At 37.7% G+C, this 245,375-nt stretch overlaps 4 protein-coding genes across 6 annotated transcripts; 1 reads left to right on the forward strand and 3 right to left on the reverse strand.

The window, feature by feature from the left end:
• Window positions 1-9,100: 9,100 nt before the first annotated feature.
• ADGRG6 (adhesion G protein-coupled receptor G6) lies at window positions 9,101-114,179 on the reverse strand. Of its 3 annotated transcripts, XM_087940088.1 has the most exons (26): window positions 113,597-114,150; window positions 104,926-105,023; window positions 75,713-76,054; window positions 72,219-72,839; window positions 68,500-68,568; window positions 65,087-65,167; window positions 58,980-59,065; window positions 57,562-57,614; window positions 57,410-57,466; window positions 56,443-56,511; window positions 54,454-54,590; window positions 53,238-53,352; window positions 52,971-53,032; window positions 51,688-51,895; window positions 50,292-50,457; window positions 48,441-48,581; window positions 43,801-43,929; window positions 42,797-42,842; window positions 39,928-40,034; window positions 34,000-34,127; window positions 32,535-32,803; window positions 26,869-26,983; window positions 24,903-25,186; window positions 20,242-20,343; window positions 18,538-18,690; window positions 9,101-11,811 (listed from the first exon to the last, which is right to left on the reverse strand). In XM_087940088.1, exons 1-26 carry the CDS (start codon window positions 113,611-113,613, stop codon window positions 11,633-11,635), a joined length of 3,834 nt encoding a protein of 1,277 aa, XP_087796214.1. In that variant the 5' UTR covers window positions 113,614-114,150; the 3' UTR covers window positions 9,101-11,632. The 3 variants fall into 3 exon arrangements, with proteins under 3 accessions (XP_087796214.1, XP_087796226.1, XP_026561381.2); XM_087940100.1 differs by lacking the exons at window positions 56,443-56,511; window positions 65,087-65,167 and adding an exon at window positions 17,544-17,590 and having other exon boundaries at window positions 113,584-114,179; XM_026705596.2 differs by lacking the exon at window positions 56,443-56,511 and having other exon boundaries at window positions 113,597-114,149.
• LOC148127708 (uncharacterized) lies at window positions 60,514-64,608 on the reverse strand. The gene has a single exon (XM_087940112.1). It carries the CDS (start codon window positions 64,013-64,015, stop codon window positions 60,977-60,979), a length of 3,039 nt encoding a protein of 1,012 aa, XP_087796238.1. The 5' UTR covers window positions 64,016-64,608; the 3' UTR covers window positions 60,514-60,976.
• Window positions 114,180-156,303: 42,124 nt separating the features above from the next.
• On the reverse strand, window positions 156,304-182,781 carry VTA1 (vesicle trafficking 1). The gene is made up of 8 exons (XM_026705595.2): window positions 182,567-182,781; window positions 174,055-174,149; window positions 170,144-170,271; window positions 169,554-169,629; window positions 166,792-166,900; window positions 163,853-164,020; window positions 162,325-162,405; window positions 156,304-157,246 (listed from the first exon to the last, which is right to left on the reverse strand). Exons 1-8 carry the CDS (start codon window positions 182,673-182,675, stop codon window positions 157,101-157,103), a joined length of 912 nt encoding a protein of 303 aa, XP_026561380.1. The 5' UTR covers window positions 182,676-182,781; the 3' UTR covers window positions 156,304-157,100.
• Window positions 182,782-205,167: 22,386 nt separating this feature from the next.
• On the forward strand, window positions 205,168-211,430 carry NMBR (neuromedin B receptor). The gene is made up of 2 exons (XM_026705589.2): window positions 205,168-205,494; window positions 209,571-211,430. The coding sequence occupies exons 1-2, from the start codon at window positions 205,168-205,170 to the stop codon at window positions 209,970-209,972; spliced, it is 729 nt and encodes a 242-aa protein (XP_026561374.2). The 3' UTR covers window positions 209,973-211,430.
• Window positions 211,431-245,375: the final 33,945 nt, after the last annotated feature.

Below are 245,375 nucleotides of genomic sequence, written 5' to 3' on the forward strand. Positions count from 1 at the left end.
GATTTAACAGAATAACAGAGTTGGAATGGACCTTATAGGTCATCTAGTCCAACCCCCTGCCCAAGCAGAAGGATCCTACACCTTTTCTGACAGATGGCAGTCCAGTCTCTTCTTGAAAGCTTCCAGTGATGAAGCTGCCATAGCTTCTGAAGGCAAGCTGTTCCATTGGCTGAACAGAAAATTTCTCCTCATTTCTAGACTGAATCTCTCCTGGGTGGATCAGTTTCCATCCATTATTTCTTGTCTGGCCTTCAGGTGCTTTGAAAAGTAGGTTGACCCTCTCGTCTCTATGACAGCCTCTCAAATATTGGAAAATTTCTAAGGGTACTGATCTATAAGGAATCCCACTAAATACAGTGAAACTTATTTCTAGGCAATTGTGTGCTAAACTATACATAATTGTTTTTTAAAAAAATAACAATATCCAATGAATTCGAGTTGTTGCTGTACTGTCATAAAGATATTATATTTCAGGGTCCTAAGGGCTCTCTGAGCTTGGTAGTTTTCTTGCAGACATTTCTTTACCAAACTAGGTAACTTCAAAAAATAGTCTCAAAATATCAGAATAACAAGAGTTGGAAGGGACCTTAGAGGTATTCTAGCCCAATCTCCTGTGTCTCCTTTGAATTTACAATTGAATGAGACAAAACAAGTGGTAAAATTAATTAGAATAGAAGAAATATCAGACCAGGTGTTGGGTTTTTATTTATAGTGATTGTTTTTTTCATTCACACACATACATGTATGGACTACTGCTGCATGCATATGAATGGATAGAGAAAAACAGAGAGAACTTTTTGGGAGCATTAGCAGCTAATAAAATTAGTAGTTTTATGTACAATGTTTTAACAAGGAATATTTACTTCTATCTTTGACTGGTAGAATAAAGTTAACTATTCTTCAGGTATTTATACATAGGCAGAGGTGGGATTCAGCAAGTTCTGACCAGTTCTGAAGAACTGGTAGTGCAAATTTTGAGTAGTTCGGAGAACCGGCAAATCCCACCTCTGACTGGAGATCTTACAGTATCCTTCCGCTGCCACGCCCACCAAGCCACGCCCACAGACCCGTAGTAAAAAAAATGGAATCCCACCGCTGTACATAGGGCCAAGTCATCTAGGAGCAGCTGCTTTAAATCTAATAAATGAAAGAAGCTTCTTTTTCTAAACGATGGCTTTGTCATCCATGTGCAATTTTGAGTTTTACATTCTTGCTGTTATCAGTCCCTCAGCTTCCATTTCACTGTCTTTTCTGGAACCAATTGGCTCTTTGAGAAAATGCATCAAGAACATGGTCAGTAGAAAATACAAATTGGGTATGAATGAAGAGCCAAATATTCATATTCCTCTGAAGCAGGTTTCAGTGGAAATAGAAGGGAAGATATCAACTTTCCCTGCATTCTTGATAACAACTGTCATCCCATTGTTGGCTTATGTACTGTATTGAGAATATTTCTCCCCTGGCTCTTAAAAGCTGGAGGTTGTTGTATAAAACTTTTTGTAAGCATCTGACATGTTAGCTACTTTGATTTAGGAGTTTATAATTTAGAATTCAGTGTTCAAATATTAGCAATTTGATTCTGATTTGTCAATCATTTTATGCATGTGGTTTGATTTCATCACTTTTTTAGAGCATGATTTCCCCCCCTACTAGCAATGTTTAGCTAACAATATTTAGCTTGTGGGTGTTTTTTAGGGATGGGCTTGGGTATCAAAATTTGCAAGATTGCAAGCTCAGCATTACAATTCAAGCTTCACCTCTTTTCTACATGTGTGATGATGACACGTATACAAAAGAGGAAGAGCTGGATTTCTGTGCCCATCATCTTGCATACCTGGTTGCCTCTGCCTGTCAGCTCAAGAAAACAAATGAGGTTAAAAAAACCCAATGCCATGTGGATAAATAGTACTTTTATTGCAACAGCTATAGTAGCAGAATATTAAGCTTGGGACCAACTTCCAGCTGAGGTAGCAGGTCAGTCATCAATAACTGAATTTAAAGATGCTTGGGATAAACATATGTCCATTATCCAACCAAAATTAAAATATATACATAAAAAATATACATAAAAAAAGAAAACAAATAAACTCACAGGGCAGATTTGATGGGCCACTAGGCCTTGTTCTACTGTCAGTTTATGTTTATGTTTCTAAATGTAAGCCTGAAAGAAATAAGGTGTTCCATACCCGCTTTAACAGATTACCTCATGCCATTTTTTATGTTAGGGAAAATTCTTTTCCAACTCCAGATGTGCACAAAAAGATACAAAGCCTGCCAAGTCTTCCCACACATTAGTTCAAACTGTCTCAAATACCTTTTCCAGCTGAAGCCTTTTCCATTGCTTTGCAGAAAAGGGGGAAAACCTAACATCTCTGGTATCAAGTTCTGCACTTTATTTTTTGGGCTCGTCTTTTAGGCTAGTTGTTTTTGCTCCGATTCAGATTGAGTATAGTGTTTTATTCTTATTATTTCTTCTTTTGAAATGATCAGATAACTTTGAGAAAAGCACCTGATATATTCTAATCTAACCCATCTGTTTAGCCCAAGCTCTTTCATTAATATGTTAAGAGGTTCTTTAAATCTGCACTTGTCCTGTTTTGTGGATTTCCATGTGATATTTGGAGGTCCACTTGAGGAAATAGGATGCTGGGCTTAGAAATCTTTAGTCTTCTGCTACAGTAAAAATTGACCGAGGTGAGAATGTTTAGTTGTGCCATTGTACTTCAGAATGTTGTGAATACAAATACTAGTTTTAGTGATGTTTCATGTTTAATGCATGCCTTTAATTTCTTGCTCTCCCCATTTTTTCACATTCCCTGCACTCTACATAATGTTGAACACTACTAAAAGCATAGCTTGAACAGTATGTTTCCCTCTCTCTAAATATTCTATCATTTCTCTATCCCATGTCTCCTCATACTGCCTCACATAGCTGAATCTGCCTTTCAGGAAAAGAAGTGAGAAGACTTCAGTTATCCTGGTGTCCATTGGAAATCAAAGTTTGAAGAGCTGTTATAAATTAACAAAAATTTTACTTATTATTTGTTGGTTGATTGATTAGATTTATATCCTGTCTTTCGTCTAGAAGCTCTTTTGTTTCCTTGGACAGCAACTGTGTGAAGGGAGCTAGGCAGAAGGAGAGGAAGTAGCTCCAAGTCACTCCCTTGAGTTTATTTTATCAACTTTATTGGCTGTTCATCTTACCACAAAGTTACTTGGTGAGTTTCCATGGCTGAAGATGGACAGAACCTGAGCCTTCCAAATCCTTGGTTAATACTTTCACTGAGACAGTGAGAAATTCCACAGACTCCAATGGCTTCAGCAGAATGTAGGTGCATTGCAACATAATGCCACAATGTTGTAATGCTACCTGTGGCTCCTGTGTATGTAATATAACAATGAATGTAGAAAAGGGTCAGTGCAGTATTTATTTGATTATATGCTCTCCCTTAGCTCTGCTGAATGCCTCTATGTAAGCTACACTGCTTCTACTATTTTATAGTGTGTTTGTTATAACACACTAAAAGCAGCCTTTTGGGGTTCCTCGGAGCTCTAGGGTAAAAATTAGGAAGAAAATGCAATGTCATTAGAGTAAAAGGAATAGTCCTTTTAGCCCTCTATATGGAATAGTCAACAAATTGGATGATCTGTGATTGGTTATACCATAATAATTTGTTAAAGTAATAAATGCCACCCAACTCCTAGGGACTCTAGGGGCTCACAACAATCAAAAAAGTATCAATAAAACCAATAAGATAAAAGATGGTAAGTATGACAGACCATGGAACGAAGCAAGAGACTTCACTTTCCCATGCCAAACACCTGAGAGAAGAGCCCAAACTTCATAAATCTTCTGAACAACAGTGGAGTGGGAGCTATCCAGATCTCCAGCCTATGCCAAGATTTTGGAGGACAGGCATGTTTGTGGGGCCTTGATAGATCGTGTTGTTTAATCAAAGGACCACAGAATATACGAACCCTACAAGATCAGATACTATGAAAGAAAGGCAGCATCTCAAGAAACCAATATGATATGTCATCAAGTCATCCTGATTCTTCAGTGACCACAGAGATTTTTTATCTGGGACAACCTGTCTCCAAGCTAATCCGTGAAGTCTTCTAATCATATATCCACTGCAAACGTAGCTGCAATTCTCCTTGTCTTCTCTTTCTTTCCACCTTTCCCAAAGTTATATATTTCTCCAGAGAGCTGCATCTTTGGAAACAAATCAGGTTTCCAAAGTTATGACAATTTGAACCTGGTCATTTGTCTCTCAAGTGAGAACTCTGGGTTGTTTTGTTTAATAAGTTTGTTTGGCTTCTTGGCTATCCATGATATTCTCAGGAATTTTCAATACCAAAATTCACAGGTCTCTTAATGTGCTGTAGTGCTTTGTAAACCCACTCTTGGTAGATTATATACAGACATATAAATAAGTTCTGGAATATATATATATATTTAGAGGAATGAGAAAACTTCAAAAGGATCCTAACAACAGAGAATGCAAACTTTTCTTTCCATTTCAGAAGATATTAAAAAAGCTGATAGTGTATATTACAGTATCTTCTTTTTCTATGCCTCAAGTATTTTTTTTCAATAGTCATTTAAAAATGAATAAATATTGGATTATGGGATATGAATATTTATACAAACTTCAAAATTAATCAAAGAAAGCATGCCCTGTGACATGAAAATGGAACGTAACTTGAGAGCTGAGTCATTGTTCTGTTCACTAATAGGCTTATCTATCATTTAGTGATGAAGGGCCCTGTCTAAAAAAGGCATTATGATAGGCTTTTCTTTTTCTATCTCTTCTAGTGTTCACATTATCCATTACTGTTGAATCACCCATAAGTACGCAGAATTAAAATTTGCTTTATGTTGTGATATGCCTTCAGGATATGAGTTGAGACTCTGATCTGCATGTAGAGTTTCCTGCTTAACACAATTCTGTTGCATATAGAAATGGAATGTTTTTGAAAGTTTCAGTGCATAACCAATAGTGGTGCCATATTGCACTCTGCTGGCTCATTCTAGCTAATGCAGACAACCAATTTTCTGCATAATTTCTATTTTTATTTTGAGGCAAACATGCAGGGAACTACTGCAATGCAGGAATGCTAAGTCATTAAGATCACCACTCCATCATTCTCAACAGATTGGACAGAAGAAACAAATGGAGCTGTAAATAAGTATAAAGCATGGCAAGCTACTTTTATGAACTGTCCCTATCCAGTTTAATTTCAATCTGAAATAGTACCTACGAGCTTTGGAGGCAGAACGTGATCTCTGTCACAGAAACATGGAGAAATTGATATTTATCCATAATAGCTCCTAACAGTCTCAAAGTTCACCAACTCCATGATCTCCAACTGTATTCAACACCGACAACAATACTGCTACCCTTCAAAAAGAGCTTGGTCAAACAAATGGCAACTTCAAATCTCAACAAATAAATGCTCTGTCTTACATATTGGCAAAAAATAAAATACAAGCTGAATAGTCAAGACCTTGTTGATGATCCAAACTCTGTCAAGGACCTTGGATCTCTAATGATCTAAGTGCTAGAGCCCACTGTAACTACATAGCCAAAAAGGCATTAAGAGTTGTTAACCTAACCCTGTGTAGCTTTTTCTCCGGTAATATCACACTAACTAGAGCATACAAAACATTTGCTAGACCAATCCTTGAATACAGCTCATCAGTCTGGAACCTGCATTATGTATCTGATATTAATACAGTTGAGAAAATCCAGAAATATTTCACAAGAAGAGTTCTCCAGTCCTCTACTCGTTGCAGAATACGTTATGCTACCAGACTTTAAATTCTATACCTAGACAACCTAGAACTATGCCGCCTTCGGTCCGATCAAATATAGTACATAAAATTATACATTCCAATGTCCTACCACTCAATGTATACTTCAACCATAACAATACAAGAGCACACAAGATACAAACTCAAGGTAAACTGCACCAAACTTGATTGCAGGAAATAAGACTTCACCAACAGAGTGGTCAACGCCTGGAATACTCTGCGGTTTCTTCCCCAAACCCCAAAAACTTTAACCTTAAATTGTCTACTATTGACCTCACCCCTTTCCTAAGAGGTCTGTAGGGGGTGTGCATAAGCACACCAATGTGCCTACCATCCCTGTCCTATTGTTTCTTTTTTTTCTTATATGTATCCATTTCATGTATTCATAACCATGCTTATACTTATACCTGTTATCTTATAATCGCTTGACAAAATAAAATAAATAAAAAATAAAACAAATAAAAATATATAAGCTGGTGTACTTGGTAAGATTGTAGTTAAAATTATAACTATGTCTTATGATTTGCTTCTAGAAATTAGTATTTATCCATATATGCATCTGCTAATATTTATCAGCTAAATTTAAAGCTGCAACCTTTGCTGGATGCATACTTACTCAGAATTACATTACTTTCATATGTACTTGATATATATCTGTTCCCATTCCAGTCCAGTTTTATACCTGGTTTGGCAGCAAGAATATAGCTTTGAGAGACTTCTTCTTTGCCTCATGGATGCTAGGCTGTGAAGTTCCACAGGGAACCACTCTCACTCTTGTTGTTTTTAATATCTGTATGAAGCATCTGGGCAAGGTCATCATAATATTTGGAGTTGGATGTTTTCAGTAGGGGTCACTCAGTTCTTTTTCTCCCTTTCATAATGATCACAAAAGCATAAGAGCCATGGTGGTGCAGTGGTGAGAATGCAGTGTTGCAAACTAACTCTGCCAATGCCAGCAGTTCGATTCTGACCAGCTCAAGGCTGACTCAGGCTGACTCAGCCTTCCATCCTTCTGAAGCTGTATTGTTGGGGGCAATATGGTGACTCTGTGAACTGCTTAGAGAGGACTATAAAACACTGTGAAGCAGTATATATAAGACTAAGTGCTATTACTATTTGTTTCAGAAAGACTAAGAGCATTAGGGAAGGGGATGAGACTCTGAACACCAGATAAACTATTTCTGTTAGTATAAAGGAAGGATTTGGGGAGAAAAATAAAATGGAAGATATGATGGGAGAGATATGAAAGATGACAGAGTGAAAGTGGAACGACTGCAGGAAGAGAATGTACCAGACTAAACAAAATAGAATAAACAAAAACTGAATGTGAAGAAAGATGTTAAAGAGAGCTTAAAACAAAGTGAAAAGAATGAAGTTACAGAGTGCCATGTAAGTGTGTAGTTCTGCTAATGGTAAGCATGAAAAGGTACTTGGTAAAATGAAGAACTGAAGACAAATGGATACAAGAAAATGCTACAAAGAATGAGAGTGAGAATATGTAATGTATAGTGGTGAAAGAGGATTGTGTGAGAAGAGATGACAAGAAGCCTCCGGCAAGCAAATGGAATTAAAATGGATAAAATGATTTGGAATTAAACTGAAATGATGGTCTGCCGGAAGGAACATTTTAGAGATTTGAAAGAGTGGGATAGTAAGAAATACTATAAACGTTAATGTTCAAGGAAAAAGTGCTGAAAAGGATTTATTAAATGTGTGACTCTTGAATAATGGTAAAGCTGCAGAAGTAGATGGTATAACTGGGGAAAAGTTTAAATATGAATAAGATTTGGTTAAGAAGCAGCAATGTTACTTTGTGTGTGTAGTGTGAAGACTGCATCCTTAGTGGATGCAAAATCTTCATTTGCCCCTTGGAAAGTCTTGTCAGAATGAATGGAAAGTGCACATTTGCACTGGCAAAGTTCCAGAATTTGGCCTGGAAAGGTAGAAGCAGTTACAGGTAAAATGTTGCAAATGCAAGAAGACCTGGGCTGCTGTGTACACCCGGTCACTGAGAAAGATATGATTGTGAGAAAGATTTATTATATTTATTGGATAAAGTGAAGAGAGTTGAATCTTGGAATGCTTTGTTCAAGTATGGAGTTAAAGGGAAGGTTGGCTACTAAATTCAGAAACCATGACACATGATGAAAACTTCCATGTGAATAAATGACATACTTAAGAGGATGGTTCAAAACTGACAGTAGGGAATAAAGCTGTGCAATGTATGTTTATATATTCATGGATATGTAAGAAATGCCTGTGGTGATGCCAAGCATTGGCTGAGGAGATAAAAGGGAGTGCACTTTTGGGATTTTAATGTTACAATTTTAGTGTTCCAAACTATCTGAAAAAGATGAAATATTTGTCTAAAATTGCAATTTTGCATTCTTTTGGAGAATAATGATCAGATTGTTTGCTTCTCCCTGACAATACATAAAAATACCTGCCCTCTTATCTCATCCCTCCTCTTTTCAATCAGGTAGTTTCCTGTGACCCTACGATCATTAGGCAGAGTTTACAGTTCCCTGTCCTCTGTGTCTGTTCTGACACAGGCTTCATCAAAGTAATGAAACACAAACTTGTTTTAAAAGCAAAACCTATTTTAATGCAACGCTGGGAATTACTTTCATTCTCAGCCAGAACTAATCTTAAACAGTTCCCCAAGATAAGCACATGCCTGTCAGTGCTGTGGAAAGCTGCCAAAAACAGAAGTATCCAAATTAATTATAACAGAAACCAACTGAACTACCAGAAAAAACTGAGCAGAATACACAGAGCTTCAAGGACTTGGAATCTGTTGAACTACTCTGCTTCCTGCAAAGAGTTCATCATTGAGGTCTGACTTTTATCCCTTATGGTAGGGGCAATCATCTCCCAGCCTTACTTCCGAATTGCCCCTTCTGCTTCAGTTGCTCTCTCCTTCTATCAGCTCTGTGCACATACGCACTGAGAACAGGCTCCCCTGGGTCCTCTGCTTCGCTGCTGCCAGACTCCAAAGGCTCCAAAAGCAGCACCCCACTCCCAGGTGGCCCTGGCCCCATCCCTGCATTGGATGCAAGACCAGCGTCTAAGTCTTCTCCAGACTCCCTGACTGGTCCCCTTTCTTCCTCACTGTCCGACTCTACTGCCGTCTGCACAGGCTGCCAGCAAACCACAACAGTGTCTGGTTTAACTCTTCCATCTCCAAATTCTGATTAAGAACGGCTACTAGGAAGAAATAGGTTATTCTCCAGCATTTTACCAAAGAATTTTGTTGATCAGTTGCAAAGAATCAAGAGTCACTCACAATTTTGAAAAATTTAATGAGACTACTGATGTTACAATGTTTCTATAAATTGTACACTAGTCCTTAAAAACTAATGTTTGAAATTATATCAGTATTTCCGTGATAAACAAAAGCTTATCCAATAAATTGTACATGTAGCAAATCCAACATGCAGACATATTCACACACACACACCTATTTTTCTCCTTATCACTTAAAGTTTGTATACAAAGACAGCTAGTGTGCAGTTGAAACATGCTGACACATTTTAAACCTCAGAAATAAATAAATATATACAAAGAAAGTTAAGCTTTGCTGATAAGAAAACCAAAGATTTATACAAGAAAGATGATATGATGAAAGAAGAGCACTAGAAAAACTATTTATCTGAAATAAATTTTAAAGGATTACTACATGGTAGTAAATGCAAAGAATATTCTTATTTGGCTAAAATATAGGCACATTTCACATTAATCTGGTCAGATAAAACCATCTTAAGGGGAAACTAAAGTATTACAATTTTCCTAATGAAAGTAAAGCCATTTACCATTTTAATATTATTTACTTCCAATTACCATATACAGAAATAGAGTTTCCCTCCTTATTTTGAATATTTTATCCAGAATAAATGTTACATAAGTGACTTTCTGAAATTTATTGAGAGATATAAACTAATTTTTTTAGAAGGCACATATAAACAAAACATTCTCTTTAGTAATCCCATCAGACTCTGTTTGATCCCATCAGACTCTGGTATAACTTGATGTCACAAGGAATCATTCACTCATATTAAAATAAATCCTTAACCTGCAATAAATAATGCCTTATAAAACAAATTAAATCAAACAACTTTAGTCTAACAGGGCAACTTTAGTATAACAGGTAGTTGTTAAACAGCTATAATAACAGATGGAGTTGAAACTTTGAAAATAAGCTTGCAGAGATTATTGCCATAGAAAGAGGGAGAAATCCTATGACCACCTGTCAGTCACTGGTCAAATTTGCAATTCTGTACAAATTTTCCTTAAAATAAGCCTCCTTGTATTCAGTTGGAATTATTTCTAAGAAGACATACTGGAGATTATTCTATATATTATTGGGAGATTAAATAAAATGGCACACAGAAAGAGTTACTAAAGAATTGAGCAAGTGACAGATTGTTTTATATTTAGCATGTGTGTGTGTATGTTTGTGTGCAAATATATATATTTTGAGTATTTATTTTAGCTAATTTCACCCAAAGAAAATTTGTGTTACGGTTGTAAACAATGAATATAACAACCTTCTCCTTTAAAGATGAGGCATACTGACTTTAGTAAATCTAAGTATATTTGCTACAGAGTATATAATAATATAATCTGTAATTCAAAATACTATATGAAGGGAAGAATAGATGGCATGACCGCTATGCTTACGTGTGAAAATCTCAATTGTTTCAGCAGCTGTGTATATCTGAAATTATAAAGATTTCTTGTTAGGTAAGTGTCAATACATATCTTGGAAAAGGTCTATCTGGGTGAAAAGGTGTAGGGCAGTAACTTGATTTGACAGGTTAATAAACATTGCTCTTAAGGCATAAATCAATGGAAAACCATGTTCCATCCTGGAATTCCACATATATAAGGATGTGAAAATAAAGCAAATTAGGAAAAACTGATGTAAGTTCATATATAATATTGGACTGATTCAGAATTTCTATTCTTTGATCATGATGAAGATGCATAGCAACTGTGCTCAGTTTAACTGCTCAGTTTCTTTTGATCTATAACTAGGCAAACTTTCAAGTTATATAAAACACTTCATTAAGTTTTTCCAAAATCACAGAAGCAGACTTCAATACTTCTGCCATTAAAAAATAACAAAATAATAAATATGGCCCAGAGTTTGCAAGCAAGAGTTAAGATTGAGAGAAAGATAATCTTGGAAACACTTTTGATTTCTGTAATCAGGCACAAAAGAGTATAAATTCACAAAAAATAATTTTTCTTTGCCTTGTCTGTGGAAAAAAAACATCTATAAAATCTCAAATGACCTCTAGCATTACGCAAACAGACCTCTGCTGATGCTGCAAGCAGAATATGCTATTATCCCTCTTTTCAGAGTAGATTTGATTACATGATCCAAGGGAATACATTTATACCTACTGACATGCACAATTGGATAGCCCTCCCTGTGTAAGGCTACATATGCACACAGACATACATATATATCACAGAAGAAAATGTGGGTTGATGCAACATCTTAACAGCATGCTTTGAAAATGTCTTTGGAAGCTACAAGCTTTAGTTTTGGACTTTTCAAGATTCTTAACTTTGCAAGATTATAGATGGGATTAATAAACATGTCACTGTTAGATGCTTGAGAACTGTTGATAAGAGAGTGGAGAGAATTGATTAGATGTTCTGTTTCTCCAAGTCTAGGTAGCTGAAAAGCTTATATAACTGGATAAAGCACAACACTTTGGTAAAGTTTATATCTTTTGCCAGTCACCACAAGTTCAACACTTAATAATCTTTATTCTGCTTGTTGACTTGTCTTCTTCCAGATATTCAGAATTTTGTACTGTGGCTCAGGGAGTCTGACATGATCATATTTCTATAGAAATTGTCTGATTGAGTATTATAGTAACCTTTCACTTTGTCAATGACTTGGTGAACTGGGATGATTGACGTCTGTTCCATGTCCACTTGGATGTATTTTGTTGAAGGCTTGTCAAGAAAAACATTGTCTGATTAAAAACAAGACAAAACAAAACAAGTCAGTAATTTTGAAAACAAAATTTACTGCCAAGAGGATGACCTCAGACAACCCCTTAGTAAATACTATAAAGTATATGATATCCTTTTATTTTTGTTCTGAATTCTGATTTTCTTTTTACAATCCATACCATGAGTAAGCTGCCAGTCTGATAGTTACAACAAGCTTTATATTGCACATTAACAACCATACATTAAAAGCTTTTCCTTTATTATTTTCTTATAACATTTTATCCTTTTTCTGTTTTAGGGCAGCAATTACTAATAAGCCATTTGGGTGAGGTTCAGGGAAATGGAAGTAGCAAAATTGTGATTTATGCTTTCCTAAGAATTAAAGTCACCCAATTTACTCCTAAAAACTCTCAAAATGTTAACAATTAATTGAATAGTTCAATTAATTGTTATCATTTTGAGCAGTTTTAAGGAGTAAAATGTGTCTGTGTGTGTGTGTGTGTATGTGAGAGAGAGGTACAATGTGAAGTCTTAAAGTACACATTTCATATGTATCATCTGCCTGAAAAATCCAGCTCCGCCGGTGCTCTGGGAGCTGAAAATTAGTAGGGTTGGACTGTATGTACACCATACTTTGTACTCCTGATCTATCTAGAAGTATAGATCAAATTTTATTCCTTCAGTCTACATAATCTGAAATTTAGCTTTGGCTTTCAGTTATTGGATGACATTTTTTAAAATAACATTTTATTAATTTTCTTTTGTTTGCATTTTGTTAGTGCTTAATAAACATCCTGTGGTCTGGGTTATTTTATTTGCTTAGCAGTACAGATCACATTCTTCATCTCCAGCCCTTTTTTCCACCCACTGGTAGAATAAGTTCCATGTTTGATAATATTCTGTATCTTCTTTTTGTTTAATCTTCCATGTAAGTCTGTCCGAATTATCTCTCTGTCTCATATTTCTTCATTTTTCCAATATTGTGCAAATATAATCCTTGCTGCTGTTAATATATACAATATTAAATATATATTTTGTTTATCAAATTTTTCTGGTGCTATACCTAATAGAAAAAGTTCAGGTTGAAAATCTACATGTTTTCCTATCATCTTTTCTAATCATTAGGTATTTTTGACCAATGTTTTTTTTTTTTTGCTTTAACACAAGTTCACCAGTTATTGGATGACATTTCTATGCTGACCTACCTAGTTACTGAAATAATGGCATCAGCATTGTTGAAGCCATGATATCAAACTGCAGTAATCTGACTCACAATTAAATGCTGTTTGGTATAAGCATTTGGAGTCTGTTTTTGAATTGGGAATGTGGATGTTATCTGCTTCATTCTGAACAGGATTCAGGATAATTTCACGCAAACTATCCGCTTTGAATGTATGAACCAATTCAGAATAAGGACAAGAGAAAAAAACTATCTCATTAAGAGTCATGCCAGAAAGGGGAAAGAAAATCACTTTTTACTACTAAATTGCTGAAATGAGGACAGTTGCACTAAAATCAACAGTAATGGCTACAGGTTTCACCATTTTTGGACTCAGCTTATTATGTGCTGAGAACGGATTTTGACCGCGTTCCTCACTATCAATTTACAGTCATATTGCATTTCATTTATACACACAGACTGTGTTATCTACATTGAAATAAATGTCAAACCACCCCCAGAGATGCAGAATCTGTAGATTTAGGTTTTTGTTTATTTATCAAATTTAGGTACTGCTCATCTCACTTTCAGAGTGATTTTGCTGCATCCAAATGTGACATTACTTCAAATTGTAAAGAAGGTATAGAATTGATACTGGAAGTCACAGCTTCATATTTTTTAATAATATGCACTCTCACCCTCTATTATGTTATGATCATAATATGTGCTTCCATTTTTTAAATGACCCTGTAATCCCTTGTACAGGGTGGAGTTGGGATGCCTGAAAGGAGCACAAGCATTTACTTTCTGGATGCCCTCATGGAGTTCACAGCAGACAATAACTTATTGAATCCAGAGAGAGAAATATTTGCCGCTAACTAGGATCGAACTCATAGCCTCCTTATTATGGGTTGAGAGCACCATCTTTAGGCCACTATGCTGCTTGTATTGTATGTTTCTCTTATGCTGTACAAAATCAGCTGGTATAGCTATTGACAACAAAATATCATGATCACATCATTATCATGTCGCTAAAGATGCTTGGTAGAACTGAAATTTACAAATTCTGAACAAAATTAGGAGAGGCACAGTTTCCAGCATGCAATCGTTTACATAAAAGGTGCCAAAATGCATTTAATTAATACATTTTGAGAAAGAAGAATAATGTTTGAATGCATTTTGTGTGAACTGGATAGTTTTCGATGTAGAGATTAACCCAGAAAGAAGAACGTGTGGTTAAATATCTGTGAAAGTTATATTGACTCATCTCTCACAGAATAAATAGTATTATATATTACCTAAAAAGAGAAAGAACTTGATAATGTATTTTTTCTACTAAGGTATGTAATTTTGACCTGGGTGCAATGAATATCTATAACAATACTGATAGAGTTGACTGAATTCCTTTTCAATAATGCTTAGTGGGTAAAATATATTGTTTCAGACTTTGGCAGAGTTATACTATGACATAATCAGTACCAACTCAAGTATCAGCTGACACCAACTGAGTTCAGTCAGCTGTGTTCATACTGGTAACTTCAACCTCAAGCATACCTAGAACAAGCTTTTGTGTAAGATACTACTACCAGAAGACTAGAGAGTTCAAGACAGTGAGCAGCTTTGCTGATCTAAATGTGACCATTAGATGGTGCTCATATAATGTTTCTCTTAATATACAACTAAACACATTATTTTTATAGGCATCTAATGAATAAAATTTTACCTACTGAATTCTTACCACAATTGTTATGTGTTACTATCGAATATTATATTTATGCAAACGGGTAATATTCCTTAAAATATTTAGCATTCATTTACCCAAACTAGCAACTATATAAAACTTAAATTGATCACAAGTATAAACAAGAGGGAAAGGATTCCTCAATTTTTTTATAATAATGTATAGCTAAAATTAAGTAGATTTAAAATTAACCACAATTACTTATGAAATGCAATGAAGAAAATGCAAATTGCACAGGATTTTTTTTACATGGAAAATAAGTGTAGGTATGCTAAAATATAGCCAGAATGGTTTTTTTTGGCAAACATTCTCATATGGCTTACTTTGGTTTTGTTGTATTATTTTTGAAAAGGTGTTTTGAAAAGTTATGATTTCTTATGTTACATTTTATGTATTTATTCAATACAAATCTGTGATTTAAGCACTAGAGCACAGATTTCTACTGTGTTTAGGGGTTTAGAAGGAAGATCAATAAGAATTTTATAACAGATGTATATGAAATAAGCAATAGCATGAAAAATACAGAAAAGTTTTTCCCTTCACTCTATTGGAACTTGAAGTCAGCCATGGAGGTGAAACGTAGTGAACAAGACAGCAAAACAGCATCTGCCACCAAAATGTGCAAAAGCAAATTTAGAAGCTCATTAACAGCTCATTAACCTGAGGGGTGGATAATAAAATCTTTTTATTCATAAATACAAATAGTTACTTATTTAAACAAACACACTTTAATCCATAATCCACGTAGCTCTACAAATGTTGATAAATTGCAATTCCCAGCAGCCCTAGCCACTCTGGGTAATTGTAAGGGATGCTGGATTCTATACCTCAGCACCATTAGCAGACAATCTTTCCAAGGAAAGCTTCATTTTATCTAAGGAAGACCTATTAATTCCTGCCCCATCCCTCCATTGGGATATACTTTCAAGTCTCCATCAAAAGCCTGTGGAGGCAAAAGATGAACAAGAATAGAGAATTTCACAAATCCCTCATCAGTCCTTTTAAACAGGAGTCTCCAATCTTGGCAACGTTAAGACTTGTGGACTTCAACTCGCAGAATTCTGGGAGTTGAAGTCCACAAGTCTTAACATTGTCAAGGTTGGAGACCCCTGGTTTAAAACAGGGGTCCCCAAACAGCCGGTCCATGCCAGAAACGGTCTCCACAAACAAGCAAAGCCCCATTGGAGGGATGCAGGCAGCATGCAAAACCATGCCCCCTTGGGTCTGCGGAAAAACATCTCTCCACAGAACCAGTCCCTGGTGCCCAAAAGGTTGGGAGCCAATACTATAAAAGGTACCTCAGCCAGGTTTATTGCACATCCTTCCTTCTGATCATTTAGCCCTAATAATAATGGCCTCAAATGGGCTCTTTCCAGATCTCACCTTAAGGGAACTTCCAAGTCACCTATCTAGCCTTCCATGCTACATTTTGGTCATATTTACTTAAGATATGTTTGCTAGTTCATGATCTCCCCTATTGTGGCCTCAGGTTATTTGGGATGATGTAATAATTTTCTTCCTCCTCTCTTCCTTTATTCCTCAAAATCCATGTGTGAAATGGGGTGGGTGGGGAAATAGAGAACTGTAGTCTTTACTCTTCCTTCCAATTCTTCTTCCACAAGCAGGTGATAAAGAAGGAGCCAAAGGGAAATACTCAGACTTGCTCATTCATATCTGCCGTAGAAAAAAATGTACTGCAGCAACTCAGTGGTATGATGATATTCCAGCCCTCGGGCTTTTCATAGGTTTACTTCTCCCCCACCATGATAAGTGGAGAAGCTTTCACCATTATTTCAGGCTCTCCCAGCTCCTTCCTTCTTTCTTTCTCTCCCCTCAGTCGGCGAGATCTTCTCCATTCTGATGGCTGGAGACTGCTTCGGCAGCTGATGCAAAATAGCTTGACCCACTCCCAGATGCCATCCTCACGACCACTTCTCCTACCCAGATTGAGGAAGGTAAGCCCTGCAGGAAGGGGATGGCAGCTGCCTGTTTCCATGTTCATGATTTTTCCCTTTCTTGGGAGGCTAAAATTGAATGACTGGATTATGAACATGTATATGTTGGATCTTTAAAAAGGAGAGTACATGGGATTGAGAGCCCATGGACCATAGACAGTGACTTGGCAGGTGGCAAGTCTAAGCCCTCAGAGCTAGACATATTCACAGAGAGCAGGAGCAATAGCTTAATAGTTATATGTTATACTAAGGCTCAAAAGCAGCATGGCTTAAACCAACTGTCAGGGAGCAATATTTGAAGAAGACAATTTCCTCATTTTCTACCTATAAGCTTTTTGAGATTCTCTGTTGGTCACTGTATGATAGCTGAATCCAGCAAAATTCATTCTACTTTCATTAGGTTGGCTAAATATTACAATAAATGCTGAACCAGTATACCGTCTACATTCACTGCATATTTTAAAAAACTAAGTAGGCTGATAACTGAAAGCTTTTTCTAACATTTTGAAAAATGTTCAGCATCAGAGAATACAGTAATTTCTTGCAGACATTATTACAAATTAGGTGAATCACTTTAATGGTGTCTTTTTCATTTTCTTCTTGTCAGCTACTAGACAAAAATATATACCTAACAATATGCATTTTATGAAGTTGTTTCCCTTGGATGTTTACCTCAAACAATCCTGAATGTTTCATTTTCATGCTAACCATAATCGAAAGCACTCTTGTGTACCAAATTGTAGTCAGCCAGAATTAATGACAGAGAAAGATGCACAGTATAGAATGAAGCAATATGTATGATTAGTTAATCTTTTTGTGCTGATTCAAACTTCATGCAAGTGTCCTTATGCAAGCGCTTGGAAATCATGCATTCAGCAAATGTGATATACACTTTACCTTGAATGTTCGACCACTGGTGAGGATATGTTCTTAGAAGACATTATCTATACCATAAACATATGAGCAGCTGAATCAATTTTGGAGAATAGTGAAATAATTCAACAATTACTTGGAGATATCCACCACCATATACATTACTAAATTATGCTTAAACATGCTGTGCTTAAGCACAACATACCAGTTTGAATAACTGTATTTTACATAGGTGTACTCAAGCAGTTAACAGTTAATACAGAATGAAAGATTAACATAAACTGTATTTTACAAATTTTGCACATAACACTAACATATTATTGTTGTCATTTATATTAAAAAGAGATCAATAAGCTGTATCATGAGCAAGGACAAATAACCACCTTCAGATACTTCAAGAAAATCTATTATGTAATGTAGAACATCTGCGAATAAAGCTTTAATGCACAACAACTCATCAAATTACTCACTTATGTTGATTCAAATTTAATGAATCATTAAAAAGACTATTTGCAATTAATCCAATGGGGTATTACATGCCAATAATTGTAAACACTTTTAAACAGTTTCAGATAAAATTTTATTGCATTCAATACAATGGGTTTTTTTAAAAACTGTAAACCACCCAGTGACTTAAGTGAATATAGACATTTGATAAGTAAAATAAACACAATTTAAAAGAAATGTTACTTATATGAAAAAGGAATGTTAGCAGTATTTTGTTGAAAAGTGCCAACAATCTTACTCTGTTTTAGTTTTAGATAAGTTTTAGCTTTTGGTTATCTTAAAGATAACTCAATAGCATGTGAAGCTTGAGAGCCTTCTGCCAATATATGTTACTTGAATTGGCTGTTGGAAAAAAATACTATTAAAGCAGAGGAATCCCAGCCAAATTATGGTTAATTCCTATGGATGCATTTCTAGTGCATAACTTACCTAACGTTCTACATCAATCTAAAGCAAGCTATTCCAGGTAGATAGTTTAACAATTACACTTTTCATATTGAAAACTACTGACCAGAATGGCTGTTCCTTTTATGGTAGGTGTTTGATGTGGATTTGGATTTTGAAGTCAGGTATGTTGAATTAGAACCAATAGAACTGGAAGATAAGGATTTTCCCAGATTGTCTGAACTCTTCTTTATTATATTAGTTGCTGTTTTACTCCAGTCTGAAAATAAATGAAAGCAAAACTGGCTGTGATTGCATACCAGATTGAAATAATTATTCAGACCTTATAAGAAGTAAAGGAATGGAATTAAAGAAAGCACAAGTCGTTTTCATTTTTCCCTAGCGTGTTTATTACCCTTTATTATGCAAATCAGGCAGTCATGCATTTCCTCTATGCTGACAATATGGGAAATTCATATATGAAGTGACACAGCCATTTTAATGATATCATTCATATTTAAACATCTGAAATTATTCCCACCCGGTCACTTATATAAGATACAAGTAGTTCTTCTTTAGCAAGGCTTGGAGTGGTTGCTACTGCATGGGGGAGTGAGTGAGGGGATGTGTAACTGGTGAGAGATGCATGAGGCTCAGGGAGGTACTAGAGGCGTGTGAGAGTAATGCCACAAGGCTCCGGGAGGGTGTGGAAGGGAGGTGCAGCAAGAAGGCAGAGGTTGTGCAGTAGTTCCTGAATAGCCTCCCAAGTGCAAGTGCGGAGAAGTTGGGGAAGACGTGTGGGTGAGGGAGACTTACTCCAGTACTTGCAACCTTCCCTGCCAGATTCCCCACTGACTTATTGGGGAAGCCATTAGGGAAGGTAATGAATGGCAATCAGATGACCACAGGGTACAACAACTGGTCATAAGTGAAAGTGATTGTCAAGTGCCCAGATCATCATCACTTGATCATGGGAATCCTGGGATGGCCAGAAGACGATGATCAATTATAACCATCATTTGTTCAGCACCGTCGTAACTTTGAAAAGTTTCTGAATTTATATGTTATATGTTGAGGACTACCTGTATGAACAAAGTTGGAGAAATACTGAAATGTCCTCAATGGAAGAATGGATTGTGAAGATGGCCCAGTTAATAAAAATGACAAAAATGACCTATTTGTAGTGGAAGTATATTATTATGCAAAACTTCTTGGCAATATTACTACAGAAGATTCTTTTACATTCTGCTTACACACACACACACACACACACACTAACTAGGAAGTTAAGTAAGCAATCTGGAAAGTTGGGAAGAGCAAATAACTTCCATATAACTGCCAAAAAAATTACAAGGACATTTCAAAATAGAGTAGATTTTGCTTTAATAATGAGTAGAACTGACCTTAATTATAGTAAGAATCATAGAATAAAATGACAATTATTATACAGTATATGGATCTTGTCCATTTAACTGCTAAATGGAAATTCTGCAGGCTTATGAATACATATATTTAATTCAGTGAAAGCTAAGATAAAAGGATCAAAGCAACTGCTCTATTTATTTTTATTGTTTCAGGCTTTGGTTTCTAATATCTCCTCAAACATTTCCATAAACATTGCAAGGGAACACTCATTCTTTGAAATAACATCATTTGCAGAAGTGGCACATTCTCAATTTTCTAGTCAATAATTTCTATTAAATATCTCAGAAAGTTGTGCTTAGCAGGTCTTTGCAGGTCAGCACATGTATGAAAGATTACTTTATAATGTACATTTTAGCTTTATGGGCTCAATTAAGAGAGAAGAATTGCAAAGGGTAGTTCATATTACCTGAGTTATCTGCCAGCCTGAATCGTCCACAACAAAGATGCCTTCTCCATTGCTTTTGTACATTTTCTTTCATTGCACAGTGGAATATAAATATAAATAAACCTGAAAAGTAAAATAATAAAAAATCGAGGACTTTATTAAATAAGATTAAGAAATACACATAAAGGCACAAATACCTTTTGTTCATGAAATATTATATATGGTATTTAGATATACACCTTCACTAATTGTTACATATGTGCAAACCCAATCAGATATGAATTTAATTGATTCAGAGTAAGGTAGAAGTCCTAATAAATTAGATCAAGGGTCTCCAAACTGTTCAACTCATTAATTCCTGCATGAAGTTTCAGCTTGTTCATCAACTTCCAAACTTTGATTATATGAAAATAATTTAATAAATATTACTTTAACTAATGGCTCTATGAATAGTAACAAACAGTCCTATTGTCATTTGGGAATCAATACTGACCACAGTTAGAATGACCACCTCATTTTTAAGTCAAACTGGTTAATATATGAATGACCTCCAGTTGAGAAAACCTTGGGCACATGTCCTTTCTCCAATGATCTTCCAAAATTCTCCTCCCATTACTCCCCTACTCATGCTGATCCTGTATCCTTAATGGTGACATTAAACAGGAGAAACCAAAGCTTTATTGAGCATTAGTGTTATTTCCCTCATGCCTTTATACTTAGTCCTAATACTTTTGCACTCCACATTCCATCCGTTCCTCCTTTTATAGTGCCATTAGCAAGTGCCAGGAAGGGGGCATATTTGAATGCTGAAGTTGGATGGACCTGGACTCTGGGACAAGCATGTATAGATGTGGAGTGTAGTAAAGAACTTTAAATATTATTTTGCTTGGATTAAAATGTCCAATTTGTGTGTTATTTAAACAAGAGGAAGACTCAAGACTGTCCTAATCCATATATATATATATATATATATATATATATTAAGTTTATATATATATATATTTATATATATTTATATATATGTGTTTTATATATATATATATATATATATATATATATATATATATATATATATATATTTTCTTAAGTTTTACTTACATGTATGGCATTCAGCTTTGTTTGGGTATTTTCCCACGTCATTGTAGTTGTGCTTTTAAAGTTGTAGCAACGTTTTGGCAGAATCTCATCTGCCATCATCAGGCTTCTGTATAGTGTTCATCTGTGAGTCAGGCTTTTACAGTGGTTTCAGATTTAAATTTGGGGCAGCCTATTGCTGTGCCAGAATGTTTTTTTCTTCACCCTGATTGGTTGGGAGTCTTGGTCTGTGTTTATTGGTCTTGGAGTTTGCTGTGTTCTGCTTGATTGGTTTTTCTAATATCTTCTGTCTGTTTTTTGGCTCTTTTTGTATCTTGATTGGCTGGCAACATTGTGTTACTTTATTGGAGGCTTTTAGTGCAGCTTGGGTCCGGGTAAATGGACGGCTATTATTAGTTAGGAAGCTAGGGTTCATCTGGGTGCCTGGTTGGGGTGTGTTTGAGCTGGAGGTATCAGGGTGGTATCAGGGGGGATCTGTCTGTGCCCAGGTGTTTGCCTGGCTTTTGGTGTAGAGATTTTTTTGTTTGTGAGTGCAGGCTTCCAAATGATTGACAGTCTGGTGGAATCATCTCTTCTATTCATGCTTTCAGGTCTTTTTTCAATCTCTATGGCTTCTCTGATGATTCTGTGGCTGGGGTTTTCTATAGGGGCTAAGCACCAACAGTGTCTAGTTGTGCTTTTAAAGTTGTAGTGACGTTTCGGCAAATTTCATCTGCCATCTTCCAGCTGGTGTATTGGTTACGTCTGTGTGTCAGGCTTTCACAGCCATTTTTGTTTTAAATTTGGTGCTAGCCTCCTGCTGTGTTAGAATAGTTTTTTTCTTCATTCTGCTTGGTTGGGAGTTTTGGTCTGTGTTTATTGGTCTTGGAGTTTGCTGTGTTCTGCGTGATTGGTGTTTCTAATATCTTCTGTCTGTTTTGTAGCGTTTTTTGTCTTGATTGGCTGGAAGCTAGGTTTCATCTGGGTGCCTGGTTGGAGTATGTTTGGGCTGGAGGTATCATGGGGAGGGGTCTGTTTGTGCCCAGGTGTTTGCTTGGCTTGTGGTGTGGATATTTTTTTGTTTGTGAGTGCAGACTTCCAGATAATTGACAGTCTGGAGGAGTTATCTCTTCTATTCATGCTTTCAGGTCTTTTTTCAATCTCTATGGCTTCTCTGATAATTCTGTAGCTGTGGTTTTCTATAGTGGCTAGGGTTTTGGTGCCATTGAAGTCAATGCTATGACCTGTGGCTTTCATGTGTTGGACTAGTGAGGAAGTGTGTTCCAGCTTTTTGACTGAATTTTTGTGTTCATCCAGGCGGGTACTTATTCTTCTATTGGTCTGTCCGATGTATGTGGCAGGGCATGATGCGTAGGGGACTGTGAAAGCCTGACACACAGATGAACCCAATACAGAAGCCTGATGATGGCAGATGAGATTCTGCCGAAATGTCACTACAACTTTAAAAGCACAACTATAATGACGTGGGAAAATACCCGAACAAAGCTGAATACCATACATATAAATACCCGTGAAAACTTAAGAAAACGCACAGACACACACACACAAAATCATCTTGTCTGTTATTCCATCTATTTGGATGTAGAGGTAGAAGATAAACAACATACTGTAACATGTTCATTTTATTCTACCTTACTTGTTGGTCCAATGGAATTTTGCCATGGACATCCTATAAGCTGGCAATTGTTATTTTGCTATCCCATTTTTTAAGAAAAAGGATCTTATTTTATTCCAGTTAATTATATTAATGAAACAGAAAATGCCCTTTCTTTTTAATGACAAGGTACTCCAAATGTTAAATTAATTATTTTAACATATAGTATTCTAACAAATACTATTAATACTTTTCTATTTCTCTATTTAGTTTTAAAAATTCCATATCTATACTTCAAGATGTCTCTATGGCACACTGTATATGGAGATAAACATTCATTTTATGTGTTAAATATTTTTTCCCCCGTTAAATTCCTTCAACTAATTAATTCAGGCTGCTATTAGGGCTGTTTGCTAAACTGGAAACTTTCTCCTTCCTAAGAACAGTGGGATTCTTTGAAAAATGCATAAATGTGAATTTGTTTTGGAACTCTCATTGAATTTCTAAGAACAAATTTTAATAATTCATCTGGATTTTGGACAAGAACCCAGATTCCATGACCTTCCTGGTAAGAGTGCTCAATAAATTCCAATAAAATCAAGTATGGAGATAGCTCTGATGAATACCTTTTAGTTCACTTTTTTTTAAAAATGAAACCTTTGCAGTCTTTGTAAAACTGCACCAAGTCAAGCTTTCTATCACACATGATAGGTGTTGTCTGACAATACCCTTGGGAAAGCAATGGCATGAAATAAAATTGGGAGTATTTTCAATAAAAAGGGAAATGACTGAAAAAACAAATGGAGAGCAGTTGCCGTGAAAAAGATATCCCTTTTAATTTGGTACCAAATTTATTCCAACTCTGCTACAAAAATCAACTCCACCTCTGCTGAAGGGGAAGTGATATAGGCTGGATAAGCTGAACCTAAACCATAACTAAATTTAAATGTTATCAAAAAAAAAGCCACACTATATGATAAATATTTCAAAATCTGGATTTTTTTGAGATAATTTAATGTTTGCATCCTTCATCTGTTCTTATATAATAAACAAATGACAAAAATAATGAACTTCTTATAATGTAATAGTATCTTATAATATATTTCCCACCTTTTATTCTTTTCAAACTAGTGAAATAGTAGAAAGAAATTGTGTAAAATGGTTCAGGGCTCTGTTTGCCAGCAAGATATCGAATTTTGATATGGCAAGAGTAGATAGCAAAATAATAACAATAACAATAACAACAACAATAATAGTAACATTAATCATCAATCATCATCATCTAATAAAAATGAGAGAAAAATCAGAAAAAAATTCCTTAATCAACTCTATGGGTCATGGCTTAGAACAAGAACCACTAGTTCATGCTAAACTCCCCTCCCCTTCCTATTTCAATAATAAGGAACATTTTAGAATTAATTTTGGAATGCATTGTTAATTCTAAATTAGATATTTTGAATAAGTTTCTAGTTGGAAAGCAGAAATATGCCAAGTCCACATTTCTTACTTGAAAGACTTGGATGAATTAAACTTTCCTCAAACAATCAGAACAGGGTAAGTTGGAGACCATATCCAGTTCCAAAAAATTCTACTTACCATGATATGAAGTTTCTGAATTCTATTATCATCAATTACTGTCATGTGACTCATTACTATTTACGTGTGTGTGTGTGGGGGGGTGAAATTCAAAATTTTATCCTAGTGGATCTGTGGGCATGGCTGTGGGCGTGGCTTGGTATACTTGGTATAATAGTAATAGCAACCAGGGGCGATTTTTTACCGATTTAAATCGCCCCTACCACCTCTCCGGAGGTGGACTGAGGTGGTTGAATTTCACCCCTGGTGTGTGTGTGTGTGTGTGTGTTTGTATGGGCTTAAATCTACAAATCTTAAGTACAATGTATCTGTTAAGAGTGCTACATAATGCATATAATATACCTGTGCCAGAAGTTAAGTTATTTATATTGTTTTTCCAAAATGGTTCTCTACTTACCTTGCAGTGAGTTGGAAATACAGAAGAGATACACAAAAGGGAGATATAGTGGCCCCCAGGCAAAAAAAGCAAAACCCCATGTCATGCCTAGGAGGAAAGTCAGGCTAATAACACTACGCAGGTTCCTCAGGATCTCTTCCCGCATAGTCCTATTGGTCCGTTTTCCATTTCGTCCACAGATTTGCATCATCACCACAACAAACATGGCAATGTTCATGAGGAACATGATTCCAAAGTAGCCAACACAAGTCACGTAAAACACAACGGTGCTTTTAATCCAGCAGCTGTAAAAAAAATATTAATTCTACGTTATTTCTCATGTTATAAAATTGTTTTATTAATTCTGGTTGCTCTGGGTCACTTAAACAAAAGTAAAAGGCTTGTTTAACTATTACTTTCTTAAAGTTGTATATCAAGGTAATGCTGGATTAGTAAATGATCAGATTCAGAATCAGTTATTCTGTACTTCTAGATACTTCAAATATTGCCATAATTTCCTCAGTGAAGATTAAATGTTTTTCTGAACAAGCATGAGAACACTTAAAACCTGTTGCTTCTTTTGATCCATTAGATTAATATGCAAACAACACACTCTGGTTTCCTGAAATCTATCTGAAGAAGTTCAATATCCAGCCTGGTACTGTCCCAAATGTAAATATACCCAATTTTATAATAATCTCTGATTTACATTTAAAAAATCCTGAAACTGCAACTTCAATATTTATTGACATGGAATTTAGACACCATGAAAACAGCCTATGAACAATGAATATTCACAGAATGCATGGTTATTTCACCAGGAACATGTTTGTTTATATTGGAATGGAAAGCTCAAATAAATGTCACATAAAACATACATTTTATGCGTAAAGTTTTCAATCTAAAAGTATATAAATGAAAGTCAATCCCTTTGATTTCAGTGGAAGTTAACTCCAGAAGGAGCAGAATAAATGTTATGTCACAATGTTGGAAGTCCTCAACTTAAAACAGTTTGTTTAGTGACTCTTCAGAGTTGCAACAGGATTGAAAAAAGTGACCGGGGAGTGTTTTTCACACCTACAACCCTGACAAGCAAAGTCAAAGTTAAGCGAATAACCATGTTATTCGCTTAACAATGCAGTGATTCACTTAACAACTGTGGAAAGAAAGGTCATATCATGGGGCAAAAACTCAACAACTGTCTCAGCAAGAGACAAAATTTGGGGGTTAATTATAAGTTGAGGACTACCTGTACTAGTCTTTTCAGCAATAAACTCATAAACTGGAGATAAAAAAATACGACTACCTCTATTTTAAATAATTTATGCACATGTGTTTGGAAAGTTAAGCTTATCAAATATTGGAGCTATATGATGAGAGATATTTACATCCATAAGCAACATGAAGCAAAGTACATTCATGTGAACTCCTGAACTAACCTAAGTCAATGGTTTCTACTAAATATTTCTAGAAGAATCATCATGTAGTAAAAATTAGAATTCTAACCCAAAAATTTGTTAGCACTGACTTATTAAAATATTATTAATCATGTGCCACAGTTCAAACAGGACAGTAATGTTCATGAGAACATGCCCTTTCCCACTAAGTTCGAAAATCGCATAAGCACATCATGTCTCCCTAAATATTGCTTCTTCTTCAGCCAACATCTCAACACGGCTGTCAAACTTGATCGCATCATGGGCTGGATCGTTTTTTGCCTTTGTGGAGCTGTAGTGGGTGTGGCCTGAGGGCTGCCAGTTTGACAGGCCTGATGTAGAACTACTTGTATTACATTTTAACCAAAGTGGAAAGCTTACTTAACTGGCTACTTGGAAAGAAGAGGATCATGATAAATTTGTCTTTATCATATCTGCCTTTGCTACCATCATTTCAGATACATACTCTTATTGGATTCACACTGCTTTAAAAATGATTTAAAAGCATTTGCTAGGTTGTCTGCACCATCCTATTTTAACCAAGTACTTACAAATCATCTCCATCTTGTTCCTTATTATTTTTGTCATTTAAAATGTTGTTGTAAATATTATTTGTATTTGCATGGGTGCTTGATAAAATAATAATTACTACCAATGCTGGTAAACCTGCAATAAAACACAACAAAAGGAAGTTTTATAAACATATCATAATCCATCTGTTGTGAATGTAGGCTGCAGATTCATTCATACATGAGTACACATGGATCTTCATCATATAAATTTTTTAAAATTTCCTATGGGATTGGATTCACTTTTCATGGGGGAGGAAAGGCTGAACTCTCTAACTGCTGTACTTATATGTTACATGAATGACCAGAAAGTGATCCAGCATTTTGCCTATCTAATCAGAAAGAAAGGATAGAGTGTAAGAGTCCTATCTCTCTAAAAGCACTGGAATGAGGTATATATGCCAGGTGAGGCACCTTCATAAGATGGTGGTAGCAGGAAGTACCAAGATGCTACCTCACAGTAGAAGCTTCACAAGGATGTGAAGACGTGAGGCATCTGAAAAAAGAGATAAGAACTCCGGCTTTCCACCTTATGAATCTCAGCCATCTGCCACACCATCTAATAGAGCAAATTAATTCAATAGTGCCTTTAACATCAATTATCAACATTTCTAAAATACTGTGTGTGTGTGTGTGTGTGTGTGTGTGTATGTATGTATGTATGTATATATGGTATTCAGCTTTGTTCGGGTATTTTCCCACGTCATTATAGTTGTGCTTTTAAAGTTGTAGCAACGTTTCGGCAGAATCTCATCTGCCATCATCAGGCTTCTGTATTGTGTTCGTCTGTATTGTGTTCTCACAGACGAACACAATACAAAGCCTGATGATGGCAGGTGAGATTCTGTCAAACGCTGCTACAACTTTAAAAGCACAACTATAATGACGTGGAAAATACCTGAACAAAGCTGAATACCATACATGTAAGTACCCACGAAAACTTAAGAAAACAAATATGTGTATGTGTGTGTGTGTGTGTGTGTATGTGTTCTGTCTCGCCTTTCCTCTTTCCCAAAATATGAAAGAGTACAAACTCACACCAACACAGGCAGGCAAGCTGGCTTGGACTTCACAGAGTCAATTCTTTGGAACTGATAATATTCTTGGCATTCCCACATGTCCTGCCTGCCAAGTCCTAACTGATAAAGTTTTACTCACAGAAAATCACAAGGCCATCCACAAAAATAATCATTCACGAAGAAAATCTGAAGTAAGGTTAAACTTTGTCCCGTACAAAGTTTCAGGAGAAAACACATCCACTTTTATCCCCTGTGGGTGTGGCTCAATGACTCAGCTCACTCTCTGACCCTTATGAGTGCAGGCTTCCAAATAATTGACAGTCTGGTGGAGTTATCTCTTTTATTCATGCTTTCAGGTCTTTTTTCAATCTCTATGGCTTCTCTGATAATTCTGTAGCTGCGGTTTTCTATAGTGGCTAGGGTTTTGGTGCCATTGAAGTCGATGCTATGACCTGTGGCTTTTCATGTGTTGGACTAGTGAGGAAGTGTGTTCCAGCTTTTTGACTGAATTTTTGTGTTCATCCAGGCGGGTACTTAGTCTTCTATTGTCCAATGTATGTGGCAGGGCATGATGCACAGGGACTTCATATATGCCTTGGTTTTCCAGATCAATTTTATTTTTGGGTTTTTTTTAGGATGGCTGCTATTTTTCTGTCTGTTAATAAGGCAGTCTTGATGTGATGCCTGTGTAGTATGTTACTGATTTTGTCTGTAGTACCTCTTATGTAGGGCAGGACAGCTGTTCCATAGGTCTGTTCATCTTCTAGGTCTCCATTATGTCTCAGTGTGTTTTTGTGGATCAGGCCAGTGATTTTGCTTTTGTGGAAGCCGTTGGCTGTCAGTACTTTAGTCAGGGTGCATAGTTCACTCTTTATGTGTGTCTTGTCTGCCAGGGGTTTGGTTCTGGCAATTAGTGTTTTGGCCATGGAGTTTATCTGTGCTGGGTGGTGGTGGGATTGGGCATTGTGGTAGCAGTTGGTGTGTGTTTTCTTCTGGTATATGGTGTGTCCTAGTGTGCCATCTGTTTTTTTGTAGATTAGTACATCTAGGAATGGTAGTTGTTTGTTTCCGTTTCCATGGTAAATTTGATTTTGGGTTGTGTGCTGTTTAGGTGTATTAGGGAATTGTTTAGGTTTTCTTTTCCATGGGGCCAAATAACAAATGTGTCATTGATGTATCTTAACCATAGTTTGGGTTTGTGGGTGGCATTGGCTACGGCTCTGGATTCAAATTCTTTCATGAACAGGTTTGCAATGATGGGTGACAGTGGTGATCCCATAGGGGCTCCTTCAATTTGCTTGTATCTTTGTCCTTTGTATATGAAATATGTTTTGGTTAAGCAGTGGTCTGCTAGTTCCATGAGGTGTTTGGGTGGTTGGTATTTATTTTTGATGATTTCTAGAGTTTCTGTTATCAGGACTTGAGTGAATAGTGAAACCATGTCGAAACGTACAAGCAGATCTTTTTGTTCCACGTGTAGATCTTTGATCATTTCCAAGAGGTGGTATGAGTTTTGTACATGTGAAGCTGCTGCTTCTGCATGGGGCTATAGCTATTTTGCTAGGTATTTGGCTAGGTTTTGTAGTGGTGCTCCTCTGGAGCTGACTATGGGTCTGAGAGGTATGCCTTCTTTGTGTATTTTTGGGAGGCCATATAGTTTGGGGCATCTGGAAGATTTTTCTCTTTGGATGATTGTCTGTTGGATCTCTTTGCTCATGTTACTGGTTATGATTTTCTTCTTGGTTATTTTTTCCAGATACGTGGTTGGGTCCCTGTTTATGGGTTTGTATGTGGAGTCTTAGAGTAGGTCTGACAATTTTGTTTTGTAGTCTTTTCTATCCATTACTACTGTAGCATTACCTTTATCTGTTGGAAGTATGATTATGCTGCTGTCGTTCTTCAGGGCTTGCAGGACTTTTAGTTTCTCTTTATGTAAGTTGCTTTTGAGTGGTTTGCTTGTGCGTTGGATGTTAGTGACTTGGTGTCTTATTCTATCAGCTTCATCTGTATTTAATTTAACTCCAAAACCAATAAACACAGACCAAGACTACCAACCAATCAGGATGAAGAAAAAAAGCATTCTGGCACAGCAGTAGGCTAGCACCAAATTTAAAACAGAAACGGCTGTGTAAGTCTGACTCACAGATAAACACAATCAGAAGCCTGATGACAGCAGATGAGATTCTGCTGAAACGTTGCTACAACTTTAAAAGCACAACTATAATGACGTGGGAAAATACCCAAACAAAGCTGAACACCATACATATAAATACCTGCAAAAACTTAAGAAAACAAATATTTGTGTGTGTGTGTGTGTGTGTGTGTGTGTGTGTGTGTGTATAAATATTATTATGCCCTTGTGCATTTGAACTTTTTGATGTGAACAAAAGTGTTTAGCTTCATCTTTTTTTCTATTTCATCCATTTTCAAATACTCACTGTAATTGTAAACCTTAAGCTGCAGTGTATACACTAAAGATGACAACAAATCTCCCAGCTCGACTTGACTTGTGTTTATGTCTACTTTCAAATACCTTAAGAGAGGAATACCTGAACAAAATAATAATAAAGGGCTTTGCATATGATGCTGCATTGGTAAGGATATATCTTACACAGGACAAGCTGACTTTTTCTAGTATTTCTGTAATCCTCTCCAACTTTCGAGAGCAGATTCTGTGGATACATCATAACACTTCTGTGGTGAAAAATCTCTCTTTTTTCATCTTCAATATTTTGCTCTAAGTAGCTGCCATGGATAAGAGTAGTCATATATACCAGGGGCAAGCAAATGATTATCAAAAGTCTTATAAAGACTTATTAACCCAGTCTTTTAAAGAGAAAGAAGTGATCATATGTAAAGTATTCTAGATGCTAATTTCAATAAAAGATTCTTCATTGATGGACAGCATCATTTGTCTGTTAAACTGACAAATGCTAGACCATATGTTGCTTTTAAAATAATTTATAAGGCTTTAGGGGATATTTAATGAAGAAATATTATAGAAAATGATATTCCAATCCATCTAAGTTCTAAGGATTCAGCACAATGTCAGTAATATTTGGTTTAACGTTCTATTCTAGAATTTTTAAAAAATATAATGGTCTCTCTGTCCACTCATGTCTGATTCTATGGCATGGTGCTATCTCTGTTTCTTGGCCAAGAGAGCCAGTGTTGTCTGAAGACATTTCTGTAGTCACATGGTCACCTTGGCTATATGTCAAAGGTATATTGTGATCTTCCCATTGAAATGGTACCTATTCTTCTACTTCCAGTTGCGTGCTTTCTAATTGCTCGGCGGGCAGGAGCTGGGACAAGGAATGGGAGCTCACCTTGCTGTGCAGTGCTTGGGTCTCAAACTTGGATTGTTAGCTTTTCAGCTGACAAGCTCAGCGTCTTTAAATACTGAATTATCGTGCCCCATTCTATTCTAGATGAATAGTTAGTATTTTGTATGGTAACTCAAAATGGGTGTCAATAATGTAGTTAAAATTACAAGAAATCTACTCACAAATTAGTTTATTGCTGTTATTTCATGATTATGTCTTTCTTTCTATGAATCGTTGCATACTATAATTGTGTTCAAGCCCTACAAGCTTTTTTTCATAATTCAAAAATTACAAATGTAGGGGGGAGGCGAAGTGAACAGGAGTTACGTTTCATGAACTGTACATTTATCTGTTGGAATCACTGTTCACTGTTTTATAAATAAAAACTGTCCTTCCTTCCAATCTGAAAACAGCACTTAGTTAAAGGCTCAGAAAAACTATCTACAAATGATAGCATACTTCATAGAATGTATTAACCAACATAATCTTCACAATGCATTCTTGCAGTATATACAACATATTCCTTTATGAATTTCATACATTTCTTTAGTAATTTTTCTTTAGCTTTATAGAAGAATCAGTTACTACCATGCTGTGTTAGATTATAATGTATAAAGATTATGCTATGAAAATGCTCCTTGTAGCCATGAATATATATAACCCAGAATAAAAACAATTGATACATAAAATGAAGGAACCTATTGCTTGCTCTCAGCTTCAGTTCCTCTGCTACTTATATGAATATAACTTCATCAGGTACTTTTTTATTTGTAAAAGAAACCAAGCAAATGCTTCATTAAATAAAAATGACTCCAAGGCAGGAATTATAGACTCCATGGTTGGAAATTGGGCTAATAAAAACTCACATTATTTGGCCTAAAGATTCTAATTTTGTTGTTCAAAAACTGCCCATAACTATTTGTGAGATTATCAGTTGGTCAGGCTTTTTAAGCTATCAATATGTATGGCTACTCCTACTGACGCTTTATCAATTTCTGTAAATAAGTCAGATAAACTTATGAAATTACATTTAAAGGAAAGAGCTCACTTTTAGGAATAAAAATTAACTGGAAAAATCTTATATGAAATATTTAAAACTTTTCAAATTATATGTGTAGAATATTGGAACTTATCTGGGAACAATTCTGCAACTTATAATAAGTATTAATTTAGCCAAAAATGAAGAGGGAAAGGAGGAATATAAAACTAGAAAACCAAAAATAATTCTTATATATTTAATGTATTTCTGTTGTCACTTCAGGAGCTAAAATGAAACAAAAAAATGTAAAAGAGTCTTACTTACCCCAACCAATCACACAAAATTTTAATATGTATTGACGAATGTACGTATTGAACACTTTTACTAGAGCTATATACATATGAACAGCTTCAAGGCCCATCCAGGTGAAAGTTGCCAGAAGAAAGTAGTGCAGGAGAGCAGCAATAGCTATGCAGAGGCCTTCTATGTCAAATGATGCAATCCAACCATCCAGGAGAAAGACCAGATTCAGGCCCAGCAAAGCTGTGCTCAAATTCATTAGGATTTTGGACGGATAATCTCTTCGCAGTTTTCTGGTAATAAATGGATAGCAAATTACAATGTGATCAAGTAAGAATTCCATCCTATTCATTTTCTGACATTTTTTTCTTGAACCTCAGAATTATTTAGGCCATAACAGAACACGCAGATATACTTGTGTCAACTGATAAAAGGTAAGTCCGTTTATAAACTTGTCCACTGAGAAAGTAACGTATATGCATTTGCTTTTAAGTGATATATTTATTCTAGCAGATTGTTTTGTAATTTGGGCTTGATTTTAATTTTCCATAGAAACCAGGATATCATCAGGAAGACAAAACTCCACGCCTGAATCTTTAAAATAAATTCAGGTATCATATGGACTTATGTGTGTGTGATATATGGGTATTTATGTTAGATAGAATAAATAAGTAAGAGCTGCATTTTAATATGATATCCCAGATTCTTACCTAGTTTAGGAATTAGGAATTTAGCTATTTTATTTATAGGCATCTGGTTTGTTTGCAACACCAAAACCACATTCCTGCCACCTCTCAAAGGTCCAAGCTCTGGACCTAACCTACGACCAGGATGCTACTTGCTTTGAGTTCCCAGTGGTTTATTAACCCGGAACTCAGCACACAATAAATTCCCAAAAACATAGGACTAAAGTTCGTGCTGGGAGCCTCCACCTCCCAGAGTCTTTTGAATGCTGGAGCTGTGTCCTTCCACCTTTAGAAAAACTGGCAGGCTTGATCAGCTGATCGTCAGGCTGCCGGCAGAGTCAATGAACAGCCTGCTTGGTGTGATAACAAGATGAGCAACAAAGCCAGCTTGCAGGCAATTACGATCCAGGCGAATGCAAGCCGGCTGACAATAAGCTTTTAGTCGGTGTCATGTTGCTTGCCCTTGCCACTTGGGGGCCAGGATGCCGCTTGCAGCTTCGGTCTCCACACCATCCACCTCCTGTCCTGGGGTCCCTCCCTCAGGTATGGCAAACCCTGGATCAGTGGGGACTGGGGTTTGACACCACAAAGAAAACACATGTCTTACTTTATCTATCTGCTGGTACAGCAGACTAAGGATCAGATTTTACTTTTATGGCATTTTCCTGATTTCTCATATTCATAGTCAATAATTTGAATTTTAAATCTGATTTTGTAGCTCTCTCCACAGAATGATTTTGGGCAATACTGATTAGATTGAAATAAGGTGGTGTAATTAAAATTATTATTTAACGAATACTTACTCAAAAGCAATATATGTCAGAAGGGTTGCAGCAGAAAATATGGCTGATATTCCACAACCGATATATGTTATGAAAGTGAGGACTCTGGTATTTCCAGAATCTATTTGTGAAGCTGTTCTTGGCAAATCCTATACAGAAAAAGAAACAAGGTATATAAACTGTTAGAAAGACATTTTTGAAAACTGTTTTCTCCTGGGAGAACAACATAGATGAAAGTCAGAGGCAATCTGGCCAAAAGTACTGCCCACAATATATTTAATACTTTGCTGTCACACCTTTTGTTTCCTTCCTGTTGTTCCTGAAGTCATGAGGGTATGCTGTATATCAACTGAAATGAGCAGTAAATACAAAGCACTATAGTTTTATGTCATATCATCCTGCAGATTACAAAACAATCAGTAAGCAATCCTTTCATCTGCAGTTTTTACTTTCTCAACGTTCCTTAGAAATCAGGTTGATAAAAATAAATGGAACATTGGAAAAATGAGCGGAGATAAAACACTTTAAAATGTGGAATTGTTCCTAGGCACTGGGGTGGGTGGGTTAGGAAGCTAGTAGTAGTTCATGAGATGCTGCCATTAGTTACGATGTAGTTGTTGATTGGGTTTTTCTCTTGGCTATCATTATAGGCTTCTTACATTGCTGTTTATAGACGCTTCTCTTGTAATGTGCCCAGAATCACCACATCAAGATGAGTGGCCATATAAATTGATTAAATGAATGAGTAAAATGAGGATTGGTATCCAAATGTTTTTAAGAATATTTTCTTCCAACAGCTCACCCATTTCTCCCAGCCGGATCTCAAACATTAAACAGAACACAACTGGAAATAATACAAAGGCTAAAAGGAAGGTTATCTTATATGGAAAAATGGAATCAAACAGATTTCATTGCTATTTCTCAACTATAAAAGTTTCCCACCTCTAAGAATTGCTTAAACCTGCTGGCCAGATTTAAAGACATGTTGTTTGTATGGAATGTGATAATGTGATGTCACCTTCAGATTTTCTGCTCACACAGATCTGAATGAAGATTCGCTAAGGTACAGGGGTGGACAATCTGCAGTTTCTGTCTATAGGGTCATTTTCTAAGTGATTGATCTTTCTCAGAACAACAGCATGAACATGCTTGTAAAAGTGAACATATCAGAATGAGATTCTTACAGCACAATTACACTCATACCTATTTATACTGAAGCCCCACTTAGCTCCATAGACTTTCCCCCAGGTAAGTAAGAATAGTCTTTCAGCATTAAAAATTTCAGAAAAAGTACTGAACTATGATATTGACAGCCTCTGAAGCTGGTGCTGTTAATTTTCTTGAAAGAGACAAAAAGTGTTCCATATTAAAGCACTCAGGCATTAAAGAGGTATAAACATCATCTGGTAATGGGCACCACTGCCTCATCCTGTTTTAAATACAGCTGTCGATTGAGAAGTCTCATACGTTTCTGCACAGAAATAATCCTGGAAGTATTATTGGGATACGCAAATAAAAGAACTGCCCGCAAAACTAAAATTTTCAGGCTGGAATGCTACCAAGATTCTGTAGACTTTTCCCTATCTTTGTTTCTAAAACCCTTGCAAAAATACTCACAGCAAGAGAAAGGACCCACTGAATTTATTTATTTTATTTTTATTTTATTTTATTTATTTGTCAATTGTTTACGAGATAAGTAAAAGTGTATACATAATTATGAATACATGAAATGAGTACATATAAGAAAAATAAAAGAAAAATAAAAAAAACAATAGGACAGGGACGGTAGGCACGTTGGTGCGCTTATGCACGCCCCCTACAGACCTCTTAGGAAAGGGGTGAGGTCAATAGTAGACAGTCTAAGGTTAAAGTTTTTGGGGTTTGGGGAAGAAACTACAGAGTCGGGTAGAGTATTCCAGACATTGACCACTCTGTTGCTAAAGTCGTATTTCCTGCAGTCAAGCTTGGTGCGGTTAACCTTGAGTTTGTATCTGTTTGTGTGTTCTTGTGTTGTTATGGTTGAAGCTGAAGTATTCATTGACAGGTAGGACATTGCAATGTATGATTTTATATACCATGCTTAAATCAGACCGAAGGCAGGCGTAATTCAAGGTTTTCTAGTTCTAGAATTTCAAGTCTGGTGGCATAAGGTATTCTACAACGAGTAGAGGAGTGGAGAACTCTTCTTGTGAAATATTTCTGGACTTTCTCAATTGTGCTAATATCAGATACGTAATGTGGGTTCCAGACTGATGAGCTGTATTCGAGTATTGGTCTAGCAAATGTTTTGTATGCTCTAGTTAGTAGTGTGATATTACCAGAGAAAAAGCTACGTAAGATTAGGTTAACAACTCTTAATGCCTTTTTGGCTATGTAGTTGCAGTGGGCACTAGCACTTAGATCATTAGAGGTGAGTATTCCAAGGTCCTTTACAGAGCTTGGATCATCAACAAGATCTTGACTATTCAGCTTGTATTTTATTTTCGGATTTTTTTGCCAATATGTAAGACAGAGCATTTATTTGTTGAGATTTGAAGTTGCCATTTGTTTGACCATTCTGATACATAGTCAAGATCTTTTTGAAGGGTAGCAGTATTGTCTGTGGTATTGAACAGCTTTACATCATCAGCGAAAAGAACGCAGTTGCTCTTAATATGATCACAGAGGTCATTTATGTAGAGTATGAAGAGAGTTGGTCCTAGAACACTGCCTTGGGGGACACCACTATTGACAGGTACAGAATTTGATAGGACACTCCCAATTTTGACCATTTGTTGTCTGTTTGACAGGAATGCTTCTATCCAGTTATGCAGTTGTCCAGAGATACCATAGGATTTTATTTTTAGTAGTAGTTTGTCATGTACCACTGAATCAAAGGCTTTACAGAAGTCTATGTAGATTGCATCTATTGTTTTGCCCTGATCAAGTTGTGTAGTCCATATGTTTTTGCAGTGTAAGAGTTGCAGATTACAGGATAGCTTTTTCTGAAACCAAATTGTTTATTGGAGAGTAGGTTGTTTGTCTCTAAGTGGAGGATGATGGATTGGTTAATAATTGATTCCATGACTTTACAGGTGACGCAGCATAAGGAGATTGGTCTGTAATTTTCAACTAGGCAAGGGTCTCCCTTTTTGAAGATGGGGATGACTGTGGCTTGTGACCATAGGTTAGGCAAGGAACTGGTCCTGAAAGATTTTTCAAAGATTATGCTTAGAGGTTCGGCTATGGCAGTGGATAACTTTTTTAAGAGATAGGCACATATTCCATCCGGTCCAATAGATAGGGATGGTTTTAGATTGCGTAGTGCTTTTTCAACATTGTCTTCTGTAAAATCGATATGTATTAGATCACTGTAGTTATCTGTGGTTCGGCTAGGAAATGCTGGGCATGATCCATTGCTGTTTACAAATACTGAGCCAAAGAATGTGTTAAAGATGTTGGCTTTAATGGTGTCGTCATTGCAGTCTTTACCATTAGGTCCTATCAGGGTGGGATGGACCTTGAATCTTTTAGTTTGTTGTTTACAAAATTGTAAAAAGCATTGGTGGAATTGGTGCTTAGAAGGTTTTCCTCTTGTTTAATATGATAATTGGTGCATTCGGTCTTTATTTGGTGGCATAAATTTTTGTATCGGCTTTTGAAATTGGCAACGTGACCAGATTTGTTTTTCCGCCAGAGTGATCTCTTTTTGGATTGAAGTTTCCTTATTGTTATGGGCAATCTGTTTTTTGTTTTGTTTTGGGAGTAGTTGTTGGTACATATAGTTTGATGACTCTTTTGACTTCAAGTAAAAATATGTTGTAATGGTCTTCAACAGTATTGCATCCATTGAATAGAGATTGCCAATCAAGGGATGAGAGATCGTTGTTTATAAGATCATAGTTGCCTTTTTGAAATTATAATTGGGGATCACATCATTGTGGTGTTTTTGTGTGGACGTATGTTTAGACAAAAGTCAATCATATTGTGGTCACTGCTGGAAAAGGGTTCTTTAGTTTGTATTCCATAAATTAAATTCAAACTATTGCAGAAGATGAGATCGAGGCAGTTGTTTAGTCTAGTGTTGTTGGATACTAGCTGTTCCAGTCCCAGATTTGTAACAGCATTGTAAAGGTTGCATGTATGGTTTCAGTTGTACATTCATTTAGGGTCCAGTCAATATGAGGCAGATTGAAATCACCAAGAAAGATAAAGGGTATGGGCAGGATGCTGCCCATGTTAGTAGTGTATTTAGCTTGTTTACATGTTCAATGTCATAATCAGGTGCTCTGTAACATAGTAAGAATCGAATTGTGATATTTAAGGACAGTTCACAGATAATGGTCTCAGGAAGAGCAAGCTCCTGGGTAACTTGGATATTTTTAGATGTAAGGACTTTTTGTAGAAGATAGCAACACCACCTCCTCTACGAATTTCACGATCTGATCGGTAAACATGATAGTCTCTTACTGTGGTAATGGAGTCGGGAGAGATGCATTGAGCCATGTTTCACAGACAAATATAATGTCGAATTTAGCCATATTTAGTAGGAGGAAAAATTCAGGTATTTTATTTACAAGGCTTCTTGCATTGAGTAGCTTGCATTTAAGGCCAGCAGTAGTTGGAGTTGAGGTAGTTAGGGGCGTGCATGCCTAGTCTTGGGTGATGGTGGATTGGTTGAGGTAGGGTTGTGGTTGAAGGTTAAAGCTGAGTTGTGGGATGTGTGACTTACTTTTGATACAGTCAGCATGGTAGTCAATGTACAGGTCCTTCTCCCCATTGTCGAGACGTTTTTTGAGTTCAGTGCGGAGTACACGGGAGCGGGCACGTTGCTGTATGGTTAGGTCAGGGCGACAACGGAGGTTCTTATGGTTGGTGTTGGTTTTGGCGAGTGAATTTATAGTGTAAATGAATTTGCGTTTGCTTGATTCATTTTTGCAAATGACCCTGCAGAAGCGTGGGGTCACAGAGCCGTCACTGTTTTTGAGCTCTCGGCCAATGCGGGAAATGTCAAGTATTTCATCAGGGGAGATGGTTGATGCTTGATAATCACTGATGATGTTTCGGACAGTTGTGAAAGAATGCTCTCCTTTTTGAAAAATATATAGAAGTAGAACATAATAATATTGAGAAGGAATAGAAAACTAACCCTAACCTTAAACCTCACCCAATATCACTAGGCCTATGGGAGCCATATACAGTATTAACTTTGTGGGTATGATGTACTATGAATCATAGGAGGGAAGTAGAAAGGAAGAAGTAGAGAAAAACACAGTATTTGAACCTAGTTTGTTTAAAAAAAAAATTAAACCAGGAAGTTTTATGTACATACTTAACTTTTAGCATAAAAAGTATACCACCAAATATCTTAGAAGCTGTCAATATCACTACAAAAGTTGAAATGGTTACTGAAAAGAGCTCATTGTCAAAAAAGTTACAGATAGAATTTTATAGATTTTAAGAAGTTCAGTATTTAACATATATTTTCCTTGCCTGCAGAGGGTTCAAAAGGGCCAAAAATTTTTTTAAAAGGAAAATATTCTGAAATAACTTCCAGAAAAGTTATTTTCCTAAAACAGCAACAGAAATATAATTCTGATAGCAGATTCTCACTCTGGACTAGAATATGTAAGAAAAGAGAACTATATATAGTCTTCTATGTTGCATTATTAACTGTATGCATAGGGATCAAAGCAGAATAAAATCATATGATGTCTCTGTCAACATTGAACATTGCTGATGAGGATGTATTTCTCATGTTTTCCTATGTTGATAACATTCAATGACACATTCTCCTCTAATACTGTACCTAATATCATATTGTACGGTATCAAGAATACTACAATTCAGATTAAAAGAATAAAAAATGTATGGTATGTTCAAAAGTAGCTCATTTAAGTAAAATTGCTAAAGTATCTCCGGGAAGATAGCAATTTGTGAATGTTATGAAAGAATAAGACCGGTACTTACCATCAATATGCCAAAATGTGTAAGATGATTGCAGAGACAGATAGTCTCATTTTCATTTGACTCGGGAAGTGCATAGCAGCCTGTTTTATTCCACCCACCTTGGCCTCCTATAATAATTAATTATTATTGTTACTGATGATCATCCTTTTAAAATTGTTCATGTATGTTTCATATGTACAACATATGAAAATAACTTATGAGAATTATTTAAAAAATAGGATTTAAACATGCAGTAAAATTATATATATATATATACACAATATATATACACACACACAGAGACAAAATACACGCACATATATAATTATATATGTATGTATGTGTGTGTGTGTGTGTGTATACACACACACACACACACACACACACACACATACATACATACATACATACATACATACATACATATAAGTCTTGGCTTGTTCAGGTCTTTTCCCATGTAAGATTGGGAGCATCTTGGCAATGTTTCGATGAGGTCCCACTCGCCATCATCAAGCTGGTGCTTTTGGCTTCATGCTTATACATTGGAGCTGCCGTCTCCCTATATATATACTGGTGGGAAGGTTGGCTATGTTGTCATTTCTTGATTGGTTGATGGAGTTGATGTTTGCAGATTGGCTGGCTTTTTCGTAAGAACATGTGTGGCTGAGGTATTGGCTGTGTGTCTATCAGCCTTCTATGTTGTAATGACATGGGTAATGGGCTATGCAATGACCTTCTGAGTTCTATTGTTTTGACATCCTGGGTCTTGTGCTGTAATCTCTTGGGTTTTGTTGCAACAATAGATGTTGCAACATCCTGAGGTTTAGTGGTGTAACCTCCTGAGTTCTGTGATGTGATATCCTGAGCGCATGGCTGTGATGTGATGTTCTGGGTTTTGGTTTGGCTCCTAGTTTGAGGCCTGGATATGTGTTCATGGCATGTATCCGTTTGCTTGGTTTGGGGGTCAGGGTGTGTGGCAGCTGGTGATGCAGCTGTGGTCTGGTTTCTGGATGGTGGTTGTCTTTCGTCTATGGGATGGGTCTCAATCTTACACGGGAAAAGACCTGAACATGCCAAGACCTGCATACCTGTACCCGTGAAAATCTACAAAAATATCTATATCTATCTCTATCTCTATCTATCTATTTATCTATCTATCTATCTATCTATCTATCTATCTATCTATCTATCTATCTATTACAGACACACTCTCTCTCTCTCACACACACACACCATGATGAAAGCAAAAATGGACAAAGTGAAAGAGGCAGGCAACATATGAAAAAGATCAAACATTAAACTCCATAGAAATGGAAAGTTTATTAGCAATTACTTAAAGAGTTAAAAAGGTAGCCAGTAAATTTTTGTAAGTAAGATGCTGTATTGCTTTAAATGGTACCAAAGAAAAAGCTGTATCTCAAATACCAATTTTATCAGTCCTGTTTAAGGGAAGACCATGAACAGAGATGGACATTCTCATTTTGGCAGGGGGAAGAACTATTCTATGTTCAAATTTATGTTGAGGGTAATAAACCCTGCTTTCTCCTATAGTGGTTCGTCCCCTGCTTTTTCACAGTTTGGGCAATTTAAACAAGTATGATGGAATGATGAAACATACAGTAGCTTTAACAAACTGATTCTTCAGGGGCATCTACAGTACAGTCAATTATATCAAAATGGCAAGTGTGACAGAGCAACTGAAGCACTGCCAATTTTATATGTGATACTTGACATGGACATTAAAAATGAGAGTGTTCAATTGCCTGGTTGCACTTCCTGTTATGACATTGTTGATTGTCATTGAAGAGGTTCCTATAACTCTGTGACAATAAGATGAGCAACAAGCTAATTTAAAACATTGAGCAGTTTACCTCAATGGATGACAATATGCTTCTACCTGTTTTAATGGAAGGATTTAAGAACTGTTCACAACTGCTATAAATGATTACTAAATACTTTCAACAAAATCTTACTTTAATATTATCAATCCTTCTAGTTGGGCTACACAAAGGCAGACCAAAAAAGTTATGGATGAAGATTAAGATGAAGTTTAGTTGTAGCCAAATAAAGGTTATGGACAACTATGCCCCATCTCTTTGTCCTTCGTAATGCATTATTTGAAACAGATCCTCCAGCTGGTATGTGATAGAGGTTGAAACCCTAAAAAAAGTCTCTATTACCACCACTAGGGACTAATGTAAAATCTAACCTATGCTGACTTGGATGCATCTCAAGACTTCCAACAACTACCCTCCATCAACACATCTTTTCATTACTCTAGAACAGTGGTTCTCAACCTTTTTTTTTTTTTTTTTTTTTACCATGGACCTCCTTTAAATACCTTTTACGGCCAAAGACCATAGCCACAGACCACCAAGATTTAACTCAAGATTTAAATCACAAAATTTCTTCAAGCCTTCATGGAATCCTTGTGATGACATGTGGCCCTCCAGTGGTCCGTGGACCACAGGTTGAGAATCACTGATCTAGAAAATGAAGTATCTGGATAGACATAGTTGCTTGGTTATAATCACTTTCCAGTCTGGATAGGAGAAGTCGCTTAGTTGTAAATATTTTCCAGTCCATTTTCTGATTCCTGAGTGTGGTCTGAATTGTAACAAGATTACAGAAGTAGTAAATCCCAAAGAAATACATGGAAACTATACATCTATAATGGATGGTTGGATTATATTACATAATTGGATTATATTAAAGCGTTCACCACTAGAGGGAGGCTCAGTGCCACTGATAGACTAAACTTTTAGATTTTACATCTTGTATAAATGATTAGTAGGTTTGAATGTGAATTGTCTTACTGCTAAGTAAATAAAAAGTTTTCAGAAATGCCCCATATTTTCCATATCAAAGAAAAGGGAAAAAATAAACTTACTGTTCTTGTTCATGTCCCAAAAAACACAAGTAGCATTAGGAGCCTTCTAAAAATTAAACAAACACAACAAAAAAACACGTGTTCCCATTAGGTACATGAATTAAAAAGTAATATCTTCTAAAACATTATTTATTAAGCAAGGAAACTAATTCTCCATCTCCATTTCTTTCCATTTATTGTTCTAAATTTGTAAACACTAAAGAACAAATTAGAAACAATCTTAAATTACCATTTTCAATTAAAAATCCAAACTTCTAAACATGCACGCTTAATCAGTTGGATAACTACTGGAGAAAAGCAATCATTGTGGAATTTAACCCTTCAGCTCTGTTATGCTCTCCTGAAGAAAATCCATTTTCTAAGATGTTGTAATTTTGTGGCTGTCTCAAAACTGCAGGATTAGAAATTATTAAACTTAGTCCTCTAACAAAGAGCTAATGTGAATGAAAAAAATAGAAAGTGCTTGCAGGAGTTAACTGGATAATGTGGATTAAGGAATGCTAGAATCAGCACTGGTGCTATTTTGTTTTGTAGATTCACAGCAAGGAAAAGCAGTGAAAGCTGCTGTATTTGTTACTCTGCTCTTCCCTTTCTCCAGTTTCTCCCATTAACATTGTGAAAAAGTATAGACATAATGGGTCATGGATTCCTGTACATGAAACTGGAACCTACATGCAACCTGTCTCTTTAGTGAAGAAAAAGGAATGCTAACACATTTCTTTAAGGATATACTTGCTGCTTATATTGTTTTCAATTCACAAAGGAAAATAACATTTACCTTCAGTTTTTGTCTCCCAGCTTCCTGATTTCAGGGTTGAATTTGGAGAAAAAAACAACTGCGGGCCACAGAAAATAATTCAGAGGTTGCCAATACATGTGTACTATGGAGAGGTATTTCTGTTTCTAAAAACCATTTTGTTTTGCCCTCCTGTTCCGTACAAATGAATATTTTGTTGCTCTAACTTAATCAATTATATTTTAAACAAAAGCTGAAGAACTCTTACCTGGATGTTATCATGTTTGAATGTATGCTTGATTGTAATTTTCACAGACTCCTTGAGATCACGGATAGTAGTATTTCCCACACTGCAGGCTACCACGTAACTTGTTAAATTGGAAGGAGCTTCTGTATCCTTTAAGATATTAATTTAAAGATTTATAGGAAAATGTGATTTTTGTAAACCTCCATTTAGTAACAAGAGTTCATACATTTATTTCTCCACATTACCAGATTAAATATTGCCAGTACATAATTCTTAACATTACTTGATTGTAGAACATCCCGTTCATTAATTTTAAATGTTGTTTTTTCCTCACAGAAAGTCTGCTGTTTCGCTTACTACTGCAATGCATAATTTTGCAGTCATTCTGAGAAAATATTTTCCTTTTGATATTTGTTTGGAGACAATTCAAATACAATCCTGACCGATGTCTGATGATATAATTAGATTAATTCCCAATCTAAGAAGGAATAGCTTTTCTTATCATATTAACAAAACCTGTCTACAGAAAGGAGATCATACTTATTTTCAGCTTTACTATTACTTTATACATTACCCTATTATGAATATCTAAAAGGGACATACAGTTTTCAAGTCCTGTATCCCTCCACCTCAAAAATCCAAGCATGTTTTCACAGGCTGCCTATCTAAATTATGATTATCATCCAATTATTTCAGTACACTGCTTCACATAAACTATGGTTCAAACCTGATCTGCAATCTAAATTGGGACTGAGCAAGGACTACAGTTACCTTCCAGTCTTTATTCATTGTACATTATCTTTTGATAAAGAGATGGAAAAGAAAAAGACCTAGTGGTTTATTAACACCCATACATAAAATAATTAACGTTTAATGCATGAGCAGGGAAGCTGTTTCCAGTTTAATACAATACTCCTTTCAAAGACAGTAGGTTGAAGCTCTCTTTTGGTAGCTTATATGCTAAAAACTCTTACACCCAAGGTGGGTAAAGCCATCTGCTCCCTGTCGTATATGCACAACAAATACCAGTACATGATACTGTACTTTATAAATCTAATAAGATAGGGAAGCAAACATCTCTGGTCATATACTGGTATCTACTTTCTAGTTCTCCCCTAGGCCTGGTAGAGAGAAACTTTGAAGACAATTTAAGGTAAAGATAAAGGTTCCCCTCGCACATACATGCTAGCCGTTTCCCGCTTTAGGGGGTAGTGCTCATCTCTGTTACAAAGCTGAAGAGCCAGCATTCTCCGAAGATGTATCCATGGTCATGTGATCAGCATAACTAAACACCGAAGGCACACGGAACTCTGTTACCTTCCCACCAAAGTGGACCCTATTTTTCTACTTGCATTTTTACATGCTTTCAAACTGCTAGGTTGACAGAAGCGGGGACAAGAAACGGGAGCTCACTCCATTATGCGGTGCTAGGGATTCAAACTGTTGACCTTTCTGATTGACAAGCTCAGCATCTTAGCCACTGAGCCACTATGAAAATAATTTAGTTCATGTCAAACTAGGACAGTTCAAAAGACCAGAAAATCTTTACCTGCCTTTTCCCCTCTGGAAGCTGAATAACATTCCCTAATTATGTTTCATTAGGATGATGTCATAACGAAGTTCCAATTACTATATGCCTTTGATTTTCCTGCTCATTCCAAATGTCTTTGTTGTAAAGGCTTTTTAAAAAAAATGTAGAATATGAACTCTACATATTACTAAGTGTGTTTAAAAGACAATAACGATTGGTCATGGTTATTTGCCAAGCTATATAACCTTTAATATATTCTGATTAAAAAAAACCTGTGATATATTCCAGCACAATGCAGATAAATTTGTAGATTGTTATGAATTGTAGGAAACAAACTTTTGACAAACAAAGCTTCCTTCTGGAACTCTGCTTTAGTATAATATAAAAAATATTTTCCTGATAGTTTTCTAAAACACAGGACCTCTTAGAGTAGCAGACTGAAGATGGTTCTATGAAGAATGAAGATCTGGTGTGTAGACGAAGGAAGAGAACATCACCCACCAATGGTTCAGAGGGTTGCTCCTCACCAGGAGACCACAGAAAAGTTGTCCCTTGTAGGTTTAGACTAGCAAATAGCCATCTTGTTCAAACCACAGTCAATGGCTTTCAAAGGACATAAAGTACCCATATTTTATTTCCTAATCACATTTGGAAATTACTTATTAACTACTTTTCAGCTATTAGAAACCTTTGGAGTAACCAATCTGAAAACATCAGGTGAGTCTGCCTTCAATTCTTAACGAAATAAAGTTTAAGAACTTTTTTTAAAAAATGAAATAAACAGCAAAAAGCTAATTAAAACTTTGACTTTAGGAAATGCTCAACTGATAAAGAGTCTGAAAAGAACTATAAAGAAACTGATAAATTTGAACTGAGGTTCTGGGATTAATTATAAATAGAACTGTTTTGAATATTTGTAAAGCATATTAAGATTTTAAAAATTGGACACTAGAGGAAACTAAAGATTTATTTTAAAGGAGAACACATTAACAGTTACAGAATGGTGCAAAATATTCTAATGCTGAAAATACTGAAAGACACTTTTGAAAAATAGAGTCAACAGTTAATCTTAACAATGTATGTCTCTATACACTGTCTAAAAGTTGTTAGAGAAATTTTACTTGACAAGACAGCTTCTGTTAAAGGTTGATTTACAAATGACAGGCTACAAAAATTATATGAAAGATGATGTTACAGTGGACATATAGTAGAAAAGAAAAATATGTCTCAATAGTTTAAAAGAATATATAAACAATAAACCAAGATAATAACCTGGATTATTTTTTATACATTATCAATGGGACTCGTTAAAACTTTGAATAACTATGTGTGAAGGGATAAATAAATAAAATAAAATATATAATAAATAAATAATAATATAATTGAAAATATATCTACCACATTATATGAATGGACTAAAATTAAGATTTGTTAGAAGTAAAAGGAAGGAATATAAAGTTGCTCCATTTGATCAAAGTTAACTGAACTGTTGTTATTTCTGGCAATCCTTAATGGCTTTTGCAGATATCAGGATTGTAACGATGAAGTTTTGTTTATGGAAAGGGATGGATATGGGAAGAAGAGATCATTTGTTGTAATTTAAAGGAAGGTGAAAAGTTGCCAAAATTGTTTATACTTCTTGTGATGAAGGTTGGAAGTGACTGTTTTTTTTTTTTTTACTATATTCTTTCTTACTAAACTTTGTATCTTTTTTCTTTTTCTTTGCACCTTTTACTTTTTCTTTTTTTTAACTTTTCTTTTAGTTTGTGTTAGCTTTTCTATTGTAATTGTTATCTTTAATAAAAGTATTTTTAAAAAGAATTTATTTGAACAAGCAAAAAAACAGAAGAGATGTAATTATTGTACTTATGAACAAATACTCACATTTAAATTGAAATTATTAGCACAAAACTCTATTTTGAACAAAACGGATTATTGTATTCCAATCCCAGCTATCACTCAGGATTTATTTCTATTGGACTTAGAAGCTCTAGTGTATGAATATGCTACTGGTATTGACTTCATATGTTCTTCAGAAAATCTTGAGGCAGATTAATATTACTTATTATTTGAAAATTTTCCCCAAATTAAATGTAAATATTTATTGATGAAGACATTTCTATTTTGCCTTTCAGGGCATATTGCACCATAAAAGAGCATGCAAAAACAAAACAAAACAAAAACACCAGTAAAATTAATAAAAGAGAGTGGAATAATAATGTTTTCAAAATTCTTTTAAAAACCAGAAATAAAGAGATCCATATGTATTTCACTGAATAATACATTCCAAAGTTATGCGGCAATTGAGAAGAATTTCTACCCATCAATGCATTGTTCAGCATGACAGCAGGATCTCTTTAGCAGATCACAGAACTGAAGAAAGCTCATAAAGCAATACCTGCATATCAAAGAAATATTTACATTCTCTTTTCAAATCCTATAGTTCTGGTATTCTTTAGCCTCCCCTCCTATAACTATGCATTTTATAAATTTACCAAATAAATTATCAAGACTTGTTTTTTAAATACCAAAATTAAAAATAAGATTTTTTTTAATGACCAGTGTAATCCCTTGCTTTGGGATGGGGTCAAGATAACTGATTAGAGCTGAGTGTTTACTGGCCGGATGCCCTTCTTGTCCTTTATGCAGAGTTCACTGCAGACAATCATTCATTGCATACAGAGAGAGAAATATCTGCCGCTACCTAGGATTGAACTCAGAGCGTTCTGATTGTGAGGTGACAACTCCACTTTTAGGTCACCATGACTCTCAAGGTTAAAAAAAAGAATAAATCAACAAAAATTAAAGCAATAGAAAGAAAAAGAGCCACTATTGGTATTTTTAAAAAATGTACCCATTAATTTCACCATGCAATTCACTTTATATCTAAATTGGCCTTTACAATAAAAAAGGTCTTTTACTATATTTGCCAATCATAGAAACATTTTCAAAAGATTTTATCAGATAATGAACACATAGAGGTAAAATGAATGTCATCCTGCTATTCCTCTCTCTAAATTTATAGTGTCTGAATAGGGTCATAAAAACAGTACCATCTTACCAAAATTATAAAGATAAATTTCAATATTCTTACTTTCTTTACATAATCATTAAACATATTGATGCCTACCTGAAAGAGTCCATTTTTATTGAAAAAAGTGAATTGAGCCCTGGATATTGTTTCAAGATCTTCTTGATTTAAATTATTTAGCAAACTTGGAGGCAAATAAATAGTAGCAAGAGAATTGTCTTGGTTTTTATCAAAATCAATCTAAAACAGAAAAATGAAAAAAAAAATCTCTATCAAAATAAACATAGAAACAATTTACCATATTGAATGAGGGAATATATTGTTTGATTACTAATTATTTAGTATGATTCCTAATTATTTAGTTAATAACAAGTTTTAGTCCTTCCTCAGCATTATGAAAACCAATATTTATTTTGTTTCAGTTCATAAGATTATGCCCTTATAAAGAAAATTTAAAAAAAATTCTATTAAACATAAATATCAATTTAATATTGTTTATTTTTACAAATCAACATCAATGTTACTTTATTGAAAATATTTTCATTTAACAGTCTATATATAAATTCATGTTGTATAAAATCAACTTCTATTTTTTTTCAAAGCTATTGTTTACCTAATTTAAAGGTTTGGATTCATTTGGAAGTAAATAATTAAGTGAGTCTTTCTCACCAACCTCCCTCCCAGTGAAGCTACAACTAATAGTTGCAATCAGCCCTTGAGGCCACTTTCAAGAACTGCTCAACTCATAAATCCTAAATTAGACTACTTTCAGCATGGACCAGATTACAATGTTTATCACAGAATAACACTAGTTTTCAAATTCTAATATCTTGTGTCAGGCTTTTTATTTAACTTGCTGTTGAAAGTTCTTAGAACAGTACACAACAATACAATACAACTCAAACCCCTTATCAGGTAGGACACAGGCCCAAAACCTGAAACCAGAGATGGATCATATTCTTCAACCTAAAAACAGAACACTGCTTATGTGCCCTGCTGGGAACCACAAGGAATGTGGCCAAAAATGTTATAAGGTCTTCAGAGAGAGTAGGACTAAATTGCTCAGGCTGATGCCAAAAGAGTAGTAACCTCTCCATATCAGCTAACATTCACTAACAAACCTATGAGGTTCCCCTCCCATATCTACTTAAAAATGCCCTTGTCAGAAAACATTCACAGAAAGCTGAATTGACCCTGGGTGGTGGCAGGCAGAGGAATAAATCAGGAACCTGTGGCCCAGTAAACCAAATTGTTTCTATTCATTGACCGTATCTCAAAGATAGTGTGGCTAGCATGCTGACCTAGTAAGATGGGATAAATAATAATAAGGTCACATGGGTGGCTTTATCTAAAACATTCCACACTGTGTTTGCCTTTCTCTTTGTCTTGTCCTTGCTATGTAATAGGCCAAAGGTATACAAGCTCTGGTGCTGTTTTTGCTCATGCTTGTTCGACAGAGTGTCAATGTTATGTTGGGAGCCCAGTATACACTGTTGCATGTAAATAAAACTATAGTGTATCTTCAACATGATTTGATTTCTTTAGGTGAATCATGTTTTGACAATAACAACATTTAAGGGCTTAAAGAACTCATCTGCCCTTAAACCACCCCATGGGAAAAATCTAACATGTATTTTTGGAGGGTGAGAGATGGCAGCAATTTTTAAGCAGTAAAAAGGATGCTTTACCATGCAACGCATCTTTTTGGCTTTTAAAACTCTCCCCAACTCTCCTCCTTACAAACATCTGGCCTCAATCACTCTAGGGAGTGCTAGAAGCCACAAATGGAGGGTAAACACATATGGGTTACACAGTGTGCATTGCTCATCCCTGTCTTGAATCAACAGACTTAGCATAAATCACTGAATAAGTCAATGGATTTCCCGTCAACATGTCTTGCTTGAAAATAATCCTAGATGTTTATACAGTATGTAAATGTTCTTGATATACCTGAAAATCAGAAGCATTGTTCTGGGGACCGACACTGAAGGAAGAACCATTGAATAAAGATGAATTCAAAGATGAAACTCCAAGCGCTAAGTTTCGGGTTGAAATGCTCATGGAGGTACCTATAAACCGAATCTTCAATGCCAAGGCATCAATTGTCTTTATAGCTCTAAAATCAAACATACACACAAAATTCATGAAAATAATGAGTTTAAAAACACTTTGGAGTCTAAAGAAACTTTGCATGCATTAGTAGGCTTTATTTTTGGTATAGATTTACTTAATTATAAAGAAAAAACTAAACACAGAATATTCAGATATTTGTGAGCAAAAAGACTGAACTACAGTCTTTCTTTGCTCTATTCTTGGCCTTGCTGGAGAAGGAAAAAGTTACTTCTTTCTCAGAGCTTCATTTTTCTCTTAGAATGGTGGTATTTTGAATATATATTTCTTTTTAACATAGATTATGATGCAGCTTTTAGGCCTAAGTCTATTTTTTTATTTTGCTCATAGCGATGGGGAAATCTTGTCATAATTGGTAGATACTGGAGAGATATCCAGGATTCTTGATAGTTGTTGGCCCTACAATACAATTATAACTACTCACAAAACCAGTTGTATCCCATCTATTAGCATGGCCAGAATGGGAGAGAATTTGCAAAAGCTTTATTGGGCATTATAATTTCCATTCTACTGCCATGCTGGGAGCCATGATTGCTCCAAACAAATGCGTCTCTTTTCTGGGCATCTGTTCCTTTGGATTACATTTGCAGTTAAGACTTAATTGATGTTACTTGAGCTAACGAGTTACCATAATTAGATTCAATGAAACACTTCTTTGCTTTCTATCTAATACTAGTGAATGTTATTAGCATCACTAGCATGTCCTGTCACACTTATACCTTTCACTTTTACTTATTTCAACTGTTATGATCCTAGAGCAGGGGTGGGCAAACTTTTTGGCTCGGGGGCCTCATTGACTTTTAAAATTTGACAGACGGGCCGCCACTTGGTGTCGAAATGCCTGTCATTACAAGTCAAAATCAAATGAATGCAATCATTCAATCATTCACATCAAACCTTAATTCTGTACCAGTCTTCGGCGGGCCGGATTAAAAAGACCAAAGGGCCGGATGTGGCCCCCGGGCCGTAGTTTGCCCACCCCTGTCCTAGAGGAAAACTGATTTAATATTCAAACTGTAGATTTACTATCAAGCCCATGAATCGAGAAATTAAGATACTTAAAAATAAATTTCACTTCTTTATTGATTTAAATAATTCATTTGAGGGGTTAATTTTAAAATGCAGATAAAGTTTCACACTGTTTATATGTCCTACCAATATATAAACATTTTTTTTAAAATGCATACCACTCAGATCCTCTTCCCGTAACACTTACTCAGAAGATGATGCAGCCAATACATTATCAGAACTAGTTAAAATATTAGAAAATATCGTGATCACAGTAGAACCCAAGGATTCATTGATTTCTTCATCATTCACAATTTTTTTTAATTTCTGGATCACATCATTAACTTTGTCTGAAGTCAACTGCTGCCCTTCTCCCGTAAGATTCAGTAGCTGGTTGGCTATGTCAGCAGCATTTTCTGAAAGCACATGAAGAAAGCAATATATGGCAATTAGTCCCAGAAAAAGTTCCTTTTTTCCAATTATAGCTAATCTGTCAAGGATCAGGGTGTGTATGTACTTAGTGCATATTTTGTGTACTGCTGTATTAGAGCTTCCAGATGGTAAAATAGGAGATGGCTTTGGACAGTAGGCTAATGTACTCTGCTTTTTTGCTCACTGTTGTTTGGCTGTTTCAGACTCTGTTGTGTCTGATTGTTTCTTTCATTCTCTGGAGTCCCAAAGGTGCTTTTTCAAGAGACAACTGGACTTTGAAAGTCCAGTTGCCTCTTGAAAAAGTACCTTTGGGACAACCATGACCTGGATGTCTGAGAATCTCCATATACATTTCATTCTCTGGATTTTGGAATTCATTTGTTCTGCCTATCAGCTGTAAAGCTAGTACGATTTTGGCATTGGTTTTTGTATTGTGTTATACAGTTCTGTCCATTGCTTATGGAACTGCTGCCTGATGCACATGGCTGGGGACAGAGATTAGCTTATTGACATTAATATGCTGAATGAATGCCTGAAATCTAAAGATGCTCTTTAAAGATGACAGGCGAGAGAGGAAACAGGCTGTTCTGATTTGTTAGCTGCTTCATTTGTATCAATAAATGATATTCTTTATCTTTAAAGCAATTTTTCTGCATGATCTTCTAGTCCTAGTCAGCAGGAGTGCTACCCAAATTACTCATGTGGTGCTAGGGTGAGCAGATTTTGGCCATGTTCCCATAGCAAATGCTAAAAATGTTCTGGTTTTTCTTCAGTAGGAATAAAAGAAAAGCCTCAACCTGATAAAATATTCTGGGTAGAATTTAAATATTTATGCTATAAAAAAGGCACCATGCTGCTGTTGCTTTATATATCTAAAATAAACATGGATTGTGCTTTAGAGTCTAACAAAACTGCATCGTTCTTCAGTAGAGAATTAAAGAGTTTTATAACAGAGACTAACAGTTAGAAAACTTTTCTTGGCAATGCCCAGATGTATTTGAAACTTGGAAAAGAAATATGTCAAATTTATCTAGATGAAGCAGATACACAAATCCTTACCTGTACAGTTTCTAAGATCAGGAGTATCCCAATGAGATGTGTAATTATTCATGCTTAGAAAGCTAAGTAAAGATAGAACAGAAAATTCTATTAGCAATCACTATATGGAAGTTCTTATGAAATCTCATAGTCCTGTATTGTTGTCAATCCTTTGTATCTTTTACTTCTTCATTTTTAAAAACCTATATCCGTCACTTTTTAATTATATCCATACTATACTTCATCTCAGTCTCACCACTAAGCATCTCATGATCTCTGAGCTGTTACCATGTTCGTGATGCAATCTGGGTAGGGTTGTCATAGCAGCTAATGGTGGCAGTGTCTCTTGGTCCAGTTTCTTTCCAAAAGTAATTCGTAGGCTGTTCCTCAGCCTCACATTTTTCTACAAGAGGAAATGAAAACCAAACAAACAACCATTAAAACTGTAGCTTTTTAGTAAAAGTTGTTAGACTAGTCTGAACAAAACAGGTTTAATTTTATACCAAGTTATTTTTATTTGCAAATGCTTAATGGAATGAGTATTTATGAAACAAAATGTAAATCACTGAGTACAAATGTACTTTCCAATTAGAGACAGAAATCATCTAGAATCAGGGAGAAATTAGTGTCTGTGCTTTTTTTTAATCTATACATTTTAAACTAATTTGTAATCTGACAATCGTAATAAATCAGGAATGTGTGGATCAGGACTGAAGAAAGACCAAATGATTCTAAATGTCCCTGGATCTGAATTGTGGCTTGTAATGCGGTATGCAAAGCTCACTATGTTGCTCAGTCTTATTGTCTCTAAGTAGGGCTCATGTAATGGCCCATTTCTAATCAAACTAACTCTGATCTGGCTTTGCCCGAATTCCATTACAAGTGCAAATGGCTTCAAGAAGCCTCCATTTCCCCATAATTTTGTTTCTAATGTATTATTTGTTTCTATTAGGGCTAAGTTAAAAGTGAACTTGAGGAACGAAATGTTTAACATTGGTGAACTGCATGCTTTGAAAATAATTTGGGAAAAGTGTTTTGGATCTCAGGCCAGTACATCAATCTTCTGATAGTCATTGAAGCATTAAATGTGCATGTTTTCAGTATGATTATTAATATAATGGCATTTTTCCTCACAAAGGAACCTGAAAAATGACAACTGTGAATGAATCAATGACAGAGAGGTGCTGTGCTTTAAGTTGTGTATGGTCTGAGCCACTTCTTATAGATTATTTTCACACTATGAGCAGAACTAATAAATCTATTAATTTTTATTTTTCGTATGTTGCAACTGACTTCACTACTTTAATGTCTTCTGTTTATTTGGTCAATGTAGAATAGTTAATTTCTTAAAGTATAGTACAGTATATAAAACTATAAACTGAAACAGTATTTTAAAAATACAGTTATTGGTTAAAACGTAGTTTGTATGCAATAATGATCACAATAATAATATTTGCAAAGTACAGAAAATGAGAATACAACAAAAACAAAAATTCTTCCTTACCAATTGAATGAACATTCACGTTACGGAGTTCCAAGTTTTCTGTGATATTACTGTTTTCGAGTTTCTGTCTAATCATTTGTTCTTCTAAACTTACATTGTTGGTAGAATTGTAAGCTAAAAGAGCACGGACTTCAAAACTGCAAAAGAATTGCTGAATTAGAATATAGTAATAACAGTAAGGCATTTAAATATGATCACTGTCATTTAATATAATACACAAAAATGATAAATCAATCCTATTAATGGACTCAACAATTCATCAATTTACAAATGCCATATTGGAACATCCTGTTCTATTCTTATATTTTTCCTACAGTATCACAACTAATAATAAAAAGTCTTTCTAAAAGAAGTAAACTAATATAAAACAAAAGTTGTGCCCAAAATCATTTAAAGGTAAATTAAGTTATAAAGAGTAACATAAATATACAGTTTAGCCGCAACTCAGATAACATTAAGTGTGTCTTGATATTATGTATTTCTTTTATCCCTTTTCCCAGGGGTAAGGGGAATACATGGGGATCACAAAGAAGAATTGAAATTTTCACTTTGTCCTACTTAATCTAACTAGGATCAATGTAACAACTAATATCAATTAGGAAGCCAAAACCTAGTTTGCTTGTTTTAGTGTGTTTTAGTGATCAGATAAATCAGTCAGTACCAAAGCACATAAAAGTGGTATTTAATTTTGCACCATAAAACAAAACTACTGATTTTATTGCACAGAAATACTAGCTCTTCCTGTTATTCTATTTAGTATTATACTTTTAAAAAATGCAGTTTTAGGAAATAGTTCTGTAGAACACTGTTAAATGAAACAGATGGTTTTGTTTGATTGGATTTGCTGTTATTTTGTTATAGGAATGGTCATTCCTTGTAGTAAAGAGTATGCAGCAAGCGCATATTTATTGAGCTGGTAAACAACATCAACGGCAAAAATGCTATTTGCAAAATAAAATGGGGAGTTCACATACACAAAAAGGGAACCCTTTTGTAATACATGTCTTACCCATCTGACCTAGACTTGGTCATATGGCTACACCTAGGATATGAACGATCTTTCGGGGAAAAACAGCAGCAGCAGCAGGAACAGAAATGTGTGGCTTTACTGTGACGTCAAAAATGACATGGCATCAGTTATATAGATGGCAAATATAGAGATTTTTTAAAAAAGAATTCAGTACAAATGATGATGATTTAAAAAAAATATTTTCTCTGCTTTCCAATAGATGTAATTTAATTGGGAAACAGGACTATTGAGATGGAAAAATTAGATATGCTGTTACAGTAACAACTAAGAAAACATTGCATTTATTCAAAAGCTAATAATATATTAACAATGTGTTGTCACTTCTTTGTTGTCCAGAGATCTTTTTATGCTGCTCCAGGTGCAAAAGCAACATGTGGTTCAGGAACTGGCAAACATGTATCTGTCACCAGTGTATGATTAATGCAATCTGAACATTAAGAGCTTTTTATAACTTTGATATAAATTACTAAGTGATGTAAGATGAACAAACCACTTGTCAAGCCATTCCAGAGTTTAATATTCTATGAGAACTCTTCCATAACTCTAGTTTAAGTAGTTCAGTTGTCAGCCGGATATCTCCAACATGGGTTTTCCCTTTGATGCATGCTTGCTATCAGCTGCCATAGTAACGGGGAGGGGACACATGGCATTGGGGTTTGTGAAGTGAGCTGGTGTGATGAAGGCCCATGTGAACTAAAAGGGAGGTTTGCTCTCAAGAATTACTGCGCTGCTGAATAGAGTTGTTTACACCCAGTCAAGGCCAAACTTCCTAGAACTCCAGAGGGACGAAAGCACCTGAAGGTGCTCCACATGACACTATGCAGGACATGGACTGGACATTCAGCCTGGGTCCCTGGGGGGGGAGGATTTGGGGAATCTGTCAATATGTAACTTTCACGCCTTTTGGATCAGATCTTGCTGTCCTTTCGCCGCTATCATTTCAAACTCAGTAAAAGTACCTCTTCTCTTCCTCAATGGAGTCAGGGGTTTTCTTTCTTGGGTTTTGAATGGAGGCAGGCCTTTTCAGTCTTTGAGAAAACAAACAATACTAAAACTCACAAATGAAGGCAAATATAGATGTCCCAGGGTAATGTTGTAAGACTTGATATTGGAATACTAAAACTGTTTCCAATGGGATAGAAGTTGGATTTTGCAGCGAAAAATGAAGTTTAGTGGAACATTCATATTATTGTAGTTATTTATTAACATTCCCCTGTGATGCTATATGATGCCAATACCTACAGGTAGTTCTCATGGCCATTCATTTAGAGACTACTGTTACAAAACGTGACTTATGTTTTTCACACTTAGTACTGCAGTATGCCCATGATCACATGATCCAAATTCAGACGCTTGGCAACTGGCATGTATTTATGATGGTTACAGTGTCCTGGGATCATGTGATCACCTTCTGAGATCCTCTGACAAGCAAAGTCAATGAAGAAGCCAGATTCCCTTAACAACCACGTTACAAACATAACAATTACAATGATTCAACTGCGGCAAGAAAGGTCATAAAATGGAGCAAAACTCTCTTAACAACTGTCTTTCTTAGCAACAGAAATTTTGGGCACAATTGTGGTCATAAATCAAGGACTACCTCTATGTATAACAGACTTCAGGAAGTATATAGTAGGTCCCTTATAAAATGCATTCAACTAACATCTTTCTTCAATGGAACTTCTGGATGCTTCCTAAACTTCCTTTTTATCTTTCCCTGCAAATGAGTCTTCAGAGAAGGAATTATGACATTGGTTCTTTAAACTGATAACTAAAGAATAACTTGAAAGTACATGTTGGGAAATATATCTCATGTTATAACCATGCAAAATTATTTGACAAACATAAATCCAATTAGCATTTGATAAATAGAACAAAGTTACTTGAGTTATTTCAGAGCTTTTCAAGAATTTCTTACAAATTTACCTTTGATCAATGCTTCTCTTTCCTCTTGCTGCATTTTTTGTTGAACTCGGTTCAACACTATAAAAACAAAAGATGTATTTTTTATTTTTTATTTAGAAAAGTGCCTTCTGCAGAAGATAGTATATTTCCCTTCCATCCTGTCAAGGACCTACCTTACATGAACCACACATACGTTATAATTCCAGCTCCCCATGGTCTGGATTAACTAGAAAACAGAAAAACAATGCAAAGGTTAAAATGCATAAAATTGTTGAAACTGTTAATTTTTGCATTACATTCAGTTTACATGAATTTATTTTCATAGAATCTGAGTTTATTTTCATATAATCATCATCATGATAATTACCAGCACAAAAATCATGCTGTGCCCTTTTACAGCAAGCCAAAGAAATTACAGAGGATCTTCGGCAGGGAACATAGCTAAGATCAACAACTTTCACCATATACAGTACTTCTGCCCTTGCTTTTACTACACTGATAAAGCACTTTATACATTACCTTTTGTTCTTCATCATATTTTCTTGTGAGTTAATTGTAGAAAAAAGTAGGTAAAGCACAGAACAACAGGCTACGGAAATCAAATTTAAGAGCAGAAAATCAAGAATTCTGAAAGGCATGGTGATATTTCTTAGTGATAATGTTCTCTTCCTGACCTATACTTTCACTACCAATATAAAGCACTAATAGGAGACTATTAATCATCAATTGATACATGAAGTAGGTTTAGATAAAATGCTTTGTTATTAATCCTTAAAAGTAGTGAGAGAAATCTAAATACAAGAAGAAAATCTGCATGCAGAAGTCTTAGCTGGGGCTCTTACTCAAACAATATCTCAATGGCACTGCTGGCAAATTGATAACCTTATAGCTTATATGACATATAACCTCGAGGGGAGATGAGTGAAAAATAAATTTAATAAATAAATAAATGACTTTTGAACATTACCAATCCAGCTTCCATTTGTCCTTAAGAACTGGTAACCCTTTAAAAACATTTTTAACAGTGAAATAAATAATAATTCTATCACTGCCATCACCAACAAAAAGGTCGTGATTATACAGTGATAGTAAACCTACATAAACTGTGGTGAAAAAGTAAATTAGAAGTGACAAAAGGCAAAACCAGTCTGGTGTAATGGTTAAGGTACCAAGCTAGAAAATTTCTTATCAAAACGGAAATTGATCTATATAGGACATTGATTTGAACCCAATGTGAACTTTATAGCTGGATAAAACTAGTTTGTATGAGTTAAAGATTTTTTTTACTCCAGTGCCTGGGTAAAAAGCCAGGTCTTGATGGCCTTCTGAAAAGCTAAAAGGATGGGGGCCTACTAAATCTCTATGGATTTTGAAAGTTAAGAATAAAAAGCAGTATTTCAGATAAACAGTATATACATCTGAACAAATAGTCTAGAAATTACCAGCTCTAAATCATGTTTTTTAAAAATTAATCTTTAAAATTTTAAAGATCATACTTTTAAATTAATATTTTAAAATGTATTTAAGTACATTTTTTTCAAAAGCACACTTAAAATTTATATACAATGGTTTGAAAAATAGTCTAACTTACCCATTCTCTAATTACATTCTGAATGTTTGGCTCTGCATCTTCTTTGATTTTGTAGACAGTAAAGTCAATTCTGTAGTATAATCTACCTAGGCATTACAAAAACAATTTAAATGTCAGAATTATAACTCTTAAATATATAAAATTCTCACCAAGACCTATCACCAAACCAGTGGTAAAGCCACAACACTGATCATGCTTTTAAAACTTAATTTTTAGTATGGGATAAAATTTTCAGAAAAACTACATCATTATGGAGGTATTAAATTTTATAAAAAACCCAGCACATTTGGGGTTTTCTTTATCAAACACCTTTAAAACTCTTTTTACAAATGTGATATTTCTTACTGTAATAGATTAGGGCTGTAGAATATTTTTCTCCCCAAACATATAGCTTAAGAGTTTATTAAACTATGTAAGAAACCCCTTCTCAACTGGAAGAGATAATTGTTGTGTATTGAACCAGAAGGACCACCCCCACCTTCAATTATCCTATAAAATAAACAATTTGCTAGCTGACTGATACACAATTGTGAGCTCTGTACATATCAAATATAGCACACACAAAGGATGAAATATGTTGTGGTCCGCCGGCAGCCTGTGGAACTGGTAGCAGAGTCAGACAGTGGGGAGGAACGTGGGCCAGTTCTGGAGTCTGGGGAGGGCTCGGATGAGGGATCTGCATCTGACACAGAAATGTGGGGAGGGCCATCTGAGAGTTATGTGTTGATTCTGGAGCCTCCAGAATCTGATGTCAGCGAGGCAGAGGAATAGGGGGAGCCTGTTCCCAGTGTGCACTTGTGCAGAGCTGCCAGAAGGCAAGAACAGTTAAGACAAAAGGGGAACTCGGGAGTAAGCCTTGGGGATGATTGGCCCCTCCCATAAGACATAAAAGAGGAGCAAAGTGACATGAGCCTTTGCAGGAAGCAACTTTGTTTGTTCTGGTCGGTTTAAAATCTGAAGTTCTGTGTTGACTTTGTGCTCCGTTTGGCCTTGTACAGCTAATTGGCAATTTAGTTGTTGGCAGCATTTCAAGGGAGATAAAGGTGAGTGCTTATCAGCCTTATCCTGAAAGACTGTGGCAAACTTCTATACAATGCCTTAAATATGTTTGAACCAATTTTCTATGAACACAATATCTCTTTTACAATATATCTTTCTAGAAATGAATTATTCATGTGCTTTGTGAAAAATACCATTTATTTTATATCACACTGAATGGGAAAACTCTACTCTCTAAATAGCAGAGCAAATTCAAATCTACTGCTTCTGAATAATGATTTCTGAAACATGTTTCTTGAGGTTAGTATGAAGAACTATGCTTTACTCTCAGGAGACTATCAATTGACAATATTAAAAGAATTCAAAACACACTTTCCACTGAAGGTTCCACTCATATTATTTTTTAAGATCACTGTTTCAAAATATTTAGATTACAGTAATTTAAGTAAAATAAAAATCAAGCAAAACTGTTTTTTTATTTAAATATATTTAAACATTATTAGACAGTGATTTCTCCTGTTCATTTTGTTGGATATTGTTTTTTTAATCAGTTTAAAAAACAACACTTCTGTAGATTCAATGTATTTTTTCTTTATGCACAGCAAGACATATAATAGAGAAAGACAGAGATTCCATGTTTTGGTTCAGAAGCAAGGATTTAGCATCTCAGTGGAAAGAAGTGGAAGAAGGCATATGGAGAAGATAATTTGATATGATTTCTCTCTCATATTTTCTGATCAAACTGTAATTATTTGTCTTCATTAGATTTTTACAAAACAATCTCCACTGAATAGGAGAAACAGTTAATTTGATTGTCACAATAGTCTCCTCAAAGATATTGAATTAGTAAACAGAATGGTAGTGATTAGAATCGTATGCTAAAGTTCTACACTTTGATCACTGATCATTTTAATATGGTATAAATGCATTTTTGATAAATTTCTATTGCTGTAATGTTTCTATTGCTAAGCATGAAGTCTAATTTAGCACCAGTAATTCTAAATTCTATTTATACGTCTAACAGAAAAGACATTTTTCATTCTACATCTAGCTTCACGTTTTGACCTACTGTATTTGACCTCAGCTCCACATGGGCAGTCCCAATCCATGAAGGAATTACATAAAAAATAAGTCGAAAGGTATTTGCTGGTAGGAGTCAATGTTGTTTTGAACACAATACTTTGATTGGCGTCTGGTGCTGTATTGGTCAGAGCAGTTTCATGAACTGATATATCCACTGCGTTTTGAATGTCTGAGTTGTGATTATGGAATATCATTCCACTGTTTGATACATTTTCATCAAAATACTTAATAGATTCATTCAACAAGGAAGACTGAGCCATCATATCAGTGACTACTGAAATTGTGGCTTGTTCCAAAAGGGAAGAATGGTTTACTAGTTTTTCATATTTCAAATCTTCAAAAGAGGAACCAATTGTCTGGTCATAAAAATCAGTTAGACTAACATTACTTGGATTCAAAGATGTCAATCCTTTCTTAATGGGATCATCAATAGATTTGCTAGAACTGTGATGCACTTTCCAAACAACTGTTTCTTGTTTTGGAACAGTAACTTTTATTTTCGTATCAATATTTTTGTGATCCGTATCACCAAACTCTTCTGCGTGACCAGGTTGAAGAAATAGTATGTCTTTGCTTTCTAAATTGTTTGGATCATTATGTTCATTTTCAGAAAGGTGTGTTTTATCGAGGGTGCTTGTTTCCTGAACTGGCTTTTCATTCCACAAATATTCTGAATCGAGAAAATGTTGATCAAGGTTATTTAGAGGATTCTGTGAAATTGAAGCATCTGAAATCATTAAAGCTGCTGAATTTTTGTCAAACTGTGCAATTATTCCATGACTATTGGTAGGCAGTATTTCTGAAGGCAATGTCCTTATAAACAAATCAGATATTTGTGCATGTTGTTTTTCAAAAAAAACATTATTCATATGTGAATGTGCTGCATTTTTCATATAATCAGAAGCACTTGTAAGCTGACTAATCTGTAAGTCTGTATATACATTTTGTGTCAGTTCCTTAAAATGTACTGGACTTGGGGATAAAACTTTGCAGGTATCTTTTACACAGGAAGATTCAAAAAATGGTGTAGCTGATGTTTCAGCAGATTGAACAAAAGTTATTAGCTGATCATCTGGGATTTTCTCTGTAGTCTGTTGCATGGCTAAATTGGCAGTAATTTTTAAATCATTAGTAAACCTTCCTTGTAATATATCATAAGTTCTAATCTGTAAATGCAAGGAAGGCTGAATCAAAGGTGTTATCTGGGAAGTTAAGGGAACATGAACAGCTGAAATATCATTTATGGATCCATTTTTGCTAAGAAGAGGGACTGATTTTGTTGCTGTTCTTTCAATAACATCTGAAATCCTTGATGAGTCCATTGCAAAAACTGAACTGAAATTATCTTCTGATGTATTAGGAAAAATGTATAGCTTTGAAACATTATGGCCTACTAGTCTATTATAAGGAATTGTTTGCATGGTGATATCATCTATTTGTGTAGGAGACATGAAAAAAGACATTGTCTCTGTTAGGGAAGAATATGATTGATTATACGAGGACAACCATCTTCCAGTAGATTCTAGAGGATCATTAACCATAGTCCAAAAGGAAGTATTTATGTATTGTGTTGGAAGACTTACATCATTAATTGTGAGAAAAGAAATGTCATTATATGGACTGCTAGATGTATTATTTTCTACATATCCTGCTCCAGAAATCACTTTTGAGTTTGACTTGAAATCTTCCAATAGAAATGAAAACGAAGATACATCATTATTGTAAGAAATTAACTTATCCAGAAGCTCAAATTCATCTTCTAGAGATGAACCTTCCTGTTCTTCTAAATTATCTAATTGCTCAGTGAGAGGATTAAGTGCAAAAAAGTCACTTTTGAAAAAAGCTCTATTGTATGTTTCTTGATAGAAAGGCGAAACAGAAACAGTTTGCTGAATTTCAGAATTTCTGCCTCTTGCTTTTGGTAAACTTGATGATAAATGTAATTCTTTACTATATTCCACTGACATGAAGACTTCTGTTGGATGGATTCTGGGCATAACATCTGGAAACCAGGCCTTCATGTTTTGTAATGAACCAGAAGGATTTGCACTGTGTTTAAACAGTTGTTTTATAAAATGTACTGAATTATAATCTCTTATGTGATTCAATGTTGTAGTCTGTAAGTAATCTACAATATAAAAGCTATTCCTAAGAGAATCCTCTTGTAGAAATCTATTTGTGGGCTGCAGGTAGATACTTTCAAGTAATTTGTTTAATAAGCCAAGCATTGTTTCTTTAACTAATTCTTCAGGGTATATATAGTATTGATGAATAAGAGAAGAAAGGTTTTCTTCTGGAAGTCTGGAAATAAAATACTCATAAGTTGCATTTTCCTTCCATGCATTTAAAGGCTGCAAGAAATTGTTAGCATAATTATACACAGAAGAAAATGTATAGCTAATAGAAGATAGCATCCACTGAGGCTCTTCTGTAAGTTCAAAAAAACCGTTTTTGTTCACCAGTGAAGGAAACAGTACATTTGATCTAGAATCTTCTATCTCATCACTTCCACTCTGTTGAATATGAAATCCTAAATTCCTGATGTGATCAAGTGGGAGAGTTGGTGTTTTCTGTGAAATACTACTCTCACTTAGCACGCTTTCAGAATGTCCTGAGATGTTACTAAAGTATGTCACCTCGATGGAAGAATTATAATTTATGTTTACTTGTTCTGTGAAAGGGCCCAAGCTATTAATTTGCATTTCTGTAGAAGCAGATGGTATCACTTCAGGAGTTATTGTGATGAAGTAACTGGGTGCACTTTTTCTCTCAGTTATTGTAAATTTACTGGTGTGTAAAGGCCTCTGTTTTACAGGCCAAACTATTGGGGTTGATATAATTCCTATGTTTTTGATGCCTCTTATCTTAGAATCTTCTTGCCACTGTTGAATTGGTTGAGAAGAGTCAGCTGAATTTCTCTTGACTCTGAAGACCATTGTAGCAGGATTTTTCATTTCCTGCAGGACTGTATACAGCAAGTCATTCAATTAATAAATGAAAAACATTACTTAAGGAAATTACTTTGACATCAAATACAGCTCAAAGACTGATTTTGAAGAAATCATTTATTTCAGCAGGAACTGAAACACTATAGCAGCACTATATAGACTGAGTTCTGGTATGCAAAGTTTAAACAAGAAATTTAGGCAATTTATTCTTAAATTGTTAATTATACTAGACTGCTTCCACCGATTTACATTTTTCAAAATGTATACAGGAGACAGAAATATGTACTTCAGTCCTGTTCTTTGTCTGATCAAACTTTTATTATATTCATTATTACAGATTGTGCAGGAACACAGAATTCTCTTTGAATGAGCTCCTGTTCATAAATTTTATTACATTATCTAGCACCTGTAAAGTATTTTTATTTTTATACACCCCAAGTTATGCTCTACCTTGGCTTACCCTTGTACCTATATAGCTGTTTATTGCTCTCTTTATAATTCTGTATCTAATTCTAATTTCATTGGCATTGAAATTGAAAATACTCAACTCCAGAATCTGACACTGTTTTAAAGCAAGAATAGGCAAGCTAAGAGACTAATCTTGGTCCTCCCTTCTCCAATCTGTATATTTCTTAAAATATATTTCTTGCTTTACCAGGGTCTCTTGAATATTGCAGGATCCTAAAAGAAATATCAATTTTCATGGTTATTTTTAGGAGAGAGGTAACAATCACTTTCAAATGGATTTGGATTGTTCTTAATGATGTTACTTAAATTATTGACCCTGACAGAAGTATGTGAATAATTTTATATAGCCCCAAGGGTGCTCTGGATAACTACTCCTACAGAGAACTACATTAAGATTGCTTTTGCAAAATTGTTAGCATTTGAAGAAGTCTTTTAGAAAATCTTCCTTCCGCACAGGAAATCTTGCTTATCCAAAATTGTTATTTGACACAAACCTCTTTAAGCAGTGTTCGCTGAAACAAAATCTGACACTCATATATAATGTAAGTATGCTCAAAAGATAAAAATGATGTAACATAATCAAAGAAAATATAACATTAAATTTCTTACCATCCATTATTTTATCGGTTCTGTTAGTATCAGGCATGTTAGTGGTAACAGTGGGTGATGGAGTGGTTGAACTTACAGTAGCTGGTAACAAAGATGAAAAAGAATTGAACTTATATGGAATATGAATGTTAATAAGGTCAGGCAAAATAGGAATACATGAAAAACAAACAGAGGAAATGACTTTTAAACGACTGGATCCATGTACAACATAAATCACACATATATACTCATTAGACTCATTTCAAATTCCAATCTGCTATATGTTTTTAAACAAGTCTCATTTGTTCACTTGAATTTGACAAAACAATGCCCCACAAACAATTTAACAATAGTGTATGGGTGAATTCATGCTTAAAACTTCTCACTTTTAAAAATCAAATCAGGAACTGATGAATGACATAAATTATTATACACTATTTCTTAGTGACCAATGTAGACAAATGTGTTATAAAACAAGCTGCTTCTTGCAATGGCTGCAACAAAGATACTAATGCAGATGTTGACAAATAATGCTGTTAGCTGTAATTGAGATGAATTGAACGAATATGGATGTGAAATTTTGCTAAAACATACGTTGCATTCTTTTAAAAAAATGATAGTAACATGAATTTATCTTCAGTTTTGTTACAGTATATTAACAAACACTATCTTTCATTAGTTAATAAAGCAGATATTTAAATCCTTAACATATTGTTTGCAAGTGAGCCACCGACTTGTAAATTTAATATCAAACCTGTCAGCTGAACAATACTATTTGTTTGAAATGAAGTACAGCATAGTCCACCTGTGAGCATAAAAATTCAAAATAATATTCTCTTAATGAGAAAAAGGAGCTTTTATAAATAGCATAACATTTGCTCTGCATCTATCTGCCAACTGTGTCAGCTTCTAATTAATACCTGCATAATGACCACAACAAGATTACATTTTCAAGTTGCCTCAATTTCAGAAGTCTTTTGTATTGGCAATCAGAGAGTACCACTCATGATTGGGAATATTCAAAAACAGATGCATGCTCATCTTTTAAGAACATCAACCAATTGAGACATTCTATTTAAAAAAAATAAGTCAGTATATATTTTGTCAATATATATTTTGTTAGAAAAAATGCATTGACAACAGCTCAGTCAAAAACATCTGCTGTAATATTTGTTTAGTAACTATTCCTATTAACAGTGTGAACTATAGAACTACATGAAATCAAACATTTTTTTCCTGCAAGCTCAGAATGAAACATACCTTATTTAAATAGAACAAAGCTTCAAATTTTAGAAAAAATGATGGGAATTTCAAATCACTTATTGCACACTTGCATTCACCTAGGGTCATGATAGTAGATAGGACTATAGTCTATCCTGAATGACATCTATTTTTTGATTATTAATGAGACAAATTTTGAGACTTTCTCTGTAGAATGATCAGAATTATTGATGTTGCAATATCTTCAACTATGCAACATAGTATTAACTATGTAGCATAATATTAAAAGAACTGCAGAATAAGAGATAATATTTATAGATTGAACTGAATTTGAAACAAACTTATAACAAGAAACTGTCAAATTTCAATTTCAGATGAAACTATTAAGCAGATTCTAATTGATATTAACATTTCACAAACTCAGCAACTTGGAAATTCAAATGCCAAAACTAAATAGTTTATTAGGAATTTTGAAATCATAGTCTCTGTCTAATCTATACTGATTGACTCCCAGAATTCTGAACGATTTCTGCTAAAATATATTATAAATATATTAGAAAATCCTGTTATTCGGTTGCTTTATGAATTGAAAAATTGTTGGGTGTACTTCATCTATCCCATTTCTTTCACAAATCCATGTTCACAATTTCTTTCTACCTCCTAAATCTCATGCTTATATTTTTTTCGGTGCTAGATTAGGACAACAGAAAGTTGTTAATCTTCAAAAGATTTCAGACTCCCATCACACAAAGACAGGACCATACAACACAGCACAAGTACAGCAGGATATAGCTACCCAGTTAATAAAAACTGAACTATAGCCTTGCAACGACTACTTGACTATATTCCATATCTGACACAACTGCACATAACAATATCCTGTCAGCATTTTCTTCACCCAATTTGCAATGTAGTAAAGCCTTCATGATTAAGTCAAAAACAGAAATGTGAAAGAAATATACATATGCCTGTCCCAGAGGAACCAACTTTCCATTCAGAATAAAATTCTTCACCGGTCATTTCAGATAATATAGCTCAAACCATCTTCCAACTGAAATAATTTAGTACATTATTTCATATCTCTCTCCCTCCCACCCCTCTCTCTCTCTCTCTCTCTCTCTCTCTCTCTCTCTCTCTCTCTCTCTCTGTCTCTCTCTCTCTCACATACACACATTAAATGACTAAATCTAATAACTGTTTTCTGAATGCCTACTGTACTAAGGCATTCAACAAGTATAAACACGGTTTTACAGCTATGTGACTTATCTTACAAATAATGTCATTATGAATCAGAAAATTAATGAAATCTTCATGCTATATTATCTTTTCACTGCAAAATATTAAAGGAGATAAGCAATGATGTAGAATTAATGGTAAAGATAAATGGACAAACTGTAATTTATATCTGGAACTATCTGCCCCACAGATGTTCAACTAACAGTCATGACAATTTATTTCTTTTTTAATATTAAGAACTAAAATTACCCAAAGTATTAAGAACATTCATAAAGAAAAAGAGAGAAAAGGAGAAATAAAGAAAAAAACTAAATGTATAAAAAGAAAGTAAGTACTAGAGAAAAGGAAAAAAAGATATAAGACTTTGTTGTAATGTCTAAGTTTGATTTTTATGAGCAGCATAATATAAGAAAGCAAAGGGGAAAAAAGATCAAAATCAAAAAATGCTTTCCTAACTGCTTGGCCTATAGAGGAACAATACGAGTTTTCTTTTGCTTCTCAAAAAATAAAATAAAATCCTCCCACAGAAACTCTATGTATAATTTTGACACTACAGAGAGTAAAACATGAATCAAGAACATGAATCAAGATAAATCACCACAAGTCGTACTAACTAACTAGTACCTGTATAACCAAACTAACACTGCATTAAGTCTTAAGGAGAATGCTGAGATCCATTAGCTTGCTCAAACCCTTGTTGTGTCAAAATAACAAGTACGCTTCTGAAATATACTATAGCAACAAAGTAAATGAAGGAAAAAAATACATTAGAGCCTGGAAGTGTTGATTATCTACAAAATTTAAAATATGTAATAGAAAACATAGAGTTATTTTTCTTTTCCTTCCACATTTGGTTTGTCCATTTCTCTCTCAGCTATCATATTCCTCCTCTGTATATTTTCCATTTAAATCTTAAAGCCTGATAAAGAAAAGGTAGCAATAAATTCTGACTCATCAGACTAGTGTTAGTTTCTTACCTCGGCAAAGGCTTCCTGTAGTGGTACAGCTAGTTGGTTCAACTGTTGGCAAGGGGACGAGATATGAGCCTTTAAAAAAAAAGGAGAGACAAACAAGATTTGCCTTTTAATGAGCAACTCAGCGAGATAGCTAAATAAACTGCTTTAGTAAATACAAAGTAAAAGCAAAAAGTGTAAACAGATCACTAAATAAATATGCTGAATATAACAGGAGATACTATAGTGTCTTTTGTTAACTCGGTAAAGGTTGAGGGGCTAGCTTGAAACTTTTTTAGTGTTCCATAAAATCTGATACACAAGTGTAAACACAAACGTTTCTAGCTTATCTCCCTAGTTATGATTCAGGCAAATGTAATGGCATGCTGCCTCATTCAAGGAAGACAAAATACACTAATAGTTCATTTTTCACAAAAAGACAAAAGGATAGAAGCTCCTTATGAAATTAGACACATAGCCTATGTTCTATAAGCCAATTGTGACAGAACACTATTCCAATGCCAATGTTAAATAAGATTCAGCTGTTAGACTTGTTCATTTCTGTGCATGAAATGAGTTGTGGCAGCAGAGAGGGGAACATCTTGTCTTTCACCACAGATGGCACAATTAATGGAGGTAGGCTTGGATGTTCCTCAGAATAATGGCTCCCTTTTTTGAGGATATAATTAGAAATTGAGGATTTTCAACTTTAAAGAAAACCATACTTGCTTCCTGATGCTATCTGTATGTATAAATGAAATTGTAACAGTTTTCCCCTTCATGTAAACAATAATGGTTGTGATGATATGCACAAAAGTTCTGGATCAAAAAGTAAAACGCTCATTTTATAAATGAAAAACATTCTTTTAAAGGAGAGTATTTGTAGTTGGGGTTGAAATGTGGGGCCCTTGGTGCTCTCTGAACTTGGTTGTTTTCTTGCAGGCGTTTCATTACCCAAACTAGAGTAACGTCACTGTTATACAGATGTTTGTGTAGTGTAGCATTGCTAGCAGAAGCCTATGTTATCACTTTCTTTCTGCACATTGCTTTCAAAATCATACCATAGACTGAAGGCTCCCTTTCAAATGCACTATATTGCCTATACAGTATATTGTAGGAGGTGGGCCATGTCAGTAGTACCTGTAATGTGCCTCCCAAACAACCACATCTCCATAACCTGATCTCTCCTGCCTTCTGCATTCCCCCCCTGCCTCATCCTAATACAGAGGTCTCCAAACTTGGTAACTTTAAGACTTTTGGACTTCAACTCCCAGAATTCCCCAGCCAGCTTCCACAAGTCTTAAGTTTGCCAAGTTTGGGGACCCCTGTCCTAATGTATTTAATCTCCCATAAGCCAAGATTATGCGCCTGATGAAATTAACTGCAGCCCCCCAAATGTTACACCTTAAATAAAATGGTTAGTCTCAAAAGACTGTATCACCTACTATAAACCATGAAGCATGAAATACTTGAAAGCTTTTGTGAGTGAGTTCTGTTACAAAGTAGACATCTAAAGCAATAAAGCTTTAAAGTTATATGTACTCCTTACAATTTCCTTGCCCTTCTGAAAATTTTTGAGATTTCCTGCTTGGGGGCACCTCTACAACATAAAGATACAAATTACTTACTAACAAAAGCTGAAGGAGAAAGCAAGTGCTTTTTTATTTTAACCTAATCATGTGTGAAAGAATTTTACAAAGTCCTTTTTTCTAATCCGCAAAAGAAGGATCACCCCCCTCCCCACTTTTGAAAACTTCTAGATTGAAAAGGTACCCCACTGGACGTAAACGTCTAAAATTTGGCACATGACCCCATATCTTTGGCTCAACGGGATGGCAATGTCTAGCATGACTAATCTTGAAAAACTAAGCTAGACCGGATAGAAATTGGATCACAAGTCACTTCTATTCACTGAGTTCAGGAACAAAGCTCAATTTGAAGAAGACTGTACTTATTCCTCTTAGTAGAGGTTATTCTATCTATCTGAGTCTTTTTTCAAAAAAAATTGCAATCTTTTTTGATTGCCCATTACAATCAGAGCAGAGGCACAAACTTAAACATTCTTGAACTGTGATTTTGATTTATGTCATACCTGAATTATGTGACTTCTGAAACAGAGTGTGTGATTAACTGGATCTAATCATACCTATTGGTATGTGATCAGCATATACCCTTAATAAAAATCAAGGATGTATTGAAATTAAATTAGATGGGAACAAGAATGTTTTGATCTAATTAGTTTCCCTTGCAACAGAATTTCAGGAAAGAAGTAAAATGTTCATCTTGCTATAAAAGTATCATCAGCTTCATCTTGATCCTCAGTTGGTGGATGTGTACACTGCCCTGTTGTCAGAATCTCTCCAATTTTACAATCACAACAATCATACAAGGCAGATTAAGGATCAAATATACAGCACAAAGACGTTTATTTCCTTAAAATTGTTGACTATTATTTTGCTATTTGTCTGTGGCAATCACAGGTTGCTAGAGGCAAAATGGCAGGTGGGTCAGAGCAATTGAACTTTTGTCCCTTTTCCATGTGTGCTGCATGCACATTCAAAAGGAAAGGGCTGTGCTCACACAGATGTGCTTGCCATCTTGACCTGTTTGGATATGCCTCTGCAAAATGCCAAGCTCAAAAGCATTCCTCTAATGGTGAGTGCTGCTCTGCCCTCTGAAGACTCCAATGTAATAAGCTTCACGCTTAAAATGAATAGAGAAGAACATTTTTGCATGGAGAGGTTTTTAGGATCCCTCAAATATACAGGTCAAGGCTTAGCCTTTTTATCCAGCTTGGAATTGGAGTAGGTATAATCAAGATAGGTGTGGAACAACTTTATTTTCAGTCTGATAATACCACATTTCTGCATTCTGGACTTCAGTCCACACAGCTCTATGCCAGTTTCTAGGCCAAAGCTTGAAGAAAACTGTTTAAAAAGTACACAGTACTTTATGAAATGGAGAAAGGGCGATTTTATTCTCTCTTCTGTAGGATTTTTCATAAGATGTATAGTTTGACTGCTAGCAAGACACTGATTGCTTAGAAAAATGAAGCCTTGTTTACAAACTTTGTTTCTATTTTGATAACTTATTTTTGAATGGGTAGCATAAAAATAAATGAATACATTTAGTTTAAGATCATTAATGTAAAGAGAAGCATAATATAACACTTAATGCTATATAGTTTTTGTTACTAATTGTAGCCTGTAATACAATTCAATAAACAATAAAACGTAACAATTTGACAATTGTTAAACTTACAACATTGTGCATACAGCTCATTAAAAAATCTATTAAAAAAGCCTTTGAAATCAGTTTGTGCTGTAGTGGTTAAGGGGCTGAGCTTGTCAGGACAGATTCTAATTTTAAGGGTCAGCCATGGAAACTCACTGAATGACTTTTAGCCAGTCACTGTTTCTCAGCCCAGCTACTTGATCACATTGTTATTATGGGAAAAAATAAGAGAAAGGAATATTTTGTGTAACACCTTAAGCTCCTAAACAAAACAGTGGGATATAAATTGAATAAATAAATAAACGCATTACTGAGGTCCTGAATTCACAAGTTACCTACAGAATAATACATATACTGGGGCATATGAATCTTATAGCTAAACAAGTTAAAAAAAAATGTGGAATGAGCATCTTAATTCATTTTCACTACAAACAAAGTTTCTTTCTGACCTAAATCATCTTAAATAGCTGTACCAAAGAGAAAAGCCTAAATTTAGAAAAGAAACTCACCACAACTCAAGTTGTTCTCTGCTTTTAGAAATGTTGTTGGAATACTCCAGAAATCATTTTCCCAGTCAATAATGTTACCTTTCTCATCACAGGTGAGGTTGAAAAGTGATTGGGAATTCATTGTAAAATTCCAAAGCCGGAAGTTGTACATATCTCCAGGTAAAGGGCTTGTGTCTTCTCTGTCAGAACTCAGAACCAACTTTCCATTACCAGGAATCACTTTTTCAGAAGTATCTAAACAATGGACTGTTTTATACATCCCTTTGACATTTATACCTACTATGCCTGATGAGCTATCCCATACAATGCAAAGCTCTTCAAATGTTTCTGTGAAAATGTCCTCATCTGGACCAATGTTAAGAGCATCATTTAAAAAACACTTTGAGTCTGAAATAAAAACGAAGTGCCCTTGTTTCGTTTTGCCAAAGCTGAAGAATTCCACAGAGGAATCACCATAGGAGAAAGCCTTCCATTCATAGTTATTACTGTTGTTTGCTCTTGCTTCAAAGCACAGGGTGAACTGATTAAGATCTGGGACTTGGACAGAATTTGCCAGAGACACAGAATCAGAATCTAGATATTGCGGAATGATAACCTTTTGATTCTTCAACGATACAGCAACTAGAACATAGAAAGAAAACGTTTTCAGAATCAACTACCATCAAGTTTTATTAAAAGTAATATAACACTTTTTATCAATCTATAATTAAACTCATCAGTCAGAAATATATGCTGAGATATTATTGTAGTCAATTAACATAATATGACCATTTGATTCCTACAAAATGTGAATAAATTAATTGCAGAAAATGTTTTGGATACATTACCTGTTGTACTAGACAAAGCAGTAAACCAGTAACCTGAAACGGCCCTTTCATTTCTTTATGCATTGCTCCCAGTGGGTGATTTTATACGACTACATTAAACTGAAGAAATTAATACCAGACATCTTTTTCAATCTGAGCAGAGAGTGCCCTGCCATGTTATTTCACAAATAAAAGCTCTTTGTTTACAAACTTTTGAATTTCAGTTGAATAAATCTATTCACATTTCATCACAAAACAGCTTACTAAATATACCAGCAGTCACATCTGGCTGCCATATCTTCTGTATCTATACTTGGGAATGAATCTGAGTATTTTAACTGAACTTTACTTTGCAGTAAGCATACATAAGATGGTAGCCATAATGCTGATCAATATTTAACCCTTAAAATCCTATTCATTCCTATCTTGCCAAGCATGATTCTATAGTCATTTGTAATTTATTCCATTTAATATACATTGTGTTAGTTATAAATATTAACACATTAATTAAAGGTTCCTATAGAAAATACAGCAGCATAAATATCCTTCCTCCACAAATAATATAAATTTAGCCACATCATCAAGCAGAGGAAAGTGACTCCTTTAAAATACTGGGGAGGGGAATTATGAAAGAGCACTTAATAGCAATAGCACTTAGACTTATATATCACTTCATAGTTTTTTACAGCTCTCCCTAAGCGGTTTACAGAGTCACTATAATTTCCCCAATTAACTGGGTCCTCATTTTACCAACCTCAGAAGGATGGAAGGCTGAGTTGACCTTGAGCTGGTGAGAATCGAATTGTTGGACAGCTGGCAGTCAGCAGAAGTAGTCTGCAGTACTGCATTCTCTTAATTGTGTATTATTGCTACATTTTTACTGATAAAAGGGAACGATATTCTGATTTAGCTACCATGTAAATCAACTGGTTTGCCTTAGCAACAAGAAACTATTTCCTGCCTGCTAATACTTTTTGGAAGTCTGTTTGTTTCTCAAAACAAGCAAACAAAAGAAGTGAATACTGATCCCCAAAAGAGAGTCTAGAAAAGAAAAACTGAAAAAAGCCCTTACAAACCCAGTGATGTAATAATGATAACCTGATGCAAATAATTTTAGTAGTAGCTCTAGACAGAAAGAATAAGCATTCTGTCAGTAATTTCACAAGAAACATAGTGTCAAAAATATTAACACATTTCTCTCCTGATATAAAAATGTTTAACTGCTATTGGTATTCCTTTTCAAACAATATCTATAACATTTTATGTGCCATCAAGTAATTTTTATACCTAGCTATATTTGTAAATGGCAAACATGTATTAAAAAATAACTAATCTCAATGTGCAACCGAACATAGATACCTTTCCCCCCTATGGTGTACAAGTTACATTTTCCTTGAAAAGTTGGAAAGGTCTGTTAAAAAAGCAATTAATAGAGCTTTGATAATCACATTGTGGGAACAAGACATAATGGCCACAGGCCCGGCTAATCAAAAACTAACTTAAAATAGATCAATGGGGCTAATTTGCTGCTATGGGGTATTTAATTATAACTAGGGTTTCATTTTTACTTAGTGAAACAGAAATCTTATTTCATTAATGAAATAGTGATATGCAGTCATTTTATTAATCTGATTACCTGATGACTAATTTCCTTCATGCATTTAAAGAAAACCTTCTATATAATCTGATTTAGTCTTGAAAGGTTTTGATGTGCAATGAGAAAGCTTAAGGAAATCCACTGCATTCCTATTTGCTTAGTCAGCACATACCATAATCTCATAGTACATTATAGGATATATATGCAAGCAGTACATTATAGGACATATATGCAAGCAGTACATTATAGGATATATATGCAAGCAGTTCTTGCCTTAAAACCACAACTGGAATCAGGAATTTCCATTGCTAAGCAAGGCTATTAAGTGAGTCACACCTGATTTTATGATCCTTTTTTGCCATGGTTGTTAAACAACTGCAGTTGTTCAATGAATTACATGGTTGTTAAGCAAATTCTACCATATCTATTTATCACTTGTCAGAAGTTGACTGGGAAGGTTGCAAATGGGGATTACATGAACTTGGGACACTGCAACCATTGTGAATTCATAGCAGTTGCCAAGTGCTCAAATTGATCATGGGGATGTTGTGACGGACTTAAGAAGGAGAACCAGTTATAAGTCACTTTTTGAATGCCATTGTAACTTCAAATGGTAAGTTGAGGACTACCTGTACTGTGCACAGGATTTAGACAACCACTAGAGGCCAACCAAGAATTAGATATTTGGTTTGTCTTACTGCCATCTGCTCTTCATCTAGAGTTTTACACCCCATATTGGGCCTTATCTTGCAATACAATAACCCTATAAGATCTATATTATTTTCTACAATGCAGATGTAGAAGGCCCAAAGTACAGGAAAATACAGAGAGTGGCAAACTTAAGGCCCTCTTATTGACTTCATGATCTAGAGGAAATCTGAATAAAGAACCATATCTTTTTATCTGCTGGGCAACACGGTTTCTTTAAATAAGAGAATTCCGATGGATTTAACTCTATGGTTTGGATACCTTACCTTACCTAGATAAATAATAACATTTTACTTTTACTATCAAATAGATATGATCAAATCACAATCTCAGAAATTTATGTATAGTCTACAGATTGGAGATCGCAAGAAGTGTATACTTACTTCGGGTATAAGTAGCATTGAAGCCTTTCTTTTGAATGCTAAAGTCACTTGTAAAAGTTACAATCATTTCATTCCTAGATGAGTTAAATGATAAACCTTTGGCAGTCATCCCACAATAGGAATCTTTCTTGTCTCCAGTGTCCAAATTTATGTGATCATATGTGCAACCAGAAGCTTCTTCAATATCAAAATCAACAAATGTTATCTGAATGATGTATCCAGAAGGAGCCCTGATGGTCCACTTGCATGCTTGATTGTTGGGATAATTATTGGGGAAGCAAGGAGAGGTAAAAATTCCCGTGGGATTGGACAGCACCATACGACACTCTGAGCAATCTTGAGCTTTGGAACAAAAACAAAAAAAAGTTGAGCCTTGGTTAACATAACAAAATAGAATTTACCACAGCGTAGATACTTGATCATTTCGTGCACAATCAAGAAATACTTACATTTAACTGAACTTTGTCTCCTTCAAATATAGCCATAACTCTATAAATCTACTGCTCTATACATGAACAATATGTAATTCATAAACCGGATAAATATATTTCAATATCATTTAATAAATATGTAGGAGACTATCATAAGGCTTTATTTACATCATTTAATGCTGCAGCTTCATCTACCCTCTCCTGGCTGTAAATTCCTTTAATCATGGGAATTTTCCTCTGAATAAACATGCAAGGGCCTCGCTACATTGTAAATAACATTTCATAATTTGTACTTTATATATTTCCAGCATAATTGTTAACTGGCTGCTGAAATATAGTTTGGTTCCAGGGTTAGATGTTTATTTATTTGTTTTTATTCTGCTTTTAATTTAAAAGAAGCCTTAAAGAGAAGGTTTAATAGAACTATTAAAGTACATAAGAATGTGCAAAATAGAACGTATTATAATAAACAATTTTAAACATTTTGACATTTAAGCAACAACAATATACAAAATAAAATACAAATGAAAAATCTTTCTGTAGATTTAGATCAGGACATCCTAAAGGCAAAAATTCAATTTTGATTTCTGTGAGAATTTTGGAAATATATTACATATAGGGAGTCTCTCTGCCTATCAGAAGGATATCTTTCCAAAACCAGGATGAAATGAGACTAAATTTGGTGGAGGAGAACAAGCTGACAAAATAAATATTGAGTTTAAAAATGGGCCAGATCTGAATAGGAGATACATAACAAACACACACACACACACACACACACACACTTCCAATACCATCCAAAGATAGAAGCAATTTGGCCGCCATCTACTTTATTTTAAGCACCCCTGGTCACATGAGCTAACACGGACCACCTGCAGCCTACCTGGCTGTACTCCTTAGTGTATTTACATACCCAAACAAGGGAGACGGCAGAAAAACACACAATAAAAGATCTTTCAAAAAACATGTTTTCAGTAGTCTTTTTTAAAGCTGCTGCATGTAGAGGTATGAAGATTTGGGAAACATTTTATTTTCTGGAGATGGGATAGCAACAAAAAAAGCTTGCTTGCAAGGGATCAAAGGATACGCTCACAGAAACAGTAGATGGACTCTCCAGTTGACTCTCAGTAGAGGATTTTATATAAAAGAAGGTATTGTTTCAACTTATGGACTCAAGTTATGTGGAGCTTTCAAGGTAATAATGGAAACTTTGTATCTTATCCGTAAAAAATAACCAACATATGTAGTACCAGCTGTGTAATTGGTATAATTTAGACAGGCTGAGCTGCTTCTGTAAATGAATCTGGTTGCTGAATTCTGTATTAATGCAAAACAAACTCCATGTAGATCACTATAGATAGAGTAGGTAGAGTTGGAATTTACCAATACACGCTTTACATTGTTAATCATATTCTTTAAAAAAAAAGGATGCAGTTTACACTGCATTACTGAATATTATAACTGTCTCAATCAGGGGAACAAGAGAAGGATTTAGATCTACAAAATCTCTCAAACTATATAATTGTGCATATGTATCCAACACACACACAAAATTATACTTAAATAATGATTTTTTTTAAAAAAATCTAAGGAATGTGATAAACATAGAGAGACATTTGACTAAGTCTACCTTACATCAGTCCTATTCCTTATATTTAATATACAGGTAGTCCTCAACTTATTACCACAAATGAGCCCAAAATTTCTGCTGCTAAGCAAGACAGCTGTTGCTTTCTTTTTTCTTTTTGTCTTTTAATGACCCCATAATCCTTTACATCAGGGTGGAGTTGGGGCAACTATGGAGCTGAGTGTTTACTGGCCGGATGCCCTTCCTGTCACCAATGCAGAGTTCGCAGCAGATATTTACTCATTGTGGCCAGAGAGAGAAATATCTGCTGCTACCTAGGATCAAACTCACAACTTCCTGATTGTGAGGCAAGAGCTCCATCTCTAGGCCAATGCATCACTCAACCATTACTTCCTTAATGCATGTAAGTAATGTAATGTAATGTAGTTTTGTCCCATTTTATGACCTTTCTTGCCACAGTTCAGAGGTGGTATTCAGCAGGTTCTAACCAGTTCCATAGAACCAATAGCAGAAATTTTGAGTAGTTTGGAGAACCAGCAAATACCACCTCTGACTGGCCCCACCCCCATCTATTCTCTGCCTCCCAAGTCCCAGCTGGGTCTTCTTTTGTTGCCCTGCACAAGAGAACGGAGCTGGAAAGCAGGTGCCCTTGCCATGCCCACCTGTTCTGACCCAGGCTTCATCAAACTTAATAAAACACAAACTGAATTTAAAAATAAAACCTTTTTAATGTGACACTGGGTATTACTTGCATTCCCAGCCAAAACTAATAAGACACAGTTCCTCCAGATAAGAACACGCTTTTCAGGACTGTAGAATGCTGCCAAGAAACAGAAGTCCAATTAAAGCTAACATAAACCAACCCAAAAACCCAGCAAAAACCGACCAGAGTACAGAGCTTCACGAAGGACTCGGAGATTACTGAACTGCTTTGCTTCCTGCAAAGCTCTTCGTCATGGAGGACTGACATTTATCTCTTATGGGAGGGATAATCACCTTCCAGCCTTACTCCCGAGTTGCCCCTTCTGCTTCAGCTGGTCTCATCTTCTAGCAGCTTGGTGCACACGAGCACTGGGAACAGGCTCCCCTGAGACCTGTGCTTCGCTGCTGCCAGACTCCGAAGGCTACGAAGGCAGCACCCCACTCTCAGATGGTCTTGGCCCCCTCCCTGCATCAGATGCAGGACTCTCCCAAGTCCTCACCAATCTCTGATTGGTTTCCTTTCATCCTTGCTGCCCGATACCTCTGCTGTCTGCACCAAGCCATGCCCACCAAGCCACACCATGCCCACCAAGCCATGCCCACAGAACTGGTAGTAATTTTCTTTGAATCCTACCACTGCCACAGTTGTTAAGTTAGTAAGCTGGCTGTGGCTTTTCCATTGACTTTGCTTCTCAGAAAGTTGCAAATGGCGATCAGTGACTCCAGGTCAGATCAATTGTCATATATATGCACCAGTTGCCAAGCACCTGAATTTAGATCAAATGACCACAGGGATACTGCAATGATCGTAAATATGAAAACAGTCATAAACCTGCTTTTTTAGTGCCACTGTAACTTCGAATGGACACTAAATGAGCTATTGTAAGTCGAAGGCTACCTACACTTCTCTCTCTATATAGGGGCCATGCAGAAGACCATTCTATTTTGAAGAGTTTGATGAGATATTCTGTTTTTTACTTCATTAAGAAAATTCTACAACTGTCTCGCATTGCAGTTTTGTGACCATGGAAGCAGGGCCACGAAGTCTTAATGCCAGGTTTGAATAAAAAATATTGAAACTGTCCATGAAATTTGAGACTCAGTGCTGTGTACCCAGAGGATTTCTCTGCTGCTTGAAAAGGAGCTCCCAGCAGCTGAAGGGAAGGGTTTGTGTGGTATTTTATGGTTTCTTTGGTTTTTGTTTAATATGCCTGCTACAGTTAAATAATAAAGCTTGAAAACTCCTTGTGCTTACTGTTTCTAGATTCAAAAGAACCAAAACAATACATTTCTATCAAGCTACTCATTTCCATTATGTCCAAATACCAATTTATACATTGCCACTCTGAGTTCTCTCTTTTTAAGGATCTGTTCAACTCATCCACACATGATTTTCTCAGTCTGCCTCTTCCTCCCAGCCCTTGTTCTTTTCTTCATGATTCAATCCTCATTCATTCTCTTTATGACCAAATCACTTCAGCAGAATTTTTTTGGATTGCTCAATCATTCAGTCTGCCTTCATTCAACATCAATTCAGTCTCCAATCCCGCTGCATTTCATTTTAGTTTTATGCTTCTGAAATACCTGATTCACTTACAAATGATGAAATGGGTACTCTTATCGGTCAGAATTTTAGCTTTTTCTGTTAAACATTCATTTCTCACAGCAAGCCACAAACTGCCCATATATTTCTACCAGCATTTACACGTCTTGAAATATTTCCACTATCCATTTTCAATAAATATTCTGTAAAAATGTTCTACATTTTGATCTAATATTTTACCATTTGCAACATTACCACCTTGCAATTGTTTGTTCCAATTTCTCTGTCAAGTTATATTGACTAACAAAAACTCTTTTTTCCCATAACATTCTGGGCAAGATAACAGTGAAAACAGTAAAAAGAACAAAAAGAACATGAAATCATAACTGGTCTTGAATTTATAATTTGGCAGTATTTTATATATTCTGCTGATACATAATTCCATCTTCAACTTGTGAGCAATTATTTCTGAAAACCTATGTCTAGCCTTAGCAGAGAAATACTTTGTAAAGTTGTTTGCTGAAGACAAGTTAAAATTGTGGAAACTAATTGTAAGCAAGTAATATTTTGCAAGATATCTGGCAAGCAAGAACATGCTGAATGATTGTGACCCAACTAATTAATTAGTCATAGTCAAAAACACTGCTAGGGCAAAAATTTCAGAACCCAACTTTCAAATTCTCATCCCACCCCACCTCACGCCCACATTTTTCCATTCACACTGTTTAATATTAGGACAGAATTTTCCAGAGTGGAAAAAAAAAACCTTAAATGTTAGACCCAATTCTGCAAATAATTATACCTTGTCATTCAGTGGTGACACTGATGATTTGGTAGAAATACATTCCCATGAACTGGCCAATTATTGTTTACATGTATATCTTGTTGAGTACCAACAAGAAAAGAAATCCCGTTGCCGTGACTCAACTTCCAGATAAATCTAGAATAGTAAGCTATCTAGATCAGGGTTATCAAATTCACCGCTCGCAGACCAGATGTGTCATGCGCTGGCCACACCCACTACCCGTTTAGTGAAGAGGAAAAAAGTCACGATACATCACGTGATGATGCCGTGATAATGCGAGTTTAACACCCCTGATCTAGATTCTAAAATATTTTATGTTTTCATTACAATTGCCTTGCATAATTATTATGCCACAGTTTCTTAAATGTTCTTATAAATCACAGAAGCAACAAGAATGTCTGTGAGATGAGCAGTTGTAGCTGGTACATTTTTTTCAATCTGAGAGAGCACACTTAGAACTGGAAACACTTGTGTTGGGTGTACTAAAATTTGTGGAAAATGAGAGAAAGATTTGGTAAGGGCCTAAATGAGTAACATTTGTTTATATAGCTAGTTTGGAAAGGAAAAATCCTGTTCTGATTCATGGATAAGGCTAGAGACAACACTTAACTTTTCTCTAACTAATATTACTTTTGGAGATAAGATATCATGCCTTTTAAAACCATGATAATGTTTTACAAACATTATCTAATTAACAATTATGTATGGAGAAAAGGATACAATAGCTCTTCCTATTGCCAAGTCGAGCCCAAATCAACTCTAATCTCCAACAACTTTGGGAGGAATTGGATTATCAAATGTTTCCAGAATTATAGTTTTCAGCATTGCTTTTAACTCACAGTACTGATTAAAAAAACTGAATTCATTAATTGGAAAGCATCTATTTTACTTAATCTTAATGAAAATTAATTTCAAACAAAGTGAAGTAATTAGTGTGATAGTTTCTTATTTGTTCACCTTTTTTCTCACTGTAGGCTGTCATTAATAATTTTTTAAAAACAGTGGCAGTGTCCAGAGGTTAAAAAATACTGGATGAGGGTACAAAGATAGTTATTAGAAATTTCAGAGCACAAATTAGAACTCGACCCAGAAATATTCTTATTAGGAATAATTAAAGGAAAATTGAGCAAGGTCATCTGATACATCATTATACATATCATAATTGTGGCAAGAATAGCCTTCGCACAGGGATGGAAGAAGGAAAAGATACCATCTGAAGAAGACTTGACACAAAAAATAATGGATCGTGCGGAACTGGATAAATTCACAATGGAATTAAGAGGCAAAGATGATTCGGACTTTTATGTGGTTTGGGATAGATGGTACAAATGGGTGGAGGATAGAAATAAGAGCTGATGTTTATGTATAAAAGGTGACGTATGTATTAATAATGACACAAACACAGTTAATGTGAATAGAGATTTGTATTTTTGTTTTTAAAAAATAAAAATATTTAAAAAAATTAAAAATATACTTTTTAAAAAAAACAATCATCAGCAATTTTCTACTTTCTAGAAGCAAAAAGCAAAATATCAATACCAAGAGCTCCTATCAAAACTCTTTCACTTACATATTTTTTTAATAAAAAGCATTTGCTTCTATCAGTAAAAATTTGAATAGCTATTTTGAGATTTTCAAATTCACATGAAAGAATAAAGAGGATACTTCTTTCCAGAACACTTTATAAAATTTTATTAAACATATAGCTTCTGGCATTAAAGTTAAATGTCAGTCTTTGGTCATTCCAAATCTTAAAATTATATTGCTATATATGGCTATGTATAAATCCAGTGGAACTTATTCCGTGAGGTGCAAGCAATAATGTAATCTTCTGGGATAGTAGTACTGCTCCAAATATTTAAAAGTACTATTTAACTGATGTTATTTTATGTACTATATGAGGTATCACATCTTGTTATTTTTCATTGTTTTGTTCCTTTCATCTGCCTATTAGGGCTCCCTTAACCCGGAAGAATATAAATTCTTCAGTCTGGACTGGAAATAATGTATAGGCCTCATGAATTTTTTTTTTATAACTCAATGAAAGACAGAATTATGCAGTCATAAAATTATTCAACTGCGTTTTGGTCACTGATCATAGGAAACAAAGGCAGCATTATTGCTAGTTCCACCAGCTTGCTTTATATCTTTATGCACTGATATTTTGTGCTTTAGAGAAAACTCAACTGCTTAAAGCATAGTAAAGGATCCAATCCCCCTAAAATGTCCTGAATTTGCTACCCCAAAATAAATGCTTGCGGGTGAAAATCTTTATAATGTGTACAGACTGATGACATTGAAATTATCACTCAAAATTATCACCTGAAGAATTTTCAGCTTAACACTGTTTACCTATCTAACATGTTGCTTTAAAGCACAAATGAGTAACCTTTAATTCACTAATCTCCTTAGATCTCTGGGGCACAAAACTAATGGCAGATGTTATTTTTAGGCGAGAACCACATGAAAACATAAAATAGAATATGCCCTTCATAGTTAAGCAATGAAAGGACCTCACCAAATTTAACGCAAAGATATCTGCAACTGGAGAGGAGGGTTGAAGATGGGTGCCTGTTATGAACATGCCTGTTCCACCCACTCTCTGTCCGTCCAGAAATACAGTACACGCTTTGACCACCAAAACATCCTGAACCAAGTATCTGAGAAGAGGACATTTTACACAGAAATAATTTGAAACACGAAAGGGCCAGACCTAGAAAAGGTCATCTGGCTCATAATATGCAGGAATACACATTAAGCTATTTCAGACAGATGGTTATCTAGCCTTCACTTGAACACATTAAATGAAGTAGTTTCACAACTGAAGTGCTCTTATTGTTATGAGGTATTTTTCAACAGAATTGCAATTTGCTTCCTGTAACTTAAAAACATTCCATCTTGTACTCTGGAATGAGTGAGCAAAATGTGACCATCTTCTTTGTGGCATCCTCTCAAGTTATTTGAAGAATGCTATCATATTTCCCTTCAGTCACTTTTCTCAAAGCTCCTTCAATCTCCCTTCCCAAGTATTATTTTCCTGATTTTCTTGTTACTCTTCTCTCAATGTATCCCGATTTCTATGATTCATTCTTAAAAAATGGTACTCAGATGTGGCAATAACCTTTAAGTTAACCTTGAAGAAAATATCTAAGAACTGCTTAACTCTGAGAAGAAATAGACGAGAAAAAAAATGCCTCAATTTCCTTTTGTATAACAGATTGCTGGGGTTTTTTTTGGTCTACAGACTGCAGAAAGTTAAAACAGGCACCTCAATGTCTGATCCAGTATCTGTTAATAGCGGTTTTCCTCAGAATAGTGTCCTAGGACCTACTGTTTTTTTTTTTTACATAAATGTGTGATCAACTTAAAAGTAATTGTGTCCTCTTCGCCAATGATGTAAAATTGTTTAATACTACTGAAAATTCACTTGTTTTTCAAAATGACATTGATCTCATTTTTTAATGGTCACCTATTTGGCAACTTCAAATTTCGATTAAAAATGCTTAGTTTAAATATGGGAAAGCAAAACCAGAATCTAAAGTATAAGTTAGGTGGTATTGATCTTTATTTTGCAAAGAATCTAGGCGAACTCATCTTGAATGATTTATGTTCTAAAGTTCGTTGCAGCAGCATTATTAAAAAGGCACTAAAAGTTGTAAATTTAATTTTACTAAGTTTTTTTTCTGGAACTACTGTATTGCTCACTAGAGCTGTGAAATTCTTACCACATATTGGACATTAATACAATTGAGTGAGTTCAGAAGTATTTTACAAGAAAAGTTTTGCACTCTTCTGTCCATAATAGCTTATGCTACTAAGCTTGAAATTCTTGGTTCAGAAAGCTTAGACCTGTGTAGAGTTGTAATTGCAGGAATATTCCAATCTCGGATGGCAAACCTCAGATAAAGAATTTTTCCAAGCAAATACAACTCAGGTAAACAAAGTCACTAATCTATGGATAAAGGAGAATTAGAGAGGGGAAGTAAACATATGTTAGACTTTAACTAGAGATAATTAATTGTATGGATTACTGTACTAAACAGTAATGAAAGTTAAGCAGTAACCAAAATTAACCAATGATGGAGGATAACTAAAATGTATATAAATACAAGACTATACTCCAATAAAGATCATCATGATTCAGTTGTTCATGATCAAACAACTCGACTGCCTCGTCATTACAACAGTCCTGCGACACTTGCATTAGACTTAGGTATTGCATACAAAATTGTACATAGTAACATTTTACCTGTAAATGGCTTTTTAAAGTTTTAAATGTAACACATGCAAATAATCGCTTTAAACTTAATGCAAACCACTTTAAATTCGATTGAAAAAAAATGATTTCTGCAATAGCATTGTCAAAGTTTGGAATAGTCTACCTGATTCAGTTGTCTCAGCAACTAACTTTCCACATTTTTAATGCCAACCTAACTTCTGTGGACCTCATCTCATATTTAAGAGATCCTTAAGGAGGCGGGTGTAAATGCATTAATGTGCATATAGTCCCTGTCACATTTTAATTTTTTTCATTTTGCTTATTCAAATTATTAATTTTTGCTTGACAAATAAACATTAAAGTGTAGGACTATAGTTGTTGTCTCTTTGGCTTCCCCACTGTCATATACCTAATGACTGCAGACAATTCATTTCACAACTGTACCCAGAAGTGACAAACTGAAGTAAGTATGCATGGTCATATAATGTTTCGCTTTATGACTATATTGCTTAGTAATGGAGTTGCTGGTCCCAGTTATGGTGAATAAATAAGGACTAATAAGAATTCTTTCAAAACTTTGCTCCAGGATTAGCATGATTTTTCTTTTATTTTGAAGTTTTATTGTGTATTAATTGCTAAGGATTTCACTCTTAACTTATAAAATAGTCAAATGAGTGACATTATATACAGAAGTTGTATCAGCAGGAAGTTATTTTTCCTTTATATTTTCCAGTTGTCCAGCCATCATATTTCCAAAAAATACAATCTTTGTGAGAAAAAAAAAGTAGGCTTTGAGCCTTTCTAACCAACTTGGGTCTTTTTTTTTTTTTTTTTGGCTTTGTACTTTGAGACTTTTTATTTCTGTCCATTTACTGCCAATCTTGTCTTCTTTCTCTTGAAGGGAAGTCATCCTGTTACAATCTTCTCAGCAGGGCTATTTCTTCCCTTTTGGTTTCTCAACTTTCAGTTTTCTTTTCCTTGCTGTAATGTACTCTGTTCTTATCAAGTTATCTACCATGAAGGTGCCCTCTGAAATGCCTCTGATATCAAAGACCAATTTACCTTAAAAGCAAAATTGCTTGAAAAAATTACGTATGTTTATAATCAGAGATTACAAATGTTTTCCAGGATGAAACATATATATGTGTTACTTTTCCTGAAAAACAGACTGAACTATGAAAGAACAAGTTGTAATAGCAGAACATATTTTCTGAACTAGAGTTGGGGCCCTGCCCTACCTGTTTCCCTTGATACTTTGGTTTTCTGCCAGTGAAAATTCAAGAAGAAGCACAATGCATTGACTAACTCAACCCATATCCACAGTTTTTGAAGAGGTCACCCTGAAGGCAGAGTAAGGATTTCCCTCAGAGGAACAGGTAGTGTGAAAATCCTGTGTTACACCCAATGTTATTTAAGAGTATTTTCATTGGCATTCTTGCCATAAGTTTTTACAAATAACAAAACTTAGTTGCTAATACAAATCTTAATTTCATGTTTGTATAAACTAATTACAGTTTTATACAATTATTAAAGCTCAGTAGACTGAATATGCTTTAGTAATTTATACCCAACCAAAACTAAACATACAGGAAAATAATGGCCCATGATCCCATATTTATTTCTGTCTTCTACAAATTAATTTCACTTTGGTGTAATTTATTTTCAAACTTTATTGCAGGGAGAAATACCTGTTCTTTCTTCAAGCTGCCCTGGCAATATCCTTAGTTAGGCTTAGGTTGAATTTTAACAATGTAGTAGCTAGCTCAGTTTTTATAGACTACATATCAATGTACTCCAATGGACCTACAAGCTTACTATAATACACATTTATGCAAGAAAAATAATGGCAGCAGTTATGACAAACAAAATCCAGTGCTAAACAAATATACTGTTCTCTTCAACAAAATCCTTTTTATGAGATTAAATCTGGTTGTACAACTCTATCCATGTGGAGATGCACAATCGTGAACACTTTTAGGCGCTAAAGAAATATGAGTAATAAGACTTATTATTGAAGGAGGGTTTCCAATAGTGTTAACGTTTTTTTGTTGAACTGAATAAAACATCCACATTTCTTTTATCTTTTTAAAAGAGTTGCAAAATTATATATCTATTTATTGATATGGCTTCTAATCAAATTTACTCTAAAACAGAAGAAATTAATGGGATAATCTTCACTTTAAAGTTAAACTGACGCCATACAGAATAGAAACAGAAAGCAGGTATGAATAGGGTATTGCTTTAAAAATGGCAATTTTCTATTACATCAATTTCCAAATAAGTAACTTACAGAAGAAGCAAAGACAAAAAAATAAAATAAAAAATTCTGTTGCAATTTAGCTTGTTTTAAGGTCTGATCTACTGTTGTACTTCATATTTCTCTCTAAAACTGAATAGATTTACAACTTCTGAAACCAAATCTAGGACATCAGCCAAAAGGAAATCTCTGTCACGATTATGTATTTAAATACAGACAGGAAAATGGGATTTTGTTATCTCTGGAGACATACTTTAAAGAGGCTTGGAAAGATTTATTGAAGCTGGATAACAAGTGCACAAAGATTCTTGAAATGAATAAGGAAGTGACTTAAGATATTTTAATGTCTTTTCTGAAATCGACTGAACAAATTGTTTTAAACAGTATGTCTATATAATTTAGCACAAAGTTCCTTATCTTGAACTTTAACACTATGTACAAGCTCAGGATTACTTGTCATTATTTCTCTGGATATGGCAAGTATTTTCTCATATGATGTCCATAGCAAAAATTAATAACAGCATTATTACTGAATGGAATGGAAGAGCAATAGAAAGCTCCATGATCTACCTGTATACAATTAAATACAGTTATATATTCAGTATGTAAAGGTAGCTCAGGGTTCCTTACTAAGAAAGGGGAATAACTTCTTCCCAGGCTGGCTAAGTACAGGATACAAGTAGTCCTCAACTTACAACTGCAATTGAGCCCAAAATTTCTGTGGTTAAGTGGTGGGATTCAAATTTTTTTACTACCAGCTCTGTGGGTGTGGCTTGGTGGGCATGGCAGAGGAAGGATACTGTAAAATCTCTAGTTAGAGATGGTATTTGCTGGTTCTCCTAACTACTCAAAATTTCCGCTACCAGTTCTCCAGAACTGGTCAGAACCTGCTGAATACCACCTCTGGGTTAAGCGAGACATTTGTGAAGTGAATTTTCCTCCATTTTATGACCTTTCTTGCCACAGTTGTTAAATGAATCACTGCAGTTGTTAAATTAGTAATATGGTTGCTAAGGGAATCCGGCTTCCCCCATTAACTCTGCTTGTCAGAAGGTTGCAAAAAGAGGATCATGTGAACCCGGACACTGATAGTCATAAATATGAGTCAGTTGCCAAGTATATGAATTTTGATCATATTACCCTGGGGATGCCACAAAGGTTGTAAGTGTGAAAAATGGTCATAAGTCACTTTTTTCACTGCTGTTGTAACTTTGAATAATCACTATGCGACCTGTTGTAAGTCGAGGTCTACCTGGAGTAATAAAGTGCTGATTGGTTACATTGGTAAAAAGGTCTGCAACCATTCCATCCATCATTTCTACTCATGAAAATAATGGAGCTACAAAGTATTTGTATCTTTTCTGTCAGCATCTGATGTCTCCGACCCCTCCCCCATGGGCAACAATTACTACAATGAAACTTTTCCAAAAATGGAAAGTGAAATAAAGTGAGAATTTTGTTCTCTTTCTGAATGTCAAAAAGACCAACTCATGACCAGTGCAAGGAATGGAAACATCAAAATAGAAACTGACAGTGAAGGGATAGAATGCATGGGGGAAAAAATCACTTTCCTAGGATCACAGACAGCTCAAAACGGTGAATGCAGCAGAGAAATAAATGTTGGATTGCACTGGGACATACAGCAATGATGACCATGAATCGAACATGGAAAAGCAAGGACATCAACCTGGCAACCAAACGTAGGCTAGTCCGTGTAAGCTACCTATGGTTGTGAAAATTGGACCTTAAAAAATTAAGACAGGAAGGGAATTGACTTGTTTGAGCTGTGATGCTAGAGAAGGCCGAACTCCTGCATACTCCTTGGACAGCAAAGGTGAGTAACAAGCAAGTACTGGAGTGCATAACACCAGAAGGTATTACTAGAAGGCAAAATCATGAAACTGCATCTCACTTACTTTGGCCATGTTTTATGGGAGAATTCATTGGAGAAAGCAATTATGTTTGGAAGAGTTAGCGGTAAAAGGAAACCAGGTCATTGAAGAACACAGTGGCTGGACATCATCAAAGCTGACAGCAGCCAGAACACAGAACAATTCAAAGAACGGTTGCAAGATCAGAAGTTGTGGAGAGACCTGGCCCATAGAATTGCCAAGAGTGGGACATGATTGAATAATGTCATCATCACCACCATCATCAAACTTCTCTGATAACCGTTAATTAATCTAGCACATGAGCTTGAAGAAATTTTAGCCCAATCTTCCTTACAGAATATCTTCAACTTAGAGATGTTAATGGACTTTATCTCATGAACTCCTCCCACAAGTGTTCTATAGGAATAAAGTCAGGACTTTGACTTGGTCATTCCAAAGCATTAACTTTCTTTTGTTTTAACCATTCTTTGATCATACAACTTGTGTTTTGGGTCACTTTCTTGGCCCATGACCCACTTTCTCTTGAACTTCCCTTCAAAGTCAGATACCCTATATCCGTGATGGTGAACCTATGGCACTTCTGCTGGCATGCGAGAGGTCGCCCGGAAAAGCCCCACTGTGCATGCACGCATGCCGCCTGCCTGATAGCTGATTGTTGGTATCTAGCACACATGTCTGTGGGGGGCTGGGGATGCACGGGAGATGTGCGTGCATGTGTAGAGACACACGGGAACATGGGTGGATCAAACGCACATGCACAGATGTGTGGTGCATGGGGGGGTCATGTGAGCATGCGCAGGGGGAGTAGGCAGGGGTGGGATTCTACTGGTTATGTCTGGCCCTGTAGAATCGGTAGCTCTGAACAGCAGCAGACATAGAACTGGTTCTATGTCTGCTGATGTTTTGGCCCACTCATGCACCCGGGCTCTTACCTGACCTTTATTTCCTGCTTTTTCAACCTCAGCTGCTGTGAGACGCACAGCTGCAGTTGCAAAAGCAGGGAAAAAGTGCTGTTTCAAACGCTGCTTCTCTGCACTCAGCGCTGTTCAGCTGTCCAGGTAGCAAGCTGATACAATTTACAGGCGCCCACACAGCATGCAGGGAAACACATTATAAATCACTGAACCTCGTAAATCACCGAACTGGTAGTTAACCCTGTCAGGTCCCACCCCTGGGTGTAGGGGAGGCCCCAACACGCATTGCCTTTGGCACAGGAGCCCAAAAAGGTTAGTCACCACTGCCCAATATCCTATAGAATTCAGTGGTACAATTCAGAACTCATAGTTCTATTAATGATGGCAAGCTGTCTTGGTATAGAGACAGCAAAGTAGGGCCAAACCATGACACTGCCACTACCATGTTTCACAAATGGGATAGGATTCTTACGCTACAATGCAAGATATATTTTCAGCAAATATAATGCTTTTTAAAAAAACAAAACAAAAAAAGGTTAATTTTGGTTTCATCTATCCACAGAATAGTCTTCCAATAGCCTTCTGGCTTACCCCCAATGTCTTTTGCAAACTGTGGACAGGTAGCCATGTTCTTTTTGGAGAATAGTGGCTTTCTCCTTGCAATTTTGTCATGTATACCATTGTTGTTGAAAATGACCCCATCAAGTAAAAAGTAAATTAAAATTAAGTTGCAAAATATTTGGGTAAAATATTATAGGCCTAGTCAATGTAGCCAATAAATATTAATGGCTATTAATTGGGGCATATTTAATGTTCTTATTCTTATTTGTAAAGCACCATTACTGCACCTGCTACTTTAAAAAACGTCCCTAATTATTTGCCTGAACAGTCTAAAAATGTCAGTACAAGCAGCAAACGAATTCAGCAGGATTTTGGGTTGGCATAAAACCTGTCCTTACAATTCAGGAAAACCATATCTTACAGTAGTATTGCTATCTCATATTTTCCACATGCTAGAGAAACATTTCCTGTTTAATAATTCTGTAACATGATAATTGCTTAGAAAGAATTCTTAGATCTAAAGGAAATTATTTTAAAGACGAAGATCTTGGAATTCCAACCCACACATTCTTTAGAAGTGTTGGAGTGGAAGGTGGTAAGGAAACAGAAAGACTGGGCACTATGCTTTGTGTCTATGTTGTTCCATCCGGTTAAATATTTTTTCACATCAAAAATATCACTTCCAAAATGTAAGTGTGTGTGCGTGTGTGTATTATATATCATATATGTGATTAAAACACAGAAATATCCACCCATAAGCTCCAGGCACGCTGCCATCCAATTTGTCTGTACAAACAATTCCTGCAGTTTTTTTTCTTCTATTTCCTAACAAATTGGCCATAAAGTAGCGCATTCAACTTTTCAATTGTACTATTATATGTCTTTATATTTCAATTAGTAAACATAGCATGATTTCCACCGAAAATTCAGATTATAAATTTCGCAGAGAGTCCTATTCCCCCTTCCTGATAAGATGCTTTCCCCCTTTAAATTAAACCAAACAAAACAAAAACCAGGGAATGAAGCAAAGGTGTGAGAAACTTGTCCCTTTCACTTCTACCCTGCTGGCCTGAAGCCAACAGGGAACAGGGGTCTTTGGAGTGCTTCGCATCAGAGTCCTCTGAGGAAAAGAAAAACAGATTATTTTGCCAATAATTGTATACTGGAGGAAAAAGATAACAGGAATAACTCCACTTTGTTATTGTGTTCCAAAAACCGGAGGAGAATAATAATATTTAATGATGAAAAAGGAGGATCTAATACAATTTTTTTCACAGTATGATGCAAAGCTAACATATTTATGATAATTGAAAATTATTGTTTTATATCATTTGTAATACTGATTCAGAACAAAATTAAGGCTTTATACATATTAGGATTAGAATTATTTTAAGCCTTAATCAGATTATACAACCTTTAGAGCAAATTCTGTTCAGTCGAGGAAATATGTACATCCATTTCAAAGTTAACACCAGAGGTAGGATTCAGCAGGTTCTGACCAGTTCTGGAGTACCGGTAGCGGAAATTTTGAGCAGTTCAGAGAACCAGCAAATACTACCTCTGACTGGAGATCTTACAGTATCCTTCCCAGTGGTGGGTTTCAAATTTTTTTACTACTGGTTCTGTGGGTGTGGCTTGGTGGGCGTGGCAGAGGAAGGATACTGTAAAATCTCCAGTCAGAGATGGTAGTTGCCGGTTCTCCGAACTACTCAAAATTTCCACTACTGGTTCTCTAGAACTGGTCAGAACCTGCTGAATACCACCTCTGATCCTTCCCCTGCCACGCCCAAGCCACACCCACAGAACCGGTAGTAAAAGCATTTGAATCCCACCACTGGTTAAAACTGCTGAATTATTATACATCTGTTTTTTCCAGAATATGTTTTGTTTTCTGCTAAGTTTGGAATTTGGCCTATACAATAAATAGCAGCAATATACAGGCTGTCCTCGACTTACAACAATTCATTTATTGACCCTTCAGTTACAACAGAACTGAAAGAATGATTTGTGATCTTTTTTCATATTTATGACAGCACCCCGATAGGCATGTGATCAGAATTCAGATGCTTGGCAACTGGTTATATTTATGACAGTTGCAATGTCCCTGGGTTATGTGATCACCTTTTGAGACCTTCTGGTGAGCAAATTTGACAGGGTAGCCAGATTCACTTAACAGCTGTGTTATTAACTTAAGAACCTCTGTGACTCACTTAATAACTGTACCAAGAAAGGTTGTAAAATGGGGCAAAACTCACCTAACAAGTGTCTTACTTAGCAACAGGAATGTTGGGCTCAGTTGTGGTCATAAGTCAAGGACCTGTGTTATGTAAATTTGATTAAAAAGTGACAGTAAATCTTTTATCCCAATGTGAAAAAAATTCTTGTCAGGAAAATATTGCCCTCCTCTGAATGGGTAGGTAGCAACATTAACTTTTAATTTATTGAATTTATCACTTAAAGCTTACTTGGAAGGATGAGAAGATATTTAGAAAGTTAATTAATAGAAGAGAATATATGAAACTCAGGAGCTTGAACTGTAGAGACCTTGGTGCTCTCTTTGGTAGTTTGCTTCAGTGGTGGGATTCAATTTTTTTTACTACCGGTTCTGTGGGCGTGGCTTGGTGGGCGTGGCAGGGGAAGGATACTGTAAGATCTCCAGTCAGAGGGGGGATTTGCTGGTTCTCTGAACTACTCAAAATTTCCACTATTGGTTCTCCAGAACTGGTCAGAACCTGCTGAATACCACCTCTGGTTTGCTTGCAAATGTTTCATTGCTTAACTAGGTAATCTCTTTAGTACATGAGGTTTGCTGTCTGTTTATGTACAGTACATTACCTTGTCAGTGTTGATGGGGGTGTTGTTTTCTCCTTGGTAGTTCCTCGATTATTTGATTATATAACTGAGTTGGCAGTTCCTCACTTGGACTATTGTTTACTGTTCGTTGTGTTTGATGTTAATCCCTGTTTATCTGGATGTTGATTTCTGGCAAGGTGATTTTTCTGGAATTGTGATTTTTTTTTAGCCTTTTCATTATTTATTATCTGTTTCAAATTAAATGTTGCTTATCCCTATGTGTGTGTGTGTGCGCACAATCTGAGGGTTCTTTTGCACTCAACTATTCCTGTTCAAATATCAGGTGGCAGTCATGGTTAGGAGGGCCTTTGCACAGCTTCGTGTTGTGCATCAGTTGCACTCATTCCTAGATTAGCGGAATCTGCTCAGTCACATATGCCCCAGTCATGGACTCTACTACCAAGGAAAATAAGTGGGTGCATTGCAAGTACATTGGAAGAATATCTGAAGTATCTATAGTGAAGAAGATGCACCAAAACTAATATACTAGAAAAGCTTACTGAGCATTTGAGAGACCAAATTGTCCTATATGAAGAACAGAGAAGAGGCATGGGAAGACAAACATTACATGGCCAGTGCATAAAAAATTGCAGGGAAAACAGATAATAACAAGACCTGGCAATGGCTAAGAACAGGAAAGTTGAAGAAAGAGACAGAGGGGCTACTTCTGAGTGCACAAGACCAAGCCTTATGAACAAATGCATAGCAAGTGTCACCTCTGCAAAGAAGCTGCAAAAACAGTGAATCATCTGGTTAGCTGTTGCAAGAAGATCACACGGACTGCAAGAAGATCACACAGACTGACTAGAAATGATGGCATGACAAAAATAACAACAACGGTGCATTGGAAGAACTGCAAGAAATAATATTTGACTGCAAAAAAGTAAGAACTGCTGGGACCATAAAATAGAGAAAGTAATAGAAAATGAAGAAGCTAAAGGGCTCTGGGACGTTAAAATTCCTATAGACAGGTACCTGCCACAAAACACCCCAAACTTAACAAATGTGGATAAGAAAGAGTAAAAGTCTGAGTAGTAGATGTGTCAGTATTTGGAGATGACCAAGTAGAAGAGAAAGAACTGGAGCAAATAACAAAATGCAAAGAGCTGCAAATAAAAATAAGAAGACTGTGGCAAAAGAAAGCAAAGGCAGTACCAATAGTAATGGATGCAATCTTGGATGCAATCCCGAAACAACTGGAGCATTACTTGAACATCATCGACATTGACAAATTCTCCATCAGTCAATTGCAAAAGGTGGGTTTGCTCAGAACAGCTTACATCCTGCAACAATACTTTTAACATCCACATCTGCCTACCACAGATCCTTTGGAAGGACCCAATAGGTGGACAAAAAAAATGCCAAATCTGTGTGGCAAACCATAATGTATTAAGCATGTAAAAGCTTTGGGTGCATTTTATGCTCAGTCTCCATCTGCAGTATCACAAATTACTTCCTGCTTGGAAAATTCCTGGACCATCTGGAACAACCAGACCACAATAATTCAAAGGAATAATAGGATGTTTTAACATTCCCCAGAATACTCCTTCTCCAGATAACAGAACTGTTTGCACATACTACATTCTAATATTTTTATAAATAATGATTTTGTGAAAATATGTAAAATATTATAATCTTTAAAAGTGGACCCGAATAGTTATTTCTTGCAGCTCATATCTGGACATAAATATATTAAAATACACATTAATATAAAATATATTAAGACAAGTATTTTATCTTCATACTGCCATCCTGTAAATGATACTTACATTGCAACTTAACTAACTGTAATGGATACCTAAGTCTCTATATTGATCAAAGTTACACAATGTACATTCCATCCAGCTTCTATAGCAGTGGTTCCCAAAGTGGGTGATTCTGCCCCCTGGGGGGCCTTAAGGGGGCCGTAATAGGCAAGGGGGCCGGCAGGGGGGCGTTTGAGGTGCTGGCCCACAGGCTCACTGATTGCCGGCCACGCAGCCCATTGACTGTTTCATCACTCTATAGCCGGAGCCTTGAATGCGGAACCCGTGCGCGGTGAGCCTTGCCAAGCCTGGGGGGGAGAGGTGGGAGGTGGTGGAAAGAGGACGTCTTAGCTTGCAGGCTGCCCTCTCCGGTGGAAGTGGCAGAGGCGCGCCAGAAGGCCTGAAAGCAAAACCCTCCCAAGGCATGCAGTGGAAGGGGTGGGTGGTCCGGCATTAGGGCCCCCTTCCCTGGAGAACAAGGGAGTGCACAGCGCCTGACCAGCCTCCGCCTCTCCAGCCAGCTGGGCTTGCACGCAGGATGCAGGTGGGTGCAGCTGAGGCTCTCCAAGGCGTGTTGCTCAGTTCAGTTCGGCTCTATGTGGCTGTCCCGGACCTAGAACCTAGCCTCCCTCTGCAGCCCGTTTCTTCTGACTGAGCCCTGCGCTTGCTTGCTTAGTTTCTAAGCGATCGTTCCCTCTGCCTCCGCTGATCTGGGCTGCTTCCACATGCCTTCCTCCTCCCAGGCTGAGCATAAAGATGAGCGGAATGCTTCACTGAAATTGGGAGTCTCTGAGCGTGTGCAGAGTACCTCTCCTTGCTTGGCCCGATGGAATGGACCTTGGGTTGAAGCAAAGAGGGTGAGGTCGGCTGCATCGCTGCCCCAGGGAGGTTGGCATTGCAAAATTGGATGCCAAAGGGGGCTGGAGAAGGGGCAGAGGGGCAGCTGCAGGGGTTGGAGAAGGGGCAGAGGGGCAGCTGCAGGGGGATACAGAAGGGGCAGAGGGGCAGCTGCATTAAGGAGCAGGAAGATCTTAGCCATGGTTTATTTATTGACTAAGCTGGAATCAAACAGCATGCTAAACTCTAAACCAGAATGGCTGGGTTGATATATTCAGCCCGTGTTTCTCAACCTTGGCAACTTGTGTGGATTTCAATTCCCACTCTGGCTTTGCTCTACTTTCTCAAAGTGCCACCACTGTCACATTCTTTCTTTTTTTTTCCTGTCCATCCATCCATCCAGAAGGTCTGCCTGCCTTTCTGTCTACCTACCTACCTACCAACATAGATCTATCTATCTATCTATCTATCTATCTATCTATCTATCTATCTATCTATCTATCTATCTATCTATCTATCCATCCATCCATCCATCCATCCATCCATCCATCCAAAATGTCTGTCTGTCTGCCTGCCTTCCTGCCTACCTACCTGCCTGCCTACCTGTCTTTCTGTCTACCTACCTACCTATCTACCAATATAGATCTACCTAACTACCTACTTATCTTCCAATCTACTTACCTACCTACCTATCCATACATTCATCCAAAAGGTCTGCCTGCCTATCTACCTATCTATCTACCAATCTATTTACCTACCTATCTACCTGTCTCTGTCTGTCTGTCTGTCTCTCTATCCATCCATCCATCTATCCATGTTCAAAGCGCCAGCCCTTGCAGGCACATTGGGAAAGTAGAACAAAGCCAATCTGGGTGGGTGGGGGGGGGGAGAGAGAGAGACCTGATGCATCTGATTGAAATGAGGCCTAGTTTAGACTGAGGCCCTTTTCCACATTGAAACATCTTTGCCAGCACATTGAATAGAACCTCTTTGGCTTCTATTAAAGGTTTTGTGGACAAAACATGGTCAAGACTATCAGGAAGCTCTCACATTTTGTTGAGGCTTTAAACAGGATCCATTGGACCAGATCTCCACCCTAAAAATTACTTTTCCCCAATGTATTACAGTGCCAATTCTGAAGAAGGCAAAACCAAAATGTACTGGTAAATTACAAGGAGAACACACACACCACTCTCCCTTCTAACCCTGCTGGAGCAGGTGATTGGACTAGAATAGATACCTCATTATCTTTCTCCTCCCTCCCTCCCTCCTTCTTTATTTCTTTTTATTTCTGTCCCTTCATTCCATCCCCTTTCTTTGCCCCTTTTTCTTTCTTTCCCTTTTCTCTTTCTTTTCTTCCTTCTCTCTCTCTCTCACTCTCTTTCCTTTCTCCTTTCTCTCTCTTTGCCTCTCTTAGGCTCACCCCATTGACTTGACCTGCTTGGGCAGGTCCCTCCAGTGCAGTGGGCTCAATGGGGTGGACCTGTGGGGCCTGCACCTAGAACGCAGCAGTGTCGGCATGTTTGAAAAGTAGAGCAAAGCCAGAGGTTGGTAATTTTTGCTGCAAAGAATCACAAAAGCTTCTGGGTTGTGCACAAGAAGGGACACACATCAATGCAATTCAGCAACATAAAATAATGAGATACAAATAAAACAAATCAACAAGAATCAGCAAAGCATCTCTGATTAGATTTTATTTACTGCTAGAATCTAATCAGAGATGCTTTGCCGATTCTAATGCAATGACCTACTCCAGCAGGGTTAGAAGGGAGTGTGTGTGTATGTGTGTACATGGCTGTCAAAACGGGTCAAGTACCTCTGAAGAGGCTAGTCATAAATTAGAACACTTACTAAACAACTGGCCATTAAATGAGGACCACTTGTATTTGGTTTGCCAGTCACCTGGCCATGCCCACCCATCACATGACCACCAAATCACACCTACCCCGTCATGTGACCAGCAACCCATGCCCAGCAAGCAAGCCACACCAGCCAGTCACGTGACCAGCAAGCCACACCCTCAAATTAGGCCACGCCCATAAAATTTGAATCCCACCCCTAGGTGGGTGGCACCAAGAATGAGTTTGTAGCACCAAGGAAGGGGTGGACTGAAAAAGTTTGGGAACCACTGTTCTATAACAAAAAATACTCTTGCTATTTCAAATCTAGATTTATTTAACATTATTACAAGGACCAAACTGGAGTGCCAACTGGTTATATATTATGTCCTCTGCTGCTAATATTAGGAAAGAGAAAGTAACAATGTAGATATTCAAAGTTGTGTGTGTATGTACATATAATATCAAAAGCAGAACTTTTAACATTGGGAGTTTAAATGGCTTTTTTTACACCTAAGAACCTTGTCAAGTTCTTAGGATACCATAGAAAACAATTTGAAAAATCCTGGTTTATTTCACTGGCCATTTCACTGTAAAATAAGGCATTCTTTGTAGAATCAGAGAAGTTCTTGTTTGACTCTGAAGACAATCGCACACAAGTATTCCCTGATCACAAGTTCAATGATAATCTCCAAAAGTTGACAATAAACAGTCAAGGATAATCTACTGCCCTGCCTATAACAAAATGAGCTACAGCACAATTATCCTTCTCCTTATATTTTTATTATTTGATTTATTTATATCCCACCTTTATTATTTTTATAAAAAAGTCAAGGTGGTGAATGCCTAGTTGAAAGTATAATGAAATAAGTACTTCATGCAAAATATCTCAATAAAACCATAGTTTCCTTTTTATATCTTCAGCAAAGGCCCACATTTTATATTACTTCTCATGTTCATAAATTTGTTTTGTAATATGATTAGCTTTATATAAAGTTGTTATTCCAGTTACAGAATGTATTTACCTGTCATCTCACTGGAGATGTTACATTACATTTTATTAATTGTGCTGTAATCATATCAGCATTTGTTTAAGATACACCCACTGAATCTCTCATTCCTTTAAACTTAGTAATGTTTTATTCATTTAAGGTTAATTATTATGCTTTTATTTCCTTGTGGGTGGATGAAGTAGAAAAAGATGGAATTAACACCTTGTCATAAATTCAAGGCTTCTTCTTTAGATTTTTTCCTCTTTCGAAAGCAAGCGATTTCCCAATTAGAGTGACAGAAATAAAGATTAGTCAGTTTTAATGAAGGAAATATGCAGCTCTCTAGATGAAACAGGAGATTTTATGTCGCAATGTTTTTTCATAGTCAGGACCAACTCTTTCCACTCCTGCTAACTTACAGGTTATTTCATCCAGAGAGCGAGTTATTTCTAATTAGCCTTTTGTAAAATGGTACCCTGTTTGGAGCACAAGTCAGATTTCTCAGTTGTGGTCCTTTGTGGCTCAGAATTTTTGAAGCGTTGGTTACAGCTCACATACAGGTTACAGAAAACTGCTCCAACTTGATTTACAAAGCACTGGTGATCATTAACTAGCATGAAAGCAAGAAAAATTTAAGTCAGCCCTGAAGATCATTGAAGTTGCAAAAGAGACCAGATATTGTCTTGCTGAACGTAATAATGCTCAGTATTTTGCAGGAAGTACAATTGACGAAGAAAAATACAGTATGCCTAATATATACACTGCTCAAAAAAATAAAGGGAACACTTAAACAACACAATCTAACTCCAAGTCAATCACACTTCTGTGAAATCAAACTATCCACCTAGGTAGCAACACTGATTGACAATCAAATTCACATGCTGTTGTGCAAATGGAATAGACAACAGGTGGAAAGCATAGGCAGTTAGCAAGACATCCCCAATAAAGGAGTGGTTCTGCAGGTGGTGACCATAGACAACTTCTCAGTTCCTATGCTTTCTGGCTGATGGTTTGGTCACTTTTGGACGCTGGTGGTGCTTTCACTCTAGTGGTAGCATGAGACGGAGTCTACAACCCACACAAGTGGCTCAGGTACTGCAGCTCATCCAGGATGGCACATCAATGTGAGCTGTGGCAGGAAGGTTTACTGTGTCTGTCAGCGTAGTGTCCAGAGCATGGAGGCGCTACCAGGAGACAGGCCAGTACATCAGGAGATGTGGAGGAGGCTATAGGAGGGCAACAACCCAGCATCAGGACCGCTACTTCCACCTTTGTACAAGGAAGGACAGGAGGAGCACTGCCAGAGCCCTGCAAAATGACCTCCAGCGGGCCACTAATGTGCATAGTGGCTGCTCAAACAGTCAGAAACAGACTCCATGAGGGTGGTATGAGGGCCTGATGTCCACAGGTGGGGGTTGTGCTTAGAGCCCAACACCGTGCAGGATGTTTGGCATTTGCCAGAGAACACCAAGTTTGGCAAATTTGCCACCGGTTTCCTGTGCTCTTCATAGATGAAAGCAGGTTCACACTGAGCACATGGTCACGTCTGTTCCCTTTATTTTTTTGAGCAGTGTATTTTCCTTCTGGGCACATCAAAGTAAGTCACATACACATCTTAAAAATTTAAAATCAGCATACTTTACTTTTTCACACATTTACATCAAATTGGTTGTTTGTCAATTTCTAAGCATCTGAGTATTTTTCTTCTTCGGGTATTTGATTAGTTGTTGTCACTAATATAGATGACTGATCCTTTTATGTAATTTTGTGGACTCTTCAGCATCTGGATTGCTTGAGACCTGGCAAATTCCTAGTTATCTCTTTTCATTTACAATACAGAGTCCTCAGCTTACAACTGGTTGTTTAATGACCATTTAAAATTATGATGGAGCCCCCTCAAAACATACTTACAATCCAGTTCCAATCCCTCATAGTCATGTGACAACATTTTGAGCACTTGGCACCAGCCTGCATTTGTGGCTGTTTGCAGTGTCCTGCAATCACATGACTGTGATTTACATTGTTTTTTTCCAAAAAGTGTTTATTTCTGATCTTCCCTTAGTAACGACCACAAAAACAGGTCATAAAATCAGCTTGTTCACATGATGAACCATCTTATAACCATTATGGCCAGTTTTCATTATGATCATAAGTTGAAGGACTACCTGTATTTGAATAAATACTATTAATTCAAAAGTTAAGCAAGCCCTTAACAAATAGAAAAATGTGCAATTTCCAATCCATGCCTTTGCTACAGGAATAGCTTTCATACCAGACAATATGTGTGGGATTTAGCAAATAAATTCTCATTTGGATATGTTTTTTTAACTGATGAAATACCGATTGGCCTGGTAGGTGATACTGTCTTATTACTATTTAATAAGCAGGCCTCTTGGTTTTACAACTACAAAAATAAATGCAACTTATGTAAGTTGAACTAGGAAGTTCTATATTTCCTACCTATTGTGGAAAATATATTGACATGTCCAGCTTATAAAACAATTTGTAGATATTTCAAAAGAACTAATGGAGAAATTGTTAGGATTGGCTAATAGGGCTATGCAAATATTTCAAAAGATGAACTTCAAAATGCATAGAGGTACAGCTGAAATATCTGTTCCTGGAGAGTAATGACAGCCACCTTTTTCCCAGGGTTATGCACCTGCTTCAAAAGCTATTCCCAGCTCTACCTGGATGAATATGCATGCACAGCTGCTTGTCCTTGTTGGGAAAAAAAATTGAAGAGAAATGTCTGTGCATGCCCACATATCAGACAGATGGAGGCATTTCTGAAACAACTGGTACAAGAACAAAAAAAGACATAGCTGCTTTAACAGTGGGGAAAGTGCTTTGGAAAGTGCATGCACATGTTCCAAATGTGTATTCCATTAGTACCTTTCCTTAAGATTTCCTAAACAGAGCTGAAAAAATTGAAAACCCAACACCTTAATATCAAATCCTATTACAACATTAAATTCCCTTATACTAATATTTTTAAATGTTTCTTTTATTTAAATAACAACCTTTTAAAAAAAATCCATGTCCAAGCAATAGAAGTACCCAGTAACCCTTGTTATGATCATTTCCATACTTACCATTTGGCTTTCATTGAGCTCTGTGTACTATGCTCTGAGGATTTTTCTGATTAGGGAGCAAACTACTTAGAGCTCCATGAGCCATAAGCACAGTAAACAGGTCCTCTGTGCAATAGATCCAGAGGACAATAGATGAATATTTAACCTCACTTCAGTTACTGGTTCTAATCCACTTGTCTATTATGCGGAATCATAGGGCTGGCTCTGGACAGTGTGGCTGACTCAATTTTTTAAAAAATGCCTTTCATAGCTGGTTCAAAAGTTTCCAATATTCATTACGTATGCTGCATTCATTATCCATGTACCAAGTGCGTTATTACTTCAATTAGTATTTCCAAACATTATTGCAAAAAAATAGCTTCCTGTTTTTAAGTAGATTTTACTTAATTTATGATCTTGAGTGCACTGCAGCATTTGTACTCATGAAGCAATTTCATGAAAATTCAGGAGCTACTATTTCGGAAATACTAAAGTTCATATCAAATTATAAAATACTATGATTATTCACAGTCTGATATTTCACATAATCTTTTTAACAGAATACCAACCAAACTTGCAAATTCATTACCTGAATATTGAAAAACGTATAGACAGGGAGAGTTAAACCTGTACTGAACTCAGATTTTAAACAATAAGCAGTTGATGTTGTTGATTTTCCCTTAGAAAATAAAGTAGTAAGATAATAGCATGATACATTACTCTGAGCTAATTACATGCTTACTAAAAGTGAACTATGCACTACTTTTCCCTTGTATTCCCATGTCCTGTGTATTCTCACTATCTAACTTGAAGATAGAGGCAAGAAGTCCTCTGGAGTTTTTTTGCTGCATTGCTGTACGTTCCTTAGCACTCAACTTTACAAAATCCATTAGAGGCCTTGAACATCCCTTAAGTAGATAAGATGATTAAAGAAGCAGAAAAAAATCAAATTAACATCTAGGTAAAAATATGACTTAAGTCTACTTTCCTCTTAATGCACTATATTCACTTTGGAAGTATTCTTTGATCTTGAGCTATCACCAAGATGTCACATATGGCAGTTGTGGAACTGTTTCACAATTATGCTTGATGTCACAATTGCAATCCTTTGTGGGTTGGTCATATTAACAGTGGCTAACCAAGCTGCTTTGACTATTGCCACAATTCCTATCTACTGAAGTATCCAGAACTATCAAGAGGTGCAGCATCCAGTTAGCACAAGGAACAGATATCGAATGAGGGCTTTACCAAAATATTGCAACTGCTTGCCAATTGCTTACAGGACACAATGTAAGGTGGTAGAGTTGACTTTTTAAAACCATATCACTTTTCAGGCCTAACCATCCAAAGGAATGTTTTTCCTCATTAAAATAACTATTCCAGAGTTAAGGTTTGCAGGAGAAACTTTGCGAAGATGGCCCTGGCTATCAGAGATCTGTAATTCTAAAAGGAGGAGAGAACCTTAGGCAGCATTCCTTCCAAGTTATGGAACCCATTCTTTCAAGTGTTGCATCTGCTTCAGTCCCTCAGCTTTCAGAAAATCTATAAAAACATAGCTTTTACCATGATTTTAATAACTATTTATTGATCCCAAAAATTGTACAGCATTTTAAAGTTCCTTTCAGCTTTAACAATTGTGACTTGAAGTTTTCTTGTGTCTTGTCACTGGGGTAAAATTATTTGAATTCTCCTCTCTGGACTATTACAGCAGTAGCAGTCATATCCCTCCTTCTAGCAGTTTATTTCTATCCACCAACCACTGAATTTATTCTACTCTTCCTTGTGCTGTATTTTTTTTTTGCGCTATTGTTGTCTTCTGAATAGAAAGAATTTATCTGTACCAAAAGCAATTCCTTCCTTCTGCTTCACAGAGCAACTCATGTCCCCTCCCAGTCTTCACTAAATCCAATTTACCATTTAATCAAATATTTAAAGAAAATTAAAAAAAATATTTTCAGAAATAAACTTCATTATTATAGCAATCACGAAGAGACAGACTAGTATGGTTACTTGTCATTGTGCTCTACTTAATTGCAAATCTAATCCAAACTATATACACAAAGTAAAGGAAGCCTAATTATCCTCCATTCTCCTGTTTGCAAAAAAATATAACCACACCTTCAAAGAATTATTGGCACATACAAATATCGTAAGGTGACAAGGAAAAATAACATCAAAGCCACAATTAAAGGCCACTCCTATCAGAACATCAGAGATCTGCCAAGGAGGGAAATTTCCAGCTTGTTTCCTTCCTTTGAGGGGATCTGTTTTCTTCCTTTTATATTTTCAGGTTTCATAATCCAGCTGTATAATTAGACAATTACTCTTAACTCTACAGAACAAATGAAGCCATACTTTCTATTCAGAACATACATTTAGTAGATGCTTCACAAAACTCAACTTCTTAAATGACACTATTGTGGGTACATTTCATATTAAAAGAAATAATTATTAGATTGATAGGTGATATTTGTGTAATGAAGTATGACAATTGTTCAATTCTTATTGCACTGAATGTTCTACACTAACTCCTAATATTAATGAACTTTAGCACTTATATTTGGTACTGTTACAGCTGTTGTAAAATTCTGTTTCTGGCACACTATGCAATTGTGCACAAGCTTGGAGATACAAAATAATGCACCATTGGCTGCCACCCTTGCGTTATTTGGGCATTTGATCTGAAAATCATAGCTTAATAAATTGTGAAATTTAATTCTAAGGATTAACAAGGAAAAATTAGGATTACTAATGAAGTAGAAAGCATCCATCCAAAAGTATAGATGTGTATATATGACACAAAGATGTATATTTATTTTATTAACAAAATAATAATATCTTAATAGTATAATTATCTTCAAATATCTTTTGCAAAACTTCCATAAATCCAAAATAAATATAGTTTTCTAAAACACTTAGTGTTTTTTTATGATTTACTAAAGAAATATTCATAGTATCTTACCTGAAATCTGTATGCACAGAAGACTGAGTATGAACAGTAAAAATAAATGTGACTTCCTTTTCCATTGACAGCACCACATCTGAATTTCATATAACATCCTATGGAACAAGGAATGAGAAAAATTTAGATACCTTTTAAACATTCCTGATATTACAAACCTACTTTTTCTTCAAAGAGCTGCTTTCCTCAATCTATTTTTTCTTGCATAGTATATTAAATACTTGCAGTCCTTTTCTATTTATTTATTTATTTATTTAGATTTTAAATTGATTTAAATTAATTTTGTTTCCACAGACTCTGGACAGTTTAAAATATTTTAGTCATACACCTGATAACCACAGTATAACTGCTATTACTTATTTCTTATCTAAAACAGAGAAAGTTATCTGCTGATCTCCAAATGTTTCAGAATAAAGCTGCTATTCATGAAATGCACTCTCAAAGTACTATTGTCTGAATGGTACTAAAAACAAGGAAATAAGTCTCATTCAAATTTACCAAATCCAAGATCTTTTTCCAGCGATTTAAAGGGGTAACAACAAAGGTGGGTATAAGACTGGAATAGCAATATAAACCTATAGTCCATGGCTGAAATTGTACTTGTGTTCCATCAGCCAGTGGATTAGTGGAAGCCTTGCTAGATCTTACAACATCACCTAGTTTACTGTAATATACAGGGGGAAAACAAATAGCTATTCTGATATTAAAAACATTGTCTTGGTTCTAGCTGCAACATTAAAAATCACACAAGGATGCTAGACCCTGTATTCTCTTCCGTGCATTCAGTGAAGATTTGGGGTCAATCCATCTGTCATTAAAGACACATGAAAATGAAAATGCATAGATTATTACAAATGGGATCATATGGGTCACCATTCTGTCTCACATCATAGACAGTCTTTGAGTGCAATATTTGCTTAAGGCTAAATATGTCAATTGAATTGGATTACATTTACAAGAATCAGAATATGGAAACAAAGCTAGTCATCATTACTCATTAATTGGTATCTCTGTGAAATACGTGTGTCAGCCTTCAAGATTTTCTCCCTTTGCTTTGCATCTTTTGGCTGTCATAAGTAACGGGGGGAGGAGGGGAAGAATGGTTATGGGAAGTGAGCTGGAGGTGTTACAAACCAGAACTGTATAAACTGGGGGGGGGGGTACATTCTTGCTTAGGTTTCTATCCTATCCTATGCGCACCTGCAACCCTTTATCAAACTATGTCAAGGTCAACGGACAGAAGCCTCATCACCACCTGGAGATGCCCACATGATGATATACACAACTTTTAATTGGATGAACCATTTGAACTATTGGGGGTGAGAACGTTGCCATTACTTTGTATATGTGATTTACACGCCCATTTTCTCAGATTCAGAATTATTTTGTTGCTACCACTTGATTTCCAGTAAAAGATATATTTTCTCTAATTAAAGGAGTCTAAGTATTTCTTTCTTGGATTTTGAATGGAGCACCAGTTGACATTATTCTGACTCTCCACATTACCAGCCCACCTGGAGAATTAATAAATTTTCTTCCGAGGGGGTCTGAACACAATGTCAAATCTAGCCAGCGACCAAGAAGACCTGGGAGCAACTGGAGGACAAGATTCTCTGCTGCTAGAGGAAGCAGGGGAAGCCAAATTTACGCAGCTCAACTTGAGAGAAGCATACTACCGGGTTCGAATTAAGGAAGGGGATGAATGGAAAACTGCTTTTAACTGCCGAACTGTTCCAATGGGTTGTTCTCCAATTTGCCCCAGGGCCCCCAGTATTATGCAAATGATAATCAGGTGTTACAAAAAATAATCACAAAGGGTGTTGGCCATCTTGATGATATCCGTATCTACATGGAGACTCGTGTTGAACATGTGAAACTAGTGCAGTCAGTTTTGGAAAAACTTCGAGCCACTAAGCTGTATGCCAAGTTGTCCAAGTGTGAATTCCACCAGGAAAAAATTGACTATTTAGGCTATCGCATCTCACATGAGGGCATAGAAACGGATCTGGGGAAGATTGCCATCTTGGAATGGGCCCCTCCCCGCACCAGGAAACAACTTCAAAGTTTCTTGGGATTCGCCAATTTTTACCGTCAATTTATCCCTGCTTTTGCAAAGATAGCAATGCCAATCACAAATCTCCTAAAAACCAAAGGGGAGGTGAAACCAAAGCCTAGTAAACCACTGGAGCGGTCCATGGAAAGCTGACAATGTGTGATCGTCATTACCAACAGGGAAGAGGAAGCTGAGGTATTACCCCTTTTAACTTCCTTTTGTACATCTGGTTCAGAGACAATGTGCTCTAATTGGTGATTACTGTATGCTCACTAGTATATGAATCACCCCACTGCATGCAGGCCAGGAGAGAATTGCACTATGATTAACCAAAGAGGCAGGACAACTGTTTCCTCCATTGGGATATCAGATCAACTGCTCTATGCTGACTTTTGCATCACTGCATCTACTAAGGAAATAGCTATATAACAATGATTATGCTACTAACAGAGCCAAGAGACATTTGCCTTTTGCAGTTCACTCTAACCTATGCAGCATCTTCATTACTAATGATGTTTTGTTTTATTATTATTACTATTAATTCTCCCATCCTTCCTTTCACCCATCTCCTCCCACTTATGACTATGTGACTGTAACTTTGTTGCTTGTATCCTAATGATTTTTATTGACTGTTTTCTAGTATGATTTGATTGCTTATTGTACCCTATGACTATTATTAAGTGCTGTACCTTATGATTCTTGACGACGAATGTATCTTTTATTTTATGTACTTTTCTTATCTTTTCTTTTATGTACACTGAGAGCATTTGCACCAAGACAAATCACTTGGCCAATAAAGATTTCAATTCTATTTAAAAATTCTAAGCTGTGTTTTCAGCTTGGCATAAGTTAGTATCAGCTGGTGTGCGGAGGGACTTTGGGGTTAGGATGGCAAGGAAAGTTGACTGGTTCAGAGAAAGCAGTTTGGGGTATCTCTGGGGATACAAATACATGGTACACTGTTACCACAACATAAAGAGAATTTACACCAGGCTTGTCAAACTCAAGGCCCGCAGGGTGCTTAGATCTGGTCTATGGGGTGCCCTGAAAACAACGAAGGATTGTTGCCAGCAAAAAAGGAATGAGCTCCATTTTTGCTAGCAGAGGGTTGCAGGAGGCTGAGTTCAGGACCCCGTTTTTGCTGGCACCCCGACACAAGTGACATTGAGCCCCCACCCCCAGGTCAAACACAGCCATGATGCGGCCCTCAATGAAATCAAGGTTGACACTCCTAATCTACATTGTGCTCCTCTTTATATTCTATAGCTACAAGTCCACTTAACAAAGGGCATTCTGACTAGATTATAAAAAGTATAGTTCATCAGTATCTAAAAGACTCTACGTGCTCTACTTCTGCTACATATGATCAAAAGGGGAAATGAATGGGTAGGCACTGGTGACATACACGGCAGAGATGTAGAAAGAAAGGAAGTCACACTCTTGATCCATTTAGATTTTTTTTTTTCTGGTCAGCTCAGTTACATCTTGTACAGCACTCCATTTCCAGAATAAAGTTGTATTCTGAAGCTGACTCTTAAATATTTCTTCCCGATGCATAACAGCAGGGTTTTAAAGTTGCCTTCACTGATTTTAGTGGAAAGTTGTTTTAAAACCTTATTGTCATGTAGGAGCTATAGGCCAGTGGCTGACAATCATTAACTGCATTTCGTAATATATAAAATGAGATTGTTAATTTATTAAATATCATCAGCCCGTATTAATATTAATCCCATACTTGTAGCTATCAATAAAATATTTATGTCCATCAGATTCATGACAATTGTGCCTACGTGAGAAAGGGAATATGAAGCAAATCAAATGCAGCACTTAGGTCTTCTGAGAACATCTGAGTTTCCTCACAGGCGGCCTAATATTCTCCAGATGCCTTACCTCCAGTTCCATATGTCCTTCCAGAATTATGAAAGATCTAATCTAAAACATCAGTAAAACAAGAAGTCGTTTTGAGATTAATCTCCGTGTATGGAAAGTATCTCCTTCTTGGTTTTTCTTTTCAGACAAAAGCAGCCATTTTACAGGGAACTTATATTTCTAATACAACTTAGCTCTTCCCTTGATAATGGCACAGAGATTTCTTACACAGGAGAGAAAAATGTCTATGTCTGTTAAAGGTAAATGTACAAACAAGATCAGTTTCATTCTAGTTAAAAATTATACAACGGTATTGATTTTTCATAAATAACTAGCCGATTAATCAATCACATTTTTTCTTTATTGAAGTGTTTTAAATTATCAACTCAGAAAGTGACTCAGCTTTCTGAAGAACAGTAACATTAAACTTAATGGTAATCCTACACTACATGTTGCTCTCTGAAATATAAAAAGCTCTTTGATGAAGCCAGACATGCTAAAATAACTGGATTAGCACACAACACAATGATTGTCCTGCATGTCAATGCAATTGCAAATAAATCCTTGCTAAAATTTCTGAAAATGAGATACCAGAGATCCATAATGAATGGTTAATAAATGAACATACATATTCTGAATTCTTTACTAGATGAAGAAGTTTGCTTGTATGTTTCTTAGTATCATTTTTCTATATGTGTATAATACTGAAATAGTCTACAGAGAGGCTAAGAATATTAACTGAGAAAAAATGGCTGAAGAAATCCTTATATTTTAAGGATAGGCTGTACTAATTCGGTAAAACAAAGTACCTTATCTATCCAGGAAAAAACCCCAAATGGTCAATGTACTATTATTCCACAGCTATAATTTTCAGCTAAGCTAAATAGTGCAAATGCATACTTCATTTTGAATATTAAACAGTTATCATTTTCAATCAATCCTACTTAAAGAGATCTTTTCTCACCTTGAAAGAGAAATCATGCCTATTAAAATCACTCCAAGTTCCTGGAAATCTTACGTATCTGTAAGGTGGCCCTTAATAATTATATCAGATTTACTATTAAAATCAAATCCACCCCCTCCCTCCCTCCCTCCCTCTCACTCACTCACACACACTTAAACTCTATTTTCTGGATTGGAACCTTTTTAACACCAAGTCCAGCATAGGCTGTAATTAAAACTTTTCATCATACAATACTTTTAAATACAGCACTCCCATTTTGTCTTTCCCCCCATTCTTCTCCACAATCCCTTTTCTTCCAATCTGCTGCAATCTCTTTTAGGATTAGTATTGCAATGTCCATACATTGATCCTTCTACCAGCGATCGTCACCAAAATATTTCAGAGGTGTTTTTCTTCCCTCAATTGCTACCATTGCAGCCACCAGTAACCAACTGTGGTTCTTAGACTGTTACATTGTGCGAGATATACATAAGCCGTAATAAATTCAGCAATCAGACAGAACACAGTTCACATTATTCTCAGCAAAAAATCAGATTCACTTAGATGCTGTTCTTAAGGCAGGGTGCATTTGGTTTAGTAACTCATAAGAAGTTTGTGAGGAAGAAAGGAAAGAGGGAGGCAGAGAGGGAAGAAAGGAAGAAAAAATTCAATTTTATTAATATTTTTAACAGCTAGAGTACTCTGAGCATTGTGGCTCTGTTTTGAGGTATAGTCCATTAATCTAAAAAATTTATGCTCTAAACCCAACGTGTACATAACATTCCTATCTATAGATTTAGTAGATTTCCCATGTTTTATTTATGGAGGCCTAGGCCAGAGAGATAGCAGCCAACAGTTGTGATCAAAATAATGATAGGAATAAAGCCTGAAATGGTTCTTGTAAGCATAATGTATTCAAGAATGCCCATTACTAGCATGCAGAATTCCTTGGAGGTATTATCTTTTATATGAAACTTGATGATCAGTTTTAAATGCTATCCGATAAAAAGGAAAACAGTCTACAAGAAAATGGATAATAAATATCTCAGTTTAAGAGGAGGATAGATAGATTGACAGATCGATAGACAAACAGACATATTCTATTTAGGCTTACCACTACTTTTATGAAAGTGCCATAATTCACCTTAAAGCCTTGCTTTTGTTGATTACAAATGCTAGTAAAAATGTAGCAGCTGAAATGAATCATTAATCTTAAATCCCATTATTTTAATACACATATATTGCTGATTAAGCAATTTACAAGACAGACATATTACAAAAATCGAAAGGAATTAGAGGGATGTTAAGCACTACTGTGCTATCAATATGACGTACTGTTATAGAGAGCTCTATACAACTCTCTAAAATGGCATGCAACAAAGCCTGACTTTGGAAAGATTAATGAATAGAATGAGTTATAAGTTTCCATGGTTTCATTCATATAATTATGACCTTGCATGACTACCCATCAGAACTACTAGAATTCATGCAGCTGCTTACTAAAAATGAAGTTTCAACTAAGAGAGATCATGCAAATAGGGATTTCCCTTTGAATACCATTTTTGCCGATTTTATACCATTTTTATACAAAGGAGAGGGGGAAGGAGAGAGGGAAGGAGGGAGAGAGAGAATGGGAGAGAGAGGGAGAGAGAGAGAGAGAGAGAGAGAATGTGTCACAGTTGTTTCCTTTAAAAAAGGATAGAGTTTGAAACTTCCAAAATACTTTGGGAAAAATCAACAATAAATAAAATAAGATGTAATAGAAGGATATTACCACGTGATATTAACCATTACTAGTAATGTTGCATAAATGATAAACTGAATTCACTTCAACTTTTTCACTTCAAGTTTTGTAATTAATAATCAGGAACTGAATCAAATTAATTATAAAAGTTAATGACTGCTATGTATTGGTTGCACAGATGTGGTTTTTTTTTTCATTTTAGCCTCAGGGTTCAACAGCTATTATAATGCAATCTTATCTAATTTCACTATCACAACAATCTTGATTAAAGTATTGTGTCCCATCTTCAAAGCCAACTATTCATTTAATACACTATCAGTCAACAAACTTATCCTGTGCACATTTACTCAGGAACATATATACTTTTCCATTTAGTTTATTCCCCACCAAGTGTAACAAGATATCAGGTTTAGACTTTTTCCTTAATCTATCCTAGTACTTGTAATTACTCCTCCCTACATCATAGTAGTAGAACACAAAGAAGGACAAAAAGAGAATACAATAAAATTCTCCTAAGCCTAACTCTTTCTTACACTGGTGTAAAATCATCTATGCCATTTTATACCTGCCCATATCCCCATAACATTCTCTTCAGATCATTCCAGCCTTTTGTAACTTGTAATAAAGTTTTTAAAACACTATATATCCCCATTTATAACTTTCCTTGCAAATTATTCAGAATAGTTAATTGTTTTATAATTGCTTTATAGCTATTGGTTTTATTATTGCTGTGAGCTCCCCAATGCGGCTTAAGATGGGCAGCTGTATAAATATTTTAAATAAATAAATAAATTGGATTAGTATGATGGACATAGCACAAAAATATTGCTTTTTAAGATTAATTTCAATAACTAGAGGTTTTTTAATCCAAACCAGGCAGACTTTGGGGTAAATTTCTTACAGGAAAACATGTTTGTGAAAATGTTGTTTATCTTCAGTAAATTGCTTTATTAAAAGTTCCTAAGTGCTATAGATAAAATGTGACAATTTATTTTCAAAATGATTTTCATTATTACTTCTTGGCTCACAACTACATATTATCATTTGACACTTAGCAAGTATCAACTCAAAGCAAAAGTAATGAGCATCTTAAGTCACTATGCAATATTATAATACTGCACATTCTGTCTAATATGTTAGTCCAGCCACTAGGAAAGTTAATTGCATCATCATTCAATACCATATTTTCTTCCTAAGATAGACAAGAAGATCTGTCACTGGCACCTCAGCAACCAAAGAACTTTGAAAGGTGGTGAGTATCTTTTTTTCATGAGTTTCCTTTTCCTCTTTTTGGCAGAGCATCTTTTTTTTAGCTGGAAGTATTTCTTTGTAAAATATTTGTAAAACAGTTTACTCACATCTTCTCTCAAATAAAGCTGGGCTTTTAAATCATGCCACCCCCAAATAATATTTAGCTGAGATCTGAGGCTATGAATCGAAGTTCTACACAAAAACTGAAAGTAAATGTCAATTACTTTTATGAGTGGGCTGCATCTGGGCTGCACTGCAAACCTGCAAGAAAACCCAAACCAGTCCATCTATGACTTTAAATCCACCAGATGAACTCATTTGGTTTTAAAAAAGAAAATCCACAGAAAGAACTTTCCTGTGATCATCCAGCTGTCCACTTTCAAAGACTGGGCTTAGGTCTGTTCCATCGCTGCTGGGCTCTTTTCTTTTTAACTTTTTCTTCCTTAAAGTTAGCTTTTGGGGCCCTACCTTTTTCTCTGCACAGAACGAGTCACCGGATCTCTCCTGATGACACACTAAACCATAAACCCCCGATCCTCATTCAGGCAAAAGAAAGTCAAGTCACTAGGAATGGGAGGGAAAACAAGAAGAAGAGATAGGGCACCAAATCCTTTGGCCGGAATGCAAGGGAAGCGTACAAGACAAAACGCGCTCGCTTCTCCAGAGAGGCTGACAAGGGAACCGAGACCGATTCGCAAGGCTTGAAGGAAAAGAAGGGACTGGAAAATGCGGGGAAAAGAGAAGGGAAGCAAAGCGCGATTCCTTTCAGTAAGAACAAGTGCCGAGTCAGAAACGTACATGCTGGCATTACTTGGTTTCAGTTAGCATCCTCTGGGGCGGGATTCTTCTTCTTCCTCCCTTCTTCTGGTCCTCGTCTAGCGCCGGACTGGTAGGAAAGTTCACGAGGGAAACCCCATCGCCCTCGTTCCAACCACCTTCGTTTCGACGGGCAATAAATCAATAAATTTGGGACCCGACGAAAGCGATTTAAAAAAAAAAAAAAAGGAAAGGGGAAATTGGGCGCTGGGTTTCTTTGCTCCTCCCTCTCCGAAACCTCTTCAAAACTTTTCGAGACCAACTCAGTGAGGCGATAAACTGGGGCTACCCCGGAGCGATTTATCCTGCCTCTGCGCCTTTCTGGCTGGGGAGAAGCCACGCAATCTCGAAAAGGGGTTTTTTGCGCGACTCAGCCTCTCGTTTCCCGCCCACTCGGGCGCTTTCCGCGAAAGTTAGGGGAAGCCGGGGGGAAAAAACCCCCAAACCTGCGCTGTTTGGGGCTTCCACGTGGCCCCGCACCCGGAGAGAGAGAGAGAGAGAGAGAGTCCCTCACGCGGCTCAGGGCTGGTTTCTGCGGGCGGCCGCCTCTCACCTTCTAGGGGCAGGCTTCCAATTCCGAGCCCCACCCCGGAGTGACGGCGGGGACGGGAATGCATCCAAAAGTTTTCGGGCGGCGAGGGCTGCCCTACTCACGCGAATGATTCACGCCATCCGTGTCCGAAAGCAGTCCCTAGTATCAATGAATCTCTCGTCCCTCATACTCGCGAACACGCCAGTGACGTTTGCTAAAAGAAGAACGCGGTTCAAGAATAGAACAAAATAGAACGGAATAGCTTTATGGTCACTAGGAATGTACGCTAATCGGCACGCACGAAAATGAAATTTCGTTGCATGCACTTCTGGCCACCTCCAATATACACTACATGACCATGAAAATAAAGAAAGAAAGAAAATTATGTATATATATCCACGTATATGACACAGAGAAACAACAGTCTAGTCCAGATGTATACATGTGCGGCAGAGGTGGTATTTATTTATTTATTTAGTCAAGCGATTATAAGATTACAGGTATAAGACATAGTTACTAGTACATGAAATGGATACATATAAGAAAAATAAAAAGAAACAATAGGACAGGGACGGTAGGCACGTTGGTGCACTTATGCACGCCCCCTACAGGCCTCTTAGGAAAGGTCAATAGTAGACAGTCTAAGGTTAAAGTTTTTGGGGTTTGGGGAAGAAACCACAGAGTCAGGTAGAGTATTCCAGACATTGACCAATCTGTTGCTAAAGTCGTATTTCCTGCAATCAAGTTTGGTGAAGTTTACCTTGAGTTTGTATCTATTGTGTGCTCTTGTATTGTTATCGTTGAAGCTGAAGTATTCATTGACAGGTAGGACATTGCAATATATAATTTTATATGCTATACTTAGATCAGACCGAAGGCAGCGTAGTTTTAGGTTTTCTAGGTCTAGAATTTCAAGTCTGGTTATTCAGCAGGTTCTGACCAGTTCTGGAGAACGGGTATTGGAAATTTTGAGTAGTTCAGAGAACCAGCAAATACTGCACCTGTCCACATCTAGTCTCTACCTCCCAAGTTCCAGCTGATTGGCTGGGTCTTCTTTTGTTGCCCTGCACAGGAGAACGGAGCTGGAAATCAGATTAGTGGGGTGGGGAGAGAATGGAATTTTGCAGTTACCTTCCCTCAGGAGTGGGGAGGGAATGGGGATTTTGCACTATCTTTCCCTGTCATGCCCACCAAGCCACGCCCACAGAACCGGTAGTAAAAAATTTTTGAATCCCACTACTGATGTGCATGGCGAGAGAAACTAATCTTGCGAGTTTACCAGAGGGATGGCATAGGGAGCAATTACAGAATCGGGTAGTACTAGTAGAAACACTTCAAAACCTCCTCCCAGCGGGGAGCAACAAAAACAGGCGGTAAAGTGGCTGTGTGGCTTCACTTGGTGACTTTCCCTTGGGGCAATCTAAGTAGGCCCTCTTTGCTCTCCTCCAAATACAGTAGAAAGTGCACTCCAGGCGCAGTTGTGTCAGGTAGCCTTCCATTTCTAGGTACCTGAGTTGAAGAACTGTAGATCTGGAAGGCATCAGGCTAGGTAAAGCAATCATAAGGTCTGATTCTCCCTTTACACTACCACTGCCCCGGACCTTGTACTTGTAAACCTGCAAGAAGAAATAAAATGAGTGATCTGTTCTCATTCCTGTAATGCTATGCAAAGGCAGGCACAGTCAAAACATTCCTCATGGAATCTTTGTGCACCTAAACTATGATACAAACATGTCCTGGCAATATCTTTTTCATGCTGTGCCAAATGATACTCATCCACCTATGAATAAGACAGGATTAAATCGTTCTTAGCTGTACTTGTGTTAAAGTGGCATTCCCTTTCATTCTGTCCTTGTCCCAGGGCAACCTCAGTGTTTTAAAATTTCTCTAGGTTTTATTAATCATTACCTTGGACAGAAATAAGATTGCAGCGAGTTGCATTAAGAGAAGGATACAATCAAGATCAAGTGAGGTACTAATGCCACTCTATAAAGCCATTGTAAGACCACGCCTAGAATACTGCGTCCAGTTTTGGTCACCACATTATAAAAAGATATTGAGACTCTATAAAAAGTGTAAAGAAGAGCAATCAAGATGATTAGGGGACTGAAGGCTAAAACATACCATGAACAGTTGCAGGAACTGGGCATAGTTAGTCTAGTGAAGAGAAGGACCAGGGCATACATGATAGCATTGTTCCAATATTTGAGGGGCTGCCACAGAGAGGAAGGGGTCAAGCTATTTTCCAAAGCATTTGAAGGCCAGACAAGGAACATTGGATGGAAACTGATCAAACATGGAAACTTATTTCTGATTCAACCTAGAAATAAGGAGAAATTTTCTGACAGTGAAAACAATCAACCAATGGAACTGCTTGCCTTCAGAAGTTGTGAGAGCTTCATCACTGAAAGTTTTCAAGAAGAGACTGGACTGCCATCTGTCAGGAATGGTGTAGGATTTCCTGCTTGGGGGTGGGAGCTGGACTAGAAGACTTACAAGGTCCCTTTCAATTCTGTTAATCTATTTGAGTGGGGATAGTAAATATGTCAGTATATATATATTTTTGAAGGGTGGAAGGGAGCACTTCAACTCATATAATAAATCTGAAGAGATTCCATACAAGGACAAGGGATTAAAATATCAAGACCATGCCCCCAACCTGTGACTGAGGACACAACCCTTTTGTGTGCATGCCATCTTGACTTTTTTGACCCCTAGGAAACCACTTATATTCACTGAATCTCACAGAACAACAGATTTGCCTCATTTGTTATGAAAATGAGGCAAATCTGTTGTTCTGTGATACTGCACTATCAAAATACGCAGAAAAGTAAGCACACCCCAACTAAAAGCGTTTTCCCCCCCTTTTTAACATGTGGCCATACCAATATTTTATCTTCATTCAAAGAGTATAATAAATATAACGGTAACATAACTGAACCAGTGGTGGGATTCAAATTTTTTTACTACTGGTTCTGTGGGCGTGGCTTGGGCACGGCAGGGGAAGGATACCGTAAAATCTCCAGTCAGAGGTGGTATTTGCCGGTTGTCCGAACTACTCAAAATTTCTGCTACTGGTTCTCCAGAACTGATCAGAACCCTTTGAATACCACTTCTGAACTGAACACAGAAAAAAACAATTTCTATCGGAAATTGACTTTGCAATCATTTATTCAACCAGAAAAAAATAACGTGTCATTTTTATTCTCTGGAAAAAGTGAGAACGCCCTTGGTTCTAATATCTGATATTTGGCCCCTTTGGGGCAGATTTTATAACGGTCAACCAGTCTCTGACATTAATTGGAAGAATTTTTTTTTTTAGTTCTTCATAATTTTTTTTTAGCTATGCAATGTTCGAGAGGTTTCTTGCGTGCACATCCTGTTTCAAATTATCTCACAACATCTTGATGGGATTTACATCTAGGCTTTGACTTGGCCAGTCTGGAACCCTTTGTTTCTTTTTTTTTTCCCCAGTCATTACTTGGTGGATTCAATGGAATGTTTAGGGTCATTGTCATGTTGCAAGGTCCACTTTTGGTTGAACTTTAATCTTCTGACAGATGGTCTCCCTTTATCCTCAAGTACCTTTTGGTATTATGAAGAATTCATAGTGGATTCTTTCCCAAACCATAACATTTCCACTACCATGCTTTTGCAGTTGGCATCAGGTTCTTTGGGTAAAATGCTTTTTGTTGGATTTTGCCAAACACGGTTCCTGGTACCCTAGCCAAGTGACCCTGTTTTTGCCTTACCTCTCCAGAAGTCTTAGTCTTTGCCTAGGTGATCATGAGCAAAATTTATTCTTGCCCTGATATCCTTTCTATATCAAAAAATATATCACTGGCACATGGAGGTTGAATTTAGTGGCTTCTTTCTAACAGTAGACTTGTGTACTTTGATATCAATAGTGGCATAAGCTACCTGTAGGTTGTATAACAACTTTCTGGGGTTCTTAGATACCTTTTTCAACATATTGGGCTGAATCTATTGGTACAGTTTGGCCAGGACAAGTTGGCAGTAGTTTGAAATCTTCTCTACTTGTAGATGATCTTCCAGATTATTTTAGTGAAATGATTGATGTTCAATGTTTGGAAATTTTTAAAAATCCCTTCCCAGAATCATTGACATCTACTGTATATCCTAATTTTTGAGAGCCTGGAGAGTTTTTTTCAATCTAGACATGGTATTCTACACATGTATTCTACACAACAAAGAGCAAATTAAACTCAACATCTGAGATTTAAATAAGACAGGCACCTTCCAGACTCTAACTAGCAATATTCTAATCATTTCCATCTAGTCTTCTGCACCTGATTTTAATTTTAGGTTTTTTAGGTAACTATAAATGTAGTGTTGTATTTCTTTTTTGTACATGTGAAATTTGCATTAATGTTAAATTTAAATCACACAATGTACTAAAACATGTAAATGGGGCATAATAATTCTTATACTACATACTGTTATTAATATTGTTGAGATGAGCAAATATGCTGAAAAAGGCAAAATATTCAAAAGTGTGTGCTTACCTTTTCACATGACTATAGTGGCATGCTAAAATCTTAACACCATGATTTTTACCACTGGGACTCTAGGTGTAGTTATGATCTTTTACTTACTGGCATCCTGGTCAGAGGAGGATTTTTCTGAATTTGTTGTTGGCAACATTTGTCTTTCTTCCTGCTGTCTTATTGTGTTTCCTAGAAAAGGCAGGATTTCTGCTATGAAAAAAAAATGATGGCAATTCCATTAATGCATGGGCAAACGTACATTTGTTTAATCTTAATATAATTAATTAAAATATTCACAGGCATAGCTTTAGAATGGTTACATTATGTGATGATTCAGTCTGTAAAACTGTGATATATCAAATGTAATGAGTTTCCATATCATTTTTGACACTATGGTTTACATGTGAAGAATCTTCAGTAGGAGAATTTTAGAGAGAATTCTCAAACAATGAGAATGAATCTGATTATTCAATTCTACATATTTATCGTAACACAATTATATATAAGTATGCCTTGCATGTATTCTGATATTGAATGCCAAAAAAAAGGTCAAGAAAAAAATTATTGATTAAAACTATTTGCCTATAAAATAAGACATTTGATTTATGAAATTTACTGCTTTCCAAACTGCAAACCACCCTCTTTCAGACCCACAAACTAATTTCTCACACAGAAATATACACAGTACGGTACAGACCATCTCTTGCTAGCAAAACCAGTAAAAATAGAAATAATAAAAATAGGATCGAGATGAGAAAAAATATAGCGTCAGTCACAGAGACCAGAGATTTAGTCTTCTGAGCTTCTGGACTCATGCTGGAACCCATCTTCAGGGGAACTTCTCTCTAGCAGAAGGGGAAGGGAAAGTTCCACTTTAAACGAAAGTACCACTTCTCTCACACTCTGCTAAAAATAAAGATTGGCACCTCCAGCACGAGTCTGAAAATTCAGAAGACTTATCCTCTGCTCCCTGACTCAGATTGTATCCTGCAATCCTATCCTGGGCAGTGGTGGGATTCAATTTTTTTTGCTACCGGTTCTGTGGGTGTGGCTTGGTGGGCGTGGCAGGGGAAGGATACTGTAAAATCTCCAGTCAGAGGAGGTATTTGCTGGCTCTATGAACTACTCAAAATTTCCGCTACTGGTTCTCCAGAACTGGTGAGATCGTGTTGAATACCACCTATGATTTATTTTCCATCGTTTGTGAAAAAAATCTTTTCTCTACAGCTTCTATAAATCCTGCAATTGTGGTGTCTTTGGTGCCCTTTGTACTTGGTTGTTTTCTTGAAGACATTTTATTACCCAAACTAGATAACCAATAATACAATAGTTACTAGACTACTGTACTACTATTCTAATTTTATTGATGATTAAGATTACATCTTCTGATTTTTCTGAACTAGTTTCCACTTCAGGATATTTCATTCTCCACCAATCATGAATGCCAGTGGAAGAAGAAAAAAAGAGTTGCACCCAACATTTCATTAGAAATTTTTTTTTTTAACATTTGGCCTTCCAGTACTGTATAACCACCCCTCTCCAGTTCTATACTCCTGAATCTGTTCTTTATTATTGTGTTTGTATATGATTATGTCTTATTTTCTGTAGATCAATGTTGGTCAGCTTTAGCAGATGTCTGGAATTCAACTCCATGATGTCTGGGGAATTCTGGGAATTGAAGTCCACACATCTTAAATGTTGCTAAGACTGAGAAACATTAATTGATTGATTGAGAAACACTGCAGCAGATCTTCTTAAATATCATCTCAGAAATAGTTTTCAAGCTATAATTTAAACATTCACCAAACGAAGGTAGCTTGAAAACCTGGTGTCAAGACATTGAGTCTAAGACTACTCAGCATCTTTGTTTGTCATTTAAGGGCACAATTTTAGTGCAGCATTTGCACTAAAATAGGTTTAACAAAGGGCATATGTCCTGCTTTGACAATTCTGTAACAGCATAAAACTGAAACTACAGAAACATTTCAGCTTCTTCGTCATGCAAAAGGCTTGCAGTATAAACTCAATGCACAATATGTTTCATCAGGTCAGAGGACTCTTTTAAACTTGTTTTCCATGTTGGTGCTCATAGAATAGGCACTGTATATATTGTGAACTATGTTTTCTACTCTTTTTCTTCTAATTTTTCAAAACAAACCAGGTAATCAACCTTTTTAAAAAAGTTACTTAAAAAAGAAGATCACACAATTAAATGTATAGCTAAAAGTTATTAGAGACTGTTTTTTTTTGTATTGACTTTTATATTTTCCATTTTCTGAACAGATGTGGAAGTTTAGAAATATGCAAGGAAGGCTAACCTCAAGCTATTTCCATCAGGGGTATATTAGCTGGAAACTTCATGAGGAAAAGTTTTCTCAGCTCTCTGCTTGCAGCCCAATTTAGCAGGCTTGAAAAGTTTGGAAAATCTGGAAAAGTTTTAAATAAACATCTTTGAATTTGGATGAACCCAAATTTAAACTCTAAAACCTTTGAAGCTGATTGTTACATTTTCATTGTATTATATTAAAATGTTAAAAGCTTATAAGTGGTACATAAGAGAATTTAAATTACAGACTGATTTGGAGACATGGCATAAGTTAGCTAATAGTTCTGTAAAAAAAAAAGTTGGAAATAAAATACCATATGATAACAAAGAAAAAGGAAATTATCTGACTCATTTTGTCCTGAAGGATACAGAAGTGGATAGTTGGTTCCTATTCAGTAAATTTATACTGCCAATTTAACATATTATTAGATTTTTTTTTATGAAGCAATGATAACTCATTAAAAGTAATAGTTTTTATTTTCCATTGGTATCAGAAAATTATATTTTATTTCCCATTGGTATCAGAAAATTAGTCTGTGGTTATTTTATTACTATGTACCTTAACTAGGTATATTTTACTTCTGTGAATCATTATAATTATTTTAATTGGGACAGTCTTGCCTGATGAACTAGACAGATGACCATTTCAAAGCCCCTCCAGACCTTAATTCCAGGCCGTATGGATTCAATAACTGTTCATGTGGCTATCAGCATGTAGCTATATTTTGTACATTTTACTTAGTGTACTGATTAGATGTATGGAAACAAACTCAGCATGGCAAAGAAAATATTTGCTAGCATACTCAAGAAGTGAATCCTGTGAATAATAATATTTGCATTGGCTGAAAAGCAGTTGAATGTGGTGACTGGATAGGAGCCATTTTCCCCTTTAGCAACATAAATATGTTCTGTATTTCCACAGAGAGGCCACAAAATAATAAAATAATAGTAGGAAACCAACAAAGCTGATCTTATCTCAATTTATAAAACTTTGCTTATTAGAAGGTTGCTAACTGAGTTGGCCACCCATGAAAAAACTCAAGAAAATAGGAAGTTGTGGCATAACATTTTGATTACCATATAAAAATCATGCTATAATGTAACATGAGATCAAAGTTCTGAGGAAGGATAAACTCACACATGGAGTTGTTTCTTTGTAATGTTTAATACATCTTGCCTTGGACCATGCACTTTCTCATCTCCAGTTCACATTGCTGGCATTACTGAATAATAAAAGGGAAACCTAAAAAAGTCTAATAAGAAACATACATTGTAATGACATTGAAGATGCATAATAAATTGTAAAACACCATTCAAAAATGAGAATTCAATGCCAAAATTGTGTTTTGAATACAGCTCCATCTTTTCTGTTGAAATATGGATTCTGTTAGCAGGATATACTTATCTGAGATCAAAGGACAATTACATAATGGTAGATTAAGTTATAAAGAATAATTTACAAAGATAAAAGTAAACATAAGAGAATAATGTTACTTATTAATTTGGTTACGTTCCAGCTATAACTTTATAAATATTTGGTTGATTCAAACAACATAACATCTGAAACTCACCCTCACAAAACATAACTACTATATTTATAGAGCATGCAGTGTCCAAATAAACATATTACAGATTAATATGTAGTCTTACTTCAGACAACAAAAATGGCTGGATTTCCACAATATGCTGAACCATCTAACGCCATTTATATTTGCTTTCTAACATAGGTTAGGTTAGATTCCTGATTTAGTGTAGAATTTTTAATGTTTTTATATTCATGTTTTTATCATGTTGTAAGCTTCCCAGAGTCACTTGATATTGAGATAAGCTGTATATAAATTTAATAAATAAATAAAACTGGTAAAATCTTAATATTAAAATGTAAAACAAAAGTTATTTCCTACTGCAGCTCTTTCATATCTCCAAAGTTCTTTTAATCCAATTGAAGATGTGCAATGAAGTTGGAAGAAAGAATAAGAGGATGAAAAAGAATCCATCCATAATTGTTCTATGTAAACTAATTCCTGATTCCTTTTCACATTGTTAGTTTATGATATAGTTAAATCTCCATAAACTTGAAGGCATTTCTTCATGTTATGAAAATAATAAAACTCAATTAAAAGACTGGTTCTAGAAAACTATTATGCTCCATGAAGCTCAGAAGATCTCAATAGAAAAGAATATTTGTAGCTCAGGACTGAAGTGTGTGATCCTTAATGTTTCTGAGCTGGGTAGTTTTTTGTGGATGTTCCATTACCAAATTAGGTAGCGTCATCAGCACTAATAAGATTACCTAGTTTGATAATGAAACGTCTTCAAGCTCAGACTAAATGTGTTCAAGCTTGGAACCAACCACCAAGCTCAGAAACCATTAAGGACTCCACTGTCCATAATGTCTGTTAAAATGAAGATGGAATATATAGGCTAAGTGGCTTTCTTATTTATCTTATACAAGTTCATGTGAAATTATTCCTACAACCTTGTGAATAGCAAACCGTTCTCTCCCATTTTCCATTCTCAATTAAAATAAATTTGGCCTACTCCCAAGCAGCAAAAATCCTAATTCTATAAGCATGTATTCATTTGCATTTGGTGACATTTATTTGTGAATAATTTTTTTAAATAATATTAATTATTAAATTAGAAATTAAGTGGAAGAGATACATAAAGCCATAATTTTCCCCAACTGTTACACATATGTAAATAATATAAATTAACAAAAAATAAGTACACAACAGCATTATTTATTGTATTTTTGGCTTGTTTTCACAATATGTGCAGACTAGAGGTCAGGCAAATATCTGTGAAGCAAGTGCTCAATAAAATTAAGCAACTTGGGGAACTTGACAAGAAGTCATAAGGATACAATATTTACTGAGGAGAAAATGTCACAATGTTGTAAGTGATGATGCAGAATTTTGCACTGTATGTCGGATGCTGTTCTTTCTTCTTTCTTTTTCTTTTGAATTCTTCTTTTCTGGATTCTTCCTTTAGTGGAAACATCTTTACTCTTATTTTTCTGCAAGAAAAAAATGGATTTTGAATTATACAGAAAGGAAGAAAAACTTACGTATGGCCCCTAGAATGTCAACAATTAAAGCTATTTTGATTGGAAGAATTTATTATCCTACCTAGTTTTTTCAGAGCTCACTCTACTATGTCCCTGTCGGTTATTTCCACTTATTAGTGATGGCTGAAATTGAAACTTGGGGAACATCCTGAATTTTATTTTTATGTTTACTGGGAAGGCACACTTAAAGAACTTAAGAACTGCATCCTGTGAATTTGATCATTTACTATTCTTATACTTACTTATAATTATGTTATCATTTTTGTCTGCCATACGCTAAATAAAGAATTTTTTATTTGTACATATGTCACATTCATAATTTAAGGAAAAAAATCTAGATAGTTTAAATGCCCCTTTGATTTTGAAATTAAATATTTCATGATGAACTAAAGAGAAGAAATAATGCTACACAGTATCATTTGCCCTATGATGATACAAAATATGTAAGGAATTAAAATCTATTCTGTATACTCTTTGAAATGTCTAAAAATGTGTATTGTTAAAAGTTTGCATATTTTTTTGGAATTCCATAGTCTGAAAAATGGCAGTTTATGATGACTAAATTTATACATAGTATCAAAATGCAGGAATAAACAATAATCTATATAAACACACATGAAAGAGACCTTGCTATTCCATAATTAAACTGTATTATGATTCTAATCTATCAATAGCTTTTTGTCTTGATAAGTCAGAAGAATTTACATCTTGGTTAAGGAAGAATAAGAATAAATAGGCCTCTAGCAAAAAATAGAGAGCTTTTTTTAATCCAAAACATTTTAAAACTGGGACATTCAAAATCCATTTCTTCTGAACATGTTCAAAATTGGGAAGAGTTGCCCCCTTACTTAATTTCACAGTCATAGCCTCTTCAGTCTTTTATATGTTGTCATTACTTTTATTAAGAAGATAAAATTGAATAATGTCAGAGCTGAATAATGAAAGGACTTTGTTACTAAAATATTTATACACTGCGGGGGCGGGGGGCATTCCTAAAATGAGAGAAAAATTACAAATAATTTTAGAAAATGTGGATCATTCATGATTTCAAATACATAAAATTCTGCATTTCATGGTACTTCTGGCAGTTAGAGCAACTAGAACCATAATTAAAATTGCAGCTAAATCAGCTCTTAATAGGAAGCCAAGGAGAGTTTCAAAAATTTACCAGTTTAGGCAATGCATGGGCTTGCATATCATTTCCTAACAGGAAGGTCTGTGTGACCTTCCTGTTAGGAAGTGACATGCAAATCCATGCATTTGTGGCTCTTTCTATGAATGAGGCTGTGCACAGCTGAAGATGCATTTAGAAGTGCAAGATTTTCCATAAAATACTCACCACATCTGTGCAAAACAGAAAAGATTGGTAACATTCCTTTCACTTCTGTGAATGATAAGCAAATCCGAAAAAAAGGGTAAAAGAGGAAGACATTTATGTAGTAAAGATATGCACACTGCTACCTTAAAAGTCCCTAAGAACATTTACTTACATTTTTTGTTGTAATTGTTTTGTCTTGTTTCTGTGTGCCTTTGAGTCAGTATTTCTCTCCTAGCAACTGTGTGGTGAGGTTTTTCAGTAGTCATTTTCCATGGCCTTCTTCCTAGGATTGAGAGAGTGACTAAAGAGGATCTAGATTCTAGAACTTACTATAGTCTCCTAGTTTCTTTCTTGGTGGCTTTCACTGTTACACCAATTTGGCATTCCCCTTGTATCTTACTTGTCTGTAATACTTTTCTCAATTAGCACTACTATTATGATCAAGTAATCTTTGCATAAAAGAAGGGCTCCTAGCACTGATTCAGAGGTGGTATTCAGCAGGTTCTGACCAGTTCTGGAGAACAGTAGCAGAAATTTTGAGTAGTTCGGAGAATGGCAAATATCACCTCTGACTGGAGATTTTAAGTATCCTTCCCCTTCCATGCCCACTAAGCCACGTCCAAAGAACCGGTAGTATAATTTTTTGAATCTCACCACTGCATTGATTGCTAAATTTTCTGGGCAACTAGTTGAGTTGCATGAAACAAGCCCAACAAATTAACAATCATGTTGCATTTCTACATTGATAAACGCAACTTGGTGATCCTATGTTCTTGCTGTCTTCAAGGCAAGACACCAGAGAAGCAGAATAGTTTGGAATCGAGGAAATTAAAATAGCCACTATTCTACCCCAAATAATTTGGGTTAGTAGAAACAAGGTGTCTATTTGAGCTGCAAGTAACAAATACTAAATAACTGCGTAGAGTTAAAGTTCCTTCAGATGAGATGGGCTGACATTTTCCTATGTCAAGACACAGGACTATTTGTAAGGAGTTTGGGGCAGGTTGATGAATCTAGTGTTGCAACACCATGGGCCTTTTTTTTTTTTTACACGTGTTGAGATATTACATACTCACATGAAAAAGATGAATACAAATATTAATACAAATGCTTGTATTAATAGACAAATCTTTAAATAACACATAAATAAAGCATAAAAGAAAAAAAAGGTGACTGCATAGCATTGATTGATTTGTTCCTTTGCATCAGTCTTGATTCCTGAAGAGTGCATGGAAAACTCAACGCAGTGTTTAAAAATATTTTCAGAAGTGGCTTGTGATTGCCACTCCTGGGGCTGAGACAGAATAAATGGTCCAAAAGCATCCAGCTGGTGATAATTTCACATGTATAAGACCTAAAAATTAACATATTCTAACAGCTTTCACATATTTTCTAAACAAAGTAATTAGAAAAAAAAGCAAGAGATTAAAAATAGCTTATATAGGTAGCATATTTTGTTCATTTTTAACATCAAATATTAATGAGTTAAGAGATAATACAGTGAGCTCCGTAGTAGGATTTCTAATGCATAAAATAGGCACACCATTAAGTATTATATCCATTGGAGATTATTATATCCATTGAAGATTAGAGGAAGCATTTAACATAATTGATCCCTATGAGTCGTTGCAGAGGAAACAATTGTATTCTGGCTGTCAAATTTTGCTCCAAAATTAAACTTTTAAATGTTTTTCAATGGGTAATCCCACAGAGAACCTACTACAATCTATTGTAGGCATAGTTACACATATGATTTATTTAATTGTGCAAGGAGTATAGGAAATGAACAAAATTGACTTGTAAAAACCCTGCTACAAATCATCTGTGCTTCCTGGAGCAAGGGTGGGACTATTATAGTTTCCAAAGATCAGTCCTGATTTCTTTTCAAAGAAAAAACTCATCCAAAACTAGTTGTATCTCCACAATTATTCCACTGAACAAAAATGCCACTGTATTTCTTATTCATACCTCAGTTTATTAACCCATACATAATTTTTCATCCAGAGCTCTGAGTTCAATCACTGAACTCACTGAACTCAGAGACCAATTTGAAATCCGCACAATTTTCTCAGCCATCAGATCAGTGGTGGGATTCAAATTATTTTACTGCTGGTTCTGTGGGCATGGTTTGATGGGCGGGGCAGAGGAAGGATACTGTAAAATCTCCAGTCAGAGGTGGTTTTGCTGGTTCTATGAACTACTCAAAATTTCTGCTACCGGTTCTCCAGAACTGGTCAGAACCTGCTGAATACCACCTCTGCATCAGTTGAAAGGTGGCAGGAGAATTGGGTGCCACTGATAAACAAAGGACTCTGTATTCTTACCTCTCCCAGTAATTCAGGTAGATGTTAAGTTACATGGGCACAAAACTGAATTCTTAGGAATTTTAAGAAGTCAAATAATATTGTTTTCCCAGTGTGGGGAAACAGAAGGAAAATACCATCCCAATGAATAATATTGGAAAAGTCAATCATGACAATAGAGGGGATAAGCTCTTCAAATTTAGTTAGGACTTAGAATAAATAGATATGTCATATTAATTTAATCCTCAAATCCATTGTGGCTGACCTTTGCCTTGGACAAAAAACCTGAAATACAGTACAAAATAGGCCTGGGAACAAAAACATGCATTATGTTACAGATTACATTTATCTGATAATTAGGAATTGATTATGATTCTAAGAATATAAGAGATCACCGAAAGCTACAGTTCTGTAAACTTTATCTGAATTCATATGCAAGATAATAACAGCTTAGGAGCTGAGGTTGCTATCTTATTGGAATTGTTTTAAAGTAAATGTGTGTGTGTTTATCCCTCCTTGATGAATATGGCAGAAACCAATATTCAAAGTGGTTACAGTCACAATCATGGTTTCATTCATTGGGATTCTGAGTACCTTTGAGAACTTTTAACCAAGTCCTTTCTCCATCTTAGGCTATGCTAAAAAGATAAAAAAAAGCATTTGGTTCAGTAGTGTTACTGAACAATATTACATTTGTTGAATTTTAAAATGCTTCTTATAAGTCTGGTCATTTTCACTAAGGGTTTATGTTGTAGTTTTGTGTCTATGAAGACCCATTCAAGCACAGCTCCAGAGATTTTTGTGATTCTCAGGAATTTGAGACAAAGATTCATTGAACTTCAGAAACACTGAGTGCTTATTATCATTTACTTCTCCTCCAGATCATCTGGAAATGGAAACTAAACTAAACCAACATCCAGAGGTCTATTATAAAAATAGAGAAGTAAAATGTACCCCATTTTTTGACTGAATTGAAAATGCAGCCAGTTTTAAACCAATCTGATGTTAAATAGAAATTTCTGATGGAATAATTTTGGCTTCTCATAAGAGAGGATTTGACAGTTTGCTCTCCTGAACAAGCCAAGAGCAATATTTGCCACATTTTATAGGGGTGTAAAATACATCTCTTGGTGATGGGAGTTGGCACAGTAACCATTAAGCCTTGTTTCAAATCTTGAAGTTCACAAGTTTATTGTGAACTTTTCTGTTCCTGTGGATGCCTGATTTTAATTCTCTTCCTCTCCCTCCCTTTTTCCTAAGATAGGACTGGTTTTGGCAACCCAGAGAAACCTCACATTGCATTTCTATTTGTTGTGCAGAAAGGAAGAAAGTACAAAGCAGGTTAGTCAGCTCAAAAGGTCCATGGAAACGTCAACTAATAGGAAGCATCCTTGTAGAAAATGTCACCATCCACATCATAAGATCTTGAGTAATCTCCAGCCCTCAACTTTCCATCTGGGCCAGAATGCTGAAAGATTTGAGAAGGTTCACAGAGGTACAGCTCTCCAGGGCTGGGAATGAAATAGGTTGTCATTGTTGTTGAAATATAAAGGTGCTTTTATTTCAATTTTTTTAACAAATTCATCGGAGAATGAATATATGTACTTTATGTGAATAAAAATGTATTCATAAATTTCATCCACAGGGTTTGTGGAATGTATAAGGGAAAACTGACTCTGGGAAATTTTGAATGCAAATTAGGTGGTCTTTTAGAAGATCCAGGTTTGGGCCCTTGAAAGTTGGTGCTAGATAGTGTTCTGACCCAAACCTTGTTTGAAGGAAACAAACATGAAACAGAGGTAACAGCAAAACCTTTTAATTATTCTTTATGAATTCTGTTCCTTCATGGTTAAAAGGCTGTTTCAAACTAATTATCTCTGAAAAGAATGAGCCTTGCCAAGGTTGTGCAAGAATACTGGATAAAGGCTGCCAAGAATACTAGATAAAGTTACTAAGAAATATTTCAAATAGAAAGAGTCTCCAAACACCAACCAAGATACTCCGAACGTCCACAAGGCTTGAGTGCAGAAACTTCTTTGCTTCCTGCAAAGAACTCTGGTTTCTCAGATGGATTTTATTTCTTACAGGAGGGGCCATTGCCTTGCAGCCTTACTCCAGAGTCACCCATGCTGCTGCAGCTGCTCTTTCCTTTGAGCTGCTCTTTTCCTTCTGGCTTCCTATTGACTTTGCTTGTCAGAAGGTCGCAAAAAGTGATCACATGACCCCTGCAGCCATCATAAAATATGAACCAGTTGCCAAGCACCTGAATTTTGATTGCATGACTCCTGCAACATTTGTATGTATGAAAAATGGTCACGAGTCCCCTTTTTCAGTGCTATTGTAACTTCTAACAATCACTAAATGAACTGTTGTAAGTCAAGGACTACCTGTATCAAGGTGGACAACAAGTAACCTGTATAGTTTGGAGGCAGCTGAAAAGTGAAAGGGTCTGATTTTTGCCTTTTTAAAAAACCAACCAGCCAACCAACATACCAAGCCAGATTTGTGGTCAGTTTTTTTATTTATTTTTGCTTCTTGTAGCAAAATAATTTTGCAGAGCTTAATGATATCACTACCTTGGGGATTGGAACAAGGTGATTGGGGTACCCTCTTCTGTTATAGCTGGCTCTTATGTTCGGGTTGCTTGTGTGTTTTTTCCATATATTTTTGGCCTCTTGGCTAGGAAGAACCAGTAGGTATTACTGATTACCTAAACCAATCTGCATTTGGGATGCATTTTCTTGGCTGCATGATATCTAGAATATGATGACGATGGAAGACCTATCTTGTTTTTTCCAGCCTTTTAAAAACCATTAGCTAGATTTCCACATTACACTATTCTGATTTGTTTTTCACTTTCCCAATTTCTGTTTTGCTGTCTTAATTTGCATATTTAGTTATACCACAAATTAGTGTACGAACTACAACTCTGGGTTCACAGACTGCCTTAAACCCAAACCAAATAAGTTGCATTAGAACTTACGGTAGCAACCTCTGCAGATGGCAACAGCTATCTGGTCCTAGCTGATCTTGGAAACAGTACTTAACAACAGATTAATAATACTTGGAAGATGGACTGCCTGGGAATTCCAAGGCTATTGGCTAGAGTGAGAAATTGAAAGGCAACAGAAGAAAGTAGTGCCAAACTGTGTAGCTCAGCTCAGGGGACTTTTACATTTGCAAAGTGTACAGGTGAAACTCGAAAAATTAGAATATTAGAAAATTAGAATATTCATTTATTTCAGTAATGCAATTGAAAAGATGAAACTAAAATATGAGATAGACTCATTACAAGCAAAGCAAGATAGTTCAAGCCGTGATTTGTCATAATTGTGATGATTATGGCTTACAGCTCATGAAAACCCCAAATCCACAATCTCAGAAAATTAGAATATTACATTCAATCAATAAAACAAGGATTGTACATAGAACAATATCAGACCTCTGAAAAGTATAAGCATGCATATGTACTCAGTACTTGGTTTGGGTCCCTTTTGCAGCAATTACTGCCTCAATGCAGCGTGGCATGAAAGCTATAGCCTGTGACACTGCTGAGGTGTTATGGAAGACCAGGATGCTTCAATAGTGGCCTTCAGCTCTTCTGCATTGTGTGGTCTCATGTCTCTCATCTTTCTCTTGGCAATGCCCCATAGATTCTCTATGGGGTTCAGGTCAGGCGAGTTTGCTGGCCAATCAAACACAGTAATCCCACAGTCATTGAACCAGGCTTTGGTGCTTTTGGCAGTTTGGGCAGGTGCCAAGTCCTGCTGGAAAATGAAGTCAGCATCCCCAGAAAGCTCATCTGTGGAAGGAAGCATGAAGTGCTCCAAAATCTCCTGGTAGACAGCTGCATTGACCTTGGACTTAATGTAGCACAGTGGACCAACACCAGCAGATGACATGGCTCCCCAAATCAACACAAGACTGTGGAAACTTCACACTGGACTTCAAGCATCTTGCAGTGTGTGCCTCTCCATTCTTCCTCCAGACTCTGGGTCCTTGGTTTCCAAATGAGATGCAAAAGTTGCTCTCATCAGAAAAGAGGACTTGGGACCACTGAGCAACAGACCAGGTCTATTTTTGTTTAGTCCAGGTAAGACACTTCTGACATTGTTTGTTGTTCAGGAGCGGCTTGACAAAAGGAATACAACATATGAAGCCCATGTCCAGGATCCATCTGTGTGTGGTGGCTCTTGGTGCACTGACTCCAGCCTCAGTCCACTCCTTGTGAAAGTCCCCAATACTGTTGAAGTCCCCAACACTGTTGAATGGCTTTTTCCTGACAATCCTCTCCAGGCTGCGGTCATTCCTGCTGCTTGTGCACCTTTTTCTTCCACACTTTTCCCTTCCACATAACTTTGCATTAATGTACTTTGATACAGGTCTTTGGGAACATCCAACTTCATTTGCAATTACCTTTTGAAGCTTTCCCTCCTTATGGAAGGTGTCAATGATGGTTTTCTGCACAACTGTCAGGTCAGCAGTCTTTCCCATGATTGTGATTCCTACTGAACCTGACTGAGAGGCCATTTAAAGGCTCAGGAACCCTTTGCAGTTGCCATGGTTTAATTAACTGATTAGAGTGGGACGCTTTGAGCCTAGAATATTGAACCTTTTCACAATATTCTGAGATTGTGGATTTGGGGTTTTCATGAGCTGTAAGCCATAATTATCACAATTATGACACATCACGGCTTGAACTATCTTGCTTTACATGTAATGAGTATCTCATACACTGTATTAGTTTCACCTTTTAAGTTGCATTACTGAAATAAATGAACTTTTGCATGATATTCTAATTTTTCAAGTTTCACCTGTATGAGCTCAGCTACAATTAGAAAGCTTGAAGGATTACTTGTCTCCATGAAATAGTTGAACACTGACAAGGATTTGAAATGGATTATTTTTGTTCTTATCATCTTCTACATGATTTGCTTTGAAAATATTTGCTGAGTTGACATGATTTAATGTCTAACGTTTTGATTATATTTCTAAAACTTCAAGTCTTCACCCATAAAGTTGGGAGATGTCTTATATAAGATCACATTTCCATCTGCATTCTTTCTTTTTTCATCTTCTTAAAGCAAGTTTTAGCAAACAGAAAAACATAAAGTTTATGGAACATACTCGGAAGTGCTTTTGTTTTAATGAGAAACTAGAAGCGCTTCCTCCAAGCAGATGATTTCTCATATCATCACTCCAAAAACACATTGTGCACATTATTTGAGACAGTCTGGTCTAGTGGTAAAGGCACCAGGCTAGAAACCAGGGAGACCACGAGTTCTAGCCCCACATTAAGTACAAAAATCAGGTTAGGTGACTTTGAGTGACTCTCTCAGTCCAGTTCACAGGTTGTTGTTGTGAGGAAAATATGAGGAGGAGTATTAGGTATATTTGTCACTTTGCATTAACTATAAAAAACAATGAAGACAAGATAATAAACATGAAAATAAATTTAATACTTTTTAATATTTAATAATAATATGTAATGATAGATTATTAACAATAAAGAAGTCATGTGAAACCCAGCTCATAGCTGGAAATCCCAAAGGTGCTTTTTCAGAAGACAACTGGACTTTCTTGTTTTATCTTTTGAAGATGTTTTGCTTCTCACCCAAGAAGCTTCTTCAGCTCTGACAGGATAGTGGGAAATGGAAGGGTTTATATTCCTTGCGGACAGCTGGTCATTTGCATTCTTTTAGAGGGTGATTGAAGCCCTTGTAGGTTGATCTGTGTCCTCAGGGTCATCTGAGTAGTGATCCTGGTCCTATAGTCCGCAATTTTTTCTTCTGGAAATCCATTCTTACTCCCACACCATTCAAAGGGTGTTTATCCCAAATTATATAGCTAAAAGTTTGAAGAGATTCTCAGTCATCCAGGCAGAGGTGGTATTCAGCAGGTTCTGACCAGTTCTGGAGAACCGGTAGCGGAAATTTTGAGTAGTTTGGAGAACCGGCAAGTACCACTTCTGACTGGAGATTTTACAGTATCCTTCCCCTGCCATGCCCACAGAACCAGTAGTAAAAATATTTGAATACCACCACTGCATCCAAGGGCTTAAACCTCCAAGGGCTTCAACGACCCTCTAAAAGGATACAAATTACCAGCTGTCTGCAAGGAATATAAATCCTTCCATTCCCCACTATCCTGTCAGAGCTGAAGAAGCTTCTTGGATGAGAAGCGAAACGTCTTCAAAAGAAAAAACAAGAAAGTCCAGTTACTTCCTGAAAAAGCACCTTCTCAGTCACCTGGGTGACTGAGAATCTCTTCAGACTTGTAGCTGGAAGATTCTTTTCATCATTCATATAACATTTACTGAATGAAACATAGCAATTACAATGTAAAAGTGTTGTTTGGAAACACATTGAAAATGAAATCTCATGAAACCTTATTTGATTGAATTCATTGGAAATAAAGGACATACTTCCTTGTAACTGTGCAGGGGATGAACCACTTCAGCTTCTAGTAATATTGAAGGACTTTTGCTTTAACTATCCCCAAAAGAAATAGCTATTAATTTTGGCAAAGAAAAAGGAAACAACGACAGTAAAATGATTCATGCAGATTTAGAAACATCTCTTCCAAAATTATGAATCAGCTGCATTTGCAAAAAGTCACAACTTCATATACATTTGGCTCCATTTTAAACAAAGGGGAAGTGGGTTATTCCCAGTCCTTTATATGCCTGGCACAGATTTGCATTCATACATTATAATTTTAGTTTGTATTTCCCCAGGTTTCCTAGGTCAATATAAGTGGGTTTTCTACATTTTCTAATCACAACAGCTGTCCTGAGAAATAAGCTGGATAATGAATTAGTAGAGAATCAGTGTGGTATAGCAATTAAGATATCAGGCTAGAGAGTAGGAAACCACAAATTCTCATTCTGAATTCTCATCCTGTTGCAAAACTAGTTGGATGGCCTTGAGAAGTATCCCCGTCTTAGCTCTAAGAAAGAGACAAAGACAAACAATTTTTAAAAGCTTTGTCAAGTAAACTTCAGGGACTAGTACAAGCAATCCACCAGGAGTCAGCACTGACTCAAAGGCATGAGCGAAAATGAATTAGTAACTGACCCAGGGTTATCAAATGAGGTTCATGATCCAGAGGAAGTATTAATTCTGGTCTTATATTCATTTGTACTGCTGACATCTATAGTTTCTAGTCTTGCTTCATGGTTGCTTCATCCCTAGTGGCATATGCTACTCTTTCCATGACTGTTTATGATGGGGCACACTGCAGTCAATGGCACTTATCTATGAAGAGGTATGGTAAAACTTGGGTGAAAATGTGCACATTGAAAAAATGGTGTGCAGAAATATATGCTCTTTGTTTAAAAAAATATACTATGCTTTTTAATACGCAAAAGTGATAAAGTAAACAGTTAATATAGCAAAACCTAGAAATAGTTCAATTAGAATGGGCAGGTGTCATTGAAGGCAGTAAGTCAGATGAAATGTAGAAGGGGGACCACCTATCCCAGTGGTGGCTAACCATTTTGGGCTTCCATGCCGAAAATGGCACGTGGGCTTGCACATGCACACTCGCATGCCAGCATCCAGAAGGCAATGCGTGTGGGGGCCCCCATGCCCCCTGCACATGCACGTGTGACCCGTCTGCATGGCCCATGCATATCTGCGCATGCACGCGAGACCCCTCCGCATGCCTCTGTGCATGTGCATGTGTCTCCCGCGCCCCCCCCGTGCATGCACGCCAGATACCCAACAATCAGCTGTCAGGCAGGCAGCGCATGCACATGCGCAGTGGGGCTCTTCCGGGCAACTTCCACTGTGCCGGCAGAAGTAGCTCTGTGTGCCACTTCCGGCATGCATGCCATAGGTTTGCCATCAGGGGCCTATCATATCATGACAATGCCCCCTGCACATGCATGCGTGACCCGTCTGCATGGCCCATGCATATCTGCGCATGCACGCGAGACCCCTCCGCATGCCTCATGCATCTCTGTGCATGTGCATGTGTCTCCCGCGCCCCCCCCGTGCATGCACGCCAGATACCCAACAATCAGCTGTCAGGCAGGCAGCGCATGCACATGCGCAGTGGGGCTCTTCCGGGCAACTTCCACTGTGCCGGCAGAAGTAGCTCTGTGTGCCACTTCCGGCATGCATGCCATAGGTTTGCCATCAGGGGCCTATCATATCATGACAATGCCCCCTGCACATGCATGCGTGACCCGTCTGCATGGCCCATGCATATCTGCGCATGCACGCGAGACCCCTCCGCATGCCTCATGCATCTCTGTGCATGTGCATGTGTCTCCCGCGCGCCCCCCCGTGCATGCACGCCAGATACCCAACAATCAGCTGTCAGGCAGGCAGCGCATGCACATGCGCAGTGGGGCTCTTCCGGGCAACTTCCACTGTGCCGGCAGAAGTAGCTCTGTGTGCCACTTCCGGCATGCATGCCATAGGTTCGCCATCAGGGGCCTATCATATCATGACAATGAATGCAATAGTTCTCTGAATAAAATTGAAGTCTTCTGTTTCTGTAAGAGGCAGAATTGATTGCTCACTAAATCTAAAAAAACCTGTAGAGATTGTTAAGTAATAAAATATTATTTTAAAATACCAATGGTTATATAGATCAACAGTGGAGAAATTGTGTGCCTTCCAATCTTTTAAATTATGAGTCCCAGCCCACATGACTGACAAAACCTGGTAGGATCCCCTGATATAGATGTCTTTTAAGGAAATTAGGAATCAAAACCTTAACAGAATGATTAATTCAGCATGCCAATTATCAGCATTAGCAGAGATTTTCCACCATGTTGAATGTAAATAATATTATAGTGAACTGTCAGTTTCACAGACTAAAGCAAAATATTAAAGCAAAATATCTCTTGAATCTGAATGGAATTTTAGGCAAAAGTATTTCATACATTCTACACGACACATTTAATGCATGTATGGAACAGAATGGGATTTTATGCATGTGCAAAAGCATGCGGGTGTACAGATTGTTATCCCTTGCATCCAACATCTGCTGAACTAAATGCTGCTAAATTGAGGTTTTTCTTTTGTTATATATTTTTATTATTTTTTTATTAATTACATTTCCAGGTCTTAATAAACATCATGTTGTCTGGGTATTCAATTTTCTTAACAATACATATTACGTTCTTAATCTCCATCCCTTTTTTCCAGCCACCAATAAAATAGATTCCATTGTTGCAATATCACCCAATGATCCAATGATACCATACCTGCCAGGTAACACGTGTAAAGCTATGATTGGTCAACATAGTGAGGCAGGTAACAAAACAACCAACAACACGTGTAAAGCTATGATTGGTCAACATAGGTATTACCTTATATGGTCAGTATGCCTTATATGGTCAGTTTCCTTATATGGTCAAATATGCAAATACATAGCCTTATATGGTCAAATGTACCCAAAAGGAATGTTTCCTCACACACCCTAAACCCCACCCTAAACTTGCACAATAAAAGAGAGGGGCAAAGTTTGCTCTGGGCTTCCTCCCCCAAGAACATGCCTTTGTGTCCTTGTCTTCATTGCCTCTGCGAGAGAAGCCCGTCTGGGCAGTCAGTCCAGGCGTGGGCTACCAGCTGACTCCTCATCCCTGCAGTGGGACCAGCAACTCATCAACTGGTGACCCCGACGTGATTCCACTTCACAACGTGCTCCTTTTCTAGGGAGACGTGCCCTGACTCCGTACTACTCACTGGGCAACAGCAAAGCGCATTCGTAAGTATGGGCTCCCCACTTTCCAAAGTTCTGTCCAAGCATGTGGATGAACTTCATTTTTAGTCAGGAAGGCCAATGCTCTGCAAAGAACTAATGGCATGACAGTCTTTCCTCTTTCAAGGAAAGCTATAATATCTTTTCTCCTCTATCTTCAAAAACATTGCCCAGCTTATTCCGAGGATGGCACTCTTAAACGCTCCACATGGGAGAAAATTGGGAAATGGATCCATCAACCTCCTCGGCAGCGCCACATATTCTCTGTACCTGGAGAGCGCTCATGGCTGCGATTGATTATTTTTATCCTTCTCCTGATTCAACTTTGAATCAACAAGATTCCCTCCCTCCTTCTTCAAATCCCCCACTGCTCTTTCGGCAGCTCCTTTGCCTAATTCCCCCTGCTCTTTCAGCAGCTCCTTTGTCTAATTCCCCCCTGCCCTTCCAGCAGAAACTTCACCCATCTCCTCTTTGTCTTCAAACACCCCCGCTCCCCTCCCTCCTCCCCTTCAACAAAAGCCTTACATTCCTCGCATTCCTCTCCCCCTTCTCCCCTCCCCTCCCTACAGCATTTCAGCCTCAAAATCTTCCTTTACAAAACCTGACTCCTTCCCCTCTAATACCCCTCCCCTTGCTTCGTAACACCTTTCAGGAAGCTTTAGCTAATGGGAAGATTAATGCAGAAGATCTTTCTTGCTTCCCCATGATCCTTCAAGCCCCAGTGGCAGGAGGCAATCCAGTTGCTCAGTATGCCCCCATGGAATGGAATCTTATGAAAGATCTTAAATCTGCCACCACCAACTACGGTCTAAAGTCACCCTATGTGCGTGCCATGCTGGAGAATATCTCTAACAACCATAATATTCTCTTTTCTGAATGGCAAACGATGGCTTCAATGCTCCTGACATCTCCCCAACTTGCCGACTCCTCTTTGATCATGGAAGGGGTGGTCGCTGCCCCCTTTTTTTATGACTCATCCACTCTTAATTGCCTCTCTCTCAGAGGTGAAAGATCCTTTTCAGTTCCTGTTAACACTACAGTAGCCACTCTTGTTATTGCAACCCTTTCCCCTCTATTCCATGCCCTCAAGGGCTTGATCGCATCATCCCTGTCTGCTATCTTTGGCTATCTTGCCCACAGCTATTCTCTTCCAAACAGCCCCCAAAACAAAGAAGCTGTATATCATCGAATGGCTTCACCTCCCTCACACTCCTAGCCATCACAGTTTTCACTGATGGCTCTAAAACAATTAAGATGCCTCAACCTTCCCCTCTATTAGCAGGGGAAAGTCATAGTTATTTTCATCAAAACAAAAAGGCTTTAGTTAAACAATTTGGCATTTCCCTGCAGTTTGCAAGCAAAAACGCTTCCTCAAGGGATTAATCCCAGGGGCATAGAGGCTTGTGAGACATGGCAAATGGATGTCACTCAATTCTCACCTTTTGCCCCTTGGAAATACCTTCATGTGTCCATTGACACCTATTCAGGTTTCATCATGGTCACCCCTCAAAGGGGAGAAAAGTCAAAGCACGTTATCAATCATTGTATTCGGACCTTCGTAGTACTGGGACTGCCAAAAAATCTAAAAACAGATAATGCACCAGCCTATATCAGCTCTCAATTCTCTGAGTTCTGCTATCACCGGTCCATTATCCACAAGTTTGGGATTGCCTACAATAGCCAGGGGCAAGCTATTGTTGAAAGGGCTCATCAAACCTTAAAATTGGCATTACAACGATACATGGGGTCAAAAGGCCTTAAGGGCCCCCTAGCCTCCCAGTATTACAAAATGTGTTAAATGTTTGTCTGTATACGCTTAACTTCCTCAATCTCACTGGCACCCTCCCCTGTCTGCTGCATCTCGACACTTTACTAAACCACCTATTCCCACTTCGAGACCACTAGTCTATTATAGACAGTTACCTGATCCTGCGTGGAAAGGACCTGCCAAATTGATCACCTGGGGTCGAGGCTACGCAGCAGTCCAGCTTCCTGACAGAACTCTTTGGGTTCCTGCAAGGTGTGTCCGCCCATATCACCGCCCACAACCAGCGAAGCCATCATCCAAAAAGATGACAGCACTTCTCTTCTTCCTGCTTGGCTGTTCGTTTTGCTGGACTGATGGGACATCCACCAGCCTTAACACCCACAAACCACACAACATCACATGGGTCATCAAGGACGCTTATGGACAAATACTCAACTCTACAACTAATTACACCATGATTTCTTCCTATTTCCCAAATTACATTTTGACTTTGCTGAAATGATTATGTATTATTGACAAAAAAATCATTTTGTATTCAGATACAATTGTTTCCCAAAATTGATGTATATAACTCAGAAGATTTTGTTTCTTTACTAGAACCTAGACAATGTAACCTTAGGGCAAAAAGAGAAGTAGTAACTGCTTTGATGCTAACTGTACTGCTGGGATTGGGGCTTCTGGGACGGCCACAGGTATAGCTGGCCTTGTTACTTCTGGATCAGCATCTTCGCCAGTTAAGTGCCACCATAGATGAAGATCTTAGAAGGGTCGAAAAATCCATTCTTGCCTTGCAAACTTCTCTTACCTCTTTATCTGAGGTGGTCTTACAAAACCGCAGAGGCCTCAGACCTCTTGTTTTTGAAACAAGGGGGACTATGTGCTGCTCTTATAGAAGAGTGTTGTTTCTATGCTGATAGCTCAGGAGTTGTCCTAGATTCCATGAAAGAACTAGACACCAGATTCACAACATACTTGGTATCAAGGACTATTTAACCTTTCCCCATGGTTAACAACATTGTTATCTGCTATAGCTGGTCCACTTATCCTTCTCTTGTTGGCATGTACCATTGGACCATGTGTGATAGGTAAATTCTTAGAAATCCTTAAAAGAAAATTTGGCCAAATTGATTTGGATTTATACTCAAAACAAAAACAAATTAATGCGCTAATAGAGAAAAAGGCCCTCTTGCAATTCTCCTCAGATTCCATGACTCTGATAACGAGTTCACCAAAGATGCTGCCAAAGGGGAACCACAATTCTCATGAACCTATGACAGGATGAGTCGGAGGACCTAGACTGGACATAACAGTGAGGATAGTGAGTAAATAGCCCCAAAAACAAAATAAAAACAGGGGAGATGTTGCAATATCACCCAATGATCCAATGATACCATACCTGCCAGGTAACACGTGTAAAGCTATGATTGGTCAACATAGTGAGGCAGGTAACAAAACAACCAACAACACGTGTAAAGCTATGATTGGTCAACATAGGTATTACCTTATATGGTCAGTATGCCTTATATGGTCAGTTTCCTTATATGGTCAAATATGCAAATACATAGCCTTATATGGTCAAATGTACCCAAAAGGAATGTTTCCTCACACACCCTAAACCCCACCCTAAACTTGCACAATAAAAGAGAGGGGCAAAGTTTGCTCTGGGCTTCCTCCCCCAAGAACATGCCTTTGTGTCCTTGTCTTCATTGCCTCTGCGAGAGAAGCCCGTCTGGGCAGTCAGTCCAGGCGTGGGCTACCAGCTGACTCCTCATCCCTGCAGTGGGACCAGCAACTCATCAACTGGTGGCTACCAGCTGACTCCTCATCCCGGCACTGGGACCAGCAACTCATCAACTGGTGGCTACCAGCTGACTTCTCATCCCGGCACTGGGACCAGCAACTCATCATTCCATCTTTGATAATATTCTGTATCTTCTTTACTTGCTTAGGCAACATGTATACTAAAATTGGAATGATACAGAGGAGCTTTCCTCTTACTCCTTTTGTTCTGAAGAAGAATTTCTGCCTCTAACTTCATGAGGTGATATAGTCATCCCTCTTCTGGGGGAGAAGAAGCAAATGTAAGCCTTTGTGAGTTCTATTTAAGTGGAATTAATGTTTGAAAAACATCAAGTAAATTTAAAGACTACCTAAAACGTGTGTGTGTGTGTGTGTGTGTGTGTTTAAAAGGCAGGATGGAATGTACAATTTTAGACCCTACACATTTTCTCTGTATCTTATGAATAACAGAAATAATTTTTTTATCTTATTTTATTTATTTTGTCAAGCGATTATAAGATAACGGGTATAAGTATAAACATAGTTATGAGTACATGAAATGGATACATATAAGAAAAAAACAAAAAACAAAACCAATAGGACAGGGATGGTAGGCATGTTGGTGCACTTATGCACGCCCCCTACAGACCTCTTAGGAAAGGAGTGAGGTCAATAGTAGACAGTCTAAAATTAAAGTTTTGGGGGCTTGTAGACCAATGCTCCTTTCTTTGCCACTTTGGGTAGGAATTATGGGAATAATGGCCTCACAAATCTGAAACTGCTTTAGATAAATTCGAAATCTTTGGTTGTACAGTACATCAAAGAATGAAAAGGATGCCGAAGGTTGGCACCATTTTTGAGTTGGCACCATTTTGAGTGATACAAAAGTAGTGCTTCAATATAGGGATGGATGAGATTGACAATAGGCGGATGGACTAACAGGCTAAATGAATGTTTCTGGTAGGTTATGATATTTGTTCATGGATACACTCAACTGTACAAAAACATTTTTTCAATATGATTTAGTTGAAAATATAGCAAAAAAGGAATACTTTCTATGAATACTAAGCAAGACACTCAGAGATGGGCAGCAAATATATTTGATAAAAATAAATACATCAATCAATCAATTAATCCATTCTACCAAGAGGCTAGGCCAAAAATTAGTTTAAATAATTAAGAAATTTCATTGGCAATCGAAGTGTCACTCTTCATTTAACTTACAGTGCCAAATGTCAAGTATGGTTGTAATTTCATCAGCTAAACATATGAGAAAAGTGACAATGGTTTCCTTTTGCACAAAGTGATTGGGTAGAATAGACTGTGAACATTTTTCCTTCTCTCTCTTCAAGGGTTTAAGAGTGATTTTATTTTAATTGGAAAATTAAAATTCTGGGGCAAGACTGTAGAGAACGATGTTGACAAAGTAGTTTGATTTCCTTTTCTGTTCTTTTCTATCTTCGATTCCTTTTGGCTTACTGCTTTGGGTACCTTTTTTGCACTGGGTATACTATGACTTACTCCCTAAAATAATAACATACAGATATGTAATGACTACACATTTGTGTGGATGTATGCATTCAAGGACTGGGAGGAAGTATATAGAAAGCAATTCCTACCTCCTCTATTACCCCAGTTATTATATATGGGTACCACCATGTGATGATTCTGGCCACATGTTTAATAACAGAAATTTCCTCTGGAAATACTTTGCCTATTATAGGCCACTGCTGCTTCTCTATTCTTAGACCATTTGGTTCACGGTTGCCTCTTGCCAACGCACACAAAGCTAGCCACTCCCCTGTCCCAAGAATAAGAATGCCTGGTTGCAATTTATTTTCTTATTAATTTTTTTGTAGGATTTCCCAATGTTCCATCCTATTGGCAAGAGTTTTATTATAGAATTTGAATGCTTTAATTATATTCAGAGCAAAATTACATTCCTTTAGTCCTGGCATTGTAACTTAGGAGCAGAAAGCCATTAAAAGTCTCTGGGACAAACTTTTCCATAAACATGGTTAGGGATGGGAAGCAATTTCTATTGTTCTCAATTGCAGAACATGTACAAAATCGACTGTGCCTGAATTCAGTTCAGATTTGGCAGTTCTATCTATGAAGTGACATCCCTTTGTTGATTTTAAGGCCAAATTTGGAACACAACACTTTCAATTTCTTTTTCCTACTGGGGCTATCTATGCCTGAAAAATAATATTGAGGGTAACCTTTGATCCCCAAATGGTTATCTATCTTTGCCTTATGCATGTACCATACCTAAATTCTTTTACATTACATTACTTCTGAATGAACAACAGTACATAACTGAATGACAGAGTAAAAGGGTTGCCTATAAATATTCTAATTGAACTCATGGCACTTCCAGGAAGATGGAAAAATATATCATACTCACACTCAGATAATGTTCTGATATAGTGCTGTAAGATATTATACTTAGCTGGCATAGAAAGCCAACTAGATCACCCCTAGTGGGTAAGAAGTCCCACAGACAAGTAGACAAGAACACAGTGTCTAATCCAACAATTGTGTTACTTCATAGAGTTACTCCATTGGCCATAGTTTTAAATAATTGCAGAAAAAATGGAGGAACAATCTTCTATCAATGATATTACATTTGATGGTTAAAAATGGCCATCATGTTCGAAGATCATACGTCATATATGGGATGTTGGGTTCATACAGCATAGAAGGAATCTAGCAAGCCGTGAATGATAACAACATGCTAAGCTTAGCAGAAAATGTATTTTTTCCATATATCAGAATACATTTCTTTAAAACTTCCAAATGATTTAATTCAATTATTATCCAAAGATTTAGCACTGGAAACATAGACAATCACAGTAAACTTATGCATAAACTGTAAACAAGACCAGTCTGTACAGCATTTACAAGTGTTGAACTCAAATGTCTGAATTTCAGATTTGGAAATTTAAGTAGATTTTTTATTGTAGGTTGTTGTCATTGTTCTGGGAACAGCTATTGATGTGGCAATACAGAACAAATGCCAAAAGTTCTTGCCATGCAATCAGATAAAAAGGATTATATAAATAAAAACTTGGTACCCTGATTGAAATATATTTTATACTCTAACTCAAAGGGGCATGCATAGCCTATTTGCCTACAAAATCAACTCCATGGGAGAGGGTGACTGGCCGAAATTCCTCCCAGGATCTTATATGTACTGAGAATAGACTACAACCATATTCACCATCTTGAACTACTTATGAAGTAATAAAGATAGGGTAAAAATAAACAAACTTCAGAATGTAGCAGGATGGACATTGGTAGACACGTCTCATTGTCCCCAGGTGACTCTATTGCTGCTAGCTGCATTGATCATCAGTCAATTTTTGGGTACAATTGAAGAAACTGGTAATTACCTATAAAGTCCTTCTTGGCCTAGAGCCAGGTTATTTGAAGGACCTCCTGTCTCCGGTTGTTTCTATCCATCTGGTGGCATCATGTAGAGTGGATGTGCTTTCTAATAAGCAGTGTAATTCAGGGGCCCCAGGGTTTCTCTCTCATGGAATAATAGGAGCTGCAGATGGCCTCCACCTTCATGGTGGTTAGATAGGTATTAAAGACTTGGTTGTTCTTCAGGCCTTGCGGTAGGTTGATGGTGAAGTCCCTGTGGGGTGGCTTTTTGTGTCTGTCTGTCGTACTGCTGCTTATACTTTTCTGTCTCTTATAAGGAAACTCTTATTCTTGCTTTTCAAAATGTAAACTGTCCATAGATGTTAGGAAGCAAGCAGCCTCTAAATTGTTTAAATAAAATATGTAAACTGGGGCCTTCCTAGTACAAGTCCAATACTTTAACAACTATCTCATACTGATTTCTCTTCACATTGAGGAATATAAAGACAAAATACCACACACTGGGACATTCTCTTCTAGCTGCTGTTTGGATCAGTTCTTGCAAAAATATTATCCATTAGAAAATGGAGATTGTACCCACAAGAGAAACTAAGGAAACCCACACAATTCAGAAATGATGAAACAATTCAGGTGCAGTGTCACCTGTACCTGAACAGATAGCCCTTAATTTAGAACAATTGGAAGCAGAATTAGGCAATGGCAGTTGGGATTTCCATCACTAAACAGTGAAGTTATAAGGCAACAGCAATCCCTCCAGTCCTGGTTGCTGTTGTTAACTGAATTCCACAGTCATTAGATGAGGCAATGCCCTGCTAGCTTTCCACAATCAAATCAATGGGAATGCCAACAGAAAGTTGCAAGTTCCAAGACTGCAAGCAGGTAAATGGCTGTTGTCAGATGGAGGAAAGAGTGAGAGGTACTATGTGGGATGGGATGGGTACACCATGGTGTGATGTAATTAGGAGAGGGCACATGGGGCTGCACAGGGGTGGGTGAGTCATGGAGGATGCATAGGGGTGCATGAAGTCACCAGGCATGTTAGACATGTGCATATAGTTCTGGTGTGTAAGAGATATGGTGCAGGTTGTGAAGAGTGTGAAAAATACCAGAGAGGTGCTGCGTGGATTTCAGAAAATACATAGAGAGCATGGGTTGGGGAAAGAGTGTGGGGTGCTTGAGTGGCAACCACGACATGAGACCAGAGGGAGAGTGTGCAAGTATGGGACACTTTACTCCAGCAACTTGTGATTTTCCCTGCTTGCCCCCTCACTGACTTTCATGGGGAAATTGGCAAGGAAGGTTGTAAATAACAATCACATGGTTGTGGGGTGCTTGGCAACTGGATGTAAGTGCAAGCAGGTTGCAAGCGCCCAGATTGCAATCACATGACCATATTGATGCTGGGATGGCTGGAACTTCAAGGACTGGCCATAACCACCATTCATTCAGAGTTATGATAACTTTGAACAGTCTTTGACTGTTGATCATAGGCTGAGATATATTTGCATTTGATATTGGGATGTAAATATGAATGACAGAGTATCAGCCTTACAAGGTAGACTAGACAGGAAACATGATCAAATGAGCTAATTTTACTTTATTGTAAGGTTACACTAATAGAAACTTGTAAATCTCAAAGTACTTCTCTTCTTCATTCCCTTTACAGCTCCCAAACTAGGAAGGATTTCTAAACCACACCCCTGCTACAGGCTGCAGTTCTTTTAACTGACTATTCCCTTGATTGTGTGTTTTTTTAAAAAGCTTTTATTTTTTAAGACAAACGTATACAAACAAAACATAAAAACATAAAACCATCTTCCATTTTATATACATACAGTGTGTCAGTTGGTTACAAATCTTTTGTGCTATCCTTTCATAGTCATTACTCACGGTTTATATAAATTTTCACATTGTCAAAGTAACATATGTTTATATATTTATCAGTTATTAATCATCCATGACTAAACTATTTATTCCATCATTTTATACGAGATATTCCAAATTTTATTTTGAAATTTATATTGTACTTTCATCCAATGGTTATTGATATTTTATATCAATCTATTAAACTTCTATTGCAAAATTACCTAGTCTATTACATTACCATGTCTTTTTATACAACCATTGATAAAACAAATCCCATATCATATAAAATTGTTTATCTTCTTGTTTTCTAATTTCAAATGTCAATTTACTCATTTCAGCACAGTCCATAATTTTCTTAATAACTTCCTCCTGCATAGGTATTTTTTCATTTTTCCAATTCTTAGCAAATAAAATTCGAGCCGCTGTTAAAACATTTACAATCAAATATTTCAGTTCTTTATTGTATATTTCCGGTATAATTCCCAATAAAAATATCTCTGGTTTAAAGTCTATGTGTTGTTTTATCATTTTTTCCAACCATGTGTGGATTTTAGTCCAATCTCTTTTTGCATCCAAGCATGTCCACCACATATGGTACTTTGAACCAGGTATCTGATGACATTTCCAACATTTATCCGATTTGTTCTTAAACATTCTTGCGATTCTAGTCGGGGGTGCCACCTGTAAAACATCTTATACAAATTTTCTTTATATGCAATTGACACTGTGATTTTATAATTTTGAGACCACAATTTTTGCCATTTCTCTAAATCAATCCCATCTCCAAAATATTTATATACTAAATACTAAGCTGCTGTTGACTGTGAAGGTCAGCAATATTAATTCTGTACAATATGTAGAACTCTCAAAAGTTAAGGGACTAGAAGGTACAAATAATCAATGGGATATGCACACTTTACAACAGGCAAACCTCTGTCTGAAGAAAGGCAGAGGGTATTGATATTATCCATCAATCTATTAGCATCTGGAAAGCAGACTGAGCAGGAAGGAACATGCGAACAGGAAGAGCTAGAAACACAGGGGGACAAATATGATATTATAAGCATCATTGCATTTGGTGGGATAACACACAATTGTAATATTGTCTTGGAAGGCTCCAATTGACTTAAATAGGACAGACTCAATAGAAAGGGAAGGGATATTGCACTGTACATAAAGCAAATGCCTGCAAAGATGTTAATGAAATGGAGCATGAAAATCCTGTTGAAAGTGTTTGGGTAAGAATAAAAGAGAGTCTTTATTAAAGACTGCCTGGATAGATTAAAAAAAATAGAAATGCTGCTATATCAGATGAGCAAACTTTCAAACAGGGTTATGACAGTGACAATGCAAGATTTTAGTAGTCTTGTATGAGAATCTGATTCTGACAAGAATCAGAGGTCCAACAAATTCTTGTACCTTTTATTGACAAGTTCATTTATCAGACAATGAAGAAAAAAGAATATAGCAATCTACTACCCTGGATCAACATGGTGGAATACCTACCAACATGATGGAATTAGTTTCAAATTGTAATAATGAGAAGAAATGGTGTGGAATCCACTGGAGAAAAATCTATGCTAACAGGAACATTCTGAAAAATGAGATCCTGAAGGCACAACTGCAAACAATTTCTATTTGAAGGAAAAACAGAAGTCCATATGTGGAAGAATAAAAATATAAAGATCCCTTCTGATATAATATGTTAAAGAAAAGATACGGTTGCAGCATAGTCTGGTTTATTTAATGTTGCCTTTGCACCATGGGTGAATCTGGGCACTCTGTGCCTTAGTCTGTCATGCAACCTTAATAAAATAAACCCAAATTAACAACTCATTTGTTTTAACTAAAAATAATTGATAAATAGTTGAAACAGGGATGGATGGTTCCGAAATTGCAAAATACAGCCTCTACCATTCTTCCATATTTCTGTTTCCCAAACAAAGCTGCTGAGAATTGTAGTTTGACAGCATCTGGATGATGTTCTTTAATGTTCTTTAGACCTTATTTAAAACAATTGTTCTAAGAGATCCTCAAGATGAAATGAGCAAAACTCTATTAGACAATTGCTTTAAGGTTAGAACTTTTCTGCTTTCCTGTACAGGATCAAGGCAGCTAAACTTATTAATTAGTTTCTTAAGTAAGTAGGATTGCAGCTTCATCCAGTGGAAAATGGGATTCCTGTGGGAGAAGAGGCAAAAGGAAGCTTGGGGTAACATTTTCCTGCTGTGTTCTTAAGTCGGTTCAGAAAAATGATTCTCCCTCTCAGTAGTGTAAATACAAAGCTAATTATAGCAACATATGGACACGAGATTAAGTTTTATTTTGAATTCATAAAATATAAATTAGTTCCAGTCATTATCATTACTACATGCAGTGGTTTCTACTCCAGATGAGCTAAGCAATAGAGGAAACAATTTGGTAGAAAGAATATGGATTAACCTTTTGAGTCTTTTCCCTACTTGTCCTCCTCATGAGATTAATGAGCACTGCCTGTGTATTCATATGGAAAAGCTCTCCTACTGCTTGGTATCTCTCATCTTAACTGGTTCTAAAGAAGCCTACAGTATTTCAGAGTCATGTCTCAAATGAATTTGGCTTTCAATTATCTGTCTATCAAGCCCCCTCCTTCATGTCATTTTTCATGTTGACTTTTCAAAGGGAAGAGAGCCTCTGTTTCCAATTACTTCCAATGAGTCAGTACATTGAAGGGAACTGTAATTTAGTGGACACTTAAACAATGACAGTACATCTTCATCTTATTACAGCATTCACACGGCAGAACATAAATAGAGCATCCCAAGAAACTGGTAAACAAAGAAGAAGCAAAATCCTGGTTTTTAAGACGAGTCACAACATATAGTAGGGAGGAGAAGTCTGAATTACAGAGCTGGGATTTCTTATGATTACTCCTTTCTTTGGAAAAATTCTGGACAAAGAACTGTAAATTCATGGGACATATAATTCCACTGTAAATTATATGCTACAGGTAGTTATAAAACGTAATGTTATTGTATCAACAATGCCACCAGGGCTCACAAGGAAATGTAGTTTGGAGCATTCAAGATTTTAACCAGCCAGTTGCACCCTTTTCCTGGACTTTTGATACCATATTTACCTCAAAGGAAGTTAATATTAATTAAAACAGACATCTCCATGGAAGGTTATAAACAAAAACAAAAACCATCTATTGCGTTGCCTTAGCCTCAATGAAAAAAAAAAAAGAGAAAGTATTTGAGAAAGGGAAAAAAACCCTAGTCTTACTTTCAAGTTCCTTCTAATGTCCCTTTTGGCTGCCTAGTATTTGTACTTATAGAATTGTATTCTATGTACTGCTGGTGCTTAGGATATTTTTTGAAATGACAGAAATTCATAATTGTCCTGTGCTGAATTGGAAAATCTATAGAGATAATGAAATATGATGGCTTTAGTTATTCTAGCCCTTCCTGGTTCAGCTCACAAATTGGGGCTTTTAAATTCTGTCAAATACTAGAATTGACATATAGTATCATCACACATGACAACAAAGCTACTTCTCAAAGTTTATACTTGATGATTGTGCATACCAGGGGGTCAAATTCAAGGCCTGTGGGCCAGATCTGGTCTGCAGGGTGCTTAGATCTGGCCCACTGAGTTGCCCTGGAAATAGTGAAAGACCAGCCTACAGTGGCTCTGCCAGTGAAAACGGAGCTCGGGAGGGCTTTGCGTGGCCCTCTCAATGTCAACCTTGAAGCTCTGTTTTCACTGGTTGAGGGCTGCAGGAGGCTGTTGTGGCCCTCCCAAGCTCTGTTTTCATTGGCAGATGGCTGCAGGAAGATCCCACAGCCCATCCTGGGCCACCACAGGTGCCCCTGACACAAGTGATGTCAAGCTGGTCACACCCACCCTGGCCATGCCCCTCCCCAAGGTCAAACACAACCCTGATGTGGCCCTCAATGAAATTGACTTTGACACCCCTGGTGCATACAGTCCAAGAAATACATACCAAAGAATGAATCCAGTTGGATCATCTAAGGAGGTTTCCTTCTCATGCCTTTGATGATGTGTAACACAGGACAAGAAACTTGTACAGAGAGAATTATTCTCTACTGGGAAATCCTAAACTCTGAAGAGCAAATGATTGAGAATAAAGCATGGATGCAGATCTCTTCTCTGACCACGAGCCAACCACACCTGAGTTGTATCCTAGGGGCTTAATCCAAAAGCAGGTAGGACAAAGAAGTGGGCTGGCATGTACACTTAATTTCATTTCATCTATTATTTAAACATATTATTTTTCATATTTTTAATTAGTTTCTTCTTCTGACCACCCCATTTACTATTCACTATTAACTTTTGGAGGGTCTGCTGTCAAAGTGTTTCAGGATTATCCCTACAAATATCTAAAATGAAGCTGTCCTTGGGGAGGGAAAGGAAATTGGGTACAATTAAAACATTTAAATATAGCTGAGAGGCTTTTTCTCTCATATAAGCTTGTCTATAAAATGTGATCACCTTTGCAAGTCTTGAATTATGTTTCCCATCAAACAATACTTGTCTCAATAGAAAATTGCTTGCTTTTCAATTACAGTAGCCATGATCAACTACTGTCCCCCCAAAAACATTAGTCAACCCCCGAAGTCTTTTAGAATAAATAAATAAAATTATTCTACTTCTAATAGTTTCCAACTGAAATCAAGGTTTTAGCTAACTGGTTATATGGCTTTAAGACCTGCTGAATCAATTTCCCCATCTTGGCCAGCCCTCAAATGGCAGGGCTCAAGAACTCTGTCCACATTCTCAGCCTTCAAAATTGAAAACACTGCAAGATCCCACTTATCCCATTAGTTCTATCACGTGATATTTAATTCCAAGCAAACATTTTTTTTGCTTTCTCAGCAAGATATCTTATTAATAGCAGTTAGACTTATATACCACTTTACAATGCTTTACAGCCCTCTCTAAGTGGTTTACATAGTTAGCATATTTCCCCCAACAATTTTGGCTCCTCATTTTACCCACCTTGGACAGATGGAAGGCTGAGTCAGCCTTGAGCTTGGTGAGATTTGAACTGCCCAAACAGCAGGCAGCAGAAGTAGCCTGCAGTACTGCACTCTAACCACTGCGCCACCAAGGCTCATTAAACTATTTGTTCAAAAGAAAGTCCCTCAACCTGCCTACCTCAATAGAATGAGGGTCACCTTCCACAAGGTTTCTGGATGGCACTCTGTTGATGCCACATGAATGGAGAAACACTGGTGTTTCATTGTCCTGATTGCCAAAGACTAGGCCTGTACTTGGTTATATTCGGGTTTTCTTTTCTTTTGCTTTCCACCAGAAGTAGTTCAAACATCCTTTTGTTTCTTCACTTCCTGGGTTACTGAGAATCTTCCAGAATTTGTAGTTAAGAAGGCCCCACAAGGGCACTATGTTGTTTAATATACTTGTAAAAGTAAAGGTAAAGGTTTCTCCTGCCAGTTGTGTCCAACTGGCAGGAGATGCTCATCTGGGAGGGGGAGATGCTAGGGGGAGATGCTCATCTGTTTCTTAGCTGAACGAGCCAGCATTATCCAAAGACCTTTCTGTGGTCATGTGGCCAGCATGACAATACACTAAGGGGCATGGAATACTGTTACCTACCCACCAAAGTGGTACCCATTTATCTACTTGCATCTGCATGCTTTTGAACTGCAAGGTGAGCAGGAGCCGGGGCAGGAACAGAAGCTCACTCCATTGTGTGGCACTCAGGGCTATCAAGCTTCCAGCTAACAAGCTTTAACTGCTGAGTCATTGTGCCTTGAATATACTTGTAGTCTCCCTATTCTAGAGGCTAACCAGGTTTGTGAAAGGACTGCTCCTCATATTGCAATGAAATTCTCCACGCATCTGTTGAAAGTTGAGCAGATCACTATTCATTCATGCACACCCTTGCAGACAATGTAACAAAGCCCTGAAAGCAGTCATACAAATCTTCCAGAGGCTACTGTAGGCTCAGTGTTTTGAGGAGGGACTCTTTGTACAAGCCTACTTGCTAAAAGTCACATCCATATTGATGGTAGAAAGTAAATGGACTACAGGGTACTGATTCCATCAGGGAGCTGTTTCATGATCAGCCAATGAATGCTGTGGTTGAGTGAAATATTCTCCTAGTTACATGGATAAATGGCTTCCATATGGTGGAAGGTCTAAAAGGCAACATTGTGCTCTCATGATACAAAGCCATTACTCTTTGGAAACTCTGAAGGAAGATCTAAACTACTATGCATTGTCAGAACATGTTTGGGCAATGAAAATACCAGAAGTTCAGGTATGTTTTTTTTTTTACAAAGTGTAGAACTCATTAGGAGACAGATTGGAATTTCTATATTGGAAGCTTCAGGAAAATACTGCCTCGGGTATACAATAAATTAGTACTTCATAGTCTGCCAAAGAAAATGTGGGAGTGTTAAAAAACCCTGACACGGCTTAAAAGAGAAATACCTCCTGTAAATGCAACTGTCTGTGAGTAGGGGCTTCTACAAAGGGAGCAAACATTTCAGCCTTCAGTGTTCCCAAACAAGAGCTTCTATTTCTTTCTTGTGAAATAGTTGAATCACTGGAGAAAAAAAATAAAACAAAACACTCTACTTTCTACCAATGCCAGGAAAATTTGGAGAATGTAGTAATTTTAATTTTTGGAATTTGCAAATACTCCCAAGATTTCTTTGGATGAAGGATACTATATAGATTTCGCCTGGCTTTGCAAAGCTGAGCAAACTGAAACCTGCATTCATGAATACAGTGGAGAATTCTAAAAAGAGAATTTGGAAAGTAGCAATGAGCAAATCATTTAAATCTGATATATTCTCACCCCAGAAGACTGGTTTGGGTTGTTTGGAAGAGGAAAGAGGATGTATTTTGAGTCTGGAGTGTTTTGCTGTTTGGTTTCAAGCATGAAACAAACATTGGCTGGTATCAGTTGTTCTGAGCACCGTGACTGGGACTGTTGCTTTTTTGGCTTGTGAGTCAGTGCCTTTTTCAAACTTTTTTCCAGGCTATGCAGTGCATATCTTTATTGCTAATATTTTAACCAAACCAGGGGAATCGCTGAGAGGAATATTAAAAGACACAAAGCAGTTAAGCATGTGCTAAAATAGAAGAAAACTACTCACATCTTGTACTTGCTATTTTTTAAACAAAATTCTTTGTTCTGGAGAAGAATTCAAGTTAAGTTACTTATTGGTAAGTTTGCGCCAGTGTTTTGTTTGTGTGGTACCGCAGGCAAGTACAGTAGTGCCAATAAAACATTACTCATATATAAAGTGTGCTAATTATGCTCAAATGTAAATACAAAGATTAGCAGTGCAGAGTTGATGTGCAAATTCTCGTCTCCTATTGATGTTAAGCTTCAGGAGGCACTCACACATATATACAACCCCACCTGAAAATCTTTTTTGATTGGGCCAGTTTGCCGAGCATAGAATTTTGTGCACTCTCTCTATTTTCTTGTTGTGGATATGTTATCTAATGAAGCAACATTGGCATTTTTATTTTTTGCAAACTGGCAGCCCCTATCTCTCTCCCCACTGCCTAAATATGATACACTGTAGTAAGGATAAGCCCCATGATGGAAAAATCCCTTCTCTGAGGTGACCAGAGCCTATGGTTGAATAGTGAATAAAAAATTAGGCCCTTTGTTGCAACCACCATCTCTTCATTATGAACCAGTTTCTTCCTTTTGCCCGAACCCTCTGAGGAACCAGGAAAGGGTTGAAGGGGAAATTCTCTTCCTGCCCCAAGGTTTGGGCTGAACTACAGGAAGTGAAACTAAACAAAACTTTTGGAAGTCTGCAACTCAGCCAAGCTAAGGCGGGTCTTAAAAGGCCACCGGTCAACTCCAAGATTTAAACAAAAATCAACTTTATGAAAGCTGCCAAAAGAAGATAAGGTTCTACACACCCAACATATAGTTGAAGAGGTGAAACATGAAAACCTTAACACAATTCTAGTTACAGCCAAGCAACTCAATTTCTATCCTTGCCTGAGGTCTTTCTTCCTCAAGAATTCAAGACAACTATCTCAAAACCCCAAAATTCCTCCTGCCTCCTAACTTGTCCTAACTCCCTTCATTTTGTTTATTCCTGCTGGGGGAATCAGTTGGGTTATAATTTTAAAAGCCTGTTGCTCCCCTCTACACACCTTTATTGTATAAGTGTCTCTGAAGGAAAATTGGCTCAAAAATCCTATTATTTTAATAAGGAAACATAATCTAATTGAAGTAAGCGATAAAAGGACTGGGGGGGGGGGGAGAACAGCTAATCTGTTGGCTGACAAACCAGTGTTTATTTGAAAAAACTGATAAAAATGGGTTTCCTCTGTTGAAAAGCGGGTGTGGGATCATTTTAATAGCAGGTTCTAAACCAACCAGATTTTTCAACAATGACAGCACAGCTATATTTCCATAGTATCCTATTTAGGTTTTAAATTTTTCATCTTGAACCAGTTCAAAACAAAATTTATTTCATGCATACTTCTTCCTGAAAGCTGCTTATGCTGTCCAAGCAAAGCAAGTAAGAAAAAGTGTAAGGCAAGCCTTAGAAACATTCATTTTTGCTATAGTCACACTGTAACACAATCAATAACACAGCTTGAAGGGATATGTGCTATTTTATGAAATGAATGTCTTAAAGATTAATTAGGCAACAGATGCTGAAAATCTTGCTGAATGAATAGAAAATTGTCCAGCTTCCATAAGGAGAGTCATTGACTTTCTTTATACATAGCTCTCTGCTTCTAAAGCTGCTTTGAAATGTTTCCTGGGTTTGGGGGGTGGGGGGGAATGAAACTGCACAAATACTGGAGGGCAACTCACTATTTGCCTATTTCTATTCACATACAATTGTGCATCCTGCTTGTGCATGGTGCTTATGATACAACTAGCCTCAGTAGAACTGGAATGTTTCATTGAAGTACCTGAATACAAGCAGACTAACGTAGGGGAACCAAGCCCCTTTCCAAAGTTCATCATGTTCAGAGGTTTAAAAAACACGACTTACATATGGAATCCACTAGGATTTTAAAGTGATATAAAAAGTTATGCTGAAATCATGAAGATCAATGAATGGACATAAATCCTCAAGCCTGCATTCACATTATTTTAAAGTGTGTAACTAAATGACCTAGGAGCAGCAGATTTGAAATATCCTGCTACTGATTTCCAATAATTTTGAATTCTATTGCAAATAACAGAAGCATTAATGTTAAAGAATGCTTTTTAAAAAAATCTCTGAAAAGCAAGCATTCGTAGAAGCCTAGCAGAGAAACACATATAGTTATTTTAATGTAGCCCTTGAACAATATAGTAACATAAAACCAAAAGATATAATTTTATTGCTTATACATGGGCTTTTCTTTTTAATGTCCATGCACATAGTGAGTACTTCTGTACTAAGCAGTTTGATAACAAAGGAAAAGATCACAGTATTTGCATGTAGTAAGAAAATTCAACAGGAGCACACTGTTTACTGAACAAAAGATTTCAGTGAAGAATTTTTTTGGGGGTCAAATGTAGCACCTGGAATGCCAGAAATGGCAAAGTTTTAAGCTTAGTATATACCTAACTTTTGGATTTGGATCACATTGCTCAAATATAAGTTTTATTCTGAACTCAAAACATCAGAATGTGTTCCTCATTCCATTAATTTATATAGGAAAAGTTAGGAAAGTCAGTGATTCAAACTTTGAAATAAAAATTGAATTTGAGCTGAGTCAAATCAAGAGAGGTTAAAAGTTCTGCAAAATTCAAAGGGAAATCACCGTTTTTCAATTTTATAAATTTGAGTCCTAAAATAAATATTGATATCTGAAAGACTATACCTTTATCTTAATACTGAACAACTTTTGTTAGTTGTTATTAATAGAACAAATCTTTTTGACATTTAAAGTTTCTTCCACCTCCACCCAATTGAGTTGGTGGTGCACACTGTAAGGCAGAACTAAATTATCATTTAAAAAAGAAAAGCTGAGGCAAAAAGGGAGGCATATCATATTTTGTACAAAGTATCAAATTGAACTAAATTTACTAACAAAAACAACATATTTAATACTAAAATAGTTTTATTTGTTAAAACATTTATGCATTTTTATATTAATAATTCAAACACATAGTTAAAGGTTCCACAATATTTTAATAGTCTATAGTACAGCAGGAGTTGAACATTTTCATTTTTTAAAATGATGGCAATAAATATTAAATTCCAGATATTTCTAATTTTGGTTATTTTCTTAGTGTTAGAATTAATTATGGGTGCTTTCAAAGTTCAAGATATCTAGAGCTAGGCTTTACATTTCAGATGTATATTTCCTTTATCCTCAAAACTGAAATGAGCTACACAATGAAAAAAACAACACACACATACACACACAAAATTATATTGCTTTAATGAGTATTGGAACCAGGAAACATTACAATGGCTTTCCAGCAATATCAGTAAAGCTAACTATACCTTTCTAACTTAATTTAAAAGTTTCTCAAAAAAACACTTCTGCCTTATTTGCTGCATTGGTTTTACTATATAGCATCCCTTCACCCAAATGGTCTGGACATTTCAATTAGAGACATGTTGCATTTCAAACAATCTTCTCTTATAACAAATTCCAAACAAAAATGTATGCCATCAAGAAGTATTTCCCTCCCTACCCAATCTTGTAAAAAGGACAGCACAGCCATGGGGGGTATTTTATAGTTTTGGGCGAGGAGTGCCACAATTGGTGTGCTGAATGTAAACCTCTGTCCCCAGATAGTTCTTATTCCTCTGTCAGAAAGAATGAGACAGACACAGAGGCTGTATTCTTATCACAGAAATCAAAAGCTTTTGTGCAAATGCATTTTCCTGACAAGAGTTAAGAGTAACTGCCTGTTAAGTTTTTTTAGGTACAAGTGATGAAGCCAGCAGACAAAGGCATCATTCTCTGCCTGTCGTCAGTAACTTGAGGGCTTTCTGTAGATTCTGCACAGCAGTGTTCACATCTTCATACTGCAAAGCACTGCCAGCAAATTTGCAGTATTTCTGAGCCCTGGAAAAATCTTCGGGAGTCAAACGAATTTCCCCTATGAAAACAGAGACAGACGACTAAGACTCAGCTTCCAAACATGACATACACACATATTTATTTAACCACCTGAAATGGTTTGCTAAGATCAATGAACAGAAAAGCTGTTTGAAGCTTAGAGTGTAACCCAATACTTTGAGAGAGATTTGCTCTTTATCGAAAGTCTTTAGAAGCTTCAGTAATCATGTTACAATCTGCACAAAAACAAGGACAATATCCAGTGTGTTAACCTTAGATTCTCCCTTTTCTCCCTCAGGTCTGGGGCGCAATTGAGGCCATTCATTGATTCTGCCTCTGTATAATTTGTTGAGATATGGGATCATCTTGTTACGAAATAACATCCATTCCCTAGTGGAAGAATTGAGCATTGTGACATTTTATTTTTCCTATCAGGTGAAAGAAAGGACCAAACATACACAAGATACCAAGGCACTAGGAATTTAAAAACAGTCTAACTTTTTTCTGACCTGCATTTTGCCTAAAGTATAAGAATGAAAAACATCCTCCTTTCCAATAAAACTACACAGCAGTATACAGGTGAAACTCGAAAAATTAGAATATCGTGCAAAAGTTCATTTATTTCAGTAATGCAACTTAAAAGGTGAAATTAATTTATGAGATAGACTCATTACATGCAAAGCAAGATAGTTCAAGCCGTGATTTGTCATAATTGTGATGCTTTATGGCTTACAGCTCATGAAAAACCCAAATCCAAACTCAGAAAATTAGAATATTACATGCAATCAATAAATCAAGGATTGTACATAGAACAATATCGGACCTCTGAAAAGTATAAGCATGCATTTGTAGTCAGTACTTGGTTTAGGCCCTTTTTGCAGCAATTACTGCCTCAATGCGGCGTGGCATGGAAGCTATCAGCCTGTGGCACTGCTGAGGTGCTACGGAAGACCAGGATGCTTCAATAGTGGCCTTCAGCTCTTCTGCATTGTGTGGTCTCATGTCTCTCATCTTTCTCTTGGCAATGCCCCATAGATTCTCTATGGGGTTCAGGTCAGGCGAGTTTGCTGGCCAATCAAGCACAGTAATCCCACGGTCATTGAACCAGGTTTTGGTGCTTTTGGCAGTTTGGGCAGGTGCCAAGTCCTGCTGGAACATGAAGTCAGCATCCCCAGAAAGCTCATCTGTGGAAGGAAGCATGAAGTGCTCCAAAATATCCAGGTAGACTGTGTTGACCCTGAACTTAATGAAGCACAGTGGACCAACACCAGCAGATGACATGGCTCTCCAAATCAACACAGACTGTGGAAACTTCACACTGGACTTCAAGCATCTTGCAGTGTGTGCCTTTCTATTCTTTCTCCAGACTCTGGATCCTTGGTTTGCAAATGAGATGCAAAAGTTGCTCTCATCAAAAAAGAGGACTTTGGACCACTGAGCAACAGACCACTTCTGTTTTTCTTTAGCCCAGGTAAGATGCTTCTGATGTTGTTTGTTGTTCAGGAGCGGCTTGACAAGAGGAATACGACATTTGAAGCCCATGTCCAGGATCCATCTGTGTGTGGTGGCTCTTAATGCCCTGACTCCAGCCTCAGTCCGCTCCTTGTGAAAGTCCCCAACACTTTTGAATGGCTTTTTCCTGACAATCCTCTCCAGACTGCAATCATCTCTGCTGCTTGTGCACCTTTTTCTTCCACACTTTTCCCTTCCACATAACTTTCTTTTAATGTGCTTTGATACAGCACTTTGGGAACATCCAACTTCTTTTGCAATTACCTTTTGAGGCTTTCCCTCCTCATGGAAGGTGTCAATGATGGTTTTCTGCACAACTGTGAGGTCAGTAGTCTTTCCCATGATTGTGATTCCTACTGAATCTGACTGAGAGGCCGTTTAAAGTCTCAGGAACCCTTTGCAGGTGTCATGTCTTAATTAGCTGATTAGAGTGGGACGCTTTGAGCCTAGAATATTGAACTTTTTCACAATATTCTGAGATTGTGGATTTGGGGTTTTCATAAGCTGTAAGCCATAATCATCTCAATTATGACACATCATGGCTTGAACTATCTTGCTTTGCATGTAATGAGTCTATCTCATATTTTAGGTTCACCTTTTAAGTTGCATTACTAAAATAAATGAACTTTTGCACGATATTCTAATTTTTTGAGTTTCACCTGTAGTTGTTAAGCCTTATTTCAAATTTAATACATTCTTATACTATAGAAGTCAAAACAAATGATACAAAGTCTGCATTAAGTCTTTTTTACACGGCAATTCAATGGAAAGTACTGTCTGTATAATATTAGTGAATAATGCACTTTCTGTAACAATCTTATTAGCAACAAAAGCAAACAAACGCTAGCTACTATACAGCTAATATTGACTTATTTGTATGATCTGTTTTGATCATTTTGAACATTGTGGCTAAACAGATATATGCTTACCATTTATACTGATCAATCTGCATTTAACAAAGCCTGAGCATACTGAATTTATGCATTGTTTCAAATAAAGTTTTGTTTGTTTTGTTACATTTCAAAGGAATGAGCCATATCATGTAAAAGTACATTATAAACACAGAAATCTAGTGTCCTATGTCAGAAGTTCCAGCTTTTTAAAATCTGAGTTTTCATAACTCTCTATAAGAAAGAATATTACAGTATTTTCTGTTGATGGACTGACACTGCAAACAGCTCTGAATCAGTATGCCCTTATTTCCATTTTAACAAAACTTTAGGAGCCACAACACAGAGGCAAGAATTTAGTAATATATACAATAGAATTTTATACATATTTATATATGCATTTATACCTAATCTTTTTCTCACTTTATAATTATCAATGCGATGTTATCACATTTATATGTGAAATTATATCTACTATAACCTAACACTGATTAAAAAAAAAGTTTTATCTTTATGTAATTATTGGTTTCTTTCATTCATAACTCAAATTTATAAAATAAAATTATTTTTTCTTTCTTCTTTTAAAGATTAGATGGTTTGCTTTAGCAAATTAAAAAAAAGTTTTCACACAGAGGATAGGCTGCTTTTTTTGGTACAAATTTGTCTTTTTTGAAGTGGAGAAATTTTTAATCTAGTTCAATATATTTTTTCAAATATTGTTAATCAATAGACTAAATCTGATTTTAATCAGTGGAGACCTACTTAGAATTAAAAAAAAACCCTCTTGCAACAAGCATCTTATTATTTATGAGTTCATTCTGCATGTTTTATAAAACACCTAAACTTCAAATGGATTTATTTCAACAGGAGTCAATGTGTATTTGCATAGATCAGCAATTTCTTCAAACGCCATGTCACAAAATATAGTCACTTAAAATTTCAATTTGTAACCTAACATCCATGGTCTGATAAATGTATAAATCCACAATTAACTTTTAAGGTTTGGTCAATGGTGGCCTCCCTCTCTTTGAAAAACACAGCGTGAACACATTACCTCAAAGACTGTCTCAAGGACATTTTGTTTTCTCATATTATGATGCCAAAAGAAACTTGAAAATCATTCTTTTAGAAAACAGCCAAGGCATCAGTCCAGTATTCAACTGATTTTCTGGAACAAAGCCTAAATTAACCACTCTAATCTTATTTTTACAGTATCTACTCTATTACATGCTCTGTTGGCAAAAAACCTTATTTATTATTATTGAGGCCTACTTCAATTATTAATGTGTATCAGGCAAAATTTTAGTTTTAATTTTAGATATTTTTAATCACATCACTAGACAGAACTAAAATTCTGAAGCGCCAAAAAAAATTCACACAGCCATACTGCCTACCAGAAGTGAGACATTTTGCAAATAGAAAGATAATATTTATATTCATTTTTGTCAAGCTTTTATCAAGTACATTTTATAATTAATATTAAATCATTTAACATTAAATAAAATTGTCTTCATAGCCATAAACTTGAAGTGTCTTTGAAGTTCTATGTGAAATTTATTTGAAATTTTATGTAAAATTCTGTGTGAAAAGCATCTACTTATGTATCAATTTCCAGTAAATATACTGTGCTTGATTTGAATATGTTGCCTGAGATTGGTAAATCTTATGGACTTTTTTTTTTAAAAGAACCACTGTCCTTGCTAAATGCAAAACTAACAAATGTAAAATCTTTCTCAAAATACAAAAAGTTAACATAATTTACAAAGAAGGAATTACTGCTCCTTGTCCACTCAAATATACTACAGCCAGGTCTTTCTGAACTGTAGTGCTAGTAGGTAATGATGAAAAATTGGTAATCACCCATTTGGAATCCTAGATTATCATTCTTTGGCCTAGATGATGAGGTCCTAGGGTGATTTATAATTATAAGAATAAATATATGAAATTTGAGACCACAATACAGTCTACATTAAATCTGCTACACATTTTCATACCAATTATGATTATGAATTCAATCTATATTCCTGACTTTCCATCAGAGGGCACTCAAGATGGCTGACAATATATTCCATTTCCAGGAATTATGGAATCACATGATCAATTAAGATCCTCTACTAAATATACCCAATTTCTATATTTTCCCCTTTACTTTGAAATTATTGCTTCTGCACTGAGTTTCATATAATGTTATTATATATTATATTATATATTATATAATGTTACAGGAATAACATTATATGAAATACAGGACAACACTTTTAAATAGTGCCAACAGTGTTGTTGTTTTTTTATGGTCAGTATTAGGTTCCATTTTGCACCAAAACACTTATGTTCAGACTGGGCTGTTTCAATTATTTTGGTAGTGTTTTCTGCTTGAAACAGAATGCTGGGAATGTGGAAAAAAAGTTATTTTGAACTCAAAACACCTATAGTATCATTGAAATAGTCCATTTTAAAAAAATAAACCTAATATTTCAAATGCAAAATGATGGCTTTGAACCTGATGAATTTCTGATTTGAAATGTTTTGAGTCTTGAGTGTTCTAAAATATTCTTGAATCTATGATTTTAAACATAGGTACTTTTTTCTTGGAGTACCTCCATGGAATTCAGCAAGAATTATTTTGAAACAAATTTATGCTTGTGTTTATAAGTACAGGTGTGCTGTAGGCAATTCTTTTCAATGATGCAAACTGTAGCAGGAAAACAAAGCTTACCTGCAGGTTGGACATTATAAAGTGAAGGATCAACCAGGGGAACATTCTGAGGTGTGGGTTGAATTGTATTACTTGTTTCTCCTATAAATAATAAAAAGAGAAAAACAAATGTGCAAAGTTAGAAATATCATATGTTTACCTTAACTGGAATGAAATCTGATTTCAGAATAATATTTGAGAACTTTAAAAAAGTATTTAGAAATTGGGAAGAATGTAATACTTATATAGCATTAATGTTTCGTATCCATCAGCAATTTAGTTTCTATAGTACTAAAATGTGCCTAACTTGATGTTTAATAGAACTTCCTGGTAACTGCATGTCAATTCTACTAAGAACAAAATGAGAGAAGAAATGTTCTAGTGACTAGAACATTTCTTCTCTCATTTTGTAGTGAGTCGGGCATTTTTATTCCCACAAGAATGCAGAATCCCTTTCCATGTTACTTAACTATGTTGAAAGAGCACTAGAATGAAAGAATCAGAATCTTTATTTGATATGGCTTATGTTGATTTTTTAAAACTATATACTTTGGTTTTTTTCCTTTGTAAAGCTAATGCCATAATCTAAAATATAATGGAACTACTTTAAGAGGAAGCAGCCATTTTTTAAATATAGTGTCTTTCACTGCTTACCTGGACAACCTAATTTTACCGTGAATAAACGAGTGAAAAATAGTCAGAGTGCTTAATAGGCAAGTCTAAAATTATGATTTAGACAGATATACTTAACATAACTTAATTGAATAGTATTTGAATAGTACACTAAAAGTATTTTTTACTTGGTTGGTTATAGAGTTATATACAAGTGGTTGTTTAAGCAACCACTCGTTTAACCTATGTGTTCAAACCTATGATAGCACTGAATGGGTAGTAGTTACAACTGTAATTATTGCTGATGCATCATCATCCCTGCAGTCAATTGATAACAATGTGCAACTTTTCCTGCTGGTTTTCCATAAACAAAGTCAATGGAGAAATTGGCAGGACATCAGAAATTGTAGTCAGATGAAGTCCTTGCTTAGCGACTTTCATGGTCTTCATTCAACAACAGAAAATGGGACTAATGGAACTGCCACCACTAAATGATGCATTCACATGTTTTTTTTAACTCAGGAAGTCACTTGATGGGGCTTCCAGTCTGAATAAGCATAATTAAACAAGGACTGTCTGTAATGGAAGTAGGTGGTCTCTCAATATGAATTACTGAGGAGCACAAACAAGGTTACTGTAGGTTACATACCTTGCCATAGGTATTTATTTGCTTTTGGTTATTCAGTAGGGGAACAGAACAATTATCCCTCTTGGTATAATTGAACATAGCTTTTTATTTGTATTTATACAGTGCAATTTAATAGTTTGCCTTATCTTTTTAAACCAGCATGGATTTATAATAAATCTTATGGCACTATTTGGGGTAGCTTCCTTTCACTGCAAAAGTTCTAAGAAATAGTTTCCAATGTCTTATTACATAGTTAACGAATCTAGGAAATGACAGACGTGCAGTGTTAAAAATATACAGATTACTCACCTGTGCTATGGGGTACCTCTGCAGGAGTGTTAGCAGGGGCATGAGCACCTGGTGGGATATGTATGCCACTGTAACTGTTTGTGGGAATATTACTTGACTGAAAGGTAGAGGATGGTTCTGATTCTTGGCTGGATGGTGTTGGAGAACTGGCTTGTTCATTTTCATCATCTTGCAAAAAAAAAAAAAAGAGACATACTGATTTTTTAAAAACCAAAATTCAATGCACAAATAGCTTTTGTTTAGCAACTGCTTTATTTAATGACCATTTGCAGTTACAATAATGATGAATAAGTAACTTTATACTCAATTTTTGCATTTATCACCTTTATAGGTCTGTAAAACAAGGGAAAGTTGAAGTAAGATCATAAGAACAGTTGTGATTTCATGTAATGACTGTTTTGCTTAATAAGTGATCAAAACTGTGGTTGCTAATCAAGGACTACTGATAGCATTACTATCTTTGGATTAGTGCTTTTCAGCTTCACAGCTATTTTGGATAAGTGCTGTGAAGGTAACTAAAAACATATTGCAATGTTATTTATTATGCTATAAGAATGAAGCAAATGTTTAGGATAAATTAATACTAGGACATATAGGATCAATATTCAGTAACTAACAGCTAAAATTGACTATGGGAGGGCAACGTTTATAGAGTCATCTTTGATGAGATGGATAGCACACAAATTTACTGAAAAAATAGACATGGATGCAATTACATTCACTGAAAATATAGTTCAAGAGCCTAAGATGTTCTGTTGGCTCAACAATGCTAAGTTTTGAACAGAAAATGTCTATGCTCTGATTTCAGCACAAGAAAGTTTCTTTCTCCTTTTACTCCTATGGTATTCACTTCAGAAATCTTTTCTGCATAGCAGATGCTCCATTATAATTCTCATGACCGGGTTACCCAATCAACTGGCAATTATGAATATCAGTGGGTTCTAATATTACATGACTTACTGATTTTCAAGAATAATACTGTCAGAAAACACAGGAATGTCTAAAAGTTAGCTCATTCTAGTTCAGTACTTTTTAGTTTCAAGAGAAGGAAAAAACTGAGCAAGCTGAAAGGAATGGGGGAAGTCTTCCAGTACATTTAAACAATACTGCTTTTCTTTTTGAAATGCACAAAGCAAGAACTATGAGTTCTTCAGATATTCTGGAATACAAACATTTCCATATGAACTTTGGCACGATAATACCCTAAACTTTGTGGGTCACTTAGCACATAAAATAGAAATTTTATATTACTTAAAGTCAATGTACTCTTTTTAACTCATAAAATTAGTATAATAAATATACCATGAGCTAGATATTCATCCTATCCAATGAATATATTTATTATGTATTGTATTATTTATTTATTATTATGAAATGAACCAAATATTTTAAAGTATTGCTTTTTAAGCTATGATATACACTGCTGTATCTGGTGATTTCTCAAATTACTACCATGCATTTAATGCATAACACACAATACATTTTGTTATTAAAGTTAAGTTTTCTTTCAAGCTGAATCAAGCAAACAAACAACTCTCCCTCCCACAAGCTCAGTCGCCCAGCAAAACATAGTTATGGCTAACTGGAGGAAAAACTGATTAGCATAAAAATGAAGGATGCATAAAATGCTATCCTCCTCAATTCTTCTTTCTTCCTTCTTTCTTCTTCCTCTTCTAAATTTCAGATGCTTAAGACATAAACAAATCCCCCACAGCTTCCATGAGAAGTAAAAAGTATGCTTTTACCAATATTTCATTTTGTTCCCCCCAAAACAGTGCTTATTCACTAATAAAGTTTCAACCTGACCTCAAAAGTGCCCAGAGAAAATAAATTCTGAAGAAATGTTCACATATCTGTTTCAGTGCCCTTAAGATATACAATAAATATGGAAATTTGAACTGTTACATATAAAATACTCATTTATATATTATGTATTTGTGACTATTACATACTTATTAATGGCTGAGCATGGTTTAAGAACTTATTTTAAAATTATTTTGACAAATTATATATGCTAACCTAAAGTTGTAAGCAGAGATATATTCACCCAAGAAGCAATGTTTCTGAATTTTGAAAAGTATGAAAAGAAAGCTGAATTGGTTGATTAATATATGTTAATATAATTGTGTGAGGGACAATTACCATTTCAACTTTTTGGAATACCTTGACAAAATGAGTGTGATAGATTGAGAAATGAAGATAAGAAAAAATTATAAAAGACTGACTTCTATCACATTAAATATATTTCATATGCTATTTTTGTTGTTATTAGTTGCAAAGTTGTGTCTGACCCATCGCAACCCCATGGACAACGTTCCTCCAGGCCTTCCTGTCCTCTACCATCCCCTGGAGTCCATTTAAGCTCATGCTGACACCTTCAGTGACTCCCTCCAGCCACCTCATTCTCAGTCATCTCCTTTTTCTTTTGCCCTCAATCGTTCCCAGCATTAGGCTCTTCTCCAGTGAGTCTTTCCTTCTCATTCGGCGGCCAAAGTATTTGAGTTTCATCTTTAGGATCTGGCCTTCTAAAGAATAGTCAGGGTTGATCTCCTCTAGGACTGACCAGTTTGATCACCTTGCAGTCCAAGGGACTCGCAGGAGTCTTCTTCAGCACCACGGTTCAAAGGTCTCAATTCTTTGGCCCTCAGCCTTCCTTATGATTCCTTCACAGCCATACATTGCAACTGGGAAAACCATAGCCTTGACTATATGCACTTTTGTTGGCAGGGTGATGCCTCTGCTTTTCAGTATGCTGTCTAGATTTGCCATAGCTTTCCTCCCCGGAAGCAAGCATCTTTTAATTTCTTGGCTGTAGTCCCCATCTGTAGTGAACTTGGAGCCCAGGAAAATAAAATCTGTCACTACCTCAATTTTTCTCCCATCTATTTGCCAGGAATATATGCTATTTATATTTATCAAAACATTAACAGTAATGTTACCAAGTTCTTCCTCCATTCCAATAGGTCCAGATTGTGGAGTCTCTCCATTTTTTAGACAGTTATGAATATATGCTGCCTTCCACCGGGCATATTTTCTGTGCTGAATGTTCTAGAAAGTTAATGGAAAATTTTAAATTTAAATTTGTTCATGTCTTAAATTACATAAGTTCAAAATTGAAAAGAAAGACACAGGAAGCTATTGCTTCCTATCTCCTGCTGCATAGAAAAATGGTAAGAGAGTAGGGCGGCTTTCCTTTTTGCTCAGCATCCACTGTATCATCTGGCCCATTAGGGAAGGTATTTATGAAGTAACTTTAATATCATTAATAAGTAGTCAAAATGTCTAGGCCTACAGATTCAGTCTATGACCCTAAAATTCCAAAATGGGCATTATTACAAACAATTCCAAAACTTACTTAATAAAATAGAAACTATTATCTCACATTTGGTATGAACAACTCTTCATAAACTCTGACATTACTTTAAGAAAGGCTCTTAGCCTTCAAAACATGGGTTTTTTTTGCAGAGGGAGAACAAAAAGTTTACTTTAGGGTCATAACTATTAGCACTTCTCTCAGCAGATGCTTTATAAATCAATTTTTCCTTAAATAAAAATGTTTGGGATGGTGTCACTAAAGAGTTAGCTACAGGCTGGATTTTCGTCTTTACTAAATATTTGGGAAGAAGATAAATGATAGAAGTGTTGAGAATTTTATAGGATGAAGCCTTCAAGCAAAACAATTTTCTAGTCAGTCCTTAGCAACATGCAATTCCTTCTGGCTCAATAATTGTAATTTCTGTCAGATCATTTCAGGCTTCAACAATAACACTGTTGTGAATCTATTATTTTTCTCTCATTCAGTTTTTTTTAACCAGGTAGCGACCCAACAGCTTTATTGTTTTCTATACTTTTTTACTATTCAGAAAGTAGTACTTTCCTAAGTAAATTTTCAACAGGAAACAGTCACAATAACAGGAATGCAGCCCAGTTCTTACGGATGCTAGGCTATTTACTCTCTGGAACATTTGTGATTGCTGAGGAGAGAAGGTCATAACTTTGAATCTCAACAGGAATAATCTGTCTTGCCTCAAGAGCGGCATGAAATAAAAAATCTAGCATGTCTATACAATAATTCTAAAACATCAAGTATACAGTATAGTATAGTTTCAAAAAAAGTTAAGATATATTCTAATTAATTCCTTTCTCTACCAGAGAAATATAATGAACTTGAACAAATCATTCAATTTATCTGTTTTTTGTCAAGTATATGATACGTGAACTGAAAATATACTTATTCAATCTCACAAACTGTGTCTTTATTATAAGTTTCAAGGAATCCATGTGTCTTGCTTTTGGGAGATGAGTTTAATGTGCATTTAACTATCATTTTAGTATGTTTTCATTCCAGAATTATTTTTGAAATCTGCCTATATTAGCTTCATGAATTTCTGAGATGGCTTTTCATCTTATACAATTCCTTCAGTTTTAATCACCAACAGCTAAGTGCAAATATTGGAACACCTTGTTAAATGTATACTTCAGCGTATCCATTCAAACCTCCTGCATACATAAGCAAAATAAATTGACAGGCAAGCTGGCATGCAGAATTTTAAATAGTTTCTACCTTCCTCTTCTATCTGGCATATCTAATTCTAATCCAATGAAGCCAAAATCTAATAAAGTCTATATAAATAATTTAATGTAAAAAATTATATTTCTTTTATTTAAAAGGACACATGGTTTCATAGGTAACTATTGCATAGATGTCAGTGGAATTTCCCAGCCAAAGTGCTACTTATTTTTTTAAAAAAGTTTAAAAAGGCATTTGGAGTATGGCTCGATATATTTATAGGTAGTCTTCAACTTATGATGGTTTGTTTAACAATAGTCTGAAATTACAAAGACTATGGAATAGGTGATTTGAGAGATGTAAAGCAATTCTGGCCATTGCAAAATGTCTCACACATCCAAGCTCCACAGAAACATAATCATGATTTAGGTGCTTGGCAACCTATTTGCACTTATAACTGGTTGCCAAGTGCCTTGTGATCATATGTAATCCATTTGCATTATTCTCTGCTGATTTCCTAAGAAAGTTTATGGGATTATGCTCATTGAGCAAAACAGTCACATGATGTCTCATTTAATGACTGCTTTGGCTCAACAACTAAGATTCCAGTTTTAATTGTGGTCATAGGTTGAGCGCTACCTGTACTAATCATAATAAAAAGTATGTATCTATTATACTGTCCGGTTTTCCTTTTTGATTGTACTATAAAATTATTTGTCAGTGCATTCAAAATTAGAAGCAGGAACAGGATCATACACTGCCAGTGAGTCATTCTTTTCTTGCAGGGAAATCTCCCGTGTCATGTTTTGTTCTATTCTGTGGTTTCTATTGCCCCTTTTGGAGTATACTAATTCTGGTTAGACATTTAAGAAATTGGCCATATGGTAATATTCCATAGCTTTGTTCTAATCTGTAAACAATGATAACGCATTTCATTGACAATGCCTCTTCATAGAGGATTCTGGAAAAATAGATTTCTCCAAAGCCCAAAGTAACTTGTTGCACTTGCGTTAGAATTCTCCATCTGCAATTAATATAATTAAATGGTTACTAAATATGACTTTTCTTATAATTAATATGTAACACTTGTAACCAGGATAGTTAAGTACAAATTTAAGATGATTAAATCACAATGTTAAAAATGTTGTTTCTGTTGTCCGTGTTTTATGATCTCTAACACCTTTTACTTACCTCGTCTGTTAGTTCTCCAAATACTGTCAGGACATCTATTAGAAGACTTGCGGTATAAAAGGATTTAATCATATTTCTGGAAAACATAGGTTTTTTTAGAATAGGAATAAAAATAAATAATACACATTTGACAAATAATTAGATAAGTACATTTTTTTACATTAAATTCATAGGCAAGGGCAGAACTAAGAACCTTTCCAACTTACATTATTTCTATGACCATTCATTCTAGCAGTTTTCCAGAGTTTTATGCAACATACCAATTTTTATTTTTTTATTTATTTATTTGTATCCCACCTTTATATTTTCAAATAACTCAAGGTGGCAAACATACCCAATATACTTTCCTCCTCCTATTTCTCCCACCACAATAAACCTGTGAGGTACACTGGGCTAAAAGAACGTGACTGGTTCAAAGTCACCCAGTTGGCTTTCTTGGCGAAGGCGGGATTTGTACTCAAGAGTCTCCTGCTTTCTAGTCTGTTGCCTTAACCACTAGTCAAACTGGCTTTTTATTTAGATCAAATTTAGGCTGCATTGCTTCAATAGCTCATTATTACACACAATGTGTATTTTCCTTTGCTACCTACTTGTGAAACTGACCAGCGCGATCTTCATTATCAGCATAAAGAAACATTTTCAATGCATAATTCTCCACATGGGCACAACCAACTATTTCCTGAGTAATTGCTTCATTATCGCCAAGCTGTTTCTTCATCTAAAAAAAATTACAAATTCAGCTGGTTATTTATTAGGCCCCATATTGTAACTACAGGAACAAATCAGGATTTCTGCTTCTCAAGTTGGATTGCAAACTTTACTTATGTCAACAGGGATAATAAGGTGGCAACGTTTACATTTTGTTCTTGTCAGTGCAAGGGTAGATTTTACCCCTTCCCATGATTTAGAAATAGAAGGTATAAATTATAGTAATTATAATAAAATTCCAAGTCTTTTGGTTTCAAAATTCAATTCACTCATACTGTTGTTATTAAAGCAAACGGAAGATCTCAAACTGGCTTGTTTTCTGATTGACATGGTTGAATAACATGCATATAGGATGAGCAAGGGAAATAATTGTATAGCTGAAGCAAACCTGTTTGGGCATGCTGAAAATAACTTTTTTAAAGCTACATGTGTGCATGCTGAAAAATAATGTTTTTTCATAAGGTTATTTCCTTCCTCTATCCACTTTTTCAATCTTAAATAGCAATAGCTCTTATATATACTGCTTTATATTGCTTTACAGCATCCTTTAAGTAGTTTACCAAGCTAGCATATTGCCCCAACCATCTGGGACCTCACTTTACTGACCTTAGAAGGATGGAAGGCTGATTTAACCTTGAGCCAGTCAGGATCAAACTCCTGGCTGTGGGCAGAGTTAGCCTTCAATACTCTATTCTAACTACTGTGCCATCATGGCTCAGAGGAAATGTAAAAGCAGTTGAGGAAATATGAAGTCCTACAGAGAAGCCTGGAGGGGTATCAGATATATTTTCTAAGTCACATAATGAAAATCCTTGGTGTGTCTATTTATTTACTGGACTTATAGGCCACTCCAATAAACTATGAGTGGCATACAACTCCTCAAACCCATAATTTGGGAGTAAAAACAGTCAAAATTTAAAGCTAAAAACCATATTAAACTAAGAATTTACATTTAAAATAGACTTCCATGGCATCATTAGGTTACACCCTAAAATGGCATCCTAAAAAGAGATGTGTAGAGCCAACACCATCCTAGTCATTCTTATTTGGATGAGCACATACCACCAGGAGGTGATCCTGCACATATCAGGCCTTGAATTAAGAAGAACCTTAAAATTAACAACCAGTACATTGAATTGTACTGAGAAGCCACTTTACAGATTCCAAAGTAGAATTGATACATGGATGTCTTGAAGTGCTCCATCATTATTTGAGCCACCATATATTGGAGCAGCTTGTATAAAGGCACTTCAAAAACTGCTCATATATGTGAGTTGTAGCAATCCAACTGAGAGATAATCAAAGCCTCCCATTCCAGGAAAAATTGCGACTGGTACACAGGATAAAGCAATGCAAAAGCCTCCTTGGTCACAGCTACCATCCATTCCTGAATCGAAACCATGAGTCCAAAAGGATTCCCAAATTATGAACCAGTTGTAATCGGAGAAGTACAATCCTGTTCCAAACTAAATATGGTATTTCACTGGAATCATCAAGCTTTCAAATGCAGATTGTCTTGCTGCAATTAAATCTTAACCTGTTCCTCTTCAACCAGAGCTAAATAGTCTCCAGGTAAATGGACACTATTTCAACAGCTTAGGGCTAAGTCTTTCCCTCCCAATTGGAATCATCCTTTCATGAAGAAGGACAACCCTTGCAATCCTCATATGCATTCCAGAAGTTACCATGATTGATGGTTTGAAATCTACTGACAGATCAAGCAGAACTATGAGGGTTACAATATATCTATCTCCTTCTCCTGAGAGTTGATTCACAAGAACAATTAATGCTAACTCTGTTTCTATACCTTGTCATGTCTGAAATGGATCCATATAATTCATTTCTTCCAGAGCTTGTTGAAGTTGCAGCCCCACAATTTTCTCAACAATCTTTCTCAGGAAAATGCACTATTAAACAGTTTGAAAATTGTCTATTCAGGCTCATATGATAGTTTCTTAAGAAGGGCATACAAATGTCTCTTTAGAAAGACTTACAACATTAGATGGATTTACCATTGTGTTGACTCAACTTTCTGTCAACTCCTGGAGGCTTTCACCAAGTACAAAGAAAAGAGTCCAAACTACAAGGAGTTTTGTTAAAATGGCAGAAAACCCCATCCACTTCTTTGGAACTCATAGAATGAAGCTGTGGACATTTGGGATAATTATGCAAAATAAGACATCAGATGTGTCTTCTAGACTCATCTGGCTAAGGACAAACTCTGAACTGACCAGAGTGATTTATCATCCAGAAGTTAGAGACATTCGTACGACGACCTTAAATGTTCAACCAACCTGTCCTTCCTCTAAAACAGACTAAGTTTAAAAGGAGAAATAGGTAACAAACTGCAGGTTCCATAAGAAATGAGATGTTTGCTGTTCTTATTACTATAGTATAGGCTTGAATGTTACATATCATTCAAAATCAGCTCTTCCTTTCATGCCTTTGGCAATCCAGGCATTTCTTGGTTTACTTCATGTTACTGAGCTCCTTACCCCCAACTCTCTCGATCAGTAAGCCAGGAGACGATGGACAAGTGCAATTTCATCTGAGCCTATCACTAGCTCCCTATTCTGACAGCCATTGTGAGAGACCTGTAGCAAGGCAGCATACTGCCAGCAATTCCAGTGACTTCCATGCATGGACATGTGTGCCAGAAAACCAGGAAAGGCTTCCAAGTGCACCCACTAAGACATTCTAATTTTGGAAGGGCACATTATGAACTACCTGCTTTACAAGACATTATCCACAGTATGGAGATGGCATCAAGATGATATTCTGATCCTTGTGGTCGCTGTGAATCAGTGTTACCAAATATTATTCATAAAAACTACATGGTAGGTCTAAAGTCTACAAATGTATCCTGTGAGTGTCTACTGATACTAATAAACAACCATTACTGTACATTTGGAAGAATCCGTTTAATCAGCAAATCTTTACACTGTTTGTCTATAAGGGACTATAAGCAGCAGAAGTTGTAATCAACTATGTTCATTGAATGGACTGTGTAGATAGCAAAACCCACATGCAGGCAGAATGTTGTAAGGAGCACAGAAATGTAAATGTTAGACTCAAGTCTGCAAAAATGATATTTAAATCCATGTTGTCAATGCCTTGTTAAAATCCAGAACCAAAAATTTTACTAACTTGCCTGTCTTATGAGAATAGGCCTTCTGTTTCCTTATTCATCCCATAAATATCAAATTCAGAATTACGTAAGGAATTCTAAACACAAAATTGGTTGATTCATTATATTATTATGTTTTGCATAGAACTTGCAACTGGTAAAAACTTTATACTTAGTCAAACTCACATATGCACACTTCCAAAACTGATCATGAAAATCTTTTATAATGAATACAGCTCTGATTTTATAATTCTTAAGGTAATTCCATATAAAAACACTGCTACAACACAATTCCAGATATAATATGGTATACATTCAGCTATCCCTTCAATGCAATGGAATGTATATGAATATGTTATGATTTCAAATGTTTAGCCAATATCACCACAGTGAGATCGATAGATATTTAAATGTAACAAAAATGAATAAATAATACATATTCATTTGACCAATTTACAAACCATATTTTTCTGGAATGGGAAGTTTTCAAATACTGTAGGAAATTGTTTTCATCGGCAAATCACAAACCCAAGTCAATTTCATCCATACGAAGCAGCAAAAAATGGGAATGGTTCTTTTCAAAATAAATGCTACTTAATTAAGAACAGATATACTGAAACTTAATTCGTGTTTTTATTATTACTGGTAACATAACAAGAAACTTACAGCTTCAAGCTGATCCATTAGTTTGCATAAGAATTTACGACATTCTGGATTTTTACTATCAATCTTCATGCCTGTCTGCATAGCATACAAACGACCTGTAAAAGAAAAAAAGACTCAATGAAGACTTCAGAGGAATTTTCTATTACCCTAAGGTTTGATAATGCCCAAGCTACTGCCAATGATGTCACATAGGCAAACTCTAAGAACCACTTGAATTTCTGAAAGAGTCTTTGTTGCTACCATAAAGCCTGTAAAGAGTATTATAGAAATTCTCCAGGTCAGCTTATACCCAGCATAATCAAAGTGGAGTCTAGGTATCTCTTTTGTAATAGTCTATTTCCTATCCCATGTTGCCAAGGCTTGCTAGATATTTCATAACAATTGGTGAAAAACACTGCTAGATACAATTAATCAATGCTTGGATTATAACATGTGTAGAATGTATTAATATTGGAAACTTGTTTGCATTTAAGATCTAACATAAAGCCTATAAAATGGAAGAATTTGAAAGCAGAGTTCAGTAACTCTTGAATTATAATTATTAATATAGACCAACAGTGAAGGTGAGATATAGTTTCTCAGGGCACACCTAGACGGGTAATTCCACCGGCAATTTGTTTCCACAATTGATTCCTGAACTGTATTACAAAAAATAATAGCATGTGTTATCCCTGACTCACGTTTTGAAGTTTTCAAATACAATACAGCTTTCACTACAGCTTCATTTGCAGAACATCTCAAAACAAGTACTATGAAAGCTGTAATTGATATACAAATCAAGTCTAAAATAATAATTATATTTTTAAGGATATAATAAACTATTGTTTTAGTAATATGAATTATTGATAGCACTTAAGTGTGAAAATCTGTTCTGATGTGAATATTGCTGTCTCAGAATGAATCTTAGAAAATCTTCGATAATTTGAATAAATAGTATCTTTCAAAAATTGACTTACGTGTAGACATTTCAATTTTCTTCACAAAAATGGAAACTGAAAACATATTGGAATAACATTGATAAATGAAAGTCTAAACCAGTGGTTCCCAAACTTTTTCAGTCCACCATCCGCTTGGTGCTACAAACTCAACCTCAGTGCCCCCCACCCAGGGGTGGGATTCAAATTTCTGTGGGCGTGGCCTAATTTGAAGACGTGGCTTACTGGTCATGTGACTGAGTGGGCGTGGTTTGCTGGTCACATGACCGGGTAGGTGTGTTGTGGTGGTCATGTGACTGGGTGGGCGTGGCCAGGTGACTAGCAAACCAAATACAAGTGGTCCTCACTTATTGGTTGGTTGCTTAGCAAGTGTTCTAATTTAAGACGGGCCTCCCCAGAGCTACTTGACCTGTTTTGGAGTTTTGACAGACACACACACATACACACACACTCCCTTCCAACCCTGCTGGAGCAGGTCATTGGACTAGAATCGGCAAAGCATCTCTGATTAAATGCTAGTAGTAAATAGAATCTAATCAGAGATGCTTTGCTGATTCTTGTTGATTTGTTTTATTTGTATTTCTTTATTTTATGTTGCTGAATTGCATTGACATGTGTGTTCCTTCTTGTGCACAACTCAGGTTTTGTGATTCTTTGGAGCAAAAATTACCTTTGCTCTACTTTTCACACGTGCCACCACTGCCACGTTCTAGGTGCTGGCCCTGCAGGTCCACCCAATTGATCCCACTATACCGGAGGGACCTGCCCAAGCAAGTTCGAGTGGAGTGGCGGGGAAAAGGTTCAAGCTGTTTTCCCCCCACCCATGCCCCCTAACCCCAATTCCACCTCCATGCACACACGCCCTTTGCCAAGCTACAGAAGGCTGCCAGGGGTGGGGTGGGGGTGTCCCAGACCCCGGAGTAAGTGGGTGAGTGCAGGAGACTCCTTAATCCGTATTGCAACTGGGGAAAGGGTACATGCTTGTTCCGTTTCCCTCCCATCCACCCACCCTCTCCCCAATTTTCCCACCTTGGGGAAAAAAACCAGTGCTGCTTCCCCACCCCCCGCCATCTATTCCTGTGCACACGCCTGTGCCCGCCTACCCACCCACCCATTCACTTTGCACTGACAGGGCATCCTTCCCCCCACCTCCTCCCTTCACTCCTGCCTTACACGTGCAGGCACACTTCTCCTTTCGCTGCACCTGCTCCCGGTTGGTGGAGGCACAGTGCACCCAGCCCCACCATGCACCCATCCCATTAATCTTGGTGGTGGAGGAAGAGGGACAAAACCGCAGCTCGCTCCTCCTGGCAACCAGCGTTGCAAAGATGCTGCTGCATAGGTGGGCTAACCGGTTGCTTCTTCTGCCGCCTTTTGCACTGGCCGGAGCTGAGCGAGCAATGTTCCTGGTGTCTCCGCCGACACCCCCCCGGTCGGCTGTTCTTCCAGCCCACCGGCTCCTCTGCCGCCTCCTCCACTGCTGCCTTCTCCGCCATCTGATGCCCTGGCCAGCGAGATGGACCTGGCCGGCTGCAGCAAGGAGGAGCTGGTGCACGCTTGTGCTGGGGGGAGGTCAAGAAGCTGGCAGCGCTGGTGCAACGCAGCCGGCTGATCCAGGGCATGAAATGGCAGCTGTAGGAGCACCTGTGCGAGATCCGCAAGCTGAAAGCCATCACTGGGTGGCTGCAGATGGAGAACTGCGAGCTACATGACCTCTGCTGCTTCCTGGATGAAGACCGGCTGAAAGCCAAGTGCCTGGCCTATTACTGGCACCTCTTTGGGCATCACACGGCACAAGTTCTGTGCAACAAGGTGGCCGGCTTGGAAGGGCTGCTCACTCCATTGAACCCCTTGCACCGCTCTGGTGCAACAGTCAATGGGGTAAGCCTGAGAGAGGGAAAGAAAGAGAGAGAGAACTGGAAGAATCCCACCCCTGAATTGCGCCCTGCACCCACCTCCAGCGCCCCTGCCACCTCTTAGCGCCCCCCCCCCGCCAGCCCCTTTGCCTCTTAGCACCCCCTTAAGGCATCCCACCGCCCCCAGGGGTGGTACCACCCACTTGGGAACCACTGGTATAAACTGGATTCAATACAAAAACCAGAATACAATCTACAGTTTTTCTTGAAATAATTATCGATTTGCCACTATTAGTGCAAAAGCTGGGAGATTTAACTTACAATTAAACTTTAACTGAGCCATTTTTATTCTGTAGCATGATAAGAATACAATTCTCAGATACAAACCAATCGCTAAAAATAAGAGATAAAAATTATAAACATATCCAAACAACATATGAAATACTTAGATTCTTTAGCTTCTGTTGGACTGCCAATTCACTTAAAACCAGTCCTATATATTTCCTCTCCCAAACAGTTGTGTGCATTTGACTATGCAAAATTTTATTACACATTGGCCTTGGGCTAAATTATAAGAAAAATCAATATGAGAATTCACAAACCCAAGCTTTGATTATATTTTATTGGATGCTCACACAAGGTTTTTCACTTATTTTCATTTATTTAATTTATTCTTCTACCAGTTGTTTCTTATGTGCCGATAAAACAAACAGAAATGTGTGAATGATTATAACCAGAAAGTAGAAAATAAATTTCCTCACACTCCTACATTTATTTCCTAGTAAGTACAAAGAATGTTTTAATTATCCAGAGTTAGAACATTAAAGTGCAAGAAGACATGCATTACTTCAATAAGTGTTTTCTAAACCAGAAGACACTAAAGTGACAATTTAGAAATTAACTGAATTGTTAGCTTTCATGTTAACTGCAAAGATTCTCAGCTATAACTGAATGTCCTCCATTAATATACCAACCTTTTATGGTGAAAGATATGAGACTTCCAGTTTCTAAACTAGACTCAATCTTTTTATTGTTGAAAGTTAAGGTGAAGTCAAATGATTTGAAACTGTTTTAAAAAATACATCAGGGCTGTGTATTCTTGTAAAATGATTCAGAAATTATATTTCATATTTTGTACAAATGCAAAATAATTGCAATAATAATAAGTTTTAATGAACAGCAGTGTTGCACTGATGCAAGACATGAAGTATATCTCTCGAATAACTGTTGAAGTGTATAGCTCTAAAATAAATACTAGAAATTATATAGTACAGAAAAACAAGCTGTTCTTCAAAAGCAAAAGATTACTTTATGTACCAGTTCTTTCATTTTACAAAATATATGTAATCAAAATTTTGAAAGCTTAAAATATCAGGAAAAATGGCCAGAACTTAACATTGTAAGAGTTATTGTTTTCATACTGCCTTTATATGTATTATCCCTTCTATTTGATTTGTTCAGAGAATGTACAGTAAAACAGTATATCCAAGAGACAAAAACCAAAAACCTGTTATTCCAAAAATTACACAGGCTCAGTCAGAAAGCTTTCCATCTTGAGACATCATTTTTATTTATTTATTCAACTTATATAACCCCATCTCAAAGACTGAGTCTGAGCAGATAACAGAAAATAAAAATAAGATTGAAAATAATAAAAACAACACATAAGAAATATAAGATCCAGATAAAGTCAACCAATATCATCAATGTAGCCAAGATATGGGCTCTACCACACAACCAAATCCCCAATCAACCCAGGTTTTTAAAGCCTTACAGAAAACCCACAGAACTGGGGCAAAGATAATCTCTGGGGCAATAATATTCCAGAAGGCAGGTGTTGGTACATAAAAGGCTCTCCCACCAGAGCCAGTGTATGATTCTCCTGATGGATTTCACAGAACAGGTAGCTACAGCTGTGGAGAGATGGCCCCACTAGTAATCTAGTCCCATCTATGAAGGGTTTATAGACTCCTATCAGCGCCTTGAATTGAGTGCGGAAGCATATTGGCAACTAATGCAGCTTAGGGAGTACAGCTGTTATATGGACTGAATGAAAGGTGCCCTTAACTGCCTGTGCCACTGTATTTTTAACCACTAAAGATGCTTTTAGATGCTTTTGAAATATAGCCCCATGTAGAATGCATTGTAATAGTCCAATTGAGAGATTATCAAGGAATGAGTCACAGCATAACAGCATTTGTTTAAACATTTCTGTTCTGGCCAAGGCTCCCTGAGACTGTAATTAAGCACACACTTAGTCCAAACAATTCTTGTTTTATTTCAACGCTGGGAATTGTGTTCACTCCAGCCCGTAATGAGTCCCAAACAGTCCCTTAAGATAAGCACCCACCTTTATCTCCTTTGAATTGTTACCAACAACTAATGTGCCAAATTAACTGTAAAAAACCAAACGAAATACAAAGTTCACACAGAGCTTCAAGGTTTAATCCAAACAGAGAGAATGACTTTGCTTCCTGCAAAGGTTTCTCTACCTTTGCACTTCCTTAGTTTAAACCTTCAGGGTGGGGCAATCACCTGCAAGCCTTACTCCCGAGTCGCCCCTTTTGTTTTAGCTGCTCTTGCCTCCTAACAGTTCTACGCACACTGGGAACAGGCTCCCCTTGTTCCTCTGCCTCGCTGCTGCCAGACTCGAGAAGCTTCCGAGTCAGCACACAAGTCCCAGATGGTCCTGGCCCCATCTCGGCATCGGACACAGGATCCTTGTCCAAGTCCTCCCAGACTCCCGGACTGGTCCCCGTTCTTCCCCACTGTCCGATTCCTCTGCTGTCTGCACATATTGCCAGCGAACCAGAACAATTTCCCTGAGATACTAACATTATTTCTAAAAAATTAACAGATTCACCATAATTGCTTAAATAGTATATAAACATTTTACTATTAGAAAAGAAAAAAGAACTGCCTACTGCTTTAGTTAACAAAAATGGAAACAAACTTTCTGCTGACAACTTTCTGTTCAAGAACAATATAAGCAACATGCCACACTCAAGAAGGAAACAATCCTCTGGAGTGGAAAAATGACAGTGAAGAATATTTTTAAAGTGGACCACATGGAAAAAGATGAAAAAGAGACACAAATTTGATTTTTCAGGCTGAATCATTAACTTCTTTGCCATCACATACATATCATATAGATTTATCTAAATAAATGTTTGGAATTGTATAACCCTCGATTCTGGATGCCATAAGGATCTATTTACAAGTCAATTCTCTTGTGAACTGAGCTTGACTTCTGATGGCTACACAAACATGCTTTTCAAACAAACAAAAATGTTTCCAAAAATATGTTCAGCCGTCTAAATATGCATAACATAGCTTTTCAAATACAAGTCTAAATTATATAATTAAATTTGGATATTCAAATGGATTTTAGTATAGGATGATTTTTCCTGTTCACTCTTCTTCCAAGCAATTTTATTCAACAATGGAAACTCAGGAAAGATTTTGGATAATGTGGGTGAGGGCTGCTAACTGGTGACTATCCAGTTTTTTCTAATACTTTTTTTCAGATCAAATCAGTAACTTTTTTTGGTCCTCATCATACATATTATCAAAGTCCAGAAACACAGTTTAGTTACAAATGCTCAGAATCAATTTGGTTCTGGATACAATACAGTGTTTGTCACTGCATTCTTCATATTTGTTTTTACTTCTCAATATAGTTTATTGCCCTGGTATTCCTGAGGATCTTCACCCAAATAGTATCCCATTGTAACTGCTTAATTCTCAAGTCTAGACTCCTTCCCACTATCTATTTATACTTTTGTGTGGATAATCTATTGAGGCCAGTAATAGTTTCAAGTTTTAAAATCAGTAATGATTGACTTAGTGTTGGCCCCCTGCTTTATTATAAATATAATAATTTATTGTAGTCTACAAAGGGCAAATGAACCCAAATAAGCTCACTTTATTCTTTTACATGCTATCTTCTCAGATTTTTTATGACAAAAAACAAGGGAATGTAAGATAAATAAGAATTATATTTAGCAGATTGAGAGTACACTCTTGCAGGGGTGGGATTCAACCGGTGTTACTACTGGTTTGGTGACTAAGTTTTGCGCGCACATGTGTACCTGTCACGCGCTGTGCACGTGTGTAAAAAACCTTAAGCTGTGCTGCCTGGACGTCTGAAAAGTGCTGCGTGCAGGTGCACAGCATTTGAAAAGCCACTTCTTTTCTTGCGTTTTCAACCTCAGCTGTGCTGCGCAAAGCAACTGAGATTGAAAAAAGCAGGAAATAAAGGACAGGTAAGAGCCCAGGTGGGCGGGTGGGCCAAACAGCAGCAAACACAGAACCGGTTTGGTGTCTGCTGCTCTTCAGAGCTACCGGTTCTATAGAGCCGGGCAGAACCGGTAGTATCCCACCCCTGCACTTTTGGACCAAGTAACTATAGATATTTAGTCATTGGTAATGTTTATTTAAGCCAATAAATGAATAGGATACTTCTAAATATAGTGCAATATTTGCAATAACATGGACTACTTTTAGCATTAATTTTCAAAGTCCAAACATAAAAAAAATGGAAAGTAGTGCTAAAGAACAGTATTAAGATGGCTGAGCATTAAAAAAGAACAGCAATAGGACAGCAGAGCAAAAAAAGTACATAGTTAGTATTATATACACAGGAGTACACTCTATTTTTTTTACCCATCATTTGTATTTGACTATATTTCCAGTCAACTTATTTATTCTGGATTCACTAACTTTTACTGGGCAACACTGTTAAATCCATGCCCTGCTTTTGGAAGTTCAAAATGCTCCATTCACATCCGCGTGTGAAACCCTGCCCTTGTCTGCATTCAGATGCCAAACAGGACCACTCAGACCTAATCAGCTCTGGGGTGAAAAGCCTTCAAGGGCACAACCAAGGCCATTGCCTCAACTTTCCAGAAAAACAAACCTATGGAAAACCATCCTCTGCACCGTCAACTTTAATATTAAAATATTAATGCAATATCAGAGGTTTTCAATTCAGTGTATAGAATGTGAAGGATGTGCGTTTATGTTTATTTTCATAGTCATAATGTACACTGAAGATGGTATTTAATTTCAGTGTATGAGGTGCAATGACAATAAAGTAAAGTAAACTTCATCATAGACTCCCCGAAGTTACCAAGAGTCAAAAAAATGGGGAGGTTTTACTCAAATCGTTTTGGTGGATGTTCACACTTAGGTGCAAATCGCAAAATTCGTTTTTCTCGCCATGCACATGTATACATCCGAACCAGACTGTGTTGTTTCTCTGTGTCATATAAGTGGGTGTATGCATAATTATGCATGTATGTATGTATGTATGTATGTACCGTTTATTTCATCAGGTTCATGTGTAGTGTATATTGGTGGTGGCCCTTTGAGACCGGTATGCAATGAAATTTCATTTTAATGTATGCCGATTAGTGTACCTTCAAAGTGAAAAAGTTATTCTAAGAGAGAGAGGGGGAGAGAGAGAGAGAGAGAGAGAGAGAAAGTGTGTGTGTGTGTGTGTGTGTGTGTGTGTGTAATCACGGGACTCACTGCACCGAAGATCTCTCGCCCCCAGATACGGCTCCCTGCCCCCCCTCCCCAAAATATAATGCCCGCGTAATGACAAGGGCGAGAGGTCAGACTTAGGGCTTTTTTGGCCGTTAAGACACCCATAGAGAACGGCAGCGGGGGGAGACACGGGAGGCTTCGCCGACTGTTAACCCTTTTCCCCTAACTTACAATAGTAAGCTACCACAGGTTCACGCTTGTCGAGCTCCTGCGCGGTTCTCAGGAAGTGTTGAATGGTCTTGAATTGCGCAGGCAGCGGGGGCAGTCCCGAGGCAGCCATGGCACTATATGGATTCACTTCAAGGAAGGCAACTCAGCAAAGGAAAACAGCCGCCAACTGCTACCGTACTACTACCCCTCCTTCTATTGACTACCGTTCAAGCACTTCCGCTTCCGGGCCGAGAACCGAAAGAACGGGCTCCGACCGGCTCCTTTGAAGCGCGCATGCGAAGTAGGGCGCGAGGAGCGGCGTCTGGGTTTGAGCGGGTGGGAGCCGATTTGAACAAAGAGCCTGTGGCTTCTGTGTTTTTTGTTTTTTTTTTCTAACCAACGTCCGGGTTCCTTTCTGGAAATGCGAGCCCTCCGTTTGCAGGTGAAGACAGGTGGAAAGAGGAGAAGCAGTTACTTGATATTTCTTACTTCAGTTTTAAAATCCAGCACATTCTCATTCATATTCAGAGTATAAGTTGAATAAACTAAGAGTGTATGCAGTCACAGTCCTTTGGCAACCAAGACTTTAACTTCTTGATATGAGTTTTTCACAAGGACAGTGAGATGCTCTTGGATTCCCATTTTTCTGACCACTTTCCACAGCTTTATGTGATAAACACACACACACACAAATTTCTATAATTAATTTCTATATTGATGTCTTTTTTATATTCTTTGGCTTTTTCAGTTATCCAGCGTGCATTAGCAATAAGACTTTCTTACAACATGCATATTCTTTAGCATAAGGGAACTATATAATACTTTTGTAATATCCTTTCCTATTCTAAATTACTCTTTCTCCAAATTCAATTCTTACAATAGCCTATTTTTCAGTGTAAATATTTCTCAAATTATCAAGCAATCTGGTCTTCTTAATTACCTTAATATATTCCATATTCTTACATGCTCTTGTGTCTTATCCAAAAAAATATAGTAGCTCCGTATTTCTTAATGCACAATGCTCTTTTTCTATGCAAAATTTTAAGCAATCTAGAGTCCCTTTGCAGTGAAATGAGCAGCAAATAAATCAAACAAATAAGCAAAGATCTTTGCTTTTGTGAGAAATTAGTATTATCAATTCGCCTTTTATCTTTAGTATAACTTTCCCAATCTGCAGATCATAGATCTTGCTCCACATTTATTAACATAGAACTTTGAGTATTTTAGTTGATTTATTTCAGGAGATTTATTTCTTCTGTAGCATTATGCAGTTGACGGATATTTCATCTGGTTTGCCATCTGCACCTGGGGCTTTTCTATTTGACAAAGCCTTTTATTGCCTATTATTCCTCAATATTCTGTAAAGAAGTTTCATTCTATAATGCTGGTTGCAACAGTGGTTGCAACGGTGATTAACAGTTATTTCTACCATTCTTTAACCTTATTTGTTGTTATTGCCTCTCCTCAATTATGACTCTTCCGTAGGATTAGATGCAGAGTTACCTGTGATTTTTTTCTGAATATCTCAAAAATATATACCAAAAAATCTTGGATGGCATGTATTAGCAAAATTTCCATCTGTCAGCTGCAAAAGACCACACTGCTTGATCTACACATAAACTATACTGATACTTTACAGCAGGACTGTCAAACTCCTGGCCCTTGGGCTGGATGCCTACGCCCAGTTTAATGAAGGGAGATGAGAAGTCCTGATACATCACGTGATGCTGCTGTGATAATGTGAGTTTGACACCCCTGCTTTACAACATCCTAAATTCTTGGGAAGAACTTGATGCAAATGAAGGCCAGCAGCAGGTAAAAAACTGACAACTGTGATTTTTACATTGTTGTAATAACAGCTTACAGTTGTGTTACACATGTATTCAAAGCTTCTAAGAATGTTTAAAGTGATGTTCTTGATCTTGTTCGACAGCTTAAAGTGGCATATTATACAGTTGTGCTCATAAGTTTACATACCCTGGCAGAATTTATGATTTCTTGGCCATTTTTCAGAGAATATGAATGATAACACAAACATTTTTCTTTAACTCATAGTTAGTGGTTGGCTGAAGCCATTTATTATCAATCAACTGTGTTTACTCTTTTTAAATCATAATGACAACAGAAACTACCCAAATGACCCTGATCAAAAGTTTACATACCATGGTGATTTTGGCCTAATAACATGCACACAAGTTGGCACAAAGGGGCTTGAATGGCTATTAAAGGTAACCATCCTCACCTGTGATCTATTTGCTTGTAATTAGTGTGTGTATAAAAGGTCAATGAGTTCCTGGACTCCTGACAGACCCTTGCATCTTTCATCCAGTGTTGCACTGACGTTTCTGGATTCTGAGTCATGAGGAAAGCAAAGGAATTGTCAAAGAATCAGCAGGAAAAGGTAATTGAACTGCATAAAACAGGAAAGGGAAATAAAAAGATATCCAAGGAATTGAGAATGCCAATCAGCAGTGTTCAAACACTAATCAAGAAGTAGAAAATGAGGGGTTCTGTTGAAACCAAACCACGATCAGGTAGACCAACTAAAATTTCAGCCACAACTGCCAGGAAAATTGTTTGGGATGCAAAGAAAAACCCATAAATAACTTCAGATGAAATAGAGGACTCTCTGAAAACGTGGTGTGGCTGTTTCAAGATGTACAATAAGGAGGCACTGGAAGAAAGATGGGCTGCATGGTCGAGTCACCAGAAGAAAGACATTACTATGCAAATGCCACAAAGTATCCCACTTACAATATCCCAAACAGCACAGAGACAAGCCTCAAACTTTTTGGCATAAAAAAGTTATTTTTTGGAGTGATGAGATCAAAATTGAGCTTTTTGGCCACAACCATAAACATTATGTTTGAAGAGGATTCAACAAGGATTATGATGAAAAGTACACCATTCCTACTGTGAAACACGGAGGTGTATCGCTAATATTTTGGGATGTGTGAGCTACAAAGGCACAAGAAATTTGGTCAGAATTAATGGCAAGATGAATGCAGTATGTTATCAAAAGATACTGGAGGAAAATTTGTATGCATCAGCCCGGAAGCTGCGCATAGGATGTACTTGGACATTCCAACATGACAATGATCCTAAACACAAGGCCAAGTAGACCTGTCATTGGCTACAGCAGAATAAAGTGAAGTTCTGGAATGGCCATCTCAGTCTCCTGACCTCAATATCATTGAGCCACTCTGACACGCAAATGTGCAGTTCATGCAAGACAGCCCAAGAATTTACAGGAACTGGAGGCTGTTTGCCAGGAAGAATGAGCAGCTTTACCATCTGAGAAGATAAAGAGCCTCATCCATACATATCACAAAAGACTTCAAGCTGTCATTGATGTTAAAGGGGGCAATACACCATATTAAGAACTGGGGTATGTAAACTTTTGATCAGGGTCATTTGGGTAGTTTCTGTTGTCATTATTTAAAAAGAGTAAACACAGTTGATTGATAATAAATGGCTTCAGCCAACCACTAACCATGAGTGAAAGCAAAGTGTTTGTGTTATCATTCATATTCTCTGAAGAATGGCCAAGAAATCATAAATTCTGCCAGGGTATGTAAACTTATGAGCACAACTGTAACTGTCTTTCTCTGTCCAGAATTAGAAGTGATACATTCATAGGTTAAATTCTATGTCCCTGGCATTCTGGAAACCTGCTCCAGAGAACAAGGCAACTCTAGCATATGAGGAGCTTAGAAGTTCTTCTGAGCAGAAGTGTTCTTGCTTCAGAATAATTACAACTATAATATAAAATAATACAATTGATATGGAGATACATACATAACCCATTGTTTCTTGGTTATACAATGTTACAGGGGATGAAATCATAATTCAGCATATCCCAGCTACCATTGGAAGTCAGTATAACAAAATCCCACTCCTCGTATCATAGCGCAATATTGTTTGGGAGCCCCATTCTGATTCCTGGTTGTTCAGGGGTGTTGTCACGTCATCATGTGACGTGTTGTGACTTTCTCCCACTTTGTTAAACCAGGGGTGGGCATGGCCAGCGCATGATGCATCCAGCCCCCGGGCCACAAGTTTGACACCCCTGTGGTTGTTGTTTCACTGGGACTCACTTTTCCTGATCTTCTATCCATTCCATTTCAGTTTAGGAATAATAAGGCAATACCATCATCAAAAACAGACTGAGCATTAAAGGCAAAGTCTCCTTTAAATAGAGCTCTATATCCAATGAAATTCTTGCCAACAATGTGAATATCGTTTCTAGCCCCAGGATTTCCTAGTGGTCTCCCAGTGCTAACTGGGGTCAATCCTATTTACTCTTTGGAAATCAGCCTAGGTTGATTAATATTGTCACTTAGTTGTGTATTGGACCAAAGATGTGGCTGGGATTTAAACCTGTCTGAAAAACCCTTACCCTTCTAGTATAGCTAATATAGGCTACTTCTGCTGACTACCGGCTGCCTGCAAATTGGCAGTTCAAATCACACCAGGCTCAAGGTTGACTCAGCCTTCCATCCTTCTGAGGTGGGTAAAATGAGGACCCAGATTATTGGAGGCAATATGCTGCCTCTGTAAAAACCACTTAGAGTGGGCTGTAAAGCACTGTGAAGCAGTATATAAGTCTAAGTGCTATTGCTAAGTGGTATTGTTATTGAATGCATACTTGGGGGGAAAAAGGCAACCATAGTGCCATCTGTAATTATTTGTGCTATCTGTAATTATGCAAAGAGAGTCCTAAACCATACTCGTAGAGGAAGAGAGAAAACCCCCCTTTTATGATAGCAAATATTATAATAAATGTGATTCTGTTACTGCTTCACAAAAGGTTCTAGAACTTGGATATTCATCAGAAAGGACTTGTTTGGAGCCATGCAATACATGCTTAAAAAGGCAGAACTTTGATCAACAAGGTTGCATTTATGGTTTTGGTATTTCAAAACACCCTGCCGAAGCCCCCGTAGCCTCAGTTATTTGTTAAAGTTCAGCATAAAACTAAAAAAGTGTCAGGCCCAAGCCCACAGTGAGATCTAGTTGAATCCAACCCAAATGGATGGAGGCTTTCAAAACCAATATTATAACCTTTTAACCTATTAGAGATATATTCTGGGAGATTTTAGGGTGTGAACTACTTCGCAGATTTTAGGGTGTGAACTATTAGGATTTTAGGGTCTAAACTACTTCGTCATTCCCCCATACAATTTGGGACTGTGCAGTCTCTTAATCTGGGCCTCTTTTTGAAGAGATTTACTGACTCCTCCCTGGGAAAGCTCTGTGTTACCAACATCCCCCTCCCTGCCTCATTCCATCACAAAAAGGCTCACAAAAGCCACAGAAGTATTAGAGCAAGATAAATAAATTTCTGCAGTCTAAAACAGCAGGAAGCAGTTTATCATTTTCTCTAGCAAAATGGCCTCTGTGCTGATGATTCCATAATAGTGCTCTCACAGTAATGAACAATAAATTTACAACAATAATCACTGATTCCTACCAACAATTTACTACATGCAGACCTAGAATCCTATGTCAAGAATTAAAAACAGCTGCTTTGCACTGCAGTTAAAAAGGACAGAGGATCAATTAAAGAGCAAGAAAGAAAATTTATTTTCCCTTACAGAAGTTAAAGTACCTGCCTAAGAGGTGTTTTGACTGCTATAATGAATAAGACAGTGGTATTCTGGACATTTTTGCTCCAATGTTCACAAGTTTCTGAAAAAGTATGTTCAATAAAAGGATGTAAGCACTGATTAACTAGTGTGTGAGTGTACAATTCATTACTGATGAAGAAAGAAGAAAATGCCACATCAAAAACGCTTTTTACCCAAGTCATTTATAGAAAGCTGGATACTTCAAAAATATGTGCAGCTGGAAATGTTATCATGGACTTCCACTCTCCTTTTTCTCAAGATGGTCTTTGCTTAGTTGGGTGATATGGTAGAAGAAACAGAAGGTAAATCAATCATTTTCTACTAGTGGTAGAAACAAAGTTTGGTTTCTGATTCCAATTTTTTTCCTGTGTATGTTAGTGGGATTCTTCTTGGAATAGAACAGTACAAGTTATGTTTTTTATCACATAGTATCAATATCTAATGTCTACAAACATACCTTTTGGGGGGGATGGTGGTGATAAAACTAGCATTTTGCCATCACAATGTAAATTTCCTGACTTACATGCTTGTTGGGCATAAGGTTTGCATCATAGCATTTTTCTGTCATGGTTAGGTATCAATGGCCATGTCTACATGTCAGAGATCCAGGAAACAGACCTAACAGATTACAGAACATACCTGTGATTAGATTTACATTTTGTACTAAGCTGTGACTTGTCTCCTTGATTTAATTAATAAATCACAAGTATATGTTGTATATATTACATTTGAAAATAATGACTTGAATTCATACAATACACTATACTCAGACTCACCAAAACATATTATTGGGTAAACCTAACACAAGAACAGAACACAAGTTGTGATCTTTCTTTTTCCTACTAAAAAACAATAGTGAGAATCAGTACAGTAACAATGAAACAGTAGCAACACAGGGTTGGTCTTTCTTAGCATTTTTCACTAAATAATTGAATTTCCCCTGTCAATCTTTGCATGTTGCATAATGATTCTATACAATCTTTATAATGAATGGACAGAAGGACACTCAACTTTCTTCACTGGATAAATAAATACATTGATTTTGAATATGCATCTCTCTCATCTATTGCTCATACCAATCCCTTAAATCCATGGACAATTAAAACAAAAAGATGATGCTATGATATCTCATAATAAACCCTCTGAATTCAGATCAGCAGTCTGGTCTTTATCAAAATAGAACTCTACAAGAATTTATGAATTACTTCAGCAGATCTGGAGAACAGCACAATGACCAGTAGATGGGAAGAATACAATCTGCACACTAATACTAAAGAAAGGCGTATCTAAACCATAATACAATATCTTTAATTTTTCATGCTAATAAAATACCACTTAGCAGTCATCTTAGTCCTTACAAGAGAATATAAAGAGTCTTCTAGCAGTGTAAACATTTTGTTTTTTTAAAAAAATCATAAACCTGGACTTCTAAACATGATGCTATATATCTGCACAGTCTGGCACTTGACAGGTATTTTTGATTATTTAATTCATATAATTATTTAACCAATTGAAGTGGCTGCAATTCACACATTGCAACTCTGGGTAGCTAACATGAAATTAAATCCAAATACAAAACCCAACAAAAATAAAAATAACAAAACCAAACAATTGATTTCAGCCCACAATTGTTCCATAATCACTGGTATTGTATAAAAGTGACGTTGCCCTAGCTGCTATAAAAATATTGAAAAAAATTAAATGGGAAGTTGGCATGCTGAAACAGAAGGTACTGTCTTCTGTCAGACTTTATTGCCAAGGATGTTGGTGAGATTTGCAGACGGTCCATAAAGAAACAAAGCGAGTCCCCAGTGCTTTATTGGTTGTACTTCTATCTGATTAAAAACAGTTGCTAAAATCCATCTTCAAGCTCTAAAAGTGACAGACCAACTCACAAAATTGCCTTTTTATCTATGAGTGCTTTATATCTGACTACAGTTTTTATAGCAGCCATTTTGGGAATAAACAGGTCCCCCTCATCCCCTAGCCTCCAAGCAGGTAATTGGTGAAAGTGTCCATGATCTGTCCTTGGATGTTCTATTATTCTCATCAGAACAAAAATTCAAGGCTCTTGCATAAGCTTTTGTTGATTTCAGCTTTTTTCTTCAGATGCATGAAGTGTTATTTTGAATTGAGAACAAATATACACACTTCCATAAGCTAGATTATAAAGACTGAAGTGTGTGTGTGTGTGTGGGGGGGAATGAAATCAATGATGTAGTGATTCTGGTAATAATCTTATTAACAATAACTGTTATTTATAAAAGTGATGCATGTCTTTGTTATAAACTGATAAATGTAGAAAACTGACAGGACACATAGAAAACTTGGCTGCTTTAGATCCATGATTTAGGTAAACAGATCAAATTGTTCCTTTATAAACCACTTATACCCAGGAGAAAACAAAGCAATGAACCGAAGTCACACAGAACAAATGTAGAAATGTCTCAGCTGCTGCTATAAGTCATTCCAGAAAGTCCAAAAATTACTATATAACTTCAAAATTTTTCAGTTTCATTTTCTTTCTCTTATAATATCTTCTGGGCAGATAATCATTCAGGAACATTGTCTCTCCAAAAATTTAATCTCAGAAAATCAGATAGATAAGTATTACAATAAGACTTACGGATTCAGTGCTGAAAAAAAGGGCTGTTTTTAAGTACTCAAGATAGCTAACAAAATTAGAAATGATATGTCAAAAGCTAAAAATCTAAATACGAAATCTTCTCAGGGGTTGCCACAAAGAAGAGGGAGACAAGCTATTCTCCAAAGGACCTGAGGGCAGGACAAGAAGCAATGGGTGGAAACTAATCAAGGAGAGAAGCAACCTAGCACTAAGAAGGTATTTCCTAATAGAACAACTAACCAGTGGAAAAACTTGCCTCAAGAAGTTGTGAATTTTCCAACACTGGATGTTTTAAAGAAAATATTGGACAACCATTTGTCTGAAATGGTATAGGGTTTTCTGCCTGAGCAAGGGGTTGGACTAGAAGACCTCCAAGGTCCCTTCCACCTCTGTTATTTTATTCTATTCTATATGCAAGCATTAATATATTAAAGATCTGGAGAAGCAAACCTTTACTGATTTTCTAAATGCAAAGGCATGGGGTGGGGGGCAACAATGCATCTCCTGAGAGAATGTATTTGTAGCCTCGGAGAGAACAACAAGGCAAGTGGACATGTATTCAGAAGGCCTGCAATTCTTAAAATATAAATAGTGTCAGGCACAACTAACCAGGAACAAGTGCTGAGTTCAAAGTACTAAGGATTTATTACATGCTACCTGCATACAAGAATCTGATCTACTAATGCATACAAGAATCTGATCTACTAATACAAGCCAAATTGGCACTAGATAAGGGTCAATGGAATTCACAGGCCGAAGGGTCTTGGGTCTCTTGTGAGAGTGCAGTGATTCCAAACTGATGATGTGTTCAATCCCACCCTCAGGCTAAGTCTGCTCACTTCCTACAGGCAGGTTTGTACCAGAAAAGATGTTCCCTTAGAACAGCCAGGCTTTAACTCATTTAGAGCTTATGATTAATACCAACGTCATGAATTTGTGGTTACTAAACACTTGGTTGCTAGTGCAGATCTTCCAATATAGTTTCCTGTAGTTTGCATCACTTAGCAACTTCCTGTAGTATTGCACATAACATGATTTCCCTGCCCTATTCTGCTATATTTCCATCTCAACAGAACTCCCTTTATTCTGTTTGGATTCTCCCTGGTCTATTTTGTGAACTTCTGGGTCCTGCTGTCATCTCATTGTCCTCAGAAGTGCTGAATGACTCATTTGCGCCTTCTAGGTTAATAGACTGGATCATCTGTCAAGAGTGCTTCTCAAGGCAACTTTAATCTATATGTTAACTTTAAAAATTGCCACAGCATCTAGGTTTTTAATTGCTTTCAGGATAGCAGAATATTAACACCTGAAGCTTCATCTGCTGTGCCCATCTGTGCTGATTTTCACTGCCAAGGAACATACTCTCCGGGAAGTGGTTTAATGTCACACCAAAGTGTCTTCTCTCTAAATGTAATCTGAGCTGTATGAAGTATGATATAACTTGAATGAATGAATGAATGAATGGAATTGTAGTTCAATACATCTGGAGAGCAACAATTTGGAGAAAGAGAATCCTTACTCAGATCCCGAAGACTCTTAAACCTCCTTTCTTTTACTTAAAGATTTCCAACCTAGTTGCACAGACAATATCATTGCTGGTAAAGTGGTCAATTATTTTAAAGCTCTTCGAAAGAAAACTGCAAGTTGATCTGAAAGGACTTTGTCACTCAGCTGCTTTGCTCTTGGATACAACTTACTGCACCACGAGGGAAAACAATATGAGGGACTTGCTTCCAAAGCAATATTGTACTCAATATCTGAGCCAGCACAAAAGCATATGTTTGTGGAACAGGAAATGCAATCCATGTCAAACAGTGTTGGGATTCAAAATTTTTTTTTTTTACTACCAGTTCTGTGGGCATGGCAGAGGAAGGGTACTGTAAAATCTCTAGTCAGAGGTCGTATTTTTCAGTTCTCCAAACTACTCAAAATTTCCACTACCGGTTCTCCAGAACTGGTCAGAACCTGCTGAATACCACCACTGATGTCAAAGCATTCTGCTTTCCCCCCTTTTCATTATTCCAGGCTAAAGAGTTGGTCCCATCTTTCCTTTTTGCAGCTTGCCTTTCTGATAATAGACATTCTTCCAGGGCTCTTTGGAATAAGATGAAAATGGTCCATCAGTTCATTCTATATTGATGGGCTGTTTTGATCATTTAGGCTGAAGACCAAGGTACAAAAGATTAAAAACTATGAGATAATAGCATTTTCTTCTCACTTGATACAGATTAGGCTGCAAATATAATTTATTTCAGTAGACACCAGTTCCCATGAAAGCATTATAATTACTGTTAACTCTTCCCCTAAGCTAAACAAACGAGAGATTAGCTTCAACGAGCCTTTCAGCACCAAAGCGTCGGACAGTTCCAATTTATCTCCATTTTCCCCGTTTACACATTGAACCATAAATCATTTGTTAGGCTGGGTTCCCATATGCCCCAATAAAACCTTAATCACGGTTAACCCTACTCAGGCACGTTATGTGGATATAGCCATCAGGGTTGCAACTAATATATATGATTATATATTGTGAAGAGCATGCATTGAAAAAAATAAAGACCCTAACTTCAGATCAGCCGCTGTTTGGGTCTAGAGTAACTATAACACAGAGGTCAGTCCTACTGACCCCCATAAGGAGGACTTTGAAATGGACTCGTGGCCCCCTCAAAACTAGAGTATATTCAGGCGTTCTCCTGGACCTTGATTCGGGGAAAATCCCCTTTTCTCACCCTATCTCAACTCGGGGGCCCGGATGTGCCTCTCATGCACTGTTCCTCCTTATGGAGGCGGACCTGCTCGCCTTTAAAGGAAAGGCGCCCCCACTCTAAGGAGGGCAACGCGAACTCGCCTGGAGAGAGCCGCGCTCCAGACAGAGGAAAAAGAGGAGCTGCGAGCCAGGCGACTTCTCCTGACGCTACACTCAGCAGAAGACAGAATAGCCCCGCGGACACCCAAAGCTTTCCCAAGAATCTTTCAGACAGCGGACTGGCAATGCCTCGCCTCTCCTCTCTTTCGTCCACCCCATTCCTTCGGAAGTAAAGGGGACGTTTGACTCCGATGAGACTTGTTTCCTTCTTGGAGACTTCGGGGAAAGAAAGATTGGTGGGGGCGGAGGAGAAGGCGCCCCCCGCCTCCCAAACTGTCCGCTCCTAGACCGAGGACTTGGAAGAAGGCCCTCGAAGAAGTCCCCGCTGCCAAGGAGCGATGCCACCGAAGACGACCGAGTCCACGTGGCTCCACGGGACGGTGGCTGGCAACGAGAGCGAGGCGGCTGCTCCGGGGACCTCGTCCCCGCAGCCTGTGGCGGTATTCGCCATACGCTGCGTGATCCCCTCGCTCTACCTGCTCATCATGGCCGTGGGCTTGCTGGGCAACTTCACGTTGCTGAAGATCTTCGCCGCCCGGAGCGCCGCCCGGAGCGTGCCCAACATCTTCATCTCCAGCCTGGCCGCCGGAGACCTGCTGCTGCTGCTCACCTGCGTCCCGGTCGACGCCTCCCGCTTCTTCCTCGAGGACTGGCTCTTCGGCGAGGTGGGCTGCAAACTGCTGCCGGCCATTCAGCTGACCTCCGTGGGCGTTTCCGTCTTCACCCTCACCGCCCTCAGCGCCGACAGGTGAGTCCTGGAGCGACCAAGGAAAGTTCCCCCGCCAGGGGGAAAAACACTGCAAACTTTCTGGCCCACATGCCAGCCCTTGGCTGCCTTTCATGCCCTTAGGGAGATTCCCATTTTTAACAGAGTCCGCTATAATTGGCACGTCAATAAATTTAAATGAACGAATAACTGACTAAGGGAATGAAAAAAATGCTCCAGCAATCAGACTTGCTGCTCAAGCTTCTGCTTCACTAGATGTTTGGAAAGGCATCAGTCCCACCCCCTCCAACACAGGCAGACTGCCAAGCTGAGAAGGCTGAAAATGAATCCTGTCTGATTGGATTGCCAGGGGTCAGTCTGGCCCTTCAGGAATCTTTTTCTCATCCTGTGCTAACTTCACCCACAAGTAAATAAGGAGATCCATGCTCCTCTGAGGCTACATCTATTTTCTTTAATGATTTCAGCTGGAAGCAAATGAGTCCTGTAGATACACAGAAGTAGGCTTAGCATGTATTTTTATTTATTTGATTTGTCAATTGCTTACAAGATAATAGGTATAAGAATAAACATGAGTATGGATACAGGAAATAGGTATGAATAAATGGGGACAATAGGACAGGGACGGTAGGAATTACCCTAAGCATTACCCTAAGAAAGGTAACAAGGGAGGTTGGAAGAATTTGTTAAAAAAAAAGCCCATCTATCAGCTGTGATAGATGTATGTTTTTTTTAGATGCAATTTTCCCCTAAATGCTAATTCCAGGGAACAAGTAAGAGCATCCTTGGCTTTGTTTACACTTGAGCAATTTCCAGAGGCATCTCTTATAGTTGGCCACATTTGTAGACATAAATCTGAATAAAACAAATGATCAGTCTAATTCAGGAAAAAAAACTTTTGTTCTTCTTAGAAATATTTGTCTTGTTAAATGTATTAAACTGGGAGATAATTTGTCTATTCTGCTCCTAAGTAAACATAATGTAAGCTGAAATTAAGGAGAATAAATTAATTTAGACAATATTTATGGAACTGAAATAGCAAGCGGGAGAGAACAAAGAACCAAGCGAAGCATGATTAAAGATTTCCCATTTAGGGCTAATTGTTTTACTTTAATACAAAGTTGGAAAAATAGAGGAGAAAAGGGTCATGATTAACATCAAGATTAGAGAATTTTGACCAAAATCATTAGCAAATATATATATATATATTTCTTTCTTTTCCCCCTTATGGACAAACTCATATAGTGATGATAAAACGTGCTGACATTACTTGTTTCCTTACTGAAATTTGTCAATTTGAAGTAAAAAAAAAAAGGTAGCAATAGTTTTTATTCAGAGAATGTGTGAAGCCATTTGCATGAACTTCCTGAAACAGACAAGTTAATAGTCTATCTTGAAATGTCTATTGATAAATATTAACAGGATGTTGGAATTAAAAAAAGTTGCCATCATTGCTGGTTCTCTCTTCCCTCTCAGTTTTTTTCCCCATTGAAAAAGATTTAAACTGAGATTACAATCTCATTCCATGCTACATTTTCACATGAGACTAGCATAACCTCAAGGATAAATCAATCAACCACATCTTTATTTTGAGGCTACATACTTCGAAAGCTTCTAAGTTGTTAGAAAAGCACTGGAAGTTGTAACCAACTAAGCCCCAGGCTTTGAGACAGATGTAATATTGAGAACACATAGGTGCAAACTTGGACTTATTTCATAAATGCACATGTTTTTGCCAATGTGGAAAATAATGACAAGTTGAATGGCACTCAGTAAGTGGCATAGTAGCATTTATCTTGGGGAGAGTTGTTTGCAAAAACCAGGAGTGCTTTTTAATAATGTGATGTTTTGTTCTAGCACTCATTTCTATTTGTGAGAAGTGAAGATTGGTGTCATAATTACATCACAGGGTAAGCCAATGCAAGTATGCTGAAAAATAAGCCCAGTAAATTCCTAGTGTACAGATTTTTTTTATATAAAAGTCATCTCGTTCTCAGTCTTAGAATGGTCTGATCTTTGCCAAATTTACTATTTGCATGCATGTGCAACTGGATGTGCAACCTTTTCTAACAATGATTAATTATCAGCGATTACTATGCACATTGATATAGCTACGCAACAACAGATACCAGCATGCAAGTGGTTGCAGGCCACTTACTATCTGCTCTTGCAGGAATGTTTATTTTATCAGAAGAAAAGTGATAACATTTTAAGTTTTCCCTGTGATCCCACACCGCTCAAAATTTTTAAGGATTTTTAAGATGAATTCAAGAAACAAAACGTTCATTTAAGCTTGATTTTACATGTTTTTCATAAAAAATATTTTAGGTAAGGTAGAAAGCAAACTTCATGTAAAAGAGAGCAAACTGCATTCATCAGGAGTCAAGCCTAACTAGCTATGTAACAGATGGCAACTTCACAGGACCATGTCTGATTCTGCAGTATTTTTTTCAATAGGAGGATCCTCTTTGTTCTGTTACATTCTATAGCATCTAAAAAGAGATGGAACATTTCCCACAAAGGTTAGTACCCACGAAAATGAGACAGTAAATGGGATAGGAGAGAGTAGATTACTTCATAAAGTAAACAAAGTATAATGTAATTTTAAGTAAGTTTTATATAAAAGTTGACCAAACTAAATGTAGATTTTGGACCACATTTACTTGAGACATGATCTATGAATGCTACATGTCAATGAGGAACTGAAGGACATAAGAGTTCTATAAAGAAATCAAATGTCTGTTGAATCAAAAATGTTCAGTTCCATCATTGGACTTTCTCCAGATTAGCTACAGTTATGCATTCTTTATTCAAAGTCATAACATGTTGATACCACTTTCTGCAAAATTCCTTTCATTAAAAATGCTCTGAAAAAAACATGCTTTTGGAAATATTGATAATGGAAAGACAAAGGAAAGAAGCATCAGATTCTGGAAGGTTACACCAGAGATGATCTCATATAGCTTGAAAACTGCAGTTTTAGTAAACATTAAAGTCCTTCTGACAAAATCATTGGGAAGAGATTTGTTTGTTAAAAGCTTACCCAAGATAACTCTAGAAGAAGCTTACCAAGTGGGGTGGGCTGCCAAATACTCCATTTGATACCCAGCCAACTGAGTTTGTCCTCTTCTAGGAGATTCCATTCTGCTTTTGTGTTTTTCCAGATTTCAGCTAAATATCTATGGAGATTCTCAGTCATCCAGGTCATGCTTGCCCCAAAGGTGCTTTTTTTTTAGAGGCAACTGGACTTTCTGGTTTATCTGTGAAGACATTTTGCTTCTCATCCAAGAAGCTTCTTCAACTCTGACTGGATGGTGGGAAATGGAAGGATTTATACTGTCTGCAGACAAGAATGCAAGGTCATTTGCATTCTTGCAAATCCTGGTCATTTGCATTCTTGCTGTCTGCAAGGAGTATAAATCCTTCCATTCCCCATGATCCAGTCAGAGCTGAAGAAGCTTCTTGGATGAGAAGCAAAACATCTTCAAAGAAAAAGTCCAGTTGCCTCTTGAAAAAGCACCTTTGGGACAGATTTCAGCTAGCACTCCTTAAGTATTTAAGAATATATACTAAGGAATATAATAAGAAAGCAGACCTAGGACTAGGTTTAGATTTGCTCCTGAAAGGAACTGAGAAACATTAACAAATGTTTCTGCTTGTCACGCAACATTGTAGATGGTCCCAACTGTGCCTTGTTTGAGCCACATCATATTGTGCTAATGGGAGTCTTTCACTGACAAACACAGAGTGTCAGCACAGAAGTGGATCATGATATCAATTATGCAAGAAGTGCCTGACCCTGATTTTCAAATTCTTTTCTTCTGCCAGCAGGGAAATGACACATAATCAGAGGTGGTATTCAGCAGGTTCTGACCAGTTTGGGAGAACTTGTAGCAGAAATTTTGAGTAGTTCGGAGAACTGACAAATACCTGCTCTGACTGGCCCCGCCCCATCTATTCTCTGCCTCCTGAGTCTTAGCTGATTGGCTGGGTCTTCTTTTGTTGCCCTGCACAGGAGAACAGAGCTGGAAATCAGGTTAGAGGGGTGGGTTGGGAATGGGATTTTGCAGTAACCTTCCCCCAGGAGTGGGGAGGGAATGGAGATTTTACAGTATCCTTCCCCTACTGCACCCACCAAGCCACACCACGTCCATCAAGCCATGCCCACAGAACCGGTAGTACGTTTTTTTGAATCCCACCACTGCACATAATTGTGTGTACAGCCATCAGGTCAAGAATATGTCACTTTGGGTGGGCATATAAGAGGTGTGCAAAGCATTTTTCTTGTGTGTATGTGTGTGAAAGGCGGAGAGATTTAAATTTTGGTATGAAAAGGAACAACTTGTATGAGGCATCTCTTTCTGGCTGGTTGATGAGAACTGACCAGAAAGATCAAATTGGGATTGAATGTTGCAAGCTTCAAACAAGTAAATATGTCCATTTCTATTATATTTTGCTGTTTACAATCTTAGATCAGCTTATTCAAGCCCTGCATTGTTTTAGGTATGAGAGAAAGGATGCGACCAAAGGATGACTTTGGTAATGGAATGGCTGGTTGTTTAGAAATGACTTCAGTTTTTGAATGCTTTTTTTTTAAAGGTATGATTGATTGATTAGCAATCCTTGAATGCTCTTTCTTTCCACAGACATTAATCTCCCTTAGAGTTTACTCTCCTTTAGTCTAGGTGGTGCCCATTGTGGTTTTACAGTGATACCTCCTTGAATAGATTTTCTATCAATATTTCTAATATGCCAGAGAATAGGGTATCTCAGTCCTAGACACATATAATTCACATTATATGTTTTACAGAAGGTCTTTCAGTACCAGATACAAAAGGATTGGAAATGGAAATGAAACAGAAAAGTTGTTTCCACATATAATGATAAACTAAAACATGAAGGTAAAAAAAATATCCCCAGAAAGTATTCCTTCTAAAGACTGCGATATTTTGCATATTTAGTTACTTCTTGCATCTGTAAAATGAACCCAGATAAAATGTGTATGCCTGCAAAACGTACGCTGCGCATGCTTACAGCTCTAGCCAGTTGCATTTTTCAAGATTAAATTTACATTTCTTTAACCACTCCTCCTTAATTTTTTCATCTCTCACTGCATATTCTGGTATGTAGACTCTAGAGAGAAATTAGAGAGGATGACTCAAACAGAGCAAAAGTTTTGTCTGGATAAATAGGAAATCAGCCCGTTCTGTAATCATGTTTATCACTTTTCCATTATTTGGGCTTGTAAGGGGAAACTATGTGGATATATCTTTTTCACCACTAGCTGTGATTGCCTATCAGGTATCCATTGATCTTACTTATCAGAATATCTCTCTCATTTTTTTCATTCATTCCGAGTTCACTGAAAATGCTTGCAACTACAACCACTCTATCAAACTGAAATCTTCTAAATGGTACCCACAGAGGCATAACTTCAGAGAAATCCTGAAATATTTCTCAATTTTCTGCAGACAAGCACTATGTCTTGTTACAGTTGGGGGATTCGTTAGTTTTCCCAATGCAGTATTAGTAAGTCTGTAACGTAGGGATGATGTGTCTTCGCTGCTCAGTATGTCAATTAGTTTGAATCCGCAAACTAATTCTTAACTATGGGCTGTTTGAAGAAGTATAGAAACAAAATGCCAATAGTTCATCAAGCAATGAAAAGAAAACTTTCGGGTGGAGGGATTTGAATAGCTTTTATTTAGAAGCATATGGATTTTAGCTCTTGCCTGATCATGAGACCCATATGCAATTCAGAAGGGGAGAACCTAAGATTAAAAAAAAATACATCCTTGATTGCCTTTTCCTCTTTGAAAGCACAAAAAGAGAACTAAGTTTTCATATGTTCTGATGAGAATTATTTATTGCACTGTTATCCTCTTTATTAAGGATGGACTGGGGCAGGTATAACCTCTTCAGTTCTCATGAACAAGAAGAGTTAGATTAAGCTGAGAAACAGTGGCAAACCACTAAGTGTAATGTTTAAATCAGAATTTCAACACTTTTCAAATTTCAACACTTTTTTCTTCAGCTTTTCTAAATACACTTCCTCCAGGATTGCTAAACTATAACCCCCATTATCTCCAGATAGTAAGACATTGGAAAATATGGTTCAGTCTATCAGGAAGACATCAGAATTCTTAATCTGATGCTTATTTGTTAACACAGTAGTTAATAACAGGAACAGTAATAGGTTCTTTGGATATATGATGATAGGATTATGTCCCTGGATACCAGCCAGTATTTAGCTTTGGGGACTCAGACAGACCTAATTATAATGGGAGGAAAGCTCCTATTAGTGCCAAGACATGTTATGCCTCCCCTGGGTGACAGTATGTACTGTAGTCCTTTTGTTGGAAGATGTTGAGAATGAAGCACATTAAAAGGCCAAAGAGCTTAAGGATCCTCATCTTGATCTGGTTTAGCCTATATATTGAAGATGTTAGAAGTAAGCTAACTTTAGTATACCTGCCTTTTGTGTCCTGATCAATGTACACCGGAGGACCTTATGGTAGCATGACAGATCATAATTAATGTTGCTAGTTTCCGGCCAAGATTTGTTTGACTTGTAGATATTTTAATGCTGTATTTTATATTTTATGTTGTATAATATGCCTTATTTTAATTGTGATGCTTCTGACATAAATAAGCAAACAAAGAAACAAACAAATCACAGATTTAGCAATGGTCAAATACATAATACGCCATACATGGTTAGCATGTGATTTTCAGTACAGATAGAACAGAATAGAATTCTTTATTGGCCAAGTGTGATTGGACACACAAGGAATTTGTCTTGGTGCATGTGCTCTCAGTGTACCTAAAAGAAAAGACACATTCATCAAAAATCATAAGGTACAACACTTAATAATAGTCATAGGGTACAATAAGCAATCAAATCACACTAGGAAACAGTCAATATAAATCGTAAGGATACAAGCAACAAAGTTACAGTCATACAATCACAAGAGGAAGGAGATGGGTGAAAGGAAAGATAGGAAGATTAATAGTAATAGTAATGCAGACTTAGTAAATAGTTGGACAGTGTTGAGGGAATTATTTGTTTAGCAGAGTGATAATGTTCCGGAAAAAAACTGTTCTTGTGTCTACTTGTTCTGGTGTGCAGTGCTCTATAGCGTCGTTTTGAGGGAAGGAGTTGAAACAGTTTCTGTCCAGGATGTGAGGGGGTCTGTAAATATTTTCACAGCCCTCTTTTTGACTCATGCAGTATACAGGTTCTCAGTGGAAGGCAGGTTGGAAGTGATTGTTTTTTCTGCGGTCCTAATTATTCTCTGAAGTCTGTGTCTGTTGGTGATCCAGGCTCTTTGGACCATTAAAAGAAAGTTTATTGTTCCAGAATGCCATTCACCCTTGTCTTGATTCAGTAGATCAATCCACATACAACTGCACATATGTTAATAGCCTTGGATGCTCATCAGCTGGGTATCTCTCCTGTAAACCATCAAGAGATTCCAAAACCTGTATTTTGGTTTCTTTTTCAGTGCTTTGCAGTCAACTGCTTTGATTTAATAGGGACTTAGTTTTACTCAGGGGATTTTTCTCATCTAATCACCCAAGTTATTGGTTAACAAGGTAGTTAATAAAAGAAACATATTTTTCGTTTCAAATTCCTGAATGCCATTAATCATAGCTGTTTGCAGAAAGCTCAGAGGCATTTGTTCCTTGAAAGCTGGAAGATGGATAGTTTTCATTACATTTGACCGGATGGAACTAAAAGAATATATATAAGTATAGTTATACACGCATGTGAGGGTCATGCCTCTGTAATGTGGAGCTAGAATGGATATCATTAGGGACCAATTTAAAGATCAGCTGGGATTAGTCCTTCCTGCGATGATTTTTTTAAAATGTATACTATAGGAGACCTCGCATGATTGCAAGGAATGGATGTATATCAAATGCAAAGAGAATGAAGGTTATCACCCACTTATAACAATATACTTTTTAGTTTTTGAATCTGATTTAATTTAAAAGATTTAACACTCATTGAAGTTCCTTATTTGCTTTCTCAGTACTAAAATCTCTCATTGAATACAAAAGAGTTCATTCCCAATTAGAAAAATCCCAATGGTCAATAGTGGAAATGTAAAGAAACTCCAAGTGAAATAGAAATAATTAGGAAAATTTGCATATGCGCAGAAATGGACAAATTGATAAAAGAATTAAAAAATAAAGATGAACCAGATTGTTACAAAGTATGGGATAAGTTTTACTGTTGGTTAGAAAAGAGAAAGGATCAAGATAGTAAGAAATGATTATATGTATACATTATATACTACGTATATAGAATGTAAATGTGTACTATTTTTATGTATGATTTAGCAATGTAAGACAACTATGCGGTTTAGGAAGATTGTACCACATTCATTGTTTTTAATGTTCTTTTCTATTTTTGTGTTTGTCTAATACAATTAATTTTTAAAAATTCCAATGGTTTACATCTATGGAAAAGTCCTATTTTACAGTGTCAAAGCTCTTTCTGCCTTCAGGGTGAGACAGTGTCAAAAAATAAGGTGAGGGAGGAAGTAGTATTTTGCATATGCTTATAAGTATTATTGTGTTTATTACTATTTCAGATAGGTAAGAATCAAACTGGGGGTGGGGGGGATTTTGGTGTATAAATGTAAGGTAGTCCTCAGTTCGCAACTAATTATTTAGTCACCGTACAAAGTTACAACAACCTTGAAAAGGTGACTTATGACCGGTTTTCACACTTACGATTGTTGAAGCATTCCCCATGGTCACATGATCAAAATTTGAGTGCTTGCCAACTGGTATGTGTTCATGACAGTTGCACGGTGTCCCGGGGTCATGTGATCACCATTTGTAACTTTCCCAGTTGGCTTCCAACAAGCAAAGTTAATGGAGGAAGCCAGATGTGCTTAGCAACTGCATGATTCACTTAACAGCTTCAGTGATTTGCTTAACAATTGTGGAAAAAATAGGATGCAAAATGGTGCGCAGCTCACTTAACAACTGTTTTGCTTAGCAATTGGAATTTGGGGCTCAATTGTAGTAAAAAGTCAAGGACTACTTGTACTGTTAAGATATTAAAATAAGTATAAAAAAGCAGGATATTATAGAACAAGATTGCTACACCTGAATTAAAAAAAAACACAGTGAAAAAATAAAAAAAGTTAATTACATCATCTCCTTCCCTTCTCTTTGTATCTTCAATCACAGCTCGTCCTTTAGATATTTGAACTTTGCATCAAACTTCAGTAATTGTTAGTTTCCATTTGAATCCTAAAAATTACATTCCAGATGACTAATCTGCCTTGTTTTGTACATAAGGGAACCATTGTTACTTGAATTTATTTTATATAATTAATTAAACTTCTATTGTAGAAGTAGTCTTTGACTTACTTCAACCATAAGGACCAGAAAGTTCATAATTAAGTCATGTGGTTGTTAAGCGAGACATCATGTTTCTGTGACTGACCACCTTGTCCCAGTTTTCCCATTGATTTTGCTTGTCAGAAGTTGGCTAAGAAGGACACAAATGGTGATCATGTGACTGCAGTACATTGTAACTGCCATAAGTGTGAGTTTATCGAGGTCATGATCATGCGAGCACAGGGAAGCTATGACAGTTGTAAATGCAAGGACCAGTTGTAAGTTATTTTTTTCAGTGCTATGGTAACTTGGTCACTAAATGAATTGACATAATTGAGGGTTATCTGTAGATATATATGCTGTCAATTTGACCATTGGATAATACCTTCTGTCTCACAATGTCTTCCCTCCCCGCTCCCCTGAAAGCACAGGAGAAAACAGATGCTTTGAATATATGGTGTTACTGGTTGAAATTTTTGTTTTGTTACATTAACGTTTTCATTGTCAAACTAATCAGAGCTTAAATGAGCTTGTTGATTTCTGTTTGTTTGAGATAATAAAAGTCTGATAGTTATTTGCAAGACTCGAGTTGTATCCTTCTTTCCAATTTTGTTTCATTTCAGCTCCAGATAGCTGAAACTGAAACTGTTATCCTGGAGTTAGTAGCAGAGCATTACCTACTATAAGCTTTCCCGCTCCACCCCTCCAAACCTAAAAAACAAAGAATGCCTTGTTAGCTTAGATCAAACTAAGGCTTGTCCACTCAGTTGGTCCACTCAGTTAAGTTGTAGTTAGTCATTTGCCTCTGGGCAACTCCTAGTCAGGTTTTGAAAGTGATGGCATCCATTCCTTTCTTGAGGTATAGTTCCTTATTTGTACTCTGACATTTTCATTGCTCTGGTGATAGTAGTGCAATTAAAAGGATGAGCCTTTGGATCTTTCTTTGCCATTGTCCAGAGTGATAAAGAGTGCTGAAAATTGATCTGATAACTTAAAGCAGAGATGGACTGGAAGTAAGAAATATGAATTGAAAACTATGGCATATCAGTTTTTCATGTTGTATACAGTAATGTCAACACATTTTTGAGCCATATTAAAAAATAGCAGAATACATTATATAACTCCCCCAGGCCAGAGAAAATTGCATTATATATTTCTCTACGCTAATACAAATAAACATTTTATGCTTTCCTTCCTTTCGCTTTTCCTCCCTCCCTCTCTAAATAAATTATTTCTGTGTAGCCACTTGAGCAAAAGTCAGAAAACTCCCAGTAGCATATTTGCTGTATTAACATTTCCCTCAGAACTGGGGGATGCTTATTTTATTTCAACACCCCCCGGCCCAATCTACTACTGTCTGAACCATGATATTCATTTTCCTTTTTACATTTTAGGTACAAGGCCATTGTAAATCCAATGGATATTCAAGCACCCAATGCAGTCCTCTGGACTTGTATTAAAGCAATTGGCATCTGGATAATTTCCATCTTGCTAGCAGTCCCTGAAGCTGTTTTCTCTGAAGTGGCACACATCAATGATGCAGATAATGTCAGCTTCACAGAATGTATGCGCTATCCCTTGAAGGATGATCTGCACCCAAAGATTCATTCGGTGATGATACTTTTGGTATATCTTCTTATCCCACTCACCATCATTAGTATTTATTACTACCATATTGCAAAGACATTAATTAAGAGTGCACACAATCTGCCAGGAGAATATAGTGAACAATCTAAAAAACAGGTAAGTTTTCCAGATCCATGTAAGATTTATTTTAAGAAAGTCTACAAATTAAATTAAACTGTATGTTTAGTATACATAGTAGTAGGTAGTTCTCAACTTAGCAAGAGAAATTCTGCTTCCAGTTGTGGTAGTTAAGTGTTAAGGGAGTCATGTCTGATTTTAAACCTTTTTAGCCACAATTGTTTAGCAAATCACTGCATTTGTTAAGTGAACCACATGGTCATTAAGTGAATCCAGTTTCTTTCCTCGACTTTGCTTGAAGGAAGTGGTTGGGTAGGTTGTATGGTGATGACATATAACGTATCCCTGGCATACTGCAACTATCACAAACACATGTCAATTGCCAAGCACTCCAATTTTGAAGTGGGAATAATACAATGGTTGTATGTGTGAGGACTGGTTATGTTATAAGTCAGAGTGTAACACAAACACAACAAAATCCAAAACGTAAATAAATGTCCTTTATTGCCTCCAACTTGACCCCACTGTTCGATAATACTCAGTTGGAGATAAAACATACTTAAAAATAGTCTTCAAAAGAAAGCAATACAGTCCAGATTTAATAAGCAGATAGAGGTGAAATAAAAAACCAAACAAACTATAATGATGAAATGTCCACAATAGAACAGGAGAAGTATTTACCAAATTCAAGGAGATAAAAAAGCACAGTCTGTTGGAAGGACGCCAATCAAGATAACTTCAGACCAAAATAGAACATGCTTGCTTCTGGCAACCTGCGTTCTAACCGTCTCTCTTATATACTCATCTCTCCAGCTGTAACCAATGAGGAGGATCATGGCCGCTTCCTCTCTCGCAAACCAAGTTGTTGCCTTTTCCTTTCCTCCCTGTGTGTCCTAGGATGCAGAGGGGATGGGCCTGGTTCTTCCTCTGATTGCCCAGCTGGTCTCAGCCCTTCTCCAGCCTCCTCCACAACTTCTGGAGCCACACCTCCACTCCCTGTTGGCTGTTCCTCCTCTCCCTCAGAGTCCGACTCTACCAAGGGCATGGCAGGCTTTTTCAGTGCCATTGTAATTTTGAATGGTCACTAAACAAACAGTTATAAGTTGCAGATTATCTATGCATCACATACTTCTGTTTCTCCATTGTTATTTAATTCATGTGATATGGTCTGGATCAAACTCATTCTATGGGCAATAAAGAATCCTTCATCATATAGGAGGGCAAGAGTGGTGTGGTGGCCTAGAGGTAGAACTCTTGCCTCCTAATCAGGAGGCTGTGAGTTCGATCTTAGGTAAAGGCAGATATTTCTTTCTCTGTGGGCACATTGAGACTATATCTGCTGAATATAACTCTGCATTGGTGACAGGAATGGCATCCGGCCAGTAAACACTCAGCTCTGTTCAGTTGCTCAGGCTCCATCCCACAAGGGAGTACGGAGTCATTAAAAGGAGATGATGATGAAGGGCAAGTGGTGGATTAAAAAATTCCTATTTTTCCTCAAATGGGACATGCTTTTTTTTTTTAACAACAACAACAACACTCCTGACACCAATGGATTTTTGAAAAACAAGTTTTAGGCCTAGTAGAAAAAACTAACTCTACCATAGGCAGAATGGTTCCAAGTAAAATCATCCCACTGTACATTTCTACTTCAGAAAGAAAAGGAAGGTATGAAGTATAAGCTCAAATCTTTCACAGATCAACAGGCAAGGACAATTAATTAAAAAAACTAATGCTCAGCCCTGTCTCTTCCTTATGGTGAGAAATAGTGTTCCCGACACTGCACTTATTTCATGGTTAATAAACAAAACTCCATCAGACAGAATTCTGATCATATTTTGCAATTTCATTAGCATGTCCACACAGCAGATGTTCTACCAGATCCCTGCAGGCTTTTCTTCTAGTTTTGCGTAGCCTTAAGAAATTGCAGTTGTTGCAGGATCTCTTAAGTACTGCTTGTCACCCATTACTTAAATCAGGTTGTATCAAGGTAAAATCCTCTGCAAAAACATGAGTTTAATTGAATCTTTAGACTTTATAACTTATACCTGTATCAGAGTTTTATATGCTTAAACAAAAATTAAATACTTAGCCTGAGCATATATATATAAAGTGTCCCAAAAGTTACAGGGCAATGATCAAAATAAATGCCCAGTTACTGCAATTTTATTAACATTTAAAATTCACCATCTCCTGCTCATACATAGTTATTGATTTTTTAAAAAACAATCGATGTTCCATATTTCTTTTCTGGTTTGTTGCTAAATTTTCACTGCTGTATTAATTCTGGAGTATTGTGCATATTCCTTTTAAAAATATCCTTTAATTCCACTTTTATTATTTTTAGAAATAACCGAAGGCAGCAAATGTATCTAATACTCTGTCATCCTCTTATTTGCTCCACAACAACAACCCTGTGAGATGGGTTGGAGTGAGAATGACTGACCCAAAGTTACCCAGCCAGCTTTCATGCCAAAGCAGATCTCCTGGTTTCTAGCCAGAATGTGAGAACAGTTTAAATAGCCCCTCAAGCATTAGTGGAAATAGATTACAATCCTGTGCCCAGCTGTTAAAAGCTTGAGCCTTGAGCAATGGCCCTTATTTCGAGAAAGATTGCTTCAGAACAATCTATTTTGGCAATTATAATTGACACATGCTTTGTGAAGGCCAGAGTATTAGATGGGGAAATGGTTTCCACTACTCTAAATTAATTTTCTTCAATTGATCATCCTCTGGAAATGATGGGATTATTGCTCCAGAATTCTCCGATTAAACACTATGTTGAGTAGGGGATTCGGGGAGCTGAAGTCCCAATGCATCTTGAGAAAGTTGACCTGCTGTATCTTCCTGATAAAATATATTATATGAGTGTGAAAATGAAGGATAAATTCACTATAAGAATGTGAATGACAATTCAGTCCTTGATTCAGACAGACTCAGGAAAGACTATTCTTCGTTCTTCTGAATTTTAATTAAGTTGTCAATGGTCCTGGTTAAACAGGCCTTGGCAGAACTTGCACTTTGCTTCTCTGGGGAAGCTGATCAAACTGTGTGAACTTTTGTCTTTTGTCACTTTTTTTTCAGATGTCATTGGTAAAATTAAAGATGTCATCAGACTTATCTGCAATGGTATTTTAATCTAATCCAGTTTACATGAGGACCTGAGAATATGCACAGAATAATTGTTATTAAAAAGTTTGATTGGGAATTAGAATATAATAGAATACCTTTATTGTCATTGCATTCCATGAATACAAAGAAATTTGAAAGCTACTCCAGCACAGTGCCCCAAATACCAGATCACAATCACACTACAGAGTATTTAAAAATTAAAATAATTAAAATAATAATAATAATAAAAAACCTAGTCCAAAACCTATCTATAACATTTAGTAAGTTAAATAGTTTTAAAATGCCACTATATACATAGGAGTAAATCACAAATGCACTGTTTGATTCAATACAATTGCTGCCTTGGAAAAGAAACTGTTTCTCAATCTATTAGTCCTCATTTTAAGACACCTATAACGTCTCCCTGATGGTAACAGTTCGAAATATGAATGACCAGGATGAGAATGGTCTGTGGAGATTTTTAGTGTTCTAGAGAGGAGTCTGGTCTTTGCAATATCTTCCAAAGAAGAAAGAGAGCAACCAATGATTTTTTGTGCTGTGTTTATAACTCTCTGGAGCATCTTCTTATCCACTGCAGAGCATCCAGCATACCACACCGTTACACAGTTATGTCAAAATACTCTCGATGGTAGAACGGTAAAAAGTAATCAGCAACTTCTCACCCAGACCACTCTTTTTCAGCAACCTCAGAAAGTGCAGGCACTGTTGGGCCTTCTTTGCAGTGGCCATAGTGTGGGCCGACCAAGTAAGATTGTCGGAAATATGAGTTCCTAGAAATTTAAAACTATGAACTCTTTCCACACAATCTCCATTGATATATAGTGGGAGAGGCTCTGCTTTGCATCTTCTGAGCTTTGCTTTCTTGCTCATCCTTGAACAATGTATTGTGAACACTGAAAGAAAGCATAGGGTCAGATCAGCTATTTTGTAGGGCAGCTCCACTGACTTCAGATTGTTAATCTCTGTTTATTTGTTCACTCTAGATGGAAACTCGAAAACGGCTGGCCAAGATTGTACTGGTTTTCGTTGGGCTGTTTGCTGTGTGCTGGCTGCCAAATCATGTGCTATACATGTACCGGTCTTTCAATTATCGTAAGATTGACCCATCCCTCAGTCACATGGTTATTACTTTGTTGGCTCGAGTGCTGAGCTTCAGCAATTCATGTGCCAACCCATTTGCCCTGTACTTCCTCAGTGAGAGTTTTCGGAGACACTTCAATAGCCAACTTTGCTGCTGCAGGAGGCATCCTCAACCAAGGCCTACCAGCTACATGACCAATTCTTCAGCCATTCGAATGTCTTCATTGGAGAACCATGCAAGGCACACTGTTGCTATGACAACCCTGCTGAATGGGCATACTCCTAAACAAGAGATGTCATTGTGATTAACCAGTGCAACATCTGACCTCAAAAAGAAATTATTTTAATGATCTTTCTTGTGGCTGGCCTCAGTTCCTTTAAAAAACCAATATATCCTAATCTAAGAAATATCATATTCTGATCTAAGGATAAGTATTTATTAATTATCTTCCTATCACTGTTGTAAGAAATGAAGTATATTATGCTTTACTTACTCTCGCCTGAAGAAATGCTTCCAAGCTTATTGTCTTAAAAGGTTGAACATAAATGAAGTATGAAAAGAGCATACATGCTCAGCTGCCACTTCAACGGAATTAGTCTAGATTTCCAGGTGTGTAGTTCTTGATAACTCTGGAAGTCAGGCATCTCTTTTGTCAAGAGTTTGTTTTTCCAGTCCCACACAAAGGCATCTCTGTTATGTCATCTCTGCTGAGCTTAAACAATGTGCCTGGAAAAAATAAAAATGTTACTTGGCTATTCTCTTTAAAATGATTATATTTAGATTGGATGACACTCCTAAAGAAGAAGAGCTTGAGAAAGCACCATCCAACTTGGTTGACGAGCTGTTTACAAAGCAGTATGACTGTAGCTGGATCAGGTGCAAATGGCACACCAAGATATTGTGTAGACTTGGAATTAAATAACACTGAAATGAACATGAATTTGGGCAAACTATAGGAGACAGCGGAGGACAGGTGAGCCTGGCATGTTATGGTCCATAAGGTTGTGAACAATTGGACATAATTGAACAATGCTGACAAACTGGGCAAACATCCTATATATTCATCTTTTCAGCTCTGGGTTATTCAACTTGAATGACCAGCAGCAGTCAAAAAACACAAAAATAATGAACCTGTAGTTGAACAAGACTTTATTGGCATCAAAAGACCTGGCTTTACAGCCAGGAAAGCTAAGGACAACTTCTGTGAGATAGTTCAGTTTGGGAGTAACCGTGGGAAAAGTGCAAAGCTCAGACTCTGATATTATGTTCATCTTTTTAAAAAAAAGATCCATTTCATATATTCCCATTGTTTGAAGAAGGAAAGCAGTTATAACCTTAGGTGCATTAATTCTGCTACCCATGTAAAGTTTTATTGCCTGATCCATGTTTGGATCTCAGAAAACTGGAAACAGGGCCTTTTTTTTTTTTTTAGCTGTATATGGAATCTTTGCAATTTTTGGTTTGATAGGTGGCAGCATGGGGTCAGGGCACCTGATTGTCAGAACCAGTTTTCTCCTTCCAAATGGTCATCTAAATGGGGAAACATAGATGTGGTAAAAGCAGCTTCAGAACTAGGAAACAAGAAGACAAAAAAGAAGATTGTTATCTAACTCATTCATTAGCCTTTACCTGATACTAAAAATGATATCAGGGATGGTGAACTTTTTGAGTTAAGTGCCAAAAATTCAGAAAATGCTTAACTTGACTCTGCCAGTGTGTCACCCCCCCAACTCCCAAACAATAAAGAAACAATTGTTGACTATTTTTTTTCTAAACGCAGTCTAATCATGTGTGTGATCCCCAAAATCTGCCAAAATACTTTCTTAGGAGCTGTAGTGATGCAGTAGTTATAATGCAATATTGCAGACTAACTGCCCACTTCCAGGAGTTCAATCCCCACCAGCTCAAGGTTAACTCAGCCTTCCATCCTTCTGAGAATGGTAAAATCAGGACCCAGATTGTTGGGGGCAGTGTGATGACTCTGTAAACTGCTTAAGGAGGGTTGTACCCAGCGCTGTAAAGCACTGTGAAGGGGTATATATGTCTAAGTGCTATTGCTATTGCTACTTTCAGGCAGTGTTCTCTTTCTACTGATCAGTCCCTGTGAACAGCTTCAGGCAGCTCTGAGTCCCACAAGTCTTTGTTCTTGAAGTGGCTTTGAAGAATGCTCTTCTGTGGCCTCTGCGGCTTCTAAAAACTCTGCAAAAGCATACCCCGATAAACTGATTTACTGCTCACACCTATGGATGACTTAGACCTCTTGTGGGAATGTAGAGACTCCAGACTAATTCCTCTTTTGACTCTCCCCCTAGTTCCTGGCAATCCTTCTCCTACACTCTATATAGCATAAGAAAGGAAACCTTAGCAATAAAAAAAAAAACAGGCAACAAAATTTAATAAACAATTAGAATGATTTAACATTGGGTTATGACATGACAAGAAAGGATGAACTTGTAGAAAGGAATAAGATTCAATTTGTTATCTGTTGTTTATTATTTGTTGCTTTCTGTTTAGCATGCAGAAAAGGCTTGTGGCTGCTTATGTGGGTAGAAAAAGAGTATCTTTGAACCTTTGGCTCTGCTGTTTTTCCTTTTAGGAGATCAATGGGCCTAAAAGTCAATATGCGGTGTAGTTTGGTAATCTGTGACTAGTCATTGTCTTGAACTCCTGCGAAACCTTCTTCAGTGTTGTTTTAATAAAAAATGGCACCCCATATGGATCAATTCAAATGGATAATCTATAAATGTCAATATGCAGTTTGATATTGTTCTATGTAATAATCATTAAACGTATTTAAAATAAAATATAGCATGCATGGCTTTTTCTCTGATTGAACAAAATGGCTAAAAAAATCACTTCATAAGCTGTGATCCAGAACATGTTACTTGTACTTAAGCTAAAACCTTTAGACAAACTGATGGTACTTTTCTCAGTAAATATGCATGGGGTTGTGCTGTATGTCCTATTTAGAAAAACGTGCAAATCTTTGATATATCCACAAGTTTTAGAGGCTTATAATGTTCATCTCAGAAAACAGGCATGAAGATTCAAACGTCTTCAAACTTTGCCTTCCTTAATTTTCCTCTTTGCTTTTCTTTACTGCTGAGTAAAGAAAACTACTACTTTCAAATCTGGTTTCTCTTTCCCTCTACACCAGGGGTGTCAAAGTCGATTTCATTGAGAGCTGCATTAGGGTTGTGTTTGACCTCGGAGGGCTGAGGGTGGCGGCCGGGGGTGGGTGCAGCCATGGTAGGTGTGGACAGCTTGACATTTCTCGTGTTGGAGGCACCTGTGGCCAAGTGCTAAAGCAGCACTTCCTTGAGACCCTCCCCCACTCTCATTATAATCTCTGTCCCTCCCTGTCTTCTCTTCTTTTTCCTTCCCCCTTCCTTCTCCTTTCTTCTTCCTTCCCCCCTTTCCTTATTTTTTTCTTCATTGGTCTCTTCCCTTCTTTTCCCTTTCTCCTTCCCTGTCCTTCTTGCATGCTCAAATGCAAAAGGGGAACCATTTCTCCTTTTGTTTTGTTTTTAGTTTGTTTTGCTAGCACTCTGTTTTCATTGGCAGAGGCACCATGGGCTGGTCCTTTGCTGTTTTCAGGCCAGCCTCATGGGCCTGATCTAAGCACCCTGCAGGCCAGATCCAGCCCCCGGGCCTTGAGTTTGATACCTCTGCTCTGCATCAAATTGAATCAAATCTTCATAGACCAGTATAAGGAGAGTGGAGTAGAGTCAATTAAAAAGTTTCACCAGAGGTTTCTTTAAAAAAAGAAAAGAAAAACTAGATGTTGAAACAGAAAGAATATAATGCATAAAAGTCTATAAGAATGTGAAAGAAGGGGTAGGAACATCAGATGAGTGTAAGAAAATATAAAAAATTACCATCCATATGATTATATCAAATTATTTTGTGAACTAGATGCTCAATAACTCTAATTTATGCCACAGGTCATTGTCTGGCAGTTTTGAAGTGCTGTTGGGCTGAATCTGGCAGGTCTTCATGTTGTTATAGAGTTGGTATCTGAAAGCAGCAAGGGGGTGCAGAATTGTGCACACTGGGTATTTATGTAATAATGCTAAGATGAAAATAGTGTGAATGCCTCTGTGCTATAGACACTAGAGAAAGACCATGCTCTGTTGTTTCTGTCTGTCCAGAATTGCAGAGGCATTCTTTCTCCAGGTGAGGAATTGTAATCAGGGGTGGGATGGAAATATTTTTACTACTGGTTCTGTGGGCATGGCTAGGTGGGCATGGCCATGTGACTGGGTGGGTGTGGCTTCTTTTTTTTGCAGCATGCCCCCCCCCCCCATGCTCCATTTTTTTGCCTCCTGGATCTCAGGGAAGCCTCCTGGGAGGCTGTTTTTGCTCCCAGGTGGCTTCCCTGAGGCGCAGGAGGCAAAAAATGGAGCACGAGGGGCCAGCGCAGTACCGCTGCCCCCCACACACCCCATTTTGCCTCCTGGGCCTCAGGGAATCCTCCTGGACAAAGCAGTAAGACAGGGTGGGGGATCCTGGCATATCTGATTCTTGGAACAGTTGATTGTTGGGAGGGGGAAAAAATACCATAAGGAGTGACTGGACAGAGTGGGCAGGGGAGAATGCAGTTGGCGATGTTGTGTATGCACGATAAAGACTGACTGGGTGGGGAGGGGAGGGGTGGGTGGGTGGGGAGGGGCAGGGCCAGTCAGGGGCACGATTTACTGATTCTCTGAACCGCACAGAATCATAACCGGTTCTATTGAACTAGTCCAAACAAGTAGAATCCCACCCCTGATTGTAATCCTGTATTGTATATAGGAATTCCTATATTAGCATCCAAGGGCAATGAGGGAAGAACATGAAATAATGTCAGAGTAATGGTCTTTCAGCTTTTAGGGATTGCACTGTTTAGTGAAGGGAAATTTGGTATGAAAATCAGAATACCTGTTTGATTCATTGGTAATAAAAGCGGGAGTCTTGACTTGATCCAGTTGGTGTTCTATGTCTTCTACACACTGTTCTGTGTCTGATACACATTTTGTGTCAGCTACACACAAAGCATTGTTTAATCAGTGTTTTGGTTCTGGGATCTACTGCTAGAATTCCAGGGAAAAAAGCAATAGTGGCATCTAGGAAATTTAGTTTTCTCTGATGGTACCATAAAGGAGTGAAATATATAAGCTTCCAGACAATGTTTCATAGATGCAGTTCCATCAACACTATAGTAGTCTGTCTGGAGCAGTAGTGGGATTCAAATATTTTTACTATCAGTTCTGTGGGTGTGGCTTGGTGGGCGTGGCAGGGGAAGGATACTGTAAAATCTCCAGTCAGTGATGGTATTTTCCAGTTCTCTGAATTACTCAAAATTTCTGCTACCGCTTCTCCAGAACTGGTCAGAACCTGCTGAATACCCACTTCTGGCCTGGAGCTGCTAGGAGATGCAGTTCAAAAACATCTGGAGAGCCACAGGTTTTTAAAGTCTAACAAAGAGGGATAGATTACCAGCTATCTTATTTTCCAGTACAATGTAATATGAATTAGCAAAGGGCAACTTAAGATGAAACAAATTTAACTTCATTATTTAAAAACCAGGGTGACCATAGGTTGCAAAAAGTCAGAAAATTAGTGGATGGCAGCCAAATGATGTAGCAATTAGACAATTTCTGCCATCTGCTGATCATTTAGATTTTGCAGCCCAGGTCTGACAGCTTTGTTTAAAATATAACTTATTTTCTCTATCCTAGGGCATATATTTCATGTGCTATGTCATTTTTTAAATCATGGAACTTTGATTTTGGTCATGGAGATAAAACTTAAGTTGTTCCATGCAATATCACAGTTGCCATTGCAACATAGTACACTGCAGTTTCAATACCTTTTCTTATGCGACTTGCACATTTAATCTATATACCAACTTTGGATAACTGCAGAATTATGGACTTGACTCTCACAAGTCAAGCTGCAAAAATAAGTTGTTCCATGCTAGCAAACGTTTTGGGAGTGATTATTTTCTTGAAATGCAGTGCTATTGATTGAGGTGATAATGCACCATCAGCATTAACAAAATCACTATCAGCTATTGGAAAAGGCAGCTTTGCTTGGAACAGCTCGCTTCCTGCAATGGTCTCTTTAATATTATTAAGCAACAATATCTGTCTATCCCAGGTCTTTGGGAAGGACTCACTAGATAACGGGTGTCAAACTCGCAGCATCACGTTGCTGTCATGTGATGTAATGCAATGTTTTCCCCCTCCATGAAGCTGGTGTGGGCATGGCCTGTGTGTGATGCATCCAGCCCTTGGGCCACCAGTTTTAATACCCCTGCACTAGGTGGATAAAAATGCCAAATCCAGTCTAAACATCTAATTAACTGTATAGTCAACCACAGTAAAAATAATACTGGCTGTGTAAGTTTAGAAAATGTGCACTAGCTCTGAAAAGTTCCCAGAGCAGTTCTAAAAGAGTTTATGTGAACTATAAAATATAACCTTTAAAACCTTAACACGCGCCTCATTAAAAGCCCTTGAAGGATATAAAAAAAGCACAATGTCTGATGCGGAAATTCTTTTCTAATAACCGCAGATTACAAAAGTGATATGAAAAGAAATGGCCGATGCCGCATTATTTTATTGGAAATGAGTCTGGAGCTCAGTGGTAGGTGGGAAAAAAAAACAACCATTAGGAAGGCAATTTTCATGCCTCTTTAGAGAAGTGCCATAGAAGATTTTATGCAGTTTTTCTCTTTCTGCAATTCTCTATGTAAGATCTTGAAAAACAAAATGGCTCATAAATGTTGGGATGACAGTAGCTATGAAGTGGCTGAAGCAAGGGCAGAAATATGGTCTTGTTTCCCACTGCTGCCAAAATGCCTCTTTTTGTTCTCCTTAGATCTCTACATAGCTTTTTACACTATCAATCTGGGAACAAAGTTAAGATTCATCCAAGTTTCATGGAAAAGGAGAAAAAGGTCACCTTTACTGTAAGGCAGGGCTGTCAAACTCACGGCCTGAGGCCTGAATGCATCACATGCTGGCCACGCCCATGCCTGGTTTAGCGAAGGGGAAGAAAGTAATTATACATCACCTGACAAGGCCATGACAATGCGAGTTTGACACCCCTGCTCTTAGGGCTTGAGGCAATTCACAGATGCCTGGGTTTATGACCAGTTTGGATGGATTGTAAGTGTTATTATTGCAAGTAGTCCTCAACTTACAACCACAATTGAGGCCAAAACTTCTGTTAAGTGAGACATTTGTTAAGTGAGTTTTGTCCCATTTTACGATCTTTCTTGCCATAAGTTAATCACTGTAGTTGATAAGTTAGCAACGTGGTTGTTAAGAAGTGAATCTGACTTCCCTATTGACTTTGCTTGTCAGAACGTTGCAAAACGTTGGGACACAGCAACAGTCATAAGTATGAACCAGTTGCCAAGCATCTGAATTTCGATCACATGATTACGGGGATGCTGCAAAGATTGTAAATGTGAAAAATGGTTATAAGTCACTTTTTTCCAGTGTCCTTGTAACTTTGAACAGTCACTAAATGAACTGTTGTAAGTTGAGGACTATCTGTACTACTTTACCTGTAAAGAGCAGCAAAGGCTCAGAAAAATGGATTACTGAAGAAGCTTGGATGAGAAATGAAACGTCAAGGAAAAAACCAAGAAAGCCCAGTTGCCTCATGAAAAAAGCACCTTTGGGGCAACCATAAACTGCATGATTGAGAATCTCCACAGACACATAGAAACCCTTCTCATTTCTTACAGTTACGGGTCCCAAGAAGCAGAAAAGCCTGCCTGCCTTCCCTTCCCTTCTCTCAGGTTGTATATCTAAAGGGAGTAGTAACTCTTGAGCAAAGGACAATGTGGAAGTATAAGTATTTGTCTGATCATGTTCAAAAATTCCAATTAAAAAGAACTGCAGCAGGCTCACAAAGCCTGATCTCGGTTAAGGGAACAGATTCAAATGAAAATTTATCTTCTCCTTCTTCTGTATATTTGTATAAAGATAGATAATAAATTCTTGGGTAAAGATTTCAGCATTTTTTGACAAAAAAAGCCCCTAGCAATTCATCCAAATTTTTAAAAAGGACTGTATAACAGTGCAATAGGTACATGAATGAATAAAAAGCAAAACAAGGGCATGAAATAACTATTTTATTAGTACTCAAGTTAAAATCCACTTAAGTTGATTAAGTCCTTCAGTTAACATATCAACAGCCGTTTTAACTGTTCTATTTGTCTATCCTATCCATCCATCTGGTAAGAGGTAAAATATAGGCGATACCATTAAAATAGGTTTGAAGCTCACTTTCAACCTTTCATAAAGCATCATTAGAATGATTTGCATGATTTTCCCAGAGCCAAGGAAAGGTCGAGAAATGATTTAACCATCACCCAACTCCATTAAAATAACATCAGAATCCACAAATAGAATCTTTCAGGGGAGTCTGATCAACTCTGGTCAATTAAAACAAAACAACAACACCTAGGCTGGAATTATGGTATTACAAATTCTGGTTTTACTTAAATCCACCAAGCATGGAATTTCAGATTCAACAGACTTTATCTTCCATTTGGGCTTGTGTGGGTGAAGATTTTAATGTTAGTGTTGAACTAGCTAATTGGAACCTGAGCTATCTTAGCACAGGGCAATTAAAGTACATAGCCAAATTAATTAATCAGCACATCTACTCAACAGATCATGAAAAGTGGGCAAAAATCAGGAATATTTTTTCATATTTCACTGGTGGCAATTTCCCTCCTTTTAGGATACTTATAAGTTTCCTATCATGTCCTCTTCTACAAAAATTGCTGAAAATCTGCACTTCAAAAATTTCAGCATGAGGCTCTCTGCTAGGCTGCTCGGTGAGTGTGGCCATGGAGGGGGTCTGTTTTTACCTTCCATGGACTCTGGAGGCTTTCCTTGAGCCTCAGGAGGGCAAAACAGCCTTCCTTGGGCTCTGGGGGCTTTCCTTGAGTATCTGGGAGGGTGAAAATGGCCTTTCTGGGGCTCCAGAGGCTGGAAACAGGCCCATTTCCAGATTTCTGGAGCCTCCAGGAGGCCCATTTTTGCCCTCCCCAGGCCTCCATGTGGGCCCTGTGCTTACCTAGCATCCAAAATGGGATGGGGTGGGTGGGGTGGGCAAGGCCAGCCAGGGGTGAGATTTACTGGTTTGCCCAACCCGTAATTAAAAATGATAAAATTATCTACCGGTTCGCCTGAACAGGGAGAACCAGTAGCAGGTCACTCCTGATTGGTACCTCTTTTGAATATTGGGAGATGTGCAAGAAGGGGTAAAACCAGGCAGAAATGGTAACTATTCCACATTCCTATGGCAGCAATACAAGAGAATATTTATAGCTGTGGAATCCTTGCTGACATGGTCTTTGTCTTGGTCCTTCATTACTCAGCGAGGTGACATCTTCAGGGTTAAGGAATTAAGGGACTAAGGACTAGATTAGATAAGCACTGATGATGTCACCTGGTTGGGTAATGAAATGTCTGTGAGAAAACAATCAAGCTCAGAAACCACCAAAGATTCCACATTCCTATAATTCCTGAGTTGGTTTCTATTATGGGTTTATTAGATATGGGTACAAAAATTAAGACAATCACTAGATTGTCAAAGAGATACAGCAAAATTAATTGCTTTTGACCATGTTCTGATCATCTGGAGTTTTTCAGCTCATACATGGCATTCATAACTGTGTTTAGCAAGTTTTCATGGTGATGGGAACAAGCTCCAGATCTAATTGCAGTAACATAAGCTAGTCTTCATACATGCTAGTCACAAACAAATATAATCAAAGACTAGAACAATCTTTATGTTTGCAAGAGACATTAAGCCATGGACTAACCGACCATATTTTACCGTGATGTTATGTGAATTAGTTTTTATAGTTCAGTGTCTAATGAAAAATAAAAAGGGTTAATTGCATCAACAGTAAATGGTGGATTTTAATTGTCTAAATTACAAATAGCTTCATGTTTTCAGCCAAAATAATAAAAACAGCAAATGGTTACATCATTCCTTTTTAAGTGTTGCCCAATTTTCCTTTAGTTACAAAGCCAAAATATTAAGCAAGACGAAAAACATTCCTATCAAAATATACAGCTGCAAATATTGCCTGTAGTATAGAAGTCCTTCATTTAGTTTGCCATTGGCTTTTCTTTATCTTTGTCTCAACCTCTGTGTCACTTTTAAGTAAAGTGTTCAATTATATTAGCTGAAAGGTTGGCTTTATGTTTTTTTTCCTATTGTGTTTGCACGAAAGGCAATAATTGTTTGCGACGTGAAGACAATAACACAGCAAGAAACTGAAATACTGCAATGACTTGTCTTCTAACAAAGAAAGAATGAGAATTCTAATTTTACAGTTAAAAACTGATTTTTAAAAAATTATTATAATAGAAAGTTTTTCTTTATGAATTCCAATATTTGTAAGATAGCTGAAAATTCTTGGCAATTTCAAAAAACAAAGGTTCTTGGGAGAGAGAAAATTATTGCTAAAGAATAAAGGATTATTCTTTAAGCAAATTTAGTAACTTTCTCTCCTCCTTCATGTAAAAGATACAAGTATGCATATTTTGTAATTGTAATATGGAAGGAACTCTAGGTTTGAATTTTAGAACTTGCTCTGTGAACCACATTCCCATGTGAAAATCCTGAGTTCAGTTATGGGTTACCTATTGCTGTGCATAATTAGGGGTTCAAAGATCTGGGTTCAAATCTTCCACTATAACACTCACTCAATGACCTTAATGATCAATCACTGCCTTTCATTCTAATCTACCTGACAGGCTTATCCTGAAGGTAAAACAAGAAAGAGAATTGCATACAGTAGAAGAGACATAAAATGGAAATATTATTAAAAAGCGGAGCTGGAGTCACCCCTGGACAGAAATGTGTTTGATATGCTAGTATATATTGTCTCAGAATACAGTAATTATGTATTGCTTTTCCTGTTTCTGCCCTTCAGCCACTGCCCATTTTTCCAAAGGAATATATGGTTGCTATTCACTAGATAAACCTATTTAGTTTTTGTTTTATTTATTTGGTCAGTGTTCATCTCAATCCCATGTCTGCTCCAGCTGGCATCCAATAACCTGATATAATGTACTGCCAGAAATTGAGCTGACAATTGTATAACAGTGGTTGGGCCCAATCATGAAAAGAGAATTGTCAGAGATACAAACTGGTTTTGGAAGAGAAAGAGGCACTCAAAACCATAATACAAATGTTGGATAGATTGTGGAACAAGCTCATGGATTTCAAGAGGATGTGTATTTAGCTATTACAAAGCCTTCAATTGGACTAAGAATGAAAAATGATGGATGTATTTAAAAGAAAAATGCATCCCAAAACATTTGATTCAGTTAATAAAATTGATATACACTTCAGTCAAGAGGAACTTAAACAGATACAGATTTAATATTGGAAAAGGTATGCAGCAAGAGTGTAGTCTATCTTTACTTCTGTTCATTTTAATGCACAGAGGCAGTATTAAGGAATCTTAACTTACCCCAAATTAACAATCTAAGTCACGGAGAAAATACTACTCTGCTGGCAGAAAAAATACAGGATGTAAAATAACTTATTCTAAAAACTAAGGCAAAAAGTGAAAAGGTTGGATTGCAGCTAAACATCAAGAAAATCAAGGCAAAATCAAGAGCTGGAAATGATGGCCTCAAGTTAAAAATCGACAACAAAGAAATTGAATCACGATTTTCCTTATACTGTAGTTCCCAATTCAGCTGAACAGGAATCTACCTTTATGGTCACTAATAGTTGAGCTTGACATAATGACTTATTATTATCATCATTATCATCATCATTCCATCAAACAATGACATCTGTCTATCTTAGGTCCTTAGGAGGGACTTAATAGATGAATAAAAATGCCAAATCCAGTCTAAACACCTGGCAGGCTGTGCAACCAACCATGATAATAATAATAAAATTTGAAAGAACAGAAAGAAATGAATTTATAAAAATTTGGAAAGTTAAATGTTTCTGAACAGATAAAGAGAGAAGGAGATTTAACATTTTTTTTTCTTTTATCGTCTTTCCTTCTAGATCGGGCTGTCAAACTGGCAGCCTGCAGGAGTGATTACAGAGGTGGTATTCAGCAGGTTCTGACCAGTTCTGGAGAACCGGTAGTGGAAATTTTGAGTAGTTCGGAGAACCGGCAAATATCCCCTCTGACTGGAGATTTTACAGTATCCTTCCCCTGCCACACCCACCAAGCCATGCCCACAGAACCGGTAGTAAAACTTTTTGAATCCCACCACTAAGTCATTAAGTAGATTGTCATGGCACCAATGGCAGCATTCATTTACCATTCTCCATTCTGATATCTGTGTAACCTTCCATCATCTTCTGAGAAGATAAAATGGACCATGCTGAATGAGGCCAAGGTTTAGTTTAGCATTTTATTCCTCCCAGTAGCCAAACAGATGATGCTCACAAAGCAGGAAATGGAGAGACATTACACTTTCATTTTGCCTCCCCTGCAACTTATGTTTGGAGACATGTGCCCCACTCAAAGTTTTAAAAAGCTAAATTCTTGATCGCCCTGTCTTTTATGGATCGATCCAATTCACTTTTAAAGCAATACAGATTACTGGCCATTGCTTCCAAGAATGTGCAGGTTTTTGTGCTGTCATTTTTTTTGAGGGGGGAGATAATTAGAATATTTCCATGACTAATTATGGTATCTAGGTTACTATATTATAAAAAATAGGATCTATCTATCTATCTATCATCTATCTATCTATCTATCTATCTATCTATCTATCTATCTATCTATCTATCTATCTATCATCTTTCTACCCCACCCATTTCACCTTATTGATACAAGCCTAAATTAGCATTCTATGTGTTGCTAATTTAATGCTTCATAATTCTGTACCTGTCAACAGTGGTGTCCCCCAAGGCAGTGTTCTTGGACCAACTCTCTTCATACTCTACATAAATGACCTCTGTGATCATATTAAGAGCAACTGCGTTCTCTTCGCTGACAATGTAAAGCTATTCAACACCACAGACAATACTGCTACCCTTCAAAAAGACCTTGATTATGTATCAGAATGGTCAAACAAATGGCAACTTCAAATCTCAACAAATAAATGCTCTGTCTTACATATTGGCAAAAAAATCAGAAAATAAAATACAAGCTGAATAGTCAAGACTTTGTTGATGATCCAAACTCCGTCAAGGACTTTGGAATACTCATCTCTAATGACCTAAGTGCTAGAGCCCACTGTAACTACATAGCCAAAAAGGCATTAAGAGTTGTTAACCTAATCCTATGTAGCTTTTTCTCTGGTAATATCACACTACTAACTAGGGCATATAAAACATTTGCTAGACTAATACTTGAATACAGCTCATCAGTCTGGAACTCATATCACATATTTCATATTAACACAGTTGAGAAAGTCCAGAAATATTTCACAAGAAGAGTTCTACACTCCTCTACTCATTGCAGAATACCTTATGCCACCAGATTTGAAATTCTAGACCTAGAAAACCTAGAACTACGCTAGAACCTTTGGTCTGATCTAAGTATAGTATATAAAATCATACATTCCAATGTCCTACCTGTCAATGAATACTTCAGCTTCAACCATAACAATACAAGAGCACACAATAGATACAAACTCAAGGTTAACCGCACTAAACTTGATTGCAGGAAATATGACTGGTCAATGTCTGGAATGGTCAATGTCTGGAATACTCTACCTGACTCTTGGTTTCTTCCCCAAACCCCCAAAAATGTAACCTTAGACTTTCTACTATTGACTTCACCCCTTTCCTAAGAGGTCTGTAGTGGCGTGCATAAGTGCACCAATGTGCCTATTGTCCCTGTCCTATTGTTTCTTTTATTTTTCTTATATGTATTCATTTCATGTATTCATAACTATGTTTATCCTTATACTTATCTTGTAAGTGATTGACAAATCAATCAATCAATCAATCAATCAATCAATCAATCCTTTGCTACTGCCAGGACTCTAAGCTGATACAACTTTGTCTTTTCCAAGAAGTTTAAATCACACCCTAAAATGTTTAAGATGCTACTCTAAGATGTGTTAGATAAAACTGATTTATTTATTTGAAAATATTACATGGCTGCTTATCTTAAGCAAATATCTCTGGGTGACTAACAGACTAACAGTACAACACCAATGCAAAACAATAACAAAAAGTACAATTAGAAACAAAGATAATAAATACAAAAGGTGAGGTATCTTACAGACAACTCAGAGTTCCATATGTACATATATTGCATTCCATTGTTGCTGGGTCCTAAATTCCACAATAAAACTCAATTTCAGGAAGAATCTATAGTACCCTGCAAGGAGAAGCAGAAAAGAACACTACAGAAGGGAAAATTAGAGAGAGAAGGGTATAAAAAAGAGGATGAGAATAAGAGGGGAAAGATAGAAAGGGAAAGAATTTACAAGGGAAAAAACAGGAAATAAAGAAAAAGGGGAAACGTACTAGGATTAAAGGTATTTGCTCAGCTAGAAAACACAGAGACAATGGTTAAATTAAGTTAAAAGTGAGGATTTTGCAAAGGTACAAAAGATAGTGTTGTGACAGTAGAATACTGTAATGAGTTAGAAATGAAATAAGTAAATAATCTATGAGATAAAACTGTATTTTTATGTAATGGCATGTTTATTTATAATTAATGCAATAATAAAGAAGAGAGGGAAACATTGCAATTGTTTCTAAAGATTGATAAAATATTGAAAAGAAATGTGAAAGATTTATAAGGAAATTTATACCAGTTATTAGAATGAATTTGAACAATTATTTTGCTTATTAATAGTAAATAATTTATAAGATAAAACTGTATGACTATCCAATGGTATGCTTATTAACAGTTAAGTAATAATGAAGAAGGGAGGGAAACATTTCAATTATTCTCAAAGATTGATAGATATTGAAAAGAAACGTGAAAGATTTACAAGGTTCATACCAGTACTAGAATGATTTTGAATAACTATTTTGTTTACTAATGTTTGTATATATATATTGTTTTTGCTATGTTTTTAGAATTTTTTTTTACATTTTCAAGGGGAAGTATCAAGTAGAGTCTGAATGATGAAATCTACATGATACAAAATAGATATTAGAAATCTGAGTGTTATAATTTTAGAATGCACAAATTCAATGTTTAATGAGATTTCATATGATAATAACAATAAGATTTAAAGGTGTTGCACTTCGATTGGCAATCATAGGGGGAATTTTGCTTCTTAAGAATGTTGGAAGAGAACATATGAAATTGTAAACAAGACAGACAAAATATAAGTACAATGAATAAAAAGATATAGAAATTTAGGTAAAAGAAATACAATTGAATAAGAAGAAAATGAGATAACCATAACAGAAAATTAAGAGAAGTAAAGGGAGAAATAGTGAGAAGTTGGAAAAAGAGTAATTGTTAGCCTTCGTTTGCAAATGTAGGAATTCTAGCAATAAACTATATTACTCACAGGATTTGTTGTGAATAGGTACATTTATTTTCACTTGTTTTCCCTCAAACACGGCAACAACGGATATACCGGATAAAGTCAGCGCTGAGATCATTCCTCTCTCAGCGCAATTTATCATGCAGCCCCACCCCATGCAGCTAACTAACATCCACCCTCCTCATTAGTCCTACACGCCTCCACCCCGCAATTCTAAACACAACTAATTACCAAACAGAATGTGGTTTCAATTCTCGAGTCGTGCCGTAACTTCCCCAATGAGTTTTTGTGTTTCGTTTCGGGTAATGAGTGGAGTTGGAGTGATAAACCTTCCCCCACCCCCTCCTTTTCACATGTTCATGCCGATATGAGCTGGGTTGAACCGGGATGGTATCTTCAAAGATAGTAGACGTTTTCCGATCAAGTTAACATATTAGAAATGGCAAGATCGAACGTTCATTCCCCAACCAAGATAATGTGTTGGGCTTCACTCCAGGAGATAAGCCGGTAGACTCTTTGAAGCCTGACAGGAATAAGATACGTAGTTGAATACATAAGATGAATATGCATATGAAATTGTGTCTGTATGGAAATGTGATAACCCGGAACCATGCTGTACTCAAATAAGATGTTTTATTTGTTTTGTTAAAACTCAATAAAACTTTATTAAACAAACAAACAAACAAAAAACCAAAAGAACCTTGTGGCATTTTAAAGACCACCAAATGCTTATGCTTCCAAAGATTACATTTTCCATCTTCAAGTCCATGAAACCCTATAGCACAAATGAATTTGTTAGGCTATATGGTCTCCTAAGATTCTTTAATATGGAAAATACACAGCTTAAAGTTGTATTTCTGTGTCCTTTGAAAGGGTATACTTGTTTTCCCCAAGTAGCAGGGACCTCTGCCTTTATGAGGAAATCCATACACTCTTTAGTGTGAAATGAAGGGCTGCCCCACCAAGAGATTGAATTCCCATCTCTAATGTCCTTCCATTTTATTTACTACTTCTACAACTCAAAGGGAAAAATGAAACCTCTGTTTGTTGGGAAATGCAATTAAGCAGGTGCAATAGCATCTGCGGTGCACTCTACTGTGGTAATCATTTGGCAAACAGCAAACCTGGAAGAGTTCATAACTGCATTGGTTGATAGAAAACAAGCTCCCCACTGAGGATTAATTTTAGCCTTTCACGAAGGGAACCGAGAAGGACTTCCACTCAGAAGAAGTTCCTGCAGATGCTGGGAGAATTGTACAGAAAGATTGTGCAAGCAAGCAATACTTAATTTCCCTGTGAAATATATAATTTAGTGCTTCCCTCAAACATGTTATCTGTTTTTGAGTTATTTTTTTTTCTTCAGAGAGATTGGATAAATATATTGCTGTAGTAAAATACAGGCCACCCTCCTTTTTATCCTGTGTGACAGACTTGCAATACCTTTCATTTAATCTTCTCCAAACTGATACTTCCAGATGGGTTAGACTTCAGCTCCAAACATTCTCAACCAGCAAGGAAGTACAATTTAAGAACAAGCATTGGCAATATTGTGTTTCCCCGGGGAGGATGAATTCATCCTTGACGGACAGTCTGCTACAGCCTGACATCGAGACTTTTAAGGCTCTTTATACACTGAAAATTGCCTAAAATCTACATCAGCCAGTTGCTGTTTTTACCCTTGAAATGTGATTGATAGAGGCCATTTTTTATGCTACTAATATGGGCAAAATAGTGAAGTGTGTTCTCACACCACTGGTCTTTCCATTTTCAGTATTTTTCTTTGTCAGGATTTCTTGGGAAAAGTCCAAGTCTATTAAACATACAGTATTTTTAGTAGGGCGACTTAGTAGGGAGAACAATATCAAGGTTGATATTGATCAGTTTATCTATAGCATTTGCCCAAAAATTTAAAATACTTAGTGGCAAATGTAGCAGGATTTTTATTTATTTATTTGTCTTGAAGATCTGAATTATTTGCTTTTTACAAGAAGAAAAGAGATTACTTGGAAATTAGTGAGGAAAGATGTATTGTGATTAGTGACAGCTATATAAATACTAACCATACCTACATCACACACATACAGATGGATAAATTCAGTGCTAAGCACAATACCCTCTTCAAAATGAACATAATTTCAGTGTAAATTCTTGGCCTTTTTCTATTAAAAACAACTACAGAAAAGAAAATCCTGCAAACATATACAGATGCAGATTAGAGGTTTTTTTTTTTAATAAAAGTAGGTCTTATCTGTGTAATTTTTTAATATGCACTTTCTCAATAATATGATCTTCTCATTGACTCTATCTGAGAAGTAGCCCAGTGTCCAAAGTATTCTTTACCGAATCAAAATTACTGCAAAACAAAAAACCCACAACATTTGAGTAGTTAATATGTCCTTTATACTTTATTTTCCACAGAACTGAGTGGAAAAATTATCCCCCAAAGTGCAAAGTTGGTATGTTTGTTATTAGAGAAGGAGTCCCCAATCTTTTGGGCATGAGGGACCAGTTCTGTGGAGAGAGTTTTTCCCATTGGAATGGGTGTAGTTTTGCGTGCTGCCTACCTCCCACAGATAGGGCTTCGCTTGTTTGCAAGGCACAGTTTCAAGCATGCTGCAGCCCAGTGCCAGTCCATAGACTGGGGGGTGGGTGGGTTTGGGGACCCCTGTATTAGAGAATGAGAGAAAACTGTCAATGGGAGGTGATTAAACATGAGTTATAGGGTATTTTAAGAAGAATCAGGATTCAACTAACATCTACATATAGTTTTGCTTATTGAATCTGAGTCTCTTAATGAGTCATTGAATGTTATGGTTTGATGGAATAATTTAACCAAAGTCATAACTGGGAGGAAAGTCCTGCCAGATTTAATTAGGAAGCCAAATAATTACACTCTTTACACATTATTGCATGTTTTTATTTGGGTGATATATTGCAGCCTCTTCTTCATTCTATAATTATGCAAACAGAATCATCAGATGCTAAATGAGTCACTAGGGCAAGCAGATGGGATAGTACTACTAAATCCATTGTCCAGTTCAACCCACCTTTTTCAATGTCTCACCAATTTCAAGCATCTTGTGAATTATATAATATTGGCAGACAAACACATCCACACGATTCTATTCAAATGCCACAAGGCTTTCTGAAGGGGATTTTTTTTTTTGCACCTTCATTTAGCCTGTGAAGGAAAGCAGCGATTTGAAATTAAGACTTCTATTCTTGTATAGAAGAATTGTGTTACGCTGTGTCGCTCAAAGCAGCTGTGGTTGAAAAAGCAGGAAATAAAGGTAAGAGCCTGGGCAGATGGATGGCCCAAAAGAGCAGCAGACATAGAACCGGTTCTATGTCTGCTGCTCTTCAGAGCTACCAGTTCTACAGAGGTGGACAGAACTGGTAAAAACCCACCCCTGCCACCAAGGCAATTTCACTAGTAGCTGACAATGCAAAGGAGTCAATTGCAGTTTATGTTACAATGGGAAAATATATTTTTCCCTGCATCAATGAAGTTTTAATAAAATAGAGCCAGATTCCTAGTTAAAGTCACATTGAAAATGTTATTTTCCTCATGCTTTCTTTCTCTTTAAGACTATTGCTCCCTAATGATAAATAAAGAATTTTATGAGTCCTGGGGAGTAAGCTAAGTTCAGGGTTGTTATTAATGAATGAATTAGCAAAATTGTCAAGCTAGCAGAGTGATATTGAAATAAAGCTATTTTCTGTCCAAATGATTCTTAGCTCTTTGAGCTATTCCAGGTTCTTTGGATTATATCTTTAGAGAAGATAATAAAAGGCTGGCGTTTGCAATTTCCTTGTTATTATTTCTAATGTTACCATAAAGAATAGCTAGTGCTATTGCAAGTTTTAGCTTTGTAGAGAAAACAAGAATCTCTTTTTGGTCCATATAAGGAAGGGTAGCCAGAGAATAAGAATGGTGTTGAGCTGAGCTTTCAGAAAGAAAGAATTGAATTGAATGATGCAACAGAATTAAAGCATAGTTTAAAGACATACTCCGGTAAGGAAGAATAAAATAATTTACAGGGTCAAATAAGAATCTAATGTCACGCACATCCAACCACTTGTGACATTCTTGGAAGGTTCAACCAGCTGAGAACAACAGATTTAAAACAAAGGGTCCACTTGGTCCACTTCATCAGCACTTACGAATTCAAACTCTCTCTTAATACCCAAGCAAGGGTAGACTCCATTAACTTTGTAGTACTTGCACAGCTAGAGATCAGTTTCAAGCAACAGTAGATAACAGATAAAATAATCCTCACAGTGGCCATACAACTGCTTTTCCAGTTCTTCCTTAGGCAGAAGGGACCAATTCACCTTAACAGGGCTGCTGGTTGGCTTTTTATATTTGCGGCAAGAGAAGTAAAATAGTTTAAATTTGTGTTTCTTGTCACCATGAGGTAAACATTAAGAACACTTCTTACTTGTGCATGGTTGGATTCATTCTCTGTCTTGCTTCAGCAATTTTTTAGACATCTCTTTATTTCAATATTCAGAGGGGTCCCTAGATCTGGACAATCCACACAGTCACAATTCTTTTTTTTAAAAAAAATATTTTATTAATTTTCCAAAGTTTAAAAACAAAAAATAAAACTATATGCATTGTTATCAACATCAAGACATCTTTTACATTTCCTTACATTTTTCAATATATGATTACTTATTCCATTACCATTACCATTACTTCTTACTCTTGTTACAAATCAATATATTTCATCTTACACTTCAATCTTTCTATAACATATATACATATTTACATACTTCCTCATTCTTTTCCTAACTGCCATTTTATTTTCTTTTTATTTCTAAACCACTCATACCAGACATTCCAGGCTCTATAATATATTGAATCTTCTTTGTCTTTTAGTTTCAACATTAGCCTGTCCATCTCTATACAATCTATTATTTTCTTTATAACTATGCCTTCTGATGGTATTCTTTTCTCCTTCTAAAGTTGTGCATACCAAATCCTTGCAGTTGTTAGTATATGTAATGTAATGTATCTGTCTTTTTTACTACATTTTTGTGTTATTATACCTAATAAAAAATTGTGGATTAAATTCAATTTTCTGATTTATAATTTCCTCTAGCCATTGTCTGATTGTATTCCAGTATTTCTTCACTTCTATCTAAGGCCATTGTCATTCCAAGCAGCAACTAAGTCTCAGCCAAACCATTTAATAAAGTTTCAGGAACAATCCCAATTTGTTTTTGAAATCTTTGAGGACCCATTTGGTGCCTGGCCCAAGTTGTCTGCATAGGTCCTTCTTTCTGCAGCAGGGCTGCTGTATAGTACAGCTGCAGAGCATTAGAATAGAATAGAATAACAGAGTTCGAAGGGGGCTTGGAGGTCTTCTAGTCCAACCCCCTGCCTAGGCAGGAAACCCTACACCACTTCAGACAAATGGTTATTACAAGGTTAACAGAGAGTGATCTGACCATGGCAAGAATTGATGAAAATATCTCCCCCACAATTCCAGGTCATTTCACTACTGACCCAAATCAAAAACCAGATCTAGAGTGTAACCACTGCTGTGAGCTGAGTGAGTGATAACCTTGGTCAGATCCATGCTTGCCACAGTGGCAATGAACTCCCAAGCCCATAATTCAATATGAATATCTCAGTTGGCATAATTTGGTGAAGAATCAATGAATAGATTTTAAAATCTGATTATTATTATTTTTTTAAAAATATTTCTCCAAACTTCTTTATTGTTTGTCAGAACTGGATGAAATAACATGTGAAGGGAATCCTTATCTTCTGATAGAATTCATTTAAGGGCTTTGTACAGGAAGATTTTTACCCATATGAGGGGAAGTGGAGGGAAGATGAAACTTTTTGTGTTTATTTTCTCTAAAGGTGTGTATATCTAATTGATATGATGATGATATACGGTATGGATGTGACCTTAGGTATGATGTTTGTATAAATTTAAACTAATCGTTAAAGTGGATTTTCCCATTTCTGGGAAAAGGTAAACTGATTTGCTTCCTTGCAGCAACTTTGTAATGTAGTGTGTTATTGCAGAGTGAATTTTCCCTAGAGAGTCTGGGAAGGTTTTGTGACACTGAATAAAATCACACTCATTGCATCCTCAGATTAATTAATAAAGTGCCTCACTTTTTGCTTAGAATTTTAGGATTTATAAATGTGGCTCAGCATAATTTGTGAATCTTAACCTTTATTATCACTTGTTCAGCTATGGCTATGGGTCTAACAAACAATGATTAATTGTAAACCTATGTCATTAAAAGCTGTAATTCACTGGCCCTTGAAAAATCATTCAATCACAGTGTTCTTTTTTTAAACCAGACATGAAATCTCTTACTTAACAACTGAATCAATCTTGTACGTAGCATAGCTAATCCGTTTCTGCTACATTTGATACATTGGCTTTATAGATCTGATAAAATGACTTTCATTTAGCATAATCCATTTTCAAATGGATTTTACGGTGCTTTACTTAAAGGCAAAACTTCCTATGCATCTATTTGTTGCTCCTTTGGTGGCAGAGGTGAAATCCAATGAAGAGATCATACAGATTAGCAGAGTAATTAGATTACATTTTTGGGTTTTAACTTCTTTGCTGGTGTTAATCATTTTAAATATCTCTTGTTTATCCATTTTTCTTCAAAACAACATACATAAAATAGCCTGTTTTGTTTCACCCAGATGATTTGAGATTATACACATACTAAAAGACTTCCTGAAACCTTTTCATGGTAAATCCTACTTGTATACAGTTGATAGAATTTCTTAGGCAATAGTTTTCCTGGAATGGTTGCCAAGCAGGTATTTTACTATAGTACTTTGATCACAAGGTTTGCAAAAGACTTCCTGCCATAAGCTTTAGCTTGCTATCAGACAACTGATGTTATATTTTAGATTCTTAATTGCTGAGATGTTATAGACATGCTGTATATAGAATTCTGGGGAGAATGGAGAGTGCATGTCATAATAATTTAAGTTTTGTTTTCCTGACTTTTGCAAACTGTCAATAAAAAAGAAATTGATTAGGGGAATGGTTGAAATTGCTAATATCTCTGTTCACAAAGAGGCAGCAGGCTGCAGCCATCCTTAAAAAAAATAGAGGTTTATAGTTGAGATATATTTTTGACTCATGTTTTTACCTTGTAGACTCAGCTATTGAAAGATATGCTGTGTATTCTGAAGATTGCAAAACCAGCAGGAATTTTTAGAGCTGCAAAATTTGATTTATTATAGCTGTATTAGTTGTGATATTGTTTGGTTGTTTACTTATGTAAGCAATTTATATGGCTGCCCAGCTCACAATTGGGAGCCTTGGTAACTAACACAAGGTAAAACAAAGAACAAAACAAAATAGCCAATCAGAATGAATACCCAATACATAGTAGAGCTGAGGCCAAATCACAATCATATTTCACACCCCATGAATTGCACTAAAGGTGCTTTTAAATAATTCTGCATTGTGTTGATTAGGAACAGATAATTGTAATTCTACAAATTTGTGAATTTCTGTGAATTTTGTGAATTTAACTCATGGAAACTTTAGCAGTCTTCTGTGCCTGTGTTGCCAAACCAGAACCCATGATAATGGGAATGTTGCACAATAAAACTAAATAATATATACAGTACTATTATTTAAAATGACAGCAAAGATTTCATGTGGCATACTATAGAATCTGTATGCAAAAGAGGGTAGAAAGGGTAGACTTTCAAAAATCTGGATTTCAATTTCAGGAAATAAATGAACTCTGAATGCTGATGATCACCAATGGGACTAACCTTCTTTTTGTCTTGATCTTGGTCAATTGTTAAGAGGGTTTAATTATTCTTACTTTCTTAAAAAATAGTATAGTTAAAAAAATAATTTAAAATTTTTAACTTTAACATTTTATTTTTTATATACTGTTTTATTGTTGATGTTTTACCGCACACTGTCCACAGTCCCTCTTTGAGGGAGATGGGCAATTCAAAAATGTAAAATATGAATGAACGAATGAATGAATGAAGTCAATAGCTGCTTAGATGGAATTAGGCTGGACAGCTCCATGAATGCCAGGAATGCTCTTTGCATTATGGAGGATAATGAAAAGGAGAAGTGGGACACCTCACACTGTTTTCTGCATGTGTTCAACATGACCTCTTAAATAAGCTACATATCTATAACCCATTATTCTCTCTATGGGCATAGAAGGATCTTCAACTGCATGGGAGTCTCTGTGGTTAAACTGGGAGAAGATTAAAAGACAACGTTATTTGAAAATTCCAGTCCGGTTATCGACTATTGAAGCATTTTCGTATCCTATAATATATAAAAAGGAACAAACAATTAGATATGGTGAAATATTGAATGAAAAGGGTGAACTTAAATCTGTGCAAAAACTAGAGAAACAAGGTATAAAGATGAATTGGTTTTCATATGCACAAATACATTCAAGGTATGATAAAGATTCTAAAACAGAAGGTTTCTATGATAAACTGACTGACTTAGATAAGATTTTGACAGGCACTGAAAAAAAGGTGATTAAAAAATTGTATGGATATTTATTAGAAATTAAACTAGAAGAAGAACAAGTTAAAGAAACTATGATTACTTGGGGGAAGAATTTTGGATATGGGATTGATTTAGAGAAATGGCAAAAATTGTGGTCTCAAAATTATAAAATGACAATGTCAACAGCATATAAAGAAAATTTGTATAAGATGTTTACAGGTGGCATTTTCCCCCGACAAGAATAGCAAGAATGTTCAAGAATAAATCTGAAAAATGCTGGAAATGTCATCAGACACCTGGCTCATATTACCATGTGTGGTGGACTTGTGCGGATGCTAAAAAATACTGGACTAAAATCCACATGTAGTTGGAAAAAATGACAAAAAAACATATAGACTTGAAACCAGAGATATTTTTATTGGGAATTTTACCTGAAATATATAGTAAAGACTTGAAATACCTGATTGTAAATGTATTAACAGCGGCTAGGATTGTATTTGCTAAAAACTGGAAAAATGAGAAAATACCATCACAGGAGGAAATCATTAAGAAAATATTGGAATGTGCTGAAATGAGTAGATTGACATTTGAAATTAGAGAACAAGAGGATGAACAATTTTATAAAATTTGGGATCTTTTCTATCAATGGTTAGACAATAAAGTACAGTAATGAAATATGTAAAGTTTTAGAAAATAATAAATATATAAAGATGTACTTCTTTCCTATTATATCTACAAATGATTTTAGGATAGATTTGGGATGATAATATGAACTGTTATGAAACAAACTAAGTAAATTATGGTTATCTTGTAAAAGATGAATGAATAAAAGTATAGTCAAATGATTGATTAATAATGATACTAAGGTACTTAATTTTTGATTGACAATATGAGATTATATTTAATGTAGTTGTAATTGAAGACTATGAAATGGAAGCACAAAACAATTTGTAAACCAACCGGCACACTGTATGTACATCTATGGAAGACAGCTTGATGTTTTTATGTTTTGTTTGTTTATGTTTGTTTTTAAAAACCAATAAAATTTATTTTAAAAAAAAGAAGGATCTTCAATTGCACAGAACAGTTGTGTGAATTCAGATGTTCCTTCTCCATCTTTAATCTGTAAAGATTAAAGACAAGTTGGTTTCTTGTGGTGACATCTCAAAAGACTTTGCAAACTGCTGCTTCTAGTCTGTAAGTTTAATATGCTGCAAAAGGGAAGATTGGCTCCTGGGAGCCCATTTTCACTGTATCTCTGTGGGGAACTAATGTGTACTTCAATCTTACAAAGATGGGCATTGATTGCTTGGCAGCTGCAGAAGAGTTAGGATAGCAGATTCTTGTTCATTTTCTGAATCAGAGAATGTCTCCCTGATTAACAACAGTCAATCATATAATTAGATTAGAGGCAACAGTACATCAATCCTCCCTGTGTTCAAGTCTATTGGCATTTGTTCAGGCTAAAAAGAAGGCACAATATGGAACTAATACGTTTATTGGACAGGAAAACTGCCTAGCTCTGAGGAGTTAGATAGGTTTTTATTTTCCTGGCTTATCTGATGACCCTAATCTTCAGCTGCTTTTTCACCAAATACAATGAAAAGTTTGTTTTGCCTTTCTTAGAAAAAAAAAAAGAGAATAACAAAAGAGTCATGATTATTGAGAATCCTTCCTTCCCTCCTTCTCTCCCTCCTTCCTCCCTCCATTCCTTCCTTCCATCCTTCCCTCCCTCCTTCCTCCCTTCCTCCCACCCTTCCTTCATTTAACAACATAAAAGGAAACAAAAATAAATACAAAATATAGGACTTCATCTTTACCAATGTGCCATAAAGCCCCACTGGAAGAATTGCAAAGTGGAAAACTGAAACAATAATTTTGTTCTGTTACAATGTGAAAAAAAAAACCTGTTGTTTAGAAACGGATGAGCAAACAGAGAAAGAGAGGCAGAAATGAATAGCAAATGGTGTACTAGACTAGAGTTCTGGTCGGTTGGGGGCTCACCCAGTTTTGGCTCCAGTTCCTCTCATCACTGGTTTCAATCTCATTTGTAATTAGCATGCAAAATGGCACTCAAAAAACAATTCCTGCAAAGATATGGTCTTGGATTTTACCAAATAAAATAATCCTTACCCCTGACAGACAACCGACTAGGACATCATGGTAAAGTTAAAGAGCAGAATTAAAACATTTTCAATAAAGATGGCTTCAATAAAGTAATAATATGTTTGTTGGTGAATTAAAATTACACAGTCCAAATAAGTAAAGACATGATGACAGTGTCCGATAATAATCTTGGTTTTCTTAGGGACCTTCATATTACACAATGAGTCACACACATCAAGGAACTTGGGGAAATGCCACCATTTGCAGAAAAAAACATCAGTGGGGAAAAACATAGAGTTTGGGAACTGTTTCCAAAGGGCTCTTGTGTATTGGCTGATTTCTCTGCAGAAATGGAATGGAAAATTGGGCAAGGACAGTAGCAAGATAGAATCAAAGGGTAGTTTCAGTTCCCATATTAAAGCATTTGGTAGCAGATCCTATTTATTATATTGTCTTTGCAGGCTATGATTATATTCCCAGGATATGTTTTATCAGTCATTTCTACAATATAAGAACTCTCTGACTGTCTCGGTTTTAGTATAAAAATTGGGATGAAAGGCCAAAGTAACCGTTAATCCTGTGATGAAAGCCTAACATGTTGTAGCATATGGTCTATTGCAGTGTTGGCGAATCATTTTGACACCGAGTGCTGAAATGGGAGCATGTGTACATGTGCCGGGGAGCATCAGAAACCGGAAAAGCAGCTCCCGGCATGCATGTGCAGGAGCACTGGAAACCGGAAGAGCAGTCCCCAGTGAGCATCCGCACATTGGCCACCTGGTCTTCTGGTTTCTGGTGTGCATGTGCACGTGAAGACCAGCTGGCTGGCACATGCAACTGGAAGCGCAGCCTCTGGTGTGCACATGCATGTGGGGGAGCTGCTCTTCCAGTTTCCAGCACTCCTGCATGTGCAAAGACCAGCTGTCTGGAAGAGCAACGGGCGATGGTTGGTGTACCAGGACAGATGGCTCTGCATACCACTCCAGCATGTGTGCCATAGGTTCGCTATCATGGGTCTATTGGGTACAGGGATTCTCATCTCCTAATTTGAGCTTTTTTAATGCATGAACTATTTGGTAACTGCTGTTAATACTGAGCACTATACAGAAGATCTTGGGGAAAACCCCCCAATGCTAACTGAATATCAGAGTGTGTGATCACAGTAAATAATCTTTATTCATATTAATAGTGCTAGCAGTCCTTTTGCAGATATGTGCAAATAGATACCTGAGACCAAACTGGAACAGTCACTTCTAATGTGGAGTCCCAATTCCTGGGCCTTGATACAAAAATTCCTTGATGAAAAATCCTCAAGTTTGTTGTAAATTGACAAGACCTTGAATGCCGCAGGGCTTGCAAACTCATGGTTTCTGTAGTGCAAACATCCCTTGCTAGCCATTATCAAGAAACATGTCCTCTTGCTCTTTGGCTCCATCTCAGTGAGAGGCAGAAGTACCTTAAAGTTGTTTTTAATTCTTCCACTATTGGAAGTACCTTCATTGTTTAAGAGGATTTTGAAACCTGAATGGGCCATATAGTTCTTTAGTGCTGTTTATTTTTCTGGTTTTTTTAGTGTTTAATTTATTAACATATTCCTGGCTCCAATTTTAAATAATTGTTTATCATTGACTACTGTATCATTACTGTGACCCTAATTTCTTGGGGAAAACAATAAAGAATAAACCTGAAAAGGGGGAAAATAAAGATTTTTAAAAAGGTAACTCTGCTCACAACTTGTTTTAGAAAGGAAAGTTTGGGAGTCAAATCAAGAGAATAAATTAAATAACACTGTTCTCTGTTGCTACTTTGACTTGGGCTACAGGAGAGCCTGGACCTTTGGCTTGTACAGACTTTTCTGCTCTTGATGATTTCCTGAAGGATTGAGGTTTTCCAAACATGTGTTGGTCTTCTAGAAGACTGACAAACCCCAAACCAAATAATAATAATAAAAAAGTCCTGGCTGACAGGTCAGTGGAAGTTAAGAGGGGTGCTGGAGGAACTGGGAAATAAAAATGTCAGAGTGTTGGTTTTTAAAAACACAGATCAATCAATCTCCTAGAAGAGTCACATTTAATTTTTTAAACATATTACTATTGATATCCTGTCATCTTGTCAGATACTTACCTTTTGTGCCCATTTTGGCTAAAAGTGCCTTGCACAGAATGGACCCATCAAGTGGTAGTGAATGTTTTGGTTTTTGGCTGCAAAATGATCAGCTTCCTGGTGCACTAATAGTCCTTTAACCCTATGGTGAAAACAAATAAACAATGTTATTCCTGATTGGTGGGAGATATGAAGTAAGAGGAATGAATTGGGAAAGCTCCTCCCCAGGGGTGGAATCTGACTGGTGTAACTACCAGTTCGGTGATTTTACGTTGCGCACGCATGTATATCGTCATTAGCTAGCTGCCTGGACAGCTGAGCAGTGCTGCGCGTGATTGCGCAGTGGTTGAAAAAGCCCTTTTTTCCCTGCTTTTTCAACTGCAGCTGTGTCGTGCAAAGCAGCTGCAGTTGAAAAAGCAGGAAATAAAGGTCAGGAAAGAGCCTGGGTGGCAGGTGGGCCAAAAGATCAGCAGACATAGAACCAGTTCTATGTATGCTCTCTGTTTGCTGCTCTTCAGAGAAACCAGTTCTACAGAGGTGAACAGAACCGGTAGAATCCCCCCTGTCCTCCCCAGTTCCCAGGCAAGTGCCATCCTAACTTACGGATCATTCAGTCAGTCTTCCAGGAGACTATGAACCTGAAAAATCTTAAGAAATGAATGAATGAATGAATCAGTGAATGAATGCATGAATCTATGAATGAATCGATCAATCTAATGACTAATGGGAAGAATGTAATGAAGTTGGAAGCTGCTATTGATCTACCTGTCAGTTCCAAACTGACACACAGAGATTTTTTTTCTTGTCAATTTATTAATTTTGACTCATTGGTTAATTTTTTTTCTTGAGTCAGATCCATAAATCTTCAGGGAAAATTTCAGGTGATTTCATGGGGTACAGGGGAGATGGGCATGGCATGGGATGAAACTGGAGAGATTATCTTTAGTTGCCAAATCTCTCTCTGCTTTGTTTTATGGAGGGTGATAAGCAATGATTGCTCCTGCTGGTATATAATGCTCAGTGGGAGGGAAAAGAAAGCTTGGAAATTCAGCAATTGCTATTCTAATATGTTCCACATTAAAGTTCAGAGGGGTGTTTGTGTGCAAATCATGCCAATATTTGACAAATAAGCAAAGCTATTATTTCAATAAAGGACTGCCAGTTAAAGAGAAATTAATCAAGAGGAATCGGACAAGATTCTCAAAGAATGTGTTTCTTGATCCATCACAATTTCCTGCCACCACAGATAGATGATAAATCAGATCAGGAAGAAAACAAAAAGAATACAAATTAGATGTGAGCAAAATCATATACCAGCGTTATTGTGTTCAGGTTACGCTGCTGTTAGAACTATCATGGGCTAGTAGTTAAGGCACCAGGCCAGAAAACAGGAGACTGTGAAATCTAGTCCCATTTTAAGAATGAAAGCTGATTGGCCAATCACTCTCTCAGCCCAACTTAACTCACAGAGTAGTTGTTATTGTGGAGAAAATAGAGGAGGAAAGAGTACTGTATTAGGTATGTTCATCACTTTGAGTAACTTATGAGAATAATAAATGCAGGATTTTTTAAAAAAGATAAATGCTTACAAAAGTAGACAATCTTTACTGGACATCTGGATCTTCAGCCTCAATATACCATCCTACTAAAATACAATATTGGGCAGCATTCTTTTATTTTCACTATTGAAATACAGCTATCAATAGTAAATTTGTTTTTTCACTATATTTCCTGACATATTACCCTATTTTGTAACAGCTTTTTCCCCCTATGCCATTGGAAGTTTTTAAAAAGATATTGGATAACCATTTGTCTGAAGTGGTATAAGGTTTCCTGCCTAGGCAGGGGGTTGGACTAGCGGATCTCCAAGATCCCTTCCAACTCTGTTATTCTGTTATTACTATTATTATCTGTCTGGTAAACCCTCAAGATTCATTTTTCTCGCTATGTACTTGTATGCATCCAAATTGGACTGTGTTGTTTCTCTGTGTCATATAATATATGTGGGTATGTGCAATTTCTTTCTTTCTTTCTTTCTTTCTTTCTTTCTTTCTTTCTTTCTTTCTTTCTTTCTTTCTTTCTTTCTTTCTTTCCTTTCTTTCTTTCTTTCTTTCTTTCTTTCTTTCTTTCTTTCTTTCTTTCTTTCTTTCTTTCTTTCTTTCTTTCTTTCTCTCTCCCTCTCTCTCTCCCTCTCTCTCTTTATCTGTCATGTTTATGCAGTGTATACTGGGGGTGCAGACCCTTTAAGAGCTGTATGCAATGAAATTTCATTTTAATGTATGCCAATTAATGTACATTTAAAGTGACAATAAAGTTATTCTAAGTCATCTAAGTCTAATAACTAGCCAATTTTTCAGCAATTGCACTTATCTTAACAAAATTAAATAAATAAGTAAACAAATAAATAAATAATTCAGGGATTGAATGAAATTCTTGATTATGGTGGCTTTCATCTTTATATGCACAAGGAAACAAGTCCCATCAGGTTTAGTGGATTTATAAGTGGTCCTCTGCTTACAACCATTTATTTAATTACTGTTCAAAGTTACAAAGGCACTGGAAAAAGAAGATTTATTACCACTTTTCACGCTAATGATCCTTGCAGCATCTCCACATTCGTGTGGTTAAAATTTGGTTGCTTGGCAACTGACTTGCATTTATGATGGTTGCACTGCCCCAGAAGTCATGCAATCACCTTTTGTGACCGTCTAACAAGCAAAGTCAGTAGGGGAGCCAGATTCATTTAACAACCATGTTACTAATTTAACAATTGCAGTGATTCATTTAACAACTGTGGCAAGCAAGGTCACAAAATGGGGCCAAAACTCATTTAACAACAGTCTTGCTTCGAAATGTTGGGCTCAGCTGAGGTCCTCAGTTGAGGACTACTTCACCTCCAAAAACAGGCTGCATAAGATTATGCCCCAAGGCCAGGACTGATTGGACCAAAATCAAAGATTGGATATAAGAAATTACCGGACATCAAATTGAACTCAAGCCAGAACTCTATCTGTTGGGGATAATCAGAAATCAATATCCGAAAAAGATAAAATATATAATATTACACATTCTACAAAAAAATTTCTTACAAAAAAAGCAGATTGTGCAGAAATGGATATGCTCACACTAAAAATGAAGAAAAAAGAAGAATCTGATTATTACTCAATCTGGCATAGATGGTATGAATGGTTGGAAAATAGAGAAAAAGACTGAAACAGTAAGATTACATAGGAGAACTCCTAAGAAATTTATACATAGATACGTAGATATGTAAAATAGATAAAATTTAGATATTAATAACTATTGGTTTATATATATATGCCCCGCCCCCCCCCCCCGGCGGGCCCCGGGGCCCCCGAAGCCCCCGGGCGGGCCCCCCGCCCGGCCCGATATATCTCCCCGCCGGGCCCCCCCCCCCCCCCCCCCCCCCCGCGGCCCCCCCCCCCCCCCCCCCCCCCCCCCCCCCGCCCCCCCCCCCCCGGCCGCCCCCCCCCCCCCCCGCCGCCCCGGGGGCCCGCCCCCCCCCCCCCCCCCCCCGCCCCCGGGCCCCGCCCCCCCCCCCCGCCGCCCCCGGCCCCCCCCCCCCGCCCCCCCCCCCCCCCCCCCCCGGGGGCCCCCCCCCCCCCCCCCCGGGCCCCCCCCCCCCCGCCCCCCCCCGGCGCCGCCCCCCCCCCCCCCCCCCCCCCCCCCCCCCCCCCCCCCCCCCCCCGCCCCGAGCCCCCCCACGCCCGAAACCCCCCCGCGCCCCCCCCCCCCCCCCCCCAAACCCCCAACCACCCAAACCACCCCCCCCCCCCCCCCCCCCCCCCAAGGCGCCCCCCCAGCGCCGGGCCCGTTCCCCCCTCCAAACCACCCCCCCCCCCCCCCCCCCCCCCCCGAACCCCCCGGACCCAGCCCCCCCCCCCCCCCGGCCAACACCCACCCCCCCCCCCCCCCCCCCCCGTTGCCCCCGCCCCGCCGCAAAAAGCGGGCTAAACCGTTCCCCACACCCCCCTCCCCCCCAAAGGCGGGGCCCCCCCCCCCCCTTCGGCCCGCAGCCCCCCCCCTTCGGCGAGAAAGGCCCCCCCGTTGTCGGCCCCCGGAGACCCCCCCCCCTCCCCCCCCCCCAAGGGGGAAGCGCCCGGCCCCCCCCCCCGGCCCCCCCCCCCCCCCGAAGCCCGGGGGGGGGGGCCCCCCCCCGGAGGCGCCGCCCCCCCTCCCCGAAAACCCCCCCCCCCCCCCCCCCGGCACCGGCCCCCCGGGGGGCCGCGAGGCCCGGGGGCGGGCCCCAAACCCACACCGCCCCCCAAAAAAAGGGGCCCCCCCCCCCCCAGCCCAACCCCCCCCCCCGGGCCGCGAAAAAGAACCGGAAAGCGCCGCAACCAGGCCTTCCCCCGCGGCGCCGCCCGGGGGAAGGGCCCCCCCCGGCCCACCCCAACGCGACCCCCCGGCCCGCCCCCCGCCCCCCCCGCCCCCCCCCCCCCCCACCCCCAGCCCCCCGCCCAACCACAGGGGCGGGGCCCCCCGGCCCCCCCCCCCCCCCCGGCCCCGCGCCCCCAGAAAGAAACGCCCGAGAAAGGCCAGGGCCCCGGGCCCCCCCCCCCCCCTCTTTCCGAGCCATTTCTCCGGAAGGGCCCAAAAAAGGGGCCAGAGGGGGGGGGAAGGAGAGCCCCCCAGCCGCCCCCCCAATAGTCCAGCGCCCCCCCCCCCGCCTTTCTTTCCACCCCCCACAGAAAAGGGGGATCCCCCCCCCGCGCGGGCCCCCCGGCGCCCGAAGGGCCGTGGCCCCCCCCCCCCCAACCCCCCCAAGGGACGCACCCCCCCCCGGGCGGGCGCCCCCCGCGGGGGGGGGCCGGCGGTCGGCCAGGAAGGGCCCCCGGGCGCGAAAGAGCGCCCCCCCGGGGCCCCCGGAGCCCCCCCCGCCCCCCCCCCCCCGGCGCGGGGCCCGCCCCCCAGCCCCCGCGCGGGCGAGGGGCCCCCCCCCACCCCCCCCCCCGGGCCGCCCCCCCCCCCGGGGGGGGGCCCCGGCCCCGGCCCCCAGGGGGGCCCCCCCCCCCCCCCCCCCCCCCCCCCCCGGCCCCCCCCCGCGGCCCCCCCCCCCCCCGGGGCGCCCGGCCCCGGCCGCCCCCCCCCCCCCCCCCCCCCCCCCCCGCGGCGCGCCCGCCCGCGCCCCCCCGCCCCCCCCCCCCCCCAGCCCCCCCCCCCCCCCCCCCCCCGCGGGCGCCCCCCCGGCGCAGCCCCGCCCGGGGGGCCCCCCCGGGCCGGCCCGCCCCCCCAAGCCCCCCCCCCCGAAGGGGCCCCCCCCCGGCCCCGCCCCCCCCCCCAGGGGGGGCCGGGCGGGCCCCCAGAAAACCCCCGCCCCCCCCCCGCGCCCCCGGCCCCCCCCCCCCCCCCCCCCCCGCGCGCGCCCCCCCCGGGGGCGGCCCCCCCGCCCCCCCCCAAGGGGGGGGCCCCCCCAGCCCCCCCGGGCCCCCCCCCCCGGCGGGGCCGGGGCGGGCCGGGCGGGGCGCGGGCCCCCCCCCCCCCCCCCCCCCCCGGGGGGGGCCCCCCCCCCCCCCACGCCCGCACCCCCGGCCGGGGGCGCCCCCCGGGGGGGCACGGCATCCAGCCCCCCCCCCCCAAAAACCCCCCCCCCCCCCCCAGGCCCACCCCCCCCCCCCCCCCCCCGCGCGGGGCCCCGGGCGCCCGCCCCCCCCCCCCCCAACACCCCCCCCCCCCCAGAGGGCAAGCCAACTCCCCCCCCCCCCCCCCCGAGCCCACGGCCCCCCCCCCCCGCCCCCCCCCCCCCCCCCCCCCCCCAAACCCCCCCGCCCCCACCCCCCCCCCCCCCCCCCCCCCCCCACCCCCCCCCCCCCCCCCCCCCCCCCCCAACCCCCCCCCCCCCCCCCCCCCCCCCCCCCCCCCAGACCGCCCCCCCCCCCCCCCCCCCCCCCCCCCCCCCCCCCCCCCCCCCCCCCCCCCCCCCCCCCCCCCCCCCCCCCCCCGCCCGCCCCGGCCGCAGGCCAGCCCCCCCCCCCCCCCCCCCGGCGGGGCGGGCCCCCCCGCCCCCCCCCCCCCCCCGCCCCCGGGGGGCGGGGGGGGCCCCCGCGGCGGGGGGGGGCCCCCCCCCCCCCCCCCCGGGGGCGCCCCCCCCCGGGCGGCGGGCCCCCCCCCCGGCCCCCGGGCGCGGCGCGGGGCCCCCCCCCCCCCCCCCGCCCCCGCCCCCCCCCCCCCCCCCCCCCCCCCCGCGCCCCCCCGGCCCCCCCCCCCCCCCCCCCCCCGGGGGGCCCCGGGGCCCCCCCGCCCCCCCCCCCGGCGGGGGGGGGGCCCCGGCCCCCCCCCCCCCCCCCCCCCCCCCCCCCCCCCCCCCCCCCCCCCCCCCCCGCCGCCCGCCCCCCCCCCCCCCCCGGGCGCGGGCCCCCGCGGGGCGCGCCCCCCCCCCCGGCCCCCCCCCCCCCCCCCCCCCCCGCCCCCCCCCCCCCCCCCCCGCGGGGCCGGGCCCCCCCCCCCCCGGGCCGCGGCCCCCCCCCCCCCCCCCCCCCCCCCGCCCCCCCCCCCCCCCCCCCCCCCCTCCCCCCCCCCCCCCCCCCCCCCGCCCCACCCCCCCCCCCCCAGCCCCCAGCCCGCCCCCCCCCCCCCCCCCGCCGGGGGGGCCCCCCCCCCCCCCCCCCCCCCCCCTTTCCCCCCAGGCCTGGCAGCCCCCCCCCCCCCCCCCCCCCCCCCCCCTCAATCCCCCCCCCCCGCCCCCCCCCCCCCCCCCCCCCCCCGGGGCCCCCCCCCCCCCCCCCCCCGGGGGCGTCGGCACCCCCCCCCCCCCCCCCCCCCCCCCCGTTGCCCCGGGGCCGGGGGGGGGGGGCCCCCCCCCCCCCGCCCCCGGCCCCCCCCCCCCCCCCCCCCCCCCCCACCCCCCCCCCCCCCCCCCCCGCCCCCCGCCCCCCCCCCGCCCCCCGCCCGGGGGGGGGCCCCCCCCCGCGAAGCCCCCCCCCCCCCCCCCCCCCCCCCCAAAAAACCCCGGGGGGGCCCCCCCCCCCCCCCCCCCCCCCCCCCCCGCCGGGGGGGCGCGGGGGGCCCCCCCGCCCCCCCCCGGGGCCCCCCGGGGCCCCAGGGCCCCCCCCAGCCCCCGCGCCCGCAGGCGTCGCGCCGCGGGGGGCCGCCCCCCCCCCCCCCCCCCCCCCCCCCCCCCCCCCCCAAAACGAGCGGAGGGGAGGCCCCCCCCCCCCCCCGCCGCGGGGGCCCCCCGGCGCGCCCCCCGAGGCAAGGAAGAAAACCCCCCCCCCGCCGGCCCCCCCCCCCGCCCCCCCAGCGGGGGCGCCCCCCCCCCCCCCCCCACCCGGCGCCCCGCCCCCCCCCCCCAACACAAAGGCCCAACCACACCCCCCCCAAGCCCCGGGCGGGGGGGGGGGCAGGGGGCCCCCCCCCCCCCCCCCCCCCCCCGGCGCGCGGGGCGCCCCCCCCGGGCGCGCCGCGGGCGGGGGGGCCCGGGGGGGGCAGCCCGGCGCGGGGGGGGGGCGTCCGGGCCCCCCCGGCCCCCCCCCGCGCCCCCCGCCCCCCGGGGGGCAGGCCCCCCCCCCCCCCCCC

Source organism: Pseudonaja textilis, chromosome 1 (genome assembly GCF_049901715.1).
Source record: "Pseudonaja textilis isolate UNSWEBS1 chromosome 1, rPseTex1.2, whole genome shotgun sequence".
Taxonomy (NCBI): Eukaryota; Metazoa; Chordata; class Lepidosauria; order Squamata; family Elapidae; genus Pseudonaja; species Pseudonaja textilis.

What these genes read in the sequence shown, in the direction of transcription:
- NMBR (XM_026705589.2), top strand. Translation starts at nt 205,168, where the DNA reads ATGGATATTCAAGCACCCAATGCAGTCCTCTGGACTTGTATTAAAGCA. An exon ending in GTGAACAATCTAAAAAACAG is followed by an intron (nt 205,495 to 209,570) that starts GTAAGTTTTCCA and finishes TGTTCACTCTAG; the next exon opens with ATGGAAACTCGAAAACGGCT.
- VTA1 (XM_026705595.2), bottom strand. Translation starts at nt 182,675, where the DNA reads ATGGCTGCCTCGGGACTGCCCCCGCTGCCTGCGCAATTCAAGACCATT. An exon ending in AGAGGTACCCCATAGCACAG is followed by an intron (nt 162,406 to 163,852) that starts GTGAGTAATCTG and finishes TATTATTTATAG; the next exon opens with GAGAAACAAGTAATACAATT. An exon ending in TTATAATGTCCAACCTGCAG is followed by an intron (nt 157,247 to 162,324) that starts GTAAGCTTTGTT and finishes CTGTTTTCATAG; the next exon opens with GGGAAATTCGTTTGACTCCC.
- ADGRG6 (XM_087940088.1), bottom strand. An exon ending in AGAATGTAATTAGAGAATGG is followed by an intron (nt 57,615 to 58,979) that starts GTAAGTTAGACT and finishes TCTGTTTTCTAG; the next exon opens with TTAATCCAGACCATGGGGAG. An exon ending in TCAAACATGATAACATCCAG is followed by an intron (nt 42,843 to 43,800) that starts GTAAGAGTTCTT and finishes TTTAATTTTTAG; the next exon opens with AAGGCTCCTAATGCTACTTG.
- LOC148127708 (XM_087940112.1), bottom strand. Translation starts at nt 64,015, where the DNA reads ATGAAAAATCCTGCTACAATGGTCTTCAGAGTCAAGAGAAATTCAGCT.